The sequence below is a fragment of the Squalius cephalus genome (assembly GCF_949319135.1).
Source record: "Squalius cephalus genome assembly, chromosome: 13".
Taxonomy (NCBI): Eukaryota; Metazoa; Chordata; class Actinopteri; order Cypriniformes; family Leuciscidae; genus Squalius; species Squalius cephalus.
Genome location: NC_137134.1, coordinates 32,379,993 through 32,583,051, shown reverse-complemented (window position 1 = coordinate 32,583,051; position 203,059 = coordinate 32,379,993). Strand labels below are relative to the sequence as shown.

The window sequence follows — 203,059 nt, the reverse complement described above, 5'->3', positions numbered from 1 at the left end:
TTCCTGTCACCGTTAACTGCCCTGTCAATCATCTTGTCACAGTTAAAATCCTTCATTCAATTTAATTTAATATCCTACCATTTCGGAGAGAAAGGTTGTAGCACGTTGATCTGCCAGTCGTGGGTCTTTCAAGCGGGGTCTCTCCTCTTTGTGTTTGCAATTTGGATAATGATGCATTTAAGGTTAAACATATCTTTACAGAAGTTCACAATGCTGCTGCAGATGAAATATAATGTGGACAACATTACATAAATAGCCATCATTTTCGTCAGATTAGATACTAATGATTAGCTCAAACGATCCCTTTTATCTAGGCTATACCTCTCTACATAACCGCCGCCGGACTCGCGCATCCTCCATGTCTGTAGTTTTTTAACACTTTTTACTCGTGTTTGTAGTTCTAATCAAATCACCGTCCAACGCGCGATGGGTTGTGGGCAAAATTAGCCGAGTGTTCGAGGTTTCGGATTCTAACCAGAAAAAGTAGACCATCCGGCCCGGTTATATTTAGAATACTCATTTCAACATACAACAATTTGGGACGTAGGCTACTAATTCTATTTTCGAATAGTGGAGGGGGGCACAAAGTAACTCTTTTTGACTTTCTCAGTTTATGTAGGCTAAATCTACTTAGGGTTCAGAGTATTTATTTTTCCTAAATTAATTTACCACATGTCTAGTTTTATTTTTGAATACATATAGGCTTACATGTTTCTTTGTTTTATACTTTTATAGTATACTTTTTTCTTGATATGATATACCCCAAAAGAACATTTCAATACCTGGTCAATAACAAGAATCTGTCTTTGGAAACATTGTCACAGAGGATCCAAAGTTTCAACTAGGCCTACGGTTATATTGAGCGAAAAAACAGGCCAAGTGGGTTGAAAATGGATGATAGTAAAGATCTTGGATTGAATGCAATTCAGTCGTGGTGTCTTGTGTGAAATGCTCCACTGATTTTTGGTGATGTAATTGAAAGAAATAATAACAGTTACTGGAACTTGCTCCTCCTCTTGATTCAGATAGTGAATATAGTGTTTTCACCAGTTGTTACTAATGGTTTGACGTATTATTTGAAGCATTTGATTAATGATTACCACAAGCTGTTCAGATCCTTGTTTCCTGACAGAAGATTAATTCCAAAGCATCATTTTATGATACATTATCCAAGGTGCATTCGTAAAATAGGTCCACTTCTTCATGTATGGTGCATGAGGTTTGAGGCCAAACATAATTTTTTTAAACGATCTGTTAAAATGTCAAAAATATTACAAAAACCTTGGTAAAACAACATCAGAGAGAGACAATTAGCTTATCACTGGGAGAATTTTAATTTTCAGAGATTTGAGTTTGGTCCAGTGAGGAAAGAAATGATCGATAGCTTGGAGGGTGGTGAGAATTTAAGTGCTAAGTTTCATGTGAATGCATTTTCTGATGTGTCAACTACTAATTGGGTGAAAAACTTTGGAACTGAGTATCAAATTGGTATGTTTGTTTGTATTACAACAGATATGGAAATTCCTGTGTTCAGAAAGATCACAAATGTCATTATTAATGAAGATCAAGCTTTTATTTTGACATGCAAAGTTGACAGACTTTATTTTGATGACCACTTTAATGCATATTGTATTGAGGAGAGAGCTGATTCCTTTTCTGTTATTTCTATTGATGAGTTGATTTATTACAGACCGTATGACAAACAGTTTTCTAATGAAATGGATGAAAAAACATATGTAGTGCCACATTGCCATTTCGTGTGACTTGTACTAGAGGATTGGTTGTCCATTGTTAATGTAAAGCCAATGCTTTGTTGTGTATGGTGTGCTTTATTTAATACAGTTTCAATTGATTCCCAATAGTATTACAAATCAATACAGATCAATTCTACAAGAGTTGCATTTTAAACTTTACATCCTATGTAGTGTTAATATGGCAACAACTCGGTAGTGTTGAAAGAAAAACACACATTTGGTGTTAAATTTTGACACTACGCACTGGTGTTGGGTAAATTCAACACTAACCAGTGTTGACTGGTGTTAAATGTTAACTATTTAGAGAGTTGCTGCAACTCTGTCAGTGTTCAATATTTAACGCTTTGAAAAGTGTAGTTTTAACTCGATCTAGTGTGGACCAATATAGACACTTTTAAAGTGTTGAATTTAACTCTGTAGGTGTTGAATTAGCACTGCTGATTTTGCTGTGTACGGAGAACACACTTTAAAATGTATCTTAAAGGTAATAGTAGGTATGCAGCTAAAAATTACAATTCTTTCACCATTTACTCGTCCTCATGTCATTCCAAATATGACTTTCTCCTGTTGAATATAAAATATATTTTCAGAAATGTCTCATTGTTAAATGGTTCTACGTCAGAAGGCCGGCACATCATTGGCCGTCTCCTGCGTCAGCATCACATGCATGTGTCCCGGTGCTCACGTGACCAGCTTCGGCCAATAGTGAGTCGCCGTTCTGATGTAGAACCTGGAAGTGCTGCACTGTGTTTACAACGTAAACAGCATAGGAGGTGAGGGTGAGTAATTAATGACAGAAATTTAATTTTGGGGGTGAACCAACCCTTTAAGCCCCCGATTCGTCCATTTTGTGTTGGCCATTGTCATATTTTAATTGTTTGTAACTGACATGAAAACCACATCGATACGGTTTACTCGCATTGTGTCAGTTGCAGCGTAATAGACAAAATTATGGAATTAAAAGAAAATAAATAGGCCTACATAAAAAGTCCTAGTTTATGTTTTAATCCTAGGTTTCACCCGATCGGAACCAAACCAGAGCGGCCAGATTCTCCGAAGACGGATAAATAATAAAATAATAAACCATCAATTAGCTCCATAGTGTCACGAACTGCTCCAAGACATGAAGGTAGATCCAAATGCAGCTTTATTGGCTGGGGTAATCCAGAGGCGTAATCCAATATACAGGCTAAGGTCATACAGACAGGCAGTCAAAACAAAGAAAGAAACCAGGCAGGCAGGCAGGCAGGCAGGCAGGCAGGCAGGCAGGCAGGCAGGCAGGCAGGCAGGCAGGGACCATAGGCAAGAGAGTAATCCAGGGAACAGGGCAAGATATCAAAAACCAAGAAACAAGAAAACCAGGGAAACGCTCAGAAATGCAGTGTAACACTTAACAAGACTTCACGGTGAGTAAATGAATGAACATGGTATAAATAGACTGAGACTAACAGGATGATGTGACACAGGTGAATGCAATCAGTGAATGAGGTACAGGTGAATGTGATCAGTGATAAGTGATGATGAGTCCGGGCAGTGAGTTGTGGGAAATGTAGTTTGTGAATGATAATAGTCTTATGTGGAGTGCCCTCTGGTGGCTCTCAAGGGCACTCCAGCTGGTGACCGTTACACATAGCAGATTCAAGTTGATTGTGGTGATTCCGTCAGTAGTAGGCGCTCATGCAGCGTAAAAACCATGTGAGTGAGGGCAGAGCCTCTGAGAGAGGGAAGGGATTTGACGTCACACGAATTCCCCTTTGGTCAAAGCTGCAGGGGAAGGAAACAAGATGTGTTCCACTTCAAATGTGTATGCTCTTCACTCGCTAACTTCCTGTGTGGTGTCTGTCTGTGCATTATTGCCTCCTCAGAGTGAACGTCCCTAGCAACAGCAAATACAATAAAAATAATATAGGCCTACTATTGCGTTTCCAAAAAAAACTACACATAGAATTACAGCGGAGAGCAAGATTAAGGCATAAGAAGAGAGAAAGATGACAAATTGTCAAACAATAAGTGTATTAAATGAAAAAGGTAGAGAGATGACTAGAAGTCACATGACTGAAATGTGCACAGTTACTGTTAAATATGTTTGAAATATGTTAATAAAACCACTCTTAAGATTTTAGCAGCAGCAGCAGCATGTGTTCTTATACTCAATATTATGCAATCCAGTCCAAAATGTTATGTCATTAGATCCCCCCTCACTTTCTCTCTCTTTCGCTCTCTCGCTCTTACACACACACACGCAAACACACAAACTCTCAGACTCACATTCACTCAAGTCTAAATAGTATTACTTCTGTGTCCTGACTACAATAATTTCCTTAAAACCACAACATTCTCAGATAATCTTGGCAAACATCTTGAGTGAGGCTATTTCAGGAAATGTTTCACTCATTTGTTTTTTGCTGTCTTTGCTTTTGGTGTTTGTCTGGTAAGTTATAAACATGTTTTTATGCTTATAATTCTGGCATATTTATATCACTGTGACTGAGATCTAGTCTGGATTCAGGTTTGTGATCTTACATTAAACACCTACTGTTGTATGGATATGATGTTCTACTTACTCAAGCTGTATGAATATGCAGAATATGCAGCTATCTATAAACTGTTGCAAACGTTACAAGTTCTAAAACTGATGTTACTGAAAGCAAGCAGGTTTTGAATTTTAAAACACTTCTCTTACATTCATCTTACATTCCTCTTAAAGGATCATTTTTCACTGCAGTTTCAGTGTTCAAATGTTCAAAATGGGTTTAAGTCCAAAAGAGATTTTCTGAAGTTTCAGTTAAAGCGTTATTAAACCAACATTAAGAATATTTTTTTATTTCAATAAGAACTTCAGTGTGTGACAGAGAAACTGTCTTGGTTCTTCAGTGTTTGCTGACACAGATGCAGTGAAGTCAGTGTCAGTGTTGGAGGGAGATTCAGTCACTCTAAACTCTGATACTGAACTACAGGAAGATGATGTGATACAATGGCGGTTTGGATCCAAAAAATCTCCTATAGCTACAATCAACAGAGGGACTGGAATCTTCTCAACACATGATGGTCCTGACCGGAGATTCAGAGACAGACTGAAGCTGGATCATCAGACTGGATCTCTGACCATCACAAACACCAGAACCACAGACTCTGGAGATTATCAAATCAGGGCAAAGATTATATACAGATTCAGTGTTGCTGTCTATGGTTAGTATACTGTACATATTAGTGTTTTTCGCACATTATTTTTCAGAATTGTTTTACAATAATACTGCAAAGTGACTAAATTATTTTGTGCATCTTTGTTTTTTGCATTAATTTGAATATGTGCATCAGTGGGTTGAACGTCTGGTTATTGCTTCTGCTGCTGTAGGTTATTGCTGCTGCTGTTTCTGTAAGTACAGCAAGTACGCTGCCACTTATTACGAGTCTTGAGTGAACTAACTAATGCTGAAACAGTGCATTCTCTCAGGCGGAACCAACAGGGCAATAATACATCAGCAACAACCATAGACAAGCCCGAAGGTGTGTTAGTTCGGAAATCACTGCATAAACATAAACAAACATAAACTTTCACGTGATCGTGACTCAATAGATCTCAATAGAAGGGATGGGAGTTGGATGAGATCTGGCGCTGATCTCTCACTCCTCATCAATGGAGCTGTAGGATTACAAATTTAAGAATATGTTTTTGATCTGCTGATCCTACTTCCTTACATAACATCACATAAAAAACTAAGGTGAACTATACTGTATTGGGCATTCAAGGTGAACATGAGGGCATCCATTTACTGATTAGATTTAACAGTTTCCTTTGAAGGGGTTTTGTTAGTCTTTAATCTTCCTACTGAGAGTTGAACTGTGTGAATGTTTACATAGTCTTAGTTCTTGTGACCATGTGTTGTTTATACAATTTGGGGGGTACCATTATCTCAGTTGGGGGTAATTGCCTCTATTGTCTTTAGATGATTAGATTTAGTGGTCTTCCCTAAGGCTGTGTGTAAGGTCAGCACCTTTAAGGACTGCCCACTGAATGCCTATAAGATACCATGTAAAGTTACATTAGTCAGATTTGGTTGGATGACTGCAGCAACGTACAGCGAAGTTCTCAATAAAGAATAACTTCTGTTTGAACGTGATCCCAACATCTCCTGATCTTGCTTCGATGAAGGAAAAGAAGTTTCCAACAGAGCCTTTAAACCTGCCGGAACAGATTGGTCGAATGTCTTGACGTCACGTATATGACGACGTACCGCCGCATTTTCCTTAGCACCCAAGAATAATCTGTAAAAAATATATATATATATAACAACAAAAGAAACAAGGATGAAAAGAGAAAAACAGTACAAAATACAAAAACACACGTGGAATGTAACAGCAAGAACTTGAATTACTTGTAGCAGATCTATACAGGTGGAGCTTGGGAAGGTGGAGGGTTTCTGAAAGCGTGCTGCGCTGCTAAAACAAAGCTAACCGAGTTTTTGAAGGTTGACCACGAGAGCTCATTGGCTACTGATACAGCAGGAACCAAACAGCTGTGCCTTATAGAGAATCATGTGATTGCAAATGTTTGAGTTAAGGACCTATTAGCCTGCACTATCTAGTTTTGTTACAGAAATTTGTATTTATTCAAATATAAAATACTATTTAACAACACTGATTCTACACTGATCAACAAAACTACATTTTATGGGTTAAATGTGACCCTGGACCACAAAACCAGTCACATGGGTCAATTTCTTGAAATTGAGATGTATACATCATCTGAAAGCAGAATAAATAAGCTTTCCATTGATGTATGGTTTGTTAGGATAGGACAATATTTGGCCAATATACAACTTGTAAGAGCTAGGTATGTTTTATTTATTCTGAGCACCCTTTTGGTTATTTACGGTAATCAATGCACCTGGTGGTGGGGAGGAAGTAGAGTTTATCAGCTGTTCACCTGCGTGGTTCGAGAGGGGGTGACGGGGGAAGTCATATTTTTGTTGACCGCTATCTGAACGCTGTACCATATAGAATGTCTGATACACAATAATGGAATGTTTCAATACACAACCTTGTTTGCTTCTCACGATAATAAAATGACAAAATGCAGTCTTTGGATTTGTCATCATTGAAGCGCGTCTGGCAAATTAGTTTTCCCTGCTCAGCCTCTCGGCCGACAATTTTTTGTGGCTCTCAGATTGTCGCCCACACAACTATTTGAAAATCTGGATTTTGAGGGTACAAAAAAATCGAAAAATTTAGAAAGTCGCCTTTAAAGTTTTGCATTTATATTCGCGATTGTGCGGCATCCACTCACAAAAATAAACGTTTTATATATTTACGGTAGGAAATTTACTAAATATCTTCATGGAACATGATCTTTACTTAATATCCTAATGATTTTTGGCCTAAAAGAAAAATCTATAATTTTGCCCCATGCAATGTATTGTTGGCTATTGCCACAAATATACCCGTGCGACTTGTGACTGGTTTTGTGATCCAGGGTCACAAATCAGGTCAGTCCTTTAAGATAACAATTGCAGGCTACCATTTTATGACTTCACGTGGAGTACTGTTATGATACTGCTGTCATTTTGTTCTTCTTTTAAAACTGGACAGCCACTAGTCACTGTGTGTTTTCAGTGTTTTTTAATATTATTCTCTCGTGTTTTTCAGCTCGTCTGCCTGTTCCTGTCATCAGCAATAACTCATCATCATCATGTTCATTGTTGTGCTCAGTGTTGAATGTGAGTAATGTGACTCTCTCCTGGTACGCAGGAATCAGTGTATTGTCCAGCATCAGTGTGTGTGATCTCAGCATCAGTCTCTCTCTACCTCTGGAGATTGAGTGTCTGGATGATTCCTACAGCTGTGTAGTGGCTTATTCATTCACCAACCAGACTACGCTTCTCAACAACACTGATTTCTGTCAGCCATGCTCAGGTAGGCTACATCAGAAGTGATATTAATGATTGACTGAGCTTTGTTGATCGTCTTCAGCTACATTATGTACATTTTTCTTTCTTGTTTACGAACACTTGAACTTACTCCAGCATGATGATAGACCTACCTAACATGACAGAAAGCATCTTTGGAAAAAAATTAGGGCGGGGTTTATGACCGATACTGGGACCAACCACCTAAGGGCGATCGAGATGCTTTGGCTTCCCTGTTCAGGACCTGTGCGGCAACTTGCTAAAAACAAACATTTCGGAGGGACAAGACTAAATATAAATGTAATCAGTACACAAAATGCTTAACATTAAAGATGAACGAGAAAAAGTGAGTGCTCTTTGCCATCAAGGCTATTTATCTGCGGTTCAATCGCATGCACCAGTTCACTAATTCATTCAGGCTGGCAGTTAGCATGGCAAGTACCACCATATGTACACAGAGACATATCATAGATTATTGGAAAGTAAAATAACTTTTCCTCCATCAAGCCTCAACACTCCACTACAGGATGTAGTGACGGATCACGTGCGTTCCACTGACTATACTCCCATTGGTTGTCGCTCTTCATTTGTATAAAGTTAAACATATCTCAACTTTGTTGCGTAGCTGTACATGCCAATGGTCACTGTCGCCGGAAATCGCCAGCTCTCCACTGAAATGAAGGAGATTATGTCGCTTTGTTGCTGCGTGTCGCTGGCAGTGGAAACACCGCTGTAGATGGCATCACTGATTATAATGGGATCTGTTGTCTTTTGTCGAGTTGTGTTGTAGATTTAGTTTCAAAGTATGTTTAAGTGTTTATTGAAATGTAAAATTCCATCTCTGTGTTGTTCTTACCTTCCTTCAGAATCTATCCTTTGTTGTGGTTCTACTGAAGCTGTGATCCGATTGGCTCTCTCTGCTCTGGTGGGCGTGGCTACTATCGCTGTGCTGGTTTATGACATCAGAACCAGAAAAGATGAACAGCAGAGAAGATCGAACCCACGAACTGATTAACTATATTCTCATACCAGACAGCAGGGTGATATCAACAAAATAATATGTGAAACATGTAACCAATGCAATAAGTAAGGGATAATGTACAGTCAGCCAGACATTATCACAAAATAAACTGTTATATACAACATTTATTATACAATGACCAAGTTAATTGATACACATGAAACATTGGGCTGGAGTTTAAATGGCATTGTTAGCTACGACATAGAGACTATGGAAAGACAAATGGAACTGAATCATTATAAAGCATTGTCCTGGAAAACTGTTAACCCATAAACATGGGACTGTGTAATTAAGTCATAAATTTACATGATGTTTAATGGCTTTTACCCAATATTAGCATTTGTGTTTTTGTGCTGATGGAACAATTTTTTTTAGATACCATACTTTGATGTCATTATATACAGAAATGACATTTAAATATGGATTCCATTGAAATATATAATATAATATAATATAATATAATATAATATAATATAATATAATAGTAACATTTTGGGGATTTTAGCCAGTGGAGCATTTTAGCCAGTGGAGCATATCTTTTATTTATTACTTTTTCATTAAAATGTTATCTTTGTATCTTATGTGATGTGTGTTTGTGTCCTCTTTCAGAAATTCAAAGAATAGGATGGGGTGTATTATGAAGGTATAATAATCTGTGCATAATTTGCACATTATTCTTTGGTCTTGGGCTGATATATAATGAACATCCCAAATAATCTCAGACCCATCTAAAATCACCCACAGACAACTCAGGGTACGTTTACATGACAACGATATACTAAAAACTAAAACATTTTCCTTTGCGTATTTGAAAGGTTTCGTGTACAGACGACAATGTTGTCAAAACCAGAGGTGGTCTTATTAGGAGATACGAGGGTCCGTGGCTCTCCCAGTGGAGAAAGCTAACTTGCCTTGATAACCAATCACATTAAAGCCTTGAAGTCATTGAATTTCGTTCGTAGTTGTGATGTTGCGTTGTAAAGAAACATTACTTGCCTGAATAGGTAATAGGCTTTCAGGTGTGAAAACGCCTGAATGTGATACCGAAGCAGCTCTGTTGAGTCAAACTGAAACCTGTGGTGGTCTCGTGTCTTTAGTTCTGGAAAGAAATGTGGTATGATGTGTTGGCGGACAAACAGCTTGTCCGTAAATGTGTCTATTACTGGACGTTTGATGTTAATGTGCGTCAGTCGGTCACATGACTTGATGTATAAGAGTGTGTTTGTCTTTTTATGTTCTGCTAATATTCATTTAAAAGTTTGAATACCTGTTTACACAAAACAGTTTTAACTGTGAAATACTGAATCAAATGTTGATATATATATATATATATATATATATATATATAGGGGAGCGCGGGGCACAACCTAACGCGGGGTTAGTTGTAACACGCTTGTTTTAAATACTTCCGCACATGCTTGGATGACGAAACTTTGTGTATTTACTAGTTGCCATATCAACACTATATAGAAAAAAAAAATCCGCCAAAATTATTTTCTTTTTGGAAGATATCCATAGACATTTATTAAACCATAGCAAAAGTAAATTTCTTACTTAAGTTAATTTTTCATCTCTATTTTTTGTGTTTATTTAAAATAAGACAAATCTGATATTATTTTAATCTCCAAGATGTTATTTAACAGTTGAGATAGTTCTTTAATGCTTCGCTAACTAGCAGAAGACACTAGCAGGGTTTAAATCCCAGTTGTGCAGGCGGGGGCATGTTGTAACACTGCGTTACAATGTGCCCCTATTAGAAATATGCTATTATATTCTATACTTTTATTAATTTTATTGAGAAAACGTGAGGAAAAGGCGAATAAAGACTGAGAGTCAATGTCCAGAAATGACTAATTATTTATTTGTTTTGAACTATGTTGTAGAGCTGTGTTTTCATGTGTTCGTAGTCAAAACTCAAAAATGAGTTTCTATTTAATTATTAAAAATTGCCATTATTTTATATGAAAAAGTTTTTTAATTGTATTTTATTTAGAAAATATTTTAGTTTGTTTTGTATATTTTTTTTATTAGATCAGATAACATTTTAAGCTGCCATATGTCATGTTACAATGTGCCCCACACATGTTACAATGTACCCCACCTATGGGGCATGTTGGCACATTTCACTTCCATTCTTTCGGGGTATATCCAGAAAAAAGTATATACTGTATTAATAAAATAAAAACACATAATTGTACTAGACATGTGGGAAATTAATGTGGGGAAAAAATAAATACTCTGAACCATAAGTAGATTTGCACAAACTGAGAAAGTCAAAAAGCGTTAGGTTGTGCCCCGCTCTCCCCTATATATATATATATATATATATATATATATATATATATATATATATATATATATATATATATATATATATATACGCTATATATCTCAAACCAAACTGTAAGATCTTACTGCCTATACATTTTGTGTCTGTGAAATATGAATTGATTAATAGGCATGCGCAGCTCACTGGTATGCAGTGATCCTGCAGACAGTGCTAGAGTCAGTAAAGCTATGCTTGATTTTCACACCTAGGCTTCACGTCCTGCACTCTTATGCAACACATATCCTGTTTCGATCACGGGAGTAGCTTTAAGATTAATTGCATTATATAATTTACTGTTTAAACAATTATTTTATTATGCATATATGTCTGATGCTTGTTTATACTTTTTTTTTTTCATCAGTTTTGGGGAGTTTTTTTTCCAGTATAGCGTAGCAGTGCTGCCTTCCAAAGGACAAATGCAGTTACTACACATTTAATTAAAGATGTAAATACTGTGATTTGTTTTGTGATTGATGAGTTTTGTTGTGGATGTTTAGTGTGATAATGAGTTATAATGTCATGTGACTGATCAGTCTATATTGAAACTGCTTCTAGCAGAAAAGGTAACACTTTTAAAGAGCCTCCAACAAATCTGTTACTGGGTAAATCTACAACATTATTAATAATGAATGATTGTTAATGTATGACCTTGCTTTTGTCCACATAATGGTTTAGTTACAACATTCAACAGAAGGGACTGACTAGTTATGCTATCCAGATAAACTCTTTCTTCTTTAAACAAACTGTGCACACCACATCATAGAGCGCCATCTATTGTCCGATATAAAAGTCCAACCACTTGCACTGAAAGGGATTCTTCATCCTGAAGTGAAAATTAAGTCATATATTATTCACCCTGGTGTTGTTCTAATGTTGTGCACTTCTTACTTTTATGGACCACACACAAAAAAAAATGTCCCGCTCACGCTCGTCCATGATGGCAGTGAATCAGTATCAAGCTTCTTTTTTAAAAAAAGATGCACAAGTATCACAGGATGATCCCATGCAACACATGCTGTATCACAAGTGTTCTGGGGGAATGATAGGGTATAATTTGATCAAATAATGACCATTAATAGCATTTAAACAGTTTATTTGCACACAGACAGTGAAATAATGGTCATATCACACAAACGTTCATTGAGGGAAAAGAGTGAAACAGTGACAGAGCAATGTTTCACATTCATTTTCTCCATAAGGACTCCAGAAAAAACACAAAGAGTTGTAAACCAGTTCCAAGATGAACCACAACATTGTTGAGATTCATCCACTGATCCTTGATGACTGTGTGTACACAATGTGTTATTGAGATACTTCATATTATCTGATTAATTCCACATCTAATTCCACTGTTAGATTTCACGCTGTAGAATCAAAGAGTTACTATCAATAATGTGAAATTAATAACATCATCTAGATAATTATAAATAAGATAACTGTAAAATGAATTAATGTACATGACATTTTTTATTACAATTTAAGCATGTTATTGTATAGTTTATGGTCAATATTCCATTTTTACTGTCACGCTGTGCTGCCATCAATTTTTTGATCAATTCTGGGATCTTAGACCTTGTATATTCATATTCAAATTTCAGAAAGTCATAAATGTGACAAATGGAAACATTTGTTAAATTTATGAAAATCTACAATATGAAATAAGCCAGTTAGTTGATTTTAAACTATTCTTAGCATGAATATGAATATTTTATTTTAGTATTAATGTTAGTTATTTCACAGTCATAAATGCTTGTAGATGAAACTTTCATAGTGAAGCAACTGCTGAGATTAATCTTTAAAAGATCTGACAAAACCAACATCACCTAATAATGCACAGACATACACAACACAACATTTGGGGGCGGGGTTTCAGAGAGAGGGCGTGTGTTTGGAGGCAGGGGGCGTGGCCTAATTCCGGAAGTTCAACACTTGTTCTCTACACCAGTGGTTCCCAAACCTGTCCTGCCGGCACCCCAACACTGCACGTTTTCTTTGTCTCCCTAATCAAACACACCTGATTCAACTCATCAGCTCATTATCACATGGGTTAATGAGTTGATGAGTTGAATCAGGTGTGTTTGATTAGGGAGACAAAAAAAATGTGCAGTGTTGGGGTGCCGGCAGGACAGGTTTGGTCTACACATCCTCACTGCAGACACTCAAAGGTTTTTAGACTGACTGGAACTAGTGATGGCAAAATGAGGCTTCCTGAACCACTGAAACCTCGCAGCCCATTGCTTCAGCCAAAGGTTCATTACTCGAAGCTTCATTCAGCATTGCTCACTAGTGACACCTAGCTACTGTGCAAAGAAATAGCAGACAAATTAATTCATTCTGAACCAGTGTCGCCCCCCCCCCCCCCACCACCACCCTCCCAATGCATATTTTATAAAAAATACTTTTATAAATAAAAATATTTATTTGTAATGTAAATATACAAAACAATTATATTTATTTGTATATTTATATTTAAATTGATATTTTATAAAAATATTTATTTATTTATTTTGTACTCACTGTTGATGTCTGTAACCTTTCATTTGCAATAATAAAAAGACATGATCAGACATTTGTCCATTACTGTGTATAATATAAAATATGTATCTTTCTCTGTCTGAATTTACTTGTGCAGAGTCACACACACAGTTAATTAATTATTCATAAATTGTTTGGATAGTGACAGTATGAACAACAATAGAGGGAGTTAGAGGGAGTTAGAGGTACATTTATTACATAGAGTGTAATAAAGTACATTTATTCATTTAGCAGATTATAGATAACAGATTAAAGTAAACTGCATCAGAATATAGTCTGGAAGGAAGGATTACAATAGATTTTTTATTGAGAAACAGAATTATTTCAAGTGTGTTGGGGTTTAGACGATTCCTCTTCTTGGACAAAATCTCTCTAGCCTTGGAAAAGATCCTTTCACAAGGAACAGAGGATGCAGGGTAACATAAAAATGTCAGTGCCAGCTGGTATAAATGAGGATACTGATGTTTCTGTTGAGCCCTGACAGGGGAGGATTCCCTCTTTCTTGCTGGCTCCATTACCAGGAAAAAGGAAGAGTCACAAAAAGCAAACAAATCCAAAAGGGCAATCCAAATCAAAAAGCAGTCCAGTCCAGATCCAAAAATCCAAATAATCTTATCTAATTAATATAACAAGACTATAATATAGCGAGGCCTAGGCTACTATAATAATAATATACTACAACTATTCTAACCTGATAATGTAATAATATACAGCCCTCACATATGACACAATAACGACACTGACACTGACAGTGATAGTTTTCTAACTCTCTGACTCTCTGACACTACTACAACTGCTTCTACTACTCCTGACAACACCCACAAGGTGGCGCGAGTTTCGAACCGCATTTTATCCGGAAGCGACACTCAGACCGAAACGATGACGTATCCACACAAACTGAGGCCTCGTTTGTCATTAGTTACGTGATTTTCACGTTAACAACACAAGCCTCGAATCGCGGCTTCATCTGGAACGCCCACTTTTAAAACAATATTGAAGAAGCTAGACATTATTCAAAATAAAGCATTAAGGTTATGTAGTGGAGTCATAAAAACCACTCCTGTGGCAGCCTTACAGGTGGAATTGGGAGAAATGCCTTTGCATCTCAGACGGGATCAGCTATCTCTGGTCTACTGGGCTAATCTTAAAGGGCATCAGGAGGGTCATATAGGACTGAATTCTTTAACAAACTGTCAAGAGAGAGGAAACATAAAAATTAAAAGTTTTGGATGGATCATTAAATAAAAGGCGAGTGAAGTTGAGGTAGATCAACTAGTTGTGTGTCCTACAGTTTCCTACCCTGCAGTTCCTTTGTGGATCCTTGAGGTGCCTTCAGTTGATTTTGGCCTCTTGGAGGCAAAGGAGAAAATAGAAGAATTTAATAAATCTTATGTTGAAAGGTATTTACAGGAGACATATGGGGATAGATCTATTATATTTACAGACGCATCAAAAAGAGAAGACAAGCAAATGGGGGCAGCATTTGTCATCCCAAAACTAAAAATAGGTGTAATGAAAAGGCTAAATAACAATTTAGCTGTTTATACAGCAGAGCTGACTGCTATTTTTCTGGCTCTCGTATGGAGCGAGAGTAATAGGCTTAGGCCAAGAAATATAGTAATAGTCTCAGATTCAACTTCAGCATTGTGTAGTATTAAGAACCTACAGTCTCAGACAAGGCAGGATATTGTACTAGACATAGCTCAATTAATAAACAATCTGCAGAAGTCAGGAATCAGTGTCACATTTTTGTGGGTACCAGCTCACATTGGAGTTACAGGGAATGAGTTGGCAGATCAGTATGCTAAGAAAGCTACAGAGCGATCTAGTATTGATATGGAAATTAAATACAGTAAGGCTGAAATTAAGAGTATTGTTAAGGATAAACTGAGAGGAAAGTGGCAGAAGTTGTGGGACAGTGAACCAACTGGTAGACACTTTTACAATATTCAAAAGAATGTGGGAGGGTGCAGAAACGTACAAATACTCAGGAAGAAGATGTGATCTCTAGGATGAGGCTAGGCCATACAGGTTTGAACAGCACCTTGTTTTTAATGAAAAAACATGCTGATGGCACGTGTAGTGATTGCAATACTCAAGAAACTATAGAGCATGTGATAGAATCCTGTAATAAGTACCAGTATGAGAGGCAGAAGTTACTTAGGTGTCTTGAAGCTGAACATATACCCTTAAGGATTAGAGGGTTATTACAGAGACAGTCTGAAGAAACATGCTACAGCTATCTGTTCATTTTCCTAAGAGAAACGGGTCTACTAAGGAGAATATAATTGCTTTTTTTTATTTTTATTTTTTTATTATTATTTTTTTTTATTATTATTATTATTATAGAGAGTAAGTAGTAGTGATGGCCAGATCGAGGCCTCGTGAAGCAATGAAACAGTTGAACCAAATGTGCCATATTGTTTCGAGGCTTCGAATCAATCCGACACCCGTCTCAACGGTGACACCTAGTGGTCACTTGCAGGTGTTGATCTGAAACAACCTTGACGAGCCATTAAAAAAATGTGTTTTTTTATTATTATTATAATTTTCTAATATGTGAAGCTTGTAACCTATAGGCTCCTCACTGTGCATAATGTTATTTTGGTCATGAAAAATGAATATTAATAAAATAAATCAAGCCACAATGTCTCACTTTTTTAGAGATTTTTATTCAAACATATTAATTTCTCTGCTGTGAAAGGACTTAGCCTACTTCTTTTTTTTACAGATAATTTCTCCAGCCTTTGAAAAAATCCTCTCACAAGGGACACTTGTTGCTGGCATGCAAAGATATTTTTTAGCTAGGACATACAAATGAGGAAAGATTACTGCTCTCTCTTTCCAGTAAGTTAGTGGATCATGAGTTCTGGGCAAATACGCATCGTTGATGTATTTTTTCACTTCCACTGTGGCATAGGCTGTAGCATTGTGTATTTCATATGTAGACCTATAAAATGTATATTCACACAATATTATATTATATTATATTATATTATATTATATTATATTATATTATATTATATTATATTATATTCACATTGAAGCTATTTTTAACATGATTGGCAGTTGTGATTGGGACATTAGGTTGTAGGGCATTGGGCTATGGACTTTATAAACAGTGTCCCAAAAGGTTGTAATTATATTTCAATTAAAATTATATTTCAAACAATTGCATAGATGGCCCAGCAGTGTCAGTAGCAGGCCTAGGTAGCCTACAGGGGGAATGCCATCCTCTGCACCCGCAAAATGGCAGGATGAGCGCTCCTCAAATGGCGTATCATGGATGATGTATTGTTGCAGTAGGCTATATACCGATCACAATACACACATCTCACTTTATTTGGGGTTTCTAAACGGAAATGCTCCCACACCACAGATGTACGGCATCTCTTCTGGGGAGCCTCCATTTTATCTATCTATCCAAATCTATCTATCTATCTATCTATATGAATCTATCTATGTATCTAGATATGTATCTATAATCTATGTATCTATATATGTATCTATCTATAACATATGTATTTATATATGTATCTATAATCTATCTATATATGTATCTATCTATAATATATGTATTTATATATGTATCTGTAATCTATCTCTATATGTATCTATCTATTAATCTAGCTGTCTATATATATTTATATCTATGTATCTATTAATGTGTCACTATATGTATACTCTGTCTGTCTCTAGCCTATCAGTCAATGTGTTGTGTAAATTTAAATGTAAGCCTAAATTGCCTATAACTAATCAAATCGCACTATGTCACTATATCACCAAAAATCCGCTACCTCAAAGTCAAACTCCTCTCACAAAAACCCACGAGGTCAAAATGCGTTTATTTCACTTTTATACAGATGTGCGATTGTGTGGTTTGTTCCCGACCGTTCCAATCAAACGCTGATTCGGCGGACCACACCTGATGAAACAGTGAAACACTTCGAGGCTTCGTTTGGTCATAGTCACGTGACATGGGTGTTTCGAATCACGCTTCGGATCAGTGTTTCGACACATCTGCGCTTCGCTTCGGGATCTCGCAAAGCTTCGGAACGACTGTTTCACGTCAGCCATCCTTAGTGTGCACGCGTTTCCAAAACACGTTGGGAATGCCTAGAGTGACAAGCGTAGAGGAGCGTTCAGTGACCCTGGTGAATGCGTGAAGCGCGGAACACTGAGGTCTCACACCAATCGCTAGATTGCAAAAAGAGGCTACAGCAATCAGATTGTCGGCTGCGGTTCTCTTGAATGTGTTTGAATGTGTATGTATGTGCAGGTGCTGCTTCTTAGACACTTTTCCGTTTGGTTTATTGATTTATTGTATTTATTTTTTCTTTTCTTTTCTTTTTTTACCACTAGCCGGCGGGCTGTAAGAGATGTTAGTGAACTGATGGTGGCCACCGGCTAGTAGGCTAGTTTCTTTTCTTTGTTTGTCTTCCCCCCTTCCCTATTAATAGCCTCTGTGTGGATTGGGCCCATAGGATAGATTAGCCTGCCGGGTTCTAGTCTGGTTTCCTTAGAGTGTTTCACCCATTTGGAACTGATGTGTGCAGTGTAATGCTGTGAAGTGTGCATCTGTTGTAATAGCTCAACAAGCAATGTTGCCGTGGTGTATAAGCTGAGTTTGTAGTGTTTGTTCTACTCTAAAGTGGTGTGCCTTAGCTCACGTGTGGTATCGAAACCTAGGCCTGGTTAAGCTTACATTCTGGTGGCTCACCCAACTATGGCTTATCCCTATGTTAAATGATGGATTTGTGTGTTATTTATTGACTACCTAAAGCGACTTGTTATGGAAAATTTTGGTTTTCATTGATTTCCAGTATTGATTTTCATTGACTTTCAGTAAAACATTGAAATGACCTTCTATACGTGGTCTACGTGGTAAAACTGACGTGTATGTGTTTCTCTTAATGCTGGGTAACAGGTGGGACGTCAGGAGGCGGCAGAATGAGAAGGGACCTCAGACTCTAGGGTCAGAGGTCGCCCAATTTAGAACTTGTGAGTTTGTAAGAAACTTAGCAGTATCAGAAAACTAGCAGGGAAGCCTCTCCTTGTTTAGATAAGGGCCTGTAAGCAGGAGACCTTGAAAGCAGTATAAAGACTCCTCTGCCCTCCCTCTCGTCGTCGCACTTGTTTCACAGACTGTACTGATGACTTCTGTGTGGCAACTGGGCCTTCTTGCAAGAATAAAGACTTTTTAATGATCATTTGAATTTCAGAGTGTCTCTTACGCAGTGATGATTGTTTAATGAGAATTTTTGCCACAACAGACTCATTTTTAACTAAGATAAAATAAAGATTGTATCTTTTTACTTTGCTAAACCAAGCCTGTGCGTGTTTCTTTATAAAAGAGTCTCCTTGCTCTCACCAGTCTTGGCCAAGGGGTGGCATAGTCAGCACTGGCATCGCCCCACCAGGGGGCAACACTATGGGAAAACATATGTTTGTCGAACCATTCGCAAGGTGGTCCTCGCTCTGCAGGAGTACATGAAAAGTTTCATTAGTGTTCCCCGGACATTTATCGACCATGTCCATAAAAGAGGGCTTTTATAAAATTGCCAGTAAGATACAGTATATTGATAGGGTGACATCACTTTTTTTTTTTTTTTTTTTTTTTTTTTTCAAAAAGCAAATTTCACAAATGTACATGTTAAGAATTATTTTGAATCTTTTTTATTATTATTCTGTTAATCTTATGATAGGATTCCCTAGAGTCATTGCAACATGTATGCAGTCTATTGCTCCAATCTCCACTGCTCTAGGGAACATGAGGCAGATTGTGTTAATAGGAAATCCTATCACAGCCTTAATGTTCAGGTAGAGATGATGTGAATATGTTAGATGATTATTTTCTGTGAGATCAATCTTTAAATTAATAGTAACATTAACAGATATAACAATGATCTACTAAACATTTCATCTGCAGATGACTTGTGGTCATGAACATGATCAAGTTTGGATGTCAAATGGCCTGGCTCCAGTGCTTGACTCACGAATTTTCCATGAGTCTGTGTTGTGTCAGCGCTTTGAGGAAAGCAAGTTAAATTTGGTACAGTACAAAACACTGTTAATTTAAACTGAGCTAGAAAAACCTACACAATAACCCCCTATCATGACCCTCAGACAGGGTCACAGCACCGCTTCAGTGTGGCCCTCAGTAAAACCAGAGTTAAGATAGAGATGACCTTTGGCATCCTAAAGGCACATTTCAACTGTGTTCAGCCCTTAAGAGTCACCAGAGCGGGCATCACAGATAGTGGCTGCATGTGCCATTCTGCACAATATATTAGCCACCAGTAGAAAGGCGCGAGAAACACCACAAAACCAGCTTCTCCCCGATGAAACTGACCCGATCACACTTGACCACCCAGCTGGTGCAGATGTAGATGCAATCACCATACAATATTACACTTAATAAAAGCACATTGAAACTGCAGATAGGTCTCAAACTGTTTTATTGGTTTTGTGGGATGGGAGGGAGAAAGAGAGCAAGAGAAAGTTGCATTAATAAATATTCATACTAAAGTGTTACTTGGTTAAATAAGTTATACTATATATATATATATATATATATATATATATATATATATATATATATATATATATATATATATATATATATATATATATATATATTATATTATATACTGTATATATATATATATATATATATATATACTGAGATCAGTTTTATCCAGCTGTTTGATTTTGTTTGGAGCCTCCTCAGCTCACAGTCAGCTCCGTCTGCATTTCTCTTTAGCCTACATCTAATGACTGAAAAATACCCATTACATATCACACTAGTAACACTAGTAACAATGTCTATTTCTGATATCAGGAATTACTTTTTCACTAGTACTAGTTAAAGGAGGGAGGATTGTAGTGGGAGCACTGGGGTGTCAGGTGTGACTGTGTGGCAATGGCAAATGGTACATGGCTCACGAGTCAGGTAGGAGGGCCTGCCCATGCAGGGAGGTCAGGATCGGCTCGGTCAATGCCTAAAAGAACCGAGCGCACTCTCAGCATGACTTCTCCTCTGCACGCAATACAAGCCCACGTCTCATAGCATGCGCATGATCATTCCCCACACTCTCACGTTTGATCTTCTCTCACCTGCCGCTTTTACTCGCTCGAACACTTAACCTCGAAGCTCAAACGGCAAACTGGATATCTATCCTTGAGGACAACCAACCACTAATTTTTCTTTTTCCAGAGTAGGCCTATTCCCATACTGGCTACGGCTTGCTTCATAAGAATTCAATCTTCGCTTTCGCTTTCAGCTGGGTCTGCATCACTGGCGTCTGTTTGTCTGTCTCCATCTTTTATGGGATTTTTGAGCATTTGTTCTCCCGCCCTTCAATCAATCAATGAAGTAGTTTCTGGAGCGTGATTTATTCTACCCTTGTATTATTATTATTATTATTTTACTCAGTAACAGATATGATTTTAAAATGTAGCAAGGTACAATACTTCAAACTTAACATATTTAAGTAAAAGTAAAATTAGAAAAGTAAAATTAAAATTTAAGTAAAAGTAAAATTACAGATAAAAACTACTTTAAAAAAGCTGTACACAAAACAAAACTCAATTACGTAACACGAGTAAATGTAATTTGTTGTTACCTTCCACTTCTGCCGATCACAGACATGTTGAGTGCATGAATGCAGTGATCTCCTCATTGTTTCTGCACACTAACAAATGTTTTCTTCATAACTAACAGTGCAAACATAATGTAAATAAGAGATTTGTTGATACTGTAAAGTCACCAGCTGGAGTGCCCTTGAGAGCCACCAGAGGCAAATCATTATTCACTCACTACTACATTTCCCATAATTCACTGCCCGGACTCATCATCCCTGATTATCACATTCACCTGTGTCTCATTATATTGTTTAGTTCACCCCATATAAGCCTGGTTCACCTCATCATTCCCTGCGAAGTCTTGTACGTTATTCCACTGCATTTCTGAGCGTTTCATTTGTTGTTGTTGTTGTTGTTGTTGTTGTTGTTGTTGTTGTTGTTGTTGTTGTTGTTGTTGTTGTTGTTGTTGTTGTTGTTGTTGTTGATCTCTGCCCTTTTCCTGTTTCTGCTTCACCCTCTGGATTTGTCTGTTTGTTGGATTGCCTGCCTGTGTATGACCTTTGCCTGGATTTTATTACGATTCTGAATAACACTAAATAAACTGCATTTGGATCCTCAACCTTCGTATCTCAGAGCAGTACGTAACAGATACAACGGCAGTAAGTCAGTCAGTGCAAGAACTCAGTCCAGAATCTAGAACTCCAGAATGCAAGTCCAAACTCATGCTGTTGGCCGAATTTCGTGTTTATTTTCACACCTTCAGTTCCACTAAAGCTCACAAATCAGTTTTTTATAACAGTAAAATCTCTTTTCATGTAGTCGCGATGTTATATTGTATCATGTTTATCAAAATAAAATTGATACGATTTTGCACCGGCACTTATAGCGAGTGAGTTATAGGCTTGTGCGTTTGTCTAACAGTTGTTCTGTACAGTTTAAACTTTGTTCCGATTAAAAAGTTCAGAAACAGAACCTCCCTGTTCTTGTCGTTCTTCAGACTTTACAATAGTATGAATGTTTGAAAAAAAAGCTAATGCTGAAAGTTGAGTCTGTCCAGTCTTATTTCTGGCATTATGTTTTAATTCGCTTTAGGGCTGAGAATGTCCGCTCGACAGAAGCAGAGGACACAGCGACAGTCACCGCAAAACATTAGGATGTGTAAAGCTGCCCCATGCTCTAACAGATTATTTGATGGAAATCAATGAGATCAGCAGGACTTTTGCCTTCAAAATCAGTCATGGCATACATTACAGTTAATTCTGTTTTTACCCGGACAGATCGAATGAGTTCAGTGGCTGGATAAGGGATTTTTTTTCAAGAAACATTAAATTTGTGGGTTGAAAATCTATTAAATCTACAGAAAATATATTTTAGTTTATGCAGCGCATAAAGCAGTGCAACGAAGAGAAAAGCTTGAAATTAAGAGAATGGACTATTGGGAATAATTTAATACTCATTTATGGAAAAAATAAATTAAAGTGCAAGTCAGTGATTCTGATAGTGTTTAGGCCAGCAGAGAAGGCGTTTCTGGCCCTGTCGGCCCACCACTGTTGACTATAAATACAAAATGGCTGATAACTGATGAGTGTATAACAGTGAGATCAGACCTTTTCTTAATTTATCTTATTAACAGGACTGATGAAAGATATAGAGATCCACATGCATGAGATTAGCCTTCCATTACTTACCAGACTGTTGTTAAACTAGAAACATGAGCATCATAGAGCAAGAACTGATCCCAAATTACTGTACAAAATATCAAGAAGTCAACAGTGTCTTGTCAGTTATTCCTTACATATTATTAATTCTCTTTATTTCAGATCGTCTGCCTGTTCCTGTCCTCATCATCAGTGACTCTTCACAATGTTCTTCTTCATCATCATCATTTTCATCGATGTGTATAGTGTTGAATGTGTGTGATGCGACTCTCTCCTGGTACGCAGGAATCAGTGTATTGTCCAGCATCAGTGTGTGTGATCTCAGCATCAGTCTCTCTCTACCTCTGGAGGTGGAATATCAGGATAAAAACACCTACAGCTGTGTGCTGAACAATCCCATCAGCAACCAGACCACACATCTGGACATCAACACACTCTGTCACACATGTGCAGGTACCACAGCTCTGATGATATTATTCACATTCATTCACTAATGTGTTGATTTTATTGAGACTTATAACTTAAGATGCCAGACATGATGAATGTGCTTCTGTCTCCTCTTTTTTTAAAACTGTTTTTTTTCTTTTTTTTTTTTTTTTTCTTGTGTGGACAATAAAAATTAGATATTTTTAAATTCACGAAAGACTTAAGTCAACTTGTTGAAAATTTTTATTTAATTTATCATTTGTTTTATTAGTTTCTCCAGAAGGCCACGCCCCATGTTGTGATTCAGTTAAGGCTGTGCTGCGATTGGTCGTCACTGCGCTGATGGGCGTGGCTTCTGCGGCTGCTGCTGTTCTTCTGGTCAATGACATCAGAGCTTCAAGACGTAAAACGGAGAAAACTGAAGAGATGTCATAAATATTGTGGCATATACTGGATGTAATAGTAAAGGTGAAAATATGTCTAATTGTTTAGTGATGTGAAACAAAGGTTTGCTTAACCATTCTCTATATTTGATGCCAAAATGGCGAATATTCTTTAATATTTCATTTTATTACTCTTTAATGCAATCTTTTTTTCATTCTGTTTCATATTGAATGCAGAACCTCCACAAAAACAAAAGTAAAAATATTTGTCACCCCAATAAATCGTCATAATAAGAATAAACTATGAATTCAGATTCAGATTGAATGACGGTTGAATAAAAACACATTTACAGCATGAAGCAGTTTATTTAAAACACAAACAGTGTAAATGTACACAACATAATACATGGGAAGAAATACAGTGTAAGAGATCATGTTTTCAGTAGACTTAATTCTGGATGCTTTTTTCCTATTCATTTTCTCCATTAGGATTTCACTCAAATATTTATGAGCCATTAATCAAACCACCAACCTCCAATATGAATCACAGAACAAACTTTGATCTGAAGGAACAAGTGTTTATAAAAATAAGGAAAAAAAAAACGCTGGTTTAAGACTGCTTGACATCTTTTATGATGGAATGAACTGCAATCCCATGATGCAACATTTGCCATAATAGTTTTAAAAACAAAAATCAAGATTTAAATTTGATATTTACATGTATTTTAGTAAAGTGTGGTAAATGTGTCTCTCTCACACGTGTACCGCATTGTCCTGCAAAATCACATCAACATGCAGCAACAGAGCGATAACCAGCCGCTGTTCTTCTGGTCAATGATGATCAATAACAGAGAAATACAGCAGATATCACTGAGTTTATCCATTTATGTTTTGAAAAAGGATTTCAACTCAACATTTCATATGCCTGTGAATTTTGAACTATTTTGCATCTGTTTATCTCTGTATCTACTCAAGATTATTTTGGAAATATTTAGCAATCAATATTAATAGAAAATGGGGTGTATATGTGTATTTGATGTGATTTATGTATTTTTTATTCTCTCTTTCTGGCATATAATGTAAATAAAGTGATTATCGTGTGGAATTGAATAAAAAAAAAAAAAACATTCATCAGATATCATAAATATTGTAAACTTTATGTTTGCCTTTTCAGACGCTTTTCTCCTGAGCCAATATATGTTGTATGTTGTGTCCATCTGGTGGCCAAAACTTGAATATTCATCAATATTTCACTTAACTGAATTCATCCATTTCTTTGCCATTTACAGTTTCTAAATTAGTTTCATTGCTTTGCAAATTTTCACTTTGCTTTATTTTAATTACAGAACAAAGCTGCAAATGCTTTAGAAACATAATTGTAGAAATATTTGTCATGTGTCAATAAAATACCATACAACACCCACCCATCTGATAATCATCTATGAATCATATATCAGCCTGTCTTTGTAATTCAAGGGTTTTTATAAAAAAATAAAACAAAATGAATCAGTTCGTCCAGCAAACACTTTATTAATTCGTTGAAAAGGGTATTTTTCATGGTCACCGAAAAAAAAAAACATCTTTCTTACCATGTAGGCCTACCACGCTTAGAGTGTGTAACAAGATCGAAATAATAATTTTAAACATATATGTAAATGCTTTATGGCTTTATGCGTGTTTCTATGGCCTCTGTTTTGCCACATGATCACATTTTTCACAGCAATAAAACCGTCTCATCTGATGGTCGCCATGATTACTGAGGCCTTTTCTGCTCTCCTGTCTCTTTTCGGGGGATGTTTGATGACTAAGAGTGGGCTCATTTTTTAACTGTGTAACCCAATCTCTGAGTAAAAATTAAATAATGATGCTGTTCTAAAGTCATTTTACCCCCCTGTTATCTGACTCCAAATCTCAGGATAAAATTGTAATTTTGACCCACAAAACATCTGTCACATTTATCTTTTGGCTTTATTGCTTTATCTTTCACCATAAAATAAATGATCAAAGTTGAGTTGGCATGGAGTGACCCTTATATGCTGTTGAGTAAAATGATCATGTTAGTATACTTGTGCCTATAAGCAGCTTCTGGTAACACTACGATCAGATGTGTGGAAGGTAAATGGCAGAAAGCAAAACAGTAATCTGAATTCACATATTCATATATTATAAGTTTGTAAGTGTTAAGAGTTAAACATGTAAATAGAAGAGTGGAAGTTCTGCATTTTTTAAATTTATTTATTGATAAAGTTCATTACAAATCCACAAGAATAACACCTTACTGGAAAAACATAAACACCTTGAACCTTCAAATGAGACTGAAAGTACAGATGTTCTGTTTGGTATCATAAGCCATATTCACACAGCAACAGAATACAGTTGTCTGTCCTGTATTTGAGCATAGAGCCTCAAATTCCTGATTTAACAGGACATTTAGATAAATATGTAAATAATTGGTAAATAAATTAAGTCTATTAACATAATGCTTTATACAATACATATTGTTTCAAATCAGCTAATGATTATTCAAAGTAATATAACAGCAACAGCAAATCTTCCGGCCGATTTATTAGTTTTATAAAAAGCTGTACTAACTGTTACCATAAAAAAATAAATAAAAAAAACACTTACCAATCAGAAGGCAAAAGCACAGCCAGAAAAAAACAAAACACATTATTTAAACATTTTCAACCACTTGAAGTGGCCAACTGATACAACGCCAGAATATGATTTCCTTCCAGAAAAAAAGCTTTATTATTTTCTTTGGAATAACACATAAACCTGCTATCCAGATAGCATTGCATGGAGTCTGACCACTGTCTTGTGTAGGAGGTTTAAAACATGAGCGCTCTTTTACCTGTCAATCATTTTGGATGACAGGCCGTGGAGGCGGGGTTTTGAAGAGAGAAGGTGTGGCTGAAGATATGGGGCGTGGTCTAATTCAGTCTGCACAACTTTACTGTCTACAGGCTCTCACTGGTTTTCAGACTTGACTGGAACTATTTCAGACCACTGAACTGTTGAAGAAAATGTTTCACACATTTGCTTTTCGCTGTTTGTGCTGTTGCTGTCTGGTTGGTGAGTGACAGAATATATGTATACTTGCTTGTTATTTGTGTGGACCAAACCTTAAAATACAATATATGAATATGTGTGAATTCAGATATTTTGCATACTGCCATTTATTTTACAAATTTTTCTGTTTTTTTTTTTCTCTTCTTCTATGCCAGTTTTTCTATTGTTCCAAAGTCTGTAGTCACTTCAAAACAACTTCAAACTTCAAATAAATCTTTATTAAAACAACTTAAATTGGGAAAAGGGTAACTAAATTGTAAACTGTGTGTTCTCCAGGTGTGTTTGGTGGCGATGCAGTGAAATCAGTGTCACTAGCCGCGTTTCCATTACCCTTCAAATTGCGCAAATTGAAATTGCGAATTGAAAGTACGCTTAATGGAAACACGTCAATTTCGCAAAAACTCCCATTTATCGCAAAAAAGTTTTTACGCTCTCATGAGGTGGTTTTTCAGGCAATTCGAAAAAGGAATATTTCGCAAAACTGCAATGGAAACAGTTTTTGCGCATTTACAGTCACCTGACTTAGAAGACGCAGTGTGTTTAAAGTCCATGTATAGCTACGCAAATAATAATAATTTTATATTATTTTATTATAACATTTAATAGGCTATATTTAGAAGACGCTTTTATGCAAAAAAAATGAACAAAGCTGAGCGTGGAGCGCGCACTGCATGGCACGGAGGCGTGGGTGCGAACACTTGCATTTTCCTATCAACAGTGGAAACAACTTATTTTCTGGTCAGACAGAAAATAATAATACATTATTCTCAACCACTTTTATTTGTGTAAACTCACAATAACAAGAAAACGCTGTGCTTAAACAATCAGACGCACTTTCATGATCTCCGTAAACTGGAGCGCGAGAACTGAAACAAAATATAGCCTATGTAGGCTAAAGCTTGAAATGTCCAGTTTAAAACGAACAAATTCGAATCGAAAGCTAATAGGCCTACCTTCTGATTATGTAGGCTAATCCGTATGAAAGTTGCATTTCTCTCTTCATCTGCTTAACAGCGGAGATGGAGATGTGATTTTAGCCGACACTTAGAAAACAATAGTTTATTAAATGGCTCTTCTCATTCAGCACTGCGGGAAAGACATCACAGTTTCTAATTTGGCCTTAGAAAACCAGTAAAATCGACATGTTTTCCATATTAATTTTGTGAATATTTTAAATGTTTAATAAAGGGGCAAAAAGTCATAAACAAAGCGCAGCAGTTGTGTGTAGCCAGTTCAAATTAAAATTTTGGTGTTCAACTTTGCGTTTTAAAAAGACAACAACCGTTCATTTTTCGTTTTTCAAGTAGGGGTTAAAAAAGGAAAAACAGACACAAAAGTAGCCTACATGGATCGTTTAGACAGAATACGAGACAGAATTCTTTATTAAATTCATAAAAGAAACAATAATTTGCCTATAGGAATTCTGGATTCTAAATCTCAAAGAAATGCCACAATCAAATCCTCGGAGCAGGAATGAGGGCGAAAAACCCAGAAACTCCTTATACGTGTCGTTCGGGGGTCTTTCCCTGCCATTAATGCTTGGATAACACACCACGTCTCCTTCCATTAATAATAATAATAATAATGTCTAATGCGGTGGCTGTGATATTATAACCAACGTCCGTTGCCGTGATTTTTGGAATGACTTATCGCGAGAGAAAAAAAGACGTTTTAGTCGCATAACATCGGTTAATGGAAACGCCGTCATTTCGCAATAGTTTTTTATCGATATTTAGATAATAGCGCAAAACATTTGCGCAAATCTGTAATGGAAACGCGGCTACTGATGGAGGGAGATTCAGTCTCTCTAAACTCTGATACTGAACTAAAGGATGATGATGTGATTGACTGGAGGTTTGGAACTAACGAGACTCTATTAGCTAGAATCAATAGAGAGCTTGATGAGATCTTCATTCCTGACGGCACTGATGGGAGATTCAGAGACAGACTGAAGGCGGATGATCAAACTGGATCTCTGACCATCATGAACACTAGAATCACAGACTCTGGACTTTATGAAGTGACCATCAGAGGAAGAAAGACCACATTCACTCTTACTGTCTATGGTGAGTAGAGAATTACAGCTCACTCTATTATATATTACAGAAGTGCCATTTTATTGTTATAATTTTTCTTAATACAAAATAAAAAAAAATCATTTATTTGTGATCTTTGAAATTTCTCTATGACACTATAATTCCATTTTAAATATTAATCCATATAGGCTTCTAAAAACACTGAAAACTGACAATAAAAAAAGCCTCTAACTTTTGTAGTGATGATAATTTGTCTCTTTCACACCTGTCATACTGTCATAGTGTTTTAAAACTCATAAAGCTCACTCAGAAATGAAAGTCATGCAAGCAATGGCCAGGTGCAAATATGATGAACTACTGTATCTCCACATAAAAAGCTTTTTATTTCTGCACACTGAGGATACGTTTCCATCAACGATGTGATAAAATCGGAATAGTTTTTCCTTTGCGTTTTTCACGTACAGATGACACCATTGTCAAAGCGATCCCCGTTCACATGGATCGGCGAAAACGATTAAAAACAGTATTCTGCTACCAGGCCAGTAGTTGGCAATGTCTGTAAAGAAACACACGCGACTATAGACTGAACACATAATACACATGCACATGATGTCACCATTTTCACTAATTCATGTTTTTGTAGTTTAGACTGACACGAAAAACTGTCATTTTATGTAGCTTTTATCACGGTGATGTAAGTTCAAATGTTCGTCTTTTAAATAAGTTTGGTTTTAGTTAGTTATTTGATGTTAGAAAAACGGGGGTGTGACACCATGATTGACAGCTGTGATTGACAGCTTCTCTGAGCGAAGTAATCACTGAGGTGTCAACAGACTTTTTGGGGGATTTTCGGGAGGAGATTGGAGCTTAAACTTTAATTTAGTAAATACATTTAATTTAAAACTTAAGCAGAGTAGACCAATCACAACAGACTGAGCCATCTGACCAATCAAAGCAGAGTAGACCAATCACAACAGACTGAGCCATCTGACCAATCAGAGCAGAGTAGACCAATCACAACAGACTGAGCCATCTGACCAATCAGAGCAGAGTAGACCAATCACAACAGACTGAGCCATCTGACCAATCAGAGCAGAGTAAACCAATCACAACAGACTGAGCCATCTGACCAATCAGAGCAGAGTAGACCAATCACAACAGACTGAGCCATCTGACCAATCAGAGCAGAGTGGGTTTAGAGAGAATGAATCTTTGAACTAAAAGTTTTCAGCCTCTTTGAGAAATGATGTAATGTTCAATGTTTATGAATATGGAATATTCCATATAAAATATTCCATGAGAAAATTAAAGTGTTTTTTGACATTGGATGCTTGTAAATCTATTGTTGCAGACTCCAAATCAAAACTATATAGAAACCTTTAAAATAGCATAATGGGGCACTTTACAAAATCTGCAGAATGACAGCACATTTAATTTCATGATATTTTTAATGTATTTTTTACTGTATTGTATTCTACAGCTCAAACTGCAGAAGGCCTCACATTTTCAGATATGGAATATGAATGTAGTTTCATCTGTTGGTTAGATCAGTGGTTCTCAACTCCAGTCCTCGGGACCCGCTGCTCTGCACATTTTGTATGTCTCCCTTATTTAACACACCTGAACCAGATCATCAGCTCGTTAAGAGAGACTCCATGAACTGAACTGAGTGTGTCAGATAAGAGAGACATACAAAATGTGCAGAGCAGTGGGTCCCGAGGACTGGAGTTGAGAACCACTGGGTTAGAGAGTGTGTGCATGAGAACGTGTTTATCACTGGACATTTGTGGTTAATGTGCTTTTGTGTTTGCATGTCTTGAGCCGTAAATAGTGTGTGTTTCTGTGAATCGTGTGGGTTGAAGTGACTTCCACAATTTAACTTCATCTTTATGAGAAACAGTTTTACTGTGAAAAAGTACAGAATCAGTGAATGCTAATGTCTGACAAAACACTCTCTGTGATATCTGTGAATGTGAAATATTGATAATATTGATATATTATATATTGTATATCCTATACTATGTCTATGTTAAATATATGGATGTTCAGCTGAATATGCATTTCCATGATTTGCATATTAAAGCTGAGACCTTTCAGATAAGCAAGTTAGAAGTTATTTCTAAGAAGTTTCCCCTATTCTTGTTATAATTATAAAAAATAATATATATATATATATATATATATATATATATATATATATATATATATATATATATATATATATATATATATATATATATCAATCAATCATATGTTGGTCTGTCAATGACAAAAACAAGTGAATCATTTTAAGAATGTATGTATGCACAAGTGATGGTTTAATTAATAACCTTTTCTATAGCATAAGAGCTTAAGCTTTGTTGCAACCGCTTGCGTGTATCATGACAAAAGCTAACCACCATCATCATGTCATGTGACTGATGCTCTATATTAAAACTTCCTTCAGCAGACTGTGAAAAACACATGATTATCTGACACTATTAAAACCCTCCAAGGAACTTTACCACTGTTAGTCATTAATGTAAAGAGATGCTTTTGCCCGCAAAAGTTTATAATTACAGTCTTTTTAAGGCTCTGCTAACCAGCTAAACCGTGAGCGTCTGTCGATATGGACGGTTCTTTGAGCCCTGCTCAGGGATTGATACAGTTGTGGTTAAAAGTGATGTCTGGAGGGGATGTTTGCACAATATTTGCTTTTAATAACACTTCAGGTTTGATTAAACTATCAAAATATGAGGAGTATGTGAGTGTATTGTATTTACTGCTAAGACAGAACATGAGATCAAACACCCTGCAATAAAACAATAAAACTATAACTAATCTGGTGAGAATATCTCAAAGAAAGAGCACATAGGACACAGGCTTGCTCAAACTTCTCTTCTTTGTAGTTGTCTAATAAACCAGGCATTGTGAACTGCAACGATTGTTGATGAATGCATTTGTTCCTCTTTTGTAATCCGCTTTGGATAAAAACATCTGCTAAAAGCATAAATGTGATGTAAATGTTGGTGAAACAAAGCTTTTCTTACCAATGTTCTCTCTGAACTGGACCGGAAAAGGGTTATTAGAATAATCTGGTGTATTGGGCCATCTAGTGGCCACAACGATAATTCTTCATTTTATTTTTTAATAACATCCATTTTACATTTCTTTGTTAATTACACTCTTTTCATTTTTTATTAGTAATTTATGTGATGTTGCTATTCTATTTCGTTTCATAGTTGTATGCAGCAACTAAATGCTGCAAATACAAATATGTGTCATGTAATATATTTATGAAGGAATGAACTACAATCCCATGATGCAACATTTGCCAAGATTCTTTGATATTTTTGTTTTTCTTCAAGAAAATCAATAATTGCATAGTATAATAGAAAATGTATCTCTCTCACATGTGTGCTATTGTCTGGAGGATAGTGCTAATATTGTCCTGCACAATGTTAGGTAACTGGTCTTAAAATAGCTGGTTTATCCAAATATTTAAAAAATATGAAAAGTCTCTTTCCAGAATCTTAACCTGCTCTGCTGAGCTGTGTTGGAGCAAGGGTCTTCATCTGACACTTATTATAATAACTCCTGTGATAAAGTGCTTGTGATGCTCATCTGTTGATGTGGAGAAAAACATCTGCTAAATGACTAAATGTAAATGTGGAGTGAGTTTCACACAGTTAACATGAGGTTTATTGAATCATCAGAAAGAGTTTTATTGCCAGGTGTGTTTGAACACACAAGGAATTGACCTTGGTATTGAAGCTTCAGTCCACACATATAAATATAACAAGACACATAATAACATTTAAGAATAACAAATATACAAAAGCATAAAAACACAGATAGGTTTAGTCAGAATAAATAAACGTACAGTATTTTGAATAATAATAATAATAATATGAATAAATTGGACTAAATTTGATCTTAGGTTCAATGCTCAGACTTCGCCTGAACTTCATCTGACCAACACAAATCTAACAAGAGTTATTATGCCAAAGCATTCGTTTTTATTAGTGTTTTCTATAAAGAATTTAATTTGAGTTGAAATCTCAAAAAGAAATTATGAATTTTAGGATTTATTAATATTCAGGTCATGACTTTGTGAACTAAATCTGCTGTTAAAGCTGAGCTGTAAATGCTTGAATGTGGGCATGTTCATATCATCATCTCAAAAAGTAAAAAACACAACATAACATTAAAATAATGCAATTTTTCCACTTGGATTCTTCCCTTCCATTTCAAATGATATAAAACTATGTAGCCTATGCATGTTCATTTTACGATGTTATGCATTTAGCCCTGGGACGTCTGTTTTTATTGTTTGTTAATACACATTACATATTATGCATCTGCATCCATCACTACTGACTTTCATAATGATGTTAGACCCAGCAAACACTTGATTTGTGTAGCAACTTCATTATTTACATACAGCTCTTTTAAACTTGGATTGAATACATGGCCATTCTTCACATTCTTCATGCGCTTGGAAACAGTGAATCATTTAGCAAAACAATTGGTTCAGTGGATTTAATGTTTCAAAAAGCTTTGTTTCTCTCATCACTATAACAAGACTGTCCAAATGTATAAGTGACTTCTTAAAACTCGGCGCCTGTGAAGAGACGACTCGACGCTGGCGATGTTTATGCCCTAAATCAATACATGATTAACTAACTGTATTTCTCTATGTACATTTCTGAAATGCACTTTCTGTAAAGCTGCTTTGAAACAATATGTATTGTGAAAAGCGCTATACAAATAAATTTGAATTGAATTGAATTTGAATTAAAAAGACAAGCTCAAAGTCACCTATAATAAGTAGACTTCTATGTGTGTGAACAAATGTCTTTGCACACACACTCTGTGTCCCATTGTGAAATCCCACAATCCACTTTAACATTTAGACAATGTCTCCCCAAGAACATCAGGACTGTCCGCTTTAAATGACTGTGACTGATATTTAGATTTTTCTCATGTTTTAGCTGCTACTACGCCTGATCCTTTCACCAGCAGAGACGCATCATCATCATCATCATCATCATTATCAGGATTGCCAAAATGTGAACATGTTAACATCACTGAACTCTGTCAGACATGTGCAGGTACATCAATGGTCATATGAGCTTTTTTGCAGGAATGCATTTAAGAAATATTAATCTAAAACTGACTTACTCATGTCATTCTAAACAACAGGTTTGAGTTTTTTCAGATATCTTTTACTGATATCCAAGCTCCTGACAGAGAATGAAATCTCAATTCTTTTTTTATCATTGCTCATTTGTTTCTCCAGAAGGCCACGCCCCCTGTTGTGATTCTGTTGAAGCTGTGCTGCGATTGGTCGTCACTGCGCTGATGGGCGTGGCTTCTGCGCTTGCTGTTGTTCTTCTGGTCAATGACGTCAGAGCTTCAAGAGAATAACAGGAGAAAACAAAACAGATCACATTGAATTTATCCAGTTAAGCATGTTTTAGAGAAAGTCAACATTTCATATAAAATATTTCTGTTTTTATCACTATATCTACTGAAGACTATTTTGGAAAGATTTAGAAATCTATATTCACTAGTTCATCTATAAAATGTTTGATCAAGTAGTCAGAAGTGCCCCTAATTAAATCCCCATTAAGAACAAGTTTATGAATCTTTATGACTTCTAAATAATATTGAATAATTGTTGTTGTGTATCATAATGGATCATCCATTTGTATCAATGATCATCACTGTGTATCATGGTGACACATGGTCAAATAACAGATGACAGAATAAAAGATTATTAGGTAGCTGATATATATATATATATTGGTTGTGGACATTATTTCATTCATTTTCAGAGTGATGATGCAGTTTGTTTTAAATCTTCTTAAGGTGAGACAACAGTCAGAACATATCAATAATTAAATTGAAATGGCTTTTATGGTGTTTAATGATAGCTATATTTTTTTCTGCTATTGGAAATCAGTAGTATAGTATACGAGACTATATTAATGCACACACTTTATTACACACTTAACTGTCTTAGATACTTATGAAAAACATAGGTTTTCAAAAATGAACATACAAAATTTACATTTTCACTATAGATATGTGTAATTTGTGTTGTAGAACAAAACTTTAAAGTATGGTCAAGTCATGTTTACCACAGGCTTTATTTTACTCATAAATTGAAAATCCCATAATCAAATTCAAAATCAAACTATGATTATTCATTATGTTCAGCTGTGGTCTTATTACTTCTCATTGTTTGTCAGGATCCTATATACAAGTTCCCTTGTTTCAATGCCCCTTTGTCGGTTCTCATTAACATTTGTGTTACGTTTGGTGTAGTTATCTTTCTGTTAATAAAGTCATTTTAATCTTAATTTTCGAGTCTTGCTAACACCACACTCAGCAAGAGTGACAACAGACTCATTAACACAATGGCAAAGCTCATTAAAAAAAAAAAAAAAAGTATAACTATTAGGAAGTTGCTCGGTTGAAACACAAAGACAGAAGTAGATCTTGATTCTTTTCTCTAGATGACTTTACTTCAGATCACAACTTAAAAAACCCAGAGCTGTTGGATGAAAAACATGTTTTTTCCTGGCTGTGCTTTTGTCTTCTGATTGGTAACTTACAAATATTGTGTGTGTGTGTGTGTGTGTGTGTGTGTGTGTGTGTGTGTGTGTGTGTGTGTGTGTGTGTTCAGGTAGAAATTAGATTAAAAGCACATCAGTAAATAAGTCAGAAGATGTACTCTCACTTTTATTTGCAGATATTACTATGAGATGTAGGGGAGAGCGGGGCACAACCTTACCCTTTTTTCGACTTTCTCAGGTTTCTCAAAATCACTTGGGGTTAAGAGTATTTATTTTTTTTATTTCACACGTCTACAATTATGTGTTTTGTTTCATGTATACTTTTTTTTCCTTATTTACCCCGAATTAATTGAAGTGAAATGTGACAACTGTAGGATACTGTAGGTGGAGCAAATTGTAAGTTTGTAACATGAACATATACTGTTTGACAGCTTAAAATGTAATCTGATCAAAAAAAAAAAAAAAAAAAAAAAAAAAAAAAAAATATATATATATATATATATATTTATAGAAATGGTTCTTTAGAATCAAGTCAAAAACCCTAGGGTTCTATATAGAACCCTACAGAACATTTTGTTAAGAGTGGAGAAAGCTGGAAGAGAAACAACAGAACACTGAAGTGCAGGTCTTCAACGACCCACTGTCCCGCAGAGTTCAGCTCCAACTCTAATCAAACACAACTAAACCAGCTCATCAAGCTCTTCAGGATTGCTTGAGAATCACAAAAAAGCTGTGGCCTGTTGCACGAAGCTAGCTCAACAAACTCTGAGTTTCAGAGTAGATTTACAAATCCAGATAAATCCAACCTGGGGCCTATACCATAAACCTGGTTTAGGTGGCTAGCCCAATACAGTATGTTTCAGTTTAGTTTGCGCCAACCCTGGGTTTTAGGCACCATGAAAGTGGTTTGGCTTTTAGCAGTGTTCATCGTCATAGTAACTCACGCTCCACGGCTAACCTGGTTAGGTGATGTTCCAGGTAAGAGGTTGCAAACCAAACATGGACCAATCAGCTGTGAGCAAAGCGATAAAGTCACTCCACCTGTTTCTACTCCAAATTAAAGGTCACTACATAGCAAATGATTTTTAAAGACAAAATCTTCTGGCTTTTAGTAATGCTTATTTAGAATAATAATTTAGTATGATTTGGATGTTATGTAATTATTATACCCTTAGTCAATCACACATGTATCATTTTAGTTCAGGGTTCACCAATCTCGGTCCTGGAGGGCCGCTGTCCTGCAGAGTTTAGCTCCAACCAGCTCCAACACACCTGTTTGAAAGTTTCTAGTATGCCTAGTGAGACCTTGATTAGCTGGTTCAGGTGTGTTTAATTGGGGTTGGAGCTAAACTCTGCAGGACAGCGGCCCTCCAGGTCCGAGATTGGTGAACCCTGTTTTAGTTGATCAATTATTATTACGCACAGTTTAAATGAATATGTAAAGGTAATATAAATAGCTAGAATCAATAGATAAAGCTATAAAATGTCTACATGTGAGCTTAAACGTTCAATTCTCTCTTTACCTTTATCAACTGTATAAACTAACTTCACAACTTTACTTGCACTGATATTGCAAGACTTTTTCTTTTAGCTGTCCTCTTTCATAGACAGCTATTTTCTTCCTGCTGTGTAAATTTGTCTAAATTCTTTATATTTTTCAATCTCGTAAGATTCTGTAGTGAATCACGCTGCTTCTCTCAAGAGAAATGAATCTCAGTTTCATTCACTTTCTCAGCATGTGATTGGCTGTTCGCTACTGATGTCACACCTAACCAGGGCCGTGCACAGACCTTTTGAGGGGCATGTGCTGAAACTGAAAAAGTGCACCCCCCCCCCCCTTTTTATATCAAGATTATTTTGTAAGCCTACAAAAAATGAGGAAATGGTCACATCTTCATGACAAATTCAATGACACAAAATAATAGTCTCAAAAGCTTTAGATTTATTCATGATTAATAACAACCATAATAATAATATAGATAATATAGATAAACAGGGTTTTAAGGGCTTCTTTAAACCTAATTACAACAGCAACCTTCTGTGAGCCAGCAATGAAAAAAATATATAAAATAGTGTGAAAAGTACAGTTGCAGTGAAAAGCATTTCTGAAGGATCACGTGACACTGAAGAATACTGGACTGGAGTAATGATGCTGAAAATTCAGCTATGATCACAGAAATAAATTACATTTTAAAATATATTCAAATAGAAAACAGTTATTTTAAATTGTAAAATTATTTCACAATATTACTGTTTTTGCCGTATTTTGGATCAAATAAATTAAGCATTGGAATGAATTAAATAGTGAATTACATTCCGCATGATAAAATATAAAGATTTTCTGTAATCAGTGATCTTCTGTAACGTTTTTTTTTTTTTTTTTTTTTAGTTACTACTACAACATTACTGTAGTAAAACCATGTTTTACTACATTTTATACATGTGAGGACTAGAGTATAGAATATTGTAAAAAAAAAAAATAGCTAGTTGGCGAATACGTGCATATTAACAGCCTTGAATTTACCATAATTTACTATTATTACCATAACATGATTAGCCTAAATGTTAATAAATTAAGTGTATCAGCAATCATAAATCAAAGAAGAAATTTCTTAGAAATATATGTTACCTAGGTGACGATGCTATTGTGGATCATCGTCGCTTTGTGTAAGTTCCCGTAAGAAACAGCGTGGGGGCGCACCAGTTATGATTTTCCGATGGTAAAAACAAATTATGTTGTTGTATTACTTATCAATATATAGTTTTTGTCCGTCATTAAAACGGTGCATACTAGTTTGTTGTAGCTATATAAGCTGGGTGCTCATTTTTTCCTGTTGTAAAATACATTTGGCCAAAATCGCATTTTATAAAAGATATTTATGCTACTGTATGCACAGGCTATTTAAGTGTAGGCTATGACTAACGTTAGATGGCAAATGCTAGCCCAGACCTCTCTCTCAGGCTACGTCTCAGTCAGTGAGTCAGACATCAAATAAATAAAATATTAGCCTTTATAGACATAGTGTTTAGTAGTACTTATTCAAACAACAAGATATTTATTTACCCTTCGCAGAACTTCAGTTGATTCAGTGAATATAGAGGGGGCGGAGTTATCAGCTTACTGACAGCTTGAGGATCGAATAAGATTTACACAAGCTCGTTTTAAGAACTTTCATTGGCTAAATATTTGTAAAACAGACAGACAGACGTAAAGGGTGACCAATGGCATTGATTAAAAAAAAAAAAAAAAAACACCAAAAAAGGGCACTTCGGAGTGTAAGGGCAAAAAGGGCATGTGCTCTGCACAGGTTGAGCCCTACCTGTGCACGTGCGTGCACCTAACTCCTAAACTCAGGATCAAAGCCTGAGTTGACAGAGAAAGTTGATGATCAGCATCATGGTACCAACAAGGCCTGGTTGGATTGGTTTGGTTTTGTCAACTCAAAACTAATCCTGCAACCCTGAGTTTGTTAAACTACCATCATGATACAGGCCCCTGGTTTAGATCAGGTTCAGCGTGGTCTCCCAAAGCTCGGTATAAACGTTCTCTGTCAACTCAGCACCGTTTCTCTATACCAATTGCGCAAATGTGTGTCTTGGTAGTTCGGACTTACCAAGTTGTACTCAGGACAACAAACTCCCGAGGATGGGAGGACGCAAGTCCGGTAATTCTGGAAGTGGAACAGCAGTGTTCTTGATCGCGCCACTCAGCTCGCTCTGACTACTCCAGTTATCTCGTTATGTATAATTATTTTGGATACAATAAAACAAAATATTTTATAAAACACTCTTTTCATTTATCACAAAAAAAAAAAGATCTTCAAATGAAATGAAATTTTATTTCGAGCAATATAGTGACATAAAGGCAAAGAAGCATTTGATTCGATCTATAGGCCTACAACAAGGTAAATTCACCATTAACAACATAAATCAATCAATTGCTTAAAATGGAGTGGGAAGAAGTCAGACTTATTTAGACCCACCCCGGTGAAGGGTTAAACCGTAAACATGTACCAGGCAGGTTTTTTTTAGATCATTTCTATTTCCTGTCGCTGTGCAGGCTCTTTTATTGTATGTGAGTGTAAACAGCTCAAGAACCCTTTTATTTAAAGGCTTAGTTTATGTTCCAGACCGGTCCGTTGCATTTTCGATTGAAAGCAGTATCAATGATGTCAAAAAAGAGATGTGCAGTCAAATGTCTGAGCGTGTGTATGCTGTTCAAACGAATGTTCTCACTGAAAATGCTAGTGATCGCGCCGGCGTCTCCATGTCACACAGTAAGAACGCTCCACACTCCGCACAAACACTTGGATATGTGCATAATAATAGCAAACGTTTATCTAGATTAACGTTAGAGCGAGCGGCCATGCCAGACGGATAAGTCCTCTTCATGTTTAACAAGTCAAATCATGCATTTTCTACCAATACGGCGAGTAAGCGCACCGCCAGTTTGATAAAGGCAGCTGAGACGAGGCGGTAAAAGCATAACCAGCGTAACGAGAGAGGGGGTCCCACAGAGAAACAAGAGCAACAAAAGTACAAACATATTTTTTGGAACATTGTTTGAAGGAACATTTCAACCTCTGAGGCCCAATGACAGTAAATTGTGATTATACATACAAAAATGTCATTATTTTGCATCCGCTGAATTGAGTGTTTGTATTCTACTGTTTTTTCCCCCCATTCTTCTAGTAAATTCAGAGAGCCAAATGCAGGAGAACAACAACAACAACTATTCGTGCTACAGCACCAGCAGACGGAGCTGAACCTGGAAGAGATTAAGAGAACAGGCATTAATGTGTGTGTTTATATCATTTTCATAGATATATTCTCTGTATGAACACACCTAATGTGGAGATGTGAAAGACTTATTCCTCTGTTAATAATACAGGGATTCTTCCATACTGGTGAAAGTTAATGACAATTTTACAAAATCATTTTTCTAAAACAAATTCATGTGTTATACTGGAAGACATCACCCTTCAGAACAATATGCATTGATAAATAAACTGTAATGTATGTGGTGCAACCTATCAATAGATAAAAAAGGAAGCGTGGAGAAACATACTCATGTCCGACTCTTGCTCCGTCCCCCTCTCGTACAATTCTTAATCGGTTTTGTCAGGACCTGACAAACAAGATGGAAAACACAAGACTAGAGAATATAAATAAAGAAAAAGTGCTGATGATGAAATATAAGACAATGTGGCAGTTCTGTTCAATTGCAACTGCAGGAAAACCCGTAAAAACAGGGAAAGGGAAACAGGGAAACATGGGCAAAGAGGCGGGATTATGAGGTAACGTGACGCTAACAGACAGTAGACAAACGGCTAGTGACATCAGCGGAATCCACCTGTCACTCAAGTGGCCACGCCCTTAATTATGCAGAACTTTAAGGCTTAATATAATTTAAAAGGATGAGTTCTAATGTTGAATTAAAAAAAAAAAAATCACCCCCCTCACAGTTTTCATGAAGGGCAAAATTAGCTATATAAACCGATACCACTTTTTGCACCAGGCTGTAAACATATTTTTTTTTCTGCTGTAAAGTTGGTCGTATTTACATGGGATATAAATATGGGATTGACTCTGTTTTGGAGCCGGTCTCTAGCGGCCAGTCGATGAACTGCAGTTTAAGTCACTTCTGTGTTGGCTTCACGAGAGACAGGATAATGTCCACATTATAACGTCACAATGTTGTAGCTTGGTTTCAATAAATGTTTTCAAGTGAGGTTTTGAGGGCTGAAATGTAAAGTATGTTTTAATAATACAATGACCTCTCATATGTCAAACGATCAAACACAATTGCAGGTGAACGTTCAGGTCCTCGCTGAAATGGCCACTGTTACAAAAGGATAAGACAGGATTATAAAGTGATAATCTTTCTGTAATACTCTCCCAGAAGTTGCTCTGTTTGAATGGAAGTCAATGGAGATGTTTCAGTCTACAAAAATAAAAGGCTTTTCTGTGGAGACGGTTCATCATATAAGTATATGGCTAAGTTTGCATGAAATAACATTTGGACTGAGCTATATGGGTTTTTATATGAAAAATTATAACAGTATGACCGATGTGGATGTATGACCGTCAGTTTTCAGGGTTTGAAGTAGCCTATGAATGATTTAAAATGGAATTACAGTGTCATAGAGAAATTTCAAAGATCACAAATAAATATGAATTTATACTTTGTAGTATCAAGAAGAATTTTAACAATAAAATGGCACTTCTGTAATATATAATAGAGTGAGCTATATTTCTCTATTCACCATAGACAGTAACAGTGAATCTGTGTTTAGTCTCTGAGCTGCTGCTGCTGATCTTAACTTCATAAACTCCAGCATGTTCAGTTCTGATGTTCATGATGGTCAGAGATCCAGTCTTCTTGTCCAGCTTCAGTCTGTCTCTGAATCTCCCATCAAGAACATCAGGGATCATATTTTTCACTCCATCAGTTTTAGCTATTAGAAGCCCGTTAGTTCCAAACCTCCAGAATATCTCTTCATCTCTCTGCATTTCAGTGAGACTAGAGTTTAGAGTGACTGAATCTCCCTCCATCACTGACACTGACTTCACTGCATCTGTGTCAGCAAACACTCCTGAAGAACACACAGAAACAGTCTCTCAGCCAGGGGGTGTTTACACTTGGCCACTTACATGTAATGCGTTTTCTCAGATTGGATAGCTATCTGATTTATCAAAACGATTCCATTTAGCCTACGCCTGGTCACATAAATGTGTTTTTGCTAAACGGATTTAAATCCGATCTTCATTTCCCGCACTATATGCAGATTAAAGGAGTGCACGTCACCGAAAGCAACAGATATGAGCTGCATTTTATTGATCATCAGCTAAAATGTCAAAATCAAAGACCGCAATAAGAGAGAGCGGCAACAGCCCTGGTAAGATCATTTCGTTTCTTTACTTTGAATGATGGTGATTGTGTGTTAAGCGTCTGTGACTTACTTTCACTTTGATTTGCAATAGTTTGCACGTTGGCTGTAGATGAATATGCTCATCTGCGGTGACGCGCGTGTTCCAGTAGTGTCGTCATATCTGGCTATAACATTAGCAGCTACATATAGCCTATAACACGCTCTCACATGTTTATTTTTCTAGCATTATTTTTAGGAGGAGTAAAATTTACATATGTGGTTTCAACAACCAGATGCATACACTTGTCCAGTTTCGTCTGGAATGCGTCTCAGACCTCCTCCTGAAGTGGTTTGAGCGATTGGATTCAAATCCGTCTCAAATGCGTTTCGGAGGGCATTTACACCTGGTCTTTTCACGATCGGATAGCATGAGAAAACGCATAAAGTGGCCAGGTGTAAACAGTCTCTCAGTCACACATTCAACTAAGTTGTTTTAATGAAATTTTAACAGTTTTTTTCTAAATGATTACAAACTTTGAGAAAGTAGAAAGATAGAAACAGCATCATGGGAAATAAATTGCAGGGTGGAAAACACAGATATGAGTTCACACACCTGCACATAGTTTACATTTTACGTTTTGGTTTAGTGTTGTAAGTCCCATAAGTAAATAAAACAGTAGGAAACTTCTCATGATCACATCTACGGCCTAGTCCACACGGACACGGGTATTTTTATAACCGGATTTTTTCCTCCTGCGTTTTAAAAAAAAAATCCCGTCCACACATGCTCGGTTTAAAAGAAATCTCCGCCTACATGAAAACACAAAAACACACTATCACGCGCTGTCAAGAGCATGCCACACCAGCAGGCGGCGATCGTAAAGCCACGTTGGCCAATCAGAAGCCTGAATCAGAAGCAAAAACCCCGGTTTTACTGTCTACACGACAACACTGCAACCGGCGTTTCTGAAAATCCTCACCCTGGCAGAGGTTTTCAAAAATGTTCAGTTTCAGTGACCTGATACTGCGTTTCCGTGTGGACGAACGGCCGAACCGCGTAAAAAAAGTCACGGTTATAAAAATACCCGTGTCCGTGTGGACAAGGCCTACATCTCAGTAATATCTGGGAATAAGAGCAAGAGCTTATCTTCTGAAGGAAGTGAACTCCAAAGACATTAACCAGTTCAGAAACATCGCTCTGTTGAACGTAGAAGGAAAAATCTTCTTCTCAGTTCTGGCCAGAAGGATGACCACCTACCTGCTTGAGAATGGCTACATTGACACCAACTGCCAGAAGGTGGGAGTCCCAGGCTTCCCAGGGTGTGTAGAGCACTCTATAATGATCTGGGACTAGATTCAGAAGGCCAAACGGGAGAAGACAGACCTGCACGTCGTCTGGCTCGACCTTGCAAATGCGTATGGATCAGTCCCACACCAGCTGCTAACTTACTCCATGGAGTTCTTCCATATGCCCTCCTGCATAAAGAACATAGTTGCATCCTACTTCAGTGACCTGCAGATGTGCTTTGCCCTCCAAGATTTTACCACTGGGTGGCAACAGTTAAAAGTAGGAATCGCCATGGGTTGTGCCATCTCTCCCATCTTGTTCGTGGCAGCCTTTGAGGTAATCCTCGTCGGAGCAAGACAAATGGTTGGGGGGATCAAGCTACCATCTGGGCAGAGACTACCCCCACTGAGGACGTACATGGACGACGTCACCAGCCTCCTTCAGACAGCAGCATGCACATCGAGACTGCTGAAAAGAATGGACGAGTTGATGTCGGGGGCACGAATGAAGATCAAGCCATCAAAATCACGGAGCCTGTCTCTCAGAAGAGGAGTCCGAAATGACAGCACCATTTTTCGTCGTAGGGGGAGAGAAAATCCCACTCATCTCTGAGCAACCCATTAAAAGCCTGGGGAGGCAGTACACGGCAGAGCTTACTGACAAACAGATGGGGAGAACCGTGAGCAAACAGCTCCCAGAAGGACTGGCAAAGATTAATCAAAGCCAACTCCCGAGAAAGTATAAGGTCTGGTGCTACCAGCATACACTCTACAGGAGGGTGATGTGGCCACTGAAAATGAGTGAGATCCCCTCATCCACCGTAAGCAAGATGGAAGGAAAAGCCAACGCATTCATCCGAAAGTGGTTGGGCTGCCACGGTGCCTCTCAGAAACAGGCCTCTTCGGAAGGAACACCCTGCAGCTGCCATTTCAATCAATCAGTCTGGGCTACAAGCAGGAAAAGACCAGGCTGGTTTTCGAGTTGAGAGAGTCCGCTGACCAGGCTGTAAGGAACGCAAACCCTAAGGTTCGGACATGCCGAAAGTGGAATGCCCAAACTGAGGTCGATCAAGCCATCAATCGTCTGCAACATCAAAGAGATTGTCAGCAGAGTCCAGGCGGGAAGAACAGGGCTAGGGTGGGGAGAATCGCCACGGTTCTGGTCCAAGGCCAACCGCAAAGAGAGGAAGGAGATGGTGGTGGCAGAGGTGACAAGGATGGAGAAAGAGCACTACAAGATCAAGGCCGTGTCGCAGGGCCAACAGGGAAGGTGGACAACCTGGGAAGGAATTGTCAACCGAAACATCACCTGGGCAGACCTGTCAAGTCAAGTCAAGTCAACTTTATTTATATAGCGCTTTTCACAATACAGATTGTATCAAAGCAGCTTCACAGTATTAAATAAAATAGTACATCAGTGTTTGTTTCTGGTGTAAAACATCCACGTTTGGTAATGCAGATCAATAGCACTGGTGAATCGATTAATCAATTTAAGCATCCCCAACTGAGCCAGCCAAAGGCAACAGTGGCAAGGAACCGAAAAACTCCATTAGGTGACCTAATGGAGAAAAAAAAACCTTGGGAGAACCCAGGCTCAGTCGGGGGCCAGTTCTCCTCTGGCGTTTATGAAGTAGAGACCGGATTTAACTGTAAGATTAAAATATTATATGAATGCCTGGCTGAAGAGATGCGTCTTTAATCTAGTTTTAAACTGGGAGAGCGAATCTGAGCAACGAACAGTATCAGGAAGGCTATTCCAGAGTTTTGGTGCTAAATGTGAAAATGCTCTCCCTCCTTTGGTGGATCTGGATATCCTAGGTATGACCAGAAGCCTCGAATTTAGTGATCTTAAAGAGCGCGATGGATTATAGGGCGATAGAAGATCCGTTAAATAAACTGGAGCTAAGCCGTTTAGGGCTTTATAAGTCAGTAGCAATACCTTGTAATTAATACGGAACTTTATAGGTAACCAATGCAGTGATGATAAAATTGGTGTTATATGGTCAAACTTTCTTGATCTAGTAAGAACTCTAGCGGCGGCATTTTGGACTAACTGTAGCTTGTTTATTGAGGATGCAGGACAACCAGCTAATAAAGCATTACAGTAATCTAGTCTCGAGGTCATGAATGCATGAACTAGCTTTTCTGCATCAGAAACAGATAGCATGTTACGTAATTTAGCAATATTTCTAAGGTGAAAAAATGCTGTTTTTGTAACATATGAAATATGATTTTCAAAAGACAAGTTACAATCTAATATAACACCCAGGTCTTTTACTGTAGAGGATAAAGTAACAGGAAACCTTACTATGTTAAAGTTGTATTGTAAGAGGTTTTGTGGGCGGTTTTTTGAACCGATAAGTATTACCTCTGTCTTATCTGGATTTAATAAAAGAAAATTGTGAGTCATCCAATCTTTTATATCTTTAACACACTCTGTCAATTTGGATAATTTAGCGTTTTCATCCGGCCGTGATGAAATATATAGTTGAGTGTCATCAGCATAACAATGGAAACTAATTCCATGTTTCCTTATAATATTTCCAAGTGGCAGCATATATATTGAGAATAATAGAGGGCCTAACACAGATCCTTGCGGCACTCCATAGTTTACTGGAGTTATGATCGATTTTTCTCCGTTTAAATAGACAAAATGGTAGCGGTCAGATAGGTATGATCTGAACCAGCTTAATGCTTGTCCTTGAACACCGGTATAGTTTTGTAGCCGATCTAAGAGTATTGTGTGATCTATAGTATCGAACGCAGCACTAAGATCAAGTAAAACTAGTATTGAGATACAGCCTTGGTCAGAAGCTAAGAGTAAATCATTTGTGATTTTAACGAGCGCAGTTTCAGTGCTATGATGCGGCCTGAACCCAGACTGAAACTTTTCATAGGTGTCATTTTCTTGCAAGAAAGAGCCCAGTTGGGCAGACACAACTTTTTCTAATATTTTGGACATAAAAGGAAGATTTGAAATGGGTCTATAATTTGCTAGGTTATTTGGGTCTAATTGTGGTTTCTTAATGAGAGGTTTTATAACTGCCAATTTAAATGTTCTTGGAACATGACCTAAAGATAAAGACGAGTTAATAATATTGAGGAGAGGCTCTTCCACTATAGGTAACACTTCTTTCAATAGTTTAGTTGGTATGGGATCTAATAAACATGTTATTGTTTTAGAGGAAATGATAAATTTATTTAACTCTTTTTGTTCTATAGTTGTAAAGCACTGTAATTGTTCTTGCGGGGTGATAATCGAGGCTGAATTATAAGGCGCGATTGAAGATTGAACGTTTACAATTGTGGATCTGATGTTTTCTATTTTCTCAGTGAAAAAATTCATGAAATCATTACTACTAAACTGTAACGGAATATTTTGTTCAGGTGACGCTTGTTTATTTGTTAGTCTAGCCACGGTGTTAAATAAGAACCTAGGATTGTTTTGGTTATTTTCTATTAGTTTGCGGAGATGCTCAGCCCTGGCCGCTTTTAGGGCCTTTTTATAGCGTGACGTACTGTCTTTCCAAGCGATTCTAAAAACCTCTAAATTAGTTTGTTTCCATTTACGCTCTAAATTACGGGTTTCTCTCTTTAGAACACGAGTAGTATTGTTGTACCATGGTGCTTTAATTTTCTCTCTGACCTTTTTTAGTCTCATAGGTGCAACAATATCCCATTTTCCAGAGAGAACGGTGCTCATAGTGCTGGTTAGTTCGTCTAGTTCATCTGTTTGTTTAGGTTCAGGCAGCAGCTGAGACAGATCCGATAAGCAATTTGAAAAATTATCTATGGTGGATGGAAGGATTGTTCTGCCTAATCGATAATGCGGCGCAGCATGATATATTACCGGGGTACGTAATATGCAAGTTACCATGTAATGGTCAGTTACATCATCACTTTGCGGAATGATATCTATATCGGTTGGATCGGTTCCATGTGATATAATTAAATCGAGTGTATGATTAAAACGATGAGTTGGTCCGGTAACGTTTTGCTTAACCCCAAAGGAGTTTAATAAGTCTATAAACGCAGCCCCTAACGTATCATTTTGATTATCTACGTGTATGTTAAAATCTCCAACAATTAATATTTTATCGACATTGACCAATAGATCTGAGAGAAAATTTGCAAATTCTTTTAGGAAATCAGCGTAAGGCCCTGGTGGTCTATATACGGTAGCCAAGGCTAAAGATAATAGGGATGTTTTTCTATCATCTAAGAGCGTAACATTTAGTACAAGTACTTCAAATGAAATAAACTTATAACCCGTTTTCTGAGTAACATTGAGAATATCTCTATAGATAGTTGCAATACCGCCGCCACGACCAATCAGACGGGGCTCGTGCTTATAGGAGTATCCTGATGGAGTAGACTCATTTAGACCGAAATAATCATTTGGTTTAAGCCAGGTTTCAGTAAGGCAAAGTACATCTATGCTATTATCTGTGACTATTTCATTTACAATAACTGCCTTAGGTGTGAGTGATCTAATGTTTAAAAGACCTAGCTTTAGAAATTGTTTTTGTTTACTAATAGCAACATTTTCTGTTTTAATAACAATTAGATTTTTCCTAGATCCTGCAGTAGATTTATTAATTGATCGCACTAAACGAGGAATAGACACAGTTTCTATGCAATGTTCTACACTAGTATTTATATCAGTTAATTTGGTGCAGCAGAGACTATGATTTGGACTTTTGGTTACTAGTCAAAAGGTATTTAACATTTTGGAGATGTTATCTGACAGAAGATCCGATCCGAATCTGTTTGGGTGTAAGCCATCAGCACAGTATAGCCTAGGACGCTCCCAAAACAGATTCCAATTATTTACAAAGAGCAGTTTCTGCTCATTGCACCATGACGTTAACCATTCATTTAGCGCGAATAATCTACTAAACTTGTCATGTCCTAGACGGTACGTGGGAAGCGGTCCTGACACAATGATCGTTATATCAGGCGATGTGCTGCGTACCGTATCGATCAGATTCCTGAAGTCTTTCTTCAGAACTTCCGTCTGGCGCAGCCTGATGTCGTTCACTCCCGCGTGCAATACCAAAGTTCCGACGCGCTCGTTATCGTTCAGAATCTCGGGAACGCGAGCAGCGATTTCAGAAACACGAGCACCAGGAAAGCAGTGACTGTGCACCTTATTTTTACCTGATGTAGCATGGACGTGCCGAACAATGGAATCACTGATGATCACAGCATCGCGTTCTGTTTCGCGAAGAGGGGAGAAGCGGTTTTGTGTGGATAACTCGAAAACCGGGAGGGTCGGAGAGGGTCTTGGTCTAGACCTGACTCGCGTCTTCCGCTGCGGAAATATCCAGGCTTCGTGGTGGCGCGTTGGAGCCGGAGTGAACGAGACCATGGCTGATCGCGACCTTGGCGCTCGGGACCGATGCCGAGTAACGCACGGAGTAGACGAGGTCGGAGTCAGCGGGTTAGTAACATTAATCTCTGATTTGTGAGCATCAGCGCGTGATGTTTCAAGAGCCAAACGCTGGTCTCTCAGCTCGGCCTGTCTCACTAAAAGGTCGTGGATCTGTTTCTCAACAGCTTCCAGCTCAGACTGTACCGCGTGCAGCTCAAATGTGTCCTCACCTGCACCAAAAGGTAGACTACTTGCATCTGATATATTCGCCATTTTAACAGATGGACAGTAAGTTAGCAACGACACTACCAGTGATGCTATCAATTAATACTAATTTCTGACAAGCGTCTTAGATGTAATCCGTCTTTTAAGTGGTACGGGTGTAGAGTAGACGCACGATAGGTGAAAAATGTTTGTAAGTGAGTGTTGAGAAGACGCGTTCAGCCGTGATCCCCGGGAGTAACCTATAAGAGTATCCAGCGTAGAATCACTAACAGGCTTGAGACACGTCTGCTCAACAGTCCGCGTTGTAACTATGAGGTTTGAGCAGTAGTGCTTCTCAGTGAGGAAAAGTAGAAAATGTTTGTTGTAAGTAAGTTTAAAGAGTAAAATCAAGAATTATAAATTAAATCGATAGAGCTCCAAAGACAACAACGCGTTCAGACGCGACGCATGCGCATTCGACAACAGGAAGTCGTGGAAAATCCCACAGGCAAGGCTCAGCTTCCTCATCCGCACAACCTACGACACACTTCCCTGTCCTCGGAACCTTCAACAGTGGTTTGGGAGTGAGGAAGGCTGCACACTCTGCAATACCCCTAACGCAAGCCTCCAGCACATCTTGTCAGGCTGTAAGATTGTGCTATCCCAGGGACGCTATAGATGGCGTCACGACCAGGTCCTGAGAAAGCTAGCCGAGGTGATAGAGGGGCGGCGACAGGGCTGCAAAGGGGTACCACCAGCAGAGATCCATAACCACATCACCTTTGTCACGGAAGATGGGGGAAGAAGAAACCTCAGGCCAAGAGAAACAGCTAGGCCATTTTCCACTGACCAGGAGTGGAATATGAGAGTTGATCTCGACAGGCAGCTCCGTTTCCCGGTTGAGATTACTGCTACATCTCTCCGCCCTGACATAGCGGTGTGGTCTACCAAGGTAAAATCTGTGCTCCTCATTGAGCTCACAGTACCAGCGTAGGAGGGGATGGAGGCCGCCTATGAACGTAAGAAGGCCAAGTACTCAAGAGTTGACTGCTGAGTGCCGGGAGGCTGGCTGGAAGACCTCCATCTATCCAGTGGAGGTTGGATGCCGAGGCTACGTGGGGCTGTCAACCACACGCCTTCTGAGGGACGTAGGAGTGACCGGAGGGAACCTAAAGAAGGCAACCAAAGAGCTAGCGGAGGAGGCAGTGAAGGGGAGCTTTTGGCTCTGGCTGAGGAGGAAAGACAAGAGCTGGGCAAAGAACAACTAACCCCGATAACAGCCGTAGAGGGTGATACCAATCAGCTGCAGGGGTGACAGGGAGACGTCCCTGTCACAGCTCTGCCACCAGGAGACGTTCCAGGATTAAAGGAGTGAAACGTTGGTGAATGGTGGTTCCTGGCTGATGACCCTGCAGCTGACCCATGGGCACCGGAGGAGGTGCGACCGGCAGCAATGCCTAGCAGGTGTTCCATCTACCTGTACATTTCACTGACTGATTTAAATAGTGGACTGTTGATCTGAACTAACTTTTACCAGAACACCCCAAAAAAACTTTGTAACTCACCATCCAGACGGCAAAACTGTAATGTATGTGGTGCAACCTATAAATAGATCAAAAAGGAAGCGTGGAGAAAACATACTCATGTCCGACTCTTGCTCTGTCCGCCTCTCGTACAATTCTTTATCGGATTTGTCAGGACCTGACAAAGAAGATGGAAAACACAAGACTAGAGAATATAAATAAAGAAAAAGTATACAAGTGCTGATGATGAAATATAAGACAATGTGGCAGTTTTGTTCAATTGCAACTGCAGGAAAAAAAAACCCTCACAGTTTTCATGAAGGGCAAAATTAGCTACCGTATTTTCCGGACTATAAGTCACACTTTTTTTCATAGTTTGGCTGGTCCTGCGACTTATAGTCAGGTGCGACTTATATATCAAAATTAATTCAGACTGAGATGAACCAAGAGAAAACATTACTGTCTACAGCCGTGAGAGGGCGCTCTATGGTGGAGTTGTTCAGAAGCGACACCAAGGATGAAGAAAATTCAATGGATTCAGTGATGTGGAATGAGATCGCGGGAGCGTTTACTGGTAACTTGCTTGTTGGACTCGCTGGCTTATGTTAATTTAGCCTATTCAGCCTCCCAGGTATATGTTCTTTATGCTATTGTGTAGCTGAATAACTGTTAATGTGTTGCGTTAACATACCGGACACCTACTCAGCCTGTTGTTCTGTGTGCTACTGTGTAGTTTAACTTGTCTTTCTAGATTAAATGTCTGTTCTTGGTCTTGGATTTTGTGAAATAAATATCTAAATAAATGCGACTTATAGTCCAGTGCGACTTACATATGTTTTTTCCTCTTCATGACGCATTTTTTGACTGATGCGACTGATGCGACTTATAGTCCGGAAAATACGGTATATAGACCCAAATACCAATTTTTGCACCAGGCTGTAAACATATTTTTTTCTGCTGTAAAGTTGGGCGTATTAACATGGGATATAAATATGGGATTGACTCGGTTTTGGAGCCGGTCTCTAGCGGTCAGTCGATGAACTGCAGTTTAAGTCACTTCTGTGTTGGCTTCACGAGAGACAGGAAGGTTGTCTTTTGACTGAAGAAACCTCTTGGATTTGACATGAAAACGACTTCTCTATTTTCTCCACATTATAACGTCACAATGTTGTAGCTTGGTTTCAATAAATGTTTTTAAGTGAGGTTTTGAGGTCTGAAATGTAAAGTATGTTTTAATAATACAATGACCTCTCATATGTCAAACGATCAAACACAATTGCAGGTGAACGTTTAGGTCCTTGCTGAAATGGTCACGGTTACAAAAGGATAAGACAGGATTATAAAGTGATAATCTTTCTGTAATACTCTCCCAGAAGCTGCTCTGTTTGAATGGAAGTCAATGGAGATGTTTCAGTCTACAAAAATAAAAGGCTTTTCTGTGGAGACGGTTCATCATATAAGTATATGGCTAAGTTTGCATGAAATATCATTTGGACTGAGCTATATGGGTTTTTATATGAAAAATTATAACAGTATGACCGATGTGGATGTATGACCGTCAGTTTTCAGGGTTTTAAGTAGCCTATGAATGATTTAAAATGGAATTACAGTGTCATAGAGAAATTTCAAAGATCACAAATAAATAATTTTTAATTTGTAGTATCAAGAAGAATTATAACAATAAAATGGCTCTTCTGTTATATAATAGAGTGAGCTGTATTTCTCTACTCACCATTGACAGTAACATTGAATCTGTATTTAGACACTGAGCTTCTGTGGCTGATCTTAACTTCATAAACTCCAGCATCTTCAGTTCTGATGTTCATGATGGTCAGAGATCCAGTCTTCTCGTCCAGCTTCAGTCTGTCTCTGAATCTACCATCAAGATTATCAGGGATCATGTTGTTCACTCCATCAGTTTTAGCTATAAGATTCCTGTTAGTTCCAAATGTCCAGAATATCTCTTCACCTCTCTGTATTTCAGTGAGTCTAGAGTTTAGAGAGACTGAATCTCCCTCCATCACTGACACTGACTTCACTGCATCTGTGTCAGCAAACACTCCTGAAGAACACACAGAAACACTCTCAGTCACACATTCAACTTTAAGTTGTTTTAATGAAGCTTTAACTGTTAGTTTCTAAATGATTACACACATTGAGAAAGTAGAAAGATAGAAACATTATCATGGTAAATAAATGGCAGGGTGGAAAACACAGATATCTGAGTTCACACACCTTCACATTGTTTACATTTCACATTTTGGTTTAGTGTTATAAGTTCCATTAGTAAATACAACAGGAAACTTCTCATAGTCACATCTACATCTCAGCAATATCTTGGAAAAAAAAGCAAGAGCTCATCTTCTGACTGATTTAAATGGTGTATTTTTGATCTGAACTAACTTCTGCCAGAACACCCCAAACAGTTTGTAACTCACCATCCAGACGGCAAAAGTACAGCCAGAAAAAACTAATGTTTTTCCATTAAAACTGTAATGTATGTGGTGAACCTATAAATAGATCAAAAAGGAAGCGTGGAGAAACATACTCGTGTCCGACTCTTGCTCCGTCCCCCTCTCGTACAATTCTTTATCGGATTTGTCAGGACCTGACAAACAAGATGGAAAACACAAGACTAGAGAACATAAATAAAGAAAAAGTACACAAGTGCTGATGTTGAAATATAAGACAATGTGGCAGTTCTGTTCAATTGCAACTGCAGAAAAAAAAAAAAAACTCACAGTTTTCATGAAGGGCAAAATTAGCTATATAGACCCAAATACCAATTTTTGCACCAGGCTGTAAACATACTTTTTTCTGCTGTAAAGTTGGTCGTATTAACATGGGATATAAATATGGGATTGACTCTGTTTTGGAGCCGGTCTCTAGCGGCCAGTCGATGAACTGCAGTTTAAATCACTTCTGTGTTGGCTTCACGAGAGACAGGAAGGTTGTCTTTTGACTGAAGAAACCTCTTGGATTTGACGTGAAAATGACTTCTCTATTTTCTCCACATTATAAAGTCACAATGTTGTAGCTTGGTTTCAATAAATGTTTTCAAGTGAGGTTTTGAGGGCTGAAATGTAAAGTGTGTTTTAATAATACAATGACCTCTCATATGTCAAACAATCAAACACAATTTCAGGTGAACGTTCAGGTCCTCGCTGAAATGGCCACTGTTAACAAAGGATAAGACAGGATAATAAAGTGATAATCTTTCTGTAATACTCTCCCAGAAGCTGCTCTGTTTGAATGGAAGTCAATGGAGATGTTTCAGTCTACAAAAATAAAAGGCTTTTCTGTGGAGATGGTTCATCATATAAGTATATGGCTAAGTTTGCATGAAATATCATTTCTGAGCTATATGGGTTTTTATATGAAAAATTATAACAGTATGACCGATGTGGATGTATGACCGGCAGTTTTCAGGGTTTTAAGTAGCCTATGAATTCATATTTAAAATGGAATTACAGTGTCATAGAGACATTTCAAAGATCACAAATAAATATGAATTTTTAATTTGTAGTATCAAGAAGAATTATAACAATAAAATGGCTCTTCTGTTATATAATAGAGTGAGCTGTATTTCTCTACTCACCATAGACAGTAACAGTGAATCTGTATTTAGACACTGAGCTTCTGTGGCTGATCTTAACTTCATAAACTCCAGCATCTTCAGTTCTGATGTTCATGATGGTCAGAGATCCAGTCTTCTCGTCCAGCTTCAGTCTGTCTCTGAATCTACCATCAAGATTATCAGGGATTGTATTTTTCACTCCATCAGTTTTAGCTATAAGAGGCCCGTTAGTTCCAAACCTCCAGAATATCTCTTCACCTCTCTGTATTTCAGTGAGTCTAGAGTTTAGAGTGACTGAATCTCCCTCCATCACTGACACTGACTTCACTGCATCTGTGTCAGCACACACTCCTGAAGAACACACAGAAACACTCTCAGTCACACATTTAACTTTAAGTTGTTTTAATGAAGCTTTAACTGTTAGTTTCTAAATGATTACAAACTTTGAGAAACTAGAAAGATAGAAACAGCATCATGGGAAATAAATGGCAGGGTGGAAAACAGAGATATCTGAGTTTACACACCTGCGTATAGTTTACATTATAATATATAATAGAGTGAGCTCAGCTGTATTTCTCTACTCACCATTGACAGTAACATTGAATCTGTATGTAGACGATGAGCTGCTGCTGCTGATCTCAACTTCATAAACTCCAGCATCTTCAGTTCTGATGTTCATGATGGTCAGAGATCCAGTCTTCTTGTCCAGCTTCAGTCTGTCTCTGAATCTCTCATCAAGATTATCAGTGATCATGTTGTTCAGTCCATCAGTTTTAGCTATAAGAGGCCCGCTAGTTCCGAATGTCCAGAATATCTCTTCACCTCTCTGTATTTCAGTGAGACTAGAGTATAGAGTGACTGAATCTCCCTCCTTCACTGACACTGACTTCACTGCATCTGTGTCAGCAAACACTCCTGAAGAACACACAGAAACAATCTCTCAGTCACACAATCAACTTTAAGTTGTTTTAATGAAGCTTTAACTGTTAGTTTCTAAATGATTACAAACTTTGAGAAAGTAGAAAGATAGAAACAGCATCATGGGAAATAAATGGCAGGGTGGCAAACAGATATCTGACTTCACACACCTTCACATAGTTTACATTTTGGTTTAATGTTATAAGTTCCATAAGTAAATAACATGAAACTTCTCATGGTCACATCTACATCTCAGTAATATCTGGGAATAAGAGCAAGAGCTTATCTTCTGACTGATTTAAATGGTGGACTGTTGATCTGAACTAACTTTTACCAGAACATAAAAAAAGTTTGTAACTCACCATCCAGACGGCAAAAGTACAGACAGAAAAAAACGAATGTTTTTCCTTTAAACATTTTCTTCCAACAGCTCTGAGGTTTGAAATAACAGTTTAGAAAGATTATCTGAGCACGATCTACTTCGGTCTCTGCGTTGAGGCTGTAATCCAGTTTTCCGTGAGTCTGTCACGTGACCTGTGGAAATGAAGCTTCGTTACCTCACTGTCACGTCACCAGGCTCTATTACAAAGCGCGTCGATTGCGCTGTCCCATATTCGCTATCCATTTAGTGCAATATAATAATTATATCGGCCATGCCTTTACTATGTAGCATTTTTTTAACGTGGTGTATTGTGTTTTTTTTTTTTAACGTGGGGTATTGTTGTTAATTATTCTTGAATAAAAATATGTAATTTCATTTATATTTCTGTATTTAACAATGTGCATGATTGTGTTGTTTTGTAAGGAACACACAAAAAAATGGAATATCGTTATACTATCGAATAAATTGAAACACTTACTGCGCTGTTGTTGTTTATAAAAGTGAAAGCACTGGTTTGATCAATCAGCGCGAATCAAGCTGATAGAGGGGGAACAAAGCGAACCCCTTTTCTAGTTAATACGGTTTTAAGTAGTAATAATTTAAAGGATTTACAAAACAATTTCCACCAGTCTAGGGAAACATTTTAGATATTTTTAGCACTGGTTTGGCCGGATCTTATGGGAACTTATTTGCTGATTGGTCTGGTCTAAAATTAATTGAATGTGAAACATGAGTAATCCATATGAAAAAATATTCCTTCCACAAAGACTTATAACTGATAAATGTGCACTGCATGGAAACCTGTTTTTGTTGCTTTGCCACAGAAAGAATAATAAAAAAAAATTAAAAATGAGTGGGCTGCGTTCCAGTCCTCCTTTATCATACTTCTATGTACAAAAAGCTGAAGCAAGTAGAAGCAACCCCCAAAGGACATTCATGTCAAAAGATCAAATATGTAGCCCGAATAGCAGATAAGCCGAACGTATTGCGCTCAATTACACTTAAACGTTTTTCTCCCAGAAAACCCTTAAAGAAAACGCTTCAGGTGGCTTAATAGGCTATAAGTGTAACGTCAACGGGTGGATGAAGAAGACGAAGGTAGGGAGAAGATACAAAATACTCAATATTTATTTAAACTGAAGAATAAATGAAACAGTGTGCGTGCACAGACAGAGTGCTAACTACACAAACAATAACCAGCAAAGACGAGACGGGGAACTTAAATACACAGACAGATGAACACAAAACAGGTGATGCAGATGATGATAATGATGAACAGCAGGTGCAGGTGATGATGGAGGAGGATTCTGGGAACTGTAATGAGAGACAGAGACAGACGGTGAAGAATGTGACAATAAGACAGTGATAAAGATGAAATTCTGTACACACCTTATAATAAACCATGTATGAAAAGCAGATGAGCCCAGAATATGAACAGCATTTTCTTCCCATAGAAACCCATTGTTATAAATAAATAATAAACAACATCTGCAAAGTTACAATGCTCAAAGTTCAAAGCAGAGGAAGATATTTGCTTTTAAAGAAATCTTTTTTTGAGGACTACAACAACCCATCAACAGTTTCCTATATCAACAGTGTAAACAACTTTAAATACTCCATAATTTCTGGTCATACAGAAAATAATAACACATCATTCGACTACTTTTATTTGTGTAAACTCACAATAACAAGAAAATGTTGTGCTTTTGTAAAATGAAAGAAAACAAAGAGGACGTGCTCTCATGGTCTCCGTGAAAGAGAGTGCGTCTCAAACATGAACTGAAACACAGCGAAGCCTATAGTCTAGCCTCACAGACATGAGACATATACCTTTATAAAGCTTGAAATGTCCAACAATGGAAGAATTGGAATCGAAAGCAAATATCTGATTATGTAATCCTGTCCGTATGAAAGGTGCATTTCTCTCTAAAGGCGCATTTACAGCGGAGATGTATGGAGATATGTTAAAATATAGTTTATTAATAAACAATTAAAATACTTTATATTTTTATATATTTTCAGACACATTTATTATCAGTAGCCTACTTTTGCGTGTGTTTTGCGGCAAGATTTATGCGGAATAGGCTATATTCCTCCATGCACCCATTTAAGCATAAATGAATATAAACGTGCGATTAGTCGATTAATTGCTTAAATTAATGACTAGTAGTCGACTAGAAAAATCTTGTCTATTGCAACTCTAATCAATACATGTAGTTTACATTATTTACTTAGTAATTAGTATCCTCTTTACATTGAATTAGTTGAATTAGTTTATTACTCATAATTACTAATAAAATAATAAAATAAAGTTTAAATTAAGATGCGAAACATATATTTATATATAGCATTGCTTATTCCACCACAGACTGTTTTTGAGGTGAAAAACCGTTATACATGTGATGATTGTAATATCTTGAAGATTTTTGTATTGTATCTTCTGTTATAAAAACAAAGATTGACATTTTGTTTACTAAAAAAAAAGAGCACATAATGTTGTAAAAAAATTAACTTATGTTCTGTTAGATGTGTTTTGACTATAATTTTTGTTTAATTATATCTCTAGGTAATGAAGATAGCCTATTAACGAACAAATCTTATTAATATATTATATAAAAAACATATAGGCTTATATAAATATGCTTTGTTTATGGTTTGTGTGCAGCGTCGGTTTCCCTTTTTGAATGACGAATATAGATGAATATATCTGCAGAAATAGACAGTTGTCTCACATTTATGCAGAACACACATGCTTTTAGCTCTTACACTGAAATTACTTTTCTGAAAACATTTACAATAATAGCCACAATGGCTTTCTTCCACATCACTTGATGTTTCATTGGAGTCTCCATCACAGTATATGGATTCCAGATGATTCTACTATCATTCACCTTAAGAAAACATGGATTCACATAAGCAAAAAAAGAAAGGGAGGATTGATATTTCAGTTACACAAACACACATAGAAAAACTAGAGATTTTAAATTATTACTAGAGATTGACTGACAATTGATTTAACTGATAATTTTGACTGATTTACACCTGCTTTGTATAACAGCTGAAATAACATTTTATTGTCAATAGCCTAATTTCATGCATAGCCCAGCCCAATGCACCAAACACAAAAAATTCTAGCATATAATTAAACTGAATAAAAAATCAAAAAAAAAAATCAGTGAGATCAGACAGAACAGTGATATCTTCAACATATTATCATGAAAAACAAGGCACTGAGATTCTAATATAATCAAATAGAAAAACAAAACAAAAAACTTACAGATAATTTCTGCAAAGAAAAAAAAAGTTTCACATTAATTTCAGGCAGAGAAAGATGCAGGCTAAATGTGATTTTAAATCATGTGTCTCTTATAAACACGTTTTTTTATGTTTGGGTCTATCACATCTCTCTCTTTAGAATCACACTGTGACCTGACCACAGGATTAAACATCCACAACCAACACACAACAAAACAGTTATGTAATTTAATCATATCATTTTAGGTAATTTCATGACCAATTTGATTAACTTATTTTCAATTGAGCCTTTAACACTGTATGTCTAAACTAATATGTAAAGAAGAACAAGTGAAGTCCTCAAATATACATGTGACATTCAGGCTAATATTTCCACACTGTGCAAATACTCAGATTATAATAAAGATTCAGGGTTGATCTATAAACAGTGTGAGCACACAAGTTAATTTCAAACATAGAGCTTCATCTAAAGGGGGATTTTACAGGCATTTACAAATGTATGCAGTGGATTCATACTGAAGCTGTTGGAATCTCCTGTATCAAAGGCACTTTGATCTCAGGGAACTCAGTTTGATCTGACACAATTAATATGGGTTCAGGAGGGCCTAAAGGAAGACACAAACAAAACAGACACAATTAAAATCAAAAGAGAAATGCAGTAGTGCATGTAATGGGTGAACATTTTTTGACCAATACAAAATGTTGCACAAATAAACAGTGAAGAATGCGTTAACACAATGCAAATATAATTCATATATTAATCTAAACATAAATCTGAAGTAAATGTGTTTGTGATTATGTTTTTTTATTTTTTATTTTTTTTAGGAAAGTGATTAAGGCTTCAATACTATCTGCAATTTTATTTTACACATCTACAATCTGATCAATCTAATACAAACTCATAGTCCATTAATATGTTTGACTGTTGATAGTAAGACCATTATTACACTGAAAGATTTGAGTTACTCACAAGAGACAGTAACACTGAATCTCTTGAATGAGGATTTTCCATTTCTGTTGATCTGTAGTTTATATTCTCCAGAGTCTGTGTTTCTGCTATTTCTGATGGTCAGAGATCCAGTCTTCTTGTTCATCTCCAGTCTGTCTAAGAATTTCTCATCTGCAACATCATCATATACATTGAAGTCTCCGGTCTATTCTTTGATTTCAGCTATGAGAGAGTTTTTTTATCTCCATACATCCACTTTATGTGATCATATATCTGTATTTCAATACCACTCTCAAGAGTGACAGACTGTCCCTCAATCTTCAAATCTATCTTGACTTCATCTGCAAAATCAGAAGAACAAAACTAACAATAAGAGAAAGGAACAAAATCAAAGCAGATCATTTGCATCACTTGTTGACCATTAAACAAAAAACTTATTAATTTAATAGTTTCAAACCTACATACAATTTTTCAGTAAGGTAGTGGTACTTTTACCATGCTAAATGCAATTTTCCACTTGTGATCTGTTACTAGCTCTAAAATGACTAATAAACTAGATCTACTCTATATCCACAAGAGCAAAATCATGAAAAATATATTGAAATACAGAAAAAAAGTACAGAATAAGAATAACAGACAGTTGAATTATTGAAAAATACTGAAACTGAATATATATATATATATATATATATATATATATATATATATATATATATATATATATATATATATATATATATTCAGTTCAAAAGTTTTGGGTCAGTATGATTTCTCTTCATTTTTTACCTTTTTTAAACGTTTTACAAAGATTCTTATATTCACCAGGCTGCATTATTTGATCAAAAATAGTCATACTGTTCCATATTAAAATGGGTGTTAAAAATGATATACACGTTTATTTATAGTTCATCAATCTAAAGCAGAATACAGCAGAAGTGCCGTCTTTAGTACTCTACTGTAGCACAATAAAGCTAATAAATTTTTCTCTTTATGTGTCATCTGAAATACTTACACTTTTGTCTGTTTTGTTTACACTTCCTATAAAGACAGTAAAACAGGCCCGCAGCTGAAGGCAAGACCAGCAGTGCCAAGAATACAGAAACACATATTATTACTGTTATACCACCAGAACAGAGATGCTGTGGAGGTCCTACATGTGAATCTGTAGTGAATGGGAGACAGTCATTAGTCTGATCTACAACAAACATTATAAAACATCAGCAAATCGGAGATAATATAAAGGAAAACTCATTCAACATGATCTTGTTCAGAGATTCAGGGTTGTTACATGATCCAAATATTTGTGTGCTTCCTTTTTTGTAATTATCAGATTTTTTAAAGTGAAATGGAAAATCAAATCTGCCTTGATATTAAGACATGTAAGAGGTTACCGTAAAATAAAACATACTGCAAGTTTCACACCTCAAAGCTACCTATCCAGCTTAAAATATGTGTTTTTGTTAGGGATCTAACGATACTGGTATCCGTACCAAAGATTTTCTGTATGTGGTAAGTTTTATATCTTCTTTTTAATGAATCAAAATCAATTCTTAAATACCATCCCTAAAATTGATATTTTAGTCATAATAGATATATGTGGTTACGTTTTTGTTGCATAACCATGTGATTATTGTGATGGTGACAAACCATGTGAAAATTAACATGCTTGCAAAGGAGATAGACATGATGTATATAGTTTAATATTGAGTAAAAGCTCGTTTTTTAAACATGCCACAAGAAAAACAAATATATTAAACTATTATAAACCTATGTGAAAATGTAGGCTACTTAATGACTCAATAATACTCACCAGTGACAGAAACACTGTATCTCCTAATGATGCTGAATCTGCTGTTGTTGATCTGTAGTTTATATTCTCCAGAGTCTGTTTCTGGTGTTCGTGATGTTCAGAGATCCAGTCTGATGATCCAGCTTCAGTCTGTCTCTGAATCTCTCTTTACACTGATCATCTGTACAGATCTTACTCTGATCTCCAGTGATTTCAGCGAGGAGAGTTTCATTATGATACCACATCATCACATCATTTGTTTTTTTTATTACACCAGTGTATAAAGTGACAGATTCTTGCTCCTTCACTGACTTTCTCTTCACTTCATCTAGTCCAGCAGCAGAAACACCTGAAACACAAACCAACAGATGATTGGAGGATCTTTTAGGGAAAAACTCCACAATAAGAAATAACTGACAATTATTGAGCATATCCATTTCCTGGATCTTGAGAAATTCAGAAAAAAAAAAAAAAAAAAAAACTGTGAAATTGTGAAAAGTAAAAGTGAATTGTCTTTTTTAAATTTATCTGTCTATGAGCTTTTTGAAAAATAATATTTTCTTGTAATCATGTGAATTTATCCATTTTGTGCTTACAAACACAGTTTATGTGCTTATTCTTTGCACTTTGGATTCCTGCTGAACTAAAACAAACAGAGCATAAAACAATAGATGATTAACCCTCTGGTGTTGGTTTTAAAATTGTTATAAATGTCTACTTCATCTGAATGGTACGAAACGTGTGTAACTGTAACACAAAGCAAGTTTTTGCAAATGCATTACATTTATTTCTATAGTTTTCCTCCTAACCTTATGCTTGCAGTTTAACACAGATGTGTTTGTTTTATTATTCATATACCTAAACATTAAATGTAATAAATCGACAAATAAACAATTATGTCACTAGCTGTGTACAAAACACACACACACACACACACACACACACACACACACACAGTAGGCAGCCATTTCTTTAAACCTCTCCTGATCTGGAAAAGGAATTTGTTCTGGTACCAACAACGTCTCTGCTGCAGCACAGAACTCCTGAACACACCGTCACACAGTTGAAATGCTTGCTCCAAAAAGATGTCCAACACTTCTGTACTCAGAGCTGGTTGCAAGCTTCCATAGTGCAATGGCTACTCTCTTCTTTAGAGGTACACACACGCCTTTTAGAGGAAGTTTGTGTCCCATCTCTCCACTGCAGGACGCAGTTTGTTGCACAAGTGAATAAACGTTTCTAAAGTTCTCCAACCACTGCGTCATTGTAAACCCAGGAACAATCACATCCTAAAGATTCTTGTTTAGGGTCTCAGGACTTTAGAAACGATGACGCAGCGGCTCACGCTCGGCTCTATGATTGGGTGTCTGTTATGTCTTCATGACAAGAAGCACAAGCAAGTTGAATTCTCGTAGGAAACTCTTTAATAACTTATGCACAAGCAGGATAACATGCAAGAACATGTTCAGCATTTACTCTCACTCTTCTCTCTCTTACTTCACATGTATATTTCACATGGAGCTTGAGTGCCATCTAGTGGATTATTAATGTAAGGACATCACATTTTCCCCTCTTAGTTAAACGAATTCTTTCTGTAGCCAACAATTGACATGAAATAGAAATAAAGAACATCAAATCCTTAACATATCAACAATTTCACATGTATAAGAATACATTAAGCAACACATTACATGAATGCAAAGGAGCATTTAAAAACAATATGAACAAACTACTCAACTGCTATTCAGTACTTATGCATGTGGAATGTGTGCAAAAGTCCATGTCAGTTTCTGTGACTAATAAACATAGTCCTTTAGCCAACCTGGCTCGCGTCTTTGACGTGTCTCACAAGAACAAGCATCAGAAGACACTAAATTTCCAGACAGTAAAACTTTAGAGGGAATCAGGTTTTCTGCATTTGTGGTCAGTCTATTATCCATTGCATTAGTCGGCACAGATGCGAGACACGATGCATGCCACTTCTTTCCATCGTCTAAGAGGTAAGTGTTAGGGCCAACTTTTTCTCTAACCTCAACCGGACGAGTGAATTTTGGGTGTCCTTTTGGTACATGTACTGACTTTTTTATGCGCACTTTATCCCCTTTTCGGAAAGAAGAATGACGCACCAAGAGCTTGTTATCAAAGCGAGATTTCATGACATCCTGACGTGCTGAAACACGCTTCTGCAGTTGTTTAGGTTCATGACCAGAAGGTGAGGGTTTTAGGACATTGAGGCGGGTATGCATTTTCCTCCCATGAAGCAATTCGAAGGGGGAAACACCTGTCACAGCATGAGGTGTAGCACGATAGATCTGCAGGAAGTCAGTTACTGTTGCTTTCCATGGTGCTGATTGTAGGATTGCTGATTTAATTGTACTTTTCAGAACTCTGTGGAAGCGTTCAATAGCTCCATTTGCAGCCGGATGATACACTGATGTGCCAATGTGCTTAATGTCTCTGTCATTCAGGAAAGCAGCGAACTCTGGTGAAGTAAACTTAGGGCCCCTCACCAGAGTGGTCGGGTTGCCATGTCTACTGAAGACGGAGGTAAGAAAAGCAGTCACCTGTTTTGTTGCAATAGATGCAGTAAAGGCTAGGCCATTTACTATAGTAGTCAGTGAGTGTCAGAGCGTATCGACAGTCCCAGACAGCAGTCTCGAAAGGGCCCACAATGTCTATTGCTAATTTTTTCCCAAGGTGCAGATGGTAAAGGAACAGGCTGGAGGGGCACAGCAGAGGTTTTTGCAGTTTTGTCCAGAGAAAGACATAACTGACAGGCAGTAATCTTTTCTTCCACATGTGTGTCCATTCTGGGCCACCAATACATTTCACGCAGGCGTTGCTTCGTTCTCACAATCCCCTGATGGCCTTCATGTGCAATGCAGACCAGTGACTCACGCAGTTCTCCAGGTACCACCAGTCTAGACCCTCTAAACACAAAATCAGCTTGCACACTGAACTCCTGTCTCAGTTTGTAATATGGGCATAGAACAGGATCCAGAGCAGCAGGAGCAGCCACGGACAATTTGTGTGCGAAGTGCAGAGAGTTCAGGACAACTAGCAGAGGCAGCAGCGAATTCATCCTGAGATATGGCAGTCGGACCAGTGGACAGTAATGCAACAAATTCGGGCTCTGTATCTGACTCAGCATCTGAAGTCAGAGGCAGGGGGACAAACAGTCTGCAGTGTAATTTTGAGATCCAGCACGATACTCAACAGTGTAATTAAAACAGAGCAACCGAGCAGCCAACCGAGCTATGCGCATGCCAGCTCTATCAGTCCCTTTTGTGGTCAGCAGCGTCGTCAAGGCTTGATGGTCAGTCCGCAGAGTAAATCTGCGACCCCACAAGTATGTCCTCCACTTCTCCACTGCCCAAGCGCACGCCAGGGCCTCCTTTTCAACAGTGGAGTATTTTTGTTCAGCTGGGGTGAGTGTTCTGGATGCGAAAGCGACAGTACGTCCTTGACCATCAGTGCTTATTTGTGCGAAGACAGCACCTAGTCCGTAAGCAGACGCATCAGTAGAAATTAACCACTGGCAGACCCGGTTCAAATAGTGCAAGAGCAGGACTGTTGACTTCAGCTAAGCTTTGTTGAGCTTCATCGGACCAGTGAAATCCACTCTCATCTCTCAGACACGCACGCAGAGGCATCACTACGGAAGCGAAATTAGGAATAAATTTGTTGTACCATGAGAGGAGACCCAGCAGAGAACGTAACTGAACAGCATCCGATGGCGCAGGTGCATTGATTATTGCAGAGAGATGTTCCTGATCCAGCTGAATACCCTGTGATGTCACCATGTGTCCTAAGAACTTCAAGCTCTGCTTTCTGAATTGACATTTAGACTCATTCAACACCAACCCAGCCTCTTTGAGATGTTGCAGCACATTCTCTAGCGCTTGATCATGCTCCTGTAGCGAGCGTCCCCACACGATGATGTCATCTAGATAGTTTGCAACGTTCTGGAGTCCTTTTAGAATGACAACCATCATCTTTTGGAATGCAGATGGTGCAGATGCCAAACCATAAGGTACCCTGCGGAACCTGAAGAGGCCCTCGTGTGTAATGAATGCAGTTAGGTCCCGGCTGTCGTCATAAAAAAAGTGCATATCATCAGGTACCTCTTCAAGTCTATAGTTGAAAATACAGTTGCACCTTACAGTAATGTCATCATCTCCTCCATGTGTGGCAATGGGTAACTGTCTACTATAACTGCCTTGTTGGGCCCTCGCAGATCCACACACATGCGGATCCCCCCTGTTTTCTTTTGGACCACAACAATTGGTGAAACCCATGGAGAGGAGTCAATTCTTTCAATTACACCAGCATGCAAGAGTCGTTCCAGTTCGGCGGAAACAGCATCTCTGCCAGAAAAAGGTAAGCAAAGCAATTTGTGTCTGACAGGAGGTACAGAGTCAGAAATGTTAACCTTGTGTGTAATTTTTTTTACACAGCCCAATGCAGTACGCTGTGATGGAGGAGTAGAGAGGGCACAAACTGAAGCGGATTGTGGTCGCGGCAGCACAGTGTTTCCATCGAATCGAAGCTGGAGTCCCTTAATCAGGTCCATGCCTAACAAGGCTGTGCCATTGTCAACAATGAAGAAATGTGCAGGACAGGTAAGGCCATATTTAGACACAGTTGCAGGTAAACATCCAAGCACTGAAATTGGCTCTTGCAAGTAAGTGACTAAACGGGCAGATGGAGCTTGTAACGGCAGAGTGCGAAAGTGCTGCTCATACAATTGTTTTGGCAGAATGGACACTGATGAACCAGAGTCGACTGTGAGTTGAAGAGACACAGGTGTAACAGCAGACGAAGCATTTATAGTCATATCCAGGGCCTGAAATTAACACCCAACCACACGCCAAATGCGGGTGAATTCTGCAATTGGCAGGTAACACTGTCAATCTACCTGCCACATTGGCAGGCAGCCAATGAGAATCGACCCTTCGCGGGGAGTTTGATTGACAGGCGATCTGGCCAATCATAATCCGCCTTTTTTTTTGTCCGACAAAGCAGTCAGAAGAGTTTAACGTGGGAGGATTTGAACTTGAAAAAACGGAGTGTACTGAGTAGACCTACTGACATCTTTCCGCAGTTAAAACTTCATTCCTTCTTATGTTCATTCATGTTTATTTGATGCTATAAATTAACTAGAAGGAAGAGATGATCGGTTCTTGAGCAGCTCTAACTGAGGCACCACAGCGATATGTCAAGACACATTATAGAGCCACAAAACGGTATTGTCTAAATTTCTTTAAAAATTGCCAAATTTTAACGTTGAGACTTTGTTTAATCTCAAAAGTAACCTGGACTGTCTTGTCTGTCAGCGTGTTGTCAGTGTCTCTGCTGCGCGATGTGTTTTTCATTGCGTGAGATCATGGTTTGGCGTGAGCGCGGTGTAGCTTGTCAGACATAGCAACAGTAACTAAAGGGGCCGCGTTTTTTTTTTTTTTGTCATTTAAACGAAGTCAGCCATTTCGTTGGATTTTAGCTAAAAATGTGGCGTCACATTACTGGAGTAAAGAAAGCATCTGTGAAAGCAGCGCAGTTGTTTCGGAACTTAACAGTGTGATCGGAGAGAAAGATGAGGCCCTTTTCCTGACTACGTAATGTGTGAGTTAACGTTAAGTATTAAACTGTTGATGAGATGAGATAACGCTGACATAGGCGTTTTCTTACAAGTTAAAGAACAAATGTTTGTGCAATTCCTTTTTTTTTTTTTTTTTACCTTTTATGAGGCCAAAAAAAATGGCTGGTAAAACGTCATTTAGTCATCATTTAAAAATCCACCCGCCACACTGGCTGGTGGTCAAAAAAGTTAACTTCAGGCCCTGGTCACATCACACATCAACGATCAGATGTTCTTCTAGGTAGATAGAGAATACAAACCTCTGGTAATTTAACTGAATGCACTGAACGAGTAGGAGCAGAACGGCAGACTCGTGCAAAATGTCCAGTCTTTTTACAATTTTTACATTTAGCAGATGCAGCAGGGCAGTTCTGTGCGTTTGCAAGATGTCCAGTGGAGCCACAGCAGAAGCATGTCCAAGCTGAAGAAGCAGAATGAGGTTTTGATGAGGTACGGGTTTTGAATTTGGCCTTAGGATGCTGTCGTCCAGTCGCAGGAGTGGCATGTACGGCTTGTACTGGAGCAGAACTGCTTGTAGCCATAGATTTTGCCTGTGCATCAGCGGCCTCTAGCTGCGTGGAAATTGTAATTGCAGTCTCTAGTGTCAATAGAGATTCCACTAATAATCTTTCATGAATGCAAGGGTTAACAATATTTTCTACTAGCTGGTCACACAGCATATCATCAAGATTGTCATTAAATTGGCAAGTAGTCGCCAAATATCTCAATGCAGCAATATATTGCAGTACCGTTTCATCTGTCCTCTGCACTCGTTTCCTGAAGGCATGTCTTTCCACGACCACAATTAGTTTTGGAATGAAATGCTCCTCCAAAGCTTTAACAGCAGCTGCAAGATTGTCACCGGTATCGGGCAATGTATAAAATAGTCTCTGACCTTCAGTTCTGAGGCAGTGAAGAAGTAAAGCCTGTTTTCTGGCTTCTGGCCAGGAATCTCCAGTAGCATTGATGACTAGCATGTAATTCTCAAACATTCTCAGCCATGTTACAAGTGGTATAGCGGGCTCATCATGGCAAGGCAAAAAAGGACTGGGAAACGGAGCACTTACTGATGCCATCCTCAGGAAATCTTGTGGAAAAAAAATCGTCCTCGTCGCCAAATTTGTTATTTCTTAATGACAAGAAGCACAAGCAAGTTGAATTCTCATAGGAAACTCTTTAATAACTTATGCACAAGCAGGATAACATGCAAGAACATGTTCAGCATTTACTCTCACTCTTCTCTCTCTTACTTCACATGCATATTTCACCTAAGGAGCTTGAGTGCCATCTAGTTGATTATTAATGTAAGGACATCACAGTGTCATCAGTCATGTATACACAGGTAATATTCAGTACCAGTAAACTCCACCCGCTGGAACAGTTTCTTACAGTAAGAAACTGCCGCGGGAGTGGCTCGCGCGGAAAAAGCGTGCATGCTACAGTATAAATATAACCGACACCTATTTTTCATGCGACACTCAAGCGTGTTGGAAGCATTTACAGGCAAAATAGAATAGGAAAATATGTGCATATGTCATTTTGACACAAATACGTTTGAACCATAGACTGTAAAAAAGATGGACGACGCCCCTTCGCTCTCTTCCATTGATGAGAACTGAAGCCGCCAGTGTCCCGATATGGCGCTGACATCTTGGAACTTGAGTCTGATCAGTGGCGATCTCGGGACCAGACCTGCGCAGTAGCGAGCAGGAAGTAAGAAATCAACGCTCCGCCCTCACTCTCGCAGAATGCACTCAGGGAAAATGCATTCTGCACACTTTTTAAAAAATTGATTTCAGTACGACAAGAGGCTTGTTAAAATAAAGTAAATACAATCTCCTCAGTTCTCCGAAGATCCCGAAAAAATGTCCGTTGGTGCTTCAGACCTTCAGTGACTACTTCGCTCAGAGGACCTGTCAATCACAGCTGTCAATCATGACGTCACACCACCGCATCACGTAACTAACTAAAAACCAACTTATTTTTGAAACAGACACTTGAACTTAAATCAGCTTGATAAAAATGACAGCAAATGAAAGAAACCACCTTTGGAAAAAATATATTTGTAGTGCAATTTAATTGTAATTTTTATTGTTTCACTTCCCGTTGAATAACACGGGGAGGCGGGACTTATGACCTATACTAGGACCAGTCACCAGGGGGCAATCGAGACGTTTTGGCTTCTCTTTTCAGGGCTTGTGCGGCCCGCTTGGTTTGAACGTCTCTAGGTTTACAACAGCACGTGCATGCCTAGTGTTGGTGAATAGAGATGCGCGGATGGGCTATTATTTCATCCGCAACCGCATCACAAAACCAATCATCCATCCGCCATCCATCCGCACCACGTTTTTGACCAATTTTCAAAACCGCTCCCGCCCGCCATCCGCTGAATGTATACATATATTTTTCATTTGATTGGTTCAACCGCCCGCCACCTGTCCGAATTTAATTAAAACATTATTTTTGTCACGTCATCCGCCCGATCCGCGGGTCCGCAGCTGTAACTGCAAACCGCGCATCTCTATTGGTGAATGGTCACGTGATATGCGTTTTCAGTCGTTTTAATCATAGACAGTAAAAGAAATGGACACAGCGACCCCATAGGTTTCAACGGAGACAAGTGAAGTCAATTAGAAGCACTGAAGCACTGGGTGTTATATTAGACTGCAACCTGTCTTTTGAAAATCATATTTCATATGTTACAAGAACAGCCTTTTTCCACCTTAGAAACATTGCTAAGCTACGTAATATGCTATCTGTTTCTGATGCAGAAAAGTTAGTTCATGTATTCATGACCTCGAGACTAGATTACTGTAATGCTTTATTGGCTGGTTGTCCTGCATCCTTAATAAACAAGCTACAGTTAGTCCAAAATGCCGCCGCTAGAGTTCTAACTAGATCAAGAAAATATGATCATATAACACCAATTTTATCATCACTACATTGGTTACCTATAAAGTTCCGTATTAATTACAAGGTATTGCTACTGACTTATAAAGCCCTAAACGGCTTAGCTCCAGTCTATTTAACCGATCTTCTATCGCCCTATAATCCATTGCGCTCTTTAAGGTCAGTAAATTCGAGGCTTTTGGTCATACCTAGGATATCCAGATCCACCAAAGGAGGGAGGGCGTTTTCATATTTAGCTCCAAAACTCTGGAATAGCCTTCCTGATACTGTTCGTTGCTCAGACTCGTTCTCCCAGTTTAAAACTAGATTAAAGACGCATCTCTTCAGCCAGGCATTCATATAATACTTTTAATCTTACAGTTAAATCCGGTCTCTAGTTCATAAACGCCAGAGGAGAACTGGCCCCCGACTGAGCCCGGGTTCTCCCAAGGTTTTTTTTTCTCCATTAGGTCACCTGATGGAGTTTTTCGGTTCCTTGCCACTGTTGCCTTTGGCTTGCTCAGTTGGGGATATGTGGGAATATTTAATTTAATTAATCAATCAACGATACTATTGATCAGCATTACCAAACGTGGACGTTCCACTAGAAATAAACATTGATGTATTGTTTTATTACTGTGAAGCTGCTTTGATACAACCTATGTTGTGAAAAGCGCTATATAAATAAACTTGACTTGACTTGACTTGACTTGACTTGACTTCCTGGGGGTCGAGCGTACTGCGCAGACTCAAACTGAGCTTGACGACGTCGATGTGACGTGAGCAAACCGTCTGACTTCTAGTAGCTGTGCCAAGATAAATCTGAATCATTCCCTTCCGAATCTTGCAGAGACGGAGAGTGTGAGTAGGAATTGTCCATGAGCTAGGAGCAGGAGCAACTTTTGCTAAGTATTTCTGATTAATTATTTTGTCATTTTGCCTCCATGTCTCCCCGATTACTCGTGAGCTTCTCCTGTCCATACGGTAATTTCTCTAATGTGCGACAGAGAGTCGCGTGGTTATGACGCAATCGTTAGCCTATTTTTACAATAACTGCTTCTACGGGACCATAACGTAATCTACAAAGTAATGGAGCATTTTATACATTTTCGTGTTTCTTTAGAAATAAAAAATGGACAAATGGAGTCTTTAAACGCCTCAGATGTGAAGTTATTCGCTGTCAAAGTGACGCCAAAATGAATGGGAGTCAATGAAATGCTAACAGCGGTGGACGGAGATCAATTCTAATACGCAGCTAAACCGCTGGTGTGGACGGAGTCGTATTCGGTTTAATTCTCTGTTTCTAAACTAAAATGCAGTAGTGTGGATGGGGCCTGAAGCGACTCGGCAGTTCATAGCTTCTCACTATCACTATGGCAATTATCTGCTGCTTTGTTAAAAAAAAAAAGAAAAAAAAGAAAAAGAAAAGCCTGAACCTGAATGATGACAACACAGAATAACGTACAACCACTAGTGATCATCAAATCCTTTTAACAGTTTATTTGATAGACTTTATGTTTAAGTCTACCACTTGTTTTCACAAAACCTTTGTTGAAATTCTTTAAAGTTCAAGTATTAGCATTATAAACACTGAATTAATACCAACATATGAAATTAAATTAAGGACATGCCTTAGAAAAAATATGAATGTTGGACAATAAATAACAGGAATTAACAGCTTGACAGTAAACTGTTTTTGCAGTATGTCTTATATTAATGTCCATTTAGGGGACCCTATGAAAAAAAACAAAAACAAGAAAAAGCCAAGAAGATACCTTTCAGCCATAACTAATACATTGTTTAGATTTGCCTATCATATTAATCATATTACACTCATAATTAATCATATTATAATCAAATTATACCTTTGAATGCAGACCGTCGGTCATATACTTAGTCACACATTAACTTTTGTCAGGTCATATACAAGGAGATACACATACATACATGCACAAGGATATGTATCGACACTAATCTAATTACCATCATATTTCTAAGATTCTATAAATATTAAATGCAAACATATAGAACATATTAAATTTCTTCCACACACGTTATTTGTGTGGAGCTCTAATGAACTGCAATTGCATAATTAATAAATGAAAATTATTAACTTGTGTGACTGATAAACTTTTCCTACGTTTGTTCTTCAGGTGTGTTTGGTGATGATGCAGGGAAGATTTCAGTGATTGAGGGAGATTCAGTCACTATAAATCTACTCTTACTGAAACACAGATAGAAGATATCATAATATGGAGATTTGGACATCAAAATACTCCAATAGCTCGATTCGATAAAGACATAGAAAAGTTCTCCACATCTGATGTTCCTGATGGGAGATTCCGAGACAGACTGATGCTGGATCATCAGACTGGATCTCTGACTATCACAAACACCACAACCACATGCTGCGTCCCAATTCGCCTACTTCTCCCTAAAAGTATGTACTCTTTTTGTGAAGAAAAAGTACAAACTTTTGAGTGTGTAGCAAAAGAGTAGGCAAGCTTTGGGACATATACCAAAGAGTAAAGAAGACAAGAGGCGAAACTCTGATGCTTTTTTGGTAACTGCCACCAGGTGGAGCTTCGTTAACACGGCCGCCATTTTGGAGTGAAAATGCCAACGGCCGCCATTTTGGAGTGAAAATGCCAACTCAACAGCACAGATACACAGAAACAAACAGAATGACAACGAAAGAGAAGTCATATTGGAATAAATGAACGCAAAATTAAGTCATCAGTCAATTTTATGACACCTACAGTAAATTTTCTATTGTCTTATATGTGTTTTATGTTATCAGTTGTGTAATCCAACCATTCAGTATGTCTTTTTTTTTTTTGCCTACTTTATTGAGTATTTCCATTTTGTGCAACTTTACACATTTACTTTTACTATTATTAGTTACTATTAGGCTGCTCCACTAAGTCTGAAATATACTGTATATATTGTTAGTTTAAATCCCCTGGATCACGCTACAAACATGATGATCTTATAAATGATGCATCACTGTGTCTGTTATCCCCTAATTGGCTTTTTCTTTTTCATAGTGTTGCTTTAACGGACATTAATATAAGACATACTGCAAAAACAGTTTACTGTCAAGCTGTTAATTCCTGTTATTTATTGTCCAACATTCATATTTTTTCTAAGGCATGTCCTTAATTTAATTTCATATGTTGGTATTAATTCAGTGATTATAATGCTAATACTTGAACTTCAAAGAATGTCAACAAAGGTTTTGTGAAAAAAAGTGGTAGACTTAAACATAAAGTCTATCAAAAAAACTGTTAAAAGGATTTGATGATCACTAGTGGTTGTACGTTATTCTGTGTTGTCATCATTCAGGTTGGTTCCCTTTCAAGGGAACTTCGAGCTGCGTCGAGACGCGGTGGGAACGCCCTGCGTGATTGCGTCGTGAAGCACGTGTATAATCAGTCCAATGGAAAGACGAGACGTCATAGGCGGGTGACGTCATCGACCAGGAAACTATAAGGCAGCCCCGCTGACACAGATCGCGTTAGCTTCTGTGCCTTCAGCAAGCGCTCTCTGTATATATTTATTGTTGTCTGTCAAGCTCAATATATATATATATATATATATATATATATATATATATATATATATATATATATATATATATATATATATATATCACTATGGTGAATAAGCAAGAATACAGGCGTTGTGTTGTTCCCTGCCCTCGTTTTCTCACGGGTAGTGACACACATCTGCTTTGTGTTTTTTGTTTGGGAGTGGAGCATGCCCAGTCAGTTCTCGAGGGAGCTGACTGTGAGCATTGTGTAAAGCTGTCCTTGCGGACGCTCCGCTCTCGCCGGGCGTTCTTTGAGGAGGACGGTTCGGTTCGCGCTCCCTGAGGTGCGGGTCCCGCTGCTGCCGAGGCACAGCGGAGGCATTCAACTTGGGGTTGTCATATGGATTTAGTAGCGGTGTTTGAGACGGGCCCCGCCCTTTCTCAACCCTTACCTGCTGAATCCGGTGCTTCAGCCCAGGAAGGAGCCCGCGCTGCGGCTTCTCCTTCCCAGGCTGAGGCACCAATGTTGCGACTATCCAGTTCTGAGGAACTGGATGTCGTCAGTGTTGAGCAAAATATTGATGAGCTCGCTCGCTCGTATTTCTGGGGATGAGGAGCTTATGGAGGTTTTAACTCGTGCTGTTGCCAAGTTAAATATTGAATGGCCATCTGATGAAACTGAAACTGTGTATAATAAAAGTCTTTTAGATGAACGTTTTTTTGACATCAAAATCACGACCTCCTCGTCGGGAACTGCCGTTTTTCCCCAATCTCCACACTGAGGTGTCGAGATCGTGGATTAAACCGGCTTCTTTCAGAGTGCACAATCCACAAACACACAACTATAGTAATATTAAAGATATTTCTCACTATGGTTATTTGACGACGCCTCCGGCGGAAGAGACGCTTGCGAGCCATCTCTCCCCCGAGTCATCATCATCACTGAAAGCCCCGACGTTACCCACCAAGCCATTAAAAGCTACTTCTATGATGGTGGGTAAAGCATATTCGGCAGCAGGTCAGGCAGCAGCATGTTTACACACTATGTCGATTTTGCAAGCATATCAGGCTGACCTGCTGAGGGACATGGATGATTGTGAGGAAGTTAGTGCTGACGCAATTCGAGAATTGCGTTGGGCAACAGATCTATCTCTCCGGGCCACCAAGGAGACGGCAAAATCTGTGGGCCATTCTATGGAAGCCCTGGTGGTCACGGAGCGTCATTTATGGTTGAATTTATCTGATATAAAGGATAAAGATAGATCTGTTCTTCTGGATGCCCCGCTTTCGCCTTCAAGTTTGTTCGGCGATGCTATAAATTGTGTTGTTGACAGATTCACAGAGTCAAAGAAACAAGCAGCGGCATTTCAGAAGTTTCTTCCTCGCCGATCCAGTGTCCCAGAGACTGCTGGGCGTAATGTTAAGACCGAGCAGTCTCGGCCATCTACGAGCTCCGCACAGCACAGAGTGCAACAGAAACAGAGCGTCGCCTCTCGGGCTCCTCCACAGTCTGGGGAGTCCGGGGGGCGGGCGCAGTTTAAGCCGGTTAGAGGGAGACAAGATCTGAGGACTGTCCTCTCTAGGAAGGCTTGGGAAAACAAACAGAAGTCCTGACGCCAGTGGTGTCAAAATGTTGAGGGTGGTCCCCTCAGGGGAGGGACGGTTTCGAGGAATCGTTCCTCCTCTGCGCCCGCTGGGGGCGGCTCTCTGAGGAGAGTCGCAGCACTGCCACATCGGTTGTTCCCTGCCGGTTCGCCGTTTCAGGGCACCGAGGTGTCAGCGTCCCCATACGATCCTCCGAGGAGGGTCGTAGAACGGTCAGTTCAGTTGTTCCCTGCCGGTTCGCCGCTTCAGGGCACAGAAATGTCTGTTCAACTAAATCCAGAGACAAGTCTCGAGAGACTGGTTCCCTTAGCAGAATTTCTGGTAGCGTGGAAACTTCTACCAAATATTTCTCAATGGGTCCTGCATGTAGTGGAAAAGGGTTACAGAATTCAGTTCGGTTCTCGTCCACCCAGATTTCAAGGAGTTCTGCCCACAGTGGTGGACTCCGAGCAGGCTCTGGTTATGGAGCAGGAAGTAATGGCGCTTCTTCGAAAAGGAGCTATAGAAAGGGTTTCTCCTCCCAACAGAGATTCAGGGTTCTACAGCCGTTATTTCATTGTTCCAAAGAAGGATGGGGGGTTGCGTCCTATTCTAGATCTGCGTCAGTTAAACCGCAGAGTTCAGAAACTCAAGTTCAAGATGCTTACGCTCAAACAGATTGTATCACAGATTCAGTCCGAGGACTGGTTTGTGACAATAGACTTGAAGGACGCGTACTTCCATGTATCGATTCATCCTCATCACAGGAAGTTCCTGAGGTTTGCTTTCGGGGGCGAAGCATACCAATATAGGGTTCTTCCCTTCGGCCTAGGTTTATCACCCCGCACCTTTACAAAATGTGTGGATGCAGTGCTGGCTCCTCTGAGACTCCAGGGCATTCGCATACTAAACTATCTAGACGATTGGTTGATTCTAGCTCAGTCAGAGCACATGGCAGTTCGGGATCGAGGTGTCGTTCTGTCTCACATAGAAAAGTTGGGGTTACGGCTCAACTCCAAAAAGAGTGTGCTCCTCCCAGCTCAGAGGACCATTTTTCTAGGAGTAATTTGGGATTCAACAACAATGCAGGCACGTCTGTCTCCTGCACGTATATCAGCGATTCTCACAGCCGTAAAAGGGGTAAAACTAGGCCAGTCACTCACTGTCAAACAATTTCAGAAATTGTTGGGGCTCATGGCAGCTGCGTCTAACGTAATTACTTTTGGCCTTCTGTACATGAGACCTCTGCAGTGGTGGCTCAGGACCAAGGGGTTTTCTCCGAGGGGAAATCTGTTTCGCATGATCAAGGTCACGCGGCGATGCCTTCGTGCCTTGGACATGTGGAAGAAACCTTGGTTCCTCGCCCAGGGCCCAGTGTTGGGGGCTTCTTGTCGATGCGTAACGCTTTCGACAGACGCTTCCCTCACAGGGTGGGGCGCAGTCATGAGCAGTCACTCGGTGTCAGGTCTTTGGCAGGACCATCAACTGTCTTGGCATATAAATCGGTTAGAAATGATGGCTGTATTTCATGCTCTCAAATACTTCCTGCCAGACCTGAGAGGCCATCACGTGTTGGTCCGCACGGACAACACATCGGTGGTTTCGTACATCAACCATCAGGGAGGTCTCGACTATTATGCAATCTGGCTCATCAGATCCTCCTATGGGCCCGGGGGAAATTACTGTCACTGAGGGCAGTATATATTATAGGGCATCTGAATGTAGGAGCAGATATCCTGTCAAGGCAGGGGCTGAGGCCCGGGGAGTGGAGGCTTCACCCCGAGGTGGTGGAGCTCCTATGGAAGAAATATGGTCAAGCTCGAGTCGACCTTTTCGCATCATCAGACTCAACCCATTGTCCGCTTTGGTTCTCCCTAACACATCCAGCTCCTCTCGGACTGGATGCAATGGTGCAGGTGTGGCCGAGGCTGCACCTGTACGGATTTCCCCCCGTATCAATGCTCCCGGGAGTTCTGGAGAGGGTTTGCCGTGAAGGGGCTCATCTGCTGTTAATAGCCCCGTACTGGCCGACACGAGTTTGGTTCTTGGACCTAATATCTCTTCTGGACGGCTCTCCGATGGAGATTCCCGTCAGGAGGGACTTGCTGTCCCAAGCAAGGGGCACGATATTTCATCCTCACCCAGAGTTGTGGAAGTTGTGGGCTTGGCCTCTGAGGGGGCCCAGCTCATAGAATCCGGTCTCTCGACTGAGGTCGTTGAGACCATCCTTCAATCCAGAGCTCCCTCCACGAGGAAACTTTATGCTTTGAAATGGGAATTATTTTCTACCTGGTGTGGAAATCGTAATTTGAATCCTGATAACTGCCCTGTTGGTACAGTTCTCAAATTTCTACAAGACCGTTTCTCTGCTGGATTATCTCCTTCCACCTTAAAGGAGACATGTCATGCTTTTAAATTGTTCCTTTTTACATATAAATCATACATTTGTAGTCTATATAAAGCGGACCTGCAATGCTTGGGTCTGAATTCCTCATTATTATAGCTCCACAGGCCCCTTTTTTACCCCTTTTCTGATGTGCTTCTGAGAGCAACTCGTTTTGGTGCGGTCTCTTTAAATAATATTGAGAAACTTCATACCCCGCCCCCTCTCCAGGATGTAGCGGTGACACTCGATTCAACTCCACCCCGTTCGGCCATTTTTGTAGTCTGATAGCAGAGATAGGATTATCTAGCAGCACAGAAACTTTTTATTCACACGTTATTAAAAAAATGTCAACAACGGAAGACTTGTCCAGCCAGCCTTACATGTTCGAGCCAGAGTCAGAGCCGGACGGAAAATGAAGACGATGAACCTGCAGAACAACGTCTTCATATGGATGTATCGCAATGGTGTGTTACTGTATTTATACATGAAACTTTGGTCTTCCGAACTTATACCACCATGTCGATTTATTTTGATTAATATGTGTGAGGGAGAGAGAGCAAGACAGCGTCTAGTTTGGAGACGGTGAAGTCTTGTTTACACTTTCGCCGGGCTCCGAGAGAGAGTGCGAGCGCGCGCTCCGGGTCTCTCTCTCTCTCTGCTCGTTCTTTCAGTCAAACATGCGCCACAAGCGCGGCAGTTCATCTACATTAGATGGTGTAATGAAGCGTGTGGGTACTACATCCAACAACCGAACATTTTAACTTACCCTCTCGTAACTTCCGCATCCTTTAGCTTGGACTACAAAATTGCAGCGAGAAATAATAATGGCGGATTGCTCGAAGTGTTGGGCCGGAAGTCAATGTCCTTATTTGGCAGTTCCGCTGCAAATACTGTGACGTGATAGTTCAAAAAACATCATAGATAACAGAAAAATCGGAACAGGTTGAAAAATATGACCAAAACAGAATATAAAGATATCTACGAAGCACCTGAAGAGAATAATTTCATCTTTTCTGTACTTCTAAACACTCCAAATATACAACAAAATGCATTTAAGGGCTAAAAAAGTGCATTTAGCATGATATGTCCCCTTTAAAGGTGTACGTTGATGCTATTTCTGCTTATCACACCCCTCTGGCAGGCACTTCAGTTGGGAGAGATCCTCTAATTATTCGTTTTCTCTGTGGTACTTTGAGGTTGAGACCTGCATTGCACTCTAGAGCACCGGCATGGGATTTGGCCATTGTACTTGAGGGTCTGGCTTTGGCTCCCTTCGAACCCATTGCAGAGGTTTCAGAAAAGTTCCTCACTCTGAAAACTTTATTTCTTCTTGCTATTTCCTCTATCAAGAGAATTGGAGATTTACAAGCTTTGTCAGTGGCTCCATCATGTCTGGAATTTGCATCTGGTATGGTGAAGGCATTTCTTCACCCTAGACTGGGTTACATACCTAAGGTCCCTACTAATGTTGGGGGCCCAATAGTGCTGCAGGCCTTTCATCCTCCACCATTTGATACCCCAGACCAGGAAAACCTTAATCTGTTATGCCCTGTGCGGGCGTTGGATGCTTACGTCCACAGAGCTGCCCTGTGACGTAAATCGGAACAATTATTTGTCTGCTTTGGTGCACCTAAGAAAGGGTGTCCTGTGTGAATGAATTTTAATTAATCAACGTTAATTAATCAACTAACATTTGTTTTTCTTGCAGGAATAACATTCATATGCTTTTAATGTGTCAAAACTCTTTGGGGAAAAACTTGTGACTATGAGTGTATGTGTCTTTGGTATTAATACAGAAAGGGGAAGTAAAACTAGACAGTCTGTTAGAACAAATTAAGTCATCTTTAAAACCTTGTGATAAGTAATCACAAGATCAAAGTTTGCTTTACCTAGTAACAGAGGGGTTTGCATATGAAGAACCAATCAAATAGTGGGGAAATTATGTAATGCAGCATGAAATTTATGCCATACCCTGATTCTATAAAAACTGTTGTATATGTGTTTTTCGGTGGGATTCTCAATGGAATTTGTCTGAGATCCTCCGGCCTTGCTTCTTGGGAGAGATTCCCTGAGAACTGCTCGGGAAGATCTCCTGGCCGTGATTAAAGCATTTAAAGGACATTTGCAGGTCTGTTTGTCGATTTATTCCTGCGCAGGAAGCTAGTTAAGGTAGGAAGCTAGTTTAGGTAGGAATTAGTTTAGAAAACTAATTAGTTAGGGGAACAAGTTAGACTAGGTAAGATATCCAAGTGAGGATGTCGCCAGGAGACGAGACTCAGATATCAGCTACCCGAGTGGGGACGTCGCCAGTAGACGAGACCCAGGTAGTTAGTTTAGGGAATAATCTACCCGAGTGGGGACGTCGCCAGTAGACGAGACCCAGGTAGTTAGTTTAGGGAATAATCTACCCGAGTGGGGACGTCGCCAGTAGACGAGACCCAGGTAGTTAGTTTAGGGAATAATCTACCCGAGTTGGGACGTCGCCAGTAGACGAGACCCAGGTAGTTAGTTTAGGGAATAATCTACCCGAGTGGGGACGTCGCCAGTAGACGAGACCCAGGTAGTTAGTTTAGGGAATAATCTACCCGAGTGGAGACGTCGCCAGTAGACGAGACCCAGGTAGTTAGTTTAGGGAATAATCTACCCGAGTGGGGACGTCGCCAGTAGACGAGACCCAGGTAGTTAGGTTTAGGGAAAATATCCACGACACCTGCATCTAAACAGATAATGAGCAAGTGGATAGTTGAGGCGATTTCACTTGCATATGAAGCGGCCGGACAGCCTTCACCTTTGACTGTTCGGGCCCATTCTACGAGGAGTATGGCTGCCTCTACGGCTTTGATTTCGGGAGTTTCCCTTTTTGACATTTGTAATGCGGCAGGATGGTCTTCTCCGCATACATTTGTGAGATTTTATGACTTGGAACTCTCCACTCCTGGGGTCAAGTTGCTTGCTTCTTAGTATGCGTATGGTACTTCTTACAGAACAGGCACATCGTCATTATGGCATAGTGGGTATGGGGTTCCCACCGCGTCTCGACGCAGCTCGAAGTTCCCTTGAAAGGGAACGTCTCAGGTTACGTATGTAACCCTGGTTCCCTGAGAGGGAACGAGGCGCTGCGTCGCCTTGCCATACTTCCTGCATGCTCTGACCAACTTGCTTCAGGCTTTTTCGAAGCTAACGCGATCTGTGTCAGCGGGGCTGCCTTATAGTTTCACCCGTCTCGTCTTTCCATTGGACTGATTATACACGTGCTTCACGACGCAATCACGCAGGGCGTTCCCAACGCGTCTCGAAGCAGCGTCTCGTTCCCTCTCAGGGAACCAGGGTTACATACGTAACCTGAGACGATTTCAGCCTGCTTTTCTTTTTTTTTCTTTTTTCTTTTTTTTAACAAAGCAGCTGATAATTGCCATAGCTATAGTGAGAAGTTAGTGGACTGCCGAGTCGCTTTCACCCCAAAATGGTGGAGTGTAGGGCTGCTGCTGGGGGCTGGTGTTGCAATGGAACTAAGTTCTTTGTGTGGCGATGCAGAGAGTCTAACAGTACTGAGGAGGTTATAGTCTAGGTGGAACCTGCCCCAAAAACACCAACTACGCCACCCTGGGACTTTCACCCAGAGAATGATTTTCTTTATTTCCTAATTGCAATATTACTAATACACTTAAGGACACACATGTACGCATACAATCCAGCCAGAGACGGTTCAATTTTGAAAACGGGCAACAAACTTTATTTCAATAATTTAAAAACACAATTTAAAACATATTCATACTTGCTGCTGAGTTTTACCAGTGGAGGAGAAGGGAGTCACGAAGGCAGGAAAGAATCCCAGGAAAAGTCACCCACGTGAACACACACAAACACTGAAAAACACAGCAAAGAAAACGGGGTAGACAACACAGCATGCAGAAAGGGGACACCACCACCAACACCACCACCTTGGCTCTCAGCAACTGAAACGGACACAAACACATGCGATCAAAAGGGGATTCACTCAACAAAAAGAAAATCAATATAATATTCAAATGAAGGAAACAAATCACAAATCACGTATCTTAAAATCACAAAATAACCAAACTGCCAGAACCAACGATGGTTCCAGAAGGCAGTACACTAGAAAAATAAGACAAATTCTAAAACACTTCAACAAATCAAGAAAAACAAAATAATGAACATGGCTTAAAGTACAATGAGACCTTGGCCAAGGGAAACAAATTCAGTAATAAAACAAAATATAAATGCATTAACTGAATTAGTTCATCTAATGAGAAACTAAAGTCACTGATAAAGAAACAAACCATAATGCAAATTTTAACTAAATTGAAAACAAAATAATAAAAAGGAAAATAAACGCCTTAACCAAATTATAACTATAAAGAGTCAACCTCTTTAACTACATTCAAACAGTTTAAAATACTGTCCAGGACGAGCAGGCAGCACGAATCAAGTAAAGTTGCTGATACAATGTTCAAAATATGCACGTTAGGCAAGCAACACTCCAGGACAGACGTGCAGCAATCAGATAACGTTAAAATTGATGGTACAATGTTCACAATGCAAGTTAAACAACAATCCAGGCAAAACAGCAGCTAGTGAATGAATGCTCTGCAGCTGACATCAATCTCCAGTTGAACCAGCCTGGTTCCTGTTATTTATTAAAAAAATGAATTAACCCCAAATCAAACAGATAAATACTACACCATGTATCCTACATACCGATCAAGCAGCGTTTTGTATCACCCTGGAGGAGGCAGCTCAAAGGGTACAAACAGTACAGGCAGCTTTCAGTAACATCCGCTTTTGAATACGTTGAACGACGGAGTAAAAGACTGACCCGCCAACCAGAGATCTATGAGCGTTCAATGCATAGTAAACATAACGGCAGCTGATAACAATGTAATAAAGGCAGAAACAGCAGAGCCAATACTTTACCTGTAGCACAGCAGAGAAACACATGGAGTGAGTGACCTGGAAGAGGACCACTACCTGTATTTATGGGGGGAGCCTGTGGCAGTGATTGACCAAAAGAGTGCCAGCTCGTTACGAGTTAACTCATACTGCTACATTTGCATGCGTCTCAATATTCCTCTGGCAGTATAAACTTATATATATATAAAGTTTACATGTGTAAGGCCCGTGAAATTGGTCCAATGGAGGTTTTCCAATAACACAGGGAAGGTTATCACGTGCTCTGTCCTTACCCATGCAAAGTATTTGGTTGGTTAAATTTACAATACATTTAGTTTTGTATTCTCTCGTTAATTCATCTGACTCCATAAATGAAAGGTTTTAATAATATCTGTGAATCGAATGTAACATTTTAATGTTTCAGATATCAGAAATTAATTCCACAATCAATTCAAATATCTAGAACATGGTTATACATTGGTTACACCAAAGAATCTTACCCAGCTTGTACCTGAGATAGGGAGAGAGAAAGAGAAAGAAAGAAAGAAAGAAAGAGAGAGAGAGAGAGAGAGAGAGAGAGAGAGAGAGAGAGAGAGAGAGAGAGAGAGAGAGAGAGAGAGAGCTACCACCTATTCCGTTTCTCACCAGCCAAGTCCAAGCGCCCAGATAGAGCAAGCACACCTTCCTTTATACTGTTTGGGGGATGGGGAAGACCACCCTCAAATGGCTTAACCAGTTTTCTCTAAACTTCTCTAAACCTTATTACCTTTTATTTTATCTATCTGGATATGAGATATCTGTACCACTCACTTTGAGACATTTCAAATGACACCAAAAACATACCAGTCAATCATAAACATTTACATTAAACTATGTTCTTTTGTGAGTTCTTTGTTGTTTCTGGGAGGAAGTCAGGCTGTATGGGGAGGTCGAATGCTAATTAGCCAGCAAGGCCCTTTTGTCTCAGATCAGGGCCCCAACCAGTATTTTCAGTCTTACACATGTATAAGCCTGCAGCTCTTCATTTAGATCTCACTACTGATTCACACCGGCATCGCTGACAATGACGTTCAGATACTGTTGCACAATTAAAATTAAAATGATAACGCGACAGATAACTCAGCCTCTACTGGTTTTGATTATTTGCGGAAGTCTACCGGAAGTTAAGTTTGGGCCACAAAATGCACACATGCGCAGTAACGGTTGTTTCTGTTGTTACTGTTGAAATCAACACCACCACCACTGATCTATATAAATGTCATTTTATAGATCAGTGACCACCACCCAAAAAATCTATCTATCTATCTATCTATCTATCTATCTATCTATCTATCTATCTATCCATATATAAATACAGTTTTTAACCACAATGCAAAAACATATATGTCAGCAAAGCACACAACACCCACAGACATTTTCAGAGTGTTGTTTTTCCTGCATAGAAAACTGTAAATGTGATTCAGTGAATGGACACAAACACATCCATTGAACTATTGTCATGAGAAATGGAGTGTGTTCTCTTCCAAACAACTATATATAGATCTAAAGTATAAGAAAATATATATTAAAAAGCAGAAAAATAAGGATCTAGGAAATTATCCTGTGGCCCTGAGTTGTACATAAGGTGATACTGTATGTGTGTTGTGAAGATACTGTGCACACACGTCTAGACCACATCCTGCAAAAATGACGTTTTTTTGCATTATGTGTGTGGGTGAATATGGGTTCTGGGGGACAAGAGTATTGTTGTGTGTAACTGTCAAATATAAAGACATTCAAGAATAAAATAGAAATCTGATAAAATATACAGTAAACAAAACTGGTGTATTGCTAATGCCACTGACACAGACAGGAAATGTTTTGACGCAGGTAAATAAATCAATTGATGCAAGTAATGTAACAATTAAAGCATGCAGGAAATATGTTAATGCAAGTAAGTCAAGTCAAGTCAAGTATATTTATATAGCGCTTTTCACAATACAGATTGCATCAAAGCAGCTTCACAGCATTAAACCAAAATAACACAACAAGGTTTGTTTCTAGTGTAAATTTATTGATTGATAAAATTAAATATCCCCAAAATATCCCCAACTGAGCAAGCCAAAGGCAACAGTGGCAAGGAACCGAAAACTCCATCAAGTGACCAATGGTGTCCTAAAACTCCATCAGGTGACCCAATGGAGAAAAAAAACCTTGGGAGAACCCAGGCTCAGTCGGGGGCCAGTTCTCCTCTGGCGTTTATGAACTAGAGGCCAGATTGTAGTTTGAACAGTAAGATTTAAAATGTTATATGAATGCCTGGCTGAAGAGGTGCGTCTTTAATCTAGTTTTAAACTGGGAGAGCGAGTCTGAGCAACGAACAGTATCAGGAAGACTATTCCAGAGTTTTGGAGCTAAATGTGAAAATGCTCTCCCTCCTTTGGTGGATCTGGATATCCTAGGTATGACCAAAAGCCTCGAATTTAGTGATCTTAAAGAGCGCAATGGATTATAGGGCGATAGAAAATCCGTTAAATAGACTGTTTAAGCTGTTTAGGGCTTTATAAGTCAGTAGCAATACCTTGTAATTAATACGGGACTTTATAGGTAACCAATGTAGTGATGATAAAATTGGTGTTATATGGTCAAACTTTCTTGATCTAGTAAGAACTCTAGCGGCGGCATTTTGGACTAACTGTAGCTTGTTTATTGAGGATGCAGGACAACCAGCTAATAAAGCATTACAGTAATCTAGTCTCGAGGTCATGAATGCATGAACTAACTTTTCTGCATCAGAAACTGATAGCATAGCATAAGTAAGCAGCATGTGCGTAAATGTAGACATAGTGTGCATCATTAGGAATTATAGAATCACAACCTTTAGGGCTCTCGTGTGGTAGATCTTTTGGAGAGAAAGAGAGAGCAAACAAGCAGCAAGCGGAAGCCAGCTACAAAACCACAACATCAGCAGATCAGAGAAGGCACTGATATTCTTATAGAAGAGAGATTTACTGAGCAAAGTCAGGGTAAGCCTTAAAATCAGGGTTCGAATTACAAAGTGGCTATTTTCCGATCCTCCCTGACTGACTTTAACGCTTTTGGTGCATGCTCGGGCATTTAAAACAATAGGTTTACAGTAAATAGTACAGAACGTACTTGGTTACTTTACGTAACCTTGGTTACCTTAGACTAGAGATAAGGGAACGAGTACTGCGTTGCCTTGCCGTGCTTTTTCTCTCACGTCAGGTGTTTTCGCTTCAGTCGATTAGATCTGTCATATGGCGTGTTTTCTCTGTATTTATACTCTTCTATTTGGCGCGCAGAGTCTGGCAGGGTGCCAAGCGCTCCTATTGGATCGCGCGCTTCTGCTTTCTCGCCATTGGTTTGTGCAGTTGCCTCAGCACAGACTATCAGCACGCTCACGCGAGCTCTGATGCTCTCGCTTGTGCTGCTGCAATGCGTTTTAAAATAAAGGCTTCAATATTCTCGAGAAAAGGAGTTTTCCCTTTTACAGAATGTACAAGAAATGTACAGAAAATCAAAATCTATATGTGACACAAAACATGGACAGTGTTTTAGAGCTCCCCCTAAATGTCTCAAAGTAGGCTTTCAGGGGAGCCCAGGTCCTTTTCAGGGGAGCCGAGCTCCCCTTAGCTCCCCCGTAATTCGAAACCTGCTTAAAATGTAATTGTGTATCTGGCCCGAACTTCTAAGCTGGCATAAGAGTGTGTATTTAGCTTTTGAGAGTGAGATAAATTGAGAGTGTGGACTGCCCTCAAACTCTGATAGTATTCTCTCAGTATGTTCATTATTGTAGAGTTAGAATCCATTTGGGGTATCAGATGACTGTCTGATAAAGATAGATCTATATAGCGATATTCCAACAGACTCTACAAAGTCAGTCAAGGTTGCCAACCGGTTGCAACAGACTGGGCCGTGAGAGTCCATGAGCAGGTACAGCTGTTCTCTGAGGGCGAAGAGCCAGCGGTGGTGCACTGAACTCAAGACTAACACACAACACAGGTAGACTTGGTTATTATCTGAACCGTAGGCCTAGGGGGTATGGTAGAGATCAGAGAGACCTTGAGATAATATAATCAAGTAAGAGAATATTATATGCCTGTCTCTTCCTGAATCTAAAAATCTAGACCTTTTACAAGAGTTAAGTATGAAAAATAAAGGAAGTGGCTTGTGGCCAAGATAGAGTGACGCAGTCGAGCTAGAAACCACCCAGAGGGCGACGCAGCACACTATCAACAGAGAAACACCAAACAAGTGTCACATGACAGAGGCCAACTTAATTGAAATTAACATGCAACTAAAAGGTGTATATATTTATATAATATATTTATTGTTATCTGCCATTATTAACAGTGTAAGGCATTTAAAACCAGCACATGCAAGATTATCTTGTCCATTCTTCACCCAAGAATATCTGGGCTGGTCGCCACATCCGGTGGAGGAGATTTCACATGCAACACTACATTAATATAAGTTTAACACTGTCATGTTAGTTCACAATCTGTCTGTCACAGAAGTGTTCACATAGTGCTGTTATCTGAAAATGTTTTACATGTTTGTTTTGTTCTGCTTGTGGCGTCTGGTTGGTGAGTTATTATAAATTCTGTGTAAGACATCACTTCTTGCTTTAGTCTTAATTCAAAGCAATTAACTATTTTAATCAGCCAGAGAAATTGCTGCATTAATCCAGTAGTTCAGCAGTCTGTAAAATAGTCTGCAAAACAATTCCCCTGTATGTGAGTAGTCTCAGTTTCAGATGGCATGCCCTCAGATCGCCCACAATGAGTCGCTTTAAGGTCTGACAACGCAAAACTAGTGTGAGGTGACTTGAGCCTCTATATTTTTTTTACCATCTTTCATAAAGAATGAAGCAACTTCATTTGCTTACATTCGCTTCATTCTTAAATAAGTTTATCTTAAAATGTCATCCAGACAGTTATCAAGATATAATTTCTGATGTATTCATATTAGATAATAAACACAAAAAAGCTAAATGGTACAAAATAAATTACTGTCTAAACAGATACAGTAATGTAAATGGATCCAGGATGTAAATACAATAATTATTATTGTTTTTGTTTTTTTTGCCAAAGCACTAGAGGAATGACAAAACAATACATTTTTATTGTACACTGGTTGTGAATTTGTGAATTTCCAATATATTATAAGGAAATATTATCAAAGCAAATAACAGAACACATAGTTTAAATTAATGATTAACTTAAGTGCAAAAACATATAAACACAAGACCTACAAAATGTTTCGGACTGGAGTAAAATAAATGTTTTTCACTTCCATCAGCTCAGTTTGTGAGTCAAAGTGAAACCTGCTGTGGTCTCATGTTTTTGTGATGAGAAATGTGCTGAACAAACAGCTTCTGCTTCACAAACATGTTCACTAGTCACCAACCAGAATTGTGGAAAGTGACTTGAGTTGGTGCAGGCAAAGGAGACATTTGAGCCGCGGATCTTAATTTAGCAGTATATACAGTATTTATTCAACAAAAGAAAAACCCTCTGGGGCACAATGCAAACCAACCAACCATCCAACCAACGAACCAACCAATACCTACGACAAAAGACCAATAACTGGGAGTATAAATACACAGGACAAATAGAGGAACTAAAAACAAGTAAACAGATTGAGTAACTTTGAAAAAAAAAATAAAAATCTGATATATGACTAAATGCAGGGAATGAACAAAATTCAAAGAACACATACGAGATGTGACTCCTCTCCCCCTCCCGCTAGGCAGCTGCTGGTGCCATAAACAAACTACATTGAAGTGGTGGGAGTAGGTGATCACTATCAAGGGGAAGGAGGGCCAGATCCCTAGAGAGGAGTCCAAAGAGGAACAGGCAGAGTTGGAGACCGCCAAAGAGACCATGGAGGAGCTGGCGCAATTGACCCTTCGCAAAGACCCACCCCCCTTAGTTACTGTCGCTATGTCCGACAAGCTATGCTACTCTCACGACACACCATGTTCTCACGCAGTGAAAAATACATTGCGGAGCAGAGAGGAGACTGACAACACACTGACAGACAGGACAGACGGTTACTTTTGATATTAAACATATTAAACAAAGTCTCACCTTTCAAATTTGGTCATTTTTTAAAAGAAATTTAAACGATACATACCGTTTCGTGGCTCTTAAATGTGTCTGACAGATCGCTGTATCAGTATCAGTTAAAGCTGCTCGTGAATCGATCATCTCTTCCTTCTAGTTCATTTATAGCATCAAATAAACATGAATGAACATAAGAAGGAATGTTGTTTTAAACCGCGGAAAGGCGTCAGTACACTCCGTTTTTCAAGTTCAAATCCTCCCATGTTAATCTGCTATCTCTCCTGACTGCTTTGTCGGACAAAATGGCGGATTATGATTGGTCAGATCCCCTGTCAATTAAGCTCCCTGCGAAAGGGTGAATTGGATGCCGTGGAAAAGCCGGTAGAATGAAGTCCAATGGTGGAGCAGTGCAGTCCAGGGCAGAACCAGGAAGATGGAAGACCGAGGGATGGAGAACCAGGGTGAACCAGAAGTTGATGCAGTCTCATATAAAAGGTACAAAGCTGTCACTGGGGCGATACCCTAAGGTACAAAAGCTAAAAGGTACATATTTGTACCTTAGGCTATTTACCGCTAAATGGTACATATTCAAATGATTTAGGGGGACTGGGGAGGGCCAGCTGAGGAAGAGCCAGGAGGCTGAAAAGGAGCAGTGGAGGAGAAACTGTAAGCCTGGCAACATGTTGGAATCATGATATCTAACAAGTAAGGCAGGACCAATGGGGAAGGAGAGATTGAGAACCCATTCCAGGGTGTTTAGATTAATAAGTGGCTGCCCCGGGACAGACAATGTGGCAAATGCCAACTCAGGTTTCATGGCAGTTTGCTGCACTGTCTCGGGGTCAATGGCGGCCCTTTTGCTGGCTCAGGGTCTGAAGCAGGTGTGATGAAGATGGGGATGGATCAGGAAGAATTCTGGAATGGAGATTGATGGCACTCAAAGAACGAGAGTGGATTGTGGTGATATTGTCCTCTTCCACTTCACCAACAGTAAGGTAGGATCCACTCAGACACAATGCATACTCTATGTACAAGGTTCAGGTTGTTTCTCCTGCAGGCATCAGTACAAACAGGGACTCATCAAGCCCACTCCAGAAACAGACCTTGAGAGTGCTTTTATTCCAAGGCTCGAGAAACTCCTCAACATTACCCTCAAGTGGACGGCCATTTTGTGACGAGAGAGTAGCTGGTGCTCAGGGTATTTGGTGACTAATGCCAGCTCCAATGTTGTGGTCTGTTATTCTGTCACGAGTTGGTGCAGGCAAAGCAGAGATTTGAGGCAAGGATCTAAATGCAGCAATATATATTTATTAAACAAAACCACAAAGCACCACAACGTCCACATTGATGATAACAGATTGTGGACCCAAAAATGAAAATTCTGTCATCATTTACTCACCCTCAAGTTGTTCCAAACCTGTATGAGTTTCTTTGTTCTGCTGAACACAAAGGAAGATATTTGGAAGAATGTTCGTAATCAAAAAGATCTCAGTCCCCATTGACTACCATAGTATATTTTTTTCCTACTATGGAAGTCAATGGGGACCGAGATCTGTTTGATTACGAACATTCATCCAAATATCTTCCTTTCTGTTCAGCAGAACAAAGAAACTCATACAGGTTTGGAACAACTTGAGGGTGAGTAAATGATGACAGAAATTTCATTTTTGTGTGAACTATCCCTTTAAAATAAATAAAATAATACTATCTGCTATCATAAGTGGTTGCACACAATTGATTTTAGCTACATTTAAACAAATGCATTAAGTTGAACTTAATAAATTTTAGTTCAACTTAATGCATTTGTTTAAATGTAGCTAAAATCAATTGTGTGCAACCACTTATGATAACATTATTAAATTCAACAAATATTTTTTTATGCAATTTGTGGGTTGTTGTCCAATTCTGTGAGGGAGGATTCATACGCAAACACGAGCTTAAAGGTATAGCGGAGGATTTTTTTACTTCCGGGTGGATAGTGTATACTATTGGTCCTCCTAATTGTCAATCATTCTGGTGAATCAATCAAACTTATTCAAAAAGTGGAGAGGGTGGGTCTTATCTAAAATCGGAAAGATCCTCCGCTATAGCAGTTTAACGCCATCCTGTTTGTTCAAAATCTGTCAGTAACGGAAGTGTTTGCATATTTCAGGAACTATCATTTTAAAATGGTTCACATGGTTGTTTTGCTCTACTTGTGGCATCTGGTTGGTAAGTTAAATTCAATTTCTTTTTAACACATTAATTCTTTATATTTAAACATATATGTTTTTAATCAGACAGATCTACATTGTTGGTTAAACCCAAAATAAAATATGCTGCAATCAAACTAAAATAGAAATAAGTGGGAACCACAACAGAAAATAGGGAAGATGCCAAAAACACAGCAGAATCTGTTCTTACCACATTTGAATGATGATCACTGAGAAATCCGCTAAACATTTTCGTTTGTTTCACAAAATGGGTTTGAAATAACATGACGGGAAGTAAATTATATGATTTTAATTATATTATCTCCAAAAAAGAAGCAATGCAAACCATTCAATGTACACCGTTGGAATTAAGTTGTTTTACTTCCAGTTATGTTTTCTAATAGAGAATTCAGAGGGGAAATTGAATGTGTATTACAATCCCCACTAGTTCACAAAGCACTCTTTAAAATGCTCTGCTTTGCAAGATCAATAATTAATGATCTGCTTGGCATTGCTTGGCATGTTTGGCTTCTCATAACCAATCATTTTTCAGAGCAAGGGCACTAAAGGGGCCAACTGACTGTACTATTAATTAATTATAAACCAGTTATTTTATTAAAAAATATATATTTACCCTTCATCTGTGACAAATTCAATGTTCTTCAGGTGTGTTTGGTGACACAGATGCAGTGAAGTCAGTGTCAGTGATGGTGGGAGATTCAGTCACTCTAAACTCTGATCTTACTGAGATGGAGGATGATGATCTGATTTTGTGGAGGTTTGAAAACACTTTAATAGTTCAAATCAATGTACTGGCCGGCAGCATGACTGTTTATGATGATGTTCCTGATGGGAGATTCAGAGACAGACTGAAGCTGGACGATCAAACTGGATCTCTGACCATCATGAACATCACAACTGAACATGCTGGAGATTATCAACTTCAGACCAACAGTGTGAGAAAGAGTTTCAGTCTTACTGTCCATGGTGAGTTATCAGTTTCACATATTTTAAGTATTCCACCATTGAAAGTGATGAATCTTACATTTAGATTGTTTTGATCTTTACCTGTTGACTTGGGTCACACTCACGTTTTGCACACATGACATCAGAACACTTTTAAGCATCAGAAACCAATTAATCACCTCTTTTGCAATGTTTTATTTACCGATCCAATGTGGCCATTGTCTAAACCAGAGTTACTCATTGCGCGGCTTGCGAGCCTCATGTGGTCCGCCAAGCTTTAATTTGAGGCTCGCATGATGGTAAATAATATAGTGATATGATCATGCAGTCACTACAGATATTTCATAACAACATTAAAAACAAGTAAGGCTATAACATAACCCATTACAAACTCAAAGTGTCAGCTCTATTACAAATAATTTTCATATGATTGAAAGGGGTAGTTTATCGAGAGAACATGTAAACACTTGATTGATTGAACAACTGGAACTGAAAGTGTAACGCATTAGTAGGATATGACACCAAAAAAAAAAAAAAAAAAAGAAAGACAAAGAGGAAAAATATATACTTGGGGTCTGAGCCCACCAAATACATCACAACTTATAGTATCTGGAGTCCCGGGGTCGGGGTCTCACACCTTGCATTAATCAAAAGAAAAAAAAAAGATTAATAATTTTAAATGGTTATCTAAACTAAAGTACTAACTTGAAAAATATATTTTAATAATTGAACATTATAAAAATAAAATATGAAATAAAATGAATGTTTATAGGCAAGGGTTTGAACACACAAGGAATTGACCTCGGTCGTGAAGCTTCCATTCCACATATAAATATAACAAGACACATAATAACATTTAAGAATAACAAATTTAAAAAAAGCATAAAGACACAAATAGGTTTAGTCAGAATAAATAAACATATTTACAGTATTTTGAATAATAATAATAATATGAATAATAATAATAATAATATGAATAATAATAATAATAATATAAATAAATGGGACTAAATTCTATTCTAAATTTGATCTTAGTTGCAGATGTTTCAGTGCTCAGACTTCGCCTGAACTTCATCTGACCAACACAAATCTAACATGAGTTATTATGCCAAAGCATTCATTTTTATTAGTGTTTTCTATAAAGGATTTCATTTGAGTTGAAATCTCAAAAAGAAATTATGAATTTGATTGATTATTGTAAATGAAAATAATATTTAGGTCACGATTTCCAGTGGTTTGTGAACTGAATCTGCTGTTAAAGCTGAGCTGTAAATGCTTGGATGTGGGCATGTTCATATCATCACCTCAACAGTGTAGAGTTTAAGACAAAAAAACACACAACATGCCATTACAAATTATATATTTATAATGATGTTAGACCCCCCCCCCCCACACACACACACAGTTACTTTTTGCTTTTTGCTTTTAATACTTAAGTACGTTAAAAATCAAGTACTTTTGTAGCCTATTTTTACTCAAGTAAATTTGTAAAGGACTTAAAACTTTTACTGTTTAGTATCTGTAAGCTACTTTTACTCAAGTACTTGATGTGTGTATTCATTATTTACATACAGCTCTTTTTATGCTTGGATCATTTTGCAAAACAATTGGTTCAGTGGATTTAAAGTTTCAAAAAGCTTTGTTTATCCCATCACTATAACAAGACTGCCCAAATAAGTGACTTCTTAAAAAGACATGCTCAAAGTCACCTATAATAAGTAGACTTCTATGTATGCAGGTGTGTGAACAAATGTCTTTGCACACACACTCTGTGAAATCCCACAATCCACTTTAACATTTAGACACATTCTCCTTAAGAAGATCAGGACTGTCAGCTTTAAATGACTGTGACTGATATTGCAATAAAAAACGTTTTGATTTTTCTCATGTTTTCCAGCACTCACCAGCAGAGACGCATCATCATCATCATCATCATCATCATCATCATCATTGTGGAAGAAATGTACTGTTCTATTATGTTTGCATTTAATTATATTCATATAATCAAATATGATGGTAATTAGACTGATATTGCAATAAAAAAACGTTTTGATTTTTCTCATGTTTTCCAGCTCCTACTTCTGTTCCTGTCACCAGCAGAGACGCATCATCATCATCATCATCATCATCATCATCATTGTGGAAGAAATGTACTGTTATGTTTGCATTTAATTATATTCATATAATCAAATATGATGGTAATTAGACTGATATTGCAATAAAAAAACGTTTTGATTTTTCTCATGTTTTCCAGCTCCTACTTCTGTTCCTGTCACCAGCAGAGATGCATCATCATCATCATCATCATCATTGTGGAAGAAATGTACTGTTCTATTATGTTTGCATTTAATTATATTAATATAATCAAATGTAGCGCCTCTCTAGCTTGTTTCACTATAATGAGAGGTGGCTATCCTGAGTTCTTTAACTTTCTTTTCAGTAAAATATGTGAGTTTTACTATTAAATGTATCAGTATTCAACTTGTGTGTGTGTGATTATTAACTCATTGTATGAAATACTCTTTCCCTCTAAATCACTATTTAAGTAGTACTATTTACACTTTAAACGGAAATGAAATGTCTTTCAAGAACTTTAATCTTATAAATACTTTCACATTTAACTCAAAAATTACTCCTTTTCCTTAATCAACTTAAAGTATCAGTCAGTAACCACAACTGTTTTATAAAAAAGGACAGATTTAGTTAGAAAAAGTGTGTCAGAAAGTAAAAGGTATTAATAAACTCACTTTTCAGATCACAAAGGTATTTAAATTCACATTCAAACAATAGGGCCCAAGGAAATAAAATAGCCGGCAAAACTCTATTTTAAATTTGAATACCCTTCAAATGTTCAAATGATGCAGGCCTGAATGTAGCTCGGGTACGTTGTAGCCTTAAACGAAATGGCTGCTTCACCACACAGGCCAAACAAAAAAAATGGTACCTTATATACTCGATGTAGATGTAAGCTCACGGACAGGATCAAAGGCATCAGTAACAGGAAACAAGTTGAAGAGAGTTAAAGAGAAAAGAAGATGGTTGACGAGGAAAGTCACATGGTTGACGATACGGGCAAAGTCCACCACTCGGCAACGCTATCCGGCTCCGTAAGGGTCTTTGATCATCGTCACTCTCACAGTTCCACACAGGCTTAACTACTCGAGATCGCATGGCCGCTAGCTTGTTAGCAAAGTCCATGCAAAACACTAAGCACTAATTTCAGTCTGTGTGCGGAGTATGCCACTCACACTGACAGAATTATCACCATTAAAGTGAATATAAGAGTCCTGTTTGAACACTTTCACTAAAACGGGTGCATAAGCTATATTAACATTTACCACGTTTCTCTTATCATTAAACACACTCCCGTCTCGCGATCCTCTCTCTCTTCCTTGTACTTTGACCTCAACTGTGATTGGCTCATTACAAAACTTTCAGAAATAAAATAAATTCACAAAACATTTATTTAATTCTTTCTTTCTATTCTTACCGGCATCACTAAAGCATCTTCACAAATATTATTAACCAAAAAATATTTAACCTTTTAAATGTAAAACATGAACATAACACAAAATGCATTTTTCTTATTGAGCAAAATCACAACTTCTTTGCTTGTCAATGATTCTTAACTTTTTTAACCTCAAATTCTATTTATTAAACTATGAAAATGAAATTATTTATTCCAGCTTATATAACTTTTACTAATGATAATGATTTCAACAGGTTACACAAATATGATGGTAACTAGATGTACCGCATTGCGGTACAAAATATGACCGCTGCTCAGGCCTGCACTGGCTTTCCACAAAAATAAATGACGTGGAGTAATTTGGCTGTATTGCGTGTTTATGTATATACCTAAAAAAAGTAATAGTATGTGCATGCCTGTCTGTGTGTGTGTGTGTGTGTGTGTGTGTGTGTGTGTGTGTGTGTGTGTGTGTGTGTGTGTGTCTGTGTGTGTGTGTGTGTGTGTGTGTCTGTGCGTGTATGTATGTGTGCATACATGTGTGCGAGTGTGTGTTTGTGTGTCTGTGCATGTGGATTTATATGTGTGTGTATGGGTGTGTGTCTGTGCGTGTGGATGTCAGTGTGTGTGCATGCTTGCGTTTGTTTGTATTCCTGCATGTGTGTGTGTGACAGTATCATCCTAAACCAGCAACCCTTCGCTCAACAGCACCATCTACAGGCCGATGAGTGTACAGTCACTAAATGTGCACATAAATGAATTTATTTTATAAAATAAATCCCCCCCCCCCCCCCCCCCCCCCCCATGGATGAAATTCTACAAAACTTAGCAGAGGATACCCCCAGAGGATGTCAAGTTAATCCTACACATGAAATATGGTGCAGTTCTGAACATCTCCACTGAAGATAGGGGCGATTAAAGCAGAATAATATTGCATTTTCATTTTTTATGGGAGGGGCGCAAATCACAAATGAGTGATTATGGGCTAGGTTGATGTGGGCCCTTAAGAGCAACATACCATAAAAATGTCTTCATCCTCGGTGCCACGGTTCAGGTAGTTATTTAGGAAAAACTGCATTTTTTTGGGTTTGGGGGGGCCCAGCGCGGGGGGGGGGGGGGGGGGGGGGGGGAGTGGCCCCCGGGGACCAAACGAAATTTTTCCGTAGAAGTCTAGTGGGGCTACATGCCCACCAAATTTCATGTTCCCCGGTGCTTCGGTGTCCCTGGTATCCAGTGGTGGACGAAGTACACATACCATGTAAAGTAAAGATACTCAAGGTAAAATATTACTCAAGTAAAAGTAGAAGTGCTGCCTTTAAACATTCACTTGAGTAAAAGTACAAAAGTATTTGCCTTCAAATGTACTTAAGTATCCAAGTACTATGATTTTTTTATGGCTATAATGTCCTATTATAATTTTTGTCACTAGACTCTTGCTTAACTCAGTCTACGTTAAGACTCCAATGTCACTCTTGGCACATCAATCTATTAATAAAATGACATTAATTAGTCTCTATATATATTTATATTATATATATTTTTGAATTGAATACATTTTTTGTGTGTTTAATTTTGGACAGAAGGGGACTGTTCCCATAAGGTATAATACATTTACAGTATTTACTGTATATATTTTTCACAAGCATCTATGGTTATAATAGGCCTATTATAAACATCCTAATGTTATGATACATTCACATAAACCTGCACAATGCCATTAAACACACACACACACACACACACACACATTTATACACACATATATATATATATATATATATATATATATATATATATATATATATATATATATATATATAATTTATTTATTTTATTTTTTCTACGTTATGGGAGCAGCCTATTTCCTTCCAAAATTAGTAATTTTAGTGTCAACGTAATAAGCAATGCTCATTATGCGTCAATATTTACCGATAATTGCTGCAATAATAGCTGCTGCTCTCTGCCCCGCTTAAAATCATTGGCAACGCGATTTGTTTGGAACTATTGAGAGCTACACGAATCACGTGACCGCGCGGCGGCGAGATCACAGCGGCTGCACACTGCACAGACCATTCGAATGATATTAAAATACTGCGAGATCGATTAGAGTGTACTAGTGTAGACGGCTCTGTATGCTTTTCAATCACTCTCGCGATGACATAAACTGATCGGTCTGTGCAGCTCCGGTTCAAGTCGAACAAGCCTAGTGTGTCGCAACCTTACTGTCTATGGTCGCAACTCTCATATTTAACAGCTCTGGTTCACGCAGATAGCACCAAGGTAAGTTCAAAACAAAGCACGCACGTTGCAGGCTAGTGATTGGTGGCTCGTTTGACCAGATAAGTTTTTATCCACTCATAAATAAAAAGGAACGACTGATTTTGAAAATGTAGTAGAGTAAAAAGTAAGATATTTGACTTTGAAATGTAGTGGAGTTAAAGTAAAAGTCTTCCAAAATTTAAATACTTAAGTAAAGTACAGATACACAAAAAAACTACTTAAGTACAGTAACGAATTACATTTACTTCGTTACTGTCCACCACTGCTGGTATCGTTGACGAAAAATTTACGGGGGCCCCAGCGCGGGGGGGGGGGGGGGGGGGGGGGGGAAGTGGCCCCCGGGGACCAAACTAAATTTTTCCGTAAAAGTCTAGTAGACCAACATACCATAAAAATTTCTTCATCCTCGGTGCCACGGTTCAGGTAGTTATTTAGGAAAAACTGCATTTTTTTGGGTTTGGGGGGGCCCAGCGCGGGGGGGGGAGTGGCCCCCGGGGACCAAACTAAATTTTTCCTTAGAAGTCTAGTGGGGCTACATGCCCACCAAATTTCATGTTCCCCGTTGCTTCGGTGTCCCTGGTATCGTTGACGAAAAATTCAGTAAGGTGACGGGGGAAAAAAAAAAAAAAAAAACTTTGACAATCCCTATATGACCGCTTTCGCTAGCTACGCTAGCGGCGGTCATAATTAGACTGATATTGCAATAAAAAAACGTTTTGATTTTTCTCATGTTTTCCAGCTCCTACTTCTGTTCCTGTCACCAGCAGAGACGCATCATCATCATCATCATCATCATCATCATCATCATTGTGGAAGAAATGTACTGTTCTATTATGTTTGCATTTAATTATATTCATATAATCAAATATGATGGTAATTAGATTAATGTGGTGTCGATACATATCCATGTACAGTATGTGTATTGTATATGACCTGACAAAAGTTAATGTGACTGAATGTATGACCGAGACATAAAGTCTCCATTCAAGGGTATAATATGATTAAATATGATAGACAAATCTGAACAAATGTGTTAGTTATGGCGTGTTAAGATGTATCTTGATTTAGCCATGGGAAAACAACCTAGGGGGAGGAACAACTATAAATAAGGAAGAATACCCCCCACTCTTTGTCACACTCTAAGGCACTTTGTATGACTGTATGACTGCTGACCTTTCCATGCAAGGGAATAAATAATCTTTAAAGGGGACATATCATGCTAAATCCACTTTTTTAGCCCTTAAATGCATTTTGTTGTATATTTGGAGTGTTTAAAAGTACAGAAAAGTTGAAATTATTCTCTTCAGGTGCTTCGTTGATATCTTTATAATCTTTTTTGGCCTTATTTTTCAACCTGTTCAGATTTTTCTGTTACCTATGACGTTTTGTGAACTAATACGTCACAGTATTTGCAGCGGAACTGCCAAATAAGGACATTGACTTCCGGCCCAACACTTCGAGCGATCCGCCATTATTATTTCTCGCTGCAATTTTGTAGTCCAAGCTAAAAGATGCAGAAGTTACGAGAGGGTAAGTTAAAATGTTCGGTTGTTGGATGTAGTAACCCACACGCTTCATTACACTGTCTAATGTAGATGAACTGCCGCGCTTGTGACAGTGCGCATGTTTAACTGAAAGAACGAGCAGAGAGAGAGAGACCCGGTCGCGCGCACGCGCTCTCTCTCTCTCTTCGGAGCCAGGCGAAAGGGTAAACAAGACACTGTCTCCAAACTAGACGCTGTCTTGCTCTCTCTCCCTCGCACATATTAATCAAAATAAATCGACACGGTGGTAAAAGGTCGGAAGACCAAAGTTTCATGTGTAAATACAGTACACACCATTGCGATACATCCATATGAAGACGTTGTTCTGCAGGTTCGTCGTCTTAATTTTCATCTCGCTCGAACATGTAAGGCTGGCTGGACAAGTCTTCCGTTGTTGACATTTTGTTAATAACGTGTGAATAAAAAGTTTCTGTGTCTCTATAATCGTATCTCTGCTATCAAACTACAAAAATGGCCGAACGGGGTGGAGTTGAACCTCTGCATCCTGGAGAGGGGGCGGGGTATGACGTGTCTCAATTGTATTTAAAGAAACCGCACCAAAACGAGTTGCTGTCAGACGCACATCAGAAAAGGGGTAGAAAAGGGGCCTGTGGAGCTATAATAATGAGGAATTCAGACCCAAGCATTGCAGTTCTGCTTTATATAGACTACAAATGTATGATTTATATGTTAAAATTAACGATTTAAAAGCATGATATGTCTCCTTTAAAGACAATTGATCCATGTTTGTCTCTTATTCAGTATTAGAAAATTGTTTGCCACCACATCATCATCATCATCATCATCATCATCAGGATTGCCAAAATGTGAACATGTTAACATCACTGAACTCTGTCAGACATGTGCAGGTACATCAATGGTCATATGAGCTTTTTTGCTGATTAAGTGCCAGGAATGCATTAAGAAATATTAATCTAAAAATAAAACTAACTTACTCATGTCATTCTAAACAGGTTTGAGTTTTTGCAGATAACTTTTGTTGATATCTGAGTTCCTGACAGAGAATAAAATCATCTTGTTGAAAATCTATATTTAATTTATCATTTGTTTCATTAGTTTCTCCAGAAGGCCACGTCCCCTGCTGTGATTCAGTGGAAGCTGTGCTGCGATTGGTCGTCACTGCGCTGATGGGCGTGGCTTCTGTCGCTGCTGCTGTTCTACTGGTCAATGATGTCATAAATATTGTGTCATTTATTGGTTTTAATATGTAAAGATATTTTCATATTAAATATTTACATATTTACATATGTGTGGTATAATTGTTTAGTGATGGAAAAATTTTGCTTTGCTTACCAGAACTGTTTTTTTGGGGCTATCTGGAGATAAAACGATAAATATTCGATACGATAAAAAATAAAACCAAAACGATAAAAATTCTTTAATATTTCATTTTATTATTTAATGCAATCCATTTTACAAATTTAAAGAATTACATTGTTTTAATTTTTTTAATTTGCATTATGCTGCTATTTTTATTTTGTTTGATAATTGTATGCAGGAACCCCACAAATATGAATGTAAAAATATTTGTCACGCCAATAAATCCCTGTGGAATTGAACAGAAAACTGAATACTACTGAACTGATATGCATCTGACTCATACATATTTTTTTTATTATAAATAAAGGGGTGTCAAAAAAACTATAAAATCAGAATCAGATTTGAATGATGGTTGAATAAAAACACATTTACAGCATTAAACAGTTTATTTAAAAAACAACAAAATGTACATCTCTTTACACATGGGGTATTTTTTTTTTTTTTTTTTAAGAGAACAAGTAACAGACCTTACTTGGTCTTAAGTCTTAAAGGAGTCATAATGTTGTTTTAACTTTGGTACCCAATGCTCTATTATAGTCTTTCAGGCACTTCTAAAAAAGAAAAGTGGAAAAAAAATCAACACAGAGCCCCTCAGACCCTTATTTCTAAAGGCATTATTGTCTCGCGAGATCTGATGCGATGTTTTGGCTGTCGTGGACGGTCATTATAATAATGCAAATGAGGGGCGCGTTGATTGGTTGCAGGAAGGAGGGGGGTTGACACCGCAGGTAACTTCAGCATCATTACAAATGGCGCAAGTTGTCAATTAACCCGACCCGGCCGCGACATATGGGATTCAACCGTACATGTTTGAGCCGGACTCTGAACCAGAGCTGGAAAGTGAAGATGTAGAGTCGATGGAAGGACGACATCAAGATGTCTCTGAATGGTAAAGACAATCATTTTGACTGAGACATACATTAACATCAGTTCGAGCAAAAACGTGTGTTGCTATTTTCTCCCACATAAATTTACCTTTTATTTAATGTAGATTACATTAACGGAGATGTAGGTTTTTTTTTTTTATCAGCTTACAGTGGTTTTGAGATTTTTACTATCATGTGGTGTTTTTGCCTTGTTTCACGTTGTGGTTATTTAGACATTCAATATTTTTCTTCTTTAGACATGCAACGTGATGTTATACTTGCATTTAAACAGTTTTAGCCACTGAGCATGGACTCCTGTACCGTCACTACTGTAGATGCTAGTGTAAAACAAAGTGGAAAGATGTGGCTAGCATTCGTAGAGTCCATTCCCCGTGTTTACCTCGAAGGTAACGTTACATACAATAGCCGCATTAGCAGTTAGCTGCTATTTGTTAACCACAGTAAAAACACCTTACCTTTTCAATTTCTGGCAAGTCCCTGATGGTTGGGATGGCACCTTTTCCCAAACGGAGCTTCGAGGCCAAGTTCGCCTGATTTTGCCCCAAATTTGTAAATGATTCCGGTGTAAAATGTTTAGCACACACACCTAACGATACGCCACTTGAAAGAGTTGTTGGGACAGCGTCATTAAAAATGAATTTCCTCCACTGTTCCCTGATAGTTTCGTCCGTTTTTGGTAGATAAAACACATTTGCATGTTGTTTGTGGCAGTCACCCACAGAGCATCTCAGATGAAGGCTACACTCGGTTTCTCCATCTTTCTCGAGTCGACTAAACTGAATCTGAGGGGGAGAGGGGGAGAGGGGGAGAGGGGCGGGCTTCCCGCGGCATAGGTTTGCGGTGTCCATATTTGGTATATCCTCCCCCGTCTTGACGTCAAGAGGGGGAAGAAATCAAAATCTCGTTTTTTCGTGCGCGTGCACGTGGCCTATTTTACAAACCCTGAGGTAAACAAACGCTTCACTTTTAAATATCGGCTTCCTGGCCAGTGTACAATCATTATGCAATCATAACATACATTGATTCTCGTGGAAAAGTGAAATTTCTACATTATGACTCATTTAATTGTCATTGTTATTTCTGGATGATTCGATTTCTCGATGAGGTACCATCGTAGTTTCATGCACACGTGAAATGCGGGAAACACTTTGCGATCCTCTCAGATCATGCGTCTTTCTCCGTCTAAGAAAGCAACAAATCACAGATGATAAAAAAAGAAATTAGTGCTGTTTACAGCTACAGAAAAGTAGTTTTTCAGTGCATGTGAAACACAGATCTATAAATACACACTACAGTAGTGCAGTATTTTACCTCATACGTGGATTTCCTACAGAGACCCTGCTTTGACAAATAAACACACACAAATAAACATCAATTTTGCAACATTAAAAAAAATGTTTCCTCTCAATACAGTATCTGTAGGTGTTACTTGCCGTTTCTAGAGCTCCTGCGGCGATAGCAAATCACACCAGCAGCTGCAGTTACACACACCAGCAGAACAACAACAACTATTCCTGCAACAGCACCAGCAGACAGACCTGAACCAGAAACAGATCCAGACAAATAGAGACATTAGTGTGAGTGAATCTAACTGTGTTTATACCATTATCCCTGGAAATACCCCACTGAAAGCTAGATTGAAAGTCCAGATTGAAAACGTATCAGTGCATTGATTAAACACTGATTTTCTACTTTACTGTTTATTTTAAGCCTTTTTTCCTCCAATTAATTTTAATGTATACCTAGTTTTAACATTCTTTTATCTTCTTTCTGTAATATTTTATTTTTAGCCTTGAATCTTTTTGATTACTATTTAAAAAAATTATATTTTTTATGTAAAAACTTTGAATTATCTTGTGTATAAAATGGTCTATAAATAAACTTGCCTTGCACGAACATACATTTTTTGTTCAGTTTATTATATATTGGGACAAAGGATGAATATAAATTACAAAAAAGAATGAAACATACTCTTGTCGGTCTCTGGCTCTTTTATTTCCTTATTGGGATCTGCCTTACCATGACCAGTAGCTGGAAAACACAAGAGAATAAAATAAAGAAATACAAACCAACACAGATTAGAAAGAAAAGAAACTATGGATAATTATGGCTGTTCTCTTCATTTGCAGCTGCGTAGAAAAGGAGCAAAATGTAAACAAGCTTCCTGCAGCAGCTAATCACTAATATTAATCACTAATACTAATATCAATCATCAGCATTGCTGAACAAGATAAATAAACATCATAAGTCAGAATGATCAGTTATGATGAAAAATGTTAAGCATTCAGAAAAAGGTTCTTTAAAAACAAATGACTCATATTAAATTTTCAAAAACATTGCATGTTGAAATATTTACAGAATATTGCTCCTAAATACGACTTAAGAGTGTCAGTTTATTTTTGACCAGAATAGAAATACAGTTTTTAACTATAGATGTTGCAATTAAACGAACACATGGCAATGAAAGTTGAATATCTGTTTAATGTTGATTACTGTGACAGAAATCAGATTGTACAGTAAAATAGGTTATCAAGCGTAGCATTAGTTCTGGCAGGTCATGTTAGTCAAACTCGCATCAGCTGACCCTCAGCTGATCCACATCTACCTATAGGAATACGACGCCAATCACCGTATACATATATAAGCTCCTTCAGTATTACCAGCAGCTATCGCGTTTATCAGGAGCAAATTACCCTGCTCCATCCCCAGCTCCTCCTCAGGATTTGCCATTGTAATTCACCTTGAATCAGAATAAATTCTCGATTATGCTGTACTTTAACATCTTGAATTAAATATATTTGCATACATTCATGTTGGTTCTGTTCTGTTTACCCCAAGGGGGGTTATTGCTGCTCTCCCTGCTCTTACCAATGCTAGGCTGCATGAAGCAGGAGTTCTCGCCCAGAACAGAACCATACCGCCAAACATGCTAATTGTCTATTTGACAGCAGTGTTCCTGACAGAAATGTATATATGAACAATAACATACAGTGAAAGAGAGCAAACAGATCTGATAGTCCCTCTTTAAAACAGTCCAAAATGAAAAATAATTAATTTACAGTATTCAATCTGTAAAATACTTCAGAGTAAATTACATCAAATGACTCACCATTGACAGTCACACTGAATATTCTTATGTTGTCACCCTTGTTGCTGATTTTTCTGGTGATTTTTGTGCTTTCACACTTGCTGTTTCTGTTCAAGCTTTGCTTTTTGCCTGAACTTTCGCTGCTGATAATCTCTGCTTCATAACATCCAGCATGTTCAGATCTGATGTTTGTGATGGTCAGAGATCCAGTCTCATAATCCACCTCCAGTCTGTCTCTGAATCTCCCGTCTTCTCCATCATATAAACAGCTCTCACTGGCCTCTTTGTTGATCAGAGCTATGCGAGTGTCATTGAAATACCACAACACTGGTTCATGTTGTTGTTTGGTAACACTAGTGTTCAGAGTGACTGAACCTCCCTCCGTCACAGACACAGACACTGGCACTGGCACTGACACCAATGCACTTGTAAAACCATCCACATCTGCAGACACAAATAAACAGCTACTTTATTTTTGTGAGGACATGAAATCATGCGTTTTAGAAATGCCTTAGAGCTTGACAAAACTGGCAGACACAAATGACAGAACAGTTCTTTCACATCTTTCTTTTATATATTGAAAACCTAATAATCATTTGATACAAAGACCCTACTGTAAGAATTATAAAGAATTATTCTTTATCAGTTCAGAATATAGGTTAGAACAGAATACAGTTCTGCACTGTAATCCAAGACACATTTGTAAAATACGTTCAAGGTGAACATCAAACTGGATCATCATCTACTCAACAGTAATCAAACACGGTGTGGGCGTCAAGAAAAGTTGAAGTCAGGTCAGCTTTATGGTAATGAGCTATGATGCGGTTCGGCGGCAACCAATCGGAATGTAGAAGTACTCCGCTTGACAAGATTCCAGAGAACGCAGTCCTGTAAACTTTGTTTCCGGCCAAACATTAGTTCCTGTTTCCAAGCAGTTTGGTGGGTTTCCCTATAATATATGATGTGTCCATGCATTTAAAGGGATAGTTCATGCAAAAATTAAAATTAGCCCATGATTTCCTCACCCTGAAGCCATCTTAGGTGTACTGTGTATTTGACATTCTTCTTTCAGAAAAAGACAATCATAGTTATATTTAAAAATGTCCTGGCTCTTCCCAGCTTTATAATGGCAGTGAATGGCTGTTTGTCTTTGAAAGTCAATCAAAGCGCATCTATTTATGATTAAAGTCTCCAGGGTTAATAAAGGTCTTCTGAAGTAAAGCGATGCTTCGTGTAAGAAAAATATCCATATTTAAAACTTTCTCCACTAAAATAACTAGCTTCCGGCAGATGGCTGTACGCATCAATTAACGGTAGAAGAGTGACCCTTGAACGTAAAGCTAGTTTCTTTAGTCAATAAAGTTATGACGATACGATCTCAGCCAGCGATATATATGCTATTCTAAAGATAACAAATCAAAGATACAATTCGATTCAGGGCTATATCAATCGATTTATTGATATTTACATTATATGCGGCAAGTTTACACAACCATTTGCAAAAATCACGGATTGTTCTTGTTAATTTTTATAAATCATGTTTTTATTTATTTTGCATTCCAAGTATTTTCAGTCAAACTGCAGCTGGGTTGTTTATAATAACTAACAAAATACAACGTTGTTGGCATGGCAGCAAGCCATAATTGTGACGCTCTCACCTGCAGCGCCATGAGATGTCAGCATCCTTGCCTAAGTGCAAACATGAACTTTCAACTATCAAAAAAGTTAAAATTGAACTTACAGGTTCTATAATGATCCATTGGTTATTTGGCAGTTCTTTTTTAACCTTTTCACAGAGATGAGTATAGCATTTATTGCCTTAATTTTTTTTTATTATTATTGTTAAGTCATTCAAAGACCTTCATAATTAGCGATGTAAGTGCCACAGGTCGATAGTCATTTTGGCAAGAGGGCTTATTGTTTTTTTGGCACAGGAACAATTTCAGATTTTTTAAAACATGTGTGGACCACTGACTGAGTGGGGGACTCGTTAAAGATGGATGTAAATAAGCCAGGCAAACGATCAGCACAGGATCTTAAAACTCGCCCAGGGATGCTGTCCGGCTGGCTGCTTTCCTGATGTTCCCACGCTTTATGAACCTCGTCCTCCAATACAGTGATTGTGCGCTCATCTCTGACACAGCTGTTTCTTCCCTCGGTGCTCGTCGGCAGACTGGTAGTAAGCAGACTAGGCACTAGAGAAGTTTGCCTCGAAACATGCATAGAAAGTTTTTCAACTGGAGCCTTTGTTTAAAAATGATAAAAAAAGTTGATAAAAGTTTGGTATAACTTGTCTGAGATTTGCATTATTAAAGTCTCCAGTCACAAAGATGAGTCCGGATGACTGTTTAGACATACGCTGAGCACATCATGGACCTTAGACAGGGTCCCCCTAAAGTGGGATATAAACTAGTCGTGGTATAAAATATATATATAATATTAGTCACGAAATAAATATAAAGTTGTGGTGATGACCGAAGTAAACTCCCGAGGAAGATAGAACAGATGCCACATGATCGTTAGATGCTCCAGGTGAGGCGATCAGGAACATGACGGTGGTGACCCAGTTTTCTGTTCTTCGGATGGACAGGACAGCGGAGGCCGGCCAAATCAGGGGTAGTGGGTTTGAAACAAAGGGAAAAAAACAGAGGATATAACAGTCCCGTATGTCCCGCTGGAATCTTATCCTGACTCTAAATCTTGTTCTCAAGCAACTGGACGTTGGCTAGCAGGATCCTGGCCAGAGGTGGACGGTGGGCTCTGGTCCTCAGTCTGTTGCAAACCCCAGCACGTTTCCCTCTGTGTTTTTTGTTCTGTCGCCTCGGAGGCTCTCTCTCATGGCCATTGTTCCTGTCCGTTGCGCAAAGTGTCTCAGTTGGTCACGTTGGATCGGTGGATAAAACGTTGCAGAATAGGTAAAGTGTTCTGCTGTCACAGGGGATCAGTGCAGATGTCATGTGTGCAAAACATGAGAGTAGTTTTAAGTAAAATACTAAGTAAAAACACAGTCTAAGCGGAGTGACCAGGGCCGAGTCCGAACACGGCGGCACCATCTTCCAAAGTCAATGGCTAACATCAACTGTCTGGTTAAAAGTGTTTAAAAACTACAAACATGGCGCATGTGAGCAACTGGCAGTTAAGTAGAGAGTTTTAGATAAAGGGGTTTGAGTGATTAATAATCAATAACCTGATTAAAAAAAAAAAAAATCTGTTATCCGTGTTATATTTTATCAGCAACAACATTAATAACTTTTATAAAGATCGTTACCTTTTAAATGCATCATTATGCAAACACATGAGGAGAGTTCTCCATATGAAAGACATACTACTGGCAAATCAACGTGCTACTATTCTCTCTGATACAATTAACTAAATTCACGAGTTCACATCTACATATAATTAATACAATAAGTTAATGCGTATTTGGCGTGCTGTCCGGGGGGAGGGCTCCGAGCTCGGAGTTAGGCCCAAACCCAAAGTACTCCCCCCAGTTGGTAAGTGTAGATGGAACTGGAAGTGAGGAGATGGGGTGGAGGAGGGATGCTGACAAACTTTCAATGAACAGAGATAGGTCTGCTGTGAATTTATACTCTGTCATTGAGTTGATTACTGATTAATCTCCAGCTGTGCATAATTTGGTTTATTATCTGAACCTGCTCCTCTCGAACTTTGTTAAATAAAACCTCATTTAAATTAAATGTGGAGGAGGTTAACTGTGGAGAAGATTGACAGGACATTTAAAAAAGGGACAGGATGCACATTACTAAAAATTGCCTCCTCTTGAAAGTATGTACTTTTTCTTCACAAGATGATACATTTAGGGCATTGTATAGGTATGCGAATTGGGACACACCTACAGTTTATCACCATCAGTCAAGGTAAAAAGTCTATAAGTAGTGTATACTTCTTTAAAGTTAAATAAAATTAGATGATCTACAATGACTGAAAATTGGATTGTGTGTGTGCGTGAATGCAACCCAAGCCAACAAGTACAGATCAAAATAATCTTAATGTTAAGATTCATCACTTTCAATGGTGTAATACTTAAAATATGTGAAACTGATAACTCACCATGGCCAGTAAGACTGATACTCTTGATCACACTGTTGGTCTGAAGTTTATAAACTCCAGTATGTTCAGTTCTGGTGTTAATGATGGTCAGAGATCCAGTTTGATTGTCCAGCTTCAGTCTGTCTCTGAATCTCCCATCAGTAACATCATCATAAACAGTCATGCTGTCGGCCAGTACATTGATTAGAGCTATTAAAGTTTTTTCAAACCTCCACAGAATCAGATCATCATCCTCCATTTCAGTAAGATCAGAGTTTAGAGTGACTGAATCTCCCTCCATCTTTGACTTCACTGCATCTGTATCACCAAACACACCTGAAGAACATTGAATTTGTCACAGATTTAGGGTTAATATATATTTTTAACATAAAATAACTGGTTTATAATTAAGTAATACAGTCCCACAGTTGGCCCCTTTAGTGCCCTTGCTCCGAAAAACTATTGGGTTATGGGAAGCCAAACATGCCAAGCAAAGCACAACCTAAATGGACAGAGTTAATTTATCATTGATTTTGCGGAGCAGATCATTTGTAAGAGTTATCTGTGAACTTGTAGGGATTGTAATACACATTCAATTTCCCCTCGGAATTAGGGATCCAAGGTTGTATCTCGTAAATTACCCCACTAATCATGGTGCAAAGGACCCTAGGTTCAAATTACTTTTGCTTCTTTTTTGGAGATAATATAATTAAAATCATATAATTTACTTCCCGTCATGTTATTTCAAACCCATTCTGTGAAACAAAAGTAAATGTTTAGCTGATTTCTCAGTGATCATCATTCAAATGTGGTAAGAACAGATGCTGCTGTGTTTTTTGCATCTTCCCTATTTTCAGTTGTGTTTCTCACTTATTTCTATTTTAGTTTGATTGCAGCATATTTTATCTTATATCTATATATTTATCTAGCATATTTTAACAGATGAACCATATAGATCTATCTGATTAAAAACGTCTATGTTTAAATATAAAGAATAAATACGTTAAAAAGGATATATATATATACAACTTACCAACCAGATGCCACAAGTAGAGTAAAACAACCAAATGAACCATTTTGAAATAGTGTCTGAAAAATGCGAACAATTCTGTGACACGACAGATTGTGAACAAACAGGATGGTGTTAAAGTGTGATGTCTGTGTACCCTCCCCCACAGGATTTGACAACAACCCACACATTGCACTGTTCTTGCTTGTGTTGGTTGTATTTTGTTCATCTTACCCCTATTATAACTTGCACTTTTCTTTGTGGCAGATAGTATTATTTTACTTGTAATACTTGTAATAAATACAAGTTGTAACTGTTACGTTATAAATCACATTCAATTATTATATTGACCTTTGAGACTGTTGTTTTTGCTTTCTTTCTGTCCTTTGAGTTTAGTTCATTACCTACTATTACATTCACCTCTTTCTAAATTAGTTCTTTGTTTTGTCCTGTGTATTTATACCCCCTGTTAAGTTCATTTCTTGATCTGTTATTATCAATGTGTATGTTATGGGTCTTTATGGTTTTGTTTAATAAATATATATTGCTGCGTTTAGATCCTTGCCTCAAATCTCTGCTTTGCCTGCACCAACTCGTGACAGAATAACAGACCACAACACTGGAGGTAGCATTTGTCACCATACACCCGAGCACCAGCTAACAAGTCCTGCCTGACTTGTTAGATATCATGATTCAAACAAGTTGCCAGGCTTACACTTTCTCTTCCACTGCTCCTTTTCAGCCTCCTGGCCCTTCCTCAGCTGGCCCTCCCCAGTCCCCCTAAATAATTTGAATATGTACCATTTAGCGGTAAATAAGGTACAAATATGTACCTTTTAGCTTTTGTATCTTAGGGTATTGCCCCAGTGACAGCTTTGCACCTTTTCTATTAGACTGCATCAACTTCTGGTTAACCCTGGTTCTCCATCCCTCGGTCTTCCATCTTCCTGGCTCTGCCCTGGACTGCACTGCTCCACCATTGGACTTCATTCTACCGGCTTCTCCAGGGCATCCCATTGCGCCAGCTCCTCCATGGTCTCTTATTCTGTGGCGGCCTCCAACTATGCCTGTTTCTCTTTGGACTCCTCTCTAGGGATCTGGCCCTCCTTCCCCTTGATAGTGATTCTCCTACTCCCACCACTTCAGTGCAGTTTGTTTATGGCATCAGGAGCTGCTTAGCGGGAGGAGGAGTAGAGTCACATATTGAATGTGTTCTTTAAATTTATTTAATTCCCTGAGTTTAGTCCCCTTTCAGAAAAAAAATTTGGTTCCCACGAAGAGCTGACCAAATCGTGGAAGGCACCACACTCACCTCGTATCAAGCCCTCTTTTTCTTCGGTGCTCTCTAATGTGGACGGCGCCAAAGAGAAGGGCTATGAGGCGATCCCCCCCCTCGAAGAGGCGGTGGCCGCCCACCTTTGTCAATCCCTCGAAGCCTTGCCACACTACTTCTGCCCTCGCTGGCCGCACTTACGCTGCTGCCGGGCAACCAGCAACGGCACTTCACATAATGGCTTTACTGCAAGTCTTCCAGGCCAAACTTCTCCATTCCCTGGATGAGTCTGGTCCTGACGCAGACGCTTTTAAGGATTTACGCAGTGCCACTGACCTGGCCCTGAGAGCTACAAAATCCACAGCCCAAGACATCGGCAGAAGCATGGCCAACCTGACGTTGCTGGAATGGCACCTTTGGCTGACCTTCACGGATATGAAAGATACAGACAGAGCTGCCTGGCCGGTTAAAAACGTTTCAGAGCGCTACACCGAGGTGCAGAAGGCGTCACAGGCGATGCGCCATTTCCTTCCCAAGTGAACAGGAGTCACCAGAACAGGAGGGAACCGCTTCTGCAGCAAACCAAGTCAGCACCGCCGGCCACCCAGCCTCGCCCAGCGGCTGATGTCCATCGTCGCTCCCGCTCTGCCAGACACGCTCCATTCCCTGAGAGGCGGGGACCCCAACCCAAGGTTGTGTTGGATCCCGAGCCGCGTAAGCTGCAGGGAGAAAAAGAGAAAATTCGAGTCCCAATGAGGCCGGACCGATCTCTCTTAAAATACCCAAACATTTCCCAGCTCCCTCACAGGCGGCTAGAAATGCACAGCCAGCAGTAATCGAGTTTGGCACAGAACACGCTCGCCTGCAAACAAACGCCATTTTTACCGCGACCCAAATAAATCAAGAAAAGAGCTCCTATTTTCATGTTTCATAGGTCATGTGCCCGCTATAAAGTTTGCACCTGCACATGAAGTGTGCGCCTCTGTGCATGATCGCCATTCACACGGTCAGGGAAACATTAGACAGTCAGCTAGCTGTGAGGGCCAAAGCCCGGGAGGACATCCCAGACATATCACCCTGGGTGTTGAAGTTGAAGCTGAAGTTCTCTCCACCTTTCAAAAGCCTTCCCGATAACTATTCGTGTCTTGGAATAAACACGATGGTATTCCCTCGCCCTAATCCTCCTCCTCCTATTGGGAATTGACTCAGCCATGTTAAATTTCTCTTGTTCGTTGATAGACGCTGGCTTCTTCTTCAGCTTCGACTTCGAGTGCAGCCGTGCACAAGCGCAAAACCTCACAACACCCTCCCCCTGTCGGTGATTGGTTGGAACACTATTTATTTTGATTTTGAGTGGTTGGTGAAACCAATTGTTTTTGTGTGCAGATCTCAGAGCCTAGGCTGCCTACAGAGACGCGGTTTTTGACGGCCTGCTTATGGGGCGGGCAGCTAGCGGATCGTTAGGAAAGATTAGATGAATGTGATCATTTATGTGTGGGCCTTTTTTGGGCCTGAAATCGCTGATACAACCTTTAAGTTATATGGGCAAGTACTGGAGAAAGTATATGAGGTACTAAAATGTTACGTTCCAGCACATGTTGGCGTCAAAGGAAATTAAATGGTAGATGGTTTGGCAAAACAAGCCAGTAAAAGGGAAGTTGTTTAAATGTCAATTTCAATAAGTAAAGCAGAAGCTAAGGCCCAAATCTGGATGAAAATTATGGAAAATTGGCAGAGATGTGAAGAGGAGAAAGGGAGACATTTATAGAGTATACAACAAAAGGTTGTGAAAAGGAGGACCACTGGAAGGAAACAAAGGAAAGAAATAATTTATAATAGATTACGGGTTGGACACTGTGGGTTAAATAAGTATTTATGTATAATAGGTAAGCATACATAAGGAAAGTGTGAATTTACATTAGTATTGTTGAACATGTGGTGACTGAATGTCAGAATTATGAGAAGGAAAGGATAAAGATGAAATAAGGCATAAGAAGAATGAGGGTGCAAGGGAACACTCTTAAGGAAATACTGGGAACATTAAATGACAATAGTACACATTTATTTAGTTTTCTAAAGGACACAGGTCTGGTAGATAGGATATAGTTTACAGCTCTGAAGGTTTATTTTTTATTTATTATTTCTTATTATTATTATTTATTTGTTATTAGTTATTAGTTACTTCTTTAATTATTATAATTTACTTTTATAGATATAGTTTATCTCTGTCTAGCTCTGGTCCGCACTCCTGTACAGTAGGTGGTGGTAATGCACCATCAAAGAAAAAGACATGTTTGTGGTGACTGTCTGACTGAGGTCAGTGACAAATGCTGTGTCCCAATTTGCCTACTTATACTACGCCCTAAAAGTATGTACTCTTTTTGTGAAGAAAAAGTACATACTTTTGAGTGTGTAGCAAAAGATTAGGCAAGCTTTGGGATGACTACTTCGTCATCTTTAATGGACAGATCTATTGTGTGCATCCTGTCACCGTAAACTGCCCTGTCAATCATCTTGTCACAGTTAAAATCCTCCATTCAATCTAATTTAATGTCCTACTGTTTTGGAGAAAGATAGTTGCACGCTCATCTGCCAGTTGTGGGTCTTTCATGCGGAGACTCTCCTTGTGTCTTTGCAATTTGAATATAATGATGCATTTAAAAGTTAATGGCTAAACTTTACAAAAGTTCACAATGCTGCTGCAGATGCAATATAATGTAAACATAGATACTTAATAACTCAAACCCCTTTATATAAACCTATCTATACACAAAACCTACAGAATCGTCCAACGCGCGATAGGTTGTGGGGAATATTAGCCGTTAGATTGCGCATTGATCTGCACTTCGGATTCTGACCAGAAATAGTAAACCATCCGGATATCTTTGGAACACTCATTTCAACATACTACGGTTTGATACTAATTATATTTTCGAATACTATTTAGGACGGATAGTATGTGAATTGGGACGCAGCAAAAATTCTCTGTTACATCCACAGCAAAGTGAGCCTGTTTGCTTGTATAACCCAGTGAGGGTTATTATTAAGTACATTAACAGCTATTTAATGATTAAATAGATATTTATAAGTTTTATGATTCAGATAGTATCTTAATATTCTCTGTGTGTGCAGTTGATATTTCTATGTACTGCCCCTTTAAGAGTAATGCTAAACTATAAAGTTTGATTGATATGTACATGCTAAAACGTGTCTTTGCCCAGCATGTTTGTTTAGTTTTTTTGGTGATTGGTTATTTTTTTTACTTATTCCCGCCTCTGTGAAGAGAAGAGGACATCTTATTGGAGAGAGGGGGAGGAGAATAGTGATGGGCATTCCGGCTCTTTTTCATGAGCCGGTGTGGTGAACAATCCGGTCACTTTGAAGAGATGAGTCCGGGCTTAGGACCCAAGCAATCTGATTGGTTCAAAGCACGTTTTATGGGTAATTGCTTTAGTGCCTGGTTACAAATAATCCAAAATCACTTTATTATGGAAGAAGTTTGTACTACGTTATTGTAACGATCACCAGCTGGAGTGCCCTTGAGAGCCACCAGAGGGCACTACTCATAAGACTCTCCTATTCACTCACAAACTACAGTTCCCATAACTCACTGCCTGGACTCATCATCACTTATCACTGATCACATTCACCTGTACCTCATTCACTGATTGCATTCACCTGTCTCATCCTGTTAGTCTGTCTATTTATACCATGTTCATTCATTCACTCACTGCGAAGTCTTGTTGTACTGTTAGTCTGCATTTCCGAGCATTTTCCCTGGTTTCTTGTCTTTAGGTTTATTTGGATTTCTTGCCCCGTTCCCTGGATTACTCTTTTGCCTCTGGTCCCTGCCTGTTTTGTTTGTTTGTTTTGTTTGTTTGGACTGCCTACCTGTGTTTTGACCTTTTGCCTGTACATTGGATTACGCATCTGGATTGCCCTTCAAATAAAAGCTGCATTTGGATCTAAACCTTCTTGTCTCGGAGCAGTTCGTGACAGTTATAATGAGTCATTAATGTATTTTAACTTATATGTTTAATATACTATAATATTTAACCGAAGCTATAGATTGTGAAATTAAACATTTCTCATTGTTTGTGTTTTTTATAATAAATAAACAACATATATGAGCTTCAAACAACTACATTCTCGACTGAGAAACTCTTAAAACTACATTTTGTGACACAATAACAGTCGTATTTTTAAATTTTGCTGTCTTTCTCCTCTGCTATTGACGCAGCTCAGACTTATCTCTTCAACTGGAGTCGATTGTTCACCACACCGGCCATAGACAGTAAAAGAAATGGACACAGCGACCCCATTGGATTCAACAAAGAAAAGATAAGTCAATTAGAAGCACTCACTTCCTGATGGCTGAACTCCTGATGGCGCAGACTCAAACTGAGCTTGACGACATATATGTGACGTGAGCAACCCGTCTGTCTTCTAGTAGCTGTGCCAAGCGAAATCTGAATCATTCCCTTCCGAAACTTGCAGAGACGGAGAGTGTGAGTAGGAGCTGTCCATGAGCTAGGAGCAGGAGAAACTTTTGCTAAGTATTCTGATTAAGTATTTTGTCATTTTGCCTCCACGTCCCCCCGATTGCCCACGAGTTTCTCCTCCCGTCCATACGGTAATTCTCTACTGTGCGACAGAGAGTCACGTGGTTATGACGCAATCGTTAGCCTATTTTACAAAAACTGCTTCTATGGGTCCATAACAAGGTAGCCTAATGGAGCCTTTTATACATTTTCGTGTTTCTTTAGAAATAAATAATGGACAAATGGAGTCTTTAACCTGTTAAAGTTGTAAACCCCGTACCAGGTGGGAATTGCGTTATTAAGATAGTTATTATGATCGTCCTTTAATATTTAAAGGTCCTGACAGTCCTAATATCATTGCAAAGCTTAGACCCTCTACTTTTCAAACAAAACCATAATTTTTTTAATTAATTTTACATCACATCATTTAAATGTTTAAATTCCTCCACCCGCATCCGAAATACAGATCAAAAAAGTAAGTGTGATTATGAATTTGAATATTGATGGCATTGGTCAAATTTGATGAATAAAGGCAAGTCATATATCAAACAAAAGCTTTCTTTCTCAGGATTTTTGCTATGGTTTATTTAGTTGACATAAAACAGATCAAATGATTGCAGAATGAGTCGCGAAGTACATCTTTGATCTTTGTAAACAAACTAGGAGAAACGTTGCATTTCATCTCTGATTACAACATGTCTGAGCTAAAAGTAGTCAAAAAGAACTTTCAAACTTTTAAACTTTCACCTTAGACTGTTTTCTTCAAAATGAGTCCATTTTCACCTTTATGTGAGTTTCGCTTGAGAAATAATCCACCGTTATGTCTCATTTAGTCCAGTAATGCAGGAAATAAGTCATTATTTTCATACGATCCACATGATATGTTATCCACGATCCACATGATATGTTATCGCCGACGGATGATGATCTCAGCATTACGTGAACATGTCGTGAACACACCTTTCCTCTAGTCTAAACCAACCAGAGTCTGAGATATTCAGCGCGCTACCTCTAGTCCAATAAGAGTATGAGATATGGCGTGCAGTTTGGACGCATTAGGCCCTGTCCCAAATGCGCACTTCATGTGGACTTTCGGTCTCGTGGACTAAGGGTGTATTCACACCTCCCTTGTTTGGTTCGATTGAATCGAACTCTAGTTCGTTTTCCCCCTTGGTGCGGACCTTTTGGGCAGGTGTGAATACCGAACCGAGACCCAGCTGAAGAGGTGGTCTCGGTACGGTTCCAAAAGAACTCTGGTACGGTTCGTTTACGGTGTGAACATGAACCGACCCAATTGCAGAAAACTGCGCCTTTTTATTTGACTACTCTTATGAGGATACTTAACAAAACGGACATTTTGGCATAATGGTGTCTTATTGTTCGTTCAAGCGTGAAAGAGAAAGAATTCCGGCGCGCTGTCTGTGCACGCGATACTGTTGCGCGTCTTTCTGCGCATCGTGTGTGCATCAGGACATTCACAGACAGAGCGTTCTCTTTTGTCTTATCTTTTGTTTAAAAGCTTGTTCTCTCCGCCGGAACCGTCTTGCAGCACATCGTCATCTTCTCTAAATCCTAATTACAACATTGTATAGATGACATTGTATCATATGATGCACAATAGTTTCTTCATATTGCGTTTGTAGAGAATAACACCAAATCAGTCAAATAAAAAATATTACATAAAGAAATATCTCCATGCTGAGCCTGTTTGTGCACTTCCTGTCAAATGAATGGACAACCTTAGCACATGAGCGATTTTGTTCAAATTTTGGTTCACTTGCAAAAAGAACAGTGAGAAAGCAAACCGTACCAAAAAAAAAAAAAAAACAGCATTCTATTTGGTCCGGACCAAAGCAAGTGAACTATCGGACTTTCCTGGTGTGAATACACCCTTAAATTGTGCGTGCTCGTCGAGTCTATGAGTCCGTAGGCCGTCCCATTCAGCATTTTAATGCTCTGAAGTGTGCTCAGCAGCGCCCCCTTTGTACCCTTGAAGCGGTCTTCCGCGAAGCCCGCATAGATGCAGGCTCCACACACTTTAACTACCCAGGAATCCTTGCGAAAGGCCAATCAGACAACGGATGGGAGGAGATTTCACTCACGGACAATTGTTGACATGCTGAGAAGAAAATATTATGTTTTTTTATGACCTAGATGTACATTTTACCAGTTGTAACCTACAGTTTATACAAACATTATGGTCATCGACCAGTGGTTGATGTCTCAAACATAATAATAGCATGTTGAATAATACGATCGCATTATGATTGATTAAATAAATAGAAACGAATGTCAGGGCTTTACTAAGTCATATATAAACATAGTATGAATATTGAAACCTGTAAATTCATCTGAAACTCATGCACATTTTCATTATGTGTTAAAATTGAATCTTAGTTCAAATGGAACACTATGTATTATTATGTACAACTGTATACATCATTTAAATAAGCCCAGGTGGCATGCACAATATCAAAATATAGAACTGTAAAATTAGGCTGTGTAGTTGACATGGGAATAAGACGTCAGAGCGCGACGTCTAAAAATGTGATTTCTCCTGTCCAACAACAACCAGACCATTATTCCCGGCGTGCCGATCGAGTCTGTGCCAAAAATACCTCTCAATGCGTCCATCGTGGACTCAAGCCAAGGGCCCTATAGGTCTGCACTACATGACGTCATCAAAGTGTGGACTCTGAGGAAGTCCACAAGTCCGGAGTGTCCCATTTGGGACAGGGCCTTGCATTGCTCACTCATGCATATAATTAGATCGGATATAATTAGATAGATGTATAAAAAAAGTATGAGTGAGTGAGTGAGAAAGAGAGTGAGTGAGTGAGTGTGTGTGAGTCTGTGTGTGAGTGATTGTGTGATATAAAATATTGTACAGATAGTGTTTATAGTGTTGTATTCCTCCACTGGTCCCTCCATGAATTGATTACGTTAGTTTTTGTTCTACATTTGCTTGTTGTAATTTTTTTTTTTTAAATTGAGCATATTTCAATTTTTTTATACATATTATTCTATTATAAATAAATAACAAAAATATCGATTTTCATGTTGCAGATCACATTTTTGTCTACCCCATTACTTTTTTATTGCATGTATTGAGTCTCTTTGAGAAGAAGATAGTGAAACATATGGGAATATTTGTAAGTGCTTTTGGCAAATAGTAAAAGTGAGATTTTTGGTGTAATTTTCTTTATGATAGCTTGTTTTTGCAGTCGGGACCTTGACTCTAAAAAACACTAAAAAGCCACTTTGCCTCTTCTCAATGACGAGTGACTCTCCGGTGTTGGTGTGACGGCGATTTCCAGCGAGTGCACATTACCCTGCTGATCTGTGCAGTGATCTGCCAGTTAGTGTGTTTCTCCCTGGTAGCTTCAGCATCCGCGGAGTTTTCCTCTCATAAAGAGCTTACACGCGGCACGTCTTTTTAAAGATGCCTCACCCGTGAACTTCTGGTTGCGGTCGCAATGTTTCCTCTTCTGATGTGCACAATCGCTGCTTTTTGTGTTTGGGCATTGATCACGCTAAAGCAGCGCTTGTGGATGACTCATGTTCTCACTGTGGGAACATGACCATCTCCGCGCTACGGTCGAGACTCAATGAGCTCATTCGAGTGAGAGTCCCCTCATCCACACCCCGATCTACGGTCTCCCCGAGAGGCTGTACTTTGGCTGGTGGCCAGGGCGACCTGAGGGTGACTGTGTGGAACAAACCACCAACTCGTCCACGGTCCACACGTCCCTCTCCAGCGTCGGTAACCGTGAGTGTTCAGACTGAGACCGCTGGTCCCTCTACAGAGGCCCCGCGTGTCTCTTTCGGCGCTCCAGAGGAGGATGCAATGTCGATCGCTGCATCACAAGGTGGGCAGGAGTCATCGGGAAGTGAAGATTCGGCTGTGCTGCCACCTTCGGGTGTGCCAGCATTGCCCGAGTCAGATCCCAAGATGATGGCCATGCTTTTCCAGGCAGCCGCGGCCATTGGGCTCGAGTGGTCCCCGCAACCCGACCCTGTGCGCTCGTGGCTGGCGGCGTCCTCAGGGCTTAAAGTATTCCGGCACCGTGCCGGATCTCCGGCGTGCGGCCGTGAGGAAGAAAAAAAATGTATTTGAATCTTGCATGTGGTTCAATATTTTCGAGTCAATTGATTTCACCTACCAATCATATGAAAGAAACGCAGCTCTACTAACGTTACAAGCCTATCAGAAGCAGAGCAGGGCGGGGCCTGGCAACACAGTGTGATTGAGAGTTATACGTCACGTTAGCGTTGTCGGGGAAAGGAGCGCTAGTTCATGAAGCTTTGGATGATGTCCTGCACGGGCGTAATTTCCTATGGGGACACTTTCCAAAATCCCGTTGTCCTCCCCACCCCTCCCCACTCAAATTCGTTTGTTATGATGTTTAACCGCACGCCGTCATTGGCACGGAGGAGCAGGACCGAGCCTGTGTAAAATAGCTCACTGAATGTTCTAATGGGCAAGTAACGTTAACTTAGCGGTTGCAGCACAGACAGCGATGAAGCGCCAGAAACAACAACAGGTAACGTTACGTGACTTTAATGTCATCATGGATGAAAAGAAAGAAAGGAGAGGTGTGAGTTGGTTTAGTAAATTAGCTCAGGTCAGGATAATCATATTTTCTGTCTACACCTGTTGATAACTGAGCTAACGTTAACATACACTGCTCCTTGGTAACTTCAGACTTGGCTAAATATTTAATTTGAATATTTAATTAAATATTCTGTGTAGCTTACAAAAAAAAAAAAAAAACACATTCTATGTAGGCCTACCATGAAAACGAGTCCACTTTAAACCGCAACATTTTCTGTCAGCAATGTAGAAGTAGCCTAACGTTAGTGCTGTCAAAGTAAACGCTTGCGATTAATTTGTCCAGCTTTAACGTGTTTAAATATTTATCGCAGCGTCTGTTCTTTCTGTCATCCTTTGGGTTATATGATCATGCTCTCCTTCACGCAAATGTTTTAAACTATCAATGCGCGAGAAGACAAAAGAGAACGCGCTGTCAGTGAATGAATGTCCTCCTGAAACACACACACACACACACACACACACACACACACACACACACACACACACAGAAAGACGCGCGCCAGTATCGCATTCGCAGTCGACAGCGCGCCATCGAGTTCCCTTTCGCGTTTGTACGAACCATAACACACACACACACACACACACACACACACACACACACACACACACACATTTAGGCTATGTCAAAATGTCAGTTTTGTCGAGTATCTTCACAAGAACAGTAAAATGAGTTAAATACAATCTTAAATAGTTCGTAAAGAGTAGAGAATGCGTGAGATCCTGTCAGCAGCGGCTGGTAGGCTAAGTGACAGCAATTCTCTCTGTTAGTAAAGTTAACCAAAGAACAATGGGAACAGAGAAAATTACTAACTGCCAAACGCTTAAGGATTAATCTATTTTTCATTTATAATTTATGCAGTGCGGACTGTTTTATAAACGTATTCAATTTCTATATAATTCACATTGGTTAGACAGGTAAGGTACAGGTAAATATTACATTTATTATGGGTTTAAGTGATGATTGTTTTAAGTTTACTTAAATTAAAAGTTGTTATATTTTTTTAAGCCCAATAAATGTTTCAAATTTTGGACAAAGAGACATAAGTAGCTATATCAGTGATACTGGTCTTTATTCATAAAAATATGCCATTAACATGCTTGAAAATAAATGGTGCCACTGAAGCCAAGGCACCCCCCCATCCCCCCCCCCCCCCCCCCCCCCCAATCGTGCCTTCCAAAAAATTTTCAGGCTCAGGATTTTTTTTTTCACTTTAACCCCTGCGTCCTACCCCAATACCTTTCTTCCCGGATGTGCATGAGGAGGTCACGCGGTCCTGGAAGACACCATTGTCTTCTCGTGATCGTTCGTTGACCTCCTCCACCTTTCCTCCCCTCTATAAGGCTGCTGCTTGTGGGTACACTGGGGTTCCCCCGGTGGAACGTTCCGTCGCGATGCAACTGTGTCCGGCAAGCGCTTCCACCCAGCCGTCAGCACAGAATCCTCAGCCTGCTCGCCACCGAGGACGCCAATATGAAATTTCTCTGGATTTGTTTCTTTTTGCAATAGCACTACTGTGCTGTAATGGTGTGTATAGCCGTGCTGGGCAACACTGGTAAAATTACACGAATCACGATCCTCTTGTTCTCCCTGCTCTGGTCATGCTCTGATAAAATATCTTGTAGGACTATACTTTATTTTGACAATTGGTCAAAAAAATAAATCTGTTAAATGTAATTCTGCTGCATAGAACAGATTGAAGAATAATATATTGATATTTTATATTATTTTAATATAATAATATATTTATTTAAATATATTACATAATATTTAATATAATATGTACCAGTATTATTCACCATTTGTATCACTCCGCTTGTCTGTGTTTGCGCCACTTGCATCATTAAGCCAGTAGGTGGCGACAAGTGACTGTCTTTATGAGTGAACAATTGAACTTTAAACTGATTAGTGCCCAAAACATTGATTAACTCAAGAAATAAACAAGTTGCTGAAACCAATCTATAATGGTAATATAAATTGCAAATTTGCCTCTGGACACAAAAAGATTGCACTGGGTTTTGATTGAAATGTAACATCTATGCAAAATAATCCTTGAAAGATTTCTCATTTAAGGCCATTCCTGTTTGGAATATGTGATTGTGTATTGTCAACAATAAGCAGAAGAAACATTCTGCATTTCCATTTTGTAGTGTGGATCATTCATTGCAATATTTAGCCTCATTCTTATTTTTAAGAATCTGTTATCTTGACAAATAATTTATTCTACTGCCCACTGACGTGCTTTTAAAGCTATTGTTATCCAATTTTTTTTTACCTTTAAACACCTTAAAATGCACATATGTAGGTCAGAGAAATCCAAATTTTCTCAGGGGAGCATGTCTCCGAACCCCCCTAGCTACCACACATTTGAATAAGTGTGTCTGTGTGGTAATGTGTGCTGGTGTGGCTATAGTGCCAGGGCTCAATTTTTTAGCCAGTTTGCCCCTGCATATATACAATAATACATTATTCTCTGTATCAAATCATTATTACCCAGCCCCTAAAACCTAGAAACACCCCTGCAAATGCATATACAATATTTGTAACTTAAATAAGTAATAATCAAATAAAGAGACAATATATTAACATTTTAAAAGTCTTACAGTTAAAACCGGCCCTTTGAGGGCAGCCATAATGCTGAAGTGGCCCTCAGTGAAAAAGAGTTTGACACCCCTGCATTAAAGTGTACTTCAATATCCACCAGCACCACACTAGTCTACCCAAGAGTTGATTTTGTTTGTTTAAAGGGTTTCCTATAAAATTACACTAATATTTTGCATTTACTTCACTGTATGTGGGTAAGGGGAGCCATCAGATTTGGGTATGTCCAATTTCATGCAGAATTCCAAAATAACCTTGTAGCAACAATGACAGCCAGTTGGTCTGAATTAGCGAATCCTGATTGTTTCTCTCATGCTAAAATACATATGAGCATATACAGGTCCTATTCAGAAAGCGTTGAATAATGTGGCCTGGTAGCATGTCTCCAAGTGTGCCAGCAGATCTCGCTGGTTAATGTTTACCACGACTTAATGAAATAAACGAACAGGTCCATAGTGTTTCTCAAGCTATCACGTGGTGCAACAACAATTCCCTTACTGTGTCTAACGTTAGTTCTTTGTGTACTGAAGGCAAATAGGGGTTATGCGGAACGCCCAACGTTCGAACCGGAAAACAGGTATAAGCATTTCCGGTTTGCACTGCTGTACGCATCTGCAGCGGTAGGTGATCTCTGAGGTAACTTATTTTTCGCTTTTTTAGAATACAATTCTTATTTCTGTTTTAATTAAAATGTCACGAATGCTTAAGTATAAGAAAAAAATTTTTTATAAAAAAAATAAAATGCAGTCTTCATTTGATTGTTTTAATCGTCTGCAAGCAAATATAAAGGTTAAACTACTGATAGCATACAAGTCTAAACTAACTTACTGATAGTTAGCTAACTCTACATCGGGTGCCATTAGCAAAAGCTACATATACTAACTTACATACCTTCATAATCATGAATAAATGAGGAGGCGTAAAAACTTTAAATCCTTTATCTAACGGAGTACTCAGGGCTGGACGTCCGTTTGGCAATACGATGTACATCTGAAATGGATAGAATGGGTAGCTCCTGTAAACACCGGCTATGAAAGTTCGCCATTCCTACGCTGTGTTTACCTCAGTAGCTGACGACCGGAAGTAGTTAGACCCGTTTTGTAGAACCCGGAAGTATGTTCCGCATAACCCCTATTAAAAGACTGACTCCTTTCAGTTCTCCACTACCATCTGCTTACCGTAGCATCAATTCTACAACACCTCAGGCTGTAAGTAACTTTTGCCACAGAACTACCATTGTCTTTGCTGAATGCCATTTTCCAATCGAACACCCCGCCGACTTCACAGCCTCGTGACACACACACACACACACACACACACACACACACACACACACACACTCACACTCATGGACTTTCAAACAGAAATCCACCACAGGAAAAGACTTTTCACCAATAAAGTCGCTCTTAAATGTACTAAATATATCCCTTTTGTGTTGAGAGGTGTGTGTAAACCATAGGAAAGCATATATGTCCTATTGTAACATTACTAGAACTAAAATGCCTATATTAATGCATAATAATGTATCTGTGCATTGCTACAACGTCTATATTCTATGTTTGATGTCTATGTAATTCTCTCAATATAACAGAGCCAAATTCCAATAGCAGAATGCAGTAATATATATTGTTCACACATTTCATATGTCTGGAATTGAAAGACTTAAGTCAATCGTCACTGTAACTCGAGCCAGGAGACCGTTCCAAACGAACAAAGGGATCTTCCCGCTAGAAAAATCTCGACCGCTGATTCGTCCTACACGAAGAAGGGGGCGGTACATGGGACACTGATAAAAGTCCAAACCTTCAGTTTCCTCACTCTCTTCTCCGGCTCTTTCGCTCTCATCTCCTGCTGCCGCCCTTCCTCCCGGCAGCGCTTCTCCCAGGAACATCTGAAGAAGGCCCTGGCCCTCTCTATTGAACGAACGCATGTTTGAGTCATAGATTTCCCTCTTAGAAACCAAGATTTCGAACTGAACTTTCTCGGTAACGTTACATTTCAGTGAGCCTTTTTAAACTTCCGCGGCACTGGAAGACGCAGCGGAAAACAGGACACCACCCTCGCTTCCTGCCTCAGCCTCGCCTGAACAGAGAACGAACGTGCAAGTAACTTTAAAACCCTCTCTGAAAGCTGCTTTCCAGGTGTCTCATGAACCTAGGTTTCTGTATGTAATAATTACTAGCTTTTCTCTTCTCTTCTTTCTTTCTTTCCTTTATTCAATTTCATTTTAATCTCTGATCACGTATGTTCTTGCTTGTTTAAATGTTATGTGTTTTATTTGTTTGCATTTTTACGTACGTTTATATTCGTAGCTCATATAATCCTTAGTTTTACATTGTTATTAAAATTCATAAATACTTTTTCACTGTCTCTGTGTTTGAAAAACCCCCTTATAGGTCAATGAAGCTAAAAGATCCAATTATAAGCTACAAAGCTCGATATTGTAGACTACATTGATTAGTTTTAATTAATAAACTCAGAAAGTTTGATGTTCGTGGCCAGAACACAAAACTTTCTTGGAAGTTTGTAGATACCCCTTCTTGACTGTACTGATCTCACATTTGTTCGCTGGACGAATTGAATGGTGATCAGACCAGTTACAGAACAAGGTAATCTCGATAATTGATAAAATAAATGTATATGCGACTTATGCATTATGACCATGAGTTATGATTTTTAATATTTCCAAAATTCCCTATATGCTTGAGCTAATTCGCATTTACCCAAAAGTCGTTATTCTTACAACCTAAAGGGCCCTATTTTAACGATCTGAAATGCAATTATCAAGCGCAAAACGCAAGTAACTTTGTGGGCGGGTCTTGGGCGCTGTTGCTATTTTCCCGGCGGGATAAATGACTCTTGCGCCCAACACTAATCTAAAATGGGTTGGTCTGAAGTAGCATTATTATTCATAGGTGTGGTTTGGGCGTAACGTGAAATAAAGGGGAAACGATACGTTTAGGATGCCAGAACGGCCCACAGGGTTCGGGAGGCCAGGGCGGAGCAGGCTGTGCAGACGGCCAGGACAGAAATGTCAGTCCATCAGGTGGCCAGAGTGGAGACGACAGTCCATCTGGCGGCCAGAGTGGAGACGACAGTCCATCTGGCGGCCAGAGTGGAGACGACAGTCCATCTGACAGCCAGGGTGGAGACGACAGTCCATCTGGCGGCCAGAGTGGAGACGACAGTCCATCTGGCGGCCAGAGTGGAGACGACAGTCCATCTGACAGCCAGGGTGGAGACGACAGTCCATCTGACAGCCGGGGTGGAGACTTTCCCTCAGGCTGCCAGGGCGGAGACTTTCCCTCGGGCGGCCAGGGCGGAGACGACCCTTCAAGCGGCCATGGCACAGGAACAGGTTCAGGTGGCCATGGCTCAGGAAGAGACACCGGCTCAGGAACAGACACCGGCTCAGCGGCGGCCATCTTGTCCGGAGACACAGGCTCGGCAATGGCGATCTTGTTCGGAGACACAGGCTCAGCGGCGGCGATCTTGTCCGGAGACACAGGATCGGCGGCGGCAATCTTGTCCGGAGACACAGGATCGGCAGACGTGACGTGAACAGTCTCAGGATCGGTAGACGTGACTTGAACAGCCTCTGGATCGGCAGACGTGACGTGAACAGTCTCTGGATTGGCAGACGTGCCAGGTCGCTCCGGTGGTGCCAGCAGGACGAGCAGCTTGGGCGGGACTGGCAGAGCAGGACGCCTGGACGGCGCGTCAGGGATAGCAGTCACCTCCAGGATGGTCTCTGGGTTAAGAACCACCGAACAAGTCGTTGAGGAGGCCTTTCCTTTCCTCCTCCGTCTCTGGACTACCGGACTCGGGACCACCAGCACAGGAACCACCGGACTCGGGACCACCGGAACTGGGACCACCGGCACTGGGATCACCTCCATTATTCATATGCTATTTTAAGGGAGCATACTTGGCCATAATTAATGTAGCGTGTGCACAACAGGCATTAACTTTGATTCTCTCATCTACATTGATTGATCTCACCAGCGTCCCTAGTGTCAGTCGCTAGTGCACCTCTTGAGGTGAGGGGAGTGAGGTTTACCTGCACATCTCTTACTAGCTGACCTCCATTACACATAATCCCCTCTATGGTAGTCCAGGGACATTCTTGCTGTGACATAGTCTCAGACTCAGAAATCGCTTATACCCACAGACCACCCACAATGCATTTGTTATGTGGTTAGGAAAAGGTCTGACTACACAAAACTAGCTGTGAGGTGACTTGAGACAGGAAGCATATATGATCTTTCATAAAGAATGAAGCATCTCTCATCTCACGCAGACAAGCACAAGTTATCAAGATATTGATTCTGATAAATTGATCTTAGATAACAAAAACACCTCTAAACATTACAAAAGAAAATATCACTGTTCAAACAGTTTGTAAAGACTGAATACAGTAAATAATCCACACTGTGGTTATTTCACACTGGTTGTGAATTTACATTTTATTAATAAATTAAATGCATTTAAAGTTTTAAAGCAAATACAGATGATGTAGTTTAAATACATATTTTTTGCAAAAACAAATATCATAAAAACAAGACCTGTATACAAAATGTCTCAGAGCAGAGTACAAGTAATGTGTTTCACATGAATGCATTTCCAGCAACTCAGTTTTTGAGTCAAAGTGAAACCTACTGTGGTCTGATCTGTTTAGAAATGTGGTGGACAAACAGCTTCTGCTTCACAAAGTGTCACAAGTTGGTGCATGCAAATGAAACATTTGAGCCGCGGATCTAAATGCAGCAGTAGGCTATATACAATATTTATTAAACAAAACAAAAACCCTCTGGAGCACAATGCAAACCAACCAACCAACATACTTACAATAACAGACCAAGAGCTGGGGGTATAAATACACAGGACAAATAAAGGGTCTAAAAACAGGTGAATAGAATGGATAACTTTGAAAAACAATTTTTTTCTGACACGGGGACTAAACACAGGGAATGAAATAAACTCAAAGAACACATTCAATATGTGACTCTACTCCTCCTCCAGCTAAGCAGCTCCTGATGCCATAAACAAACTGCACTGAAGTGGTGGGAGTAGGAGAATCACTATCAAGGGGAAGGAGGGCCAGATGCCTAGAGAGGAGTCCATAGAGAAACAGGCATAGTTGGAGGCCGCCACAGAATAAGAGACCATGGAGGAGCTGGCGCAATGGGATGCCCTGGAGAAGCCGGTAGAATGAAGTCCAATGGTGGAGCAGTGCAGTCCAGGGCAGAACCAGGAAGATGGAAGACCGAGGGATGGAGAACCAGGGTGAACCAGAAGTTGATGCAGTCTAATAGAAAAGGTACAAAGCTGTCACTGGGGCGATACCCTAAGGTACAAAAGCTAAAAGGTACATCTTTGTACCTTATTTACCGCTAAATGGTACATATTCAAATGATTTAGGGGGACTGGGGAGGGCCAGGAGGCTGAAAAGGACCAGTGGAGGAGAAAGTGTAAGCCTGGCAACTTGTTTGAATCATGATATCTAACAAGTCAGGCAGGACTTGTTAGCTGGTGCTCGGGTGTATGGTGACAAATGCTACCTCCAGTGTTGTGGTCTGTTATTCTGTCACGAGTTGGTGCAGGCAAAGCAGAGATTTGAGGCAAGGATCTAAATGCAGCAATATATATTTATTAAACAAAACCATAAAGACCCATAACATACACATTGATAATAACAGATCAAGAAACAGGGGGTATAAATACACAGGACAAAACAAAGAACTAATCTAGAAAGAGGTGAATGTAATAGGTAACTATGGAAACCAAATAAGTATGGCAAGAGAGATTACATGGAGACTGAACCAGGGAATGAACTAAACTCAAAGGACACAGAAAAGAAGCGACAACAACAGTCTCAAAGGTCAATTTAATAATTGAATGTACTTAACAGTTACAACTTGTGTTTATTGATAAAATAATACTATCTGCCACAAGGAAAAGTGTAAGTGTTACGTTCCCAATTGGTATTTTCTAGGGGCAAAAGGGAAGTAACCTTTTAAAGCTAAAATTAACAGCGGGAAAGAGAAGTTAACCTATCTCAGTCCCAGCACACAATACACAAAGTAAGATTTCCAATACATTTATTTACAATAAATGATAAATACAGTGCAAAAAGAATCCTAAACAAATAGCTCCAAAAGAAAAATAAATGAAACGTGTTCTTCAGGAGCGGGTAAAGCCAAAACAACAAACAAAAGATCACTACCTGGTTGAAGGAAAACCTAATTAACCTACAACAATAAACACAAATAAACGACAGAACTCTTACCTTACTTCCTAACTAACAAAAACAGGAGAAAATGAGAAAAGAAAAATGGCACCCACTCCCTACTGCTCCAACACTCAATAATGGGCAAGCAATTCAAAGCTGTACACTACAGCCACAAGACATTTAAGTTGACCTTGGTTTAAGCTTAACACATCAAAGCTGCCACTACAGCCGTAACACCACATTTAAGCTTAACATACACCAACAAGAGCAACACTCCGAGTCTGGTAACACCAACAGTCTCAGGCTCTTGGGAGAAGAAATCTCTCCCAAGCCGTTTCTCAATATGCGTTCTTGTCTGTACTTGTGTTCTTGTGGACTTGTGAAACGTCATCAGTCGCTGCCCTAGTACTGTTCCAATTCAAAGTTCACATCTAGCCAAGTCCAGTTCGAATCCCCGGATGTGTTCTTGATCCGCCCCTTTTATCGAGGATGTATCAAAAGGTGACTTGTGCGAACTCGAGACAGCCAGGTATCCCAGAATGCATCTCACACCACCAACCAGCAAGCGTCAATAGCAGAGGAGAAACCCCGCGTAATTTAAAAATACTGCTATAATTGTGTCACGAAATGTAGTTTTAAGAGTATTTCAGGCGAGAATGTAGTTGTTTAAAGCTCAAATCTTTGGTTTATTTATAAAGATAGCACCTATTTGAAAATTTGATCTGACGTTTTCGGAGTTTTGAGAACCAGGAAATCGGACGCTCGGCGCTCGTACCCCGCCGAGAACAGCCTTTGCTCGGCTTCTGCTGCTGACTTGCCGTTGGCTCGGATGTCTCTAGTCTAGTGGTTTAACATGAGATATAAATCGTCTTGTGTATATCCAACAGGCGATTTATTTATTTTATTAGTTTTAGCTGAGGGCAAAGTGAAGTTTCATAGCTTTATTTAACGTTAGTCTATTTAACTTTAACGATGTAGCCTAGAGAGCTGACTTATGTTTGACTGAATCGTTGGCTTTATTATGGTTTACCTTCTTATACCTTTTTGGCTACTTATACTTTTAGAATGGCTATTATTGATCATTAAAACTGACATTTAACAAAAAAGGTTGTCATTTTATTTTATATATTTAAAACATATAATATATTTTATTATAGCCTACATTCTCTTTACTGTATGCACATATATAATAAAATAAAATGACACAACCCTGTCTCTTTTTGCTAAATGTTAGTTTTAAAGATCAATATTATATAGTTTTTTTTTTATTGATCATATTTTTAAAATGAAATGACCTTTTGTGTGGCCATTATGTTAAAGGTTTTTTTTAAATGAAAATGAAAAGAGGCAAAGTGGTGGTTTATAACATATTTTGTTTTATTTGTAGCCTATAAAGAGATAACCGGAGTAGCCAGAGCGAGCTGAGTGACGCTATCAAGTACGCCGCTGTTCCATTTCAGAATTATCGGACTTGTGTCCTCCCGTCCTCGGGAGTTCGTTCTCCTGAGTCGAACTTGTCAAGACCGAACTACCAAGGACTCAAGTCCGAACTTTGCGTACTTGGTATTGAGAAATGGCTCCAGTCTCTTCTTCTTCTTCTTCTTCTTCTTCTTCTTCTTCTTCTAGTTGTATGGCCGTTCACTCCATAGGAGCATTACCGCCACCTACTGAATATTTAATCCACCTGGGTGATGAATCTGTATTGTTTTCTTTTCTTTTCTTTATTTCCCCTTTCCTTTCTTTCCCCTTCCTTTCCTTTCCTTCCTTAAAAAAAAAAATAATAAAAAATTTGAAGGGGGGTGGATACCCCACCCACCCCAAAGGATCAGAGCCCAGGCTTCAGCTGACACTGCATGTTCAGCTCCTCCAACTTCCACACTGGGCTCCTCAGCCTTTAAGGCAGGCAGAGGCACCATACATCTCACCCTCAGACCCTATATTTCTATATCCTGTAACACAAACCTGTAACCTCCAAAAAGGTTAAAACAGCCCTATATATCTGATTGTCACTTAAACCCTTCCCCAGAAGATCCACAATGCTTCAGATCCAAAAAGACTGTCACGCTGACCATCATATTTACCCTCTCCCAGTCTCTTCTTCTTCTTCTTCTACTTCTTCTTCTTCTTTTAGTTGTCTGGCCGTTCACTCCATAGGAGCATTCTCTCCCAGTCTCTCACTCCGGCTCCGCTTAAATACTGGATCCTCTTGCCATTGATGAGGAAAAGCTGGTAGGTCCCATCACCTAGATTAGGACAGGGGGGAACACAAGAAATTGGACAAAACATACATCATAACTACAACTCCCAGCAGGCCGTTGGGTCCATTGGCAGCACACACACTCAATAAATCAATGAATGACACTTACACATTATAAAACACAAATGTATACGTCCTGGGACGTAATATAAGTTATAATAGGGCAGGGCCGGAGTGGGGCCACTTTTCAGCCCTGGAGTTCAGGCCCAAGACCGGCCCACTTTTTCTATGGTGGAATTCCAAATTAGCACTTTTTCCAATTTGGATGAAGCAACAGTTCAGCTCTTACTATTGTGTAGTTTGTAATACCATAGTTCAACAAATAATGTAAAGGTTAAATAATAATTCACTTAGACTTTATAAGAAGCAGTTGCAACTTTATATCACATAATTCTGACTATATCTCGCAATTCTGAACTTCTGACTTTAAAAAGAAGCAATTGCAACATTATTTCACGCAGTTCTGACTTTATATCCTGCAATTTCTGCCTATAAGAAGCAATTGCGACTTTAATTCACACAATTCTGACTTTATAACTCGCAGTTGCGACTTTATATCTCACAATTTTGACCATCTCGCAATGCTGACTTTATAACACGCAATTGCAACTTTATTTCAGGCAATTTTGACTTTATATCTCGCAATTCTGACTCTATAACACGCAATTGAGACTTTATTTCATGCAATTCTGATGTATTCCGAGATGTAAACTCGCAATTGTGAGATAAAAAGTCGCAATTATCTTTTAAAATGTTTTATTCTGTGGCGGAAACAAGCTTCCATACCTCCTGGCCTCTTCCTCCCATCCATCCTCCCTGACGCGTACCGTTACGGTAGGGCCGGCCCAGCTATTGGTAGGCGCCGGCGATGCCGCGGTAGCCTACCTAAAACGTTTTGGAAAAGACTGGCTGTGGACCCAACCAACTCTATAGTAGGCAAGGGGAGAACTCCCTCGCATGGTACAACGCAGAGGCTGCGCGCTCCAGTGTCAGAAGGCGGAACGTGTAATGTTACTAACGTGACATTGAAATGTGAAACAAACAAAAAAAATCCTCGACCGGCCCAAAAGGGAAGCGGCCCACCAGGAATTCTCCCGATTCTCCCGATTACCCAATCCGGGCCTGTAATAGGGGTTAGATGAACAAATACAACCAACACATGCAAGAATAGAGCAGAGTGTGGGTTGTTGTCTGTGGGGGAGGGTACACAAACAAATCCTGTGTGGGAGGGTACACAAACATCACAGTTTAACACCATCCTGTTTGTTCACAATCTGTCTTGTCACAGAGGTGTTCGCATATTTCCGACACTATCATTTTAAAATGGTTAATTTGGTTGTTTTGCTCTACGTGTGGCAACTGGTTGGTAAGTTATACTCATATTCTTTTTAACACATTGATTCTTCCTTTACTTCCTTTAAGTTGTTTTACTTCCAATTATGTTTTCTAATAGAGAATTCAGAGGGGACATTGAATGTGTAATACAATCCCTACAAGTTCACAGATAACTCTTACAAATGATCTGCTCCGCAAAATCAATGATAAATGAACTCTGCCCATTTAGGTTGTGCTTTGCTTGGCATGTTTGGCTTCCCATAACCAATCATTTTTCGGAGCAAGGGAACTAAAGGGGCCAACTGTGGGACTGTATTATTAATTAATTATAAAGCATTTATTTTATGTTAAAATATACAGTCATGCTCAGAATTAATCATACCCCTGGTAAATATGATCAAAAATGGCTGTAAAAAAATGGGAAATCACATTATGAAATAAATGTTTTTCTCCAAAACACGTTGGCCACAATTATTGATACCCCTAGAATTTTTTATGAATAAAATATCTCTGAAGTATATTCCCATTAATATTGACCTTTTTAGCACACCAGGGTGACTAGGAACATGAAATTTTCCAGCTATGACTTCTTGTTTCACAGTAGTTTATATATGAGGAAACACAAAGGCCAAATCCCCTTAAACATTCATCACAATGTGTAAAACCAAATAATACAGTTCTGATATGCAGCAAAAGATTGTTGAGCGTCACAAAATAGAAATTGACTGTAAGAAAATAGCTAAAGAATTGAAAATCCCCATTTTGACCATCAGGGCAATAATTAAGAAGTCATAATCAACTAAAGATGTTACGAATCTGCCAGGAAGTGGACGTGTGTCTATATTGTCTTATTGGACAGTGAGGAGGAAAGTTTGAGTGGCCAAAGAATCTCCAAGGATCATAGATGGAGAATTGCAGAGATTAGTTGAGTCTTGGGGTCAGAAAAAAAAAAAAATTGAACAATCCCTACATGTTGTCTGGGAGGTTTTCAAGAAAAATGCTTCTTGCTCCTACAAAAACAAACTCCAGCATATTCAGTTGTCAGACACGACTGGAACTTCAAACGGCACAGGCTTCTGTGGTCAGATGAAACTAAAAAAAGAGCTTTTTGGCAGCAAACACGCTAGATGGGTTTGGTGCACACAAGGATAAAAAGTACCCCATGTGTACAGTTTAATATACCATTGGATCTTTAATGTTGTGGGCATATTTTTCTGCTGGAGGTCCTGGACATCTTATTCAGATACATAGCATCATGGATTCTAGCAAATATCAAAAGATAAAAAATCTAAACCTGATGACCTCTGCTAGAAATCTTATAATGGGCCGTGGTTGGATCTTCCATCAAGACAATGATCTAAAACAAACATCAAAATCAACACAAAAATTTGTTGTGGAGCACAAAATTAAGCTTCTGCCATGACCGTCCCAGTTCCCTGAGCTGAAGAGTGGAGTGCACTGAAGAGAAGAAGCACCAACATGGATCTGGGAATCTGAAGGATCTGGAGAGATTCTGTATGGAGGAATGGTCTCTGATCTCTTGTCAGGTGTTCTCCAAACTCATCAGGCATTATAGGAGAAGACTCAGAGCTGGTATCTTGTCAAAAGGAGATTGGAAAAAGGTATTTAATAAAAGGGTGCCAATAATTGTGGCCAACGTGTTTTGGAGAAAAACATTTATTTCATAATGTGACCCCCCCCCCACTTTCAATTATTTTATTTAAATAAAAAGGTTAGGATTTTGGCAATTTTTTTAATGAATTCTGAGCACGACTGCATATTAACCCTAAATCTGAGATAAATTCAATGTTCTTCAGGTGTGTGTGCTGACACAGATGCAGTGCAGTCAGTGTCAGTGATGGAGGGAGATTCAGTCACTCTAAACTCTGATCTTACTGAAATGATGGATGATGATCTGATTCTGTGGAGGTTTGAAAACACTTTAATAGTTCAAATCAATGTACTGGCCGGCAGCATGACTGTATATGATGATGTTCTTGATGGGAGATTCAGAAACAGACTGAAGCTGGACGATCAAACTGGATCTCTGATCATCATGAACATCAGAGCTGAACATGCTGGAGTTTATCAACTTCAGACCAACATTGTGATCAAGAGTTTCAGTCTTACTGTCCATGGTGAGTTATCAGTTTCACATATTTTAAGTATTACACCATTGAAAGTGATGAATCGTAACATTTAGATTGTTTTGATCTGTACCTGTTGGTTTGGGTGCACACACACACACACACACACACACACACACACAATCTAATTTTCAGTCATTGTAGATCATCTTATCTTTTATTTAAAGGTGCTCTAAGTCATGTCACGCGTTTTTTAGGCCAAAACATTTTTTTGTCACATACCGCAAACATCTCCTCACTATCCGCTAGCTGCCTGTCCCCTGAACACACTGTAAAAAAATGCGGTCTCTGTAGACACCACAGGCTCCACAAACTGCAACAAACAGAGCGACCCGCAGCACGAAACATAACAAACTGTTCCAGCCACTAACCGACAAGAATGATGTGGGGGTGGGGTTCGGGGGTTAGTGCGCGGATGAGGAGGAGGGAGGGTCTAGCTAGCCTCCGTTTTGTTTGATAATCATTCAAACATCAACAAGAGGTTACGCCAACCGCGATCGCTTACAGCACCTTTAACTTTAAAGAAGTATACACTATTGACTTTTTACCTTGACTGATGGTGATAACCTGTAGGTGTGTCCCAATTCGCCTACCTATACAATGCCCTAAATGTATCATCTTGTGAAGAAAAAGTACATACTTCCAAGAGGAGGCAATCTTTAGTAATGTGCATCATGTCCCTTTTTTTAAATGTCCTGTAAATCATCTTGTCACAGTTAACCTTGTTAATATAATTTAATTACCTGTATCAGAGAGAATAGTAGCACGTTGATTTGCAAGTAGTATGTCTGTCATATGGAGAACTCTCCTCATGTGTTTGCATAATGATGCATTTAAAAGGTAATGATCTTTATAAAAGTTATCAATGTTTTTTTTTTTTTATCAGGTTATTGATTATTAATCATTTAAACCCCTTTATTTAAAACTCTCTACTTAACCACCAGTTGCTCACAAGCGCCATGTTTGTAGTTTTTAAACACTTTTAACCAGACAGTTTATGTTAGCCATTGACTTTGGAAGATGGTGCCGCCGTGTTCGGACGCGGCCCTGGTCACTCCGCTTAGAATGTGTTTTTACTTAGTATTTTACTTACAACCACTCTAACGTTTTGCACACATGATATCTGCACTGATCCCCTGTGACAGCAGAACACTTTTAAGCATCAGAAACCACTTTACCTATTCTGCAACGTTTTATCCACCATTCCAACGTGACCAACTGAGACACTTTGCGCAACGGACAGGAACAATGGCCATGAGAGAGAGCCTCCGAGGCGACAGAACAAAAAACACAGAGGGAAACGTGCTGGGGTATGCAACAGACTGAGGACCAGAGCCCACAGTCCACCTCTGGCCAGGATCCTGCTAGCCAACGTCCAGTTGCTTGAGAACAAGATTTAGAGCCAGGATAAGATTCCAGCTGGACATACGGGACTGTTATATCCTCTGTTTTTTTCCCCCTTTGTTTCAAACCCACTACCCCTGATTTGGCCGGCCTCCGCTGTCCTGTCCATCCGAAGAACAGAAAAGTGGGTCACCACCTGTGGGTTCCTGCTCGCCTCACCTGGAGCATCTAACGATCATGTGACATCTGTTCTATCTTTCTCGGGAGTTTACCTCGGTCATCACCACGACTTTATCTTTATATCGCGACTAGTATTATATATATATTTTATACCACGACTAGTTTATTTCCCACTTTAGGAGGACCCTGTCTAAGGTCCATGATGTGCTCAGCGTCTGTCTAAACAGTCATCCGGACTCTGCCTTCATTGTGACAGGAGACTTTAATAATGCAAATCTCAGACAAGTTATGCCGAACTTTTATCAACACATCTCCTGTTCAACCAGAGGGGGAAATTCACTGGGCCACTGCTAGTCTCAATTCAGGAATGCTACAAAGCCAACTCATTAGCGGCTTTTGGAAAATCAGATTATGCCGCTATCTTCCTCATACCAGAATATAAGCTCCACCATCACAGTGAGAGCAGACTCTTCTCTGGCCAACAAATTGAACACTTTCTATGCATGTTTCGAGGCAAACTTCTCTAGTGCATACTACCAGTCTGTTGTTGAGCACTGAGGGAAGAAACAGATGTGTCAGAGATGAGCGCACAATCACTGTATTGGAGGACGAGGTTAATAAAGCTCTCAAGCATGGGAACATCAGGAAAGCAGCCAGCCGGACAGCATCCCTGGTCGAGTTTTAAGATCCTGTGCTGATCGGTTGCCTGGCTTATTTACATCCATCTTTAACAAGTCCCCCACTCAGTCAGTGGTCCACACATGTTTTAAAAAATCTGTCATTATTTCTGTGCCAAAAATGACTATCGACCTGTGGCACTTACATCGCTAATTATGAAGATCTTTGAAAGACTTACCCCTAATTTCCATCAACTGCGGAACGGCTGCGGATCCGCTCCGGAATGGCGGCGGAGTCAATAGGTTTCCATTTAAGTCAATGTGTGTATTTTCACTGACTGCGGAACGGCTGCGTTCCGACTCCGACGATCCGCAGCCCTCCGGAGTAGATACGCAGAACTTCTATTTTTGCTGGATGCTGGAGAGCTCCGCAGCAATTCAGCACAGGGCATCCTGTTATATCGCGCGACCATTCGTGAGATCTCGTGGGTCCTCGGGACTTCAGTTGTCAGTCATGGCCACAGCCGTTTTGCAACAAATCCGGACCTGGTAAGTATTGAAGGATGGCGGAGCACGGAGCCGACACGCAGCGGAGCCGATCCGCAGCCATTTCGCAGTTGGTGGAAATCCGGGGTTACTGCCTATCGCCCCAACAGGTGAGGCCGCTGTCTCCCATATCCTGCATGCCACTTTCACCAACACTGACAGCAATAAAGCAAATAATGTGAGGTTACTGTTTATAAACCATAGCTCAGCCTTCAACACTATCGCCCCCCAGAGACTGATCTCCAAGCTCAAGGACCTTGGACTGAATGCCCCTTTCACAAACACACACACATACATACACGCACGTCGCACACACCGGTAGTTAATGTTCACTCCAGCATCAGAATGCAACCATTCTTAATGATTTATGTTACAAGGTAAACAATACTTTTTCACCATTGACACGAGGATGAAGTTATACTAGAGGTCGTTCTGGCGTTATGCACAACCATGCTATGGTTAGACAAGCAACTATAAAACTTCGAATTTACACAAATGAATTACAACAGGCTGAATTACCTGTCGAGAAGAAAGCAGGCAACCTCGGCGTCCGTTTTAAAATCTTTTCTCCTCATGAGCTCTTTCCATCTGGGAAAAGTTACTCCAATATTGACTATGGTCTTGCTGATTTGTCTGTCGCGTTGACGTTTTAATTCTCTCTTTCAAATGTGGGTACGCACGCACGCACGCACGCACGCACACACACACACACACACACCACACTATCTTTCAAATCTGCCGGCACTCGCGAGCTCGCGAGTAATCTCCCCCTCGCATTCGTCACGGTGTCACTGAGTGAAAAACGCAAAAGGCGAAGCTTGAATTTACAGGTATGTCCCGCTTTGGCTAATGTAATTTCAAGATGGAGGGGCAACATGGCGACCGGCATACGAACCCCTCACCCGTATGTACTTTCAATGGCAGATTATAAACTTAAGAGAATACTTTATTACTTGAAAGAAGTAAATATACATTAATGAGCACATATATTTTTGAAAGAACTAAGTGTTTTTTGCTAAGAATCAACTAAAAAAGTTACACAGTGTAGCTTTAATTCAACCACATTTATCAATTCAATATTAAGCCCAAAATAGTTTTTGACTCACCAATCGGTAGATTATTTGTAGCCTACATAAAATTCATCCGCCGCTCTTTCCTCGTGAAGACGTCGATCACAGCTTTGTAAAACTCGTCTTTACGGGCCTTCAGTTTGCAAAGTCTCTGGCTCTCAATTTAAATTTGTGATCACGGCCGGTGCTGTCATTTTGACTTTGAATTTGGCGCGGGGATTAGGCATGTAGGCTAGCTGTGCTGTAACGTTAATGACGTTAGCTGGTCCACGTCTAAAATGTTACGGAGATGTTACTGGCATACCATATTTACGTCCAAAGGCACAGCAGATTTGTGCTTTTTGCCGTGCATGTTAAAGAATACAGGATTGAAGTGCGCATGCGCAACATGGGTTTTTCGCTTGTCGTCTGCAATGAATGGACAGTAAAAGCACTGCTTATTCTACGATTTGTTTTTTATTTGATTATGCGTAACTGCTACATTTGTCATCATAACGTCTAAATAATTGGAATAACACACATTGCATATATAAATCACAAGAATAAACAGTAAAAATACAAATACAAGTTTATTATTTAATAAACATTTTTTATTTTTGAATTTTGGCAGGATAGGCAGTGCCTAGTTTGCCTACCCAGACCGCACATCACTGCAGGCGATGCAGAGCCAGGGTTGTCAAGATCCTCAAGGACTCCACCTACCCTGTAAACTCACAGTTCAAACTGCTGCAATCAGGCAGACACTTCTGCACCCTGATGGCTAAAACGGAGTAGCTCAGGAGGAGCTTCTTTCCTCAGGCCATCAGACTCCTTAACATGAACATGAAACAAAAAGCACTTTAAGGACTTTCTTGTATGTGACAAATACAATTTGAATCTTGAATCTTTTTATTTGTGTTTGAAGTTCAAATCGAATCCTTGTCCAACAGGCAATGGTTTGTTGGCAATATTAGCCCAATGATATACATTGATCTGCACTTCCAATGTCCAACGGAAGAAGTAAACCATCTGGGTATTTATGGAATACTCATTTCAAATTCCTGTGCATTCCATTGAGATATAAAAATTATGAAGGTAAATCAGTAGCAAAACTCGAGAGCACGTAGATGTGAATTTGAGAACTTGTACAATAAACATTGGTACTTGTACATGAACATTTACACTCACAGCTCCAATGTGAAAACCTGTAAAATAAAAATCTGAAGTTGAATGTTGAAATTTGCACTCGCATACAATAGTCACAAACCTGTATTCTGAATCTGAAGCTGCAGACAAGTAGACACAAATGTGTAAAATGCCATTCACAGAAATACAACGACTGACACAAACTTGTAATATATATTTTGCGTTTAATCTTACGTTCACATTCGCAGTACTGCCTCAAATAGGCACTTGCAACTTCTCAAATCTGTCACTGCAATTTCAAATTTCGCGCCTTGACTTTTGCTACTCTTTTCGCGATATATCAGGTGCAAAACTAACTTGTGCACTTGAAACTCAGAGGCGGTGAGAGAGAAAGGGGGGCGGGAGGAGGGGGGGTCAAAGGAGTCGTTTTATTGGTTGGCACCTAGCCAATGAAATGGGACTTCGATGATGTCACGAAACCCGCGTGCACTGAAACGCTAACATGGCTTAATGCATTAGACTGATATTAAAAGAAATAAACGATATTATCAGACTCAGTAAACACAATGCTAATAATGCATACAGATGAGCACAGAATATGACGAAAGAAAGCAAATGTGTGTTCAGTGCAAATAAACTTGCTGCCTGTGTTTTATTAATACTGTAACGAATTATGTGTTTTTGTTATTATTTTTTTATTTTATAACTGTTGGTCCATTAAGCCTCATTCAGCGTTTTCTTGGTTTTCTATGGGAGGAAAACGTACAATTAAATGCGTTGCGATCATATTCTGTGCTCAATTGCTTTTCTGTGTGCTTTGTTTGTATGGTGTTTCCTGAGTTTGGTCTTTTAATACCACTGTCTCAATTACACGCGTTGTGTTCATATTCTGTGCTCATCTGCTATTCTGTAGTATGCATTATTAGCATTGTGTTTACTGAGTTTGATAATATCGTTTATTTCTTTTAATATCAGTCTAATGCATTGCATTAAGCCATGTTAGCGTTTCAGTGCACGCGGGTTTCGTGACATCATCGAAGTCCCATTTCATTGGCTAGGTGCCAACCAATAAAACGACTCCTTTGACCCCCCCTCCTCCCGCCCCCCTTTCTCTCTCACCGCCTCTGAGTTTCAAGTGCACAAGTTAGTTTTGCACCTGATATATCGCGAAAAGAGTAGCAAAAGTCAAGGCGCGAAATTTGAAATTGCAGTGACAGATTTGAGAAGTTGCAAGTGCCTAATTGAGGTAGTACCGCGAATGTGAACGTAAGATTAAACGCAAAATATATATTACAAGTTTGTGTCAGTCGTTGTATTTCTGTGAATGGCATTTTACACATTTGTGTCTACTTGTCTGCAGCTTCAGATTCAGAATACAGGTTTGTGACTATTGTATGCGAGTGCAAATTTCAACATTCAACTTCAGATTTTTATTTTACAGGTTTTCACATTGGAGCTGTGAGTGTAAATGTTCATGTACAAGTACCAATATTTATTGTACAAGTTCTCAAATTCAAATCTACGTGCTCTCGAGTTTTGCTACTGATTTACCTTCATAAAAAATAAAGATGGCTTCTGACAGTTGGTGGTCAGTTTGTTTGTAAATACCAAGTTCTTGGAAACTTAAAACTTGAAACTCAAGAAACTCTAGATGGCGCAGGCTGATTGGTTCTTAACTCAATTTGGTAGCGATCACAATTTGGTAGTGTTTGGTAGTATTTGGAATACTCTGTTAGTCTTAATTATCTCAACGTTTTCTTCCCGAACTTTGTTAATTAAACATCATTAAATGTGACGCGCATAAAATCCTTGACATGCATAAATAAAAATCACATGACTGATAATGGGACGACATAACTGGACTATAGCGGACCAATCTTTTTGCAAAGCATCTGAAATGCTGTTTTAGTTGTTTTGAAATGCCTGAGCAAAGTCTGTCGTCAAAGTGGTTCGGTATAATTACCTGCCAGAACTCTCTTAACACATTTATTGTGTTTCGTCTGCGTGCACTGGGATGCAAGTGGCTTCTTCTACTTTTCTTATAGTGAGATTTAGTGCCAGTTTATCAGGAAGTGACAATTTTACTCTCTTCGACTCACTGGATGGAAACGGTGCTTTATTTGCAAATGTTTTATGCAATTTACCAATATTGTTATATTTTCTACTTTGGATGGAAGCTATTGCTATAGCTTTAGCTATTGACTCAGAAGTCCAAGTCTGTCAGTATCAGTACTGACTACATCGTTGAGTGTGCAATGACACACACACATTGGCTGGCTGACTTTGGAATAAACTGTTTATTCTGATTAATTCTTATTTCTCTCATGTTTCATTTTTTCTCATGATTATCCTCATCCTCATCTTCATCATCAGGATCAACAAAATATGAACATCTTAACATCACTGAACTCTGTCAGGCACATGCAGGTACGTCAGATATTAGATATTATAACTATGTATGTTGCTTTTACCAGACTGAACCAGACTTACCAAACTTTTAAGATGCCAGAATATTTAAAGGCATAGTTCACCCTGAAATGAAAATCAAGTAATCATTTACTCACTCTGGTGTTGTTTTAAAGGTTGTATCAGTGAATTTGCTCATTTGTTTTTTCAGTCCACATCTGTGGTTGTGATTCTGTTGAAGCTGTGCTCCGATTGGTCGTTACTGCGCTGATGGGCGTGGCTTCTGCGGCTGCAGTTGTTCTTCTGGTCAATGACGTCAGAGCTGCAAGAGGTTAAAAGAAGAAAACAGAACACATATCAAATATTGGGATATATCTTGAAGTTTTAATCTATAAAAATGAATCTATAAAGATGACGAAACTAAGCTTTGCTTACCAATGCTTTCCTCTGAACTGGATCGTAAAAAAAAGATTCATTACCCCCCAATCTTTTCAATATGTTGTAGCCTACTTTGGGGCCATCTGGTGGCTAAAATGATAAACATTTTTAATTTTTAATTTTATTCTGTTATATTTCTCAAAGGAGCTGTTTTATTTTTTTGTTCTAAATTTATGCTGTGTTTTCATTTTGCACTGGTTTAATTGTATGCAGCTGTAGGTGTTTTTTTTTTTTTTTTTGCCAAGACACAACACATTAATATTTACATTTGACCTTTTATCCAAAGCGACTTACAAATGAGCAGAGCAACAGAAAAAATCCAAACAACAATACAGCAACAATATGCAAGTGCTGTGACTAGTCCTAGTTGAGCACAGTATATGTAGTAGAAATTATTTTTTTTTATCAATAAAAATAATAATAGATATACAGAATAGAATAGCAAGTGTTAGCATCAATGGGTGAAGTGTTGACAAAAACTATGCATCTTCAGCCATTTCTTGAAAATAGCTAAAGCCTCAGCAGCTCGGGTTGAGTTGGGCAGATCATTCATCCAGCAGGGAACACAGTTAAAGGTCTGTGAAAGAGATTGTGTGCCTCTTTGGGATAATAGCACCACAAGGCGTTGTTCACTTGAGAACGCAAGCTTGTGGAGGGCACGGATCTGATGTAGTGAGTTAAGGTAAAAGGGAACAGATCCAGTGGTTGTGTAGAATTTATTTGAAATGAACAAAGACATTTGCTTTACTGTTTTCCACCCCCTCTTTCCCCAATGACCATTTGGAGTTACTAAAGGCACAGAGGGGCCGATAGTGATTTTGGCCTGTAGGCCAAGATGCGTGTACTTTGGGGGTCAATGAATTATCACACCTTTAGTACAATGGGGGAAGTTGTAATTATCTGATTAGTCAGCTTGAATGTCTCACATTTGGGTTTATTCACATGGTCAGGGAAAGGATAAAAGAAGATTGTAAAAGTTGCTCTGTCTCTTTGATGCTCTGGCTCTCTGATTCTCTGGATCCCTTTCTTGGGGCTCTCTCTTTGTCTCTTACTCTCTACACTCTCTCTCTCTCTCTGGTAACCTTTTACATATATGCTGGGTACAATTAATGGTATAAGTTATCATCATCTCATACATCTATTTTAAGTGTAACCATAATGTAACCTGCGTCGCGGCGACAGTGCAACCCTCACTTACAAACAGCGAAATATGCAAATGAGCGTGAAGTGCACCACTTCAAAATTTGGACCAGTGACCAGAAGACCAGAATCGCTCAAGAGACTGCGTTAACAGCAAGGGGAGAAAGAATTTATGACAAGCACTCCTTGCGTTAGAATATTTGGGATGATGTATTAAGGAATTAAACATTAAAGCAGTGAAATTTTTAAACATCACATCACACAGTGGGGAAAGAAGGAAAAAAAAAAATATATATATATATATAATGACCAGGAGAACAGCAAGGATTTGCCGTGGAACAAATAAATGTAACCTTAAAGGTGGTATCAGCGATTTCAGGCCCAAACATAAATGATCACATTCATCTAATATTTCGCTAGCTGCACGCCCCATAAGCATGCTGTCAAAAAAACGCGTCTCTCTAGGTAGCCTAGGCTCTGAGATCTGCACACAAAAACAGCTGTTTTCAGTCTGTTTGGCCAAATAATCAAAACCCAAACAAATAGTGTTCCAACCAATCACCGACAGGGGCGGGTGTTGTGAGGTTTTCGTGTGCAGCCGTCATAGGCAGCCGTGCACAAGCTCAAAACCTCACAACACCCGCCCCTGTCGGTGATTGGTTGGAACACTATTTATTTTGGTTTTGAGTGATGTTGATACCAACTGTTTTTGTGTGCAGATCTCAGAGCCTAGGCTACCTAGAGAGACGCGGTTTTTTGACAGCATGCTTATGGGGCGTGCAGCTAGCGAAATATTAGATGAATGTGATCATTTATGTTTGGGCCTGAAATCGCTGATACCACCTTTAATATAACCCTAATTTATATTTCCTATTTAGTTTATAATTATTATTGTTTCTCTCTTTTTTACTACCTATTTAGTTTCAAGCTAATACATTTAATTGACCCTTATTCTATCAATATATGTATATGATTTATTTGTTTACTTATTTATTCAATTTGTTTCTAATTGGCTTATTTAAGGTTAAAGGCACAATATGTATTTTTTTGCTTTAAAAATATTAAAAAAATCACTATATCTATGTTATATATTTTTTAAAGTTGTGTATTTACATTATCCCGACAGTTCCAATTAACTTCTAAATCCAGAGAAATTAATATTTTAATTCGAAGACACGGACCGTGTCTTTATTTCCGTTTTGTCGCCGTCAATGCCGTCATATCCGTGTTGTCTCTGGTTTCCGCTCGTGCTGCCATGGCAACCAGAGCTATGAACCAGAGCCCTCTGATAGACAACTGTAGTTCACAATGTCTATTTGCACTCTGTTGTTGTTTCGTTCAAACATTATGGACCATGGCAAGAAGACTTTGGATAAAAAAGGATAACTAAACCGAGAATCGCTGTGTTTTCGAGATGCCTAGAGCTCCCATAGACAGTATATAAACGAGAGCTCCACATCCGAGACTTCTACAACTCCTACATGTACTTTATTAAACAGGTGAGCACATTTACATAAAACTAATCAATGTTATATAGTTCAACAATGATAAAATATTAGAATATGATCTGTATGTTATTCTAATGTTGATCTAGTTTACTGCTAGTCTCATACAGACAAACTAACACATTCATTTCAACCCATTCAAATGCAGTTTAGAGTGCTAGTGTAATGTTAGACCAAGTGAAACAGCGCTGCGTTACCTCACAAGTTTAATTTGTCTAATAAACTGACCTGTGAGTAGTAATTCTGCGTGTAGTTCGGTAGAATGAAATGTCCATATTCCTTTTATATCCGCGGGACTCGCGTCGCGTTTGGAGCTGATAGCTGTCTCTTAGCAATCCCGAACTGCTTCATATGATATCACAGTCCGCAATGTATCTCGGATCAACACAGTTCAATTCAGATGTGTGCACAATCATACCACTCCGTTCATTCCTTGATTCACAAGCTCGGTCCTTCCTTATGGGCAAATGGCTCGCCAGTTCCCGCTCGCAACGTTTTTTTTCCCAATGTGAAGCAAGCAGGAGGGACAATAGGCTTTATGCCCAGCTCCACTACTTCCTGAACTTCAGCCAGCTCCTTTGTTTCCTGTCTGCCATTATTGGACAAACTGATTAATCCAGGTGTGTCTGATTATTGTTACTGCGGTCAGACACACCTGGATTAATCAGTTTGTCCAATTCTCCTTCAAAATCGTCCGGTGTCCAGGAAATGTGCGGCATCCGACTCAGAAATGACAAAGAGTAAAAAAAGAAGACGAAAATAACAAGAAAAAAAAGGAAAAAGGAAAGAAAGAAAAGACCCAACCTTGCAAAGACAAGGCCAAAAATACAATTAGACATTCCTTTCAAAAAAATATACATCATTAGAGCAGTTAGTCTGCATATAAACAACATTCAACATTTTTTTCCTTTTACTGCAATTCCGTCGTACTTTAGCACATATAGTTTGTATGTGCAAAGAGCTATTTTTCCGATGACGCACTTAGGCCTCATCTGCCCGTATTACATGTGCGTGATCGCGCATTAACTCATAGCTCAAATACACGACGAAATTCGTTAAAATAACCTCTATTAACCACTCGAGGTGACTTTTAACTCTGAAACATTAATTATTCAACACATACATGCAATACTCTTCCCATTATAAACAAAAAGGGTCAACTCCTTTACATACAACTGCATATAACATTAGAATTTAGTATTTTAATACCATTTATCAAGCATTTTACACACAAAAAGAATTATTTAATTGCAACACTCACCAAGAGAACTCAATTCTCGGCTATGAAGGGCAAAACTCCCAACTTTGGATATGCACTCTCTTCGTAGCGGTCAATAACACTTTCACTCGTAACGTTTGACCGATGAGACTCAATCCGCACTTTAATCTAAAAGTCTCTCTATTGTTTCTCTGATTTAATTATTGGTTTGTTCGTTCTAATTCTCTTGTTTTCTTTCTTTAGGATCGCACCAGCAGCGTCTCTAACTTGAACTAGCCGCTTCAGTGTCTCGCAAAAAGTGTTGCATCACCCTTCTTCTTCTTCTTCTTCTTCTCAGGTTTAATGGCGGTTGGCAAACCAAACTTAAATGGTGCATTCCCGCCATCACCCTTCTTCTTCTTCTTCAGTGAATTTTATTGGCAGCTTGCAATCTTTGTGCATTACCGCCATCTACAGGATTGAGGTGTGATCACATTGGGAAATCATAAATAAATGTGCATATATATATATATATATACATATATATTAAAGAAAAAAAAAAAAGGAGATCAGAGCCCAAGCTTCAGCTAGCGCTGCGTGTTCAGCTCCTCCAGCTTCAACCTCAGCTCAAACCTCCAGAAAAATAAATAAATAAATAAATAAATAAATAAACAAATAAATAAATAAACTAAAGTCTTCTTGCTAATTGTGTTTCTTTTAGAAATTCTATCACTGCTTTGGTTGTAGACTGTGTTCCAGGTAGACTCAACAAGTTGCTCAAAGTAACAGAGTTATTTGTTACCCTCTTAAATATTTCTCTCTCTTCAGAGTACTGCCTACATGTCAGAAGTACATGCTTCACGGTTTCTGTTTCCGTACAATATGGGCACAATCCTGTCTCATGTTTCCCTATTGTGTGTAAGCCACTATTCAGTCCTGTATGTCCTAACCTTAGCCTGGTGAACCAGGTTTCCTCCTGTCGTGAAAGTGAGCTGATCATTTTAACTGTTATATTCTGTTGAATACTATATAAGTGCCTACCTTTTTCCCCCTTATCCCATTTATCTTGCCAGAGTTTATGAATACCATCTTTAATTATTGTTTTCAATTCTGATTTGCTGAGTGGAACCTGTACTTCTACTTGTTCTGCTTTAAGTGCTTCTTTTGCCAACTCGTCTGCCCTCTCATTGCCCTCAATACCTGTGTGCGCTGGAACCCAAGCGAACTGTAATTTTAGCTTCTGTTGAGTTATCCTGAAAATCATCTGATGAACTTCATCTAAAAGATCCTGTCTGCTTGCAGATTTCCCAGTCTGGATGCTAGTTAGGGAGGACATAGAGTCTGAACAAATAACGGATTTATATGGCTTCACTTCTTCTACCCACTGTAGTGCCATTATGATGGCTATCATCTCTGCAGAGAAGATTGAGAGGTGGTTTGAGGTTCTTTTTTGTATTATAACTTTATATTTAGGAATGTATACAGCCACCCCCGTTTTACCTGCTGGTTCTTTGGATGCATCTGTAAATATTTTTACTGTATCATCATACATTACTTCTAGGTACTGCTGTACACTTTGATACAATCCTGTCTTGATTATATTTTTAGCTTCTAGATTAACTACAGGATAGCAGAAAAACCAAGGTGGAATTGTGCTCAAGTTGACATTTTTGCTGCAAGGTATAGTACTGATTCCCATGTCATCTGCCTCTTTATTGCTGTTCCATCCAAAACTACTGTTCACAATGCGACCATATTCCCAGCATTCTTCTAACACCAGTTTTGTAGGATGTGTACTTCCATGCCCTTGTAAGTTTACCCAATATGCTAGAGAAAGTTTTAACCTCCTAAGATTTAAAGGCATCTCCCCTACTTCTACTTGCAGCGCTGGGATAGGTGATGTTCGGAAGGCTCCACTACACAGCCGGAGAGCTTTGGCCTGCACCCTGTCCAGTTCAGCTAATGTAGTTTTTGCTGCTGTTTTATATACTGTACATCCATAATCAAACACTGATCGGATTAATGCAATATAAATTCTTTTCAAAGAAGAGCCTGACGCCCCCCAGTTATACCCTGAAAGACACTTCAAAAGATTGATTGCTTTCTTACATTTGTCTACCATTTTCTGAACATGATTTTTAAAAGTAAGTTTACTATCAAACCACACACCAAGATATCTTAAGACACTAACCTGTTTGAGAGATTGTCCATATATCTTAAGATCTATTGTGGGTTTTACCCTTTTCTTAGAAAAACAGATGAATTGCGTTTTTTCCACTGAAAGGTGGAACCCCCAGTCAAATGACCATTTTCCAACCTGACTAATTGCTGTTTGCATCCTTTGCTGTAAATTGTCAATATTACGGCCCCTAACCCACAATGCTCCATCATCTGCATATAATGCCCTATTTATCCTTTGGTTCACTCCATCAAACACATCATTAATCATTATATTAAACAGAATTGGACTGCATACACTACCTTGTGGGGTGCCATTTTCTATTGGGTATGTGCTTGATGACTCTGACCCTATCCTGACTTCTATGGTTCTACCCTTTAAAAAATCTCTGACCCAGTTGAACATTTTACCTCCTATTCCCATTTTATTCAACTTAATTAAAAGTCCTTCTTTCCACAGCATGTCATAAGCCTTCTCTATATCAAAAAAGGTTGCCAAAACAGATTCTTTGTTAACTTGTGCTTTACGTATCTCATTCTCCAGGCAGACTACCGGATCCATAGTTGTTCTTCCATTACGGAATCCACTCTGATATGGTGTGATCAGCCCTCTGCTTTCTAATTTATACACTAACCTTTTAGTAATCATCCTCTCCATGAGTTTACATAGGTTAGACGTTAATGCTATTGGTCTGTAGCTTTTGACATTCATTTTATCCTTTCCTGGTTTCCCTATAGGCACTATTATTGAGTGTTTCCACCCAGTAGGCAGTTTTCCTCGTTCCCAAATTTTGTTATATAAAACCAATATCACATTTTTTGCCACATCAGATATTTCTTCAATCATTTTGTAGCATATCCGATCTCTCCCTGGTGAGGTATTTTTAACACCTATCAATGCTCTTTTTAGTTCAAACAGTGTAAAATCTGCATCTAGTGAACTCTCCCCCACTACTTTCATCCCCAGCATATCTTTATTTTCTTCAATGGTCCTCTTTCTTATAGCTAGCTCTTCACTGGAGAGGTTCTGTGAACTATGTATCCTTACAAAGGATTTTGCAAGCATCTCAGCTTTTTCTCTACTGGTTACTGCCTCAGTGCCATTATCTCTTAATACTGGTAGTGAAAAGTCCCTTCTTATGCCACCCATCTTTCTGATCATTCCCCATATGTCATTAATTTTTATTCCTGTCCCAATATTACTACAAAAATCTCTCCAATATTTCCTTTTAACTTCTCTTATAATTCTTTTGGCTTTAGCCTGTGCTCTTTTATACTCCAATAAATTATCAAATGAATGATTAGATTTAACAATTTTAAAGGCTTTATTCCTATTTTTAACAGCCTCTCTACACTCATCAGACCACCATGGTACCATTTTCTTCTTCTTTGCTCCAGACGTTTTACCTATTGTTTCCTCTGCTGACTCATATATTATGTTAATAATCATATTATTCAACTCCTCAATGTCGTCACTCAAATTTGGCATGACTTCAATTAATTTGCTGCTTGTTTTAAAATTATACAGCCCCCAATTAACCCTTTTCATTCTCCATCTTGAAATCCAATTTTCTTCAAAACTAATGTTTTGACTCCTTATTTTAACCCAGATAGGATAATGATCACTGCCCATTGCATTGTCACTGCTCACATCCCATGTGCAAGTACCTGCTAGTTGTTGCGACACAAAAGTAAGATCAATTGCAGATTCTACACCATGAGCTACATCATACCTAGTGCCTCTTCCATCATTTAGACACACTAACTGATTATCATCCATAAACTCCTCAATGATATACCCATCTCTATCTGTTGTAGCACATCCCCATAGAGTATTATATGCATTAAAATCTCCACATACTATAACTTTGGAATTTTCCACATCACATACACTCTCCAACATGTCCCTAGTTATTTTTTGACAAGGATTATAAAAGTTTATTATTCTATTTTTAATTTTGTTGACCCATGCCTCAATTATAATTACCTCAAGCTCTTCACTACTGTTGATAGTTCTATAGTTAATACCATGTTGGATGAAGGTGACAACTCCACCACCCATAGCAAGGGTTCTATCCTTACGCACTGCTGTATAGCCATACAATGTAAATTCAAGTGAGGGTTTTAGCCAGGATTCCTGAATGCAAATAATGTTAGGTTTAACTGATTGCTCCTGAATATGCTGTTTTAGTTCTTGTCCATTTGCAATTAGACTCCTCGCATTCCACTGTAGAATGGTTAGCATCATTAATCTCCACCACCACATGTTGATTGTGTATCTGATATCCCCGTTATAAGTGTTGCATTAATAATCTCTACTGACATCTCTTCCATTTCCAAGTACTTTTCTGCCGCTTTTGCAATTATTTTAGTTCTCTCTGTTCGGCTACATGCTTGGGCAGAGCAGTTAATGATTTCTACCATGAACGCTACAAACTTTCTCTTTTCCACTATAAGTGTATCCTTGGTAACATTGCAGCATTTATCTATGCTTTGAACTGGTGGTTGAGTCACAGGTGCTGATCTACTATTGTTGTCATTAGATTTTACCTTTCTAATTGCCTCAACGTATGTAAGCTTTTCTTTTACCTTCACGTTCTGAATCTGAACCGCTTTTTTATGTGCATCACATCCTTTGTAGGCAGCACTATGCTCTCCTCCACAATTACAACACTTGATTTTAACTCCCCTCTCACATTTCCCGTATTCATGTTCCCCTCCGCATTTAGCACAACGGAGTTTACTCTTACAAGCTGCTGCAATGTGCCCAAAACGCTGGCATTTAAAGCATCTCATTGGGGGAGGGATATATGGCCTTACTATATAGCTGACATACCCAATTCTGATTCTTTCAGGGATTTTGTCTTCCTCTAGAGTCAACAATACAGATAGGCTAGGCCCCTTAACACCATCTCTTGTGAAAGGTAAACGTTTAAAGGGACACTTCACCCATTTGCATTAAGCTTTGCATTGTTAGAAACCCAGTCATACTATTGAATGGTCGTGCAACACTCTCTCATTTTCCCCTGAGATGGGAAAAATCTGTTATTTACCTCTTACACTTCCTCCTACAATGACGCAAAAATCGTCATTTTGCGTCATTGTAGGAGGAAGTGTTAGAGGGGGGGATTTCTGTTAAGACTACAGACACTAGAGCTGTGTCCCAAAGTGAAGGCTGCGTCCTTCGAAGGCCGTATTTGAAGGCCGGATGGCCGTATTTGAAGGCCGATTGCGTCACCGCGGCGAGACAAAACGTCACAGCGGCGCGACGAAGGACGTCCCAATTCAAAGGGACTCATAAATTTTGGGGCATCTCGCCCGGGGGGCGGGGTTACGTCCTGCGTCACATCTCTAATGCGGGTTCTCGTCGACCAGGGTCAGCGCGCACCATAGCGCACACAGGCAGGCATAGAACTAGCTAGCGAACCTAGGTCTTAAATCTAATAAGTTATGTTTTTACAAAACGTTTTTGATGGAAAAGTGGTGTTTAATTTCCATAGTCTTTGTTTAGTGAACGAAAGCGAAATCAGGAATTGCGGTCTTTCAGTTTGTTTATCGTTGCCTAGCTACCAAGGGTTGTACAAGATGTTTTTTTTTTTATTGTTTTTTTTATTGCATTACAATATAAATCAATACAATGGAAATAACACAAAACAATGAACATGAACATGTGGGGATACAGAGAAAATGAAAGTAAATAATAGCAGTAAATAAAATACAATTACAATTTACATACAGGATGTTTTCAAAGCTTTTTTATTGGAGGGGATTTTTTGAAGTGAAGACAATAATAACTGTAAATCATAAGCAAAAATTTTGCAACTAGGTTTGAATTTAAGGTATCTTGCTTTGTGAATATGGTATTTTCCCATCATACAGAAAAAGTTTAATATATCATCTAGCTTTTTATTTTCAGAGACATCAGAGTGAAAAATAACCTTACTGACAGAAATATTACATAACTGATGAAATGCAAGAAATATGGAAGCTGAAATTTGAAGCCAAAATTGTTTAGTATAAGAACATAAGTAAAATAAGTGTAAAATAGATTCTTCCTCCTCTTGGCAAAAATAGCATAGTGGGGAAATATTACAGTAAAATTTACTTAGATATTTATTACAAGGGTAATAACGGTGAATATTTTTTAAATGGATTTCTTCTATTTTATTATGAAACAAAAATTGTTTGGCACTGTCCATACCTTATGAAAAGGGATATTTGGGAAAAGCGCTAACCATTTAGGTTGTACAAGATGTGCTGTAGCCTTAATTATTTACAATGGCCAAGTCGCGTTTCATATTAACAGATGAATAGGCTTCGCTCAGTTTATTAAATACATCCAACCTGAAATGTCTCTTACAAACTATGATGGGACAATGAATCAATACACTGACATGGCAATGCTAGACAGATAGTCTACTTTGTTTGCACAGTCCTACCGTGATTTTGTCACTCTTCTCTTCACTCCTAGACCTGCGTCTGGTGACAGCGGGGAAACTTTTACCTCGATAAAGTTAGGCCTACTTATTGTATTGCAGAAAAGAAAAGTAAACTTCCAGTAAACTCCAGTTAACCAGTTCATGTTTCTTCTTTAGGTGATTCAAGCAGTAACGACTAATTAGACTCAATACTGCTATTACAGGTGGAATTATGAAATAGAAACAGGCCTTAATGCAAGATTTTAAGCATGTCAATACACAATAAATAGAACATTTAATTGATAAATTAATCAATAAGTCAGGACAGCCCATTCATGCAGGTAGTGAAATAGTTAAATCAAATACAAATACACAGTAAGGTTAAGGTTGTTAACCTTAACCCGTTATCAATTAAAAATATATTTCATGGTGTGCATGGTGTGTTAATTGTTTGTGTATGGTGTTTTTTTTTCTTTCTTTTTTTGTTTCTTTCTTTTTTTTGTGTGTGTTTATTTTGTATGATTACTTCACACATGTATTTGTACTCTGCTGACTAATGCTGATCCATGTGTTGTTGGTAAGGGATTGGGGGTGGGGGGTTAAGGGACAATTTGACAAATGCTGTATATATTTCCCTATGTTGAAAACATTGCATTACAAAAAAAAAATTACAAACAAAAAAACACATACACAAACAATTAACACACCATGCACACCATGAAATATATTTTTTAATTGACTTGATAATGGGTTAAGGTTAACAACCTTTTTTTTTTTTACTGTGTATTTGTATTTGATTTAACTATTTCACTACCTGCATGAATGGGCTGTCCTGACTTATTGATTAATTTATTATTTAAATGTTCTATTTATTGTGTATTGACATGCTTAAAATCTTGCATTAAGGCCTGTTTCTATTTCATAATTCCACCTGTAATAGCAGTATTGAGTCTAATTAGTCGTTACTGCTTGAATCACCTAAAGAAGAAACATGAACTGGTTAACTGGAGTTTACTGGAAGTTTACTTTTCTTTTCTGCAATACAATAAGTAGGCCTAACTTTATCGAGGTAAAAGTTTCCCCGCTGTCACCAGACGCAGGTCTAGGAGTGAAGAGAAGAGTGACAAAATCACGGTAGGACTGTGCAAACAAAGTAGACTATCTGTCTAGCATTGCCATGTCAGTGTATTGATTCATTGTCCCTTCATAGTTTGTAAGAGACATTTCAGGTTGGATGTATTTAATAAACTGAGCGAAGCCTATTCACCTGTTAATATGAAACGCGACTTGGCCATTGTAAATAATTAAGGCTACAGCACATCTTGTACAACCCTTGGTAGCTAGGCAACGATAAACAAACTGAAAGACCGCAATTCCTGATTTCGCTTTCGTTCACTAAACAAAGACTATGGAAATTAAACATCACTTTTCCATCAAAAAACGTGTTGTAAAAAACATATTAGATTTATGACCTAGGTTCGCTAGCTAGTTCTGTGCCTGCCTGTGTGCGCGCTGACCCTGGTCGACGAGAACCCGCATGAGAGAAGTGACGCAGAACGTAACCCCTCCCCCCGGGCGAGATGCCCCAAAATTTATGAATCCCCCAATTCAAAGGCTGCATCCTTGGAAGGTCGCATTTGAAGGCCGATTGCGTCACCGCGGCTCGATGAAGGCTGTCCCAATTCCTGCGAAGGCCGTATTCGAAGGACGGTTGCGTCATCGCGCCGCGACGAAGGCTACCCTGATTCAAAAGCGACGCCAAATGCGCCCTTCGTTTCCCCGTGAAAAGAAGGATACATAAATGGACACTTGGCGGCCTATTCTACCCCATAAGTCATTGCGCGCCGTTGACGACAGGCCGGCGGCCGAGACTAGAGATCGGTGGTGGACAGCAAATTCACATTTAAATGTAAGTATTTTGTTTTCATTTACTCAAATAGCTAGCGAAACCACAGTTAAAGTTTATTATAAACTTCATCTTAACTCCTTCGTCATCATTGCATGGCTTCATTTGTCAGGTAGTTTTAGGCAAAACTTGTGGTAATAAAGTTAACGACCTATTTGTAATATTTGCACTAGTCTATCTCACTTGTGTATTATAAGAAATATCACTCACCCTATAAAGCCTAAAACAACCAACCCCCAAATTTGGTTTTTACTGTTGGTCTAAATTGGTATTGATGTGTCATAATTTGCAGTGTTAACAATGCACTTAAGATTGCACCCCTGTGTTAAGTAACGTTACCCTTTTCTGCTTTTTTAGAACAGTTCAGTGAAAAATGGGTCTGGGGAATCTAACTCCCATACAGGCACAAAATAATATATATATATATTATTTTGTGCCTGTATGGGAGTTACATTCCCCAGACCCATTTTTATATGGGTATATAGTTTTATATACATAAGAAAATTAATACACACATCTTTGCTGAAATGTATTGTGCTGTTGTATTGTGCTGTTGTTGTTAACAAGCCGTGGTTAATTTGCTCTGCCTTAGATTGCACGTGTCCTGGGACAGGAGAGGGTGTGAGTGGGAAACCCACTGCTGAAACTTGGCCCTGGTTTGTCCTCATGGATGAGGTGTTGGGACAGAGGCATTGCACCAACCCCCCTGTCCTCATCGCCTCAATCCCTGAGGACACACCAGGGCCGAGTTCAGCAGTGTGTGACAAGAAGAGGAGGAGCCAGAGGCAGCACCAGCACCAGTAGCACCAGCATCAGCACCAGCACCACGAAGAAGGCGAGATGGAGAGGACGAGTTTTTGGACTTGATTAGAGAAGACATGGGACTGCAGAGGCGAGGAGAGCACAGGAGAGTAGGGAGAGGATGGACAGGCTGTTTTCTCTTCTTGAAAGAATGATTGAGAAATATATATATATATACAGTATATAATCTTGTTTAACTTTTTTTTCACCTATATTTTTTAAAAGGAAAAAAAAAATCTGTACATTTATTTTTATGCAACTTTAAATGTGTAAATAAAAGAGAATTCATTGCTCTGGACATTGTTTATTTTTGTAATGATAGTCATAATTTCTACATGAAACAAATTCTTCTATACCTTTTTTCCCCCCAACTATTTACAACATACGTTAAACATATCAAATTAAACATAAACATTTAAATTTACAGTACATAAAATAAGAAAAATGATGTAGACTTTTATTCGGCTGAGTGGGAGACCCTGGTGTGCTGCTGGACCGAGATGGGCTGCACAATAGAGACCCTGGTAAGGCCTCCTGCTGGTGGGACATCATCTGGGACGGTCTCCAGTGTGTTTGACTGCATATTTACACTATCCACTAAGTTGTCTACCAACAGGTTTGCAGGGCTGACTCATGGAATAAATATTGAGATACTTTATTACACTAAAGTACTTTTAATAACCACTAATACCAAATTGGCGAAAAACTACTAGTCATATTTTATTTTTATTTTAAACCTTAGTTAAGCAATTTTTTTTCATTATCTTGCATACTCTAATGTACTTAAGGCATCAAGAGTAAAAGTAAAGGAATTCTGCATTTCTATTACTGCATGTTGCATTTTACTTAATAATATTTTCAAGGTTGATACATTTAAACTATATACTTTTGTGTAGTTTAATGTAAAACAATGCATCATATTGTAAAATAACAGTTTTATAGTGTTGCTGTCCCGTGTGGGAAAATTACTTCGAGTATTAACGAAGTATGTAGTTCCTTACCACCACTGGTTATTTTGAAAATTAAAGTAACAAAATGTAGGCCTATTGTCACAATATTAACAAATTGTTGCTAACTACAGCTCCGTCCCATTTCAAAGGGCGCATCTGAAGCGCTCGGACCGGTCTAGCCTACGGAGGATTGTTCTTGTCGCCTAGCAACAGTGACTGACAGCTGCCGATGAAGAGCGGGAGTAACATCCGCACTCAACTGTTTATATTCAAATGGGGTTAAAAATATGTGTAAATATATTTACCATGGTCCATTTATGTGCATAATAAAAATAATACACTAGCCTACAAAATCGCATCAAGGTAAGATATAAATAAACATTTGAATCTTCGGCTAAGCCGAAAGTATGACCTGAAACATCCTTAATACCATTTCCTCCAGTAAAATATAAAACATAAAAATTACAATAGCCAGTTCTGGCTCCATAGCATATCAAATGAATTGTCAGGATGGCAGCATACTCTCGCACCGTTGCTTGGCGCCTGGAGCGGTAATCGGGAACACCTGGCTGCGCAATTAGGAAATCCTACGGAGGCTACATGGTGCGTCCTTCGGAGGAGGAATAGGCTGCATCCTTGAAGTCTTCAGTCCTTCGAAGGATGCAGCCTTCACATTGGGACACAGCTTAGTTTCTCATCTTTCCCAGGGTGGGGCGCGCTCACGCTACAGACCTATTACAGATCAGTGGGTGGGACTTTACTCTCTGAAACTGAAAGCAATATCCTCCATCTTGTTTGAAGCTAAGCTAACAGGCGCTGTGGAGACAGATGTAAAGTTATGACAATAGCGGAGGAGAGTGCTCAATATGATATAGAAGAAGAGGATTTCGGAAGTCTGATGCTTGAATCAGGTGTTTGTGGCTACCTTTACAAGCTGCATTATAGCGAAGAGCAGCCGAGGCAGAAGACCTGCCTGCCGCGGACGAGGAGCCCGGACTGGCTCGGGTTAGGGCGGACCGGTGGCGCCGGTGATCTCACAATGCAGCTACGAACCGCTACGAACACAGAGATAGAGTCCGTCTGCGGCAAAGAATTTCAACGATGACAATTTCTCCTGGACGAAATCTCTGAATCAGACGAGGACACGGACGTTTGTGTTGAGAACTATCCTAGTTTCGCACCGCATATGTTCTGACTGAACATCCAGGTACCATGCAATAATTCACCTTTTCGAAAGAAATACAAACGAGGAGTAATGCACTATATGAGTTCGCCAACTAACTAGACATTTTGTGTGAAATTGAAATGAATTTCAAGCTCTGGTAGTAGCTAGCCTTGTAGACGGAAGAGTGATTTCTCTTATAGGCAGATATGCGCTTTCTGGATTAGTGGGAGTGGCTTGCGGAGCTGTGCAATGTGGTGCATTGTGGGAGTTGTTGTCTTTCATACAAATGCGTTCTGAAGTTATTTTTTGTCTTTTCTCGTTCACGAAGGCACCAAATTCAAAAATTATTTTACATTTCGACTACATATATGACCCACTTTAAATAAAAAACAATGTTCAAATGGGTGAAATGACCCTTTAACTCTCGTTACTCGCACTCCTCTGATATTAACCCTGATTTCTTCTTCAGTTATCTCAGTCGACACTCCAGATATTACACCCATAACCTTCCCTCTATCTTCCCATACTTGTGGCTTAACCTCTTTCCCAAGCAATGATTTACATTTCATTAATCCATGCTGCTGTACTATATTTCTACATATAACCAGTAGATTCCCATCTCGTAAGGTTTTAACAAACCGCACGTCACCTACCAGCTTGTGAATAGCATCACTAACCTTCAAGGGATTTGATGTACAAGGAGATTGAAATCGCAGAATAACTTTAATTTCTGAACTTTGTTGTTCATCTCCCTTATCTCCATCAGATTCTCTCTGCTTTCTTTTCATTTTTTTTCCGATTCACTATCCTCCATTCTTCGTTGTTTGAATTTCCCTCGTTACCCGTGTCTACCTCAATCTCATTTTCTTCATCCACGTCACTTCCTGCACCTCCCGGATCACACCTCATTCCTCCCAACTCAGCCATCCCTAATCTTGCATCACCCTTGCCCTGAGTCCATCTATTAACCCTCTGATGGTCCTCGGTCATTTCCCGAATAATTTTCTGTTTTGAAATTTTAAAAATCACAGCTTCATCGGAAGGTTATGAAACTTGGTGACTTTTCTGGCATTAGGTATGTGAATACAAAAAAAAAAATTGAGGTCATGATCCGAGCATGCTAAGTGGTCGTAAACAAAAAGAGTCACACTCGTGGTCTTCGGTCAAAAATGACCGACCCATAGGAAATTAATGGGAAATTTACAAAAACACAAAAATTCTCTGAATTTTTGTCTGTACAATCTACAAATCGGCCACGATTCTAAAAAAAAGTACACCGCAGTAAAGGGGTGACACTCTACAACATCAAGAGTGCAAAAAATTCACACCCACCCACACACACACACACACATACAAACACACGTTTATACACACCAATAAATTCAGATTACAAAAATCTGTTTTGAATTTTTAAAAATCACAGCTTCATCAGAATGTTACGAAACTTGGTGACTTTTCTGGCATTAGGTATGTGAACACACAAAAAAATTGAGTTCATGATCCGAGCATGCTAAGTGGTCATAAAAAAAATAGTCACACTTGTGGTCTTCGGTCAAAAATGACCCCCATAGGAAATGAATGGGAAATTGACAAAAACACAAAAATTCTCTACAAATCAGCCACGATGCAGAAAAAAAGTGCTCAGCAATGAAGGGGTGAAGCTCTAAAACATCAATAGTGAAAAACATAACATAATTAATAATTATAATTAATATATGTATTATAATTAATATAATAATTATTAAAATTATTAAAATAATAATTAATAAAATGTTATAAACCTTGGCAAAAAGTATTATTTGAGAATTTCTAAAAAAATACATTCAATCCACATCTTAAAAGTAAGTACTTTGGTCCAAAAACAACTAGAATTCACAAACATCTCCATTTAGAGCTATACAGGCATCTGGTAAACCCATGCAATAACATGTTTTATTTAATTTTATGTTTAATAAATTGATTAATTTTTTTTATTTTTTTATTTTTCTGAAAGCCTAGTCTCTATTTTACCCGAAAATACTGCATAGAATAAAAAAAAAAAAAATAAAAAAAAAAATCATTATTCTCATAAATATTAATAAGTTCAATCAAATTGTCTCAAAATTCTAAATTAAAAAGAATAAATATTATAGAACAAAAATAAATTGCATTGGTTTTTACTGGGATGGAGGAAGTTTCATTTTTAGGTGTCCGGTCATTTATGACCGGGAAGGCCCCCAGTGTGACTGCTAAACGAAGACCATCAGAGGGTTAAGGCGGGGCTAACTCCCACTCGTTGAATTGAACCAATCTTTGTCTTGCTAAATTGGATAACTTTTCTAAATGAGTTTTATTATTTTATTTTATGCATTTTCTTATTTTCTCTTAGAATCTTAAACGTTCTAATTTTTTTCTTTCCCCACAGATATTAATAAACTAATTGTTTTATATATTCACAAGTGTTAGTCTTTTTTTTCCCTCTCTCTCTCTCCTTACGTCAACAGAATCTCTCTAGTGACCTGGGTTACAATAACCATATTTTGGCACTAAACCTTTTCAATTACAAAGGATGTGCTAACTAGTTTTGATCTGGTATGGACGTTTGTTGTTCATGTGTGTCAGTGCATGTTTTGATGTATAGGAGTGTGTTTGTCTTTTTATGTTCTGCCAATATTCATTTCAAAGTTTGAATTCCTGTTTACACAAAACAGTTTTACCTGTGAAATACTGAATCAAATGTTGATTTTGGGAAAAAAGAAAAACAGATCTCAAACCAAACTGTAAGATCTTACTGCCTATACATTTTGTGTCTGTGAAATATGAATTGATTAATAGGCATGCGCAGCTCACTGGACATGATATAATTATGCTGTGATGCTGCAGACAGTGCTAGAGTCAGAAAAGCTATTCTTGATGTTCACACCTAGGCTTCAGATCCTGCACTCTTCTCATGAAACACATATCCTGTTTCAATCACGGGAGTAGCTTTAAGATGAATTGCATTATATGATTTACTGTTTAAACATTTATTTTATCATGCAGATGTCTGATGCTTGTTTATTTTTTTATTTTTTTTCATCCGTTTTGGGGAGTTACAGAGAGTAGCAAAGCTGTTAACAAACTGTAGACTTTTCTCTTTTGTCCCAGTATAACGAAGCAGTGCTGCAGTCCAAAGGACAAATGCAGTTACTACACATTTAATTAAAAATGTAAATACTGTGATTTGTTTTGTGATTGATGAGTTTTGTTGTGGATGTTTAGTGTGATAATGAGTTATAATGTCATGTGACTAATCACTCTATATTGAAACTACTTCCAGAAGGCAAGGTAACACTTTTAAAGAGCCTCCAACAAATCTGTTACTGGGTAAATCTACAACATTATTATTAATGAATGATTGTTAATGTATGACCTTGCTTTTGTCCACATAATGGTTTGGTTACAACATTCAACAGAAGGGACTGACTAGTTATGGTATCCAGATAAACTCTTTCTTCTTTAAACAAACTGTGCACACCACAGCATAGAGCGTCATCTATTGTCCGAAATAAAAGTCCAACCACTTGCACTGAAAGGGATTCTTCATCCTGAAGTGAAAATGAAGTCATATATTATTCACCCTGGTGTTGTTCTAATGTTGTCCACTTCTTACTTTTATGGTCCACAAAAGAAAAAAAATGTCCCGCTCGCACTTGTCCATGCTGGCAGTGAATAGTGATCAGTATCAAGCTTTTCTTTTTAAAAGATGCACAAGTATCACATGATGATCCCATGTGACACATGCTGTATATCTGTATAGTGTTCTGGGGGTATGATAGGGTATAATTTGCTCAAATAATGACCATTAATAGCATTTAAACAGTTTATTGCACACAGACAGTGTAAAGAATGGTCATATCACACAAACGTTCATTGAGGGAAAAGAGTGAAACAGTGACAGAGCAATGTTTCACATTCATTTTCTCCATAAGGACTCCAGAAAAATCACAAAGTTGTTGTAAACCAGTTGTAAAGAGTTGTAAACCAGTTCCAAGATGAACCACAACATTGTTGAGATTCATCCGCTGATCCTTGATGACTGTGTGTGTGTCTAAATGTGTTATTGAGATACTTCATATTATCTGATTAATTACACATCTAATTACACTGTATGTAATCAATAATGTCAACAATATCAATAATGTGAAATTATTAACATCATCTACATAATCATAAAGATAACTGTAAAATTAATTCATATACATGACATTTTTATTACAATTTAAGCATGTTATTGTATAGTTTATACTATTTTTACAGTTTCAGTCTAAACATGTTACTTCAGCTGATGTTTTTTTTTTCATTAATGGTAAACGTTTGGCACCCTGTACTGCTAATGGATTTTTTTTTTTTTTTTTTTTTTTTCAGTGTGTGTCTATGTAAGAAATGTAATTGTTTACCACTGTATTTGTTTTGAAGTCGCCATAATGGTGATTAGTGTCCCATTAGCTTGGGATCTTAGACCTTGTATATTCATATTCAAATTTCAGAAAGTCAGAAATGTGACAAATGGAAACATTTGTTAAATTTTTGAAAAGCAATATGAAATAAGTCAATTAGTTGATTTTAAACTATTCTTAGCATGAATATGACTCACTTTCATAGTGAAGCAACTGCTGAGATTAATCTTTAACAGATCTGACAAAACCAACATCACCTAATGATGTACAGACACACACAACACAACATTTGGGGGCGGGGTTTCAGAGAGAGGGCGTGTGTTTGGAGGCAGGGGCGTGGCCTAATTCAGTCTGGAGGAAGTTAGCGAATAGTTAAGATTGTCAACACTTGTTTTCCACACATCTTTACTGCAGACACTCACATGTTTTTAGACTGACTGGAACTATTTCAGACCCGCTGAACTGTTGGAAATGTTTCACACATTTGCTTTTTGCTGTCTGTGCTGTTGCTGTCTGGTTGGTAAGTTAGACAAGTTTATCATTTTTTTACAGTCGCATATTGTTTATGTGGAGCTCTGATGAACTTCAGTTCCACCTCACTGTTGAATTAATTTCTAAAATATTAAACTGAACACTAAAATAAAAAATGTACAATATAAGAAGCGTTTCAGATAACTGTTCTCCACCGTTTCCATCTTTTTTCATTTCTATCTTTATACCTTCTCAATTTTTTTAATGATTTCAAAACTCCTTCAAACTTCAGTTAAAGCTTCATTAAAACAACTTAAAGTTGAATGTGTGACTGAGAGACTGTTTCTGTGTGTTCTTCAGGAGTGTTTGCTGACACAGATGCAGTGAAGTCAGTGTCAGTGATGGAGGGAGATTCAGTCACTCTAAACTCTAGTCTCACTGAAATACAGAGAGGTGAAGAGATAATGTGGACATTTGGAACTTACGGGTCTCTTATAGCTAAAACTGATGGAGTGAGAAATACGATCTATGATAATCTTGATGGGAGATTCAGAGACAGACTGAAGCTGGATGAGAAGACTGGATCTCTGACCATCATGAACATCAGAACTGAAGATGCTGGAGTTTATGAAGTTAAGATCAGCCGCAGCAGTTCAGAGACTAAACACAGATTCACTGTTACTGTCTATGGTGAGTAGAGAAATACAGCTCACTCTATTATATATCACAGAAGTAGCATTTTATTGTTATAATTCTTCTTGATACTACAACATTTTTTTGTGATCTTTGAAATTTCTCTATGACACTGTATTTCCATTTTAAATATTAAAGGAGAACTCCGGTCAATTTTAACATTGAGCTCATTTTTTTGTACATTTGGAGTGCTGTCAGTACAGAGAACAACGACAAAAATCGGTGTTGCCTACACCGAGTTATTCTATTTTTAAAATTTGCACCCTGTTGACTTCAATAGGGCAAGTACTAAACCTGCTTTTAGCCTCTTAACATCCTTGATGTGTCATTACAAGTGCACAGAAAATGTGAGTGATTCCTTCAGAGTGAACACAGTGAATCTGACTGCAGCAGATGTGAAAGATATGGATAAAAATTATGTTATTTCAGCCAGCGCAAATACCTGTATTTACATCCTGTTTTCGGTCGAAGTGCAGTAGTCGATTGTCGAGTTCACGCGCAAAGGTTTAGTTACCTATGATCACGCGCGTGAACTCAACAGTCGATTACTAGTTTAATCGGAGTTCTCCTTTAATCCATATAGGCTTCTAAAAACACTGAAAACTGACCATGAGAAAAGCCTCTAACTTTTGTAGTGCCGATAAGTTGTCCCTTTCACACCTTGTCATAGTGTTTTAAAACTCATAAAGCTCACTCAGAAATGAATGTCATGCAAGCAATGGCCAGGAGCAAATATGATGAACTACTGTATCTCCACACAAAAGCTTTTTATTTTTGCACACTGAGGATACGTTACACATCAACGATTAATAAAAAAGTTTTTCCTTCACGTTTTTCACGTATGTACAGCAGACAGCTATGGCGAGACGGCTTGCTCGCTCATTGGCTGCTCTGCGGCAACTGCTTAAGCCTATCGAGTGAGGCCTGAGATGACATCAGGCCAATGAGGGCGCTTCGCGCCCTCCTCGCCACTTCCCGCCGAAACGGGCGTGGCTTACCTCTATAAAAGGAGCTCGAGAAGGCTGACTCACTTGATTTTGATCGCCGAAGCGAACCAGAGTGAACCGTACGCACGGCAGAGAACGCAGTACTCGTTCCCTCTTCTAGAGAGAACCGAGGTTACGTTAGTAACCGAGTACGTTCTCTTACGAGAGTCCTCTCGTACTGCGTTTTATCAAAACGCTACGGGAACCCCTTGCAAAACGCCGTGCGTGCTGGGATAAAAAACACTGATCACCGGAAGCTATTTCAGGCATACAGTGCATAATCACCAGATTGACTCACACAGAGTCAGGGAATAAGGGTGGGAGCCTTAATTCCCTAAACTGTAGCGTCGTAGAATAGACATGTCCACAGACGCAAGTATAACATCACATAGACAGGGTAGGGAACCTGAACTAATGCGGAAAATGTGGGTCTTACACAGTTCTGCCCAAGATAGTCGGTAGCGCATAGCGCATGAGTTTCAGCGGTCTGACTAGACGGCTGAACGGATTACACCGACAAAAGCTTAGCCTGCAAGGCGGGAACCTCTAGGTTATAAAACCTGATAAATGTAGACGGCGAGGCCCAGCCTGCCGCCGTACATATATTCTGTAGGGAAATCCCGCTGGACCAAGCCCACGAAGAAGCAACGCTTCTCGTAGAGTGCGCTCTGACTCCCAAAGGGCATGGAATGCCCTTGGCAGTATACGCCAGCGCTATGGCGTCAACTATCCATCTGGATAGACTTTGTTTCGAAACAGCCATTCCTTTGGAACGTCCACTGAACGAGACAAAGAGCTGCTCTGTCTGTCTGAAGACAGCAGAGCGGGACATATAAGCTCTTAAAGCCCTAACAGGGCAAAGAAAACTCGAGTCCCCTTCCTCACTCGATGCCGGCAGGGCAGCCAGGGAAATGACCTGAGCCCGAAAAGGCGTGTTGAGGGATTTCGGCACATAGCCGTGCTTAGGTTTGAGTATGACTTTAGAGTCATTAGGACCAAACTCCAAGCACGCCGGGCTCACAGAGAGCGCGTGCAGGTCGCCTATGCGCTTCACTGAAGCGAGAGCCATCAAAAACACTGTTTTGAAAGACAAGTGTTTGAGGCTAATAGACTGGATAGGCTCGAAAGGGGCACCTTTCATGGCCGCCAGGACCGTAGAAAGGTCCCACAAAGGAACTGAAGGAGGTCTGGGCGGATTCAGTCTCCTAGCTCCCCTGAGGAAGCGGATGACTAAATCATTCCTTCCCAGCGACTGACCCAGCGTTGAACCAAAGAACGCTGAAATAGCCGCCACATACACTTTGAGCGTGGAAGGGGATCTGCCCTTATCCAACAGCTCTTGTAGGAAGGAGAAAACCTCCGTTACCTCACATTCGAGGGGTGAAATGCTCCGAGCTGTACACCAGCCGGAGAAAACCGACCACTTCGAAGCATAAAGCCGCCTTGTCGACGGCGCTCTAGCCTGAGTGATGGTATTCACGACTCCCTCTGTGAGACCAACGGGTATCCGTTGAGCACCCACACATGAAGGGACCACAGTTCCGGGTGTGGGTGCCAAATCGAGCCCCCGGCCTGCGAGAGGAGATCTCTCCTCAACGGCAGTGGCCATGGATCGATATCTGTCAACTGCATCAGAACTGGGAACCATATCTGGTTCTCCCAGAACGGAGCTACAAGCAGGACTGGGCATTTCGTTTCCCTGACCCGTTCCAGCACCTGTGGCAGGAGGGAGACGGGGGGAAAAACATATAACGGGCAGCGAGGCCACCTTCGGGACAGCGCGCTGTCGGTCTTTGAAAAGAACGCGGGGCAGTGCGCGTTTTCGCGGGACGCGAAAAGGTCCACCTCCGCTCTGCCTAATCTCTCCCACAACAGCCGGACTGTTTGTGGGTGTAGAGACCATTCGCCCTGGGGAACATTGTTCCTGGACAGTCTGTCTGGGCCCACATTCTGAAGCCCAGGTACATGCACTGCTCTCAGCGAGCGTAAGTTGTGCTGAGCCCATAATAGGAGGCGTTTCGCCAGCCTGTACAGGTATATGGACTTCAGACCGCCCTGGCGATTTATGTAGGACACCACAGCCATGTTGTCCGAACGGACTATGACGTGTTCGTCCTTGATGTGGGGACAAAAACGCGTCATCGCGTTGTGCACTGCCAGCATTTCTAGGCAGTTTATGTGTTGGAGCTTTTCTCGTTCCGACCACAGGCCGAAGAACGGTCTGCCCTCGAGCAGAGCTCCCCATCCCGAGGTGGATGCGTCTGTCGACACCATCCTCACTCTCGAGGAAGTCCCCAGGCTTACACCTGATTGGTACCAGTCGTCCGCCGTCCAAGGCGCCAGGGCTGAAACACAGCTCTGATCGACCTTGAGGCGTAATCGACCGGTCGCCCACGCTCTGCGCGGTACCCGCGTTTTCAACCAGAACTGCAGCGGGCGCATGCGGAGCAGGCCCAGCCGGAGAACTGACGATGCTGAAGCCATGAGACCCAGCATCTTTTGAAACTTCCTGAGCGGGGTGACAGCGACGCGGCGGAAAGACCTCGCCGCGCGCTGAATGATCAACACGCGCTGTGGTGACAGCCGCGCTGTCATAGACTGTGAGTCCAGAACGACGCCCAGAAACAAAATCGTTTGACTGGGGTTCAATGAACTCTTTGTCCAGTTGACTGTGATACCAAGATTCTCGAGGTGATCGAGTAAAATGGTTCTGTGCTCCACGAGCTGTGATCGTGATTGAGCTAGGATCAACCAGTCGTCCAAATAGTTCAGCACTCGCATGCCTCTGAGTCTGAGAGGAGCGAGCGCTGCGTCCCAGCATTTCGTAAATGTACGAGGTGCTAGGGACAAGCCGAATGGCAGGACTGTATACTGGTATGTCTGACCCCCGAAGGCGAATCCCAAGTATCGCCTGTGGTGTGACGCTATCTGTATTTGAAAATACGCGTCCTTCAGATCTATCGACATGAACCAGTCTTCTCGGCGAACATGCGCGAGAATTTTGCTGGTTGTGAGCATTTTGAAACTGCGTTTCAATAATACTCTGTTCAGCCGTCTTAGATCCAGTATGGGTCTGATACCGCCGTCCTTTTTGGGGACTAGAAAGTATCTGCTGTATAGTCCCCCTTCGCTTAGAGCTGGGGGAACGCGCTCTATCGCCCCTTTGCTTATCAGTTTTGATATTTCGGCTCGAAGTAGGTGAGCTACTTCCAACGAAACCGTAGTTCCGACGCGCGCTGTGAAGCGGGGAGGGCGTCGACAAAACTGTAGCGAGAAGCCTCTCTTTATAATGCCTAGCACCCAGTCCGAAACCCCTGGAAGCGCTGCCCATGCTTCTGCATGGCTGGCTAGGGGCTGGATACGGAGCGCGCTCTGTTCGCCGTGCGACAGAGGCGCTTCGGGGGATAAAAACATAGGCGTTATGCCTGTGGCATTTGAGGCGGGGCGCGCGCTTAATACAGCGGGCGGAACGCTCGTCCTCGACCTTACTACAGTGCTTAGCTGAGTGAGGGAGGACTGAGAAAGTCTCATAGGACTCATGTGAGCGAGTAGATGTGGGCTGGGAGCGGGCACATTTACTGCTTTGGGCGCGGTGTCTGCCTGAGCAGAGCGCGCGCTCACAGGTCTCGTTTTTACAGAGAGCCTGTGATCTGTTAGACATAGTGTTCGTGGGCACTGGGAAGCGGGCACTCTTACTATGTTGGAAGCACAATCGACCTGAGTCGATTTTATGTGCGCGAGCCCTAAGTGTAGGGCTGTGCTTATGTGTAGTGATGGGCACTGAGGAGTGGGCATCGAGACTACATTTATAGCACCATCGGCCGTGGCCGGGCAGAATGCCTGCGCTCGACCCCGCTGCGGTGTTTAACCGAGCAAGGGAGGGCTGGGCGAGTCCCGTAGGACATATAATGACCGTTAGTAAGTGTGGGCGTGGGAGAGCGGGCACAATTACTGCAATGAGTGCACTGTCTGCCTGAGCAGTGTGAATGCACAGGTTTCGTCTTTACAGAAACCACAAGGCATGCAGAACATAGTATTTGTGGGCACTAGGCAGTGGGCACGTTCACTATGTTGTGTGCGTGATCGACCCGAGTCGAATATATGAGCGCGGGCCCTGTGTGAAGGGCTGTGCTAATGTGTAGGGATGGGCACAAGCAGTGGGCATCTTCTGTACACATATAGCATCATCGGCCGTGGCCGGGACTTCGCTCGTGGGCTGCAAAACAAACACTTCTGCAGTTGCCTCTCAGGGAACAAACAGAGTGATTTGCACTCGGCGGCATAAATATTTTCTGCCGGCAGACCCGGGATTCGAACTCGGATCCTCTGCGCGAGAGCCTAATAATCTACCACTGGACCACAGTGAAGATACATAGACAAAGTCAGCGCGAGTATTATCCACACTGGCGTTTGCTTGCAGGCATGTACCACGTGCTCGTGGGCTGCGAAAACAAACACTTCTGCAGTTGCCACTCGGGGAACAAACAGAGTGATTTGCATTCGGCGGCAAAATATTTTCTGCCGGCAGACCCTGGATTCGAACTCGGATCCCCCGCGCGAGAGTCTAATAATCTACCACTGGACCACAGTGAAGATACATAGACAAAGTCAGCGCGAGTATTATCCACACTGGCGTTTGCTTGCAGGCATGCGAGTAAGCACGACATGCAATACTAACATTTTCAGACGCCTGAAATATGCCAGAATGTGAGAAGAGTGGATATCGCCCGGTTTCAGCGGGGCTGAAAACACTCCATTCCCCTTTCGCCAGTGACGCACGGGAACCGTAGAAACGGCGTTCGGTTGCAGGCAAGCGGGTACTACGCGCTCGCTGGCTGCAAAATGCATCTCCGAAGTCGCCTTCAGGGGACTGACAGAGCGAAGCATTGGCGGCATAAAAATATATGCCGCTACACCGGGATTAGAACTCCGGTCTCCCATGCGGAAAACCTATAACTCCGCCACTGAGCCACAGGGGGATGTAGGCTTTGAATGTGAGAAGAGTGGATATCGCCCAGTTTCAGCGGGGCTGAAAACACTCCATTCTCCTTTCGCCAGTGACGCACGGGAACCGTAGAAACGGTGTTCGGTTGCAGGCAAGCGGGTACTACGCGCTCGCTGGCTGCAAAATGCATCTCTGCAGTCGCCTTCAGGGGACTGACAGAGTGAAGCATTGGCGGCAAAGGCGGCGTCAACATGTATTCTTCGGCGTTTGCTGGCAGGCAAGCGTGCTATAACAGACTCACTTGCTGCAATAATATTTCCAGTCGCCGAACAGGGAACTGAGAAATATGAGAGAAAAGAGGTGAGACCGACCAATGGTGGGACTGAGAACACTCTTTTCTCCTTCGCCGGTGAATGACGCGCGCGGAGGCAGGGTAGCTTTTCTTGTAACGTAAAGAAAAACTAATCCCGCCGTCCGCTTCCAGGAAGGGCAGCCTCGGAAGGATGCCTGGCGAGTCCTCAGAGTCACCGTAGGCAATTGGCTCGGAGTAAGGGCATTTCGCCGTCAGCGAGCGCGAGCGCTGCATGAGAAGGCGTCTTGAAAAAGACGCAGCTCTTTTAGGGGTGAGTGTTGCAGCGAACACACACACACACACAGAAAACAGAGCAATATAGCAATAAAGGATATAGGCGTCGGAAAGCGCAGCAGGTACGGCTGTAGAAGGCGGCGTTGGCCAGCGGCTTCGAGGGCTCGTCCCGCTGAAGTGCTTGCTTCGAACGACGCTTGCTTCCGTGATCCAGCGATGCGTGCGCTTCGCTGAAGAGATTAAAATCGAGTGAGTCAGCCTTCTCGAGCTCCTTTTATAGAGGTAAGCCACGCCCGTTTCGGCGGGAAGTGGCGAGGAGGGCGCGAAGCGCCCTCATTGGCCTGATGTCATCTCAGGCCTCGCTCGATAGGCTTAAGCAGTTGCCGCAGAGCAGCCAATGAGCGAGCAAGCCGTCTCGCCATAGCTGTCTGCTGCTGCCGCAACGCGTTTTACATATATGAAAATTAAAGGATAATTTTTTGCTTCAGTGTTTCGTGAAAAGAGACTTTTCCCGTAGCGTTTTGATAAAACGCAGTACGAGAGGACTCTCGTAAGAGAACTTAAAATGTAAAATACTGTATACGAAGATGAATTCAGATATCTGTATTTTGCACCCGACCATATATTTTCCACACTGTTTAATTTTTTTTTACTGTTTCTATCTTTCTAAAGTTTGTAATCATTTCAAAACTACTTCAAACATTAGTTAAATAGTTATTAAACCTAATGTTAATATGTGTGTCTGAGAGACTGTTTCTGTGTGTGTTCTTCAGGAGTGTGTGCTGATGAACTGAAGTCAGTGTCAGTGACGGAGGGAGATTCAGTCACTCTAAAGATTAATGCTACTGGAATACAGAGAGGTGAAAAGATACTGTGGACATTTGGAACTAATGGGCCTCTTATAGCTAAAACCAAAGGAGTGAACAATACGATCCTTGATGTTTCTGATGGGAGATTCAGAGACAGACTGAAGCTGGACAAGAAGACTAAATCTCTGACCATCATGAACATCAGAACTGAAGATGCTGGAGTTTATGAAGTTGAGATCAGTCGCAGCAGCTCATCGTCTACATACAGATTCACTGTTACTGTATATGGTGAGTTAAGAATTACATTTCACTCTATTATATATTACAGATTATGCATATTTATTGACACAATTCTTCTTAATACTGCAAAAAAGTTCTAAATAAGTTCATCTCTGACACTGTAATTCCATGTCAAAATGCCTGACAATGAGACATGCCTCATACTTCTGGAAGTGTACCTCACAATTCCTCACAAAATTCGTCTTACTTTTTTCATACTGTCAGAATTTATCCTTAAGGGAGTCATGACAGGACAAATCAGATTGCGCTTGATTCAGCAGAAAAAAAAAGGAAAATAAAATAAGGAAAGGAAAGAAAGAGAAAGAGAAAGAGAAAGAGAAAGAGAAAGAGAAAGAGAAAGAAATATTCAATTGCTTTTATTTCCAGCAAATTTCTTAATGTGGAAATATTTGTATTTACATACAAAGTAAAACACCTGAGAAAAAAGCTGAACAAATTTCACAGACATTTTACGAACAGTAATATAATAATGAGTCCCTGAACAGACTAGTGCATATCAAAAGTAGAATCAGTATCATGTGTTTCCATCAGGAGTTTGTGTGTGTGGACCTTCTGTTTGTGTTTGATCAGTTCCTGTGTTCATTTGTCCTGTTTACTGCCACTTCTTTGTTTCTATGGTTACTGTCCTGTGTGTTTGGTTGTTAATTAGATCCCTCTCACCTGTTGTCTTGTTAATTACTCAATAGTCTTGTGACGCTTGTCAGCTGTGTCTCGTTTCCCTGATCTTTTCTCCGTGTATTTAAGGCCTGTTTCAGTCTGTTCCTTATCTGTAGACATTGCATTTTCATAGGTTGTTCTGTTTCTTTGATCCTGTTCTGGAGTTTTTAAGTTTGTTTAAACGCTACTGCATATCAATCCTGCATCCACTTTGCGCGTGACAAGTCCATAAAAGTTTTTCGGTTTCAGAATTTATATAATGGGCGAGTACATCATGAATCCATTTTACAAACCGCGTTTTTGTCTTATCTTGCATCACTACAGTACGCCTATAATAAGCGTTTATATTCAGACTATTTTATACTGGTCAGGTCTCCACGGCTGCGGAGTAGTGGTTCTTTGTTTTTATAATTACAAAGAAAAAAAAAAGTTAGTTCTGAGAAAAGATCGTGCAGCAAATGTCTTTAACAGTTAAACAGGAAGTCCACCCAAACTCAGATTGAAAAAAATTGAGTGTGAAGCGAATGTTAATCTCTCAATCTTCTCCTGATCTGCTGAGATCATCACAACTTTCACAGAGCAGCTGAAGACAAACCTCTTCCACAAGCACTTGAGAACAGTGTCTTGTGCGTATATACCTTTACTGAGCTCAGGATCTAGTCAATACAATCACAGAAAACATTTATAATGTGACCTCAGTCAAAGTTAACTAAATCAAAAAGCCTAGTTAGAATGAATTGATTTTGTTGCCGGCTAAATTATGCAGTTGAGGCAAGTGTAATGGAGGCAAGCTACAGTAGTAAGAGTTGATCAGGTAAAGCTCAACCTCCTGACATCAAGATCAGCACTAGCGACTAATGCTAGAGGCTTTAGCATTGTTGTTAGCACGCCCGCTTCCCATGCTGGAAACACCAGTTTGAATCCTGCTTGGAATGGTGTGAGTAGAACTGGACCCAGTCAGCCCAGACGGGTTTGACCTGGGTTATCTAACTCGGTCCCTGCCAGTTTTGTCTTCAGTTTCCATGTTGGCCCCACATGGGTTAGTCCAGATGAAATGAACACTGCTCAGTGTGAACACTACAGGCTGTTAAAGGGATAGTTCACTTTGAAATTAATTTTTGATATGTTTTAGCTTACCTCAAGGGCATCCAAGATGTAGGTGTCTTTGTTTCCGCAGTAGTTTCAATTTTGATATTTTTAGGTCAAACCGTTCTTGTCTGTCAGTCATATAATGCAGGTCGATGGTCACTGTCTCAAAACACAAGCACAGAGTCCAAATTAAAACAATTCCCCATCGTAAGTACACATTGATGGCCTAAGACACGAAACGAGCGGTTTGTGTGAGAAAACGAACAGTATTTATATCGTTGTTATCTCTTGAAAACAGCACACGTCTAAATGATCTGACGCCGCGAGCGGGTATAGATGTATACACTAGATGTCGCCTTCACGACTGCAGTTCATTGGAACGTAACCGTAGCCAAGGCGACATCTATGTATATATCTATACCCGTCCGCGCCGTCAGATCATTTGGACGTGTGCTGTTTTCAAGAGCTAAAAACGATATAAATACTGTTCATTTTCTCACACAAACCGCTCATTTCGTTGAGAAAATCTACTGCAGAAAAAAAGACACCTACATCTTGGATGCCCTTGAGGTAAGCTAAAACATATCAAAAATTAATTTCAAAGTGAACTATCCCTTTAAATGTAACATTGAATCAGTGTTGGAGTTAATGAGATAATTAAGTGATTACTTGAGTAATGACTGAGCATTGCTGAAGATAGCTGATGACAAGGAGAATCAGAAGACAAGAACAGAAAAAAGCGAAACACAAGAACTAAACTTCCAGCCACAGCCTTAGATATTGATCTTAGAAATCAACTGAAGATAAAAGAAGACATTAAATCTCTCAAGATGATGGCTCCCAGAATGCATTGCGGCATGAAGCATGTCACCGTGCTGATACTTGATGTCTGTGTGTGAGTGAAACTCAAACTAAATTTGGAACGTTAAAAATAGATTAACAGGGCACTTTAAGAAATACAATTTGCAGAATGACAGCATATTTAATTTTTACAGTATTGTATTCTACAGCTCAAACTGCAGAAGGCCTCATTTTCAGATCTGGAATATGAATGTAGTTTCATCTGTTGGTTAGAGAGTGTGTGCATGAGAACGTGTTTATCACTGGATGTTTGTGGTTAATGTGCTTTTGTGTTTGCATGTCTCGAATCGTGTGGGGTTGAAATGACTTCCACAATTTAACTTCATCTTTATGAGAAACAGTTTTACTGTGAAAAAAAGTACAGAATCAGTGAATAATGTTTGACAAAACACTCTCTGTGATATCTGTGCATGTGCAATATTGTTATACTGTATATCATACAGTATACTATGAGTATGTGAAAAGAAAAGATTGATGTTCAGCTGCATATGCATCTCTCTATATTTCCATGATTTGCATATTAATGCTGTGAGCTTGCAGATGAGCAAGTTTCAGCTGAAGTTATTTCCAGCTCTAGCGACTGTTAGAAGTTATTTATAAGAAGATTCCCTATTCTTGTTATCATTTTTTTTTTTGAAAAATATATCATATATTGGTCTGTCAATGACAAAAACAAGTGAATAATTTTAAGAATTTATGTATGCACAAGCTTGGTTTAATTAATAACCTTTTTTTATTAGCATAAGAGTAACAAGCTTTGTTGCAACCGCTAGCGTGTATCATGACAAAAGCTAACCACCATCATCATGTCATGTGACTGATGATCTATATTAAAACTTCCTTCAGCAGACTGTGAAAAACACGTTATCTGACACTATTAAAAGCCTCCAAGAAACTTTACCACTTTTATAAGTCATTAATGGAAAGAGTTGCTTTTTGCCCGCAAAAGTTTATAATCACAGTCGTTTTTAAGGCTATGCTAACCAGCTAAATGGTGAACCTCTGTTGATATGGACGGTTCTTTGAGCCCTGCTCAGGGATTGATGCAGTTGAGATTAAAAGTGATGTCTGGAGGGATGTTTGCACAATATTTGCTTTCAATAACACTTCAGGATGTAGCCTTTGAATTGAGACACAGCTAATGTGATCATCCGCCCCGTTCACATCACCACTGACACGTAGCGACAAAGCAACATGATCTCATTCATTTCAGTGGAGAGCTGTCGATTTCTGGCAACACGAGCAAAAGGATGAGCGTGTCCAGAGATGTGAGAAAGTTGAGATATGCTTAACTTTCTGCAGATTAAGAGCAACTGACAGTTTAATGATAATTACAAACAGCTTGAGGAAGCAAAAAGTAGTAGGCTATAAATCTTTAAAATGCTAAAGAGGTATTGGACTAATCTAAGAAATACAATCAGTCAACAATCAATCACACAATACACAAAGATTTTCAGAGCATGATTTTGTAAATGCTTGTTCCTGCTCTGCCTGCAGTAACTTATACACCAAATGTTTCCTGTATTTGTAACACAGTGGTCAGGAGGAATATTGCACCATTTTTCTATGAAAAACTTCCAGAAATATTATTATATAGGCTAGGCTAATTATTATATTGGATAAAATGGGCAACTTCAGAAGGTGAATTTTTTTTTTCTGTTTAATGTAAAAGTTAATTTACTCTCGTGCTTCGTCCGTCCACAGAATATCAACGGCTTCTTTTGTGGTGTCCTTCCTGGCTGTTTTAGTTTAGAGATAACCAGATTTTCCATCAGAGATTAAGTCTTTCACTGACACTTTAGCTGAAGATTCTTCTTAACATTGAGCATTAGCCACTATTTCATCATAAGAGCAGAAGCAGAGCTGAACTTCCTCCATTTATAGGTGTGACATATTACAATGGACTGATCAACAAACGTCTAGAGAACTTCTTTAAAAATCCAGTTTAATTTATTTTGAATAGAAAACTGAACTGTAACTTCTCCATTCTTGTTAGGACATATTTCTTATCCAGTTAACTTTAAAGTCATGATACTTTTACCACCATGTGCTGTAAACATTTACACAATATTTTCAGCGAAGTCATGAAATAAATGTATTTATTAGTTGTTGTAACTGCAGATCAGATTAAATTCTACTTCTTTTTATGATGAAATTGAGAAGTAAATGAGATTATAAATGAATGTAGTCCAAACAATAGACACACAGCTCAACAAAAACACGTCATACTGTGGTTTAGGAGAAAAAAAAACTCAGCAGAACTGAAGTACAACCCCTAACAGACACAGACTGACACAGACTGAAGCAGTTTTCACATCAGTACACTCTCTACACGACTATTAAACATTTCCTCTTTTCTGAACTGATGAAGAAAATGTTTTGCTCGTTTGTTTTTTGCTGTTTGTGCTTTTGGCGTCTGGTTGGTAAGTTAGAAAAGTTTTTTATAGTTTCAATTGTACCAGAATCATGAATCAAACTAAGATATCACTGTGTTTGCTTAGTTTTGTACTGGCATATTACTGAAATCTGAAGTCTTAGTGTTAGAAACGTCCCTCGGCTGTTTCCATCTGAAGGAACAAAGTTCTGCAATATAAATAATGGGATTCTGTCCCAATCAGAAAGGGCATAAATCTTAAACAGAAATTTACTTTTCTACTTTCCAAAAGCTGTATATATAATGTAATATAATGTATAATGCAGGATAACTTGCTTTGATTTATATCGGTTTGATCAGGTAATGTACAGTATGTGTGTTTGTAATGGGACTGTACTGTAATACTGTTCATTCAGAACCTCTAGAGATTCTATGAAACGTGTCTTACTTTGATTAATATAATAACTGATCATTATAAATGATAATCTGAAAGATCATTATTGTGTTTTGATGAACACTGAAAAAGGCTGTTAGCTCATGTGTTGATACAATAAATGTGAGAGATAAAACATGTTGTAATTTTAGAGATTTGAAATGTTGCCCCAGTGAAAAAGGTACAAGAGATCTGTGTTTTGATTCAGTAAATGATTCAGTGATTTTTGGGCATCAAACACAAACGGTGTTCATATAGATTATATAAGATCATGACTGATGATTACGGTAGGCCTATATTTTTGCAATGCCTCACAAAACTTTATATGTACAGTACCAGTCAAAAGTTTGGAAACACTACTATTTTTAATGCTTTTGAAAGAAGTCTCTTATGCTCATCAAGCCTGCAGTTAAAAACAAAAACAAACAAAAAAAAAACAGTAATATTATGAAATATTATTACAATTTAAAATAATGGTTCTATTTTTAATATATTTTAAAATGTAATTTATTTTTGTGATGCAAAGCTGAATTTTCATCAGCAAGTACTCCAGTCTTTGGTGTCTTATGATCCTTCAGAAATCATTCTAATATGATGATTTGATGCTCAGTTATTATCAATGATGGAAACAGTTGTGCTGTTTAATATTTTTTTGGAATACTTTTTTCAGGATTCATTGAGTAAAACGTTAACAGCATTTATTCATAAAAACAGCATTTATTCAAAATAAAAACATTTCTAACAATATAAATCGTTACCATCACCTTTTATCAATTTAACGCATCCTTGTTGAATTAAAGTACTAATCTCTTAGTACTCTTAGTAAAAAATAGTTATTGTTCCCAAACTTTTGAACGGTAGTGTATATTGTTAGATTTCTATTCTAAATAAATACAGTTCTTTTTAACTTTTTATTCATCAAATAATCCTGAAAAAAGTATCTCAGGTTATAAAACAAATATTAAGCAGCACAACTGTTTCCAACATTGATCATAAATCAGCATATTAGAATGATTTCTGAAGGATCATAAGACACCAAAGACTGGAGTACTTGCTGATGAAAATTCAGCTTTGCATCACAAAAATAAATTACATTTTTAAAGTATATTAAAAAAGAGAACCATTATTTTAAATTGTAATATTTCATAATATTACTGTTTTTTTTTTTTTTTTTAACTGCAGGCTTGATGAGCATAAGAGACTTCTTTCAAAAGCATTAAAAATAGTAGTGTTTCCAAACTTTTGACTGGTACTGTATGTCGTGAATGTCCGAGCTGCTGATGTTAAGTTGAATGTAGCCAACTCAAAACAGATCTGTCACCGCTGTTGTATTTTGCCTTGTAACGGCTGCCTGTGGCTTGATTTCACTTCTGATGTTTAAGTTCAACAAGAGCAGATGCTAAAGGTTCTACCAGCTTATACTCACTTTTATTTTAAAGGATCTCACTTGACCACAGTGTTCAGAGTCTCACTTTAATGTCAAAGCCGAAACAAATGTTTGTGATCATTTCAAAACTACAAGCTTAAAGTTAAAGCTTGATTAAACCAATGTTAAGATATTTATTTAAACATTAACAAGAACTTCAGTGTGTGACTGAGAAACTGTCTCTGTTCTCCAGTGTTTGCTGATGCAGGGAAGAACGTTTCAGTTTCAGTGATGGAGGGAGATTCAGTCACTCTAGAATCTGGTATTACTCAAATACAGACACATGATCTGATAACATGGATATTTGAACCTTTAAAGACCAAAATAGCTGAAATTGATAAAGACAATAAAATCTTCAAGACATCTGATGTTCCTGATGGGAGATTCAGAGACAGACTGAAGCTGGATCATCAGATTGGATCTCTGACTATCACAAACACCACAAACACACACTCTGGAGAATATAAAGTGACCATCAGTCGCAGCGGGGAAAAGACAACAATCAGATTCAATTTTACTGTATATGGTGAGTCACAATTACAGGTGTGCTTCTGTATACTATTTATTAGTAAAACAAATTTTATACTCTCACTCTACTCTTATTTCCTCATAATGTAATATGGTTTAAAATAACTATTTACATAAGTTTTAGAATACTTAATGGAGTCATGAACTGTTTTATAATGTTGTCTGGGGTGCATGTTAGTATGATTTTTACATAAAAAATGGTCATAATTAGCCTGATTTTAGCCTCTGATTTGAACGCTCTGTTTGAAGAAGTGTGTCTGTGTGAGACTTCAGTGTAAACGTGTTACTGTTACTGTGTTAAAGTCCCACTCCGATCATATTTCGAGCTATTTTTAAACATTCTCAGTGGTCTTTAAATGATGATTATGCCGTTTTTAGCCAAAATCACAAAACCTGTGCCGTTTTCTGGGACTTTGCTTCAGCAGAGCGGCAGTAGCTCATTAGCAATTCGCCTCTGCGTTGTGGGCGGAGCCGTTGGCACGGAGACGCCCCTCCCCCTCCTCTCCTCTGTACGTTCACACCGGCGCCGACTTGAGCTTCCGAGAAAACGGAGGAGAAGCTGATCATCGCCGTTGCTGGGTTTCCTATCATTATCGGATTAATTGCAGTTTAACCATCACAGAGTGAAAGTTTATCATTTGCATGTGTTTTTAAGTCCTGCCAGTTTAACAGGGCGCGCTTGACAGGGCATATAAGAACGAAGATGAGAGAGAGAGAGAGAGCGAGCCCCGGCCGCGCGCGCGCGCGCACTCACTATTAATAATAATAAATAATAATGTGACCAAAACGGTTATACAAATGCTGTCATTATAAAAGGTTTCTAGTGTCAATGTATTGCTTGTTTATTCTGTTTACTTTTCATGGTGTGGCACTTCTCTTCTCCCATGATCGAACATAGAATGCTGCTACGTCAAAGCGGCCAAAGCGTCAACAAGCTTCCTCGTACTTTTTGACAAGCATCCTTGACAGGGCGGCCAGAGCTTCTTTGCCGCTCAAGTCGGCGGCGGTGTGAACGTACAGTTAGTATTACAACCCGCTACCGCACATGGGTGTTGATCCGCCATCGTCTTCTCTACTCCTCAGAACCTGAGCGGGCGGGGGCGGAGGGGAGTATGAGCTTGTGGCCCCACCCAGTGGAGCTACTACGTCACAACTCCAGTCTATTTTAACTGGCATTTTAGCGCCTGCTACTGATTCACAGCCATTTGAATGCAGAAATACTCAGAAATACAACATTGAGCTTATTTTTCTCAAGATATGTCCTCTAACATCAGAAAAATGCCACAAGAACATGTTAACACCTAGAAAAACATGATTTTCATCGGAGTGGGTCTTTAAGCACTTTTTCGTTAAGTATATAATGGCCTTTGACCTGAGCATCCTTAGTCTGCATTTCTCTTTAGCCTACATCTAATGATTGAAAAATACCCATTACATATCACACTAGTAACACTAGTAACAATGTCTATTTCTGATATCAGGAATTACATTTTCACTAGTACTAGTTAAAGGAGGGAGGATTGTAGTGGGAGCTCTGGGGTGTCAGGTGTGACTGTGTGGCAATGGTAAATGGTTTACATGGCTCACGGGTCAGGTAGGAGGGCCCCTTCACAGAATTTTGCATAGGGCCCATGCAGGGAGGTCAGGATCGGCTCTGTCAATGCCTAAAAGAACCGAGCGCACTCTCAGCATGACATCTCCTCTGCACACAATACAAGCCCACGTCTCATAGCATGATCATTCCCCACGCTCTCACGTTTGATCTTCTCTCACCTGTCGCTTTTACTCGCTCGAACACTTAACCTCGAACCTCAAATGGCAAACTGGATTTCTATCCTTGAGGACAACCACTCATTTTTCTTTATCCAAAGTAGTCCTATTCCCATACTGGCTACGGCTTGCTTCATAACAATTCAACGCGTTTCGCTTTCAGCTGGGTCTGCTGTTTGTCTGTCTCCATCTTTTATGGGATTTTTGCGCATTTGTTCTCCCGCCCTTCAATCAATCAATGAAGTAGTTTCTGGAGCGTGATTTATTCCACCCTTGTATTATTATTATTATTATTATTATTATTATTATTATTATTATTATTATTATTAATTTACTCTAACAGATATGATTTTAAAATGTAGCAAGGTACAATACTTCAAACTTAACATATTTAAGTAAAAGTAAAATTAGAAAAGTAAAATTAGAAAAGTAAAATTTAAGTAAAAGTAAAATTACAGATAAAAACTACTTGAAAAAAGCTGTACACAAAACAAAACTACTCAATTATGTAACATGAGTAAATGTAATTTGTTGTTACCTTCCACCTCTGCCGATCACAGACATGTTGAGTGCATGAATGCAGTGATCTCCTCATTGTTTCTGCACACTAACAAATGTTTTCATCATAACTAACAGTCGTCGTCATCGTCTTCTTCTTCGTTGTTCCTGGTTCTTGATCTCTGCCCATGTCCTGGTTTTCCTGTTTCTGCCTCACCCTCTGGATTTGTCTGTTTGTTGGATTGCCTGCCTGTGTATGACCTTTGCCTGGATTTTGATTACGATTCTGAATAACACTTTAAATAAACTGCATTTGGATCCTCAACCTTCTCGGAGCAGTATGTAACAGATACAACGTCAGTAAGTCAGTCAGTGCAAGAACTCCAGAATCCAAGAAGTCCAGAATCTAGAACTCCAGAATGCAAGTCCAAACTCATGCTGTTGGCCGAATTTCGTGTTTATTTTCACACGATGTTATATTGTATCATGTTTATCAAAATAAAATTGATACAATTTTGCACCGGCACTTATAGCGAGTGAGTTATAGGCTTTTGCGTTTGTCTACAGTTGTTCTGTACAGTTTAAACGTTGTTCCGATTAAAAAGTTCAGAAACAGATCCTCCCTGTTCTTGTCGTTCTTCAGACTTTACAATAGTATGAATGTTTGAAAAAAAAAGCTAATGCTGAAAGTTGAGTCTGTCCAGTCTTATTTCTGGCATATGTTTTAATTCGCTTTAAGGCTGAGAATGTCCGCTCGACAGAAGCAGAGGACACAGCGACAGTCACCACAAAACGAGCATCATAACTGATCCCAAATTACTGTACAAAATATCAAGAAGTCAACAGTGTCTTGTCAGTTATTCCTTACATATTATTAATTCTCTTTATTTCAGCTCGTCTGCCTGTTCCTGTCCTCATCATCAGTAACTCTTCACAGTGTTCTTCATCATCATCATCATGTTCACTGGTGTGTTCATCAGTGTTGAATGTGTGTGATGCGACTCTCTCCTGGTACGCAGGAATCAGTGTATTGTCCAGCATCAGTGTGTGTGATCTCAGCATCAGTCTCTCTCTACCTCTGGAGGTGGAATATCAGGATAAAAACACCTACAGCTGTGTGCTGAACAATCCCATCAGCAACCAGACCACACATCTGGACATCAACACACTCTGTCACACATGTGCAGGTACCACAGCACTGATGATATTATTCACATTCATTCACTAATGTGTTGATTTTATCGAGACTTATAACTTAAGATGCCAGACATGATGAATGAGCTTCTGTCATCTCATTTTTTTAAAACTGTTTTTTTTATTATTATTATTTATTCTTGTGTGAAACAGAAAATTAGATATTTTTAAATTCATGAAAGACTAAAGTCAACTTGTTGAAAATCTTAATTTATTTTATCATTTGTTTCATAAGTTAAACCAGAAGGCCACGCCCCCTGTTGTGATTCTGTTGAAGCTGTGCTGCGATTGGTCGCTACTGCACTGATGGGCGTGGCTTCAGCGGCTGCTGCTGTTCTTCTGGTCAATGACGTCAGAGCTTCAAGAGGTCAAATGAAGAAACCAGAAGAGATTTCATAAATATTGTGGCATATATTGGATTTTTTATTGTAAAGATGAAAGTATGTCTGGTCTAATTGTTTAGTGATGGCAAAATGAAGCTTTGCTTTCCTATTCTCTCCATCTGAGGCTAAAACTATAAATATTCTTGAATATTTCATTTTATTCTTTAATGCATCCCATTTCACTTTTTTTTATTATATTGTTTTACTTTTAATGTATGTTATGTTTCTATTTTAATTCTTTAATAAATGTGTATGTAGCAACTCCATAAATACAAATGTAAAAATATTTTGTCACACCAATAAATCACATAGATTACCTGTACTATATTATAACTGAAGGTGAGTCATAATAAGAATAAACTATGAATTCAGATTCAGATTGAATGACGGTTGAATGAAAACACATTTGAAGCACTAAACAATTTAAAACACAGACACAGTGTAAATGTACATATCGTAACACATGGAGGAAATACAGTTTAAGAGACCAAGTTTTTAGCAGACTTAATTCTGTATATATATATATATATATATATATATATATATATATATATATATATATATATATATATATATATATATAAATAATGTGATTATGCTATCTTGTGGCATTGAATTATAATAATAATAAGAAAAATAAAAAATAAAACATCCATCAGATATCACAATATTGTGAGTTTTAATCTATAGTGATTTACATGTATGAATTTTAGATGTTTTTCTCCAAAGTGACTGTATTGTTTATGTTGGGTCCATCTGGTGGACAAAACTAGAATTTTCATCAATATTTCATTTAATTGAATGAATCCATTTTATATGTCTTTGCCAGTTACACAGTTTCTTAATTTATGTTTCTTTGGTTTGCACATTTTCGCTTTACTTTGTTTTAATTGTACGGAACAAATCTGCAAATGCTTTATAAACACAAATGTAGAAATATCTGTCGTGCCAATAAAACACCATCAATCTAAACTGTCTTCACCGTCTTCATGAATCACAACATTACAAACTATGATTTGAAGCAAAATAAAACTGAAAAGTCCTGAATGTGCTCTTTACAGGACACCCAGGTTGTGTCATGTGACATGTATGATGTCAGAGAAATTCACTAAAATATAATGTCCACTACAGTGGACAAAAGTCTATTCTTGGGTCCCAGGAGGATATGACGTTTCGGGGTGAGACCGGGCTGTGAAATAATAGTGACGGCTGGATTGACAGTGCATTTCGGGGTGGTGCTGGCTTGACCTCAGTTTGAGACTGCGGCTCAGAAACGGGTCTCTGACGAGCACTCTGAGGACTTTAATAACTCTAGTCTACGGATCATCTATATTCACGCGACTCTACATCAAGATGAAGAACGCACTTAAACTTGTTCTTTTACCATTAATCGCGATTGGTAAGTCGTATTTTTTTAACATAGTTGCAGCTAGGGATGTAAACGGTTAATCGATTATCGATTAATTGTCGACAAGAATTTACTCGATTAAATAAAATTATTGTCGGTTAATTGAACATTGCGAACGTGCACGAGATTCTCGCGGGCGGCGAGAGACCCGACACAAACTTGAGGCGGCAAAAAAGAAACCAAACATGAGGCGGTCAAAACGGAGGGGAATGTGGGAGCATTTCAGAAACAGAGCTGCCAGCCCTCACGCATCACACCACACATCCATTATCTCATGCACAGAAAAATCGCGAAGCTAGACAGAGGCGGGGTGCGTTTCCCGAAAGCATCGTTGGCCAACTATGGTCGCAAGTTCATCGCAATGTCCACTGAACTCTATTGGTAACGACGGAACTTGCGACCATAGTTGGCCAACGATGCTTTCGGGAAACGCACCCCAGGTTAGCTATGATATATAAAAACTCAGCTCTCAGATTCTGTCAATTTTATTACGAAATTCAAACAATAAATACCGTTTTGGCGCTTGTAAATGTTATGTGACAGATCCCATAGCGCACGTGAACCGATCATCTCAAACGCTACTAGCTAATAGTAAAAAAAATAACACGAACACTGTTGAAAGATACAGTACAACTTACCGAAATGTATATTTCTCATACATAATATCGATCAATCAGTGTTTTTCATCAGCGTGAATAGGTCAATAACATAGCTGGAGAACAATTATCTCACATTTACCTCAGGAAAGCCATTTAATGAACATAATATAGGCTATAGCACGTAGTTGGCAAGAAAAAAAATAGCTATAGAGAGTATTTTGCTAAATATGTGTTCTATATTACATATTTATTATATTTTTACTTGTATCATTAAATAAAGTTATTATAATAAAAAACGCATCATATTTAATTATTTTTAACCTTAAATAATAGCTTCTACCAGCTGATAGGGCTTTCTGTATGTTTACAGCATTAGGTGAGTTGTTTTTTTTTTCTTGAGAAAAATGAATGTCTATCTTGTGTAGCCTACCTAATATTTATCCAAACGAGTCAATATTAAATAAAATCACAATACTGGTAATTGAATTGAAATAATAAAAAAGCGTAGCTTACCAGAAATTGTACCATGTAAACATTGTAACATGTTGTCACTAAACCTAATAAAATTCAGTTTAGTTACTAAAATGTTAGTGACAATCACAATACACTTATTGTGATGCAATTTTTTTTACAATTATTTTTAAATTTTTTTATGTATTTTAATTTTCTGTGCATAATTTATTTTGTTAAACTACATAAATTCCATTATCTGTACCGTATCCCAACTGTTACAATAAAACATCAGTTGAGCAATATAACATGCATTTTTATTCAGTATAAGCAATATTTTGCTTTTTATGTTAAAGACACTATTGATACCGTGAGAAATTTACATTCTCAGGAAAATAGCCGCTTATCAATTAATCGTTAATCGATCGATAAGGTCAATCAACTAATGATTAATGAATTAATCGATAATTTGCATCCTAACTTGCAGCACTTTCGGGTTCGTAGCCTATTTAAATTCGCGTTTTCTTTTCCATACTTTATTTTTTTTTCTGCCGAATATATACATATAATAACCATGATCACTTTTACCAAGATATAGGCTACTGCATCTTTTTGTATTGTTCAACAACAATGGTTACATATTTGTAAGTCACGCTCATATTGAATGTAGACAGTGGCCATGTCTTCAACACTGTTGCATAGGTCACAGTTGTTGAAGCCAGATTCAACCCTATTATTTGCTTTAGGCTATTTTGTAATTGTATCATATAACATGCATTCATTTTAATGTAGTCTACAGCAAACCACAAGAGATTTCCACTGATCAATAAACAAGACTCGTGATTTCAGAATGTTTTATAAGTTTCAGTAACTGTGTTTGTTCTTCAGGTGTGTATGGTGCTGATGAAGTGAAGACAGTGAAGGAGGGAGAGTCTGTCACTCTAAACTCTGGTGTTACTGAAATACAGCGTAGTGATGAGATGGAGTGGAGGTTAAATCAAACTCTTTTATTCAGAATCAGTAGTGACAGCAACAATAAGATCACAGTATTTGATGATACTAAAGGGGCATTCGGAGGCAGAATGCAGCCGAACCAACAGACTGGAGATCTCAAGATCACAGACATCAAAACCACTGACTCTGGAGAATATAAACTAAAGATCAGCAGTACCAGAGGGTCCTCTCAGAAGACATTCAATGTCAATGGTGAGTGTTTTTAATAATGTTATTTACATAGTTATCTCTCTATGAACAATTTAAAATCTCTGAAATTTGCATTTTTACAGATGCAAAATTGTACGGTCAAGTGCTGTAATTTATTAGCCTGGCAAGCCAGACCTACATCAAGATGTTAGGTCTGGAAACTCACCATAGTCACGGCTCAATCCGAGGGGCGGGATAAACGGCTGTCTTTCAAATTCCCTCTGCACGCAATAGGACAGCGCTTCAACCAACCAGAGCGTTTTCCCAACAGCGGAGCTTAGTTGATAGATTCAACTTTTGCCATATCTGGGGTGCGTTTCCCGAAAGCATCGTTGGCCAACTATGGTCGCAAGTTCATCGCAATGTCCATTGAACTCTATTGGTAACGACGGAACTTGCGACCATAGTTGGCCAACGATGCTTTCGGGAAATGCACCCCTGGCCGGCAAAACGACGAACACATCTTCCTTTTTTTAAGAATGACTTAAGTGGCGTTCTTTGCTCTTTTCTCAAAGAAAAACTTAACTCCAAGTCCTCCAGAGTCGCGTCAAAGATTCGAAAGACCGTTGTTCTCCATCAGCAGCCGCCATTCTTTGTTTTCAAGTAGTAGCAGCCAGGTAACCGTCGCAACTCTGTCGTGTATGTTAAGCCCGCCCCCGCCTACTCTATACACAACGTGATTGGCCTGACCCAATCTGGGTTTTTGCAGCGAGAAGGTTTATTGAGAGTTTCTAGACGTACCTGGCTGCGAAATACATTTTGCTGCCGCTAGGGTGCGTCTAGATTTCTAGGCTAGTAACTTATAGTTTGTCAGCAAAGTTTTACAACATATTTCAGTAAAAAATCCAACATTTAAAGCTCAAGTATGCGACTTTGGTATTTGACCACAAGAGGGTCGCAGTTTCAACAATAACAAAGGCGAAGCTTGATGACGCTATGAAGGAGGTGACGATGGGAGATGTCGTTTTTAATGCGTTTTCACCATCTAGCGATGTATCTACATGGAATTAATGAATCATGATCACGGATGAGGTAATTTATTCGTTTTTGTATTACCTGTACGTCTGATCGTATTATTTTATTTCATCATAATTAATGAACTGCAAGGAACGTGAAATGTTATGCTATATTATCCCGTTACAACATACAGCTATTTGTCAAATGATTTGTTTGGTTAATGTTGTGCAGTTTTACGTTTTTATGGTTAATGTCGTGTTGTTTAACGTGTTCAAACCAATATCTAAAAGTAAATTTGAACGAACATTTGCAAGTAATGACTAAATATATTTTTTTAACATCATATCCGATTGTATTTAATTGTACTGCCATAAGCTAGGTCACCACACGTGATAAAAAGCCTTACCAAAGTACAAAGAGCAATATAACTTTGTTTATAAGTGCTATTATTGACAGTTGCATGTCTATGAAGGTAAATCAGTAGCAAAACTCGAGAGCACGTAAATGTGAATTTGAGAACTTGTACAATAAATATTCGTACTTGTACATGAACATTTACACTCACAGCTCCCATGTGAAAACCTGTAAAATAAAAATCTGAAGTTGAATGTTGAAATTTGCACTCGCATACAATAGTCACAAACCTGTATTCTGAATCTGAAGCTGCAGACAAGCAGACACAAATGTGTAAAATGCCATTCACAGAAATACAACGACAGACACAAACTTGTAATATATATTTTGAGTTTAATCTTACATTCACATTCGCAGTACTACCTCAAATAGGCACTTGCAACTTCTCAAATCTGTCACTGCAGTTTCAAATTTCGCGCCTTGACTTTTGCTACTCTTTTCGCGATATATCAGGTGCACTGCAAAACTAACTTGTGCACTTGAAACTCAGAAGCGGCGAGAGAGAAAGGGGGGCGGGAGCTGGGGTGTTCAAAGGAGCCGTTTTATTGGTTGGCAGCTAGCCAATGAAATGGGACTTCGATGATGTCACGAAACCTGTGTGCACTGAAATGCATAGACTGATATAAAACCATGTATTTGTTGAACACTTTTCAGATTTTGTGAAATGTCAAAGCCTTTTATTGTTTGTTAGGTCTATTTAGTTTTGTTTTCATTTAATGTTTGTATTGTGTATTTGTATATCTTTAACCCTGGCCTCTTCTTTTTATATATATATATATATATATATATATATATATATATATATATATATATATATTCTTTTTGTTCATGTTCTGTAATTGTTGTTAATGCAATAAAAAAAACATTAGACTGATATTAAAAGAAATAAACGATATTATCAAACTCAGTAAACAAAATGCTTATAATGCATACTACAGAAAAGCAGATGAGCAGAATATGACGAAAGAAAGTAAATGTGTGTTGAGTGCAAATAAACTTGCTGCCTGTGTTTGTTTTATTAATAATTTAACGAATTATGTGTTTTATTTATTTATTTATTTATTTATTATTTTTTTTTTATTTATTTATTTATTTTTTATAACTGTTGGTCCATTAAGTCTTATTAAGCATTTTCTTGGTTTTCTATGGGAGGAAAACGTACAATTAAACTCGTTGCATCCATATTCAGAGCTCAATTGCTTTGCTTTATTTGTATGGTGTTTCCTGAGTTTGGTCTTTTAATACCACTGTCTCAATTAAACGCATTGTGTTCATATTCTGTGCTCATCTGCTTTTCTGTAGTATGCATTATAAGCATTGTGTTTACTGAGTTTGATAATATCGTTTATTTTTTGAATATCAGTCTAATGCATTAATGCATTATGCTATAAGCCATGTTAACGTTTCAGTGCACACGGGTTTCGTGACATCATCGAAGTCCCATTTCATTGGCTAGCAGCCAACCAATAAAACGGCTCCTTTGAACACCCCAGCTCCCGCCCCCCTTTCTCTCTCGCCGCTTCTGAGTTTCAAGTGCACAAGTTAGTTTTGCACCTGATATATCGCGAAAAGAGTAGCAAAAGTCAAGGCGCGAAATTTGAAACTGCAGTGACAGATTTGAGAAGTTGCAAGTGCCTAATTGAGGTAGCACCGCGAATGTGAACGTAAGATTAAACGCAAAATATATATTACAAGTTTGTGTCTGTCGTTGTATTTCTGTGAATGGCATTTTACACATTTGTGTCTACTTGTCTGCAGCTTCAGATTCAGAATACAGGTTCGGTCAAGTCCAAGATTGACGCGCAGTTCTCTCCATCTCGAAAACGCCTGCCGATATTTATCTGGGTTTTATTCCTCCGTTTGTCACACAGTCTGAGTGTATCCGAATATGGACGCTTTCGTTTTGTTGGCACTGCAATACTCGCCAAAGAGTTCATGATCCATAACAGCTAGAACCATACAGTCTATGCAAGCGGGAAGGAAGTCGACCGGAAGTTGAAGTCGGCCGGGTGCCGCCATCTTGAGCGGAACTTCACTTGCGTTAGCAATCCCATTGACTTCCATTCATTTTGGCGTCACTTTGACAGCGAATAACTTTACATCTGAGGCGTTTGAAGACTCCATTTGTCCATTTTTTATTTCTAAAGAAACACGACAATGTATAAAATGCTCCATTACCTTGTAGCTTATGTTATGGCCCCGTAGAAGCAGTTTTTGTAAAAGTAGGCTAACGATTGCGTCATAACCAAGCGACTCTTTGTCGCACATTAGAGAATTACCGTATGGACAGGAGGAGAAGCTCGCTGGCAATCGGGGGGACGTGGAGGCAAAATGACAATATAATTAATCAGAATACCTAGCAAAAGTTGATCCTGCTCCATGCTCATGGACAGCTCCTACTCACACTCTCCGTCTCTGCAAGATTCGGAAGGGAATGATTCAGATTTCTCTTGGCACAGCTACTAGAAGACAGACGGGTTGCTCACGTGGTCCGTGTAAAGCTTTGCTCGGTTTGAGTCTGCGCGTCAGGAAAGGAAGTGCTAAGAAATCGCTAAAAATGGGCTTCACTTGTCTCAATTGAGTCCCAATGGGGTCGCTGTGTCCATTTCTTTTACTGTCTATGAGTCTATGGCTATGACGCTTTAACCACCACTTCCGCATTTGACCATGCGATATTCCGGTGTGGTGGGTCATATTTTTTATTTCATTCTTTTTTTATTCTTTGTCAGACGTCTTTATTGTTTATTGTGATAAGAAAAAAAAACCTCAATAAAGTTGTTGTAAAAAAAAAAAATCCGGTGTGGTGGAATATCCTATCACATGGTCCACACCGGAAAAAAGGGATATTGCGTCACTGAGGCGCGACATTTCTTTTCCGGGACGGCCAGTTATTTAAAATCGTAATTTCTCTGAAATAAAAAATCTTTGGAGACTTTTGAGATATTGTAAGTACACAACTGGAGGAAATATATCACACTGTGCAAGTTATTTTTGGAAATTTTATTACAAAATTCCTACATATTGGAGCTTTAATTAAAATAATGATATTATTATCTGTTTGTCAAGAAAATTGACAAATCGATAATTTGATATTCATTTAAACTGCTTCATTACTATAGGAAAAATCAACAGATTTCAGATTTATATTCTGTGGTAAAAAAAAAAAAAGATATATGATTTTTGGTTTGTTGGTAAATTATTCATCAATCAGTGAATGGTGTCCCTCAAAACCACTGTGAGACCGTTTGTTTCTTGTGTTGTTGGAATGAATTTAGACATGGGTGTAGAGGTCATCCTATAGTGAATTTGACTTATATAGACAACTGAGAATGTCTGTATTTCATTGGCTCTGTGATGCACTCAGTATACTATTATATACAATACAGTTGAATCTGAACTAAGATGGAGAAAAATCAGGTTACCAAATAATAGTCATTCAGTTGTTTTTCAATAGTGAGCTTGTTAATGTTATTTTTTCTGAGACCAACGACCCAGACAAAGCAGCTGGGAGTCAAAATTGTATATGACATCTCAGATTTATTTATTAACAAACATCTTAATAATAATCAGTAAAAAAAAAAAGATTATGTGTATAGTACCAGACTTTTAACTGTAAATAAGCCCCAAACACCCCAGGGACTCTCAAACAGATAAGATTGACAAAAACATGACTGATTCATTTAATTTTACATTACATTTCATTTTAAATCGGAAGCAGATTTGTTACGTGACAGCAATAATTAAAGTTTGACAGCGCAGCTGCCACAAACGGATTATTGTTCCTGGTTCATTATTAAGATACTCTTGTAAGAAAGTAGCAGTGTCTAGGACAGACTTAAAGTATCACCTCCGCTTAAAAAGATGAAAACTGATATCTTGTTTCCGTGAAATAATTAAGCTGCTCCAGAGCAGGTTTGAGTTTACTGACCTGTTCATATATGACAGAACCAAACAATCCGGGATCATGTCAAATGTAATCCAGCTAATTAAGATATCCATGAACAAAGAACAGGCCCTGGGTGGTGATAGCCAATGAGAACGCAGAACGTGATCCCTCACCTGACCACATTGGGGAAAAAAAAAAATTTCTCTCAGAAATTCCTTGTAATTTGAAATGAAATGGCAAGAAACACTTACGTGTGAAATTTTGTGGTAGAAAATCTGAAATTGTATTTTCTTGTAAAACACACTTCAGTAATCTTTGTTTTATGAAAAAAAAATGTTTTATACAGTTTAGAATCTTCTGTTACAAACCAACAGCTCTGTGATCTCCTTCACTGTGGCTTTACAGTAATAACTCTCTGTCTTTAGTTGATTCAGGTCTGTGTTCAGGTGTGAAAGCAGGGATTGTTATTGTGGTGTAACATTAATGTCTGTCTCTTTTCAGTGGTTCCAAAACCAGTTCCAGAACCAGGTCCAGATCCAGGTCTGTGTTCAGATGTGAAAGCAGAGATTGTTATTGTGGTGTAACATTAATGTCTGTCTCTCTTCATTGGTTCTAGAATCAGTTCAAGAATCAGGTCTGTCTCCAGGTGCGATAGCAGGGATTGTTGTTAGTGTTATTGCGGCGGTGGCTGTAGCTGTTGGTGGTGGCATTGCCTATGGCTGATGGAAAAAGGGACAAATGTGTAAGTATTACAGCGAGAAATATTTACTGTGCTGTAGATTGTAAAAATGTAGTGATGTTCATTCAGATTTAAAACATTTTGTGCCTTTGTGTTTGTGATTGTATGTGGTTTTTGATCAGGTTGTTTTTTTCCAGCAGCATTATAAATAACTATCATTAATACTCAAATATTAAAGATGACAGTGATAATGACAGATTATGAAGATTTAATGAACAGAAACCAGGAGGGAGATATGGAGCATTATTTTTTTTAAAGTTTTTTTTATTGTTCTTGTTAAAATGTATCTTCAATATTTCTCTGTTTTTATAGTATGAGCTTTTGTGGCAGATGTTGACTGTCGGTGGTAACTCAAATATTTTACTTAAAGGGATAGTTCACCCAAAAATGAAAATTAGCCCATGATGTACTCACCCTCAAGTCATCCTGTGTGTCTATGACATTCTTCTTTCAGACAAATACAATCGGAGTTATATTAAAAAATGTCCTGGATCTTCCACGGCTCAGAGGGGTTAATAAAGGCCTTCTGAAGCGAAGCGAAGCGATGCGTTCGTGTAAGAAAAAAATCCTTATTTAAAACTTATCGACTAAAATCACTAGTTTCCGGCTGTACGCATCAATTTACGGCAAAAGAGTAACACTTGAACTTGACTTACAACGTAATGGCGAATGCGGTTGCCCAGCCCTGTTTGTTTGAACCGCAAGAGGAGTCAAAGCTCACGCTACTCCTATCCTATGTCACACATTGTCAAGTGTTAGTCTTGTGGCGTAAGTCGACTGCGATTGCCTGTGTACGCCGTCTGCCAGAAGCTAGTTGTTTTAGCCGATAAAGTTTTAAATATGGATATTTTCTTACACCAACGCATTGGCTTCACTTCAGAAGGCCTTTATTAACCCCTCAGAGCAGTTTGGGACACTTTAATGATGGATAGATGCACTTTTATGATGGATCTATCTATCTATCTATCTATCTATCTATCTATCTATCTATCTATCTATCTATCTATCTATCTATCTATCTCTCTCTCTCTCTCTCTCTCTCTCTCTCTCTCTCTCTCTCTCTCTCTATATATATATATATAAAACTCTGATTGCATTCGTTTGAAAGAAGAATGTCATATACTGTACACATAGGCTGACTTAAGGATGAGTAAATCATGGGCTAATTTTCATTTTTGGGTGAACTATCCCTTTAATACATTCACTTATCATTATTAACATTTATTCTAATTTTAGCAATGTGTGAATTGTTTTGAATTGTGTGTTATATAAATAAACATGTTTTACTGTAATGAGCTTTACTGCAGTGAACTTACATGTAAGTGTCTTGAGTGCCAGAAATCTTTTATCATATATATATAAATCTCAATCCTCGTGATGCTGTGAAATCACACATCGGTCAAGTTTTTTGAAGATCAAAATCTGTTTCCTAAAAAAGACACTAACTTGAGATATTTAGAAAGTGTTCTTAACTTAATAATACTGTATTGATATGGTATTTATGTCTAATATGATCTTCCCATTTGAGTGGATTCTTCACTGTTCTGAACAAATGCTTTTGTGACACACATTTAATTGGTCAAAACTCTTTACTCCCGACTGTACATCCAAAACACTGCTCTTTTGTGTCATATGTTGTTTATTTTTAATCGGTCTGTCTCTTCATATCTTGTTTTTGTCAGGTTCCACTAAACTCAGAAGAAATGCGAAATCAGCCTTTGATCAAGAAGACCAGCCTTTGATAGTAAAGTAAAACTCTCCCAACAGCTTCGGTACAAAACCAATGTGACATTTTCATTCTTCAAAATTGGTCATATTTCTCCTCATTAGAGCCTCTGAAATCCTCTGTGTGCAGACACATCTAATCAAAATTCACATTTCATGTCACTCAGTGCATAAAATGAATACTGGATAAACCACTTACTATTTTGCAATTATTAGACAAAATATCTGATGAGAAATGTCATGTATGGACTATATAGGAATGACATGTGATGCTTTAGTTTTAACATCTATAAGTTTCTAGAAACGTGTGTGTGTGCCACACTGACTTTTTCTCTGTGTACCAAATTTGATGTGACTCTTTTCTTTTATTGCAGTAATAATCTGCACTTTTACTTATATTTGCTTACATTATACACTGTGCCTTAATTTCATCTCTGTTTTGTGGTATCTCTGATTGTGAATGCAAATTTAAATGATCTGAAATGGGTGATGATTTATCATAGTTGTGTGAGCTTATTGATTTTTTAAATTTGATTAGTAATAAAAAAAACAATCATTTTATTAGAGAATGTTCAGCTCTGTATTTTGTGTATTGCTGTTTTAAGCCTAATGCAAAACATTTGCTTCACTTCACTGAATAAAATAATAATAAAAAATAAATTACCAAAAAATATCTTTGTTGCTATTGTTGGGTTTGTTCAGTCTGTAAAAATGAGACGACCAGAGCAGAGACGGCCAACAGCTTCAGTAATATGAGGTAATGGATGTGGACTTCTGACAAACAGATCAATGTCCAACGCCCTGCTAGATTCAACTCTTGCTCTAGAGACACATTTACTGAACACGACAGATTAACATGAGAGCTCAGTCCCATTAAAGCGCTGATGGAAGTGGAACATTCTAGTAATGCAAAAATCAGAGAATACTGTTAATTTTCCATGACCAACACATTTTACAAAGCGTTGAGATGCAGTTAATTAAACATGTTAGTAAGTGCTGAGCTCACGTACACTACTACTGTATAATGCTGTTTAAAAACAAAAAACAAAGTTAAATCATTTATCAGATAAATCAATATCATTCCACTGACGATCAGGGGTGTGTTTCCTGAAAGCATCGCTAGCCAACTGGTCGCCAAGTTCTGTCGTTATCAGCATAGTTCAACGAGTCGGTGTTTCCCGAAACTATAGTTCCAACGAACATTCACAAACAGCATGGCAAAGTTGTGTGGTTTGGAACGACAGCTAACGAGACAAATAAAAGAAAACTGCTGTGAAAACAGTGAAACTGCTGACTGCTGTCCAGTTCTTCACAACGCACAAAACACAACGCAGACAACAGACCAGTTACACTACCCCTCTCATCGCACGGGCTCTTCAGTTAAATGAGCAGTATCTGAGGCTACGTTTACACGTGGCCGGGTATTTTCATAAACGGACATTTCACCCCTCTCTGTTTTCAAAAATAACATTGTGCACACCTGTCAGTTTTCAGAAAAGTGTTCGTTTACACCAGGGGTCGGGAACCTTTTTTGACCAAAGAGCCATTTTTTAATTTTTGGATAATGCATTTTTCCAAAAGAGCCACAGTAGGAAAAAATGTGCCTATATTATTAAAGTTAATATTAAAGACGTGCTTTTTTCAATAAAAAATTCAACAGTAGTAATTATTATTAATATTATTTAATTATTAATATTATTAACAAATATTCAGCAAACAATAAATAAGTTGCAATATGGAATTGATTGTGCAGGGCTTTCACTGGTTGAGTACCAAGTGATGAGCATATACCCTTTTGTGTGCGTGTGCGTGTGAGAGAGAATGAATGCACACAGTACTATCTGCTGTGTTTACGTGAATACTCGACTTAGCATTTTGATATATTTCTGTTTATTTGGCCGTTTAGGCGCGCAACCGAAGACAAAGGCTGCTTGTCCGTGTTCGGTCCAAAGTGGGCTTTGCAACATAGCTACACAGATGGGTTTTAAGTGGGATCTGTAAGGGTCTTATGTGGGTCTTAACTGGGCAATTCATGTCAGACCCATTTGGGGCCCACCTGCTTAAAGGGGTTTAAAATGGGCTTGCACCCGGGATCCACATGGGGGCCAGCCATGGATGCCCAGATGGGTTTTAAGTGGGATCTGTTAGGGTTTTATGTGGGTCTTAACTGGGCAATTCATGACAGACCCATTTGGGGCCCACCAGTCTGAAGGGGTTTAAAGTGGGTTTGCACCCGGGATCCACATGGGGGCCAGCCGTGGATGCCCAGGTGGGTTTTAAGTGGGATCTGTAAGGGTCTTATGTGGGTCTTAACTGGGCAATTCATGACAGACCCATTTGGGGCCCACCAGTCTGAAGGGGTTTAAAGTGGGTTTGCACCCGGGATCCACATGGGGGCCAGCCGTGGATGCCCAGGTGGGTTTTAAGTGGGATCTGTAAGGGTCTTATGTGGGTCTTAACTGGGAAATTCATGACAGACCCATTTGGGGCCCACCAGTCTGAAGGGGTTTAAAGTGGGTTTGCACCCGGGATCCACATGGGGGCCAGCCGTGGATGCCCAGGTGGGTTTTAAGTGGGATCTGTAAGGGTCTTATGTGGGTCTTAACTGGGAAATTCATGACAGACCCATTTGGGGCCCACCAGTCTGAAGGGGTTTAAAGTGGGTTTGCACCCGGGATCCACATGGGGGCCAGCCGTGGATGCCCAGGTGGGTTTTAAGTGGGATCTGTAAGGGTCTTATGTGGGTCTTAACTGGGCAATTCATGACAGACCCATTTGGGGCCCACCAGTCTGAAGGGGTTTAAAGTGGGTTTGCACCCGGGATCCACATGGGGGCCAGCCGTGGATGCCCAGGTGGGTTTTAAGTGGGATCTGTAAGGGTCTTATGTGGGTCTTAACTGGGCAATTCATGTCAGACCCATTTGGGCCTCACCTGCCCAAATGGGTCTAAAGTGGGCTTGCACCCGGGATCCAACCATGGCTACCCAGATGCAGACCTGCAAACTCCTCAGAGTAAAAAAGGTGACAGTGTCGCGGGGGGTGTCACCCTGTTGACTTCAATGGGGCAAGTTTTAAACCTGCTTTTTGCCTCTTAACATCCTTGATGTGTCATTACAAGTGCCCAGCTAATGACCTGTGCACTTGTAATGACACATCAAGGATGTTAAGAGTAGGCCTGTCGCGATAGTCGATAATTCGATTAATCGCACGATAAAAAAAAAGAGCTCGATAATTTTTCCGGCCGCGATAATTCCATTTGCATGCTTGTTTGTTTTCCTCGTCTCTCTCTCTCTCTACCAAAGAGACTGGATGACCACTCTCGCTCGGTTCTTTAGCCGCTAGCGTATAGGAGGAGTGAACCCTCTTTGTTGTCAGTTGCATGGTCTCTGTGTGGGAAGGCGGCGCCGCGGCGCTTGTCAGTCACATGGTCTTTGTATGGGAAAGCGCCGGCGGGACTGTTTGCGGCTACTGCCGGGAGAGAGAGAGAAGACGCTAGTTGTGAGTTGCGACAGCGAGCACGATCACATGAAAATGTGTATCTATACCACGAATGTTATTTCTCGTGCCATTTATACGCCAAAAATAGTTTTTGCATGCATATGATACGCTCTTTATGGCGTGTAATACGCACGCACTCCTCACCCCTAATCCTAACCAAGTATTTTCAGTGCGTAGCATACACGCAATAAAGTGCGTCTCCGTCTTCCCGACAGTACACAATCACTTGACAAAGTAACAGGAGGACAAAGTAACAGGAGTAACAGTGCAAAATGGTGTGATATGGCTTGTTGAGGCTTTTTTTTAATTTGTTTACAAAGGTCCTAACTGTCAGTTTTGCCTGTTATGGAATGTATCACTATTTCAGCCTAATGTCTAAAGCCTAATGTTTAATATTTTTTGAAGTGCAATTTTGTTTACATCCATTTTATTTATTAACAGACATTTATTTTGTTAACAGACACTAAAGCGGGTCGCACACCGGACGCGCAGCGCCACGTCTTTTAAATTCGAACACATTATTCTCTATGAGAGTACACACACCGGCGGCGTCTGACCGCGGCGCCCAGCAACGGCTCAGGACCGTGTTCAAAATCCTGCCGCGCCACAGAGCGCCATTTACATAGTTTTATATAAAATTTACATTTATGTGTCTCAAATAGTAGTTAATGTATATATGGACTTAATCCTGTGCTGCAATATACATTTAGTTTTATATTTATTTACAGAAATCAGAAAATTGCTGATGTTATCGGATTTTCAGGTGACAGTTGTCCTAGACGCGGCGCTGAGCTGCGCGTCCGGTGTGCGACCCGCTTAAGAGTCCATTGCTTTCATTGTTTTTGGTTGTTTTGTTCATTTTTTTGGATATTTAAAATGTTTTCCGTTTTCAATGTTTAATATTCTTTAGAAATAAAAGTTTATAGATCGTTGAAAAGGTGTAGCCTACCTGCATTATTATGCCATTATAATTATATTAAATGAAAATGGTCTCAGAACGACAATATTATCGTTTATCGCGATAATTTCTTGGACAATTTATCGTCCAGCAAAATTTGTTATCGTGACAGGCCTAGTTAAGAGGCTAAAAGCAGGTTTAAAACTTGCCCCATTGAAGTCAACAGGGTGCAAATTTTAAAAAGAGGATAACACGGTGTAGGCAACACCAATGTCGTTGTTCTCTGTATTGACAGCACTCCAAATGTACAAAAAAATGAGCTCAATGTTAAAATTGACCGGAGTTCTCCTTTAAGGAAACAATCTAAGAAAACGCTTTGAACTGCAAGAAATATATTGTTAAATTGAACAACAAAAATGATCTTTAAAAAACAATTTAAATGTCACAATGTAACGGGTACCATAGCAATGGCACCGTGGATAACAGATTAATTCCTGTAAAACAGGAGAGAAACGAGGAGACAGTATTATCAGTTTCGAGCTCTCTGCAGTAATTTATTTTCTGAATTTTCTTCAGCAATCACATCTCTATTGTTAAATCATTGTATGTTTCACATTTTACATGTTCAGTGTCTTTTTAACATTACAATTAATTTTCAGTGTCCATGTCAATGCAAAATCCATATTAAAATAAACCTCTTTCCACCAAATGCATGTTCACTTACTCTTCATGCTTGTATTTTATACTATTTATCAAAATGAAATGTAAAGACAATGGTAATATTCACCAGCTTTTTTTTAGATACTTAGAATCTTCCATTCACAGTATTTTATCAGTATCATGTTAATACAGTACTGCAAAATCATGCTCAGAACTCATAAATTGCTTAAAGCCCATACACAAAAGAAATATATTTTCAGGATATATTTTGGAATATATGCAAATATTTGAAATTGGCCCAATAAATATATTTCAGACTTATATTTCATATATTTTTGTTATATTTCAGAATATATTTCAATGTATTATGTATATGCCACATATATTTTTGGCATTTTTGGGGACCCATACAGAAAAAAATACATTGAAATATATTCTGAAATATAACAAAAATATATGAAATATAAGTATGAAATATATTTATTGGGCCAATTTCAAATATTTGCATATATTCCAAAATATTTCCTGAAAATATAATTCAAATATATTTCTTTTGTGTATGGGAGTGTAACTTTTAACCTCATTTTAAACTGTAAACATTTTTGTATAAACTCATTGAGCAAAAAAACATTTCCAACAGATGGTGAGAAACTGACATACAGTGAGCTAAACATATCTGTTAACATTACAAGCTTAAAAAAATATCATATAGGCCTACACGGGGAAAGTGTGTGTTGAGCTGACTTGCTCTCTAGTAATGTCTCTCGACCGTTAGTCTGTAGGACTTTGCCCTCTCGTTTCAACTCATTTCAAACTAAATCAAAAACAGACCCTAACGAAACTCATTTTACTAAAAACAGTTCACTCATATCTCACATACATTTCAGCATAGATAAATGCTACTTCTGAGGTGTTTTTATACATTTACCAACCTGTAAAACAGGAGAAAAACGAGGAGACAGTGTTATCAGTTTCAAGCTCTCTGCAGTAATGAGAAACCCGCAACTCACGCAGCTACAGTAACTCGTCACTCTACACTGCCCCTACTGGCCTGGAGCAAACACTACACAATTCACTTAAAGGAGAACTCCGGTCAATTTTAACATTGAGCTCATTTTTTGTACATTTGGAGTGCTGTCAATACAGAGAACAACGACAAAAAACGGTGTTGCCTACACCGAGTTATTCTATTTTTAAAATTTGCACCCTATTGACTTCAATGGGGCAAGTAGTAAGCCTGCTTTTTAGCCTCTTAACATCCTTTAAGTGTCATTACAAGTGCACAGAAAATGTGAGTGATTCCTTCCGAGTGAACACGAGTGGATCTGACTGCAGTAGATGTTAGAGATATTAATAAAAACGAAGTTAATTCAGCCAGCGCTCATACCTTTGTTTACATCCTGTTTTCGGTGGAACGCCATAGTAATCGATTGTCGAGTTCACGCGTGTGATCATTGGTAACTAAACCTATGCGCGTGAACTCGACAATCGATTACTATGGCCTTCCACCGAAAACAGGATGTAAACAAAGGTATGAGCGCTGGCTGAATTAACTTCGTTTTTATTAATATCTTTAACATCTACTGCAGTCAGATCCACCCGTGTTCACTCGGAAGGAATCACTCACATTTTCTGTGCACTTGTAATGACACTTAAAGGATGTTAAGAGGCTAAAAAGCAGGCTTACTACTTGCCCTATTGAAGTCAACAGGGTGCAAATTTTAAAAATAGAATAACTCGGTGTAGGCAACACCGTTTTTTGTCGTTGTTCTCTGTATTGACAGCACTCCAAATGTACAAAAAAATGAGCTCAATGTTAAAATTGACCGGAGTTCTCCTTTAAATACAATCACTTGTTTCAATTAAAAGACAGTAATTGTGAATATTCTTAAAACACAAATACAACACTTTTGTGGTCGTCACAACAATATACCGGTAAACAAATCAAAAATATATTTTTAAAAAAAAAATCTCTGAAAAAAAAACAGCTCTCCAAAAATACTTTAATACAAAATTGTTACATCGAACAATAAACATAATCTTTAAAAAACAATTCAAATGTCACAACATACCGGTAAATAAATCAAAAATATATTTTTATATTTTTATATATTATCACAGTTCAAACCCATACCCACTTTGCCCATAAATGTACCATGCAGGACCCATATATGTGTTCCCAGTTCAAACCCATGGCCACTTGGCCCATAAAAATTCTATGCAGGACCCATATATGTGCTCCCAGATCAAACCCATGCCCACTCGGCCCATGAATATGTCATGCAAGACCCATATATGTGTTCCCAGATCAAACACATGCACACTTGGCCCATAAATAAACCATGCAGGACCCATATATGTGTTCTCAGTTCAAACACATGCCCACTTGGCCCATAAATATGTCATGCAAGACCCATATATGTGTTCCCAGATCAAACACATGCACACTTGGCCCATAAATATGTCATGCAAGACCCATATATGTGCTCCCAGATCAAACCCATGCCCACTCGGCCCATGAATATGTCATGCAAGACCCATATATGTGTTCCCAGATCAAACACATGCACACTTGGCCCATAAATAAACCATGCAGGACCCATATATGTGTTCTCAGTTCAAACACATGCCCACTTGGCCCATAAATATGACATGCAAGACCCATATTTGTGTTCCCAGATCAAACACATGCACACTTGGCCCATAAATATGTCATGCAAGACCCATATATGTGTTCCCAGATCAAACCCATGCACACTTGGCCCATAAATATGTCATGCAAGACCCATATATGTGCTCCCAGATCAAACCCATGCCCACTCGGCCCATGAATATGTCATGCAAGACCCATATATGTGTTCCCAGATCAAACACATGCACACTTGGCCCATAAATAAACCATGCAGGACCCATATATGTGTTCTCAGTTCAAACACATGCCCACTTGGCCCATAAATATGACATGCAAGACCCATATTTGTGTTCCCAGATCAAACCCATGGCCACTTGGCCCATAAATATGTCATGCAAGACCCATATATGTGTTCCCAGATCAAACACATGCACACTTGGCCCATAAATATGTCATGCAAGACCCATATATGTGCTCCCAGATCAAACCCATGCCCACTCGGCCCATGAATATGTCATGCAAGACCCATATATGTGTTCCCAGATCAAACACATGCACACTTGGCCCATAAATAAACCATGCAGGACCCATATATGTGTTCTCAGTTCAAACACATGCCCACTTGGCCCATAAATATGACATGCAAGACCCATATTTGTGTTCCCAGATCAAACCCATGCCCACTCGGCCCATAAATATGTCATGCAAGACCCATATATGTGTTCCCAGATCAAACCCATGGCCACTTGGCCCATAAAAATTCTATGCAGGACCCATATATGTGTTCCCAGATCAAACCCATGCCCACTCGGCCCATAAATAAACCATGCAGGACCCATATATGTGTTCCCAGATCAAACCCATGCCCACTCGGCCCATAAATAAACCATGCAGGACCCATATATGTGTTCTCAGTTCAAACACATGCCCACTTGGCCCATAAATATGACATGCAAGACCCATATTTGTGTTCCCAGATCAAACCCATGCCCACTCGGCCCATAAATATGTCATGCAAGACCCATATATGTGTTCCCAGATCAAACCCATGGCCACTTGGCCCATAAAAATTCTATGCAGGACCCATATATGTGTTCCCAGATCAAACCCATGCCCACTTGGCCCATAAATATGACATGCAAGACCCATATATGTGTTCCCAGATCAAACCCATGCCCACCCGGCCCATAAATATGTCATGCAAGACCCATATATGTGTTCCCAGATCAAACACATGCCCACTTGGCCCATAAATAAACCATGCAGGACCCATATATGCATTCCCACTTCAAACCCATGGCCACTTGGCCCATAAATAAACCATGCAGGACCCATATATGTGTTCTCAGTTCAGACCCATGCCCACTTGGCCTATAAAAATTCTATGCAGGACCCATATGTGCATTCCCAGTTCAAACCCATGCCCACTTGGCCCATAAATATGTCATGCAAGACCCATATATGTGTTCCCAGATCAAACCCATTCCCACTTGGCCCATAAATATGTCATGCAAGACCCATATATGTGTTCCCAGATCAAACCCATGCCCACTTGGCCCATAAATATGTTATGCAAGACCCATATATGTGTTCCCAGATCAAACCCATGCCCACTTGGCCCATGCCTGTCCCTTATGGGGCCCATGTAATCAGCTCATATGGGCTTCCTATGTGGGACTCGTACTACAAAACCTACATGGGACCCGCTGATTTCACCCAGCCAAAGCCCATGCCCACACAGTACCCATGGAACCCGTAGTTAACCCATCTGGGCCCCACGTGTCATTGCTGGCTGGGAAAGGGTCTCACTCAAAAGTGAAAGTACCAGCGGGTGAAATGTCTCTTTGCGCAGCAAAGCACCCGTTTCAATAAAATGTTATATTAAAGTTTATAAAGTCTACTTTTACATTTTTGCTGCTGTTCTAGAATAGTTTTCGCCAGCTTGAATCCCAGTGCAGGAGCTGTAGGTTACCACAGAAACGTAAGCGGTTAGTTGATTGCTGTGGTGACTCGTGACACTCGCGAACAGCACTGAACACGCACTTTTGCCGGTACAACTTTAATATTATTATTATCATAAACTTTTCATTAACTTCAGTAGGCTGTACTACAACAAGGGAATTGTAATTGGTTGCTTTTTCTGCAGAGAGCCGATCTCTATTGATGTGTTTTAATTGTTTTTCATCGATGGTTTGTTGGTAAAGGGTTAGAGACCTCGCGAGCCACATGATTTTTGCCAAAGAGCCAGATGTGTCTCGCGAGCCATAGGTTACCGACCTCTGGTTTACACAAACCCCTGTATATATGCCGTCAAGAGCATGGCAAACCTGTAGGTGGCAGTGTAACGAGAAGCTC

General features: G+C 39.1%; 7 protein-coding genes across 10 annotated transcripts; 5 read left to right on the top strand and 2 right to left on the bottom strand.

Moving 5' to 3' along the window:
• Positions 1 to 2,361: 2,361 nt before the first annotated feature.
• LOC307169642 (uncharacterized protein) lies at positions 2,362 to 162,801 on the top strand (the record flags this gene model as incomplete). The annotated part of the gene is made up of 4 exons (XM_079890370.1): positions 2,362 to 2,431; positions 4,629 to 4,943; positions 7,401 to 7,667; positions 162,464 to 162,801. 4 exons carry the CDS (start codon positions 2,362 to 2,364, stop codon positions 162,799 to 162,801), a joined length of 990 nt encoding a protein of 329 aa, XP_079746496.1.
• LOC307170526 (uncharacterized protein) lies at positions 28,437 to 35,049 on the top strand (the record flags this gene model as incomplete). Its single annotated transcript, XM_079891650.1, has 3 exons — positions 28,437 to 28,734; positions 33,678 to 33,797; positions 33,986 to 35,049. 3 exons carry the CDS (start codon positions 28,437 to 28,439, stop codon positions 34,111 to 34,113), a joined length of 546 nt encoding a protein of 181 aa, XP_079747776.1. The 3' UTR covers positions 34,114 to 35,049.
• Positions 39,120 to 55,582, bottom strand: LOC307169927 (contactin-4-like). Its single transcript, XM_079890799.1, has 8 exons — positions 55,385 to 55,582; positions 54,690 to 55,019; positions 54,126 to 54,455; positions 53,076 to 53,135; positions 52,260 to 52,589; positions 41,534 to 41,863; positions 40,336 to 40,395; positions 39,120 to 40,035 (listed from the first exon to the last, which is right to left on the bottom strand). The coding sequence occupies exons 1-7, from the start codon at positions 55,437 to 55,439 to the stop codon at positions 40,376 to 40,378; spliced, it is 1,455 nt and encodes a 484-aa protein (XP_079746925.1). The 5' UTR covers positions 55,440 to 55,582; the 3' UTR covers positions 39,120 to 40,035; positions 40,336 to 40,375.
• On the top strand, positions 90,538 to 94,042 carry LOC307169972 (uncharacterized protein). Of its 2 annotated transcripts, XM_079890875.1 has the most exons (6): positions 90,545 to 90,616; positions 91,264 to 91,375; positions 91,460 to 91,584; positions 93,461 to 93,526; positions 93,636 to 93,713; positions 93,818 to 94,042. In XM_079890875.1, exons 1-6 carry the CDS (start codon positions 90,574 to 90,576, stop codon positions 93,925 to 93,927), a joined length of 534 nt encoding a protein of 177 aa, XP_079747001.1. In that variant the 5' UTR covers positions 90,545 to 90,573; the 3' UTR covers positions 93,928 to 94,042. The 2 variants fall into 2 exon arrangements, with proteins under 2 accessions (XP_079747000.1, XP_079747001.1); XM_079890874.1 differs by having other exon boundaries at positions 90,538 to 90,616; positions 91,264 to 91,584.
• On the bottom strand, positions 100,566 to 109,375 carry LOC307169943 (uncharacterized protein). The gene is made up of 7 exons (XM_079890826.1): positions 109,253 to 109,375; positions 108,241 to 108,555; positions 104,191 to 104,613; positions 103,053 to 103,112; positions 102,515 to 102,619; positions 102,393 to 102,419; positions 100,566 to 102,263 (listed from the first exon to the last, which is right to left on the bottom strand). Exons 1-6 carry the CDS (start codon positions 109,293 to 109,295, stop codon positions 102,409 to 102,411), a joined length of 957 nt encoding a protein of 318 aa, XP_079746952.1. The 5' UTR covers positions 109,296 to 109,375; the 3' UTR covers positions 100,566 to 102,263; positions 102,393 to 102,408.
• A 6,881-nt stretch (positions 162,802 to 169,682) lies between the features above and the next one.
• Positions 169,683 to 193,652, top strand: LOC307169975 (uncharacterized protein). 3 transcript variants are annotated; one of them, XM_079890880.1, is made up of 6 exons: positions 169,683 to 169,686; positions 182,967 to 183,034; positions 184,981 to 185,298; positions 191,054 to 191,092; positions 191,169 to 191,294; positions 192,974 to 193,652. In XM_079890880.1, the coding sequence occupies exons 2-5, from the start codon at positions 182,989 to 182,991 to the stop codon at positions 191,273 to 191,275; spliced, it is 510 nt and encodes a 169-aa protein (XP_079747006.1). In that variant the 5' UTR covers positions 169,683 to 169,686; positions 182,967 to 182,988; the 3' UTR covers positions 191,276 to 191,294; positions 192,974 to 193,652. The 3 variants fall into 3 exon arrangements, with proteins under 3 accessions (XP_079747006.1, XP_079747005.1, XP_079747007.1); XM_079890879.1 differs by lacking the exon at positions 169,683 to 169,686 and having other exon boundaries at positions 182,693 to 183,034; XM_079890881.1 differs by lacking the exons at positions 169,683 to 169,686; positions 191,054 to 191,092 and having other exon boundaries at positions 182,861 to 183,034.
• Positions 175,330 to 182,037, top strand: LOC307169959 (SLAM family member 5-like). Its single transcript, XM_079890851.1, has 4 exons — positions 175,330 to 175,452; positions 177,456 to 177,788; positions 180,952 to 181,245; positions 181,488 to 182,037. The coding sequence occupies exons 1-4, from the start codon at positions 175,395 to 175,397 to the stop codon at positions 181,649 to 181,651; spliced, it is 849 nt and encodes a 282-aa protein (XP_079746977.1). The 5' UTR covers positions 175,330 to 175,394; the 3' UTR covers positions 181,652 to 182,037.
• Positions 193,653 to 203,059: the final 9,407 nt, after the last annotated feature.

What these genes read in the sequence shown, in the direction of transcription:
- LOC307169927 (XM_079890799.1), bottom strand. Translation starts at nt 55,439, where the DNA reads ATGTTTAAAGGAAAAACATTCGTTTTTTTCTGTCTGTACTTTTGCCGT. An exon ending in ATTCACTGTTACTGTCTATG is followed by an intron (nt 53,136 to 54,125) that starts GTGAGTAGAGAA and finishes CTTGTTTGTCAG; the next exon opens with GTCCTGACAAATCCGATAAA. An exon ending in ATTCAATGTTACTGTCAATG is followed by an intron (nt 41,864 to 52,259) that starts GTGAGTAGAGAA and finishes TGTGTTCTTCAG; the next exon opens with GAGTGTTTGCTGACACAGAT.
- LOC307169972 (XM_079890874.1), top strand. Translation starts at nt 90,574, where the DNA reads ATGGTTCACATGGTTGTTTTGCTCTACTTGTGGCATCTGGTTG. An exon ending in TTTCAGTCTTACTGTCCATG is followed by an intron (nt 91,585 to 93,460) that starts GTGAGTTATCAG and finishes CATGTTTTCCAG; the next exon opens with CACTCACCAGCAGAGACGCA. An exon ending in ATCATCATTGTGGAAGAAAT is followed by an intron (nt 93,714 to 93,817) that starts GTACTGTTATGT and finishes CATGTTTTCCAG; the next exon opens with CTCCTACTTCTGTTCCTGTC.
- LOC307169943 (XM_079890826.1), bottom strand. Translation starts at nt 109,295, where the DNA reads ATGGTTCATTTGGTTGTTTTACTCTACTTGTGGCATCTGGTTG. An exon ending in ATTCAGTGTGACTGTCAATG is followed by an intron (nt 103,113 to 104,190) that starts GTGAGTCATTTG and finishes TGTGTTTTCCAG; the next exon opens with CTACTGGTCATGGTAAGGCA. An exon ending in AGAGCCAGAGACCGACAAGA is followed by an intron (nt 102,620 to 103,052) that starts GTATGTTTCATT and finishes TTTCTGGTTCAG; the next exon opens with GTCTGTCTGCTGGTGCTGTT.
- LOC307169959 (XM_079890851.1), top strand. Translation starts at nt 175,395, where the DNA reads ATGAAGAAAATGTTTTGCTCGTTTGTTTTTTGCTGTTTGTGCTTTTGG. An exon ending in GTGCTTTTGGCGTCTGGTTG is followed by an intron (nt 175,453 to 177,455) that starts GTAAGTTAGAAA and finishes TCTGTTCTCCAG; the next exon opens with TGTTTGCTGATGCAGGGAAG. An exon ending in ATTCAATTTTACTGTATATG is followed by an intron (nt 177,789 to 180,951) that starts GTGAGTCACAAT and finishes TCTTTATTTCAG; the next exon opens with CTCGTCTGCCTGTTCCTGTC.
- LOC307169975 (XM_079890880.1), top strand. Translation starts at nt 182,989, where the DNA reads ATGAAGAACGCACTTAAACTTGTTCTTTTACCATTAATCGCGATTG. An exon ending in GAAGACATTCAATGTCAATG is followed by an intron (nt 185,299 to 191,053) that starts GTGAGTGTTTTT and finishes GTCTCTTTTCAG; the next exon opens with TGGTTCCAAAACCAGTTCCA. An exon ending in AGAACCAGGTCCAGATCCAG is followed by an intron (nt 191,093 to 191,168) that starts GTCTGTGTTCAG and finishes CATTGGTTCTAG; the next exon opens with AATCAGTTCAAGAATCAGGT.